The sequence below is a fragment of the Cyprinus carpio genome, unplaced genomic scaffold (assembly GCF_018340385.1).
Source record: "Cyprinus carpio isolate SPL01 unplaced genomic scaffold, ASM1834038v1 S000006746, whole genome shotgun sequence".
Classification (NCBI taxonomy): domain Eukaryota; kingdom Metazoa; phylum Chordata; class Actinopteri; order Cypriniformes; family Cyprinidae; genus Cyprinus; species Cyprinus carpio.
Window position 1 is genome coordinate 268,578 of NW_024879345.1, and position 288,358 is coordinate 556,935.

The following is a 288,358-nucleotide window of genomic DNA, read 5'->3' on the forward strand; positions in this document are numbered from 1 at the left end:
CTCATACAATTTCCTATCCCTATAATCTATTATAATTCTTTGCTCATTCTGTACGTGGGAATGAGTGAATTCAGAAACCACAGTACTGAAATCAGCAGAGTGAACAATGGTGATGAGAAACTGAACTCAAAATTAACAGGCAGTCTTATCTTGCCGGTTGATGACAGATACAAGGAGAAAACAAGGGAATACTCAGAAACGCAGAGAGGAGGAGATGCTGGAGAATAGGACAATGGAGTAACTTGAAGCACAATGAGGAATACACAAGGTAAGTCCTTGGGTAAGCATAGCATAGTCTAACAACTGTATACACTTTGTTCAATATTTTGTTCCAATACAACTGGCATTCTGACAAGTCCAAATTCTTTTTGGGTTCAAAATGTATATGTGTACTGTACCATTATAGTTTAAGGGAGATGAAAGTGAAGTGATATTTATGGGGAAGTGTTTATGGTAAGTGTGAGAGCAGAAAATGCTGCAGACTGCTGCACACTTTCACATGTTCAGCATTAAAATTATAATAAAGGTATAGTGCGAAATATACAGTAGGTAGGGGAATCATCAATAGTGACAAAATTACAAATAAAGGTACAAATGGGAGAATGTAGTGTGGTGTGTGAAGGTCTCATTATGGGAAGTGAAGGTTAGTGCTGATCGGTAGACTGGCTCTGACTACTGGCAACTAAAGCAGACTCCTACAGACTGCAAACTGTTGTGTATTCCAGCCTTAATAAATCATAAAACTGAGCTTAACGCAACGCAACACAAGTTCAGGAATAACAGAAGACAGATGTATTATACAAAGCAGTCAACAGTGGCACAAACAGAACACCATCATTTTTGGAAACAGACTTTCATAAACGACAGAACAAGATGATACAGAGGACAAAAAAAAAAAAAAAAGGAGAACCTACATATCAACATATCCACCTTATTCTTTGTAAATTTTATGTGCGAGGCTTCCGGTCTCATCCGCTTTCTGCTATTTTAGCTGTACAAAACAGCTCACTTTGCTGCTTGATATTGCAAACTGGTGTGTCTTACAATATGATTTTAATGTATTATCTTAATAATAAACACAGTGGTTTGTAGTGCTCAAGTAAAGTTTTACTTTAGTAGATACGATGTATCCTTTGTTACCACAAATCTGCGTCCAGGGTTAATACATGCTAGACCTCGGATTGTATGGAGCATGAGGCACATCAGGCAAGAATCTAGATTTCTGATTAACTGCTTGACTTTAATTAAGTTTATATGCAGTTGAATTAACTATGGGGACTAGACAAAATACTATTGGAGTACTGGTAAGCATGGTTCGGGCATACTTCATAGTACTAGCCATAAATGAAATAAAATGAAATATACTTTATTGTCCCTGGTAGGAAAATTTGGAGTAGACTCAAAACCAACATTCCAATACCACCTGGTACACCTAAGAATATAAAAAATACTATGCATATAATAGACATACACATCCATATACACCATCACAGATGTAAGATTAAAAAAGAGCAGATGTTAATAACCAACTAGATCCACTTCAGTTCGCTTATAGGAAAGGACTCCTAACTCCTAAGGTTGTGGGTTCGAGTCTCGGGCCGGCAATACCACGACTGAGGTGCCCTTGAGCAAGGAACTGAACCCCTAACTGCTCCCCAGGCGCCGCAGCATAAATGGCTGCCCACTGCTCTGGGTGTGTGTTCATGGTGTCTGTGTGTTCACTGCTGTGCGTGTGCACTTTGGATGGGTTAAATGCAGAGCACGAATTCTGAGTATGGATCACCATACTTGGCTGTATGTCACGTCACTTTTCTTTTTAACAGATAGACCTCGGAGAGTCAGACACATAATGATAGTCTGTCTCAAGTGAAATAGTACTGGTGTTCCACAGGGTTTTGTCAGCTCACCAGTTCTTTTTACATTGTACACTAATGAGTGCTCTAGCAGGCACCCACAGAACTACATTCTGAAGTATTCTGATGATACAGCTATATTCCAAGCTTACTGAAAAAGCAAGACTCTTCTTCTATTTACTATTCTGAGATTACGTCATTTATTGAACAGTTTGATGCTATTTTCCTAAAAGTGAACACAAAGAAAACAGAGGAGATAATTTTTGATCCTAAGGGTATTGCAGATCATACGCCTTTATTTGTTCACAATCAGGAAATTGCACAAGTGCAATCTTACAAGTATCTAGGTTTGTGTATATAGACAAGTCTCGTACATGGGACACGCATGTTCACTGGGTCTGTGATCGACTTTCACAAAGATTATATTTCTTACGTAGATTGTGGTTTTATGGTCTTAATAGTGAAATTATTTTGCTTTTTTATCAATCTGTATTAGAAATTGTCATTAGATATGGTTTGTCTACCTGGTACAAAAACCTTAACGTAAAATCAAAAACAAAGATACAAGGTATTGTACAAACTGCTATGACATTGTCAGGACAAAAGGACTATCCCAGTATTCAGTCTCTTTTTGAACAATGTGTATTAAAAGAGGCCAAAAGGATTTTAAGTGATCCGTCACATGTTTTATATTCCAGCTATGAACTGTTACCCTCTGGGAGAAGGTACAGGATCCCACGCTGCAAATTGAACAGATTCAATAATTCGTTTGTGCCGGTATCTATCAGGCTGCTGAATCTGGAGCAGTGAGTGGAGCAGTTTTTTAATCTGCTTTCTGAGCTGGTGTATATGGATGCTTATGTCTATTGTATGCATAGTATTTTTTAATATTCTTAGGTGTACTAGGTGATGTTGTAATGTTGGTTTTGAGTCTACTCCAAATTTCCCTACCAGGGACAATAAAGTATATTTCATTTAATTTCATTTACTGCACTTTGTAATTCTTCTCTCTATTTCCCTTGTCGCCGTGATTTTGCCAAGTAAGACATGTTCCTGGATCAACATCTTTTGATGATCCTGGATCAACATTATTGTCCAGAAATATAGACTTAACCCAATCCCTACCCCTAAACCTGACCCTACCAATAATTTATTCCTAAAATCAGTGGGAAATGATAGCTGATTAACAAGAGTGTAGAAGCACCTAACCCCGATTTTAAGCCTAAAACTGATATTTCCTGAAAAGTTATATCTCAATTCTGATTGGCTGATTGGAATGTTGTTCCAGGATCAACAAGGATGTTGTACTTGGTGAAATCACACTCGCCCTATTTCCCTACAGCAGCTAGTGAACCTAAAGTCTTGCACATTCACAGAAAACGGCTTACTTTCGCATTGAAAAATAAGGTGGATGGGCCACTAAATATTTAACAAAGTAGATAGATAATGACTGCAGACCAAAAAATTTTTTTTACAAAAAATGAATATCTAAAGCCTTTTACTATTTTACTATTTCTTAATTTCCAATGGATCTATTAGTCAATTCACTAAAGTAAACCAAAGAAGGTCATTTACCAAGCAGCGGATATTAAGACCAGCATTATCAGTATTATGTGTGCAATAAAACTGCTTATTGGCTGAACAAATTTACCAAAGTTTATTACTCAAAATCACATATATATTGTTAAGATACTGAGTTGTTACACTACTTTTCTTGCACCAGTCAGCTGACTGCAGTTTTTTTATTCACTAAACCTCCACTGTGAACTTTTAGTGTTTAGGGACTTGCTTAACAGCTTGACTGTAATGCTTTTTACTAGACAAAGTGAAAATGTGGTATTGTTATACCACAATTTGTTGCTTGGGGTGGATCGAAATGTAGGTTGAATTACCCATAGATAGCATTTTTTACATGATTAAAAACAATAAATAAAGATGTTATAACATTTGTACAAAAAAAAGCCTCAGGTTATTTATAAAATATTTGAAATGCAGTTTTAATGAATTTCATTTCAGTTGTACATAATAATGTAAAGCTTAAAACCATTAGAATAACATGGTTTGAGCCAGCGCGTTGTCTCTCATCTATGTTGGAGTGTTTGTTCAGGATTTCCCTTGACTGTCTCACTCACACACACACACACACACACACACACACACACACACACACACACACACACACACACACACCATGTGGCGCGTCCTGCTGTAGTCTACACTGTAGCAGCTGTGATGGGCGGAGTTGCTCGTGTGTAGCAAATCTGATTGGCCAAGCGGCTGTCAGTCAGACAAATACACGACTGCTATTGGTTGAAAGTCTGATTAGGGTCAGTCTCTCATGAAGGCTGTGGAGTTTCCCGTGAAAGAAGAAAAAAAAAATCCTTGTGTGTCTCATTAAACACACAGTTCATGTAAGACTGAATTGAGCTTTAATACACATGTATATTTTTCATATTACTTAACGCACTGGATACTTATTTTCTGAACAAGATTCAGACATCTGGATTTTATATAGTCCGACTGCTGTTGGTAAAGTTTTCATTTTCTCGCGATGTCCCGTGTCTCGGACCCGTTAACGAAAGCACGCCAGGAAAAAATGAAAGACGTTAATGTAAAGGTGAGTTATAAATGAATTACAACGCATTTAACGCTCTATCTTATGCCTGAATTACATTGCTCTTTTTCTTATTTAAAGAATAGCGTACATACGCATTGCTGTTAAAACACGTATATAATCTAACAACATGGGCAACATAGTGGCATCCATCGTATTTTTGAAAAGCTCTCGCCAGTGGTGTGTGGTGAAGGTTTTTTTCTGCTGATGTAGGCTTCTGCTAGGCTACTCCTCTTCTTTCTCATTTGATCAAATGAACAAAAGAAGTTACAATAAGGTTTACCTGTATTATTGCCCTTATATAGATCTCTATATGCGTTTTGTTTATGTATTTGCATACGTAAGATGTTACTATATACGTGAGTATATGTATCCCAAGGTTTAGTCCATTGTGCGGCAGTATGAACACGTTGTCTAGGGCACTAAAGGGAACCAATGGGGGAGGGCCATACAAAGACTGCAGCATGTTACAGAGCATTCATTGCTGCACTTACTACTGCTTCATTACACACGCTTGCTGCAGTACATACGTTCACAAAACACAAAAGTTACAACTTAACGTGTTTGACTGCAGCACGGCTACGCGGTTTACCGTATCGCGCGCTCCCTTTATCTCCCGTACTCATAGTGGCTTTGTTCTTGTATGTGTTGTGTAAGGTCTTTACGTCATAAATTTACTTGCCCATCAGTTTATATTAACAAATATCCAGTTCTATTTTTTAGATTTTTTTTTCTAAAAGTGACGCAACTACTTCCCTTTTTCTGTAGCCTGTACATGATTCATTGTCATGTTGGTGTATCGCTATAGGATTTGTATTCGTGGTACATTAAGTTTAAGAGAGATCACCACTTAAAATATTTGTATATTGTATATGTGTATCTGACCTTGTAGTAGCTTTGTTATGTTTGTGAAGCTGTGATGGATCACTTGGATGCATTTGCCGGTGGACTGTGTGTCAGAAAGTAACAAGATGTAACAGAGAAAATGAGGCACAGGCACAGATGTTGCAGTTTACCTGGGATTTTATCATTGGAGAAGTCTGTATTGAACACAAAGATAAGCAGAAGTGGTGAAGCCATTTTGGCAGTGTATAATTCCCTGTGAGGACAGTGTGGGAGGTGCTTATTGGGGAAGTAGTGAATGAGTATTTCTCCAACACAGTGACAATCAGACAAGGTCAATGTATTGCATCCGTAAATGGTGGAGGGCGAAGAAAGGTGAAGAAGCAGTTTGGTCCCCAACTCGTGACGTTCCTGGTCCTAACTGGATGTTGGGGATTGCCGAATATGCCTTTGGTTTAGCCACTGTACCGTGGGAGTGTTCTTCTGATTGCCATTGCTGGGCTTGACCCGCTCGTGAATCATAGCCTTCCACCCAACATCATTCTAGACTCATCAAAAAATCTAATCCAGGCTCATTGCAAAAACATGCTTCTATCTACATTTTTGCAAAACTCCCAAAATGTACTTCTATATGGAATTTACTGCAGTTTCCAGCTCAGATGAACACTGGAGGCAGCAAAATACCAACACTTTTTATTCCTTTTCACATAAATTAAGACAGAGGCAGATTATCAATTAAGAAAGACTAAGTTTTGGCTTGGTTGCTTGAAAAATACTGTCCTGACCTCAAAAGGCCTTTTACCAAAACACATGATTTGTTGTACATGTTTGTATCACATAATCAGCTCCATATGTATTGCTTTTTTGATATAGTAAACGCCCTTGGTAGCTTAGTTGCACTTGTGATTTGAAGCTCTTGGGTACGTGTCCTGTGAGACACGAGTCACAATAAAAGAGCTCAAAAGACGTGTACAAGCAAGCTAAAAATTACATGGTTGCTTTAGCAAATGTGTTTTTGCCTTAAGTTTGTATTCGTTTAGACTGTTGGTTGGGTTTAGTGTAGGTGATGCATTGTTTTCAAACACAATAAAGCTTTTAGTGCCACTCACCGGACATTTCATTTCTGAACTGCCACAATATGTACAACAACCAATGTAACAAAATGGTGCCACAATCACGTATATCAGCTTTGGATAAAACTAGATGCACTTTTAGCGTCCCAAAATGTGCAAGAAGCAGCGTAATATCATTTTGCAGAAATGTCACCGAAAGCATGTATTTTCAATGAACCTGGGTTGAAAATTATCAAATGTTGTGCTTACATCTGACAGATTGCAAGATCGGATTTTTGAGCCATTTCCAAATTTTAAAATCAGATACATATGAAATGGGCAACTGATAAACCATCACTTCCTGCCAATTGTCCTATGTGGGTTCATGAGTTCACCCTTGATGTAAATGTTGACGTGTTACAACTGGCTCCAAATTGCAACATGAACGAGAGCCAACATGGACCAGCAAGTAGCAAAGAACAGTAGTTTATTTAACAAAAACATGATTAACAAAGGAGTTCCAACAGTCAGTATTCAGTATTAATGTAAGTCAGTAAAGCGTGCATGACAGTGGACTGTAAGCTCAAGGTCAGAACTGTATGCAAACAACGAAACAAAAGAGAAAGCAGCTGGTCTGGCGACTAGCTGGTCACATTGTGCCCCCATCCACATCAGCGCTGCAGTTTTTATAAATCCACATAATAAGCCTCAGGTGGGAAGACACACCCACAATAACCAGTATACCTGCAAACCAAAAACAAAACAAGAAAAAACACAGGCCCAGCACTCACTGGGACATAACACATGTTAAGAAATTTACATAAGAAGTGACAATCCTCTGTGCTTCCATGTCACTTTTCATGCAAATGTCATGATGAAGCATACTTGCTAGTAAGTGCTTACACAAAAACTCCAAGCATCGTTTTTTTGAGGTGGGTAATTTGAACTAACCCCTATTGTCAAATATGTGGACTTGGTACAACCTCTCCTAACTTCTAGGTTTTAAAGAGCAGGTCATATGGGTTTTTGAAAAATATCTCTTTTGCAGTTTATAATTTAGCTATATTTAAATGAAAACAATCTGCAAAGTTGTTAATCAAAAAAGTGCATGATAAATAAAGATATTGTCTCTCAAAAGAGAGTCGGTTCTGAATCGCCTTAACGAGTCGTTATATTTTCAAATCTTTTGCTTGTTACTGGTGTACGTCACTGGGTAACACATTTGCATAATCCCCGCCTGCCCGCGTCTGACCTGGCCACAAACACTTTCGCTATTAGTGTGTTTACATGATGTTGAGAAGATGCTGTGTTTAAGGATACCACAGAAATACAATTCAAACCTTTTGTTGTGTGCATGTCACTTTACCGAGGCACTTTTACCGAGCTTTTATCTTCGTTGGCTTCTAATCTTCTTTCTTAATTTGGACTAACAAGCTCTCCAAACCACAACCTGTAAGTACGATTGATTGTGTATATTTTCAATTGATTGCTCAAAAAAAGTTTTTGTGCTAATATGTGATGTATACCTAGTGCAGCTTTAGGTTTCCAGGTAAAGCACGATATTACTGTCTTACTGACGTAGTTCTGAAAATTCGCTGTGAACCCACTATTTCCTAAGAATGTGTCGATTATTGTAGACTGATGTTGTTCTAATGACTTCGTTTAATAATAAAGAATGCAGTGCAGCACACAGACTTTATAATCATAGTGAAATTGCTGTTTATTGTGCTGCACCGGCAGTTATAGGGTTAATGCGTGAGAGACCAGCGAGGTAGGCTGGTGCTCCTGTGATACAACTGTTCTGTTGTCTGTCGTTCTTCAAACATTACAGTTGACATATTTTAGTTTACAAACTGTATTCTTTCATCAGTTAGTCACGTTAGTACTCGGCTAATGTATCCACCAAGTGTTCACAGTTTAGCAGCTAAACTTAAGCTGTGGGCACGATTCTCTTACATAAGGGTTTTTGTATTTTATGTCGTTATAATAAGAACGTATTGGAACACTATATTGTTTTATGTAAAGGTGCTTTGTCAATGGTAGCTCTGGCTAACTGGCTCAAGGACTCCTCTCTGTGCCAATCACAACAGGTTTGGCCAGCTGACCAATCAGAGCAGAGTAGGCTTGAGGAAGGGAGGGGTTTGCTCCGAACTTGCTTGGAACGAATCATTTCCTAATCATTGGCAAATGACTCTAATATTAAATGCATATTCTGAAGAAATTACAATGTTTTCTGATCTTAGATGCATTTAAACCTGTTGTAGGGGACTCCAATACAATATTAGGACACTTTAAAATACCATCTGACCTGCTCTTTAAAACAGTTGTCATCTAACCCAGGGGTTCCCAAAGTAGACGTCATGAAACCATGAGGAGGGGTCACAAGATGATTTCCAGAAATAAAATAAATTTTTAAAGGATTAGAATTAGTATTTTTTAACCATAAATAAAATATTATAAGTTGAATTAAAATAAAACTCCAACGTGGAGTTTTGTACTCCAGCATGTTGCGTACCCAGTGCCTATCCTAGACTTCTGGGGCCCCTACGCAAAACTGTGTCGGCAGAGGGAGGGGGCAGTAAAGTGGGGTATGAATGGTTATGTCTCGAATCGTGCTCACGGAAAGTGCTTGAGAAAGACTGTGTGACATTCACGCTACATTATTTGACTGATTTTTACAGAGAAAGGGCAACAGCGCACTGCATTAAAAGAAATGATCATTCATGTTTTCATAACCCCTGGCCAAATTCAAAAACAAAACTAAAATTAAATCATCTTTGAGAGCAAGGGCGCCCCCTGGTGTTTCGGGGGCCCTACTCAGCTTGCGTATTTTGCATATAAGGAGGATCGGCTCTGTGCCCACCCAACTTATTATGTAAGATTAATGTTGAAATGTTAGTAAGGACTAAATTATAATAAAATAATATTGATGTTATTTGACTATTGTGTTCCTTTGTGTTGTCACATGCTATAAGTACAAGTGCGCCGTTGTGCAAAACGTTTGTATACTTTAACAACCTTAGAGGAAAGTGGGGGTCCTGAGGTACTGGCAGTGTTATTTTGGGGGTTGTGGGCTGAAAAGTTTGGGAACCCCTGATCTAACCAATGGTTTGAGCTTCAGTTGACCATATTTGATGTGCTCCATGTAGTTTTATGATGTCTTTGTGAACGTTTTGAAGTGTCATAGTTTTGCTGGAATGGACTTACAATTAAGGGAGAGAAATCTCTCATGTTTCATTAAAATATAGCCTCATTTGTGTTTTGAAAATGAACGAAAGTCTTATTGGTTTGGAATAACATGAGGGTGAGTAAATGATGACAGAATTGTCATTTTTGAGTGAGCTAACCATTTAAGATTAGTGTGTGCTCTAAAATACAAAATGACAAATTTCAAATTTAGAAGATTGTATTTAAAAAAATCACTTTACAGCCAATATGGATAAACAATTTTTTATGACATCAATCAGCATTTTAGCTTTTCATCAGATTTTTCTGGATCTTTCCAACCAAATGCTCTTTAGAACAAGGGTTTTCAATCAATTATTTGCCACAGGCTCTCAAATATGATCATCCTTATCTGACCCCCATCCTAAAATTTAAAAGGCCAGCTTTTCTTGTTGTCTCCACAGTTGTTAACAGCAGACACCATCACTAATTGTCAGTCATCATTTGTAGAGTGAAACTACTTGATTAATTAACTACAACATTGGCTCAGATTTACTTGGATCGATATGTACACTACAGAGAGTACATTTAACTTTTATGATTTTGTTGTTATCATAACTGCAGTAAATCAGCTGATGACAATCTGATGATAGAGAAAGGTGTTATAACCGGACTTTTATTCAGATGCATGGTGTAGTAAAGCACATTTTCAGCATTTTTTGTTAGATGTCTGTATTTGTGTAGTGCTGCAAAAACTTAAAGTGAAAATAAGCTTATATTTAGATGTTATGTGTACATTTATACTCTTGGGCTGATGAATGCTTGAATCTGACGTTTTTTGATGCAGTTTTGAAGAACACCAGATTGCTTTTTTTGTGTTTGTTGTTGACTGGCATTCCTTCACCAAACTATTTTCAAAAAATTATGATACAGAATTGGTTTTGGCGACATGTCTCATTCGCAAGTGAGTTCTATGCCTTCTTCCCATGTTTGTTTCTGCTGTTGCTATTGTCTGTGTTTCATTTCCTGAGGGCATGGGGCATATGTTCTCCACTAAAGAATTAGAGACAGGGCCCAAGGCTCACAACAAGAACAGGCCACACTTTATTCCTAGAGCATTTGGCACACATTTGTGCTCAGTGTATCATGAACTGAGCTGACACACTAACCTAGTTAATTATTTAAGTCAATTAAAGTGATCTGAATTGGATATAAAAATAACTAAATCCTGATACAATGTGATTGTGTCATTGAGCAGCAATAAGGGCAGTTTTATGTTCCAGAGTTGATATGATTTCAAACTAGAAAATTTTAACTTTCTTTTGTCATATAATTGCCACAGACAGCAGGCAAGGAAGTAGTCGAGGATCTAATCACAACATTATATTTTTAAATGAAAACTATAAAGGCACCAGGGAAGCAAAACATAGCAGTTTAACAAAAGAAGGACTGACAAAGAAGTCAGAAAAAAAACAATTAACTACTTTTTCTGAGACTGAAAGAAAATGTGATTTCTATTTTGGTTTACAAAACACTCCACAATTTAGACCTTTTTAAAGGTTATTTTTTACAGTGGAAAGTGAGAAACAAAACAGGAGAAAGAGAGAGAATGCAAGCTAAAAGTCCATGAGCAATTTCAAAATAAAAATCCATGAAAACATAAAACAGATACCATGTGACAATTATGGTAACATAAAAATGTTGTTATCTTAAAATCCTTTTGCCATGCTTTCATCATTTTAAAGACTTCAAGACTTCAAATCCCTATTAAGCCCACCCAAATCCTTGTTTTTTTCTCATATGCTGCATTCACACTGAATTTAAGTTCTGGAAAATTGACATATTGTGATTGCCATATTGTGATCTTTTGTGTAAATGCAAGCTGGTGCTATAATGGCAAAAAAAATGTTCCTCTAGTATCTAGTGCAGTGGTTCTGCACATTTTGTAATTTTTGTGTCCACATGGATGGTCTATGTACAACAGCAGGAGGTAAATGCTGAGACAGAATGAGCTCACTAGGTGCACTAGAAGTTTGCATGTGTCGAACTTGCACATTGGTGCTCATCTAGCATTTGAGTATACTTTGAATGCTGTGTGGACACGGCGGTGCATGAGAGGGAGTGGAACACGAAAAAAAAAGTATGACCGGCCTTTATCTGACACACTCAGTTCACGGAGCTCTCTGCTAATTAAGTTGATGATCTGAATCAAGTGTGCTAAATAAGGATGACTTACAAAATGTGCAGAGCAGTGGGTCCACAGGACTGGAGTTAAGAACCACTGAGATTATACTGAACACATACAGTATGTGCTGAAATGATACATTGCAATCAAAGTAGTTCATTTTTTGTCAGTTTATGCCAAACATAACATTGTGAATGTTATGCAGAATGCTGTTCAGCCATCAATATTCCAGAACAACATTTTTTGCCCTGGAAATGCATTATTTTGTTCATTCAGTTCATCTTTCTCTGCATGCTTCCCCATGTCAAATAGTTGCACCATTAAGGTCATTATTACATCTTTTCAAAATATTATATCAAATAAATATTAAACAGATATGCAGTGTATTGTCAGAACAGACCTGAGTTCTATTTTTTCCATCCCTCCTGTTTAGAACAACCTCTGTAGATGATACATTTGCACATTGCATGATTTTGGTTTTGTGTTCTATTTTAAGGTTTAGAACACTTAGAACATTCTTCAAAAAAAATTCTTCTTTTTTTGTGTGTTGCAAAGGGTGAATAACATTTTTGGTTTGTTTATGGACTGGTTTGTGCATTAACCAGCACTGGAGTCTCTTGGCTCTTTGTTGCTGAATTGAAGGTTCTTGTCTCGCTGTCTGTGTGTCAGGTATTATCTTTCATTCATCTCACTGGCTGTCTTTGTTCCTTTCAGTCTGTCTGTCCCTTTGTTTCTCAGTCTGAATTGTGAAGTTACCCTCACATCTATCTTTTCTACTCCCTGTCCTCTATGAAATATTATCCTTTAAATAACACAGCTTTTCATTTCACATGCTGATATGTGTTTATTTACTGCCTTTAAAGCTTATTACAGCGAGAAGGACAGTCAAATGACAACAGTGCAATCTACTATGAAAAAAAAAACACGTTAATAATAAATATAGCAGGATTTTGCCTTGAAATGTGTTTTTGAAAAATAAATAGTGCTTATATATTTCAGTTTCGTTAGTCAGTGGACGCCTGTAGCATTGCTTGAGGTGCCCACTTTTAGCTTAAAAATAAGGTAAATATAAGATTTCATTGCGCTTTAGTGGGTCTTTAAAGTCCAAAGTTTAGCTGACATAAATTCATATAATTCACGAAAGCGAAGAATATTAAAACAGCTCGTATTTCCTGCTAGAAAATGTAAAACAACCATGTGACAAATAACAAATAATGTGTGATTTTTAATAATATTTTTATTTATTGAAATTCATTTCATGCTATTACACAGCAAAAAATCCAGAGTGAAATTAACTCTGCTGGGAGAACATGTGAGACCACACTCAAGAGTGTGAAAGTGTTACAATTTTTAAATTAACACTGAAGCAGAGTTAAAGTTAATGAGATAATTAAGTGATTAATTGAGTGATGATTGACCATTATTTACCAGACCTGATGTTAACAAGCAGAATCAACAAAGATGAAAATCACTATTTTTATGTCACCATTATAGTGGTCAGTGTTGGCTTTAGTTGGGCTCTTGACCCTTAAAATTTTAAAGTCAGATTTTGCTTGGCTGTTGTAACAGAGTTATAAAAAAGATGGACAAGCAAGAAATATTGTTTTTCCTGAATCACTGAGTTAAACTTACATTGTTGATTATTGCAGCACTATGATTCTTCAGCATAGAATTTCCAGCATTTTAAATAAAATCTGAGGAATTTCTTAAAAGTTGTTTGTTCAGAAATCTTTCAAAAGAGTCTTTCATTTAGAAATGCAAACATCAAGAATCAACCTGTGAATCTCAACAACGGTGACAATCAAAAAAAGCATGTTGCAGTGCATTCTGGGTGCCACCTATCAAAATTCATCCTTGGCTCCCATGATGAATTGCGGCATGAATAAATTATTAGCTGAATTGTCTTAGTAATTTCCTTCATTCTTACTATTCTATTTTTGTTTTTTATGTTACTTTTAATAGTTTGTTTTCTAATGTTTAGAGTTGATCTGTTTTTCTGAATATGCTGTTTGTCACCATTATGAGATTCTTACACTGATTTTTGATGTATGTGTGTGCCTAAAACAAGCTTTTCTTTTTTTAATTATCAGAACAACTTTCAAGAAATCCTTTTAGTTAGTGGGTACTGTACAATCACAGGGTTGTTATAATCAACAAGGTCAATCGAACACTTTTAGGTTTAGGCTTTAAATGAGTTTGGTGATTCAGGTCAAATGATCATTATATAAAAACATAACTAACATCACATGCCCATGTTTTTATTTTTGCTTGGCTGTCTGTTACAATTCAGTTATAACAGCCAAACCAAATCTAACTTTAAAAATGTAAGGGTCAAGAACCCAACTAAAGCAGACACTGACCACTATAATGGTGACATAAAAATTGTGATTTTCATCTTTGTTGATTCTGCTTGTTAACATCAGGTCTCGTCAATCATCACTAAATTAATCACTTAATTATCTCATTAATTTTAACTCCGCTTCAGTGTTAATTTAACACTCCTATTTTAACACTTTCACACTCTCCCAGCAGAGTTAATTTCACTGTTGAGATCCCGGATGGTTTCATTAATTTGGACGGATAAATAAAAAGAGGATAAAAATAATAAAAGCAAAAATGTTTCACCAAATATACTTGAGCAGCCGTTAATATGGGCGACCCGCCCAAGTAAAGCTGATGTGTGGGAAACACTGTTTAATCTAAAAAAGTATTAAAATAAATGGAATACACATCTTTGGGCGGAAACTATATTTCTGTCAGGACCACTATCTTAAAAAAGGTGAATAACAATTAGCATAAAGTTTGGATTGGCGGAATGGTTCTGTTCTGGGCAAGAACTCCCTGCACATTCATGCAGCCTAGCATGGATAAGAGCAGAGAGAGCAGCGATAACGCCCCAAAACAAAACCACGCTGATATCCTCAACACAAACTGACAGTGAAAATCTCAATGCCTTAAGCAACAAGCATGTTGCCCTTACCCAATGACCTGACAAGTATGTTGCCAAAACCTGCATAAGCCCAATACCTGAAAAGCTTACTCAACAACATGTTCACAATAACAACCAGATAGCCTTTATAACAAGCATGTTTACAACAAAACCAGAAGCCTTAAGAAAAAGCATGTTCCTGTAACAAAGTTCATAGATCAGGAAGAAGGAGATGGGAACCGGCAAACATTTAAACACAGTGTTCACCATGGTGGATAGCCTTAGCAACAAGCATGTTGCTAATAAACTGAGAGCATTAAAAGGAACTTTGCTTAGCTTTGTGAAAGCATTCAGAGATGAATGGAGAGTGAAACATAACCAGCTGTGATGTGGATGCTTGATCACTTGATTTCCTTCTTGATGCGGGGAGTGCAGTGTCCATCTGAACTTGTTCTTGAGTCCGTCACATTAGAATATCTCATGGAGTCCATGTCAATAATGCAGTGATGCGAGAAGCAATGCTAACTCAGTCACTTCCAAATCAGGCAGCGTATGATCAATGTGCCGAATTCACATGTTCAAGTTCACAAACTTGAATGAATCTGATCTGAGGTCATGGGGACAAATTCTTCTGACTAAATTCTCAATTGCACAATTCCTAGTGTGATGATGGGGTTTTGGCTGCCAAATTTGCAATTTAATTAGCTATTGAGCAACGCGAAAGCTGTTGATAATACTGAAGGACCTTATATATGGATGCTATGGTAGGTTTTGTGTCCCTATAGGTAGACGTGGATTGGCTGAGAGTCAGCTGATGCGAGCTTGACAAACGTGACCTTCCAGAACTAATGCTACACATGATAACAGATACTTTGTCTTATTTTTGTTTGCTACATGGCTCTCTGAAATGTTTGATCCTGACTGGTCAGTCGAGGTATATTCCCTAGTAATGACCGTCATCAGTAGAACACTGAATAACAGACGGCTCATCCGGGTATCTGAGGCTTCATGTCTCTTATATCACACAGCTGACTAACTCTCTCTCATTTCCTTCAGATGCAGCTCATGCCATCATGCGTCTCACTTATCGACTGTTTTGAAAATGAAATCAGAGGACTTCAGTAATAACAATACTAGGGCTGCCCCCTAAAAGTTGACTAAAGTTTAGTCGACGAGAAGAGGCTTGGTCGACCAAAATTATATTCGTTGCAGAAAAACAATTCACAGGAAGTGTTGAGGTCATGCAGTCTGTGACAGACAGATTGTTAACAGCTGGATTTTGTGGAATTTGGACATCCAAACACTCGCCTATCATTCATCAACCCCAAATATGGCTTAATTATTTCAGATGATAAGCCATTATAGTAGCATGGCCGTTACATGGCAACTCAATCTAATGTTGACCTAGAAAAATGTGCGCTATTCAAGAGTCTGAGCAATAGCACGCTTACAGCATTAGAGATGGAGGGGCCGGTGCAGTCTCCGTCATTTTTGTCTTACAGATAAGAGTAAAACATCTTTTGAAATTTTGTTTCAAATCATCTATAGCAACAATACATTGCGCTTTTGTAAAATAATGAAAGAAAACAGGATGCGCTTTCTGCCGTCTCAGCCTCTGTGAACTTGAGCGCAAAACTCTGTGTATACTTGCCATACAGACATGAAAAATATATCTATGGAGAGTGAAATGTGTACTTTCAAACTTTCTACTTTCAAAATCTGAAAAAACAAGTATTTTCAGATTATGTAATCTGTATGAAAGTTGCATGCAGGCGCATCCACTACTGTGGAGGTGACGAGTCAGTGTCGTCGACTTCATCTCTTAAATTGAAAATACGGAAAACACTAGTTTATTAATAGACTATTAAAATGTTAATGCAGTTTAATCTTACTGTATTTCCCTGACACATTCATAATCATTACTTCTGCCGGTGTGCTGTGGCAAGCTTTATGCATGTGCTTGAGCACTTATTAGGTTATGTAGGCAATTAAAGGCTCATTATCATGATTTAAATAGTTTATAAACGTGCGATTAGTCAACTAATGCTTAAAATGAATGACTAGGGTAAACGTACCTATTAAGTTCACATACCCGTTAAGCACACTACCATTTTTGAGCTCAGATTTTAAAAAGAACAAATAAGTGTTATCCTACTTAATGTCTTAACCAATGTCTTAATCAGATCATTGCACACTGAGATACCCATGTGTACCCATGTGTTCATACTGTCTGGCGGCCATTTTTAAAGCTGCCTGAAAACTTTCACTAAAAGAGGAGTCCCTTAAATGTGCAGTTTTTAGACGTTTAAGCATTTATTTTGGGTAAGATTCACTGCTTACTATAAAATTAAGAGATTAATGTTTAGACTTTTGCATATTATAATAAGGGAACTTGGATGTGCGATATTATTACAGTTAGATCCAAAAGATAGTTTTAGCAACATAGTGCAGATGCTACAGAACACAGTTAGCTGACTAGCTGAATATGATTGTGTGCTACACTAATATATTACTTCACAGGCATTACTGGTTCGCATTTTTAAATGCATAATATCATAAATTTACAGTTTATTGCTGGTCTGTGGTTTTACACTGCTGTAATTTTTAAATATTTCTTATTATTTTAAGGTGAGCTAAAAGGGTACACTACTTTGAAAATCACAGCTTCAGTGTGACATCAATAAGAAAAAGTAGAATTTCTTACATTGTCAATAATTGTCAATTAACTTTGTACCTTTAAATAAAACATATTTCAATTATTCTCTAAAAATTGTCCTTAAAATTTACACGTTGTGTTGTGTATCGCGCATTTAGTGGCTGCTCCCTTTCGCGATGTAACCATAGTCAAATAAATACGGGTGAATATAACCGCAACAGGTCACTAGGACGGCTCATTTAACATTAACGGATCGGCAGGTAGACGTACAGCAGTGACAGACAGACACATATGACGGCATCCTGTATGGAAAGATGTTTCCCAGCTGTCAGTTATCCATTTTCACCTGTACAAGTGAACAGAACACTGAGCATCAGCAGCTAATGAGACGTTGGATTGATTTCGCTGCCCCCTTCATCTGATTGGCTAGAGGAGGAGCTGTCACTCTAGAACTAGTGGACCAATGATGACACTTAAGCCCGCCCTGATTTACATGAAACTAACTTCAACATTTTGGAAAGCAAGTGGAGAACGTGGAAACAAGAGCGAAGGGAAAAACAACATAAGCATACAAAAAATAAAAAATATGTGCAGAAAATTTCTGAGAGCACAAAAAACAGAGAAATATAACCAAGAAAAACATGAATTTGTGTGCAATTCGGATAATTTTGCCATAATATTTCAGTTCTGTGCAATGCGATTTTAAATGTTTAAAGTTTTGATTCATGCTTATTATTTTTTTTAAATGCGTTATTAAATTTTTTGATTTACACTTATAGTTATTTATTTTTATCCATGACCATTGTTTGCCATTCTGAAAACTTTGCTTTCATTTTTAAATTTTGTGCAATATAATTTTAAATTGTGGTTTCATGCTTTTCATTTTTTTTTTTATCCGTGACTGCAATACATTTGGCGGCAATCTGATCCCATAGAAAAGTGCTTGAAAGGTCCTTGAAAATGATCACTGACAAAGAGTGGAACCCTTAATTTTCAAACCTCATGTACACCATGAGTAGTCAATAACTAGTTGACTAGCAGTAGGATTTTTTAATCATTTCTTGTTTTCATCATTTGATGTGCAGAGTGTGCGTAAATACAGTGAGAATTCACTGATTTGTGGTCATACACAATGTGACTTTAATTATGTAGTGAATGATGAATGATTCGATTGTAGTGAATGGTGATATGCTATGATGCTATACTTGCACAACTCATCTTTTTCCTAACTCTTTTGTGTGCAGAACAAAGAGAAAGAGCGGAAGGCACGGGAGAAAGAGACAAAGGAGCGTGAGTCGCGTTACAGCAATGGTCACCTGTTTACCTCCCTCAGTGTTTCTGCCACCACACTCTGCTCTGCATGCAACAAGAGCATCACTGCAAAAGAAGCCCTCAGCTGCCCAAGTGAGTAACATGCATTATAGTTACACTAAAACATGATGTTTGATAAGCCTACTTCATAGTGCTCCTACGTGTGAGGCCCTGTGTGAAGTTGAGGTGTGCAAGGCCCTCTGGAAGGGCGGTAGTAACAAACGCATCAAATAGACAGATATCATTCAACAGAACGGTGCAAATCCATTTCAGATATAGCCTGAAAGAACATGGATTTGTAGCATATTTTCTTGAATTTCTCAGATAATATCTATGGTTTGACCCATTTCAGAGGCGGCCAAAATTAGAATTAAAAATGCACTGAGGAAAGTTCTCTACGAACTTTACATGCTCACTGACATGAATGCGGAAGAAACACGGTCACACACTCAATATTTTTCCTAATTCATTACTGTTGGTCATCCTTTACATTTGTCTGTGGGTTTTGCAATTATTTCACCAATGAAATGAAAGAGCTTGTAACTAAACCTGACTCAAGCACACACATTTTGGACCGTCTCTGCATTTTTATAATGCAATAGTAAAAAAAGTGAAATGATTGTTTGAATATGTACAGCATTTTCTTTACTCAGCGAACACTATAAATATAAAGGCTGAGGTTCTATGAATTTGAGAAGCAAAGTGTAGTCTAGCATTTGTCATCAGTCAAAGCAAGTACCAGTTAGTCTTAAATAGACTGGGTGTAGCACTTCGTCTTTAAAAACATGAGACTTTTGCCAAATGACAGAAAGAACTGAGCGCCCACATAGCTCCAATAAACTTTAGGCTATAACCTGTAAGTTGAAGAAAAGGTAATGCAATGCATTTACTGCCACAGATGCAGGCGTTCTAATGATGTATGCATGTGTCTGACGATATATAAAGCTACAATATCAGCTTTGACAATACAGTGTTTAATTATTTTAAAAAATATATATTTCCTAAAAAGTTAGCGGTTTCAAACATAGGCTACATTTTTCCCACCTGATGGCGATTGTAAGTTCTACTGAACAATACATTCTTAACAAGCAGAATAATACAGCATCATGATACGCGTAGTCTCACTGTTAGCTTTGACTTTTAGCAATTAGGCATATAGTCTTTTGAAGGACAAAAACAATAAACTTTAAAACTATTGGCTTTACATCATCAAGTCAGCTGTCACTTTATTTGTGACGTCTGGCCCTGTGCAGTCGCACACTTGGGACAGCCCTTGTCACCACTCTATGTTGTAACATTCATAATGTTCCCACCTTTTTGAGAAGGTAGTAGAAGTAGACAAACGTTTTGCTTATTTTGAACGTGTTGCCCACAATCTGAAACATCTGAAAAACATTTTGACATATGTTATTGCAGTGTTTTTGTGGGTAAAACTTAGATAGCCTATTTTTATATCTTTGAAATTGTCTCTTGATTAGAAACAAGTTGACCATTCTAAGAGTGTATAATTGCTTCCTGAGACATTAAGAAAATGAAAATTTTTGAAGACCTTTGTACCCTGATTTTTTTGGAAGATTTTAAAAACTGCATGCAACCTATCTAAATGAGCAAAATGTTTTGAATTGGTCCGTTGCTGCTGCTTTAGTTGATGATTATGTTCTTAAACATAAGAATGTTTCATTTCGCACATCTTGTGGCAGCAGTTGCTGGTTTTCAGAAATGCTTTTTCTGCCGATTCAGTGGTGGAGAGCTCTGATTTCTGCAGTCATTGTCTTAACCTTTGTTTTTACTGTAAGTAAAATGTATTAATGACATCCTCACCACAGTTGGAAGGACTAGAGTTGTTAGCTTGTGTGAAGATTCATAATGATGCGGTTCACAATGAATGGATTTGTGTCTTTGGCAGGTAATGCTAGCTCTCGAAGACCAGCCCTCACAAGAATCTCTGCTCATAGTTTTATAGTGGTGTTCTCAGCAAGTTTACCTGAAACTGTAAACTGTACATTTTATAAAACAGTGGGAAAAAAGTAGTACCTTATTAATATAAGATAAAAAGTAAAACTAAAAATAAAAACAAATTAATTAAATATAACTGCAAACAGCAATTATTGGGGTCCCATCACATTAGGAAATTGAATAAATATTACCTTTGAATTCAATCAAATGGACAAAGCCATAGTACATGAAACATTTAAAAAGGAAAGGATAAGCAGTGAAGCCACACTTTGTTCGTAATGTTATTTGGTACAACAGTGTGAGGTTTAAATATTTATTTTGTGCTTTTTGCCCCATAACGATTACATGCTATGTGATGAGGGAGTGAGTAGGCAGTGCTTCCCTACTGCCAGGGACCTATTCAGGGCATATAGCATTTCCAATACAAAGCGATGTGGTCACATCCGTTTTTGACTTCCTCTGTATGTGGTTTCAGTCATCTGAATGGCCTATTCATACCAAGATTGAAATGAATATGCACCAGGCTAAACAAAAAGCAAATTCACCCTGATACACACAAACGCCCCTTTAGCTGCTCCACCATTCAGAATGATCAGAATCTATTAATAATCTTTTATTTTATTAATCTTTTTATTTGCTTACTGAGGGCTGTTTGTAGCAATGGTGATAGGAATAGTTCACCTTAAACATAATTTGTCATTATTTACTTGCCCTTAGATTTAAACTTTATCCAGCTGTATTTACTAAGTGCAACTGATATCCAAGTGAAAGATATAACACCAACATGCCAGAAAAAAAAAAAAAAAAAACAATCACTGAGTAGGAAAAAGGATCAACCCCTTGTGTCAATATTTTGTTGAACCACCTTTTTACAGCCTCTGTTGGGAAATGTCGCTGTCTCTACTAACTTTGCACATCTAGACTTTGCAATATTAGCCCACTCTTCTTTGCAGAAATGCTCAAGTTCAGTTAAATTTGATGGTGACCGTTTGTGGACTGCAGTCTTCAAGTCATTCCACAGATTTTCAATGGGGTTTAAGTCTGGGCTCTGACTAGGCCATGCAAGGACATTCAACTTTTTGAATCTCTGTGTGGTCAATTTTGCTGTGTGATTTGAGTCATTGTAATGTTCCCATTGACAACTTTCTGGTCAGAGGGCAGCAGATTTTCCTTAAGAATTTGACCGTGTTTTGCTTCTTTCTTTCCTTAACCCGTTTAATCCCACCGGTCACAATAGTGACCGTAAAAAAGGTTTTCATTTATAAAGCTCTAAAAACCTTACTGACTGATGTTTTAGTGCACTTCCTGCAAATATGGAAAAAATAAAGGGTCTCAATTAAATATGTGCAATTTCACATGATTATTGCAAATTGTCACATGACCAGAGCAGCTTATTTCCTGTTTGCACCTTGAGAAGATGATGGCTCCATCAAAGCTCCAAAACAAAAGGCTAGTAAAGTATGTCATCATAAAGATATGACAAGGATTTTTGGTACACATGTTCTTTAGGGTGTCTAGTATTAATATATGCATTCACATATATTTAGTTTTGTTGAGTTTGATCATAGAATGAGTAAACATGTTGATGGTCACAATAGTGACCGGTGGGATAACAGTGAACTTAGGTATACAATATAAATTCAATTGCAGTTGCTAGTGAAAATGACAATAAAATGTTGCATTGACAAAATATTACACTAAACTAAAAATTAAAATGTTACAAAAAAATTACAATAATGATGTTTTTATACTCAAAGTATTAATATAAAAATTTGATGTTATATTTCACAAAAAAGTAACAATTTTGAAATGCGGTGATAGTTTAATTTATTTATTTATTTATTTTTGTTACTATCAATGTTGCATAAGGTTTTTTGTATGCATAATAGTAACCCTAGAATGTGATCAAACAGTTTAAAATAGCTGGGCTAAGATCTATAACCATTTTTATGACTGCAGAAATATGTTATCCCACCGGTCACAACTGTAACCGAACATAAAACACAATTTTTCACACACTTTAAAAAAAAAAAAAAGAAAGTTATATAATAATTTTTTATTTTTTAGGGTTATTAATGATGAATAATTTTTATATTTTCATGTCTGGGAAAAATTTGGGATTGAACGGGTTAACCTTCTCGCACATGAGTTTAAAATATATTATCTGAACCCCCAGCATGAGTTTTTTTAGGTGACCGTTATTTTAGAACGTATCGCTCGACTGTTTCCATGGAGATGCGTCATGTTTGTCACGTGACACACCGCAGCCACAATAGCACTGTATGACAAATGCATTGCTTTTATTTTGTTTTTCCTTTTTTTATTCAAAATATTCACTAACGTGTTAACTATATTATGAAATATCCGATATTCTGATTCTCCAATACGTGAAAGTTGTTTTTGTTAATGTTATTCACATTCATTACTCAAGTAGAAGTATAGATACTAGGGTTTAAAAAGACTTTTGTAGAAGTTGAATTATCAACTCAAGCTTTTTACTCAAGTAAAAGTGTAAAAGTACTGGTTTCAAAACTACTTAAAGTATAAAAGTAAAAGTTATGTAAGGAAAAAAAAAAATGCCATTAAGAACAAAAGCTTAGGCCACGCCACAGGGGCCTATTGTGCACTACCCCACCTCCTCAAAAAATACATTTTTCTAAAGGCCATAGGCCATAATGACTATAATGTTATATTAAAATGTTCATGTTGAAAAATTTGGGATGCACTAGGCTACCTTTTTCAGCCGCATATATGCCCATTGAAAATGAACGCACTTTAGTATAATGCAAATACATTAAAGAACTAGAGATATGATGACTAGTTCCCTATAAGTATTGTAATGGTGTAAAAAGTCAAACTTCAGAGGCATGTCATCAGTAACCTTTAATGGAATGTATTTAATGTACATCCAAGCTTAGCTGCAGGAATCTGCGAGGGCAATGAACAAGAAAATTGGTGTACCCAGGGCAGGCTTAGTAACAATTACCCTTGTATGGTTGTCTATTTACAATAAACATTAGTGCTGTCAAAATGAATGATTAATCCAAGTGATTAATCAAAAAATAAAAATGAAAAATAACTCATAATCCTAATACCTTCTTGATCGATAGCTTCCTGTATTCGCTACATGGTTAGAGAGTCGGACTTGTAACCTGAAGGTCGCCGGTTCGAGTCTCGGTGCTGGCAGGAGTTGTAGGTGGGAGGGAGTGAATGAATAGCGCTCTCTTCCACCCTCAATACCCACGGCTGAAGTGCCCTTCAGCAAGGCACTGAACCCCCAGTTGCTCCCTGGGCGCTGGATATATAGCTGCCCACTGCTCCGGGTGTGTGTTCATGGTGTGTTCACTTCTCACTGCTGTGTGTGTGCACTTGGATGGGTTAAATGCAGAGCACCAATTCCGAGTATGGGTTACCATACTTGACAAATGTCACGACTTTCACATTGTCAATCGCTTTGTCAATCGCAAACGCTAATTTATTCAAACGTCTAGTTACCGGACTACCTACAGTAGCTTAATTTGCGGAGGATGAAGAGAAAGCACCCATTTGATAAATGAGCCAGTAGTTGAGAAATAATAACTTTTAAGTAGGGTCTGGTGCCATTTCGATACTTTTAAAATGGTACCGGTGCCTAAACGGTGCCTTAAACGATACTTAAAAAAAAGAGCCACAAAAAAAAAAAAAAAAATGGATTAACAATAAAGAACATTACAAATATTTAAAATAAATCCATAGCTTTCACCTTGGATGCTCTCATTTGCCAAGTTGTGCTTCCCTTACTCTAAGGCTAATAAATGTATTTCACAATCTGGGTCATTATTTAATACAAAAGCACACATAATGTTTCTACTGTATCTCTGTCAATCACTCTGATATTTAGTTAAAATGAGTGGTGTCTGTCACTGTCTTTAAGCAGTTCTGTGAATGACTGTATGGTCATTCTTTATAAAGTAGCAACAATGTCGTTTGTAAAGTACAGTACTGTGCAAAAGTCTTAAGCACATTAGTATTTTCACCCCAAAAAGGGGTTTAAGCCATTTATTTATATCTTTTGCTGTAGTGTGTCAGTAGGAAATATCAGTTTGCCATTAATTTTAATAATAATCTAGTGTGATTTTGAATGCACAAGCAGTCTGACAACGGCAAAATGAATGTTTGGAAATGTAAACTGATTTTCTACTGACACTACAGCAAAATATATAAATAACTGTCCGAACACCATTCTTTGGGGTGAAAACACTAACGTGCCTAAGACTTTTACACAGTAGTGTATGTATAAAGTACGTATGATTTAATTCAGTATATTTAAATAAGTACAATTGAAGTATGCGTTCGTTTATATGTGTTAAGGGCTAGATTGTCGCTGGAGGAAACAGCTGTGGTGTGATGAGCGGTGACAAGCGAGAACTTTACAGAAACCGACTGCTCCCTCGTGACCTTTTGTAAACTGTATTTATGACAAAGAACTGCACAGATACAGATATTCTAACAATCTATCGATAAGCACACACCTTGTGTCCTCTGTTTCTGTTTAAGTGCGCTCGCGCTGCTCCGCCGCCGTCTGTGGATTGAAGAGCGCGCTGAAAGACGGAGAGTAAAAAGCCTAGCGACGCCCATGCTTCTTGTGTAGGCCTACATTTCGGAGAACTAGGACAAACATTTCAATCGATCGCTCAGGCATTTAAGAGGCACCGAAATCTGCGTCCTTATTCGGTTTGGTGCATACCGGTTCCATACCCCAACCCTACTTTTAAGAAATATATTTTTTGCTATACGAACCCAACACTGGCTATGCCCTTACTGGAGTGTGATGTGATCTGTGTCATGTGCAGGTCCGATGGATCGCGTACAAACCAATAGGGTGTCGGAATGGTATATGTTTATACTTCTCATCCAACCACAATCAACTTCACTTCATCCGGATGGCGCGATTTATCTGGATACGTTAGGTGGTTTTTTTTTTTTTTTTTTTTTTTTTTTTTTTTTTTTTTGGAATGATGACAAGCCGGAATGAAAACAAGCCGAAATGAAATAGTAGTAACGAACCTATTTTTAAAATGTAAGGAGTAGAAAGTACAGATAATTGCGTGAAAATGTAAGGAGTAGAAGTAAAAAGTCGGCTGAAAAATAATTACTCAAGTAAAGTATAGATACCCAAAATTTCTACTTAAGTAATGTAACTAAGTATTTGTACTTCGTTACTTGACACCTCTGGTGAAAGTAAATGAGTTTGGTAGTTTAAACACCTTTATAATGACCATGTTAGTTGATCTATAGCGGGTGATGGGCGCCGCCATGTTAGTTCATGCTGAATCCAAGCTGTGGGATTTACAATACATAAATTCATCCTCTCCTCCCGAAAGACATTAAAGTACGTTTCTGGTGAACTGGGAGAAGAGTAGACTAAACTTTAAAGTTACCTACACAATGTGTTTATGATATCAACAAAACATGTTGTCAGATTATAATTGAATGGATTATTATTGCCACTTCCATAGACATCAGTGTGTATTTTACAAACTATAAATGTATTGTTTTGCTACTTATGTGTATTTAAATGTCTGAAACCTAAAACAAGAATTATATGGTTGAAAACACTGAATAGTTATGATAATATGACAAGTGCTCAGCGTGTCCGTCTCTGGCTCAGCACCTGGAAAAGCAGATTTGAATTCAGCAGTTGATCATGTGACGCACTGAACGTTCTAATCACACCGGTGTGATCGTACGCTCCAGGGACCAGCCAAAACTGATCACACCGGTGTGATCGTATGCGTTAAAGGGTTAAATGCCCCAGTCCCTGCTGCAGAGGAACACCCCCATAAGAGGATATTACCACCTCCATGCTTTACTGTAGGATTGCTGTTAATTGGATGGAGCTGTATTGGATTTCCTTCAGACACATCGTTTGGTGTTGATGCCAAATAATTCAATTTTGGTCTGATCTGCCTCTGAATCTTCAAGGTGGGTCTTGGGAAAGCTCAATCATGATTGCATGTGGCTTTTCTTGAGGAGTGGCTTTTTTTCTTGCAAGATTTTTCATTGAGTTTTCTTCGTCAACACACCGTGACAGATGACTGGACCTAAAAAAGTAATAGTTTAGCAGCGATTCCCTCACGTTTTGGTTTCATTTTGCATCAGTTTTTATTTTTTAGGTTAATGAATCATCCCGAATATCTCCTTCTCCTGTTGGAGCAGGGGGATCTACCTTTTGAGGTCCACGCAGCGATCTTTGTAGAGATCACCAACTTCACCAGTTACCTGGAAGACTGCCTATGCATGTTTAACCAGACAAGCCTTAACACCACATGCAGAGCATGGTTGTCCGAATGTGGACCTCGAGAGGATTTCGCCACCTTTGTGGAGTGGGTGCTGGTGACTCACCATTCGTCATTGGACTCGCAAGCCCCACTCCAGACACAGAGCCCAGCCGAACATCATCCCCCACCGCAGAGCGCTTGCCAGAGCCCACCGTGGATGGAAAGCCCAAGCCTGCCTCGATCGATGAACCATCGCCACCAGGAGTGACTGAGCTGAGGATCGCCTCGGAGCCAGAGCCTAATCAAGCGTCCGATCAGGTGTGTGAGCCGGCAATGAAACCCACCACAGAGGATATTACAGGGGAGAGTGAGAGTGCAGAGGAATGCCCCACTTACTGGACCACCGCTTGGTGTGAGCTAAAGCTGGACTCAGAGGAAAATATGGATTTATTTTATGATATGCCTCCTCTTCTTATGCCATCCTGTGATTCTCCTTCACCATCAGTCTGCCCCATCACAACCATGGAGGTCGTTCCCCTATCTCTGGTGCTCCCAGTGCTGGGAGTGGCCATCTGGTTTGTGTTGGCAGCACAACCATCCCTGAACCCCAGGACTGTTCATAACTCCCATCCATAACGCCCCCTGTCAGCCCTACAGCTCACTCTAAGCCCACAATCTGTGATGTGTCTTCGCCACGGGTCTGCCAGTCTCTATCGGCTTCATGGCTGGAGTATCCCTCGTCTCTGCCTCTGAGTCCCGGACTCCACCTCGGCCCATCGACCCAGCAGCTCCACCTAGGCTCCAAGCTCCCTCGTTTCCACCACTGCCTGGTTGTCCACCAGCTCCACCCTTCTCCCTCATCCCTCCGGCTCTGCCTTGGTCAGTTGTCGACCCGCCATCACTTCAGGACTCCTCTCCGGCAATGCCTTGTCGATCCTCGCCGTCACCCTGGCTCATCAGCTCTCTGCCTCGGGCTCCACCACCACCTGTTCCGCCACCATTGGTCAGCCCCCTGAAGTCATCAGCTCTTCCTCCACCATGGCTCCTCCCTCCGTTGGCTCCTCTGTGGGCCGCATTCTTGGCTGCACTCTGGGTCCCACCTGGCTCCTCCTCTTGGTCCAAGTCCCTCCTGACTCCTCCTTGGTTTCTCCCACCATCATCACTGCCCTGGTCCCTCCTGTTGTATCATCCCTGGCTCTTCTCTCCATCAGATATACCCTGGCCGTCTGCGTGCTTCCCTTCCTGCCCTTCTCTTGTCCCACGCCCTCCTCCTGAATCTTTGCCCTCCCTCCGCTGTTGGTCCATCTATGGCATGAGGTCGCACCTTCCGGGAGGGGGGAGTTCTGTCACACTTATGGACCTTAAGTTAGTTTTCATTTGAGTTCCCTTGACCTAGTTTCTGTCTTCCTTTGATTACATTAGTTAGTTCACTTGTGTCTTGTTAATTTTCCTGATTTGTCTATGTATTTAAGTTGCACCTTCACAGACACTCCTTGTCTGGTCACAGTTTACATTGATGTGTGTTTCCCTGCCCTTTTGGATTATCTCTTGTGTGGATTATTGTGATTAAACTTCGTATTGGAATTTATTAATCTTCATTTTTAGGAGGGGGTGAATAATTCTCCCAACTTCTTGATTCCGTTTTTTTTTTTTTTTCCTTTTTTTTTTTTTTTGCATATCTTTCACTTGGATATTAAAGTAAATACAGCTGGATAAAAAAAAACTTTGTCTGTCTTCATTTCAAGCTGCAAAGTAACAAAATTTGATTATTTTAAAGGGGGTGATTTTATACCCACTGTATTGTAGGGCCCTATGATTTCCGCGATGCAGAAAATGCAGATGAACTGTGGAATCCAGTCATACTGTACAAATGGAATTTACTGTATCATGTGTAAAGTCACAGAATTTGGTAAAATTTTGATGAATAAATCAAAAGTAGTGCTGTATATTTAATCAAATAGACAAAATGGACTAGTGTCTGGGAATACAGAACTGCAAAAAGACTGCTATTTAAATATCAAATCTGTACTCAAGCATACATGATGCTTGTGTTTTCTTCATCAGTCACACATGAACTTTATCTCTAGAGCTACTCTGAGAGTCAATTTACCACCGTTTCACCATTTTATTTCATAAAACTATCACAGAGAAACTCAAATGTCTTTATTACAAAATTTGGTTTTAAATTAAATGAAATTTTGTTTAAGAAATTATGACTTAAATTTTACTGTCGTATAGTGAAATTTCATAGGGCACTATTATTGTTATAAATAAATTATTATTAATTAATTTTTTTTAATTAAATTGTTTGTTTAGATGTCCTATTTGGTTACTAAAATATAATTAAACCATTAAAACAGAATCCAGGAAAAAAAATATGGGTTTATATATATATATATATATATATATATATATATATATATATATATATATATATGATTCATTCTCATAGTGTTTATTACCTGTTTTACCTGCCTTGCTTTTTCTTTGTTCCATTTTCCCTCCACTCATCCGTTACTATGGTTACTTATTAGTTCCCTTGTTTGTAACACCTGTGTTTATCCAGTCATCCTTGTTTTCATTCAGTATATATCTGCCTATGTTTCTGTTTTGGATTGTCCGTTCTCGTTAATGTTTGCGTTAAGTTGATGATGTTATCCTTCTTTTAATAAAGTCTGTTGGCATTATTCTTCCTCTTCATGTCCTGCACACGCCGCACAGTTCTCTGCTTTGGCCCAGAAAGGCTTCAATTTTTTTGGCTGTTCAGTGCAGTTCTGTTCTCTTGCCGTCTGCACAACATTATACGGCGAGACCCTCAAATCTTTGTAATGGATTGGGGCCAACTATCAACATCCAGTAGACTTCCCAGACACCAAAGGACTTTGCTAGAGGGGGCATCCTCAGGTATCTAGAGAGTGTCTACACCAATCCATACCACAACCAGACCCAGAGCCCAGCCCACCATCACGCAGTACCATGGAGACTGACCTCGGTCAGTCGTCGCTTTACCATTGCCACGGACTTCCGAGCCTTCAGCTGTGCCTCGTCCCTTCACCCTTATGACTCTGTACTCACTTACACCGTTGTCACCTCAGTCCTCCGGTACCCAGGCTCCACCTCAGGGTTTAGTATTTTGTTTTATCTACCTTGATTTTTCTTTGTTCCATTTTCCCTTCACTCATCCGTTATTATGGTTACTCATTAGTTCCCTTGTTTGAGCACCTGTGTTTATCCAATTTTTCTTGTTTTCATTCAGTATATATCTGCCTGTGTTTCAGTTTTGGAATGTCAGTTCTCGTTAACATTTAGTTTGGTGATGTTATCCTTCTTTTAATAATGTCTGTTGGCATTCATTTTCCTCTTCATGTCCTGCATAGGCCACACTCAGCCTAAGCTAAGGGTGACACACACACAAGAATCAGTAGCTGCATTTCCATTACAGATTTGCATAAATGTTTTGCGATAATTTATAAATGCGATTAAAAAAGCTATTGCGAAATGTCTGCGTGTCCATTAACCAGTGTTATGTGATTAAAATGTAATTATTTCCTCTCCCGATAAGTCATGGCTACAGATGATGTTGGTAGGTTTATGTATATAGCAGCCATAGCACTAGCCATTATTTTTAATCAAAGGATACGCAGGTGTATATCTTTAGTGAAGCAGCTTGGAGAACCACTTCTGGGACGCTTCTGAAACATGTCGTGCGAGGGCTGGTATAAACACAAGCACTGACTAAAGTGGCCATGATCAGCTCCGGTGACCGTGTCAGAGCCATAACGTGCCACAGACATGTGCAGTGTAAATAAGAGGTAAATAAGGTTATGTCCAAGCATTAATGGCAAGGAAAGCCCCTTGTACTTGAGAGCAGCCATGTATGATGTTTTTCTGGGAGGTCATTTTTCATTGAATTATTGAGATGTGAATTTTATTTTTGTTGTGTGAGGTGTTGTTTTGAAAAAAAAAAAAACAGTTTCCATTGCAAAATATTTTTTTTTTAAATTGCCTGAAAAACCACCTCATGCGAGCGTAAAACATTTTCGGATGTATGGGAGTTTTTGAGAAATTGACGTGTTTCTGTTGGGCATATTTTCAATTCTCAATTTCAATTTTCGCAATTTGAAGGGTAATGGAAACACAACTACTGAGGTTTGATGTTGTTGACACATTATCATATTTTATTTTTGGAATTGCGTATACATGAGTTGATCAGTGATTTGATTTGTTCATTATATACCATGATCATGTTACTTCAGGAGACAACTCACTGGAGTGGAGTAAAGAATGACAGAATTTCTCTAAACTGGTTGACATTGGCTTAACTATGACCTAGGTTTGAAAGAGACCTTGAAGGATTGTATTGGTCCAGAGGGTTAAAGGAAGGCATCTCTTAATTAGCACAACACAGAGAGCAGCAGTTTTTGCCTAGAGCAGATGCATTTATTCCGATACAGGTGAATAATTATAGTTGTGAGGAGAGATGGATTGTGGGGGTTTGAATACACTGTCACTGCTGATAACATGGTGGAGGTGAAATGGAGGAGGGGAACTGAGAGACTGACACTTGCACTTATTGTGTACAATGAAGGTTTGGATTGGTTTTATTTCCCTTGTGTCGATAATCCAGATAATTTACCATATTAATATTTGAGTAGTTTTATGCTAAATTTCATAAATGCTTGGTTGCTCTGGGTTATATTTTCTCAATTTGTCTAAATGACATCAACCTACATTAAAAGGAAGACGTTGTAGTTAATATGTTGTTTAATCTAATGTAAGACCTCTGACAGATAATACATGGATTCATTCTGCATGGTCTTCTCTGAAGTCTGTTGTTGTTGTACAGAATGGAGGTCTTTTGTTATCTTTCTGTACAAAGCCCCCCCCCCCCCTTTTGCCTTGTGCACAGCTGCTACCCCAAATCCTCCCCTCCTTTATAACACCCATAATCTGGAGTCTGAGCATCAGGGGATCGAGGCATTAGAAAGATTAACACACAGTCTGTCACACAGACAACACATGCACACACTCTCACACAAACGCTCATCATAAACATAACCAGTATAAGGTTTTTTTCTTTTTTTTATGTTATAATTAATGATTACTTTATAAACTGTACGAAAGCTTGTTTTATGAAATATGGTCAAATATAGTCAAGACACATTAATATAGCTCTGTATACAATACATATTGTTTTAAAGCAGCTACATATGAATAAACTGGATAAATAAGAGTGTTATTGTTGTAAAATCAGTCAGTAATGAAAAGAGTTCAATTCAGCTAAGCAGGTTTAGATAAGTTAATAGTATCATTATTCAACTTATTTTAGTTCAAATTTGTTGTCAGGGAAGTTAAATTCATAATATAACTGTATATTAATTGTCTTTTCAAATCCAGCTAAGCAAGAAAAATGTGACAGTGGCAAGAAACCCAAACTCCATCAGTTGACAGTAATGAAGAAAAAAAAGAAACCAGGCTCAGACGGGGACCAGTTCTCCTCTGGCCAATGGCAGTAGTCATAGCAAACTAGGCAGATACCGTATGTCATCCAGGATGATTAATTAGCCAATATTAGGCCACTTATAAGATTATCAGCATGATTACAGCCAATAAACATCCTCTGATGAAGACTGATTTCGAAAAGTGCTAGGGCCTTCTATTGTCTGTTTCACAATCTACTGACAATATTGGCAATGAATAATGAGCAGTTTGCTTAAAATAATAAAATAACATTTATTTCTTGTAGTGTTTTAAATGGCTAAGCATTCCTGTAGCTCAAACAGTTGAGCATGCCGCTGTATAGACACCCAAGGTGATGGGATTCCCAGAGAATGTATGAACTAAATGTACACCTTGAATGCAAGTCACTTTGAATAAAAGCCAAATGCATAAATGTAAATATAAATTAATTAATCTACTCCGTTTCATCTGAGAATACCCTCTCAGCATGAGCACTATTAATTTTTAATAAAAACTCACGGTGCACACAACAGTTACAGTCAATTATAATAAATAGTTCCCAAATGCATGTTCCACTCGGTAGTACTAAAGAACACAGTAAAGCCCCTTTCACACTGCGATTCCGGAAAATATACGGGTAATGTGTCCCGGCAAATGTATTAGTCGAAAACGCTAGGCATGTTAACATTCACTTAAGCTGGCGAACGATCTCAGCTTCAGTGTGGATAGTGAGAAGCTAACTGATCTCTGCTTCATTACAATTTGCACATATTTTTTCGTCGCAAACATTGATCTGCCTTCAAAACACCTGGTAAAAGAGTCGCACGAATACGACACACCCTTTACTGCATTGGTTCTGGCTTTTGTTCACATAGAGCTTGTTCTGGGACTGAACCCGGCAATGTTACTAGGTCCCCAACCCGGGATCGATCTCGGAATCAATCCTGGGACGTGTTTGCGTTCACATGGAAGGCGATCCGGCAATTTTCCGGGACCAACGTGCAGTGTGAAAGGGGCTTATGTGTATGTTAGCACTGCTTGAACCCAGAAATGGTGACGGTACGCCACGGCCCGGCTCGGTTTGCATTTCCACTGCAGTTTAGTATTGCTTTAGAGTGGGTGGGATTATTCACATGCTGTTATAGTTGTGCCGCCTCTACTGCCGCTACTCCTGAAAAACGTTTTCATTTTGCGTCACTCCATCAAGTTCTCACTGGATCCGCTCCTCTGTTATCAGCGAGTGGAACGTTTGTACTTCCGCAACAGACAACGAAACTAGACACTTTTTGGTTGTTAAAATAATGCGCCCTCGTTCAAATCAGTTACATTCGAGCCTTCGCTGGCTGTGCTGATTTAAATCTAGCGGGTCTGTTGTGTTTGTGTTGCAAGTTCAGTGACGCAGGTAGTGACGATTTTCTCCGGCCAATCCGTGATCAGCAGAGTTTACATGTATATGTGAAATATGTGACATTCAGAGATCAGTTTTTCATAGACCATATTTTCACATTTTCACAAAAAACTAAAATGTTTTTGTATGAATTGGGAATAGAAGCATTGTGAAAAAAGGGCATAGATATGATTTTTGTTAATATAATTTGTGTGTGTGTGTGTGTGTGTTTGTATGCATGGTTAATGTACTCAACTTTGTATAACATTGGTCCTCATGATGATGATTCATGTGTCCTCATAAACCAAACGGCTTGAGAAACATATTAAACAGTTGTTGTTGTTGTTGTTTAAATAAAAAATAAAAAAACAAATGACAAAAGGTTTCTGTGAAGCAATGTTTCCTCAAATCTTTTTTCTATTGGGCGGACATTTCGGCCACCTGAGCAAAAACATTCTTTGTACCAGATCTGGGGTACGTTTCCCAAAAGGAACTATGGTCGCAAGTTCCATTGTTACCAATAGAGTTCAATGAAACTAACGACCATAGTTAGGTAACAATGCTTTTGGGAAACGCACCCCTGTACAGCACAAACATAAAAAAAGTGTGTAACTTTTAACTTTATTGTGCTATTATTTGATTTGACCCTTGATATAACTAAATGGTGCACATTTTAGGTTACCTGGAAAAACATATTTTGCAGTGCTGTTACTAAGAAATTCAATTAAAAATCATTAAAAAAAAATTCTCACACAGAACAGTTCAATTCTTTATAATATAATATAATATTGTCATGAGTCAGGTTATCTTCTCTCTCTCTCTCTCTATCCTTCCACACACACATGCACACACGCGCACACACACACACACACACACACACACACACACTCTAACACACCCGCACCTGTTAGTTATCGCAATCGGCGCTCGCGCTGCTTTGCGATGACACCTGTTCCCACTTTCTCCTTAATGCTCACTCTTTATCTAGTGCTGGTTCAAGCAGTCATTTGTCGGATTATTGTTTCATGTCATGCGCCTCAGCTATTGCTCTCTTTTGTCGAAAAGAGATCTGGAAGAACTCACCCTGTCCTGTCTGTCCGGTGCTGTCGGTGTCTACCTGTCTTGTCTGTCCAGTACAGCCTGCACCTAGGTGTTCTCGGAGCCCTGACCCTGCTGCATGAGTACCTCTGTGTTCCCCGGCTGAGATACCAACTAATTGGGGTCTACCACTGATCCTGAACTTCTTAATGGAAACATGTTTATTTGAGATGGACTGAAAAAAATTGATAGAAAATATTCCCATGCCAGTTCAACATTCTGTATTAGAGTTACTCTTCTAAGATGACTATAATATAAATCATTCAAGAAAGCCTGCTCTTCATTTTTTTTAATATTTTTTAAGCGATTACACAGTGATCACTGACATCATTACAGAATATACCAGTTGATGTAATTTTATGAGAAGTTTATAATTAAATTAAATTATATTTATATTATAAATTATTATATTATAATTAAATCAAAGCTCTGATAGTCCATGTGCTACACGGCCAGGAGAAACCCAACAGGATCAGATCCTTAATTCAGATTTAAAATAAGGCTGTAATCCACTGCAGAACACTGGCAGCCACTGAACCACTTAGAGGATCCATAAAGTAATGTGTTGTCCTTTTTTAGGAGTTGTACACCAGCAGGTGAATTCTAAGCAGGCCTAGAGTTCTGGGGCAATCCAATGACATCTAATAAAAGTATATGGTACAAAGTTCCCAGATTGAAAGAAGTGATGTTTTTCTTGAGAGAACCACTCATTCAGACTTAAAAGAGATCTTGCATAAAAACTCAGACCTCACACTGACACTCAAACAATCAACTGCCTTGGCTGCCATCTCAGATTTCCACCACTTAATCAAGCCACTCTTCTTCAAAACATGATGAAGTTTTATTTCTCAAGTCATTATGTTTGCATTGGTTCTTGTGTGGACAGATTTCATCCACAACCATGAAAGTATTAAATTTTTATATGAGCTGATTTGGTACTCATCATTCTCTTTCTATGAAACCTGTAAACGGCATTCACTGGTTCTATAGCAACACCAACTCAATAGCAGTTTGCCCGAGCATTCATTTTTGCATCCGTCCTTTGTGCGGCATATTATTAGTAGGGGTTAGAAAAAACAAGTATGTGTGTGTGGATGTGATTATATGCATTTGCTTGTCCAGTGAATCAGATCGAGCTCAGCGATATCGCCTGGAGCTGCTGTTGACCAGAACAAAGATATGTCTGTTCACACAGAAGAGATGGCACTGACTCCCACTGACACCCAATACATATACACACATCACCGAAGAGATAACACCTTCTCTGTGCCGAATGCCCCAAAATTAAACTCTCTGACATTTGTGTTGAAACAAGATTTTCTGATCAAGTCTCTATGATTGTGAGATCAGAATTTAACCTTATTAGATTGATTTAAATGGCCTTTGTTTCACCCATGCACATCTGAGTGGCAGGATTGTCCCTATTATTACACGGCTGCTTTCCAAATATATGAATGCACATGAAATATTGATTTGGGTTTAAACTATTTTATTATGTGGGAAAGATAGTAGGGAGTGATACAAGAGACAAGAAACTAGCTCAGTTGTGTTGGAAATCATTAACCACACTCAAAAGGATTCATCAAATAGTAATTATCAGTGATGTTGTTTCTTTATCTTCACAGCCTGCAATGTGACCATTCACAACCGCTGCCGTGACACACTGGCCAACTGCGCCAAAATGAAACAGAAGGTAAGCGTCAATAGAGGGGGGATATATAACTAATGAGTGCAGCACTGAGCTGGTGACCAAATATTTGTCTGTTTGGCATATATAATATCAAAAATTTGAGTTTCACATTGGACGAAAGGTTATGATTTTTTTGTCTAAAAGGCAACATTATGATAGTGTTCTTATGTATCCAATAATACAGACTGATAAATGTCAACTAATTGTTTGTAATAACTAATAGCTAATGGAGCAGACTTTCATAACACACTGACACCTAGAGGTAGTAGAGAAGTTAACCCTAGTTAAAGGGTTAGTTCCCCCAAATATGAAAATTCTGTCATTTACTCACCCTCATGTTGTTCCAAACCTATATGACTTTGATTAGTCTTTAAAACACAGGTGAAGAAATTTTTATATAATGAAATCTGAGAGATTTCTGTCATACTGTAGGTCAGGGGTTCTCAACTCTGGCCCTCAGTGTCCACTTTCTTGCAGAGTTTAGCACCAACCTCAATGAAACTCATCTGCCTGCAACTTTCTAGTGATCCTGAAGCCCTTGATTAGCTTGTTCAGGTGTGTATTATTAGAGATGGAGCTAAACTCTGCAGGAAAGTGGAGTTGAGAATCCCTGCTATAGGTACTTACAGCTGAGAATAAAGAGTGCTCCCAATAATTAAGGCAAGCAAGTATAGAGTTTTTTTTTTTTTTTTGTTTAACTTGATTTAGTTTAGTAAGTCTTATGTAAATTAAGGCAGTGAGTTTGCACAATTTTTTTCTAGTCTATGGTGGAAATGTTTAGGATATTTTGCTTATTATATTAGATTAAGCAAATGGTTGAATCTGTGTTAATGTTATTTAATTGCATTAATTCATATGAAATCATACAACATATTAATGAATTGTAGCAACAGAGGCTGGCTCTGGTCAGGAACACCGCAACTTTACATAATGTGGCCCTCCGCAGCAAAAGTGAGTTTCTCTCTGTTATTCCTTACATCTTTTATCTAATATTTATAGATATATTTTTCATTCTCATGGCCGTTTCCTGTCACTAATTCATAATAATAATAATAATAATACAACTTCTTTAAACCAATATCTTGTTAGTGAGCAGTTGCAGTACAGACTGTAGTGGCATTTGATGTGGAATTTTCTTGCAGTATGTTGCAGTGGCGGTTAAACAGTATCTTCTCATTATAGAAAAGGTTTTATTCAGAAATGTGTTTTCCTTTTCCAGATCCAATACTGAAGGAGAGGCCGAGTTCAGCCATTTACCCATCAGAGACACTGAGACAGTCTTTCCTCGGATCCCGCAAAGGACGCTCCACGCTGTCCCTCAACAAGAGCGTCTCCACCAATAACATTGCAGGGTAAAGAATCTGATCACTCATCACACACACAAACAGAATGTGTGAGTTATGTACATTTTTGTGTCGCATTAAGAGGAAAGATGACTTCTCTATTAGTGTGTTTGAATTAAATGTCATGTCAAATCAAGTATAGGAAATGTAATTAGAATAAACGACAGAGTGACGTCATATAGTTAAGGAATAAGAGACGAAAGGCTGCTGAATTCATGAGTCTGTGAGGCTCTCAACAGTGTTCGGCAGCAGCATCAAATATGCATGTTTAACTGCTTCAGAAATGGCTTGTTTTTGATTTTCTAACAGAAGTCTGAATGATGATTCTCCTGTCGGACTGAGAAGGATTCTGTCTCACTCCACAGACTCTCTGAACTTCAGGAACAGAGCCATGTCCATGGAATCCCTTCATGATGAAGGTAAAAGTCAAGACGTTCACAAAGCAGAATGAAAATGGGAAGGTTTGCTGTGTTCTCACAAAGGTTTCTGCAGGAGAAATGTATTATGCGTCAATGATGGAGGAGCTGGAGAAGGATGGGAAGGATTTTGAAGCAGATTCCTGGAGTCTGGCTGTGGACTCTTCTTATCTACAGTCTCAACGCAAAGACGTCATCAAGAGACAAGACGTCATATACGGTGAGATAGTCATGGACCATACTTTTAACACATTCATGCACATTCAACTAGTTCTGGGATGGATCTTATCTTGTTACATGCGTGCAAGCCTCAAAAACACTTATGAGTTTTGGCTCTGGTGAGGTGTTAAGGCCTAGTTACATTGAATGTAAAATGAAAATGCTGGAAGAATTGAATCAGAAAAGTGAGAGAAAACAAGTAGACTGCTCTTCATAAAGATGTTCCCATGTGGTGTGAATAAGACTGTAGGAAGCCATTGTTTCTTTTTAAAAAATTTTACTTTGCACTGAACATTTAGTCTGAATAGGCCTTTAATGGAAACACATTTGGTTAAGTCAGTGTTTCCCAACCTTGGTCCTGGGGTATCGTCAGCTGTATACCGTCTCTCTTACCCGACACATTTACGATATTTAAGTTCTCTGGTGAGTTAAATCATATGAACAGACAAGACAAAAAATGATTGTCAAAATATTGGATCTGTGCATAATCCTTAGTGTAGATGCATCCTTTGTACTATCAGGCACTTTGTACTGTAATGTCTTTCTTTTATATAAATCAATGCATCTGTGTCTTTTAGAGCTGATTCAGACGGAGCTGAACCACGTGCGTACGCTGCGGATCATGGAGGGGGTGTTTCGCAGAGGAATGCTGGAAGAGGTGTTGATGGAGATGGGTGTAGTTCACATCATCTTTCCCTGCTTAGATCAGCTGCTGTCTATTCACTCAAATTTCCTGAGCCAACTACTGCAGAGAAGAAACGATAGCCTGGCGCCCAGCAGCGCCCGCAACTTCACTATCCAAAAGCTGGGAGATCTCCTGGTGGAGCAGGTGAACTTCTGACATACAGATCACATAAGAATAGTTGGTACTTCTATAGCAGTTACGGTTAATAATGCATAATTACTAAGCATAAACCAAACCCTAATCCTATAGTAACTCAATCACAATTTGATATTTTCATGACCGTGGGAACCCTGGACTCACAAACTGACTAATTTTATCATCCAACAAACATATTACTGTAGTCAGTAAAAAAGAAAAACAGTCTTAGAATGTATTTGTGATGTAAATATCAAAGTGAATTTGTGGAATATCACGGAGAATCGCATTTTGAAGCACAATGCATGACACTTTTTTTTTTAGGGTCTTCAAATAAACAGGGATGGAATAATTTATTTATTTAGCCTCAATAAACATGTACGCAACATGCTCATATGGGCACAGTAATACCTTGCACCCTTCAAAGTGCTTAGACCTCAGGCATTTGTCTCGACTTGAATGAAATTTTCTTTGCTTCAGTTCTCAGGACAGAATGCGGAAGAGATGAGGAAATGCTACGTTGAATTCTGCAGTCGACACTTGAAAGCTGTGAAACTCTATAAGGAGCTGTTGGCCCGTGACAAAAGGTTCCAACAGTTCATACGGGTGAGAGCGCAGCCAGAAAAACACATGCATGTCAGCATAAGGTTCCGGTTAATTTTGTTGAGTTGAATATTTTTAATAAACTATATTTTTCTGTCGCGGGTAAGCAGAGGTTCTTTGCTGCGTCGGCATGGTGTCCAAGAGTGCATCTTACTCGTCACTCAACGCATCACTAAATACCCTGTACTTATCAAGCGCATACTAGACAACACTAAAGGTGAGACATGTACTCCAAAATTACAGCCAGTCCTTGTTTGATCATGTAAAACTAAAGTCTGTCCAAACTAAATTCTTGTTTTGCACTGCATGATTTTGTATAATGTGTTATTATGGACTGCATTATAAGACTTTATATTATTATTATGGAATTAAACCACACCATGTTGATTCGTCTGGCCAGAGGAAGGTTTTTTCCCCCCATTTCTGTCACAGATGGAGTTTTGGTTTTGCAAAGTTTAGGGTTCATATAAACACAACCTTCAGAATCTAAAACCAGACTGAATTAATTTAGATTGACAAAAATAAGTACATGCAAATAATATGCCTAGTGTGTCATCCGTTTATATCAAACACTTTAGTTAAATTACTCGATGAAAATCAGCATCAACAGGTGTTGTATGTGAAAGAGAAAGGGAGCCTAGTGCTCATCAGCTACTGAGTTCCTGGAAACAGCCCTGGGTTCTGATATGAGGTGATCTGAGGACAGGTTTGGTTTGATTTCACAGGTAATGAAGAAGAGAGTAAATCTCTGGCTGACTCTCTGACGCTGATCCGGGAGCTGCTGTGTTCCGTGGACCAGCAGGTTCAAGAGTTAGAGCGAGCACAGCGTTTGCAGGAGATCCAGTCCCGTCTGGACCCACGAGCTGAGACGAAGGTTAAGGGTGGAGGAGTGTTTGGTGGAGGAGAGCTGCTGCGCCGTAGACTCATTCACGAGGGAGCACTGCTCTGGAAGACTGCTCAAGGCTCCAGACTCAAAGGTGCTTTTAGTGTTTATGTGTGCGAGTAAGTGAAATAGTTGGTATATGGGAAGATTTGTCAGTAACTTAGTGTTTTTTTTTCTTCTGTATAGATGTGCACGTTTTGTTAATGACAGACATCCTGGTGTTCATGCAGGAAAAAGACCAGAAGTATATTTTTCCCTGTCTGGTGAGTCACAGCTTTCTATTGGCCGACTATTAGTGGATTCATTTAAACCGTGTTCTCCATCACACTACATCAAAATCAAACTGCCTAGACTGAAAAAATTATACTTTGGGTTAAGTAAAAAATGCTTTAAGGATGTATGGAACAAAAGAGGCTTAAAGTGGAAATCTTGATTTTCGATTAAACCAATAAATAGCCTTTTCTTTTCTTTTTCTCAGGACAAACCGGCAGTACTGTGCCTTCAGAATTTGATTGTGAGAGATATAGCCAATCAGGAGCGAGGAATGTTCCTCATCAGTCACTCCACACCTCCAGAGATGTACGAGCTCCACGCCGCCTCCAAAGAGGACAGAAACACTTGGATGAAACTCATTCAGCGGACAGTGAGCAAGTCAGGGTCAACTCCAACAACTCACTGCTAAAATATCTCCACACAGTCCACACCAAACACTTCATCACTTCATCTCTATTTCTCCTTTGCAGCTGTCCATCAAGAGAGGATTTCCCTCTGATTGAAACTGAGGACAAAGCTTTGCTACGACGACTCAGAGGTTTGTATCAAACAGGAAATCCAGCAATCATCTCTATCTGTGGTCAAACCATATTTCCTTTCTCAATTTCATTCTCTCTCTAGCTGATATCCAGCAGAAGGATCGTGAAGTTTTGGAGCTGTTACAGGAGCGCGTGACATTGTTCTCTGATTTGGCCGAAGCCAGCGGAGGTCAGAATGTCAATGTTCCCACAAACTCTAGAAATATATTCAGAGCAGATACGCCCTACGCTCCCCAGGCGGAAAAGCTACTGAATGAGGCCATTGTTGAGGGTAGGCAGAGTCTACAGCATTATAGAGAACACTTAGTAATGAAGGACTTTAACACTACTTTCTTATTTGTCTGTGAATTCAGTGGACAGACTGAGTGAAGTGCTGTCGGGTTCCTGCAGATTGAACGGTGAATCGACAGAGGTACAATTCACCTCGAAAACAACAGGTACCATATTTGTCATTGGCATACATTGTGATCTATGTTCTTTTTTTTATTATGTAAACAAACATGTTAATTATCTAAAGAACATGTCACCTGTACACCATTTATTAATCTGTATTTTGTTATTGTTGTTAATACAGTAAAAAAATAATATTAAAAATATAATGAATCTAGGGCCCTATGATTTCCGTGATGCGGAAAACGCGGAATCCAGTCATAAAAATGGAATTTACAGTTTAACACGGAATGCCATGGAATTTGTCAAATTTTGAATTAATTAATCAAAAGTAGGTCATTACACTTAAATCAAATTGTGATATGGACTAGTATCTGTAAATATTAAGCCGGAAAAGTCGATTTAAATATGGATCCTGCATGTTCTGCGTGTCTCTGTTAATGAATGGTGCAGAAAGTTTCGTTTATTACACACATAAGCCCCTTACACACTGCGATTCCGGAAAATACACGGGTAATGTGTCCCGGCAATTGTTCCCGGGTCGCTAGATTTGAAGCATGCGTGACGCTCGCGGTGATTTCAGCGTCTGCTGTCTCACTAAATGAGGACGTAAACACATGAACAACATCTCAGAACTGCTCTGAGAGTCTCTTCATCAGCATTTGACCGTTTGATTTGAGTAAAACTAGCGTCATATCACATACACAGAACTGTAAAGGTATTCACGGCAACCCGTCAAAATAAAAGTCTGGTTTAATTTAAAGACAAGTATTTGCAAGAAATGTATTACTGTTGTTTGGTAGTGTGTACATATCCTACTACTACTACTACTTAAAAGAAATAAACCGTATTTTTATTTAGGAATAATCACACAACATTTCTTCCATGTTTTAATTTTAATAGTATTTAATAGTATAATTTTAATCCCCTTTGTTTACCAAAAAATTAAGTTTGCTTAATTTTCAATAATTAAGAGATACTTTAATTTTTTTTGAATTTATTTGTTAATTAATGTTTTGTAAATACACAACAGAATTTCTGAGAGAGAAAAAAAACTCATAAGGCTATTTTAAGAAAAAAAAAAAATTAAGTTGTTTTTATGCATTTAAATAATTAGACATGCTAAAACACAGAATTAGGTAACAATAAAACATATAGTGAAGAAAAAATAAAACATTTTTGTCAAACTTTTAATAAACTGATGTGAAAATTTACAAGTTTCATGATTTTAATTCATTAGACATGTTTTTTGATTAAAAAAATTTAATTCAACCATTAAAAGGAGCTAAAATAAAACAGAAAAAACGGAATTTGGAAAAAAAAGATATTAAGAGTAGTTTCAGAGATTTGTTTCATTCAATTACATTTATTGTTCTTACATCAGTGGCAATTAGTTTTTAAGCACACATCTAACAAAGTATAGTGAAATTAAAACAAAAAAAATAAAATAATAATAATACATTGCCACAATCTCTTTATAGACTTTTGCTTCTTACGGAAACATATGATGTTTTAAGAATATTCTGATCATTTCTACTGGGAAATAATGCATTTATGTATTAGGGCTGTAGGCTAATAACTCATTTAGTGCAGGGGTTTCTGTCATTAATCCTGATTAATCCCAGCTAACTTTAAAATTAGTTGTAGTTATATTTATATATGTCATTCGTGACAGTAAAAGACAGTATTAACTGGACATTGTAGTATGTCATATACAGTACATATATACATAAATATAAACTAATACATGTCTTATTTTGCTTATATTGTATTATATTGTCCCCATGGTGTGCAGGTATTTTGACTGAAATGAAACTCCAATGTTTCCTCCTCATCTCTCATATTTCTTTCCTCGAAATAGATAAAGGAACGATATCAGTTAACGGAATTAGTGAAATAAACAGTTCGTCCAACAAGATAAAGGTCTGACATTTTACATAAAATTGTTCCTCTGATACATTCCAGTACATTTCGGATGTATTATTCTTATTTATTATTACATTTCACAGGACAGGAACGGGAACCAGCTGCAGGACAAGATGTTAAATGAGGTACACCTTAAAAAAGCTTTAAAAAATAAATACTGAAGATAATAAAACAAAGATAACTGTCTGAACTATTTGTGTTGTAGGAGGTGTGCCAAAGACTTGTGAACCTCAGCACTCAGCTTCATGCACTACAGGTGAGATTTAGACAGAGACGTGTGCTAAACTGTGAGATTTTAGACGAGTATGCACTAAATGATTCATTGTTGCTGTGTCTGTAGGCTGCAGTGATCAAACAGGACTCTTTCCTGGAGGTGTACATGCAGAAGGACTTGTGTCCCCCTACAGCAGCAGAGCTGAAGGCAGGTGGTCCTGAGGGTACTCAAGGAGATCTGACCGAGCTTCAGCGCAAGTACAACCTCCTGCAAGGAGAAGTGATCCGACTACGGGCCGCCCAGGACAAGAAGGGCGACAGAGCGCCAATTCAGCTTGAAAAACAACTCCAAGAGATCCGGCTTAAAGACACGATGGACACACGTGACACACTGATCTCACAGGAAACAGAAGTTCAGGTGGATGGCAAGCCAGAGGACAGTCCCAGAGGTGAGTCCTCCTAAAATAAATCTCAGTCATGTAGTGTTCCTTTCCCTTTATCTGTTACTCTAGGAACATGTAATGTCCTGCCTCTCTTTCTTGGTTCTTGTCCATGTATTTGCAGTGAAGATGAATCTATTAAAACTTATCAACAGCTATATTTTCATCCATGTGTTTTTATGAACATTTAGAGATATAGCTTAAAAAAGCATACATTCATAAATAAATGAACATATAAAATCAAAAGCATTCAATATTTTATTTGTTTAATAGCAAAGGTCACTATTAAAGGAATAGTTAACTCAAAAAATATAATTTGCTGCAATGAATGGGTGCCATCAGAATGAGAGTTCAAATAGCTGTTAATAAACAAATTGTTTAGAGCTTGTAATAAACAAATCCATCATTTAGGCATTTTTAGCTTCAAATAGGTTGCTTCTGGTCCATAATCCATAATGTTGATTTCTGCAGCGAAAAGGTCTGAATCAGGAGAGAAATATATGCAAAGTTCAAACATTGATTTTTCACTGAAAGAATCAGTGTTATGATGATGGACTCATCAAATGCCTTAATGATTTGTTTCTTACAAACACCAAATTCATATTCACATTACAAGATGTTAGCTGATGGACTGGACTGGAGTGGGGTATGTTTTATCAGCTGTTTGGACTCTCATTCTGACGGCACCCATTCACTGCACAGGATCCACCAGCGAGCAAGAGATGTAATGATACATTTTTATAAATCTGTTCTGATAAAAAACAAACTCATCTACATACTGGATGGCCTGAGACTGAGTGTTTTTAGCAAATTTTCATTTTTTATTTTTATAATTTTATGATACTTTGCAGCAGTTTCCCAGAGAGTAAAAACGTCTCAGGTTACGAATGTAACCATGGTTCCCTGAGTAGGGAACGAGACACTGCGTCCTCTAGGGGTCGCTATGGGGAACACCTCGTCGTGACCCGTGTCTGAAGCATACAAATGAAAAAAAACACCAACAAGTTGGCCGGCGACAGCCTCTGGCGTCACTACCGGTGCGACTATAAAACAGGCACTGGGAAAACACGTCATTCACTTCTTCGTCTGAAGCTTGCGTCCGAAGCATGGCAGGGAGCTAGAGGACGCAGTGTCTCGTTCCCTACTCAGGGAACCATGGTTACATTCGTAACCTGAGACGTTCCCTTTCAAGGGAACTTCGAACTGCGTCCTCTAGGGGTCGCTATGGGGAACAGTATACCCACGCCGCCATGCTGAGGGGAGTGCAGGCCAGAATCATGGCGAACACTAAGTACCAACTCTACCATTTCAATGGGAGTTGCCCCCGGGACGGTTTAGACGGCTGTCTGTGACAATACCCCTTATGGCCAAAGGCCTAAGCTACATACCCAACTTAATTGTTAGGGCCTCGGCCCAGTGGTAGAGCTAAAGGCTTGGAATCAGGAAAGATTCCTTTAAAGGGATACGGCTAGGAACCTAGCATTTTATACTAAGTCTTGCCTGTCACACAGGGGCTACAGCTTGCTTCCGCAAAAGCTTGCTGAAGGAGCTGTCTCAACAGATCTCCAGTAGCAACACCCTGTTTAGATAGGTATCCGAGGATACATGGGTGGAGTGGCGCCCAAGATGAACGGGGCTTTTACCAACTCAAGAAAGGGCACGAAGCAATCGCGTGAAGCCCTCACCATATAGGATTTTAGAAAGAACGCAGAGTACTAGCGTGCGAACTTACCACAGTGTGGATTTCAGAAAGTGTGCAAAGACTTCACGTGCACACTTACCATATCATGGATTTTCAAATACTGTTCTAGGGAAGGGCTCTCGTGGCACTCTGATAGAGCAGCTCATAGATGGAATGGTGCATCTCAAAAAAGTATGTTTGAGAGTCATCAACTCGATCTGTGGAAATAATGCTGGAGCGCTCTGGGAAAAACAGTGAACTCAGTCTCATATGAGAGGAGAACTCCTGAATCCAGAGTAGCACGCTCATAGGCGACCCTTCTTGGAAAAGGGGAGCGCTGCTAAACTACCACGAGAATCGCCCGAATAGCCCCTCATGTTGAGGGAAGCGATGCTTGAAGTGTATAAACAAATACACACTGGCTGAATGGAGCCCAAGGAACCAAGGTCTAATCATCTCAAGAAAGGGAACGAGGCGGAGCGCGTAACCCTTACCATACAGGATTTCAGAAAGTGCGCAGAGTCTTGCGTGCACACTTACCAATATGTGGATTTTTAGAAAGTGCGCAAAGTGTTCACGTGCACACTGACCACCATGTGGTTTTCAGAAAGTACACAGAGCTTAGCGTGTGTACCTAAAGGTTCCTAAGCATGGCAGAGGCGCTGAACCGCACAGGAGAGGCAAGCTCAAATTTTATAAACCTCTAGCGAGGGGAGCATCACCTGAGGCAGCATATACAAGAAGACTTCTGTAACTGCCACCTTCACTTCCCGCTGGATGCGACAGCACCTAAGAGGCCAGGAGACCCCTCAGGGTGACCTGGCCGGACATCCATGAAATTCCCTGCAGTGCTGTGCCAGGCCTGATGATCAAGGAGGCTCCCGCAGAAACCTGTGATCTCAGCCGCCTAATACCGGAACATGAATCCGGATGGCTGGTGCTGACGAGTGTTTAGTAAACACTGTAACTGAGCACTGCAAAGGAAACTCACAGAGTTTATTAGTAGACATAACCACCAGCAATTTACACATAAGTATATACAGAAAGGGTTATTTTTATACTCCCACCCTCCTGTGCTGGAGTCCCGCTCAAGGGGCGCCTCCTTTTAGTCCGGACCATCAGTAAGGTGGTTGCTATGAACATAGAACCAGCCAAAAACATTATAGGTCCAGCATAGGAGACTGTTATGCGTTAGAGGTTTCCACCTAACCTCGATCAGGTGGAGAGCTGGTGGTTACAGGGGAATTAGGAAGGGGAGGATAAAAGCAGAAGTTAAAAATCCCTAAAGGGAACGAGTAGATACCTCAGTATCACTCTGACTCAGACGAGAACGCTGCCTCGTCTGGATCACATCCCTTAGGTTCTGCTTACCCCCTTGTGACCCACAATTCCTCTTAACCCTGCCCGCAGGGGGGGGAGGAGCGTGAGTCGCGACACTAGCCTTCTGTGCCCGTCTTTGATCCTCAGATCGAGACAGGCCAGGACCCCTATGTGTTGTTCGGGCTCAGACCTGGACCTTCGTGGAACGAAGGATCTGAAAGCAGCGGAGTGCGCCTTCGTCTCCCCGAACTTCTCGATCACCGTCTCAACGGAAATACCGAAAAGTTCAGAAGGCGAAACCTGACCATCGAGAAGAAAGCCTTTTCTTTCTTCCCGATGTCTGCCAGGTTCATCCACAGATGTCTCTCCGCCACCACCATGGCCGCCATAGTCCTGCGCTTGGCAGAGGCGGCCTGCTTGGTAGCCCGGAGAGAGGCCTGTGGTGCGGCACAGCTCGGCTACCTGATCAGGAAAAAGGCTTTCGCCTTTATCCAGGTCTCTTAGCAGATCAGTCTGATATGCTTGAAGCATTTATTTTGTAATAAAGCCACAGCCTGACCTGCTGCTGCGTATGCCCTGCCATTTAAGCAAGATGCATTGCTTGAAGGGGCTTAGATGGCAAGGAGGGAGATTAAGAGAGGATGTCTCCCCCGCAGAATGAAAGCTCTTTCTGCAGGGGGCATTCTCTCATAGCCGTTTTCGTGCATCGCCTCAATGTCGGCAAAACTCTTATGCTGAAACCGATGGATGCGAGAAGAAAACGGCCTCTTTCATTTCCTTTCGATCTCAGTATGGAGATCAGGCAGAAATGGAAGGCTCACCTGAGCTGGAAGGGCTATGGTCGGAAAGATAACGCTCATCGAGGCGCGATCCATAAACTCCAACAGCTCTACATACGCAGAGCAGAAGAATTGAGAAGGCTCAGCCTCAGCTTCTTCACCATCCTCAAATATCTCCTGCTTTTCCTGGGTAAAAACCCAGCAGAGCACTAACCTCAGTATCAGAAAGTGTTAAAGATATAACATCATCCTCCCGAGGCTCTCTCTCGTCTGACGCCATTATGAGTGCGAAAGGGAAAGTCCCTCTTTAAACCATTCAGACAGATCCACCTGAAATTCTCACGAGCTCATTCTCCTCCGTGCCTCAGCAGCGGCGGGTCCTGAACCGCGGGAAGCAGATGGCTGCCTTTTTTTTTTTTTTTTTTGGAAAGAGAGACGAACGAGAGCGGAGCTTTTTTCCTTGAAAAAACGCTCGCAATGCACGCAGATTGCCTCCTCAAAGACATCGCGTGCGTGCTCTTTACCCAAACAAATCACGTAAAGATCGTGTGTATCATCGGGTGTCAAATAATGCCGACACGGATGCATACATTGTCTAAACGCTTGCTAGTAGTCGCCATGATAGACAGAGAAAGAGCGCTCTTACCGGTTCTTTCAGATGCACGCTTCAAACAAAACAGTCAGTGAAGACGAAGAAGAGAATGACGTGTTTTCCCCAGTGCCTGTTTTATAGTCGCACCGGTAGTGACGTCAGAGGCTGTCGCCGGCCAACTCGTTGGTGTTTTTTCATTTGTATGCTTCAGACACGGGTCACGACGAGGTGTTCCCCATAGCGACCCCTAGAGGACGCAGTTCGAAGTTCCCTTGAAAGGGAACTTTGGTTCTCTTAAACAAACTGGGTGGAAACAATGCTTTATTGGCTGATGTTTTATGTGATATAAAAACATTTTGCTCAAGTTTAATTCACAACTTTGGATGTATAAAAGTAAAAAAAAAAAAAAAAAAATCAGGGGAAAATTTGCTTATTTTTGTCACAATGATCAAAATGTTTTTATGAGATTCACCCTAATATTTAACCATCAGTTTTTCCTCTGGTCTATATCACATTGCATGTTGAAGAAGACCTCACAAACACGCACTGCTTTGTCTGGTTTTCAGATCTGCAGGATATTCCAGAGGAGAGTGAGTGTGGGACAGAAGCTCACAGTTAACATCAGCTCAACTAGAAGATCCTACCTTAACCTCCTCCAGAACTCTAGAAACTCACCTCATCAGTCAGTTACGACTCAAGGCCTGTTCACACCACGCCAAACACAGACAAATCTTGTGCGGTTACATTTCATTTGAAAGAACTGCTGTTAATGCATCCGTCACTAACATTTACATGCTGGCAATGTGACGTTTTTAAAGTGTGTGTGTGTGTGTGTGTGTGTATATATATATATATATGTATATATATATATATATATATATATATGAATAGGGAATGTAATTCTCAGCTGTTGGTGTTTCATAAAACCATGACTCCGTGAACAGACTGTTTTGCTTAACAACAGAGGAAGAAGTCTGAATCTTTTCTCTGTCTCTGTATTCTTGTATTTGGTGTTGCTTGATAGACAGCATAGTGAGGGCTATTTAAAACATGTAAATACTGTTTTAATTTCCTTTCTTCTCTGTGAAAAACAGGTGTCTCGAACAGCACAACACTTTGTGTTCTGGAGTAACCAGGGTATTTCTGCTTTTTCTATAAGTGTCTCCTTTTTTATGCATTGGTTTGAACAGACAAAATGCAAAAATTTGACCAAATTTGTGTTGGTGTGAACTGGCCTTTACTCTGTAGAATAATGTTATTGCATTTTATATGAAACATAGTATAGAACAATTAAGTCTTTTGCAAGATTTTCAATGTTTTTGCAAACATTGTCTTCATTTTACAGTTGTGTTATTTAAAAGGTTAAAGGTGTATTTATTTGAGTTGGAACTCAAGGAAACTTTAGAGGATATTCTGAGCTTGTGCTGACTGACTTCCAGTTTTAATATATCGATTGTCAATTTTAGCTGCATTATTGTCCATTGCTATATTATTGGAAGGATGTGTCATTGGACATGATTTTCTTCTGCTGAAAATAAGTGATATTATGGTAAAGATGAGATGTAGCACACTGAATGCCCTGCTTATTTGGCAGCAGCTTAAAAAAGACTTTGAATGCAGTTATAACTACCACAGTTTACCTCTATAAATGGTAATAAATCAATGTTAATATGACCAGTGAAGGTTTTCTTCTATACTGCTAAAAAAAAAAAAAATAGAAAATGAGATATTAATGTTGATATTGATAATGGAATGAAGTGGAAAATGATTGTAAATTCTTCTCTGGCCACTTGAAATCACACTAAAGCTTTGTTTAATGTCACACTGTTGATATTGTCCATGTATAAATGTTTGAGGAAGAACAGCACCCTTTAAACATAGCTGTTAAATCATTGTATTTTTATTCATTTTTCATTGTACTGTGTGTTTATATATATATATGGCTGTAATCATGTTTTGTCATCTATATAAATGCATTGATAACGGCTTTACTCTATTTCGTTAACTACACAACACATTAACATTTGAACATTTTCCTGTCACATGAAGTGCAAACGTTCTGCCATCTTCAACCCTACAAAGTACTAAACAAGAGACTATTACTGAAAGCCAAAGTAAAAAAAATGATGGAGTAGCTCAGATACCTCGGTGCCTGATTATTAAGAGATTTAAAAACATAAAGAATCATTTTGAACTCAATTCGAAAATGCACAGGCAACAAATGTGAAAATTTAAAAATTGCATTAACTGCAGAGGAGCGACAGAATACTTGGACATACCATAATAAAGAGAGCTGCAGCAAGTGCAAGCGAGACATAACAGTGCATGGATTGCAATCTCCAAGGATTTTTCAGAGAGAAAATTTTGTCATTTTTCTAGTAAAAAAAAGTCTAATACTGGTTTTAATCAAGCGGCAACCTCGCGCTCTCTCTCGTGAAGCCAGCAATGAAGTGACTTCAACTGTAATTCGTCAACTGGCTGCAAAAGGGAGTCAGTCCCATAGACTCCCTAAGTTAAAATGCCCAACTTTACAGCAGAAAAAAAAAAAAAAACATGTTTACAGCATAGTTCAAAAAATTATTTTGGTCTATATAGCTAATTTTGCCCTTCATGACAACTGTGAGGGGGGTGAATTTTTTTATAACTCATCCGTTTAAATTATAGTAAGCCTTAAAGTTCTGCATAATTAAGGGTGTGGCCACTTGAGTGACAGGTGGATTGCCGCTGCTGTCACTGCCGTCGAGTTAGGTGGGCGTGGCTTCAGTAAACAGCTCCCGCCTCTTTGACCATTTTCGATTATCTGCCAAGATGGCGACGGGCCGCTCCGCTTTGAGCTTCAAAAACACTTTTTAGAAAACTACGGGTGACGTCACGGACACTACGTCCATGTTCTTATACAGGCTATGGTTTTAATACATTATATGTTCTGCAGGGTTTTACATTAAAAATCATGTTTATGAAGTGGCAATGAAGCCAGAAGAAACAACTGTGAGTATGAAAAAAGAAAAAGAGAAATCATTAAATAGATTTAATTGTTTTGTGACTTTAAAAACCCTTTACATAACTTTTTAGTGTAGTTTGCGTGGGGAATTGACCTGCATTATGGTTCTTACACATTGAAAATCTTTGACTCTGATTTATAGCTTATATTAACTCTTATTATATAACTCTATTTCGGGCAAACTATTCTTTTAATATTGCTCCTACAAAACAGTACCATTTTGTTTAATTAAATAAATTAATATTTTATACGGAAAGCACCAAATATGGCACAGTACAGTTTTTTAAATCATTATTCTTCAGGAAAAAAATTTAAAAACAAAGCAGAGACTGATCCTTTTTGTTAAAAAGTAAATGAGACACTTTTTGGAATGCTGTGAGGGTGAGTAAATGATGACTAGAACCATTCATTAAAATGCAGAAGAGTTTGCAAGGATACAGGTGGCAAAAAAGCAGCTTTTATTAATCCAGTTTAATACTATTTTGTGCGTTTGAGTCCTCCTCCCGTGACCTGATCAGTGACAGTAGCCCCTCCAGCTGTTTCTCCAGAACGTCATCCGCTCCATCGTTCCTGATGATACAGTCAAACTTCACACCCTCATCCAAACCACACTCGGACTCAGCGTCGTCTATACCTGGACAGGTACACAAGGACACAATCAGACCACTACCACAACCCCCACAACTCTGTTATATCATGTTGGGGAAGTCATGGCCTAATAGTTAGAGAATTTGACTCCTAACCCTAAGGTTGTGGGTTCGAGTCTCGGGCCGGCAATATCACAACTGAGGTGTCCTTGAGCAAGGCACCGAACCCCCAACTGCTCCCCGGGTGCCGCAGCATAAATGGCTGCCCACTGCTCCGGGTGTGTGTTCACGGTGTGTGTGTGTTCACTGCTGTGTGTGTGTTCACTTTGGATGGGTTAAAAGCAGAGCACGGATTGTGATTTTGGGTCACCATACTTTTCTGAATGTAGTGTAATTTTAAATTTTTTTATTGTTCAGTTGTGGTGAATCTCCAGCCTCTCTGTGATCTCGTCTGCTCAGAAGTCTCCACCCGAACACAGACACATTTATCAGGAAACTCTTCATGGAACCACTGCACGTCTGACATCCTTCTGCAGTCGCTGATTATCTGAGTAATGGATAGTATGTTTTATAAATATATATATATATATATATCAGCCATAATTTCTTCAAGTTAAACCACTCTTCTATGTAGTGAAGATATCTGAGTTTCTCTGTGTATTTTATCTTATGATGGTTTTTCTCAAATGACTTTCTCTGCTCTGGAGATGAAGTTCATGTGTTCATATCCTCATGTAGTGAGGTGACAGATGCTGGAAACATTACAAGCGTCAAGCTTGCTCGAGTATGTGTGGTAGACTAAACTGCACTGCTCATTCACACATTATTAAATAACTGTTTGCTCATACCCAGACGGGCTGTGTGGCATGTTTGATGGCCAGTCTACAGAAGAAGCCCGAGTCCTGCTGTCTCTTCATCTCACCCCAGCGGATCATGTCAGCACGATAGCTCTCCTTATACTGACCAGAACCCAACAGCTCCTCATAGTCGAGGTTATGATCCTGATATTCAGAAATACATCCGTTTCTGGTAAAGTTTTCACAGAGAACAACAACCATTTCCATTTCAGAGCACAAACAGAATGGTATTTTAAGGGATTCACCTCAACATTTAAATGCTTGTCACTCCCAAACGTTACCACAATAAAGTTAATAAATAATAAATAATGTTGGCTTAACAAAACAGTACTGTTATTCACCCCAGTCTGAAATCTGCACCCCAGCACTGGATCTTTAAAGTGCAACTGTTTATGTGTACTGTACTATACTGTACTGTACGTGATGTTTTTCCTGAAACAAGTAATATTATTATTATTTTTTATATATATACAGTAATAAGAAAAAGTATGTGAACCCATTAGAATTGGTGGTATTTTCAGCATTAATTGGTCAAAAGAAAAAAAATCATGTGTTTCTATACTTTGATTAAGATCAGATGCCATATTAAGACCATTTAATGCAGAAAACTAACCATTTCCAGTGTGTTTTATACCTTTCCTTGCCACTGTATACTATAAGAGTAACTTCTGTCAAACTGTGCTAATCAGTAATTGTGAATGAGCTTGCTGAATGGTATGCTTTATGTAAACATTAACAAACATTTGTGAAAATTGTGTTAAAACAAAATCTAGTGTAAAATGAGGTCACATGAAGAGGTCACAGGTTATATTTAGTTAGTATATAAAGCATTAAAAAACATCTTACTAAGACATTATTGAGCGATATAGAGTGACAACTGAAGCTTATCATACTATACGGGCTATTAAAGCCTGATGTATCATAAATGATACAAAATATCAAACCAATACGCAAACTTTTTTCTTTAGAAGTTTTAATATTTTGTCTAAGGTATTAGTAACTGTTTCCCTTTAACTCTTACCGTCCCACCTGTGGGACGCATGGCACTCTTTTTTTGTTGTCTTTTTCTCTATAAAATCTTTTAGTAATCATCATAAATTATATACCGTTTGAAAGCTTAGAAGCCCAAGATTCATCCTGTGAAAACCATTTGAAATCGGAGATTGCGTTACCATGGAAATGGTACTTTAAAGTCTTATGGCCGTCTCCTCCCCCTTAGTGGGCAGTGTCAAGTGTCATATTACAAAATGCATTACGGTCTTTTAGAATCAAAACTTTTTATAATTTTGGCAACAAACATATCATTGGAAAGATCTGAGTCTCAGGATTCCACATTTGGTGGTTATTTTGAGATAGAAGTAAAATTGACAGAGAAATCTAGAGAAAAATTAATTAAACAAAATTCAAAGGAGTTTTAGTGGCTCCCAGTGGCTGTTTGTGGTATGACGCCCTAAATAAAATATCACAGGAACCTCAATTTTTTTCATATCAACTTCAAATTTGGAACATAACTTATTTAGACACATGGCTTTCATTTTATACCAATTTTAGAGTAAAAATTGTTATGTAAAATATTTATAATAACATATAATAAAATTAATATAGCGCATTTTATTTACAGTACATTTAAACTTCTATAACTTTAAATTTTTTGAAGAAATTCCACTTTAAAAAGAGACCAACCTTAGGTCTATATTCCAAAGTGTTCATAAATTACAACAATTTAAGTTTGGATAGTGCACTTTAATGCCAATTTTAAAAAATGGGGGGTGACAGTTAAAGGGTTAAACAAATCTGGCTATTATTGACACGTCAGGCTCTACAGCAGGTGTGTACTGTACCTGAGCATACTGCTGTTTGAGAGGCGCAGACAGTCTGAGGATACAGCACATCTCTGCTGTCAGGCTGTCATTCAGAAGAAGAGCATTTATTAATTCAAGAATTCATCTATTCACCCAACAGTGTTCCATCACACTCGAGATCTCACCTCTTCTGTATTAAATCTGTCACATAGTCCTTCCCTGACTTTCGCTTCCCGCTGAACAACAGAATGACCGTTGGTAGTGTACACGTCATGGCTGTTACTGCGCGTGAAGTGTTCTAATTCACATACACAGCTGACACATGTTCAGAATAACTGTTATTCAAACAGGAACGACTTCTTGTCGATTTACCGTAACGAACCGACACAAAGCAGCTATAAATACACATAGACACGCTTTGATCCTGCTGTTAGTTTTGTTTTAGTTCTTTATGTATGTGGTTTTAGGCATAAATACAGAATGTGTTTTTTTTTTTCACTTAAAGAAGGTGTAAGTGTAAGTGTTTAAACGTCTGAATGCGTGATGCTTGGTGTTTTGTGTATTTACGGTAATCGGACTAGTGTCACGCCATCAACTCACGGGGTATGTGTTAAACATTTTTATTACATTTTATAAAATACTATGAAATAGTATTTAAATAGCATCAGATGTTGTGAAATAAAACAGTAATCTTATTTTGCTCACGCATTTATTAATCACTTTTTTTTCTGACATCACTGAACCGGAAGTCAAATGACAAAAGCGTTTTTTTTCTTTTCTTTTCTGGATTTCATTCTTAATTTTATCCCCTGCTTTTGCTTATGAGGAAAAATAAACTTTCAAAATATTTACCTGTAATTGTACTAACACGCGATCTCTTTATTTCAATCATTATTATTATTTGTATTTATTTCTCAGTCGTCATTAGGACCTTTTCGCTCACTTCGAAATATGAACAGCTCATCTTTTTTATTTTATTTTTTGCATTAGGTTTTAAATACTAAATGTTTGATTTTCAAAACCGTAACAACAACATCTTTTATGAAGGCGTTATTATTGTTTTCGTGACCCGGAAGTTTTGGATCTGTCAAAAGTGTTTTAGAAGGGATACAGCAAAAACTACTGGGCATGCGCACATCAATATAGCGTAATTTTTCTCGCACTGTACAACAATAATTACTATTTTTTTATTATTGTAAGGGGTAGGTTTAGGGTTGGGGCATGTGTAGACGTTAATAAAACACAATCTAATAGGTAGAAAATTAAATGAATTGTTAGCTTCCGGTTTTTGCTGTATTCATTCTAGCCACAACCGTGTTTTTGCAACAACTTCTTTGTCTTTGTTTACATGCGATGTTCGCCGCAGAACTGTCTCTTCTGTGAGGCTGCTGGTTTCGATGTGACGCGCAGTGATGAACGGCAGCTCGAACCCTGCTCTCGATAAAGAAGAGCATGTGTTGAAGCTCGGAGATAGTTTTGAGAAGAGACCAAAATCATCTTTTCACACCATCAGATGTGAGTCCATCAAGTATGACTTTCTTTTTTCACAGATTTGATGTTACAAATGTGTGGATTATGTAAAATCATCGACAATGTGAACTAGACTTAAAGTATACATGGATTTTATTATTATAATTAAAAATAAATGACCGTACTGTGTATTCACTTTCTTCCTCAGATGATTTTAAACCAGCATCTATTGATACATCCTGTGAAGGAGAATTACAAGCAGGAAAAGGAGACGAGGTGACCATCACATTACCTCACATACCGGTAAGAGTCGATGTTGGTAAGATTCTGTGTGTGAAACCCTGTCTACGGACCACTCACTGTAATTCCTCTCAAGGCTCCACTCCACCGATGACAGTGTTTAAGGGCAACAAAAGGCCGTATCAGAAAGACTGCGTTCTCATCATCAATCATGACACTGGAGAGTTTATGCTGGAAAAGCTCAGCAGCAGCATACAAGTCAAGAAAACACGGTGAGAACTTTGTGTGTGAAGAGATTTCAAGTCAAGTGGCACCTAGTCACCAAATCTTTTTAAGTCAAAGCTTAAGGAGATTGATTAATAATATATATATATATATATATATATATATATATATATATATATATATATATATATATATATATATATATATATATATATACATATTTCATGAGACACATCATTGCAAAAATAGCTTCACAGAAAATGAAAGTTTCAAGATGATGTCCATTTATACACACATCGTAGTAGTAATATTTAGAAGTTTTGTAGGCAAAATTAATTTCCCCATTTCAAATGCTGCAATTTAGTTTTATTTATTAAACAAATTAGTGTTATTTTAGTGTCATTGATATATTATTATACTTTTCTATTAATGTTTTGAACAAAGGTTTTATTTTGTTTTTTTCCATTTTAATTTAAAAGTCATATTTTTTTCTAGTTGTAGTTATTTTAGTATACTTTAAGTGAAAAAAAAGTGTTTTATATATATATATATATATATATATATATATATATATATATATATATATATATAGCCGTTCAAAAGTTTGGGATCAGTAAGACCTGTATTGTTTTTTAAAGAAGTCTTTTATGCTCATCAAGGCTGCATTTATTTGATTAAATATACAGAAAAAAAAATAATCTTGCATAATGTTATTACAATATAAAATTATGGTTTCTGTTTTAATATCCTTTAAAATATAATTTATTTCTGTGATGCAAAGCTGAATTTCCATCAGCCATTACTCCAGTCTAAAGCGTCACATGATCCTTAAGAAATCATTCTAAAATGCTGATTTATTATTAGAATTATCAATGTTGGCAACAGCTGTGCTGTCAAATATTTTTTTGGAAACTGCTACACTTTTTTCAGGATTCTTTGATGAATAAAAAGTTCATCTTTTCTAATAATATAAATCATGGCTATCACTTCTTATAAATGTAACACATTTTAGCTGAATAAAAGTTTTAATTTCTTTAAAAAAAAAAAAAGAATTAAAATTTACTGACCCCAAAATTTGAACAGTAGTGTATATTGTTAGAAAAGACTTCTATTTTAAATAAATGCTCTTCTTTTTAACTGTTTATTCATCAAAGAATCCTGAAAAAAGTATCACAGGTTCCGATCATATTAGAATGATTTCTGAAAGATCATGTGACACTGAAGACTGGAAATGCAGCTTTGATGAGCATAAGAAACTCCTGTAAAAAAACATTAAATTTATTCATCAATATATATATATATATATATATATATATATATATATATATATATATATATATATATATATATATATATATATATATATATATATATATTACAATTATATTTAAGAGATATAGTTTACTATATCCCTGGTTTAATCACACTAATATCCAGTATATTTAAAAAAAAAAACTAGACAAATTTATTTAAAAAAACTAGTCTATTTAAAAAAAAAAAGTATATTAAAAAAAAAACTAGACAAATTTAATCATAATTGGTTTTATTATTGGTCTGGTTTTATTAATTATATGATGCTTAAAACTGAGTGTTGAATCCAGTGTTTCTGAAACAATAAATACTGTAAGCTCACGTACAGAAGATCATGGTCACATCACATAAAGTTATGTGAATGTGAGAGTGTGTGCAAACAGATAGAACTCATCCACACCTGCTCTGACCACTTGAAATTGTCACATTGTGCAGTATTTTCACTTCCACATAGACCATAAAATGACTGTGATGTTGAAGATGTCTGTGTCTGTGTCGATCAGAGCTGAGGGCAGCAGTAAGATCCAGGCTCGTATAGAGCAGCAGTCAGCGAGAGCTAACCAGCTGACAGCACAGTTCCGCACCCCCATCAAGCCTGGAGCGGGGGCGAAGACCTCACCAACCAAAGACAACCCTTCACCTGAGCCGCAGCTCGATGACATCAAACGAGGTTAGACCTTCATGCCTGTGATTATACACTAGCCTTCTAAAGTTGTAGACTACTAAAGCTTTTTTTAATTTTGGATTATTCTAGTTTAAATTATATTTAATGAAAAAAAATATTATCAATAATATTAATATTATCAGGGTCTATTGATTACATGTTGTCGAGCAGACTTGGACAAAACCTGACGTTCTGTGTGATCCAAGCATGAGTTGTCAATGAGTCAATGTCATTTATTTGCTTGCTCTTTGATAATTAGTGGTTTAGAGATGACGTAGAATCTTAAAGGGTCATGAAACTCCCCGATTTCAGCACCTCAGATTTGGGAGAGCATCACTACCAGACCCAAAACACATTTCACTGTAGAAGAATGAACATGTGTGTGAAATACGAGAGGATATTTCTTAAATGAACATGTAACTGCTACTGCATTTACACAAAAATGGGTCACTGAATGGTTCACTAATCCATTTTTTTCGTTGCCACCTCCAACCTTTTATACATTATAGGAGAAGAATAATTGTGCCTTGCACGAGTTAAAAAAAAATGTTTCATGATAGGAAGAAATTTACAACAGCAACAAAAAAAAAAACATTACTTGTTGATAATAAAATGTAATGTTCAATGTAATAATAATAACATTTGGATGCTGTGAAACTCTGAACTTTGTTAAATAATCGTTTGACCATGTACACAAAGTTTTTACGTTTTGATTGTGTGTGATTCTGAAATTTGTTAGATGGTTTTTTGTTAGATATACAGTTGTTTTAAATATATTTGGACACAGGCACAATTATTATTATTTTAGCTGTTGACCAAAACATATTCAAGTTACAGTTATATACTGAATATGGGCTTACACTCTGAGCTTTAGTTTGAGAGTATTCTCATCAAAATTGGAGGAAAGGTAAAGGAATTACAGCTCTTTAACATGTACCTCCCCCTTTTTCAAGGGACCATTAGTAATTGGTCAATTGACTCAAAAGCTGTTTCATGGACAGGTGTGAGCTATTCCTTCACTATTTCTTCATCAATTAAGCAGGTGAAAGTTCTGGAGTTGATTCTAAGTGTGCCATTTGCATTTGGAAGCTGTTACTGTGAACCCACATAACGTGGTCTAAGGAGCTCTCCATACAAGTGAAACAAATCCATCAGAGAGATAGCAGGAACAGGAAACAGACGTGTCACTGTCAAAGTCTGCAATCAAGTGGAGACTTCATCAGAGCAAATACAGAGGGTTGACCACAAGATGCAAACAAGGCCAGATTAGACTTTCCCAAAAAAAAAAACATCTAAAAAGCCAGACCACTTGCATTCTTTGGACAGATGAAATTAAGATCAACCTGTACCAGAATGACGGGAAGAAAAAAGTATGGAGCATGCAACATCATCTGTGAAACATGGTGGAGCAGTGTGATGCATGAGCATGCATGGCTTTCAGTAGCACAGGGTTATGGATGACGTGACAGAAGACAGAAGCAGCCGGAGGAATTCTGAAGTGTACAGGGATATACTCTCTGCCCAGATTCAGCCCAGTGCAGCAAAGTTGATTGGACGGCACTTCATAGTACGAATGGACAATGACCCGAAACATACAGCAAAAGCAACCCAGGAGTTTTTGAAAGTAAAAAAGTGGAATATTCTGCCATGGCCAAGTCAGTCTCCTGATCTCACTCGCTTAAGAAAAAACTAAAGACAGAAAGACCCACAAACAAACAACTGAAGTCAGTGCAGTAAAAGCCTGGAAAAGCTTCACAAAGGAGGAAACCCAGGCTTTGGTCATGTCTATGAGTTTTAGACTTAAGGCAGTCATTGCCTGCAAAGGATTCTCAACAAAATATAAAAAAGAAAACATTTTATTTATAATTATATTTATTTGTCCAATTACATTTGAGCCCTGAAAATGGGGGAACTGTGTATAAAAATGTTGTAATTCCTAAGCAATTTATTTTAGATTTTTGTTCAACCCTTTGAATTAAAGTTTAAAGTCTGCACTTCATTTTCATCTTGATGGTTTCATTTTAATTCTATTCTGGTGGCATACAGAGCCAAAATTATTTAAATTGTGTCAGTGTATGAAATATATATGGACCTAACTGTGTATTATCTGACTTGACAGAAAGATTAAAAATGATTGATTCTAGCCCATTCAATTTTAGAGTTCTCAGAAAGTATTTTTTTATTATAGCGCCACCCGCTATAATAATTATATTATATATTAATCGAAACTTTCAACATTGCTTTTAAACCAAAAAAAATTTGCTCTTGTCTCAGAGCTGCGAGCCGAGGTGGACGTGATTGAGCAGATGAGCAGCAGCGGCAGCAGCAGTTCAGACTCTGGCAGTGGTGATGACAGCTCCTGCAGCGATGGAGAACAGGAAACTCATCTGTCCCCCAGCAGGAACAACATGGCCAACGGAATGAACAAATCACAAGGCAGCAACCAGCTGATGAACACACTCCGTAAGAGCTTCACAGTCCTTTTAGTCACCACTACAGCCGCAGAAAACAATTTTGCATTATCAGCAAAAAAAAAAAAAAAAAAAAAACACAAAGAGAGACATCTGATATGACATAGAACATTGACATATTTGGTATCTGACTTAGGGTACGTTTATACAACAACAAAGTACTAAAAACTGAAAAAGTTTTTCTGTTGTCAAAACAATCCCTGTTCACGTGGATCCGTGAAAACTACTAAAAACACTGTATTATGCATGCCAGGCCAATAGATGGTGATGTCACTCTGTAAAGAAACTCTACACGCATGTAGACTGAACACGACGTAATATGAATGAGCATGACATTACTGTTTTCTCAAATTCACATTTTTGTTGTTTACATGGGGATGGTTTTTAATACCTTGCACTTTGAAACCTGTTTTCAAAAATTCTGGAAAGGTACTGTTAGTAAAGTTTATTATTCATTAAATTGTTTGTTAATTTTACTGTGTAATTTCATTCGTTTCTTATTTGAAGTCTGGGACAAGGGTAAAAAAAAAAATCTATAAATAAAAAGTATTGGAAAAGTAGCTGAAATAAATATTAAAGGCACAATACAATTTTCCAGGAATGTTTTTTTTTATATGTTAGTTGGAAAAAAAAAATCATCACCTGGGACATTAAAGTGGCAGTAGTTGAAGGAACACCCTTCTGTGTTTGATATGGTAAATAGTTTTGTTGTCTTTTTTTCCTTCAGGAAATGATCTTCAGCTGAGTGAATCTGGCAGTGACAGTGACATCGACTGACTGATGTTCAGCACTCAAAAACATAGATTGTGTTTCTCTCTGTTATGTGCTTTCATAGGTGATATCAGTCTTTTTGCAGTGGTTTCATAGATGATATCAGTGCTTGCAGTTTTATCTTGAGCTTTCATGGCTTCATGTTATCATGGAGACATCATAGAAGGTGTTGAAGAATGTAAAATAATTCAGATTTTATTTTTATTGCAAAGGGACATTTTTGAACAGGTAAGGCTGTGTAAATCATCATAATTGAATATTGTACCTTTGGTTGTTCAGTATTTTTATGAAGCTAAAAATCCTCAGTCAACATGGCTTGTTTATTGTACCTTTCCCCCGTGTTCAGTGTTAAATACACCAACTTAATTAGGGATGGGCGTATCTATCCTGAAGTGTTGATATATCGATACTCAAATAAAAAATATCGATACTAAGGTGTGTTTTTTTACCAGTGATTTTGCGTGCAGTATGCATTAAATTGGACAAATAACCTATGTTAGCAAATAATTGTGTAGGACAGAACTATTTTCCTGCTCATCTGAGCACATGCAAATGTTGCAAGACAGAACCAATCAATCACAGAGAGCGCTCGCTCACTTCTGACAGTGCATTCAAACAGTGCTGCATTTCCCAAAAGTATCATAAGAAACCATTGATGTTTTTGGGAAACGCAGCCCAGATAAATGCTTATCAGAAGACAGAAAAAACATATATGTTTGAGTTATTTCACAATAAACAAATTGAAATTGTAGCCTATAGTTTGAGCAGTTACATTTATTTAAATTGAACGTTAAAAGTTCATATTGATCATGTTCTATTCTGTAATGTTAATATAAATCAATGTCAGAAAAGGTTGCATTTTATGTGTGCAACATACTTTCACTGGCAGTCCCTTATGTTTTTGTTAAAATGACCTCAACTATAGTATTTGTAGATTTCCATGGTTACTACTACAGTAAACATATTTTAACCATTTGTAAATGAAAATATAACCCAAGAAGTTGCAACTAAGGCATATTGAATGTTAAAATGCTTTTCAAATATAAAGTTAAGTTGGTCTCGTTACCCATTTTACTATATGTATATAGCATCTGTGATAGTCGGTGGGTCTGAGTAATCATTTAATCATGATTATTAATGATCATTATCATGATTATTTACTTCACAGAAGTCCTCACTGCTTTATCTTTTTTATAAAGTAGTATATTGACAAAAAAAGGACAGAAAGTCTGACACAAAAAAAACGCATCAGTGTAAAAATCTGCTCACATTGCTTCCTATTGAAATGGTTGGATTTCGCCAACAAAAATTTGCAAAACAATGGTAAATGTGATGGGGCCTTACTCTTGTTAGAAAATATTTTATTCATTACTGTAACCAGTGTTGGGGTTAACTCATTACAAGTAGTGCAAATTATGTGATCAGATTACTTTTTTCAAGTAACTAGTAAAGTAACGCATTACTTTTTAATTCACAAGAAAATATCTGAGTTACTTTTTCAAAAAAGTCTTGAATTTATTTTTTTATTTACTGACAAGGGGAGAAATCGGAAGTACAGAGGTGTTGTGTGAACATGATGTAGTTAAAAACAATCAAGCCCTGCTCATATTTATAAAGTAACGTGAAAGTAACGCAAAAGTAACGTAATGCATTACTTTCCATAAAAAGTAACTAAGTAACATAATTAGTTACTTTTTAAGGGGAGTAACGCAATATTGTAATGCATTACTTTTAAAAGTAATTTTCCCCAACACTGACTGTAACACTTTTGTTGTGTATTCAGTTTGAGAGATTGAGATCAATTTGAAATTGAGAGATGAGTGTGGAGTATTTTTGTTATAATTGACAGCAGTCCTGATGCTGTTGATTGATCTTGTTTTAAACCTGGAACAGTTATTTCATTCTTCATGGTTATCTAATTCAACTCTGCGTCATCATACACAAAGGAAAAAAGATATTTAAAGGCAGGGCGAGACAAAATTACCCTCAATTATGCCTTGTCTTTTACCATTTGGTGAATTGGTTGCAAAATGAAAAATGAAAAAAAAATTCTGATAAATAGTTACAAATCCAGAGCACCCCATTTGAGCCCTGATTCCACTGTGTGACTGTCACGAAGAGCAGTTTATGGTAAGTACAGAAGTGGCTACCACCAAATGCTGCACTATATAAATGCTGCACATCATCAGAAGATAACTTAGTGGAATGACAACATACTGAACCTTGATGCACTGAAAACATGCTTATTTTGGATGATTGCTTTGGATCTGAAGATGACATTGTGCAACTGCGACCCATAGCCAGATCATGTATAACACATCCTACATGGGTCATAAATGCTTTAACAGTCTAAAATAACAGGCAATAGCCCTTGCTAATGGATTAATGTTTCACTTGAATAGGTCATTAAAAAAAGAGGAAAAGAAGCATGACTCCAGAATGCTGTACAGTTTCCCCAGTACACTGTATTCTATCCAGAATCAGAGTTGGAAATCAATGGCAGCTTTGGGCAAAAATGCCACCAGAATGAACACGCCCCTTAAAATCAAGATAAGGGCATGTGAAACTGAAATGTGTCACGATTAAACTGAGATGTGAAATGTGAAATAAATGAAAAGTGTTGACTGCGGCATTACTTTATTTATTTATTTATTTTTAACCATTCACATTACAATCAATATCCAAGACAGTAATGACTTGCATATCAATGTATGATAATATAAACATTTCTTGAACAGATATACAATACATCTGTAACTGATTTTTAAAATTAATAACCATGTGGTGGAGGGAAACTGGTACTGACTGTGAAAACAAAAGTCCATGTGGTGTACAGGGTATATTTATTATGTATATATAATACACACACATAAATTATATATTTAGAAAATATTTACATGTTTTTTTTTATTTATATTCTTATATTTTATATTATATATAAATATATTTAATATATAAACATTAAATTTTCTTAAATATATACATGCATGTGTGTGTATTTATATATACATAATTAAATATACACAGTATACACACATATATTATGTAAACAAAACTTTTATTTTGGATGTGATTAATCGTGATTAATCATTTGACAGCCCTAATAAATAAATAAATAAAAAAACATGTATGTGACTGTCATGTGGTGCAGTTTGTTTTTTTTATAGATATCTTTTGGGTGAAATGCAATGTAATATACATTTCTATGTTTTCAGAGGTGTATAAAGACCTTACTTAATAAACCATTATGTTTAATACCTTAGAATGAGCGATTTCTATCTACATACACCGCGGGTCCCCTTGTGTGGAAGTAACCATCATGTTTGTACAGGAGCCCTAAATGGACAAACTGCTCTACAGAGCGCGTTTCGTCACTCTGTTGTTCTAGCGAATAAAACACTGACACAATTATGAACAAATACATTGCAATAACATCGATTTTTTTTTAACAATTAAGTAAATACAATTCGATTTCTTTATATATTTTTTATTCCCTCTTTTAAAAACCCGTTCAGTTTTTCAATCTACTGAGTAACCAGTGTGAATTCGTAACTGCTCTTCGATTGTTTCGTCTGTAGCCAGAATATGTCTTTTTCACTAACATTAATGACCCTGACTGTCTGCCTTTCAGTCCAACAGCAACTAAATATCCTGGGTGTCACATTTGATGTCAACATATGGCTTTTATATATATAACAGATACACTATTTCATGTTGTTAACGGAAAACTGGGGAGTGAGGATCAGGGACTTTTATTTTGATAATGCTCTGTGACGTTCCACAGCTCTGGCTTCAGCGTCGGCGTCAGTACCATGACAACAGCAGCAGGTCGAGTGTGAGGAGCTGGGATGTCTTGAGCTGGCTTGTTTACCACACATTACTGGAGAAAATATCACTGCATTCAGGTAGAACCAAACACCTTGAAGTATTTAATCTGTACCGATGAGAACAGCGTCACTTTGAACGATTCAATAGTGAGAGTACAGCAGTTTGGGCAGAAAGCGCAGCGAACAAACAAAAGCAGAGCAGATTCAGTTAAACACGCAACATTCTGTCTTTCTCTGGATAAAGCTTAGTTATATGATTTATCATCGCATTCACCTGTTCACTTACTTTGCGTGAATGTAAAGCCTCTCATATCGTAAAACCCGATACACTGTTAACAGTTAGTCTGTACACTCTCTGATTTTCTAGAGAATTGACTCAAATGTAAGAACGCAGTGTACTTTTAATGTCAAGTAAGTCAATACTGCATATCAACTAGATTTTATAATCATAGTTTGCTTTATCTGTAGACCCTCTTGTTTAAAAGTCATATTGGTCCTGTTTATATCGGACTAATCCTTTCTGATTTTATGGCTCTGTTAGAGATAACCACCATATATTCTTTAGATAACGCTCTTCTGCATTTTATGCGCTGAAACATTTGCTATATTATGTCAGTGCACAGAAATCTGTCCATCTTATTGGATTGGTCTACTTGCTTGCATTTCCTGTTCTCTGTGTCTCTGGTGTGTGGATTAGCTGTGTTAAGCAGTCAGCAGTTAGTCAGGAAAGCTGCTTGGGTTGCTGCCAGTGAAATCTGCAGTCACGTGACCTGTCTGTCGTGTTCTGCAGTCAGTCGTATGTCCAGCAGACCCAGTGGTTCAGTCAGCATCAGAGACCATGTGCACAGAAGTGACCACTGGAGAGGGCTTTATTACAACATTAAATACACGAGTGTAATAAGATCCAGTAGAATTTATTCTGCTGTGGTTGCTCTTCTACATCTGTGTATTTGGTCAACCAAATATGTAAAATCTTTAGGTCTAATAATGTATCTCAGCTGCATGTCCTGGTATTTGCTCTTACTGAGCTTTGTGAAAGAGCAGGTTGCTAAAATATCAAAGAACTCACAAAAGAACCTTAAAGGAAAATAAAAAGTGAATATGAATATAAAAAATGAATACTTTCTCACCCTCAGGCCGTCCAAGATGTAGGTGAGTTTGTTTCTTTGTCCAAACTGATTTGGAGAAATTTAGCACTGCATGGCATGCTCACCAATGGATCCTCTTCAGTGAATGGGTGCCATCAGAATGAGAGTTCAGTTTCAGTTAAAATACATCGTATGGCTGAAGTCCTTCATCCATATGCACAGATCAAGCACCATTTACAAGTAAAAAACAGTCCAGAACAGTTGTAATCTGTTGGTAGATTTTGATGTGAGAGGACAACAGGGGGTGCTCCTTCTCTACTGGGGAGGCATTGTTATGGAACATAGACTCGTATTTTGACCAAAAGCAACGGTTGAATTTTAAAATGCCTTAATCATGGATTTGTTTCTTAAAAACCTGCTGCTTTTCACTTCACAAGATGTTAATTGATGGACTTAGAGTCATGAAGATCACTTGTGATGTTTTTTTTTAGCAGTTGTGTGAACTCTCATTCTGACGGCACCCATTCACTGCAGATGATTCATTTCTGAGCAAGTGATATGATGCAAAATTTCTCCAAGTTATATTCAGTGAAATGTAAAGCTGAGCTGAAAACATAAAGCTAAGATGAAGCTCATATCATAACGGTCAACTCTGGTGGTGGAAGTTACAAATGACTAAAACACTACAGGACCTTAAACTGCAGCTCATGCTTGAAAGCCTACGAATGTCACTGAAGCACTTCTGCAAGAAAGAGTGGGCTGAAATTCTTCCACAGTGTGAAAAACCTGTAAATGCCTACAGGAAATAGTTTGGTTGTGATTATTGATGCTGATGGGGTATATCCAGTTATTAATTCAGGCACGGTTTCATACAGTGGCACATTCTTTAATGCTTTTTTTTTTTTTGCTTCTGGTTCACTTTTATGCATGCATAAGTTTTGGTTTAAGATCTGATGACATGCAGTTTAAAAATGTTAAAAAATGCAGAAATGGGTGAAACTTTTTTCACAGCACTCAAGGATTTATGATTGGTGTTTATACAGTAAGTAAATTACACATCTCTTCTCATCTCTTTTCAGGATGTCTCTATTTAAGGCTCGTGATTGGTGGGCATCAGTGCTGGGCGAGGGTGAGGAGTTTGACCAGGGGTGTCTGTGTGTTGGGGATGTGGATAACAGTGGAAGTGGATATGGTGAGTTAGGCTCATTTAAATATTTGATTGAGGTGTGTTAGCAGCTATGGTCACCACAGTTCAGTGATTTTGCGTTTCCCCAAACCATAGTTCCAACAAGCATTCACAGACTGCACTGCAGATTGCTGTGGCCTGAAGCATAGTTTTTGTAGCATGACATACTGAGTTAAATAGACCTCTTAAGCACAATAACAAGCTAACACGAGCCCAATTCCAAAAAAGTTTGGGACACTTTTTTAAAAATGCAATAAAAATCTGTCATTTGTTCAAGAATCTGTCATTTGTTCTTTATCTTTAAACTTTATTTAATTGACAAAAGTACAAAGGCAAAATTTCCAGTGTTTTCACTGATCAACTTAAATGTATTTTGTAAATTATTATTATTATTTTTTTTTTTTGATTTTGGTGCCTGCAACACACTCCAAAAAAGTTGGGACAGAGACGTTTAACATTCTGTCACATTAACTGTCCTTTTAATTACAATGTTTAATCATTTGAGAATTGATAATATTAATTGTTAAAGTTTTGCATGCAAAATTTTTGTCCAGTCCATTGTCTTGATCTAATAAGCATGTACTTCCCATGAAAGACGTTCTTGATGGCTCTGTACAATTCCACTATATGCCTCAATGTCAATGGTACATTTGCACATAAAGTATGCCAGTCACCCTGCTTTTTGCTTTTGTGAGTCGCCATTATTTGAAAGTGGTTTGCTTTTGCATCTGTCGCTGGTGAATGTCTGGATGGTCTCTTTGGTCTTTGGGACTTAGAATTTAATGTCTGTTTTTCCCAAGAGCAAACTGAAACATGGACTCATCTGAACACAGCACACATTTCCACAGTTTTTTGACTATCTGAGATGAGCTCTGGCCCAGAGAACCCGGCGGCATCACTGCATTGAACTGATGTGTAGCTTTCTCCTTGCATAACACAGATTCAGGTTGCATTTCTTAATGCACCGTCAGACTGTGATAAATGACAGTGGTTTTTGAAGTACTCCTGAGTCCATGTGGTTATATTTAACACTTTTTTTTTTAAAAATGCAATAAATCTGTTGTTGTTTAGAAAGAGAAGTTTCAGTGTCACATGATCCTTCAGAAATCATTCTAATATGCTGATTTGCTGCTCAAGAGACATTTACACATTTATTATTATCAATGTTAAAAATAGTTTTTGTGGTTTAACATTTTTGTGGAAACAATGATACCACTCAAACATTTGTGATTTTAAAAAAGAACTTAAGAAAGAGAAATTAAAAATGATGTGATGAAAAGTGAGGGAAGACATTTAAAATGTTTCAAAAGATATTTATTTAATAAATGCTTTAATAAATGTAATAAATATATTTGATAAATGTAAATAAATGCTGTTAATTGAACATTCTATTTATCAAGAATCCTGAAAAATAAAATGTATCACCATTTCCACACAAAATATTTGAAGCTGCACACCCGTTTTCAACATTGATAATAATCAGAAATGTTTTCTGCGCATCAAATCAAATTGTAAAGATTTCTGAAAGATCATGTGACACTGAAAACTTGACTAATGTTGCTGAAAATTTGGTTTGCATCACAGGAATAAATTTAATTTTATAATGTATTAATTTTTTTTTCAATTTGTAATAATATTTCACAATATTGCTATTTTTACTGTATTTTTGATTAAATAAATGCAGCTATGATGAGCAGAAGTGATAGGCTATATTTTCAATATCATTAATATTACTGTATTTTTGATTAAATAAATGCAGCTATGATGAGCAGAAGTGATTTTAATGTTTAGTTATTTATTGTGTTTTTGTTTATATACACACATGCCTGTATATATTTAAGAAAATGTTTTGTTTATTTATATATATATATATATATATATATATATATATATATATATATATATAGTATATATATATATATATATATATATATATATATATGCGCATGTAATATTCCTTAATTAGGAATATTTCTATATTCCTAAATTAGTGCTGTCAAACGATTAATTGTGATTAATCGCATACAAAATAAAAGTTTTTGTGTGCATATTGTATGTGTGTGTTCTGTGTATATTTATTATGTATACATAAATACACACATACAGTATACATTTAGAAAATATTTACATGTATCTACATGTCTATATTTTTTTTTATTTAATTTATATTATAAATAAATATATTTAATATATAAACATAATTTTTTTTTTATTTATATACATGCATGTGTGTGTATTTACAGTGGGTACGGAAAGTATTCAGAACCCCCTCTTGTTATATTGCAGCCATTTGCTAAAATCATTTAAGTTCATTTTTTTCCTCAATGTACACACAGCACCCCATATTGACAGAAAAACACAGTATTGTTGACATTTTTGCACATTTATTAAAAAAAGAAAAACTGAAATATCACTTGGTCCTAAATATTCAGACCCTTTGCTCAGTATTTAGTAGAAGCACCCTTTTGATCTAATACAGCCATGAGTCTTTTTGGGAAAGACTCAACAAGTTTTTCACACCTAGATTTGGGGATCCTCTGCCATTCCTCCTTGCAGATCCTCTCCAGTTCTGTCAGGTTGGATGGTAAACGTTGGTGGACAGCCATTTTCAGGTCTCTCCAGAGATGCTCAATTGGGTTTAAGTCAGGGCTCTGGCTGGGCCATTCAAGAACAGTCAGGGAGTTGTTGTGAAGCCACTCCTTCATTATTTTAGCTGTGTGCTTAGGGTCATTGTCTTGTTGGAAGGTGAACCTTTGGCCCAGTCTGAGGTCCTGAGCACTCTGGAGAAGGTTTTCGTCCAGGATATCCCTGTACTTGGCCGCATTAATCTTTCCCTCGATTGCAACCAGTCGTCCTGTCCCTGCAGCTGAAAAAAACACTCCCACAACATGATGCTGCCACCACCATGCTTCACTGTTGGGACTGTATTGGACAGGTGATGAGCAGTGCCTGGTTTTCTCCACAAATACCGCTTAGAATTAAGGTCAAAAAGTTCTATCTTGGTCTCATCAGACCAGAGAATCTTATTTCTCACCATCTTGGAGTCCTTCAGGTGTTTTTTTCATGTGTCTTGCACTGAGGAGAGGCTTCCGTCAGGCCACTCTGCCGTAAAGCCCCGACTGGTGGAGGGCTGCAGTGATGGTTGACTTTCTACAACTTTCTCCCATCTCCCAACTGCATCTCTGGAGCTCAGCCACAGTGATCTTTGGGTTCCTCTTTACCTCTCTCACCAAGGCTCTCTTCTCCCCCGATAGCTCAGTTTGGCAGGACGGCCAGCTCTAGGAAGGGGTTCTGGTTGTCCCCAACCGTCTTCCATTTAAGGATTATGGAGGCCACTGTGCTCTTAGGAACCTTAAGTGCAGCAGAAATTTTTTTTTGTAACCTTGGCCAGATCTGCTGCCTTGCCACAATTCTGTCTCTGAGCTCTTCAGGCAGTTCCTTTGACCTCATGATTCTCATTTGCTCTGACATGCACTGTGAGCTGTAAGGTCTTATAGAGACATTCAGGGGGTCTGAATACTTTCCGTACCCACTGTATATATACATAACAAATATACACAGCACACATACACATATTTTTTATAAAAAAAATTTTTTTTTTGGTTGGATATTTATTTTCGTTTGAGAACACTAGTATTATTACAATATAAGATACATCTTTTAATGTGATAAAAATGGCTTTCTTTTGCTTGTGTAAATGAACTAATAATATGACAATAATTATGCTCTTGAAGTGATTAATTTTGCAGTTACTTTTTATTTATTACTTCGCCACTTGGGCATGATGTCATTATTAACAGTCCAATATTAAACTAGTTAAAATGACGACCATGGTGCGACCATGTTACTATGAATTTAGGAAACAGTCATGACTAGCTAGTCAATTTCTCCAGTAATGCAGTGTACTACAGTGGTTAAGCAGCGAGTTTACATCATTGTACGGGAAACACATCCCTGTATTAATGTCTGGTTAGACGCTATATTGAATTTCACATGGAAATTAAGCTTTTAAGGACAGACTTGCAGACTTTAGACTGGCTCGCATTGTTGAACCAAATTCTGTTCTTTCTGTTCTTTCTCTCCCCTGTTCTCCAATCCAGATAAGATTGTAGTGGGCAGTTTTATGGGGATGTTACGCATCTTCTCTCCACACCCTGCTAAACCAGATGAGCAGACGGAAGCTGATGCCCAGCTGCTGGAGGTTCAGTTGCCTGATCCCATCATTCAGGTGGAGATGGGCAAGTTTGTCTCGTAAGTCTCACGTGCTGTTTCTACCATTATGAGTGACATGTTCAGATTCACATTACAGCAATCATCACTACCAACTCAACCACATCTCTACAAAATCATAATCAGCACATTTATCAATCTGAAATTAATCAATCAATCAAAATGACAAAAGTTAGATAAAGTATTTGTTTATTTCATGTCCCATATTTTTCTGAAAATAAATAAATAAAATAAAATAAAAGCACATCAACAACTGGAAACCAACATTTCTTCTCTCTGAATTCTTTTACCTGTTCTGGTGTTTTTTGAGGTTAATTTAATTTTTTAATGATGTTTATTACTAGAAATTGAAGAAATCATACAAATCAGGTGTTTATTCAGACAATTAACATTTTTCTAAGGGTTATCAATTCCTTTCACTGATACTTCAAGTCCTATTTTGTACCCAATCCAAGGGAAGTGCAGCACAGGGCTTCTATAGTCTTTATTATGTGCCTAATTCTAAACACACATATACCAAATGATGATGCTACCACATTAATTATGATACTGTCTTCATACTATGTCTGCCTATTGTGATGTTATAGGCAGCAAATGCAGTCATATTTTCAAACTTGCGAAAGAAACTGTCAATTCTGATTCCTGTAATGGAATCTTATAATGGCTCCTGTAAGAAAAATAATTGTTTTATCATTTGTAAATAATTGATTGGTTTTTTTTGGAATACCTTTTTAATGTTGGATTACTTTTCGTTTTTGCAAGATATTTAAATTTTTTTTTACTCCCTTTTCTTTCTTTGTCTTGTATTTTAGTTGTTCAGAGTTGCTCCATCTGGCAGTGCTTCATCCCAGAAAGCTGTCTGTCTATGCTGTGTCAGGTTGGTTTTCCGCAGATTCAGACCTACCTTATGTTGTACTTCCTTTCAAATACTGCCATGAAACTTTGCATATTAGGGGTCAACTTTTTTTTAGTTTTTGTTCTGAAAAACTGTTACCTCTTAAACAGAACTGTACACATGCAGTGGTCATTTTTGTACTTTCTTTATTGGCTTTAGACTGATGATATAATTGTACACCAGGGTTTCGCAAAGTCAGGAACCCATAGTCATGGAGTAGGTAAAATAATTTTAGGGCCCTATGATTTCCACAATTCGGACAGAATTGCGTAATGCATTCATAAAAATTGAATTTATTTTATGTTCATGACAACCTGTCAAAATAGGAGTTCAGTTTGACTTAAAATTCAGTCTGCCAATCTGTCATATTTTTATCTGATCTTCAGATTTTGTGCACCAAATGCACGTGCTCTCGCAGATGTTATGTTTGCTGGTCTTGGTTTTCTCAGGTACTGCTGGGAATGTTGAACATGGTGACCAGTATCAGCTGCGACTGGTGTATGAACACAACCTTCAGAGAACAGCTTGCAACATGACGTATGGTCCATTTGGGGGTGTCACAGGTAACTGATATTATCGGTATTCCACACATAATACATCTCATTCTAAATTTTTCAGTGGGTTGAATTAAGCTACATATTCTTTTTCTTTTTACATGAAACATTCTCTTCTCTTTGCCTTTTCCGTCTTTATCTTGTGATACATAATTGATCATTAGTGTGATGGAATAGATGGAATAGTTTTCATTTTTATATTGTATTAGTAAATGTTGAAATTAACATTAGCTAAGATTTATAAATGTTTTAGCGACCTTTTTTTATTGTTAATTCATGTTAATGTAATAACAAATGTTAAAACAAATAGCACGTTCCTCATGCATTCATTCTTATTCACACCATTCTCAAAATAGTTGAAACTTAATGCTCCCTTTAGCCTCAGTGAACATCTGCCTGTAAATTTGGGGTCCTGAGGTTTCTTTTGTTTGTGTGAAGACAGGTGCTTAAAGTTGTAGCACATGTTCGTTTAATAGTATTTTAGACTTCTAGTACAGTATTCCATTTTTTTGGGGCAGTTCTCTTATCAATCACATGAGGGCAGCACAGTCTCGATGATGGAGTTCATCAAACAATAGTCACATTGGATCTGTACATGACAGAGCCTAGCTAGTTTAAAAGGGAGAAGACACAACAGAAATATGAATAAGAAAAATTGTATTTCCTAATTTGGCAGCTGTAGATATTGTTCTTTTTCCATTCAAATAGATAGCAGCAATACCTATATCCTATACCTGCATAAAAAAATCTCGGGGATGACAGTGTGAACTGATCTGTCTTAAAGGGACTTTCGTACAGAGCTAATCATTTGACCATCTTTATGTATAATATTGAGGAAATCTGGGCTATGTAAATCTGTTGGTGTTTTCATCTGCACAACAAAGCTACATAATACTATTGAGCATGTCCTTCTGTTCTCTTGTCTCAAGTGAATATTTCCTGTGCTGTTGTGCAGGTCATCATTTCATCTGTATCCAGTCCATGGATGGGATGCTGATGTTTTTTGAGCAGGAGACTTATGCTTTCGGTCGCTTCCTGCCAGGCTTCTTGTTGCCCGGCCCTCTGAGCTACTGCATCCGCACTGACTCCTTCATCACGGTCTCCTCCATCCGGCAGGTGGAGTGCTACAGGTGAGACCAATTCACTCCCTGACCAATTGTCCATATACTTCCATACGCAGACTCATTCTTATTAAATTCTTCCTCCATGCAAAATACCTTAAGCTGTGTGATATTAGATGGTTCTCTTACATGTTTTATGTCCCACTACACATTATTTTCATTTGATTGAGAGCTTGACTTCTGAGCCATTCCTTTGTGCCTTTACTTGCATATTTTGGGTCCTTGTCACATTGAATGTCCACTTACAGTTTAGTTTCAGGTTTTTAAAGATGGCCTCATGTTCTTCTCATAAACAGTGTAGAATTAATTATTTTATTGGAAGCTTCAAACAGGTTCTACTTCTACAGAGACTTAATTAAACTAATAACTTAATTTACTTAATTAAATTAATAATATTACTATTAATAAAATATTTCTGAGCTTGACGCATGACAACAAGAGATGTCCAAATGGTTTTTAGACAATAAACTTTCCCTGCATATTGATACAACTGAAGCCATTCTCTTTGCTTCTAAAATTATATTAAAGAAGGATAATACTTTTTTGGTTAAGATTACTGATATGGTAATAGAGTCAAAAAATGTAGTAAATTATTTGAGTTGTTTAATAGATAATAAATGAACAGGTGATTTTATTGCTAGAAAAGTATTAATGAAAGTATGTGGTCAGTTTAGGTTTTAAGCGAGGCAAGCTGACTTATTGGATGTTTATTCCTTAAAATTGTTGGCAGAGGCCCTGATTCAGCCCTATTTTGATTATGCTACCTTTCTCATAGTTGTTCCCAGGGTATGAAAGATTTTTGCAAATTACAAATGGCTCAAACCAGATGAGTCAGAATTAAAAGTTCATCCTCAAACACATTTGCATAGTGAATGTTTTAAGGAGTTGGGTTTGTTAACTGTGGAAAAAAAGAGTGTTTTTTGAAAATTGGGTATGCCATTCTTATGATACTAGGGGTAGGGGTTTTAATATTTGTCCATGTGCGTTTAGAAGTTTGGTGGGGAAAAATATGTTTTTATGCACCAGTCAGTGCAATTGCGTGGAATAAATTACCAGTGTCAATAAAGGGAATAAAAGACTTGGGGAGTGTTAAAAGAGCAGTAAAAATGGCTGTTTAGTGATGGTTGTTTGGTTTTTGATTTTTATCTTGTATGATTGTATATGGTATTGTTATTTATGTTTTTAGGAGATACTGTTTTTATTTCTTCTGTCACTTACATAGCCTTTATTCTTTATATTAACAGCGAGGACTGCAGAGGACACAAGCCATTGACTTTATTGTGTTTTTTATCCTCTGCAGTTTTTTTAAGTGTATGGGATACTTGTTACTATGTACAGTTTGTAAACTTGTCAAATAAATTTCAATTCAATTTAATTAAATTCAGTTCAAATTGCATTGGTTCTTGCATGTCAGGCAAGTACAGTTGAGTTTCTGATAACCATATCTGATGTGCTCTATGTATGTGTGTTGTGCAGTATTTATATATGAATGAAAGATTAAACCGATTGATTCATATGGATTATGTTTACAATGATGTTCTTTTGAACGACAAAGTTTTGGGTGAATGGACTTTCAAAGGAGGTACAGAAATCTCTCATTAAAAATATCTTCAGTTCTGTGTTGAAGATGAATGAAAGTCTTATGGGTTTGGAACGACATGAGGGTAAAATAATGATAGAATTTTTAGGTGAACCTTTAAGAAGGAAATATGATCTTCACAATCTGGCTAAAGCTGTTGAAAATGGAGATCTGAGCTGAGGTGAGACAGCAGAGCCGTTGGTCCTCATAATACTCCTCATGACCTGCTGTCAGTGATTTCTGAGTGCAGCGTTTGATCTGTTACAGACATATGCGCGCACACACACGCACACTCTGAACGCCGGTACCGAACATGCTCTCAAAGCTGAATAGTTGCTGCTGTGTCTCATTGCTATAAACGTTTGCCCAAACCCACCCAACATTCCTAGAGGAATTCAGCAGAAATTTGGGGTCATATTGCAAATTCAAAACAGGATTTTCTTGTTCTTTTGAGACAAAACACTTTCCAAGAATAGGGTACTAAATTGACCTAGAAACTCCATCGAGAAGGTCCATCATCCACTTCAGGGGGTTGAAATAGATATTAAATGAATGGTTTTGTTTTACCTTTGTTTGATATAAGGTTTTTCAACCTTCAGCAAGTCCTTGGACATCTCTATAACATAGAAAACTAGTAAAAATAATTATTATCTGAAACTAAATTGTTACAAAAACAATTATTTGAATATCATTTTAACAGATTATGTCAGAATTAGACACTTTTGTATGATTTTACAGTATGTCAAGGTAAGGGTCATTGGAAATGGATTGTTCGTGGTTCAAGAAACCTTCAGTGCATCATTGTTCCGGTGAAGTGACTATTGAAGCATTGAACAATCTCCAGTGTCTCTGTGTTTAGATTAATTTGTGCAGTTAACATGGTCTTCTCTTTTAAACGCAGGTATGAGACACTGGCTGTAGCCACAGATGCAGACACCAGACAAGACTCTGATCAGCAGAGCAAGAGCTCAGGGAAGAGACTGACGGTGCGTTTCCTGAAGATTGAATGTGCTGCTGTTTCCTGTGTGGATGTTTGACTTCAGATATGACTGTGTGTTTGTATGTCCTCAGGCTGACTGGACACTGGTGTTAGGAGAAGAGGCTCTAGATATCTGTGTTCCCAACACATCTTCAGCGATGTCCTCCATCTTTGTGCTGGGGGAGAGAAATCTCTTCTGTGTCAAGGATAATGGTCAGATCCGCTTCATGAAGAAATTAGAGTTCAACCCCAGCTGTTTCTTGCCCTACGGATCAGGTGACCCATACTGCCCTTAACTCTTCATGCTGTGCTGTTTAAACTTCTATAGCTCATTGCAAAGACTTTTTTTCATTTTCAAAATCTAAATGATTTATTGAAACATGACCAATTTCTGTTTCTCCATTGAAAGTCCATGTGACTAAAATTTTTAAGCTTCAAAAAGTACATGAAGACATCATATGAATGATGTAAAAAGAGACACAGTGCTTTATATGATGAACAGATTATTTAATTTAGGCTTTTATTTGCATATAAAAATTGCTGCACGATTCTGGATAAATTGAGAATCACAATTTGTTTAAAATGGAGATCGCGATTCTCCCATGATTCTGGAAAGAAAACAAAAATAAACATCAACTACAATTAAACAAAATTACTTGTAATTTACTAGAGGTTATTATTACTAGAAGATATGGATTTGAATGAAATAATAAAAATTTGAATTGGCTGAACCCACGCTTGTGAATGAATCTCTTGAATTAATGATTTAATTTTTTTAAGTCATTTTTTCGCATTTTGTTGCTGACCATATCAATGAATGACAAGAGTTCACATCGGAAGTGTGATGGCTGACCCTTTCTTTCATTTTGGCAACAGAACGGATATGTGTGTATGTGTGAGTTGGTGAGAAGGGTGTTGGCTTGTAGAAAAGTGAGAGATGGATATCTTCTGGTGGTTTGGAAGTGGATGCAGTTTATCATTTAACTACTGCATTGACTCTCCATGTGAGGCCCAGAGACCACAGACCATCTGAACACACTTCCTCCTTCAAACTCAGCTGTCTTCTGTCTTATGTTTGCATACAAAACCACCACTGGCTCTGCACCCCTTTACCTAAATTCATTACTTGCGTTCTGCAAGTGAACGTCGCTTGATTGTGCCATCCCAAAGAAGCACAAAGTTTATTATACAATTATAAAAAAAGACCTTGAACACTAGCTTGCTCTATTCTTTTTCTAGTCTATCTGTTTTCTTTTTATTTATTATATTATTTAAAAGCCCTTGCTACGTATACTGCGTTTAGGCTAACTGAGACTTGTTATAGCACTTATATATAATTGCTCTTTTTTGTTGTTTTTTATTGCTTCCATTGTCCTCATTTGTAAGTTGCTTTGGATAAAAGCGTCTGCTAAATGACTAAATGTAAATGTAATGTAATGTCTTCTCTCTGGCTTTGTCTTCAGTTTCTGAGGGTTCCACCAACATCCTGATGTGTAACCATAACAACATGCTGCTGGTGTACCAGGATGTGACGCTGAAGTGGGTGGCCCAGCTGTCCTGTGTGCCTGTGGCTGTACGTGTCGCTAACTTCCCGTAAGTGATCGCTGCCCAAATGAATCTTTCCTGTCTGCCCTTAATCTCATTAACCTCCCTTCTTCATAGAAACACCTAACAACCCTGTCAGCCCTCAAGTTAGACTGAATATGAGCTGCTGTGTGTGTGGTACTTGCCATCATTCACATGGTTGTGTGTGTGCTATGTCTCTTTAAAGCATTCAGTGTTTGTGGGACTGTTTGCTTAGAGTGGTTCTCACATGCAGAGGTAACAGATACGTCTGTAGAGAGTGTCTCTCTGGCTGTCCTGCACAGGTCACTCACTCTGCCATTGTCCATCCTGTCACTCTTCTACTGGCCTCACATTAAAAGAGCATCTGTCAGCACCACCTAAATGAGCTGCTGTGCTTGTCTCGGTTCAATGTTGTCTGTGGAGAAGTACAATCTAATACAGTCAGAAAGCAACAGTAGAAAAAGTGGAAAGAAACCAATCACACCATTCTATTAAAAAAGCTTAAAAATATTGATGTCGTAATGGGCACAATGTGTCTATAGTATAATAAATGGCTGTCTTATTTATTAAAACATTATAATAAAAAATAAAAATATCAGTTAACCTACCCTGGGCGATCATGAAGTAAGAGACCTTCAGTAGTCTTAAGCAGAAAATATTGTTTGTTTAAAGACAGACATGCATTGAAATGTGTTCTGTGTTTTCAGGGAACTGAAGGGGTTGGTGGTGACTCTGAGCTCTGACGGTCATCTCCAGTGCTCTTACATGGGCACTGACCCCTCCTTCTTCACTGCACCTAAAGTGGATGCCCGAGAGGTCAACTATGATGAGGTCGACACAGAGATGAAAATGCTGCAAAAGGTTATTCGCGAGGCTTCCAAAACCCAAGGTATGGTGCACAGAGTTCAGACGAATAAATCCACTGTGTATGTTAATAGATGCTAACAGTTAAAGGCTTCTTGCAAAGCCCAAAATTATCCCAAATTGAACGCCAGACCAGTACCTGATCTGTTTTTAAATTAAGCGAGCATTTGGGCTTTTAAACAGCTCCTTCCAGTTAACATAATATTTTATCAAAGTGTAACATTTTCTTCCTTTTAGTGTATCTTTACTGCTAATGTAACTATGTCTGAGTGGCTGGAAAAAAAGTGATGTCAAGTTAGTAATGCTACAAACAATAGGTGTGTGGCAATGCTTATCTGTGTGAGCTTTGCATGGTTGACACTAATTGAATTCATTATATAAGTCACATTGTAATATAACTCAATAAAATCAAGTCTTGTTCTACATCTAAATGTTCTGTGTGTTTGTGTGTGATCTTTCTCCAGACATTCTCCCGAGGGCAGAGACTGAGGAAGAGCTCACTCTGACCGCCATAGTCTCATCTCACATGGATGAAGTCTCGGTACAAATGCGAACATGTTTATCTCATTCATATAATTCTGCTGTTTTTATATGAAGCTTATTATAATGACTGCAGGTGACCTAAATAAAAACATTATTTTTACATTACATTATTTATGAATCATTTTTACACACATTCACACAGGTTTAGCTATTGAGACAAAGACATACTGTAGACTTAAGTTATTTTTTTATAAAGCTACCGCTAAAAGAAAACTTCCCTGAATGTCACTAAAGAAAGCTTTTGTCATATTTAGCTTAGTTTTGAAGATTGATAGTTTATGTACTTATAAGATAGTTAAGTTTACACACACACACACACACACACACACACACACACACACACACACACACACACACACACATCACTTTGTTTGATAAAAATTCTTATAAAATTCACTTTAATGACCACAGACTAACTCAAACCATAACTGAAAAAATGCTTTATGTCCACAATGGAAGGTTTTGTCAGATTTTGTGTACTTGTGGATACTGTTTTGTCTCACACACACAGTTGTGATGATCTCTCTCACAGTGTGCTGTCATACCTGAGATGAACGGCATGCCTGTCCCCTCTGTCACAGTCAAGGTTGGTTGCAGCTCATTTAACGCTGATGTCTATTAAGAATATTAGGTTTTCTTGTGTAATAGAAGCCCATAGCGCTTTATAATGCTGAGGTGATACAGTATGTCCTGAATGTGTGCTTTATTCTCAGTTTAAAATAAAGAATCGTGGTGCAGTGCACAGCCCAAAGATGACGGTGTGTGTTCAGCCTCCTCTGGGAGTCACGCAGGACCAGTTTGTGTTGGACTCCATGGGTATGATTCTTGTCTCTATACTCTTGTCTCAAACATCTACCCACAAACATGAAGTTTCTAGTGTTATGGTCGATGTTCCTAGCTGGGTGGAGAAATTGTGATGAAGTGTTGGGTTGGCTGAAACCACAAGCAGTTCTGTCTTGTCAAATTTGAATAGAAGGTGATGGTTCTTCATCCATTGGAAACATTTTTGCATGTCTACCTACATTTTTGCAAAACATACCTAGTGTATGCATAAAAATACTGCAGTTTCCAGCTGAAATAAGTATTAGTGGCAGTAAAACATCAACAACTTTTATTACATACACCATCATCTACCTGAGACCTTTCCAGGGTGGGTCCATGGTATAACAATGTTTGACATAAATTAATGCAATTTGTTCATAAACTGTAAACCTGAATAAGTTAGCAAAACTAAAAAAAGTGAGGTGAAACCTTGGGTATTTGATAGCCTAGTCTTAATAGTCTTTACCAAGAATCTTAGTCTCAGAAGATCTGGCAGTGTCAGAGAATTTGAGTTGCTTTCCTACATTGTGGCAGCTCTTACAGTTTGTGCACTGAAGAACCAATAGGACTGATGAATTTTGAACACACAGTTTTCTATTAGTGTATGCACTCCAACTATTCAAAATCATGCCACACTGTAGAGTACCACGCACATAGTTCTCCACTTAATTACTTGATATTGGTCCCAATTGTTGTTAATGTATGTATTGACTTACAGAATGATGTTTGCATAGATAACATCCCAAAATCCTATATGTGCTGTTTGCCTGTTAAGTCCATTTCTACTGTTAAACTAGCAGTATTTGTTGATTGTATTTAAAATTGACTTGGATTTGTTCTGAAATCAGACATGATGTTATGGTGCCTTGGAAGCCTGTCAGAATCAAGTTTTCTATAGAGGTATCTTTGTACAAAAATGCTGTCTGTTCAGTCATTCACTTACTGGGCAGCAAGGCAGCTGTCTTCACTTTCTGACATGAGTGAAAGTAAAACTCCAGTCAGTCATGTGCTTTAATGCAAACTCAACCCATCTGACATCACTTGAAAAAAAAAAAATACAATTATGTATAGCAGGGCAAATTTTCCCACCCAGAGATCTATGTAGATAGCATTGTTTTCAGTATAGTATGGTTTTGTGATAATATTTCATTACCAATTGTCAAATTCTTTATGGAGCTCATGAAAGAACGTGAGCTGTTGATGGAAGGAGGGGTTTCACCCAAGAAGCTCCCTTCAGGTCAGCTCAGGAATGTAAATACAGGAGACCACGAGACAGAGTTGCTGAAGCAGAGAACATTCCCTATGCTTCCCGTCTATTTTTTTGTATTTATATCCATGTGCTTTTGTTGTGATGGGCCGCTCTTTGTCAGTCCCAGATGAGCCAACTCATTCAGCTTAAGCTCTTTACTGTTTTCAAGCCCACAGTCAATATTTGAAGAAGGTTTAACCGTAAAGTATGTGGTTTACTTTTTGTGTGATTTGTTGTGTTCTTCACAAATTACTGCTAGTTTTATTACATTTATGCATTTTAGCAGACGCTTTTATCCAAAGCGACTTACAGTGCATTTAGGCTAACACTTTTTACCACTTTTTTTGCTCATCACAATGCATTCTGAGATTGCCTTATCCATGAAGGATAAATGCATTAGAATTTGGCCAAAATAAGGTATCTTAGAAGGTTTAATAATTCACATTTTGTCGAGAGCAAGCCAAAATCTTTGTGTCGAGAGCCAGCATGATTCCATAATATACTGTATGCAGCTTTTGGAAATTTGATGAATATGGAATTAGCAGATGAATATGTATTAGCAATGGGTTACATTAACATACGTTATTTGTCTTAAAAAAGAGAATGGGATAGAATGTAACAGCAGAATTGCCCAGTGTGACTGGTAAGCATTGGCTTGATTAGCAGTGTTTGTTTCTCAGATCACCAGCACATGACTGTATCTCTTGTGTTTTTGAGTGGAGCTCAGTGTGTGCTCAGTTTGGAAACTCCATGCGTCCTCTTCAGCAAGAACAGCTGTGACTGACAGACTGCTCTTAGCCTCATCAGCTGTGATGGACTGCTCAGGTGGAGTTGAGACCTGAGAAGTGGATGGATGGAGACCATGTGTCACATCACTCACTCTTTTGGATCCCTTTTTACAGTACTTTTTCCAAAACATCATTCTTTGCACATACCTTAATCAGGCTTTTTGTGATAAATGCATTTAGTTTAAATTAGGGTTTTAAAAAATTATTTACATTTTTTAAATGTTTAAATATTTAAATTGTAAAAATGTTTTTAAATGGTAAAGAATGTCTTTTTTAAATTATAAAAAAAGTCTTGTAACATTTTTTTAATTTACAAATTGTAAAAATGCGACAAGACAATACTTTTTCAGTAACGATAGTACAAAACCCATTCAGTACCCACTCTTGCAAATGGTCTTTTACGTTAGCTCTAAAGAGCATTTAAGGTTTTTATTTACAAATTTTTACCATTTTTATAAATTGAAATTATATCAAAAACACATATTTCATTAAAAGACAGCAACGCAATATGTGATGCTGTAATAAACGTGGAGATGCTAGTCCTGTCCGAATCAGTACATGAAATCACAAACATCAGGGGATAGGAATTTAAACTCAAAAAGCAGTCCCCTCCGAATAAGGTTATTGCTGATATTATATTATCCCAACGCATTGTTTTGACTAAAACATCTATACAGCATTGACTACACTGAGCTACTGTTTACACACTAATCTTCCGGATGCTGCAATTAAACTTTTATAATAAATGGGAATTATGTATAATAAAAAGTCATTATTGAAAAGACATGTAAGTCATGTATGATGCAGCAACCAGAGAACATGACTCTCTATAACGCCCACATCTAGAAACTGCAGACTACCTCTGTAACACTGTAAACACTGAGATGAAAGTCCTGTTTAAATCGGTGCACTGGGTAATAAAAATTGCAACTCAAACATCATTCAGAAAACTCGTCCCATATGTATAGTGCTACAGATGCAATAAATAATTCCATCCAGGTTGTGAAGTTTCATTTGGTCAGCATGGGCAGCTAGTCAAGCCAATACCTTAATCTAACCAGTACAATGTGTTATTTTGACCAAAACATTTTTTTGAATCACCTTTTTCATGTATTTAAGTAGAACTATTCAGAAGGTCCAAAACTATTCAGATATACACATCTTTGGTCAGTTTGTATATTTTGTGATAATGCATGAAGACATAAACCTACCACTACATTATAGCCATGACCTCAGCTTACCAGATCAAAAGTGAGTGTAAGTGCTGAGAGGGCAGAACTCATACATGCCCTAAAGGTCAAAGACCCTTAGAATAGCCCCCTATAATCCTCACAACACAAACTCACAGTGCATCTAGCTGTTTTGTCAAAGGAATTCTTATCTAAGTGCTTTTGTGCTGTGTGTGTTCTGCATGCTGTGTTTCTAATGCATGTCATGAATTCCAGGGGTGGGCTACTGTCAGCATAGGTCAAGAGAGGTCAGCACAAATGGCCTTAATTTAACCACCTAGATTCTAAACAGTTTAAAAAAGTGGTGTTATGCTTTCTGCCAGCTCAAACTGACGCCACCAGCGTGGCGGCTGAGCTTGTGTGTCGTGCACAGAACAAGAGAGCCTGATGGACTACTGTTTGCCCACGGCAGTGAGATGGAAAGGTTAAAAGCCTGCCCTCCCAGAGAGAGAGAGCTTTTAAAGAGCGTAGAAAGTGCTGCTGCCCGATGAGCTGATAGGAGCACAGACAGAGAGAGTGTGTGAGTAACAGCCAGACCCTCTCTGTGTGTGTGTGTGTGTGTGTGTGTGTGTGTACTGGGGGGCCAAACACTTAATCTGAGTGGTCGGCAATCAAGCATTACCGCGGGTCAGTCACCTGTGTGAATGCAGCTCACTGTGGACACACAAAACACTTGAAACAGATCATGTTACTAAAGACAGAAATGTAACACAAACCAATTAAAGAAATGATAAAGCCATAAGCTCTGCATTAAGGAGCCTTGTTAACTGTGGTAAAATCTCTCTAATGCACAGCTTTTAGGGGGTTTCTGGTAGGGCTGCATGATTAATCGAAATAAAACTGATTAATGTGATTTATTAACTCACAAAGTCTGTGATTTGATTCAATAAATATATGCTGCAGGTTTCAGAGTGAAAGAGTTCATTACTCCTGATCTGGTGTTTTCAGTCTCTCAGAGCGGCTCGGTTCACAGTAAATTGCTGGTCCACACAAGCTCCATCTCTACATCTGCTCTGAGTTTGGGTCACTTATAATGTGCATTTGGAAAGGCAACATGCGCCAACCATCTTCCACTTCAACATGTAATGAGAAGCGCTTATAAACCAGCTGTTGTCAAAAAAAGAAAGCAGGTTTCCGTGCAGTTTTCCACTAATGTAAACATTTTAAAGGTTTTGAAATTAAGGATTTTAAACAGCCACAAAAATTAGTTTTGTAATTTTATAAGTGTACTATAAAATGCTAAATAAATAGTAATTCAACTTTTTAACTTATTTATGTTATTTTATAGGGAATATTACAATAGTATTTTTTTTTTTTTTTCAGAAAAATCATACAATTACATTACATTACAGTTTCCCTTAAAACGTAACCATGATACTTACTTTTAAAAAACTGCTCCAGGCGTAATAATAATAATATGAATGTTAAATGATTAAATATCTAAGCTCCTAAAGTGATTCTACGAGTGTTCTCCGCAAGTGTTGTAGTTCATTTGTGTTAAGTGTAGATTATTTACAGGTTGCAACGTAGCAAGCTGCTGCATTAATGCACTAATAGAATGTGTAGAATTTTATGACAACTTTTAATATGGCTCCTCACAATTAAGAAGAGTCACAACTAACACACCTGTTGGCATGCCTTAATACCAAATTACACGTTATGTATCTTGTTGTTTGTTTGACAGGCAGTGGCTGTGAGTTAGTGGTGAGATTCTCAGCATTTCTGAACGGCCACTATCCTCCAGCGGATTTGTGTGGAGATATCGCCGTGTCCTACAGCTCAGCTACAGGTATGAGCTCCTCATGATCACTCCCACGCTCTGTTTGTCTGACTCCATCTCCAAGCTCTGGAACACATTACCCTCTTTCCTCACTTCTTTAAGCCCTTTTACTCATTTCAAGATGTCTGGATGCTTGCCAAAGCAGAAAAAGCAGCAGAAAGGCTGCGTTTGTCCTGGCGTTTCTCTTGGATGGTGTCTGTGTTGGCAGAGACTGCTGGAAAACTTCCTGAAAATATCCGGGAGTTTCCCTTTTCTCTGGCACTCTTTTTCTTTCTGTCCTTCTGAAAATAGTGACTCTGTTTTACTCATTAGCTCGCAGGTACATAGGACTGCACACACACACACACACACACACACACACACACACACACACACACACACACACACATGCTTGTCTAGATTTCTAATTGTTTTTAGATGAAGCTAATTAGAATGAGTAAAGACTAACCCAAACCCTGACATTATAAGAATACATCTGAAAGTTTCCAATGGGTGATTTTGTCATAATTAGCCAACTTATTGGGAAAACTTTGAGCACTCTCTATTTGTATACGCAATAACAGGAACTAAGGATCTGGGTCCTAATTTATGAAATTCTTGGGGGAAAAAATTGTTTCTTAAGAGAAATTCTGAGAAGTTTGTAAGAATTTTTATAAAAATATATATATATATATATATATATATATATATATATAATTTATTTTTATTTTTTTCGGTAACACTTTTGTATTGGGAACAAATCTCACTTTTAACTAATTGCTTATTAGCATGCATTTTATTAGCATATTGGCTGTTTATTAGTTCTTAATATAAAATAAAGCAAATATTCTGCATGACCACATTCTACATCCCTAATCCTACTCAATACCTAACCTTAACAACTACTAACTGTTAATAAGCTGTAATTAAGAGTTTTGAGGCAAAAGTCGTAGTTAATAATTTGTTAATAGTGAGAATTGGACCTTAAAATAAAGTGTGAACTTTTTTTGTTAAGAAAGAAAGTGACAGGCTTGATCAACTCAATCAACTCAGCACCTTAAAGGTTTTAGAGTACTTGTGCGGTGCACATACAGTACTAGTAGTATAAGTATGTATTATATGTAGCTCATGTTATGTTGTAAGGCTTACTATTTGGAACCTAAACGGAATAAAACAGAATTCCGTTTTAGAATATTCTTCTTTATTTTGGGACTTTATTCTTAGGTTAGAAAAAATAAGAAAATAGGGGGTAAGAATATTGCCGTTATCGTGAATCTGGTTTTATATGATATTTGTGATATAAGTTAAACATTTTATGCATGTAAGTGTGTGTGTACTAAGCACTGGAGTAATTCTGCATTGGAGATGCTTGTGCGGAATTGGAAGAATTTGTGTGTGTGTGTTGCCCATGCAAGCCTGTAATTACTGTCCTAATCACTTGCTTCTTCCACACCTAAAAACACACTCTCACACACATAACACACAAAGGTTAATTGTAGCGCTTTGAAGGTTTTAATCCAGCCTTCATTGCTTTCATGTTCAGACCCTTACTGACAGTAAACACATCTCCCCAAAATAGTCAAGACATAGTGAGGATGATTTCAGAGCAGTATACTACTGTTGCCATCCACCAGAAGTAATATCATCCACAACACCTTGTTTGCTTGTATGTTTGATTGAACTGCCAACAAAAAAGTTTTAAACAGGGAATATTAGCTACGTTTCTGAGATAAACACTGATGACACTCACTGAAGTGAACATGCAACATCTTGGGGTCATGTGACAACAATGTAGCAAACCAAACTTGTATTTGCATCTTTTAGAGATCTTTTTAAAACAATGGCAGCTTGTTTAGTGCTTTCGATTCATAGTGGTACGAGTAAATATCATAAAATAGTGTAATTTTACAGTTTATAAAATTGTATTCTGCTGCTTAACACTGGGAGATGTGGATATGAAGGTGGATTTTCATTAAGTGTTACAATGTCGGGCACATTGTCTCATTTGCCATTTACTATTCAATTACATTCTTGTTAAACTAAAGTAAGAGGTATGACCTGCTCGGAGCTGCAGAAACCTCCAGTAAGCATCCTGCAGAATCATTAAATTGCTTTTAAAATGTATTTTTTGTTAAGTACCAGTGAGAGTGCAATAAAGTTTAAATGCATTCTGAAGATTTCTCACACAGAAAATGTGCTAAGAGTGCACAGACTCTCTGTGTGGCTTCGAGGGAGCAGTATTTGTGTAGTAACAGCAGGAATAGCTCTTGAGAACATGTGGAATGCAGAGCGTGTTTTTGGGAGTGTGGTTTAAATGACTGATGCAGCCACCAGTTGAAGTGCCTTTTCTGGGCAGTAATGGCTATTCCTCTCTTTAAGTAAACAGAGCATTCGCTGCTGAAATGGAAGATGAGGTTAGCTGGTTATGGTGAGTTTTTGTCAAAGGGTCGGTGGTGTTTACACAGAGACAAATTGAGCTTTACGCAAATGAGCGGGAACTCTGAGGGGAGACTAATGCTACATTTAGACCTGGAAGCAGAGGTGTATCTCAAACACTTCCAGCTTATAGGTCATATTTCATAAAGTGTTCTGCCGGTCAGAAGCATTCAGTTCAACAGCTACCATTGATTTCAGAGAAAAGCTTTTTGGATGAATCTCATGAAAACAGGCCCAAGTTAGATTTCACTCTAAAATAGAATAAATAAATAAATATATTTTGAAATGATATTTTAAAATCCAGTAGAAACAATTACATTGTGAAATATTATTACAATTAAAAATACATGTTTTCTTTTTTATTAAAATATAAGTTGTAATTTCTTCTTATGAGGGCAAAGCTGAATTTTTAGCCATTACTGATGAATAGAAATTAATAAAAGAATCTAGAACAGCATGTATTTGAAATAGAAATCTCTTGTAATATTATAAAAGTCTTTGCTGTCGCTTTAGATCAATTTAATGCATCCTTGCTAAGTGTGTTATTATTATTTCCTTTTTTTAATATCTTGCCCCATTTTTTTAAATTGTAATAATATTTCACAATAGTACTGCTTTAACTGTATTTTTATTTGTGGACCTTTTTCTTCTGTTTCCTTCAATTTTATGAAATTACTGCATCAGTTGTTTTTCTGCAGTACAGTCACCCCTGACTGCCCCTCTGTAGTATGATTCATGTGTCAGTGTGAATGTGTAATTCAGATATTCTGCTCTTCTTTCTTGCTGCCTCCCATGTCAGAGCTCAACCCTGCAGGTGAGTGACAGAAAGGCCCTCAGAACAGGATATATATTTCCTATCATCAGATGTGACTGCATATGTTCAGCTGTAGGCAAACACTTTAATATGCAAATATGTTGATAAATATACACACAAAGCACAGGGCATTTCTTCTGCACCTTCACTGCAGTAGTTGATGTGTCCAGTAGGGGGTAGGGGGTGATAGCATCATGATTTTGTTTCCCATCTCACAGACAGGAAAGTCAGTATGTCATGTTCTTCTTTGCTCTAAAATAGTGGTTCCAAAGCTTTTCTGTCATCCAAATCCCTTAGACATAAACTTTGAGATTTTAAGTTAATATTTTAATAATTTAAAAACACATTCGCATGTTCATAGTTTACTGATGCCGGTTAATGGTCAAAACATGCAAGTAAACAGATAAAATATTTGTGTTTTTTATGTAAGTTGTTTTAATATACTGTGTAGGGTTGTGTGACTTGCCCAAAATATCATATTGTGATTATGTTGCGATATGAAGTGCAATATGAAAAACATTTTTACTTTGTAGCTAGACTTTACTTTGTAAGTAGACTTAAACCTTTTTTTTATTTGTGATTGTGTCACAGCCCACATTGCATTCACACTGGTGTTTTTAGGAACCCAATCAAATGTAATAATAAAAAGAATATTATTAGTATTAGTATTATTATTAACTGTAATTATGAAAAATGAAGACAGAAAAAATAAATGTGAAATAAAAAAAATAAAAAATTAAATTACATCAAGTTGTGATGCTATAAAAATTCTTAAAGGGGTCATATGACGTTGCTAAAAAATAACATTATTTTGTGTATTTGGTGTAATGAAATGTGTTTATGCGGTTTAAGGTTCAAAAGACACATTATTTTCCACATAATGTACATTATTGTTTCTCCCTATGGCCCGCCTTTCTGAAATGTATCGATTTTTACGAAGCTCATCGTTCTGAAAAGTGGGGTGTATGCTGAATTGCCAGCTATCCAGTGCATTGTGATTGGCTGAATACCTCAAGTGTGTGACAAAAATGTTACGGCCCTTAACATACTGTGATGCCGTGTCCCGGTGCGACAAGACAAAACCAATAAAGCCCATTACAAACATTTGTAGCATCCAGTGGGGACATAATTACTAAGTTGCATCACTCCGTGTAAACATAAAACCATGTCTGCATTTGTGATTGAAGAAACGACTAACAACATGCGCTACTCTACACTGCTCAGAACTAGCGTTTGAATTATCAGTGGCAAATCCTTTACATATGAAAATGTACTTACAGTCTATGAGTCAGAATTATTTGTCAGAACACTGGCATTGTAGGCTACTCTCCCAGGAAACAGTCCTTGTCCTCCATAAAATGCACTGCACAAATCTGAATATTTGGGTCGAACTGTTCTGGAACAGTGTTGTAAATACAACTTAACCACTGATTTAACCACTAAGAATGTCTATTTAGGTTTGAGACTTAGAGAAAAGAAAGGAAAACTTGACCCCTTTAAATTCTTCACATTCAAAAAAGTCAACCTCTGCCCACAAAAATGTTGGAAATTATGTGAATTTATAAATTAAAGTGTACCTAGTGCACACTGGCTTCCCGAATGCAAGGTAAACTCAAAGCACATTCAGAAATGATGTTCTTCATTCACTGTGAACCAAGCTGAAAAGAAACCCTGCTCTCAAGTATGACATTAGCTCAGTGGCTCATGGCACTACAGTACAGGTTTAGATTACAGAAATAACAGAAATAACAGGAAAGCATTACTGAAACTCCAGATGCACTTATCTACTCAACATATTATGATCACGTGCCTTTGAACAGTACATAGGTACATGTTTGTTTTTTCAGCATCACTGATCTTATATTCTTTTCTTCAAACTCTTAGAGAGTCTCCTCTGCCTCATCCTTATTTCCAAAAAGACTTGTTCAGTCGAGCTAATATTGGCTGAAGTTTTTGAAGACTAGTCTGAAGATGAAACTTTTTACAGTTCAATGTGTGTTTGAGTGGTTCTTGTCTTTTGTGTAATGACTTGTCTTTGTGTTTGCGCTCACTCTGTCAGGAATCCCTCGAGTATCTCAATGTAAATTCAACCTGCCTCTTCGGTTAGTGTGCTACCCCTCCTCAGCTATCAAAAATGCCAAGTACAAGATCACTGTGGACACCAACAAACCTCCCGTCAACCTCAGTGAAGTCTTCCCAGGTACCACAGCCAAACATATTTTTTGTAATTCTATTTCAGTCCAGCCTTCTCTGGAATCATACAAAAACACATTGCATCACATGTCACCTCAAGCTTCCTTGCCAAAAAGTCAACCATCAACCATAATCTCTATGTGTATTACCAACACTACTATTATAAGAGTCATGGGTTGAACTTAGGCAAATACTAATTTTACAGATTCATTAGTTTGCCACTGGGGGTGCAACAACAGCAACATCTGTAAAAGTCTGCATACCTTGGGTCTTACTTCGGCAAACATAAATGTAGATTTTTTTATATATATATTTTTAAACATTGTACATTTCTACACCTGTGACAGATATTTAGTGGGTGTAGTGTAAGGCTGTCAGTTGTAAGGGCCTTTACTGTGAAGAAGATATATTTATATATATATAGAGAGAGAGAGAGAGAGTTTTTTGAAGCATATTTCACATATTAATTGTATTCTGAAGCACAGTATAAAAAACTTAAATGGGATATTACAAGAAGAACTCTGATCAAAATTAGAGAACAGTTACAGATACCTCCAAGTTGTTGGTGTTAATCTGGCACCTGTTGCTAATTTTCCTTAATTATATAACAAACCCTATTTAACTGGTAGCATTCCTCTAATTTTCACTGAGATTGCAAGATAGTGGGCTGCTCTTAGGTGACTGAAATCCTGCAACAGGAGGTTGTCCAGATGAAGGACAAAGGGATGACCCTTTCAGCCACTGTAAGAGAAGCTGGTCATTCCAAATCTGTGATTTCTAGAATATTGCAGCTTTAAAATGACACTAATTCATTCAAGTCCCCCAAAAAGGCTGTGCATCCACCTAAGACAAATGCACGAGAAGACAAGATAATGCGGAGACTCTCAGTAGGGAATCGGTTCAACACTGCAGCTGGAATTGCTCACCAGTTCAGTGCTGAACAGGGTAAGGATCTGTCTCGGCATGTTTAAGAGAAGTCGGACTGAAAGCGCACTCTGCAGAGACCAAGCCTCTCATCAGCAGAAACAATCAAAAGGCTAGACTCACATTTGCTAAGGAGCACGTTGTGTAGAGAGAGGAGGACTGGCCCAGAGTTCACTTTAGTGAGTTTAATTCATCTGGGTCTGATGGGAAGAAGGGGGAGTGTTATGCTCTGGGGGATGTTTTGTGCAGCAGAAGTTGGGCCTCTTTTACAGCTACATGGCAGGTGAATGCAAATGTTTATCAGAACCTCCTTCAGCAACATGCGGTACCTTTTCTGCAAGCATCTCCTAATCAGCCTGTATTTTCATGCTAGACAATGTCCCCATCACACTGCAAAATGGGTAAAGCAGTTTCCTTGAAGCTAAGAACATTGAAATAATGAAATGGCTGGCTCAGAGTCCTGATCTGAATCAAATTAAAAATCTCTGGAAAATCCTAGGCAACAAAGTTATGGCTAAGTTGTAATCTTCTTTCATGTTACAGTGGTTACTGTTCTCTAATTTTGATCACTGTGTTTTCCACAAAATAAAGGTTTTTATTGAAATGCTTTGGTTATTTTGTAAAACATGTTAGCATGTTTACCCGGATGTCAAGGCTTTGAGAGTCCCGTTCTATGGTCCGGTTAGACGGATTTAAAAAAAAGAAACTAATATAGTCTTGTGCACTGTGTCATTTACATTTCATCAAGTTAAAATAATATAAAAATAAAATAGAATAGAATAAAATAGAAATAGAAGCAATAAAGTGTGAGAATACACATACAATATCAATAATCTATGTATGTAATTTTAATGCTATGGTCTTGTGTACTGTAGATATTTAAAGATGGCCATCTTTAAGCATGACTGTTGAAATGGTAATACTTAACAGTAAGAATCAATTTGTAATATTAATGAAAGCTGCAGAAGTATTGTTCCTAGTGTGTTCATTTCAACTTTTACTATTACTAATAGGCTACATTTTTTAATTTTAAAGTTTCTTTTTTTTAACATTAGTAAACTATGAAATAACTTTAATGATCAATATAATAATTAATATTAATATGTTTATTCATTTACAAAGTATGGTTCAGTACTGCTACTGGTTTCTTGAAAATAGTAAAACACTGTTTTAGTTTTCCTTTAGTATCCATTTTAAAAACTATAGCTATCGGTATAGGTAAAATCCACTATCGGACGACTTCTAATATATATATATATATATATAAAAAAAATTTAGTCTAATGATGCAAAATAATATATTTATACAGTAAATTACTAATTGCAATTAAAGAGCATTTGCCCATTGAATACTTGCACAACTGTTTCCAAATTTTAGTAATTACAGTTTATGGGCCAGACATTAATGGCACTTGTGGTACTTTGATGTTCATGTCGAACACACCTATACACTGGATTCATTTTGTCTTATCTTTATAAAATATGATATAGTTAAGCTATATCACACAAGCAACGTGTGCAATATTACACGAGTGCTGTTTCAGTCCCAAATAGCATGTGTGCAAATGTGAAATAGATTTTATACAGCATTTAATTAAATAAGAACTTAATTTAATTAAATAAGAACTCCAAAAACTTGTTTTTGCTCAACTTTGCCAATGCAAATATTACCTATAAAGACAAAGCAGAACTGTTGTGCGTCTCCGAGCAACACACAGTAGTGATTTGACTCAGTGACTTATACATTAAGACATTTACTGCCACATACTGGCAGTTTTAGTTTCTTATTTAGAGTATCATATTATTCAAAAATAATTCCATATTCTCATATTGATAAAAATTCTGAAAAAATAAATAAAATAAAATCCATATTAATAAAAAACTAATTAAAGGGACAGTTCACACAAAAATTAAAAATTAAAATAGAAAAAAAAAATTCTAAATCTACTTTTTGTAATATCTATTTCATGGTTTTCTCATGTCTTTAGATGATCTTTTGGAGGATTTTTCAGCCAAATTTGATGTGCAATTAACTTTAAGTAATTGCCACAAAGTGTAATTAATTAGATTGAAAATTTTAATCAATTGACAGCCCTAGAAAATATATTTATAGGAACATAAATTAGCAGAAATTTGATTAACACAGAAAAACATGTGTAGTATAAGTATAATTACGTTATTATATGTAGTATAATTATACAGTATAATTAAATTAGTGTAATTCCCAAATTTTCATGTTATTGGTGAGCAGTGGAGTCAGTGTTCTGTTATCTGGGTGAGTGCTGTAGACAGGGCTTGGAAAAGCATTTTTCTGAGATAATGTGAGGCCTGAGCTTTGGTCAGATAAGGAACAATCCGCTGTGCTCCGGCGTCCTGCGTGCAGATAAGAGACTATCTCTGTCTGACATCTGTTCAGCCACTCTGCATGAGAATCAGAAGCCATCAGGAGGGACAGACAGACAGAGACAGAGACAGAGGTGGCAACATGCGCCTGTGTTCTTGTGTTCTTTTTTGGTCATAATGAAATAATTTGCAAGTGTGCACAAATCACATCTCACTGAACAAAACTATTATTGAGTGGATTGGCTAACTTAAATGCCTCTGTTTGTCATTGCTTCATGTGCACAACAGCAAATACAAAATAGAAACCATTACACTCTTCACGGAGTGTGCACACAAATACGTATAGGAGCGCTTGAAAGCGTCTGTCTATGAAACGGCACTCTGTACTACTGCTACTGCAGAAAGGTGGTGTGATTCCATTTTACTGGTGCTTTTGACAACACTATGTTTCTGGGTTTCAGATTTCTCTGAGAAGTCAGAAAATAATGACAGCAGTGCTTTGGGCTTCCAACTCATCACAGGCTCCAGGGTCATTGTCCTTGCCTCCAAAACATCCCGTGAGTTCTCACACACCAGCACACATGCCTAACCCATGTCAATGACGCGCTGCAATTTTAAGGTTTCTGAAATATACATTTTCAGACTCCTCCTACAGTGTTAGTTTGATCTTCACCAAATTTGATCTTCCTGGATTATTTTATTCAAACCTAATGTAATAGATGTTCTCATAAATTCAGTCAACAAAAAAAAAAGGTTTTATCATTTAAATGCTCTGTTAAGACAAAACTTGGTGTATGTTATTAAAACCATGCCATGAAGATGCAAGTTTTACTGATCAAGAACTGTGAAAAATATGTTTTGAGGTTTCTGAATACTTTAAAAACTCAACTGTTCTCTTTGTGTCCTAGTCCTAGTCAATGATTTGTGTGTGTTTTCTTTTGGTCTCTTTTTTGTGTATTTTGTATTTGTTTTTTAGTAATCTTGGAATATTTTAATTATTATTAATATTATTATTATTCAGTTAAATGCCACTCTTTAAATTAATTCCTTTAGAAAATGAGTACTTCAGATTTTAGTTGAACACTTTAAATCACTTTTCTAGTTATATTTTAATGCTATTCCAAAGAAAGAAGAAAATAAAATTGTAATCATGTCCTGCGCCTCCAAAGCGGCTTTTCTTTTAGCCCAGCCACCCCCCTCCAATCAGCTGTCATATAAAGACCACTTTTCTCCATTCACTCTGTTTCTCTTGATTAACATCAAGTTCTGCCCTACATTTTCAAGTGGAATATCACTCAGAAACAGATTTTATGAAATGCTCATTTTATGACAGTAAATTTGAATTGACTTCAAGGACATTCAGGAAATGTTTTGAAATCTGCTTCATAAAGACATGCACATGGTGACAGCAGTGAAGAAAAACTCTCTGTTTGGACACAAAGAAGGAAAAACAACTGGTAGAGTAATCTCAGAAAGAAAATCCATTCTCTATACTTGATAGAAAGTTCTTCAAAGTCTCTTGAAGAATGCCAGTGTGCCAGTGTTTGAACTTGCGATAATGTTATGTTGATATTTGTAAACTGGTGCTGGGAATTTAAGAATCAGGTACAGTATTAGGTGAAAGAGCCACCATAGTTGTGTATTTCCACAACAGAGAGGTCAGTCAAATCCTGTAATGAAAGTTTTGTTGTGGTGCCAGTGTGGATCAACATCTTGCTCTCTCTCTCTCTCTCTCTCTCCCTCTCCCTCCCTTTCTTTTGTCTGTCTTTCTTGAACACACATAAATGGACACTTTCACACACACACAAACACACACACACGCTTCACTTATGCTCGCATCCATCATGCGAGGAAGCCCTGTGATCTGTTTCAGGTTGTCATGAGCTAATTACAGGTGCGGGAGGCAGAAGGCTGATAGCACTGCTCCGTCTCTCTCTTTATGTGAGTGTGTGTTGTCTCTCTGCAGAGCGTTACAGGATCCAGAGCGAGAGCTTTGAGGACATCTGGCTGGTAGCCAAGGAGCTGGTGCAGCGTTTCGACCGGCACTTTGCCTCCCTTGGAGTCAAAGACTTTCGGAACAGCTTCACTGGACCAATTCCACTGCCTGAGTTCTTTGAGACAGTGGACCACCACTTTGAGGTGCGAAGTTCCTCACACGGTCACACATTTTTAACAGATTCTTGGCTCTCTGTGCATACGGAAGCATAAAGTGACATCCCTAATAAATACTGTATGACATTAAAACATAACCCTCTGAGTAATGTTTTCTCATTTTGTGGGAATATTTGTAGCTCCGTGTGAATGCGCAGAAGTATCAGGATTTGCTGTCGGAGAGAGCAGTCCAGTTCAGGGCCATCCAGCGCCGTCTGCTGACCCGCTTTAAAGACAAAACCCCAGGGCCACTTCAAAACCTGGACACACTGATGGAGGGAACCTACCGCCAAGTAAGCACAATTAAATGAAGACACACTAGAGATTAAAGGAATAGTTCACCCAAAAATTAAATTTTGCTGTTTTGCCAACTGGTGGTTGACTTGAAGCTCAGCCAGTTGTTCCTGTACCAGTGATATCACCTATTTGAAGCTCTCTCTGATGTCCCGTACTGTACATAATTGACAACAGAATGATGGGGAGCGGGGTACTGCTGGACACCTGGCTGGTGTCATATATCATATAGAGTGAGGTTACACTTGTGCCCGTCCTGGGCCTCCACCCACCATAGCATACACTTCAGTGTTTGATTGAACCTCTCGACCAGACCATCTGTCTTCAGGTCGTAGGTGTACAGATGTACAGTAACCATCACGGGAATAAATTACATTTTAAAATATATTCAAATAGAATTTTAAATTGTTAGAATTTTTGATCACATAAATGCAGCCTGGATGAGCATACGACTTTTATCATAAACATACAAATCGTACTGACCCCAAACTTTTTAACAATATGTACATTCTTAGCAATTAGATTTGGCTGGCATAAGAACAAGGCACTGAATGTCTGTTACCAAATTCTCTTTTCCGTTTGTGTATCAGCATTGCACGGTTGCTTTAAAAACTTTCAAGGTTCAGAGATGAATACACTGTCGAGTTGTTGACATGCTTTTCCAATGACATGTTTTTTTGCTACACATCATGTTCATGTCACTCGTAGAACGTAGCTGCATCTCTATCATTACACATTAACAGACTGTGGGTTGTCCTCTACCATGTGTTTGATGCTCTGGATGCTTGTGGGCAGATAAGATTTCACATGCTCATTCCTCCTTAACCCCACTCTCATCCCTCTGATCATTTATTTGTGTGGATAAATCCCTTTACTTCTAAATTCGGGATCAACAAGAATTCTTGAGAAAAAGAGAGATGTGCTGAGGTCTAGAAGGCACGTCTATGTTTCCCACAGCTATGTTTCCTCGTAAGGGAGCTTTAAAAAGGCTTCTGTGTGTGTGTGTGTTTCACTGTGAGCTCTGTGGCTCCCTGTAATTAGCAGTTGAAAGGTGAAGGTGGCTGGCCAGTGAATGACAGCTCACTGCGGGGCCCCTGCACTCATAATGGAGGCCTCTCTCCAGCAGCCTTGATTTATTTGAGCCCAAATGGAGTGCTAAACAGGGCTAAATGCTGCTCAACACTGATCCTCCTGTCTACACGAGCTCTGCCATTAATGGCCAGTGGTCTGAGATCTGGAGGCATGTGCTTCCATGTACATGTGTCTGTTTGATGCCAGGTTCAAAAGGGACTCTCAGGTACTGCTTTTGTTTGTGTAACCTATGAAAGGCCTTAGGGAGTTCCTGTTTTTCTTCTCCTGCTCTTTTCCTTTTTTCCCCTCTTCATATACACCTCATTCATAGTCATGAAGGGCACAGGCACAAAGAAACATTGATGTAGGCAGCTTAGATTAGATCTGATTTCCAAAGCTTTATAGCCCAGTTCTTTGGGCCTTGAAACAGTGACTCCCAGAACATATCATAATCATGCAATTTAAATTTCTTGATTTATTGTTTTGTTTTGTTTTGTTTGTTTGATCAAATTCATTAAAAAAAGTGTTCCAAGTCCAAAGGCCCACCAAGAAGGATAACTATAAGGATAATTATATTAGTGTCCTTAACAACACAACATAACATTCTGTTTATTATATGCATGCACTGCAGTTATGTCATCTGGTGCGTTAAATGCTCCTTAAAATAGGATTGATTCGGATTGACTTTTTATACTTCAACAACTGAAAAAAAAAAAAATTGTTCTGAAAGTGAATCAACTGATATTGTTATACTGCAACACTATTATTATAGTTGTGGTGTGGACATCCCTATTGTATTAGAAAAAAGAATATTTATTATTATAGTTATCATCCTTGGTGTGATCAGGTGTTAATTTGTGTGTGGAAGTCTGTATACATAGCCACAAATGCAGTGGTCCCATAGGGGGCGATAGAGTTACCTTCAAATTAATGTATGTTTACACCATATTGTTGTTATTCAGGTTGCTAGCTATAACAGGCTGAGCAGTGTGACGATATATATCACGGCAACAATAGAAAGTGCCTATTAATAGAGAGTTTGCATTATTTTGTGTAAAACATGGCATGTAAATATAGACGCACAGAAACAATGCCTGAATAAGAAAATAAAGTACGGGACATGCTCGATGTTAAATATAGTTCTTAAACCGCGGGGAAAAAATGATGCAGAACTCAAGTTGTCTAATACACACCTGAAGTGTGCGTACATAAGCTGCTTTTATAAGATTTTGGCCATATCACACACCCCTATATGACTTTAAATTGCTAAGCAAGAAACTGCTCTGACATTACAGTAATTGACTAGACTGAATAAGCTGATAATAGAAGAAGACAGTTGTGCTAATAATTGTTATAGCACCCCTTGTGGCAAGGCTGCGAATTTAGTGCACAGTTTTGAATAGTGTTCTGACGAATTTACAAATGCAACAGTGTGAAATCAAGTTTACATAGCTACAAGTGATTGCAGTCTGACATAGAACATTCAAGCCTTGCATAATTTGTGTAAAATGTTTATTAAGAATTTAGCAGTCTTCACAACGTCAGGCCTAGTTCAGGCTGTCTTCAGAAACCTGTGCTTTCCTTTAAAGGTTCCACACCACACACACAGATGCTTTGCATCTCAGGTGTTTGCCCAAAGGCAGGCAGTCTCAGTGGGGGGGCTACTGATAATACGTACAGGTGCATTCTCATTTGTGTTTCATTCTGCAAGTAAGCCTTGTTTGTTAGCTATTAATTGCATTGATTCAGAGACGGACAGTACTTTTACTCCAAATCTTTCTAGTATTTATATTCTTTTCATGTTGGGGAACTTTTACATCATTACATTTTAAAGCATACTTTTTACTGCACTGCAAGCTACAAAATAAACAATAATTATATATGACCAATTTCTAAAATGGACTTGTTTGTGACTCAGACTGATCTTGTCCCAGCAGTTCTCGAGTAAACAACTCACTGCTGTTTATGCCTTTGGCGCAGATTTTAGCCATGAGTAAATTTGAATATCAGACTCGCCTTAAATGAGCCAGAAACTAAATGAACAGCAATACATGAGCGTTGTGTAAAACTGCATAAAATAGACATAATGGATAACAAACAACATGTTTGTGTGTGGGTTTTTTTCCAATGCAAATGTCTATCAGGGTGAGTGAAAAAAGAAGGCTCAGAAGCAGATATATTGTAATACTGTGACAGTATATGCCACTGAATACCTACCTAGGTCTGTGTTCTATATACTTTACTTAAACCTTTTTTTTTTTCTTAGATTGTTACGCTTCATTTTGACATTCCACTTTAGACATTTTTACTAACTATAAGCAACTTTGCAACTACATGTCAACTAACTCTCATTGGAGTATTAGGTTAGGGTTAAGGCCCCGATATACTTCAAATGAAATCGAAGAACGAACTGATATGACGTTATTTAGAACAAAATCAGCCCGAAACGAAGTTCGTTTTGAGTTCTTTTCAGCAGTTCGAAACAGCTGACCAAAGCGACCATTCTGGGAGAGTTTGTTTTGGCTCCTAAACACTTTTGAGTTTTCATTGGTCCGTGGCGGTTACGCAATCAGTGGGTGTGTTTTGAAACTCCACCTCCACCTTCTTTTGACGCAATTTTTTTTTAATTATTATTATTTTATTTTTTTCCCGGTTCATATCTCATTCAACAGAGGTCAGGCAAGAGAACAACATTTCCTATCACTAGCAACATAAATACAATGTGTCGAATCACTGAGCTGGCACAAATATATCCGCACCTGTACGATCACTCGCAGAAAGACTTTAAAGATTCAGGGAAAGCATTTAATTCCTAGAAAGAAACTGCAACGAAGCTTGGTGTCGATGACCCGGAGTTATGCAAAAAGCGACGTAGAGAAACATCAGATGCAAGTTTTCCAAAGCCATGAAAAAAATTAAAGGAAAGAGTAAAGATATAAGGTAGCAAGTACCAAATACATGTGTTTCAAATAAATGTTACACCATACTGCTGCTGCTGCTGCTGCTGTTGTTGTTGTTCTTTCAATAAGTGAATTTAAAAGGTATACAATAAATGAAATGCCAAAAGAACATACAATAATAAACCTTTGTTTTTATCAAATCATGACACCACATAAAATATAAAAAGGTGTAATAATTTGTCCAATTTAACCAGACAGGGTCAAGGCAGAGCACAGAGAGGAGGCACACAAATGATGATCTGAGTAGGTGGGAAAGGCAGGAAGTAGAGTCAGAGCAGGTAAAGGTCAGGGACCAGTATGGCCGGCAGACAAGTCAACCAAACCCAGGCGAGGACAGGCTATATTGTGGTCAGTGGTGGACAGTGTTTGGTAGCTGTTAGGAATGGAGGACCAGGCGGACTTAATCAGAAAGGAGCTGACTTGAAGACCAGATGAGTGGGCAAAGTGAAAGAAATTGGCAGAAACCAGAAAACCAACAAGAACCAGAAGACTGCTTGTCAGGAATTAACAGGGGAATAGGGTGAAAAGGTGCAAGCACAAAGGCAAACAGCAATCTGGCACAAGACAGAAGGGCAATAAGTAGAGAGCAAACCAATCAAGTCAGAGGAAGAACAGGTGTTGCAGATTGTGCTGATAAGCTGCTGCCTTTAAAGTCGGCATGAAGTGAAAATTCAGTGCAATTTTATTTAGTTTATTTTGCTGTCACATATTATCTCAGTATGAAATGTGTACTCTTGACTGTGTGGGAGGCGTTCAGTAGGATCACCTGTAGCCTTTGGCACACAGTCGGTCATGACAGCTGCTTGGGATTTTGGTTTTATTCACCATTAAGTAAGACTCTGGTTTGGGTCAAAGCAGTTTGCAGAACGCTTGAGTGCCTGCCAGATTTTCAGTCTGACAGGAGGTGCTGGGAAACCAGAGCTGGCATTTATGCACCTCTTTTTTTTTTTAGTGGAGTCTGTATAAGGTCACTTTCACATTTTGTCTCTGGAAGTGCACTTACATCTGGCAAGGTGCCAGTAACAATTTATAACTATGTTGTCAGGGTGACTGGGAAAATTACTTTTTACATGCATTGTTTTTGGGAATTACTGTGGATAATAGTGAACAACATCTATTGCACTGTGAGACAGATGGATGCTTCAATTTCTGTATTTTATTTGATGACATTGGTAATTGTCAATTTTCCAGGCTGCACAATTTCTTTTACCTTCTGTATACACCTAAGCCAGAAAAATCCAGCAAATCTGCCCGGAGTGGCTGATGTTCGGCCTGTCAGACCTTTAAATATTGCTGTTTCTCAAATTCTCCAAGTGTCTAAAGTGGACATTAGTCAATGGGAAACGCCAGGAAATGAAAAGACATGCTTTATTTTTTAGAGAGCTAATGTTGGCTTTTGCATGTGCACTTAAAGAGGAGAAGCTTGTGCTTCTCAAACATTTCATTATGATGTTGCTCCAAGAGTGTTATTTAAAAATGTGTGGTATACAACCTTGTGTGGTATACAAGACTAATACAGTTTATTTAGGAGTCATTGAACTAATAATAAAACTTTCTATTTTAAAAATGTAAACTTTAAATTTAGTTGGGTGCTTCTGAGAACTGATTTTTTTTTTCTCAATAGGCAGAGATTGACCTTACTCCAGGTAGCCTATATGGCTGTAGCCTAAGTATAATGTTAGTGTAGCCTAATCTGTTAACAACACACATCATAAACCCATCTTTTTAGGCAAGTACCAGATAATGGATGTCATGTCATAAAATATTTTTAATATGACCGACTTTGTATTTAATAATAATAATAATTTAATAATGTAAGTTAGTCCTGTTAATTGTAATGATCTAAGTTCCACGTTTATTCAAACAACAAATAAATTATAGTGAAAGCACGCAAAGAACATTTAGGCTACATTATTAAAGAATATCTCTTACTTCAGTCTAGCGCGAGTTTAAGAACTCTCAAAAAACTCGCCCGTTAAACACTGAAGCTGTACAGTATATACACACTGTATGATGAGAAATCTCTTACACCATATGCACATTTGCACTTTGTTGTTTATGATGAGAAAATTCACTAGAGTGCAGAATTCAGTCAGTCAGTGAGCACGCGCCCTGAAATAAACTTCAGAGTTTCAGCGATGACTCATCTGAACGTTTCTGATTGGCCATTGCATTCAAAAAGTCTATGGAATTTTGTGTGATTGCTTAAAATGCGCAACACTGTAAAAAACAGTGAACATACATTTATACAGTAAGAAATATAATGCAACATCTAAATGCATGATGCAGATCTAAATTTAATGCTGCAATCGACACTTTTATTTTCATTTTCACTTTCTTCGCGACAGCCGTAATAGATTTAGTTTAATTGTGCACAGGAATTTTTGTCCAATTTGATAGCATTTTTGTCCCAAGTCCCAATTATTTTCCAATCTGTGGCTAGAGGAACGCAAAGCCTTGTCAAGTATTACATACGCTCCAGCTGTTACAGTCAGAATTATAGAATAATTATTATTATTTGATCTTGAGAAACTTTGAATAAATAGATTTGATATCTTAATTCTTGGTTATTGGTAATTTCCTAATTTCTGTCAGCCTGCCAGGAATGCAAGATCATGCAAAATCAATCAGTAGTTATTTATATCTTGAATAAAATAACGAGACATATAACTGTACATATTCAGTCACATTTGCTCCCATTTATTTTTGAACAAAGGGTTCCGCTACTCAACATCCTTTATTGAATGGCTTTATTACTATTCACACGTTTATTTATGTTATTTTGATAGAAACATTATTTCAATTAATTTCCATTAATTCTGCAATCTGATGAGAATGAAGTTCAAGCACTGTCTGCCTCGCCTTTTTACGGGATTGATTACTCGTAGACAGATTATTTTGACAGAGAGACAGAGAGTTTTGAGAAACATTGTATTAATCTCATACCGTCATGCTGCTGTTATTGTAAAAAGCCCTCCTGGATTAAAGGCGCCTGAAAAGGATCACGTGTCCAAGACGTGAATATCACAAAGCGGGAACGCTGACAGCAAAAGTCATTTCTGATTTTGTTTTCATGGTCTTTGCAGCGTTTTACTTGCTGTTTTATATGGCCTGTTGATTTAGCAGCATCACCCGGGGAAATGTTTTTTATCCCCACTGGAGATAAAAATAATTCAGCAGAAGCAGGGATGCATAGACCAGAGGGGGGGGAAATCCCCCCTACAAATCCCATCCTGCAAATTACCGTCAAATTACCTTCATAAAAACAAAAAATATTAATTTAATATGCTCTTGATCTTTAACTTGAAAGTAGAAGATAGCAGAATTCTTCAGGCTGAATCTTAACCCAAAATCAAAAGGTTTCTACACCGTACGTGACCCCATTGTCTACTGTTGATTCTGACTTAAAAGCTTGCGTTATCTCCCCTCCAAGCTGTTGTCTGACTCCTGTGAGCCAAAAAAAAAACAAAAAAGTAAATATACACTGAGCAGAGGATGCAACTCCACAAACAAACAGTATATCTTCATCTCTGCATAATGCCAAACCTTTAGGGGAACAGTTTATTCATCTTTCACTTTCTATTTGCTGCTTGTATGTGAGAGAGGGTTAAGACAAAGAGGAACTATTATTGTGTATTCTTTGTTGCATTGAATCTGCATAAAATTTCATTTGCATTTCTTCTCTTTTTGCATATTTTAGGCTGTACATTAATTGATTTTACATTGAGAAGGAAGGTAGTTTTAAGGTGTGGTGCTGGTTAAATAAAATATACTTGTGGTTAAATATCTCTGTAGATGCAATGCATGCATATCTTGCTCAGGAACAGTGGTCTGCGAGGGACATGAGCTGCACTGGGGTATAAGTGAATTACGATGATTGCACTGTAGAAATAAACATAGAATAAGAAGGAACTACTTTTCAGTAACTTTTCTGGTTTTGTAAAGAATTTATGTTTGTTAAAGTCAACATTAAATTCTGTTACATGAACAAAAATGTGGCCACTTTTATCCATGGGCAATTGGATGGTGAAAAGTGGTCTCTATGACAGGTGGTTGGAAGGAAGAAAAGTAGAATTTTGGTCTTGGGAAAAGAAACAAAAAATGCTCTGGGTTGGTTTAAATGTTTGAACTAACATTGATAAATGTTGATACATACACCCCATTTTTCATGAGATGAACTGAAAGATCTAAGACTTTTTCTATGTACACAAAAAGCCTATTTCTCTCAAATATTGTTCACAAATCTGTCTAAATCTGTGTTAGTGAGCACTTTTCTTTTGCCGAGATAATCCATCCACCTTACAGGTGTGGCATATCAAGATGCTGATTAGACAGCATAATTATTGCACAGGTGTGCCTTAGGCTGGCCACAATAAAAGGCCACTCTAAAATGTGCAGTTTTATCACACAGCACAATGCCAAAGATGTTGCAAGTTTTGAGGGAGCGTGCAATTGGCATGCTGACTGCAGGAATGTCCACCAGAGCTGGTTCCCATGAATTGAATGTTCATTTCTCTACCACAACAATCGGTTTGCATAACCAAAGAATTTCTGCACAAACTGTCAGAAACCGTTTCAGGGAAGCTCATCTGCATGCTTGTCATCCTCATCAGAGTCTCGACCTGACTGCAGTTCGTCGTCATAACCGACTTAAAGTGGGCAAATGCTCACATTCGATGGCGTCTTGCACTTTGGAGAGGTGTTCTCTTCACGGATGAATCCCGGTTTTCACTGTACTGGGCAGATGGCCCATGGTGGTGGTGGGGTTATGGTATGGTATTATTTTGTCCACAGCCTGCATATAGTTCCTGTCTTTCTCCTGGTTTTATTTTCGTGAATATAAATGACAGGTTGTCGTTACTTCAGGGGGGTCAGTGTATGGAGGTGGGCTGGTTTCTGCCTGGGAGGTGAGGTCTAACTGTTGATTACAGACTGTTGGATTGTGTCTGCTGAAATGACTAGAGAAAGCTCACAGTAATGAAAGGGCTGTTTGTAGACTCATGGCTTCTAAAAATGGAACCGTGAGTAACCTCGCAATAAATACACAAACAACTGTACCATCTATTCCTGAAATCTTGCCCAAATTCTGGTCTTCTTTCTTCAATTGCTTGATAGAAGTTAAATGATTTGAAGTACTTAATTCAATTTTGTTTTTTAAAGCTTTTCACACCACTTTCTGTACATACATACTCCATTATGTGGCAGTAGGGTTTTCATGGCATTGAGACCAGTTAAGATCTCCATTATCTGTTTTGATATGAAGCGTGAAAGAGAAGAGGGTCATATCCATATAGTAATGTCTACAAAACATTCAGAATCATCTAGAATGTCATTGTATGGTTTATGGTCATGGTTTCTCTATACTAAATTGTGACTGAACACAGGAGAACCACAGAGCATAGTATTGCAGTTGTGTTTGTCAAACTGAGATACACTTTATGAAGTGTGATTTTTCATTTGGTTCGAGCATTGGTGTCCAATCCTGCTCTTGGACGGCTCTAACCTCAGTTAACACACCTAAACAGCTTATCAAAGTCTTTAGGCTAACTAGAAACTTCTATGCAGTTGTGTTGGGGCAAGTTGGAGCTAAATCTGTAGGACGTTGGTCCTCCAAGAGCAGTTTTGGACAGAGGATGTGTTTTCACAGCTCCAAAATCCAGTGGCATTAAGCAAATGTCCAGTTTGACAAATGGTTATGTTTGGTTTTGAGGAAGCTAGTAATAAAAATCTCTTTAGCCAAGATTCTTTTCAGAGAGAAGTTAGTATTGCATGTTAGAGTGCAATATACTTGTGACAGATGTACTGTGAGATTTTTTGGAGAAGTTGCTGTTGCTTTATGGTGAAGTTCGACTCCACAATAACAATACATTCAGCTATCTCTAACAGGGCAGAAATATCATGAACTAGTCTGCAAGATCCTGTGACAATTCAGTGGTGATACCCATCAATTTCTAGTAAGACCCTGCTGCAGATGTCGCATGGCTGTTTGTGTATGAAATTATCCATCTAAAATGAGTGAATAAAACAACTACAAAAGGCATTGAATTTTAGTATAAATAGGGTGAAATATCAGACTGCAAGCCTGTCATGTTATGGTGGAATGGGAAGGGTCCCAGGACAGATCCCTGGGGTACTCCAGAACTCATTAATGCAAACCAGGTGACTGGTGTTTTTTCACTCACATAGCAAATGTTTGACAATACAGAGTATTGTTTTTCTCGACCTAAGCCCATTGGAAAAATGTGCCTCTACCTACACTTTTTCGAAACTCCAAAAACTTACCTATACATAAAATGTATTAACAATAATTAACAATAAAAAACAGTAGAGGCAATAAAGCAACTTTTATTAATTTTTACACATTCTGATTACTGAGGAAAATTATTGATTAATAAAAAAATATTTTTTGTGTGTGCATGTGGTTCCTTGCACAAATCTGTATTATAACCTCAAAACTCTTTTGTCATATTTGTAAATAAATAAATATTGCCATTTGCATCACTTTACCAGCTTTATATGTAAGCATGTCTTTGCTGATGTGGTAAACTTGCTTGATAGCTCAACTGTAGGGTTGGGAATCATTAGAAATTTTCCGGTTCTGCCTAACGGTTCTGATTCCGGTTCCATTAAAATCATTAAACAACTATTTAAAAAATAGTGGTAAGGAAAAATGCACAATACTCAGCTATTCAATGCTCAATACTATACAGGGGTGCGTTTCCCAAAACCATAGTTGCTAACTAAGTTAGCAACTTTGTTGGTTGCAATGCAATTTCCCATTGCCAACCAACTAAGCTGCTAACAGGTTAGCAACTATGGTTTTGGGAAATGCACCCCTGTTTATTACTTACGGTCAACTTAATTTAAAGGTTGGCAATGTCAAAATTCAACATTTGTTATATTACAGTATACAATTTTTCAGGTTCCGATTCCGGTGCCATTTAAATGAACTATTATTGTTTTTTACTATTTTACCTTCATTGAATGTAGTGTTGCTGAAAGGTAGTAAGTAATGTTGCTTCAAAGTTGATGTTTTTTACACTATCAATAACATTTTGCTTTTGAAGCAGGAATAAGCTGGTTGGCCAAATAGTCCCTTGAGGGCTAAGACACTTTTTCATTTCCCTAAAATAATGAAATATAAACTGTTATAACCATGTATACACACACTCCATAAAGCCCCTATTTTTCAAATAATAATGCAGGAGATGGTGTGATGCAATGAGTGGTTTCCACATTTTTTAACATTTAAAATACATGAAAATAAATATTTTCAATCACTTTGTTTATCACTCTTGAAATTACCTGTAGACTAAATAATCTAACCCTCGTACTTACATAACAATAGCAGTCTTATTTATTTAGTGGTCCAAGTTGAAGTCAGTATGTATATTAATGACAATATGGGACAAATATATACCGCTGCCGGTACATGTACAGTCAGAAAAAATGACGTTATACTGTTATCAAAGGCACAAGTGCGCATACAGTCGTGGGAAACAGGTGTTCGGTAGTTAAAGACACAATGCGGCGCGGGGAGTCTGTGGAGTGTGCATCACTGGAAACAATGTGCTCAGTAATTAAAGAGGCACAGTCGGCGTTTCTGTTATTTGGTTTGTGACATCCTTTACGGGAAACGCCGAATCGTCAGAACACCGGCACAAGGCTGCTCACAGCACTTGGTCACGTGTTGCACCAGAACCATTTTCGGAACCGAAACTTAGAAATTGCTCACGGTTCCAGTTCTTTTCAAAAACAGAACCGGTTTTGAATAAGACCACTAGTCCTGTGAAACACAAGTCAAGCTAAAATAGTTCAAAGACTCGTAGATGCAGGCTAAAATGTGGAAAATGTGTTCTTATTTCACCTCTGCTTTTGTTAATACTATTGTGTAGGTTTAGGGTAAGGTTTAGTGTAGGTGGTACGTTATTTCCTTTCAATTTTTTCAATTTCCAAAATGCCATGATACATACATCAATAACAATAATTAAAGATTGCCAGGTTTATCTGTTTCACACAAAACTGAACATGTTTTTAGCACCACTTGACCATTTCACTTTGAAGGTGTTGTGAAACGTGCAAGAAGCAATGTTTGTCTGTTGCTCATTCGTTGAAATGCATTGTGTGTTTCAAAGTGAATTTACAACTTATAAAGTGTTTTTAGCAGCTTGGTTTACGATAAACAGTTTCCAGGTCTTCTGAGTTTGAATTGCTTAAGCATTTCAAACATTTTTGTGGACAGAAAGTTATAGCAATTCTGCAGCTTTGCAATGAGAAATGTATTAAAAACTGTTCTCATCAGCCAGGCAGAAGCTTTTTTTCAGTTTTCTAGAGTGGAATGGAAGTATGGAGCATCCTACAGGAAGTCTCTTACTGTAATGGTTTCATCCATGGAGAAGTGAGGGAAAAGGTCGATAATGAACAATTTTCCCAGGAAGACAGAACAAAAGAGACACAGAGTGGCATATTTATCAGATCTGAGCCAGCTGATAAGGCATCTTAGTTGTCTCTATGGGTTGCCAGATTCTATCATATCCTTAGTCTTACTCAACTCTCTTCAGTGGACGAATTTATAAACAAGAATTGTCTTTGCCAGCATTTCTTTATCTTTCTCAATGTAATCTCTGCGCCATGACTAAAAACAACAATGGTAACTGTCTAGGATCGCTTGCTGGTACAGATGCATGTCTCTGTGTCATCAACCTCCCAGCTTTCCCTCCACACAGGAGCCATTCTTACACACACACACATTCAGTAACCAACTATAGCATTTGTAACCTATGCTGGAAAAATGATTCGGAATACGCACAGGCTAATTATGAGCTACACGCAGTAAAAGTGAAAAATGTCAATTTTAGTCGAATTTAAAGTTTTCACAAAAAAATGTTAATTAAGCCTCGTCTAGTGGTTTCAATGCTTCAAATAGTAATTAAACATCTAAAATTATCTTTATTTGTATGTTTTCTGAGAGGAGTACATTTTCTCTGCTCGCTTCTTGGCTGACTGTCATCTGAAGCGCCCTCATAAAGGTGCTTTACACATATACAGTATTTGAATAAAGTATTCAAACATAATCTGCTATGTCTTAAGTGATCATTTGGGGAACCATTGGGGAAAACATCTGATGTGTAACATTATATTAGATCTATGCATTACAGTAGGTCTGTTTTTTTGTTTGTTTTTTTGCATCTGTTCTTATTTATAATAACAAAGAAGATAAAAAAAATTATTCATCAAGTAATTATTGAAAAAAGAACTGGAGGAAAAAATGCAATGATGCTCTGTGAATTTGCTTTGGAACCTTCAGAAAAATTTTGACTCAAATTTTCTCAAAATTGACTTTGCTGACTCTATCAACTTCAAATGGGTCAGTCATTTTTTGTTCGATTCCATCATTTTGAAGGTCTTTTAATAGATAATGTGAAAATAAAACAACTTATTTTTGAAAATTTGCTCATTGTTACTCATTTTGCCAGCACAGGTCACATGTTTATGTTTAGTTATAATACTGACATTTTTTATTCTTTGTTTCATTTTGTGCAAAAGATTGTCAAAATTTGACTGTAACGTTCTTAAGATTTTGTGTGATTCACCCATGGAAACGTATGCTCTTCACCAGAAGTGCCACATCCATTCAAACAGAGAGGCACATGCCCTCTTAGATTTTACAGCCAACTTTAAAAAATAATAATAATAATAAATACAAATCTTTATTTGAAAATTAATTATGCATAATTGTAGTTTTCCATTTTAGTGGCAGTAATCATAAATCTTAATTTGGTAGCTTCAGTTGATTTACACCCAACTGAAAAATCACTGAGTTGTTTATAAAAAAGAGTGCCCAGGACACCAAAGGGGCTTCCACTTGTGGCCTCTGAAATGTGCATGTTGCTGATGATTTTTCAAGAGTTTCATATTATTTTGGTACTCAAGTCTGATGAGGACAGCTTCAGCAGTAAAGTGCTGTATTTCAACAGCTCTCTTTCTCCTGAGGGTGTGAACAAGACCACTGACTAATGACATCCCACAAGAACTATTTAAAAAAAAATCTGTTTATTCTGACTGCACATAAATTTCTGTCTCTCCGTATTTGGGTACATCCCTCGGGGAAGTATTTTCTTGCCTGTCTTTTGCATTGGCTGGGGTTTGTTTTGTGCTTGAAATGTTACATTTCAAAATGGTTTGGGGTAATTTTAGAGTATATAATTTTTGTAGAATGTGCTCATGGGTAAGTGGTGACCACACTGATGGGTCTAACAGTCTGCCAGCTGTTTCATGTCTGTTCTTTTCTAACCAATAGCAAATTTTAGCTCTCTGAGATAGTGGTTTCTAATCTAACTCATCTTAAGTGAAACTTAACATTGTACACAATGAAAACCCACTTCCTGTTTCTCCATTTTTTCCTTTCTTTTTTTCTGCTTTGAATAAGGCACTTATTCAGTATTTGAATATAGTGTTCTTCACTGAGCATGTTCAAGAACTGCCATCTTTTCTCACGGGTGTTTTACCTATTCTTGACTTTCTCTTCTTTGTGTAGTAGTTCTTTCTCTCTCCTGTGTGATTTTGTTTTTGCTCAGCTGGCATCAATCAACTCTTGTACTCTCACTCACAAAAGCTCCTTCACTGAAGGTCTATTTAGATTGGCTGTTCAGACCTTTTTATCAATACATAGCAGTTGTCTCTCTCAGACACTGTTTCAGTGTGTATTTTTGGCTCTGTGGCTTGTGGTTTCAGGCAAAATATGATTGACAGGTGAAGTCTGCTCTCCAAGAGCATAACTTTATCAGGCACTGTTTCTTGTGTTTTTTCCCCTTTTGCCTTCTGTTCAGCTGTTCTGTTTATATTTACTTATTTCTCTCTTTGCATTCTCATATTCGTGACTTTTAAGTAGTGCTAAATACTGCTACAGTAATGATAATCTCATGGGAATTATCTCTGAGAATAAAGGTAATTTCGAAGAAACACTTGCAAACTCTTCTTTATTAAAGATAGGAGGTGGAGCATAATGTACATACTCTAATTGTCATCAAAATAAAATTGCAATGCATTTTAAAAGTCCTAAAAATAAGCATAACTTTCTTTTCGTTAAATATCATCTTTGTTTATTTTACACATATTACTTTTTTTTGTAAGACGTTACTCATGAACCTCGTAAAGTAAGGACATCAATTCAGTTAGTTGTACCTTTAACTTGAAACTCTCTCTCTCTTTGTTTGTCTGTCTCTGTGTCAGGTTATAGCATTAGCAGATGCAGCAGAAGACAATCGGGAGCGTTTGATCCAAGCTTTTACACGTTTGCGGAGCGCCACTCATCTCCTCATCCTACTGTTGTCTCTGTGGCAGGGGCTCAGCTCAGAGCAGACTGCCATCCTGGAAGCCACGCTCCTACCACTGCTGCAGGACACACCGCAACTTGTGAGAGAACACATACACACACACACAAACCTAGCCTTTGACATTAGACACTGAAAAAACACTGCAAATAAAAAAACTGAAATATAGGGAAAACCATGCAAGAATGTGCACAAATACATGAGTGTCACCCTTCGTTAGGTTGACTCACCCTTCCTTACAGCTTGTTTCTTTAAACCAAAAGTGTCCCACTCAGCCAGTAGAATTCCTGCAATGAATTATCTCAATTTCAAAAGCTCCAGTAATGTAGGATGTGTCTTCTGATATGGTGAAAACAGACTCCAGTAGCATTGTGTTGTTCCTGATATCAGAATATATGTAACACGCACAATAGAAAAGATGTGCTATTACTGTTTTATGTTTAATCTTGTTGGACAGAAAAATCCTATGGACTTCAATTGAAGAAGGCACCCAAGCCATATCTACCGAGACCATAATATCATCAAAACTGGTGTGATCTTTTGACTTTGACTTTGAAGTTGATTGAGTCCTCACCACTTTTTGAAAGTCATTGATAGCTTGCAATAGCATGTAAAACAGATAAATATCTCTAATCTGTCATACTTCATTATTATATTTATATATGTAACACACACACAAAAACATTTACACCATCCAGATTACAAGGGACCTGGTATATAAACCCTGCCACACACATAATGGGAAAGTTTAAAAAAAGTTAAACTGTGTTATGTGCACACAGTCCACACACTGCAGTGCATACACACTCTTTTATCAAAGTGATGAAGTAAACAGTGCTTTCAATTTACAGAAAATTAAATATGCTACTAGGGCTGCACAATTAATTGAAATAAAACCAAAATAATGAATTTGCTTTGATTATCAAATCACAAAGGCCGTGATTTATTTAAAAAAATTATGTATATGTACAGTATATATATATTAGGGCTGTGCAATATTGAAGAAAAATGCGATGTGCGATACCTTGTTAAAAAATGTGATATTCGATATGCGATACGATATTGCTAAAGTGTGTAAAATCAATTTCAATTATATTTTAAAATATTTAAAAATGAAAATTATATAACCAGTTTGTTTCACATTCTTTCTTTGAAAAAAAAGAATCACTGTAACTGCTGAAAGTGACCAGCAGTGTTTTAGCAGTACATAAAAAGTAGTCACAAATCAGATGTCATTTTAACATCAGTGTGAACATACAAAAAAATAAAAATAAATAATTGACACTAATTTTATATCATTGTAACTTTGCTTTCCATACACTTTTAGTACTTCTTCATATACCACAGCAAAAACTATAGTCTGAGAAAGTTCAAACATGATTAATGGCAAGTGAACAGTCAGTAAAAAAAAAAAGAAAGAAAAAGAAAAACAAAGAAATACACAATTTACAAGCATAGATAAAATAAACAGCAGTATTCAGGTACAGAAATTTAATAATTAAGTGTAAAATAACCCTGCATAGTGTTCACTGTATATATGTATATATATATATTAGGGGTGTAATGGTACACAAACGGTTGGTTCAGTACGCACCTTGGTTTTGATGTCACGGTTCAGTTTCGGTACAGCAGGGGGAAAACTAAACATAAAATAGCTTTTTTTAATATTAAACATTGGTTTACTGGACAAATTGCTATTTCATTAAATAAATTTAATTATAATTAAAAAAAAATTTTAGGGATATAAATCTACCTTAGATTCTGCTCTAAACTATAGGGAGCCCTTTTACATTACTATAAGGTTACAATTAACAACAGAGCCCAAACTTAAATGTAATTACTATTTATTTTTAAATATAATAATCAACACTCAACTTAAAAAAAATGTGTGCAAAACATGTTAATTGCACATAATGCAGTTTTTTAAATTAACTTCTAGATTATAAAAATGTTATTAGATGCTGAAATATGATCATTAACACAGTGGCTGAAACTTGTTTCATAACAGCTTTATTTAAACATTAAATAATTAAGACATCACTAACAGGTGAAGTAAAATGTAATGAGTACATAGTCTAATATTTCGTGAAATGCTCTTCTCTAGACTTCATTAATAGCGGACTAATGAGCTGTGGACACTGATGACCTGCCTGAGGTAAATGAAATGCTACGTGACATTTTGTTTAGAAGCTGTTTTACTGCTGTTTTTCCGTGGTCAAAACACTGATTAAGCGATTATATGAGGCATGAGATGATCGCATTGCTTTTGAACAGAGGCGTTTATACAGCAATCTTTCACGACACATCAAAGAGCATCAAAACGCCATTTATTTTTTAAATTGTCTGAAAAAATTTACATAATTTGAAATATGAGACTTTGTTTATTATCAAAAGATAAACAATATATAAAACTGGAGATCCACTCGTGCAGTGCTTAAAAACAACACTGTATTTGCATACCAAACCGAAAGACCCGTACCAAAAATTTTTGATACGAATATGTGTATCTTTACACCCCTAATGTGTGTGTGTGAATATATGTATACACACACACACACTAGAGCTGGTCCGAATACCATTTTTTGAGCTTCGAAGCTTTGGTAGTAATCAACGCCAAATATTCGAAGCTTCGGAGGGAGGGGGCTGAAAATATTCTTCTCTCTAACAACGTGTCTACACCAGACGCGAGCGGCAATACAATAGATCCTATTATGCTGTCTACAGTGGATGCGGCGCGCACAGACTGTTGCTACGTTCCATTTATGAAGTACTGACACAAATTTCAAATGATTTTCAATGGTCGCTTTGTTGCGTCCAGCGTAGACACGGTGTAATAAACGCAGGAATCTCTGTGTGTTTGTCTGTTTGCATTTTTATTTCGTCGAGAACCGTTCATCCAATTGACTTAACGCATGGCGGGTGTTTTGCTGCGGACCCAAGGGAGTGCAGTGTCGCATTTTGGTGCAATATGGACACGCGACACGTTCAAAATGAATAAACTTTTAATAAACTACAGAACAGCGTGAGCCAAAAGCGGTGCGCCTCACGCAGGCAGGGCTTAAATGCTCCGAGAACAGACACTGCACTAGTGATACAAAACACACAGGTCTGTTAAGAGCAATACTTTTAATATAGACAAATAATTATTAGGCTGGGCTACTGTACGTTTTATTTTTTTATGACTGTTGTATACGCAAGTATTTTCCAATTAAATTAAGTGCACATTTTTATCATGTGTAAAATTACTGATTAACATGGTGGATAAAAGCAGCTCGGTTTTTTTTTTTTGAGTATTGGTTTGTGGGGGTTGGAAGTTGTTTGGTAAAGGGCTGAACGAATATTCAAATAATCTCTTATCTCGGTATAGAGTTAGCCTCGATGAGTATGACGGCACGTCTCACCAACGAACGTGCCCAGTCAGGTGCTGAACTGCCTGAGTTCTTTCAGAGGCAGAACAGTGGAACCAATGAAACATTTTCAGTGGCTCCTGGGGCATATGGCATCTGCAGCCGCGTCGCTTGGGTTGCTTCATATGAGACCACTTCAGCACTGGTTACACTTCCGATTCCCGAGATGGACATGGCACTGTGGTACACATCATGTCACCATCACACCGATGTGTCGCTGCCTGTTCAGCCCCTGGTCGGACCTTGCTTTTCTACGAGCCTGGATGCCCTTAGAACAAGTGTTCTGGCATGTCTTTGTCACGACCGATGCCTCCAATACAGGCTGGGGTGCTACGTGCAACGGGCAGGTAGCTTCGGGGTGCTGGACAGGACCTTGACTTCTTTGGCACATCAGCTGTCTGGAATTGCTGGCAGTGCATCTTGCCGCAGTGTTGTCCGTGTCCGCATGGACAACACTGTGGCTGTTTCGTATATCAGCCGACAGAGCGATCTATGATCATGTTGCACGTTTCAACTCAACCGTCATCTCCTTCTCTGGAGTCAGACATGGCTCAAGTCGCTGCTCGCCGTCCACATTCCGGGGGAGCTCAATCATGCAGCCAACACGCTCTCACGACAGCTCACTTTCCCCGGAGAATGGCGACTCCATCCCCAGACGGTCCAGCTGATCTGGAGTCAATTCGGGGAAGCTCAGGTGGACCTGTTTGCTTCCCACGAGTCCTCCCACTGCCTGCCCCTGGGCACGGATGCACTGGCACACAGCTGGCCTTGGGCTCTACGCAAGTATGCATTTCCCCCCAGTGAGCCTGCTCACACAGACACTGGGCAAGGTCAGGGAGGACGAGGAACAGGTCCTGTTGGTTGCGCCTTACTGGCCCACCCATACCTGGTTTTCAGAACTCATGCTCCTCGTGACAGCCCCTCCCTGGCGCATCCCCCTGAGGAGGGACCTCCTTTCTCAGGGGCTGGGCACCATATGGCACCCGCGTGCAGATCTCTGGAACCTCCATGTGTGGCTTCTGGATGGGACGCGGCAGACCTAAGTGACCTACCACCAGCGGTAGTAGACACTATCACTCAGGCTAGAGCTCCCTCTATGTGGCCTGCCTGTGCTTTGAAGTGGAGTCTGTTCACAAATTAGTATTCTTCTCACCGAGAAGACCCCCTGAGATGCTCGATTAGAGTTGTGCTTTCTTTCCTGCAAGAAAGGTTGGAGCGTAGGCTATCACCCTCCACCTTAAAAGTGTATGTCGCTGCTATCGCAGCACATCATGATGCAGTGGACGGCCGGTCCCCTGGAAAGCATGACCTGATTGTTAGGTTTCTGAGGGGTGCCAGAAGGTTGAATCCTCCTAGGTCACCCCTGATACCCTCCTGGGATCTCTCTGTCCTGGCTGGACTCCAGAGGGGCCCCTTTGAGCCACTTGATTCAGTCACGCTGAAGTTCCTGTCTCTTAAGACAGTGCTCCTGATCGCGCTCACTTCCATCAAGAGGATCAGGGACTGCCAAGCATTTTCGGTAAGTGTTGAGTGCCTTGTGTTCGGACCGGCCTACTCTCACATTGTCCTGAGACCCCGGCCTGGATACGTGCCCAAGGTTCCCACCACTCTCTTCCGATGCCAGGTAGTGAACCTACAAGCACTGCACCCAGAGGAGGCAGATCCAGCCTTGGTGTAGCTGTGTCCCGTAAGGACGCTACACATATACGTGGACTGCACCCAGAGCTTCAGAAGCTCTGAGCAGCTCCTTGTCTGCTTTGGAGGTCAGCAGAAGGGGAAGGCTGACTCCAAGCAGAGGTTGGCCCACTGGTTAGTGGATGCCATTGCCTTGGTGTACCAATCCCAAGTAAGGCCGTGCCCCCTGGGCACTGGCGCACGGTACACCTTTGCGAGGTTTTACAACCTCATGTAGAGCCAGTTTCTTCCCGTGTGTTGGGTAACAGGTAATTGGCGGGAAGATCTGGCTCGGTGTCACGCTTGCTGCATCATTCCCCCTCACACGGGGATGCGAGCGCCTTTCTTCTCCCACTAGAGTTCCCCAGGTTGGCGAACCCTGGTTGAGTATCCTCCAGCACCCTCGGCAGTCAGACTTGGCGGAGCAGTCTGATGCCAGGCCCAGTACTGGTGTTAGCATGCCCAGAGTCCCGGTCAGCCCCTGTACTGGGCTAGGTGTCCATATGGCTTGATTCCCTATGGGAAATCCCATATGTGTATTCTTCCACAGTAAGGTTTCCCTCTCAGTAAACCTGTGTCTTCCCTTGACAGATCCGCTCTGTCAGTCTCTTCTGGCAGTTGTTCCATCCCTACTCTAAGGTAGGAACAGCCTCAGAGACCCATTCCATATGTAGTACTGTCCCCTGGGTCAGTCCATATAAGTATTTCCACGTCACCTCCCTACGGGTAGGATGTGATCTCCATAATGACGTTTCCCCCATCGTTCTGCCAGGTTGAAAGAACAAATAGGAAAGATTTGAAGCAATCTTTCGCTGAAGGTTGAAATCCCTTCCAAAAACTTTTTTGTGGACAGAACACCAGCATGGCCTTCTCCAATAGTGATGTACTCACCGTTTGGCCCCCTTCGGTACCAAGGTAAATGAATTTGCGCTGGGGCTTTGGGAAGGTTACGACCTTAGCTTAGCTTTTGTGGCACGCCACGGCTTGTCAACAATTGCAGCGCCACAGGGTTGTGATGGTTTTCAGGTTGTGGCGTTTTCCATGAACCCCATATGTCATTCGACATAACTCGTAGTCACCGACAGTTAGGGAACGTCTCATTACGTACATAACCCTCATTCCCTGATGGCGGGAACAGAGCTGTTATGTTCCCATGCCACAGCCTTGAACCATTTGCTGTTGCCGGGACACGTTCTCGGCTCCTCAGCGTAAAACCTGAAGAGTGGATGCACCTGTCGCGTATTTATACTCGTATACACGGGGAGTGGCTAAGGGTATGCAAAATCCACTAGCCAATTTTCATTGCCATTTTCTTTTAAACTCAGAGATAATTGGCCTCCCAAGTTAGACCCCATATGTTGTTCGACATAACGTCTCCGTTCCCTCCATCAGAGAACGAGGGTTACGTATGTAACCAAGACGTTATACGTAGTTAATGTACTGGTTTTGGAACATTGGTTCCATGATGTGCTGCATTTTAATGTAATGACAGTAATGATTGCTTGTGAAAATTCTGCTTTGAATTGTGTTCTTAATTGCAGAAATTACATTTTGGCTGCAAATAATAAATTTTCATCTAAATAATTATCAACAATGCACACTTAACTTAGAAGACACACTAGCAGACTCATTCGGACATCAAACAGTATATTGGAGTTCCATCCAATTTAAGTATATTCTAAATTTTCATCGGTATTACTACCTGGATTTATTAGTTTGGTTAAGCTAAATGAAAAAATTTGCTTCTGTCCCCACCACTTTTTTGACAAAACTATGCCACTGCACATAGCAACCACCCAGAACATTTTAGCAACCACATAGCAATGCCCTGACATCCACAGCATCCCTGTATACTGTACCGTCAAAAAATATGATAATTTAGTCTTTGTCTGTTGGATCCTCAGCCATCCATTAACACATGGTAATTTTCTTTTATCTAGAGAGGGTTTGTTACTCAGGACTGTTAACAATATTCGGATCTCGGAACTCTCTGTAGATAATTCATAGAGAGTGTAATTCAGTATGCCAAAACACACAGCAGTCATGTGTCTTGAGCGTCTTTTATTACTCAGACTTGTGTAATCCGCTGTTTTCCTCCATTGGAGACTTTTATCTGATTTATCAATTTCTTCCTCTTTCTGTCCCCCTGATTCTCCTCTATCTTCTGTAGTCGATAAAGGGCTTGTCCCTGTCATCATCGTAACAAGGCTTATTACCTGCTATTAGAGCTCATTAAGGGCTGTCTGTAAGGCGACACAGTCTTCCCACATTCCACCTGCCTGTCAACACCCCGGCCCATCTCTCAGAGCCTCTCTAGCCTTCCTGACGGCAAAGTGGGGGGCTGGAGATGCTGCAGGCCAGACTTAAAGATGCAGATGCACACACAGACACACACACACACACACACACACACAAACACACACACACACAAAAAATATTATAAAAAATATTTTTTGTTGTTGTTGTTGTATAATAGGGGGTAGCTTTCTATTCATGAGGCATGTGGCAAAACCTACTTCACAACCCATGCTAAAAAACATGTTCTCACACAGAAATTCCACTTAAAAGTTTATGGCTTCTTTGTATGTAGATCAAGTGTTAGATGTGGCTAGAAAAATTAAGTGGATGGTAGGGAGTGTTTGTGGCTCATTGAATAAAACATCAGATGATTGCAAACAAAGGATGGGATAGTATTAGAAATAAGACAATAGACTAAGGTAGATATAAATGAATAAAAAAAATGAATTAAGAGGCATTTAAGATCTTCTCATAAAGTTTTTAAACATTTATTTAAACATTGCTGTGTACTAATGTTAAAATGTGAAAATCATAAACTTCACACTTCACATCAACCACAACACAAAACTCTCCAACAGGACCTTGTTTATTCATTTTCAATTGATTGTTGTATATGTTTTTTAGGGCTGGGAGGAAAGTGTGGATGCAGCTGTCTCCCACCTCTTAAAAACGTGTCTGTCACGCAGCCCCAAAGATCAGGCCATCAGTTTGAGCACCGGCCCGCTAACCATCCCAAAAGACACATCACGCCTGAAGAAACACATCACGCTGCTCTGTGACCGCTTGGGCAAGGGTGGCCGTCTCTCTCTCTCCTCAGAAGCCAATGTCCCTACAACTGTCATGATGCCAGGTCAGAAATATCTTAGTTTGGAAGCTTTCATGCATAGAGGAGTCATTTTTGGCTTGAAGGGTCTTCATTGTAAAACTTTAGCCAGTATGTTTAAAAGGAGTAGGGCAGGAGCTAATGGCATTATTTGGAGCCCAATATAGAACCTTGGGGTACTCCATATGTGATGCACGCAGAGATAAAAGACAAGTTCCCACTATGTAATAGCCATAGTTCTATATGTAAGACAACTTTAACACTTTGCTACTCATGCCATACCAAGGAATTAATAATACTTCCTATGTTGCAGTTGTACAGATTATAATGAGGTTACAGCTCCAGATATGAACATGCTAACAAGTTTTCATTCATCTTGTAGGATAAATTACATTTGTATTATCAACAGAGTTGTCCGAATGAGCTTTTAACATGCTAGATTTACTTAAAATGAGTTGATCTATTTTTTTTTATGGTGATTAACCAATTTTGATGTGTTTGTGACAGTTCATTCAAAAAACTGCTGCATGTTTGAAATACTTTTTTGAATGCAAGTGCTCACATATTTTATGTGCACACTAGCATTCAAAACTGCCAGATTGTATTAGCACTTGTGTACGTTTGTGCAGCAAAAAGACTATGCATTCACATTATCTAATTAAAAATGTGCATTCTGGATGTTCTCTTTCCATTAACCTGAAACAAGACATTCTATGAAAGCAATCAATCAATGAATCAATCAATCAAATCTCAAACTTGACCAGTGCAATGAAAAGAAGTTTGGCCTTTCACCAAAGTATAAAAATGTAAAAGTCTGGTTTTGTCTTTCATTCTGGTAGTAAACTAAGTAGAAGACTCTCAGAGTACATTCTCATGTTACACTAATGCTGTTGTAGTAACGTGCTAGGATAGAAAGAAAAGAGCTTTACTTCATAGGACACATAAAATGGCAGAGACCCCTGTGGAATGTGTGAATGATTAACTCGATGGGTTCTGTTATCAGACGTCTGTCCTCCCTGAAGTCTTGGACTGTCTCTTTTTCCCTCTCTCTCTGGGGTTTGGACACTGGGTGTGTAGATATTATCCTCTCCTCAGATGGCAGGATGTCTGAGCACACAGCGTTTGGTCAGTTGCCAGTCGTGTGGAGGAGAATGAGTGACTAATCTCAGAGAATCCTGCTTAAATTGCTTTTGTCTGATGAAATATGTCTGCAGGACACGTTGTTCCATTCCTTCTAGTTTAAAGTCAATCTCTTGACACTCTCTCATACACACATTTGTGACCTGCCTGTTTTATCTGTCTGATTTGTGTCTTCCTGTCTGCCTTCCCCTCTCTTGAGTCCTGTTCTCCCTCACCTGACCTTGCGTTGAAGTGATGACATCACACGGGAGGATTGCTACACTCCCTGAGCACCTGCCCCTGAGATAATTTTTATATCAGAGGGACCTTGTGTTTTTGTTAAATTTTTTTAAGATCTTCTTTTGAATGAACCACTGGAGGTCATGGTTCGTTCATGGAGGAGTCAGTGTTTGGCTCACTTGTTAAAGGCAAGCCATATTTAGAGATTCAGAGACAGGAAAGTGATATTCTGATGATTACTGTGTACAGAATTTTCCAAATTCGATGAAACTTAAAATTTTGATCCAACAAAGAAAGCAGTGGCTGGTAAACATAAGTGATTATTTCACCACAGTGTCAGTGCTCTAAACTAGTAATCGCGAAGCTGCAGTGTGTGATGAATAAGATCAGAATTAACATTTATTTATCTGTATTAAATCTGTTAGTCACTATTATGTGTCATTTTTCATTCACAATCATTTCACTGTATGCAATGCCAAAATATATTCAAAGGAGTCGCACTGTCAATGCCTTGCTGTTTAAATTTAAATGTTAAAACATTTTTTTAAGGCAGTTACCGTACATTCATATAGCCATTTTAAACACTGGAAGAAGAGCACCAACGCACACACCAATGCACACATGCAGCAATACTGAAAATTAGCCATGGTTTTATTACAAATAAAACGTAAAAAAATTGCAATGGTAGTTAAACCATAGTAACCACAAATTAACCCAGGTTTTGCTACACTTACCATAGTTGAACTATGGTATTTGTAGTAAAATTGTGGTTATGCAAATGGTAATCCGCAAAATGGTTACTACACTTACTATAGTAAATCCATGGTTAATTTTCGTAAAAGTGTTTATCAGTCAAATTCATTTAAAACTGTAAATTCAGCAGATATGAAGTATGATTAGTAAGACAAAAATACTGTTAATGAGAAGACCTCGGCAGGTTATTGGGGAAATAAATTTATTTTTCAGAATGCATATTTATAGGAACATTTCAGCAGGTTGAGGATAATTCATGTTAATGCAGAGAATATGATTAATTTTTTTTTTTTTTTTTTTTTTTTTTTTTTTTATAAATGCCAGCCTTAATAATGTACATTCTCACCTAGATACTGTCTGTATGTAGGTACGCTAAATGCTGACTGGAAACTCCTGAGCTGTACTAGAACACAGAAGTAGTTGTGCAAGTAGTCCATGGAGTAATAATCATCATATGTAAGCTAAATGAAGGCATTTTTTAAAAATGTTGTAATAAACCTATTCATTGTAATGCTTAAAATACTATATTCAGTATTAAGTGGGCATCTCCTCTAATTAGTTGATTAAAAAATTCCAGACACATAATCCATCACTAAACTTTCTGTAAATAAAAACCTTGGCAGTAGGACTAAAAACTCATATTGACTTATATTTACTGCAATTCATCTAATGATTTCAGCAGATTTCTGTGCTTCTACAGCAGTGACCAGCTGTGAAGTGGAAACATCTAAAAGAAACAACAACATGGTTGTTGATAGGAGCCTCAAACACGGTGCAGAACTGCTGAGTGGTGTGGAACATAGCAAATTAACATGGTTTTACCTGCTTTCAACACTCACTACAATTTCCTGACTATTTCTGGAGGAAATGTCAAAACAAGAACTATTCAATGCGTTTCTTTGCCATTTGACTAATTAACTTCTAATTGTCCTTTTCCTTAAACAGGACTTCATTCTCAAATATAAAACCCAGTGACACACATGAGAGGAGATACTGAGGCGAGCCTAGGCTAAAGTAAATCTTTTAGATAAAACAAGTCAAATTTTTTCTTTCTTTTTTTTCTCTCATGAATTGAAACTATAAATGGAGCCAAGAGTTTGTTTCAGGCTGAGACCAGGCACTATTGAGTTGCTTGTTAGCAGATATCAGGTTTTGTTTTTGTAAGATGTGAAAGCATTCTTTTTGTTCAGCTGTAGGAGTAGTTAAGTGTCTATCACAGATAAACCCTCCTGCTGTGAGGCTGAGTACATCTACCCAAATACCTGTGTTATGAGACCTCTGTCTCTGATCTGTAATATTGCTCCTAAATGAACAGCCTGTTGAGGGCTGTGTAAATATTAGAGGAGGATTATGATAAGCTTTTCAGAGGAAAGTAAGCAGTCTCACCCGATTTGTCTATTTGGTTTAAAAAAAGAGGAAAAAAACTCCAAAAGAATTGTGGGTAAGATGCTGGACCGAGAGACATAAGAGGCTGATTCATCAGTCCCTTTCAAAACTCCTAATTTTGGCTGATCCTCAGCACTGGAGACCAGCAGCTGCACTCTGATCTGCCAGCAATTTGGAGAAATTTTAAATATGTCAACAGTGTGTCAACATTGCTTTTCTATTACACAAAGCACAAAGTATAATTCACATTACTGCTCAATGAGTAGAATGTAACCATGTGAAGCCTGACTTGTGAAATATAAGTCAAGTTTTTTTTTTTATCATTTTTTAAAGTGCATATGTGTTTTATGTTTTTTTTTTTATCATATTTGATAAATAAGGAGTTTATGGTATAGTGATATAGTGAGAATATGGAGCTCATACTTTATTCATACTTTATTCATAAGTCCAAACTGAGCAAAATAAACAATTTGGTCAAGACATTGTTGTTTACATGGCCAAGAGTAAGATGAAATTCCAATTCTGTATTGTAAATCAATGAAATTTTTATAACAGTAGAGTAGACTACTTGCATTTAATGCATATAAATATCAGTTGTTATTCTATATCTCTCAGTAAAATGTCTTAGAAAGATTATATTTTATATGATCAGAGCTCTGTAGTTTTCATTTGTTGGGGCAATGTTAATAATGCAATGCAATACCATGATGACATTAAACGTTCCTCAAAAGCTTGATGTATAGTATTTGATTCTCAGATTTCAAAAAGCCTTTTCTAAAAAAAATATTTTAGATTTTAGAGCAAAAACACACATGTACCACAACCTAAAGATGCACAATTTTAGAACTATACTAAACTTTTACTTACTAAAAAGTCTGAACTATCAATCAAAGGGCAAGTGTACAAGTTTGTCAGCAAAATTGTTTATGCTGATATTTTAAAATTCATCCATCCAACAGGATACAGTAGGCTTTACAGCAGGGATCCTCAAATCTGGCCTACGAGATCCACTTTCCTGCAGAGTTTAGCTCTAACCCTAATCAAACACACCTGGGCATGCTAATCAATGTGTTCAGGATCATTAGAAGATCTGAGGTAGGTGAGTTTGATCAGGGTTGGAGCTAAACTCTGCAGTGTATTGGCCCTCCAGGGCAAGATCTGAAGAACCCTGCTTTACAGGGTTAAGTGGAGTACAGAGTTATGCTAACAAGTAATTTATTCTTAATGATGAATATTTTTATGTTATTCTGCAGTTGGTTGTGAGTCCATCCCTGGACCGATAGTAGAGCAGGAGGAGGAACCACCACTGCAGCAGGAATCCGCCAAGTACATTAAAAAGAAACAGCCATCCAAAAAAATCAAGAGCAAGTCAGGTAAGACACGTGGCTGTCCCAACACCTCAGAAACCCTCACTGTTGCACTGATTTAACAAGGTTGGAAAAATGAATGTGACATTGTATACTGTAGATTGATAGAAAATCTCTGCTGAGATGATAACCAAGTTGTTGTGTAGAGAATGTGAACAAGTAACAGAGTCAAGTTCTGTGATGAGTGAGGAAGCACTGTTGTGTGTAAGTTTGTGTTCATATATACGTTTAAGCAAGTCTGCAGCACCTGCCGTAATTTGTTTAAAGGGATAGTTCACCCAGAAATGAAAATTTGATGTTTATCTGCTTACCCCCAGGGCATCCAAGATGTAGGTGAATTTGTTTCGTCAGTAGAACACAAACAAAATTTTTTAACTATAACCGTTGCAGTCTGTCAGTCATATAATGTACAGTAAGTGGATGGGAATCATGGCTTTGAGAGTAAAAAAAAAACACAAAAAACCCCCAAATAAAATACACAAACAAAACCAAATTAAACCCTGTGGCTCGTGACAATACATTGATGTGTAAAGACATGAAACGATCGGTCTGTGCAAGAAACTGAACAGTATTTATATAGTTTTTTTTATTAATTATTTTTACCACCGTTTTGTGCGAATTGTGATGGTGTTGTTATCAGCCGACGCCTGACACGTCTTCTTCTTCTTCTTGCTTTACGGCGTATCGCAGACTTATAAGTGCATTACCGCCACCTGTCTCTCAAATGGACCATTGACACTCTATCTACTATCTCAATTATGGATGTCAGTGGTCCATTTGAGAGATAGGTGGCGGTAATGCACTTATAAGCTTGCAATCCGCCGTAAAGCAAGAAGAAGAAGAAGAAGACGTGTCAGGCGCAGACTGTTGAGAACGTGCTCAGGACGGCTAAGGACAGTTTGGACATTGCGGTGAAAATCCGAGGTAAAAGACAATACAAATACTGTTCAGTTTCTTACACAGACCAATCGTTTCGTGTCTTTACACATCAATGTATCATCACGAGCCGCAGGGTTTAATTTGGTTTTTGTTTGTGAATGTTTTTTTGACTCTCAAAGCGTTGATTCCCATCCACTTCCAATATATGACTGACGGACTGCAATGGTTTGAGTTAAAAATCTTATGTTTCTGTTTTGGGTAAACTATCCCTTTAATCCAGAACCGCAGACATTGTTAATGAGCTGAAGACTTGTGAAACGTACACACAGAGAAGAACAATAAACACTCAAAAAGCTTTAAATTCTAAATGACCAAATTGCCCAAATCCAGTTTAATTGATGAAACGTTTTGAAACCCAAAACAGTTAGGCTGCATGTCCTCTGGTAAGCTTAAAAATTTCATTAGTGTTGGAATGTCTGAAATGAGTAGTAATTATTGACTAGTTTTGTGTAATTGCTTTGAACATAGTGCAAGTGCATAGAAGTGCACAATAGATTTGTAAACTAATACATTTTGACAAAACCTGCATAACCAGCTCCATATGTGTGGCTTTTATGATGAAGTAAACTTGCTCAGTAGCTCACCTGGTATAGCGTTGGATTTTCAAATATGGACTGCCAGGTGGACTGCCTACGAACCTAGTAAGGATAAAAGAGATCAAAGACTAGCATGGTGTGATTTCTTTAGCAAATTAGTTTTTATCCCACTCAATGGACATTTCACTTTGAAAGTGTCACATACTGCATTAAACAAGGAAATGTTATCACAGGCATATTTTTCTGATGAGCCTGTGTGTTGTTAATCTTAGTTTCTACAGTTGCTGTTACCTAATTCCCAGATAGTCTAGATTTCCAAAGCATGAGCACTGATAACAGTAGATCCTCAGTAGTGCACCTCAAATATTGGAGAAACTCTGAATACTTATTAGTCGGTTGTTGCTTTTGTCTTTGAAGAGGCAGATCTGCTCAGACATGTTCCTCAGTCACCAGCTCTCCTCTGTCTGAGGTATTCAACATGTACCATTCCCCCTAACAACATAGAAATATTTAGACTGAGGAAGCCATTAAACAGGAACAGTGAGGAAAGATATCTGATACAGTTGAAAGGATTCAAACATCGTCTCTGATGTTAATTGAAACAGAAGCCACTCTTTCATGTGTCTTTCATCTCTTAATACAAATTCAAAGTTCACATGTCGTCTGGGTATCGTATATCAGATCACCAAATAGACTCTGGAGTAACACTATATATTTATAAACATGGATTGTTGCCTATTAAACACCCTAAATTCAGATCCATATGATTCAAGCAGTGGCTTAACTGCCGGCAATACAGGCGAGGCAACCACATTGGGGCCCTCTAAATTTTTTTAAGTTTTATGATTTCAGTAACAGATAATACAGCATACCTCGCTGTTTTATGCACAGACTTAACAAAATGTATTGTAATTATAGTAATTATTGTAATTCTTACACACTATGTATCCAGTTGACTCAATTATTAATCCTAAATGTAGCTTCATTAAATAAAATTCAGCCTAGCAACTATATATAAACACTTGTCGGTTTTATCATTTCAGGGATGAAAATGAACCTTTAAGACTGTATTTGTTGCATTTTCCAATGTAGCCATTTTTTTTTTTTATGTTTTCTTTTGCTTTCTATCTTTTTTCACTGAAAAGGCAACAAATAAAAATAAAATAGCTTGCTGGTTAAATTGTGTCTGAAATGTTATAATAATTCTTAGCCAGCAATGTAAATTATTTTTTAAATACTATTATGGAGAAAAAAAAACTGATTTCTTTTTTTCACCTTGCATTTCAGAAATTCTGTATGAAGCATGTTAGATGTAATATATCTACATGAAACACATAGTTTGTTTCCTTTCCCAGCATTACTGTTAGTGACAGAGATGATTGCCCATGAGAAATGAAAACAGTAACAACTTTTATGCAGTTTACTTTCCGCAACAGTTCATTGACTGAACTTCTGATATCTACTGCACACACATTTACATAGGAGCTGCTGAAATCACCAATTTCATAGTTCATTACTCATTAAGAACTGTCTCTTAAATTGGTATCCCACATTTAACAATAGAATAATGAAAAAATCAAAACCATGAAATAAACGAATAGCCATGCAAAACACTGCCATACATTATGATCATTAGTAAATTCTTTTATAGAAAAATCACTTGTATTCCCCCCAAGTCACTAACAGAATTAAGCAAATGAATTTCACTTAAAAGCAAACAGTGATTGGTCACACTATATTCATATTTTAGTCAGACATTTTTTTCTCTGTCAAAGTGCAGTTTTTGTCCAGGACTGGCAGGACTTCATGCCAGCAGTCAACAGTCTGAGTAAGCCCAGGTAAATCTTAACCACTCTACCGACAGAACTCTCCGCTGAGTTAATGGCTTAATTCAAGGGCGTCAACGCATACTACTGCAGATGTTTTGTTCCAACATACCTGCCTTTAATTTTCAAATAATTCTAAATACCTTGAATCCAAGGTTTAATTAAATAATGCTCTTCCATCCTAAATCAGTGAGCGTGACAGACCACCAACAGAGGGTGGCAAGATTTCAATCTAACAGTTATGATAGGTGTAACATCTCTGACCAATGTTTAGTTGTTTCGTGTTTGTAGGTGCACAGCTAATTTTATCATTTTGTTTTAAATTCTTTAAAATAATAAAAGATTGTATGATGTGACCTCAAGAAGATAGACAAAGCATAGTGTGTATATATTTTTCATCTATGATAATTCTTTGCCAAGACATCTATCCGCGATACAGCATTAACTTGTCATTCTGTACTCTCGTTCTCAAATATCAGGTGGTATTCCAAAAGTGCGAATCTAATCATCATGTTGTGCAGAAAGAAAATTCTATGGAATCTGTTATTGTTTTTTCTCTAAATGACTTTATTCAAACCACAAAAAGACAAACATACTGAAAAATGCACCTTTCAACCTGGGTGAAGTCATTGCGTACATTAAGAACAATTCTGGGACAGTTTATAATTTATTGGAAAACTAGAAGAGAGGCACGGGCAGGATTTTGAACGGTCTCCAAAGTCCAAAGCTTCTCGTTCAGTATAAGACCCCATCACAAGATTCATCACAAAGGCCATTAATTCTCCATCTGTGAACATGTCGCACTAGGCAATCAAAGCCTCACAGAAATTTGTCTCAGATGCCAAACCGTGGCCAAAATTGTACAGTGTGCTTTAATAGCAGACACTCAGATTACTCAGTGTATGGAGAGTTTAAGATGAGAGCCAGTAATAGATGGCCTTTACATGCTGATGTGTGTAATGATTAAGGCTTGATTGGCTCTATATTTAGCATATTGTCATACGGTTTCCATTATATTGCTGGTTCTTTATCAGATAGTGCTGAAACCCCTAGATATCAGAGATGAGTGGGAAGCTGATGCCCATATAATAGTTCCCACTAAACAGGCCTCATTAATCTCTCATTATGTTAATGTTCTCAGAGCAGCAGAGTAAATCTGCACAAAATACTCAAGACAAAGTAGAGCTACTCATGTGAAGCACACAAGAGAAGAGACTCAGTGTTAATTCCAATAGAGTTTGAAATTAAAATATTGCTAAGCTAACAAAAACATATTCTATCAAGCGTGAAAAATACAAGACACACACAAATCTTGGGTAAAATAGTCTATTTTCAATATTTTAGTCAATGTCAGACAAAAAAAAATAAAAATTAGTCTACACATCCCTCAACTTGTACAATGTTGGTTGCATTTTTCAGCTTGCTGCAGTGCATTCTGGGATTTGTAAAGAATAGAGTGCAGCAATGCCCATCCACTTTTTCAGGACCTTCCCAAAGGGATTTAAAAAAAGTCTTTGTTAAAGTGTGCTGAAGCCATGATCTAAACCAACCAGCAACAATGTGAATCACATTAACTTAAAATAATTTATAAGCATTACACATCCACATGACACATACTGGCCATTAATAAAAAATAAATAAATAAATGATTATAAACGCAAATATTAGCACAATTTAAAAAAAAAATTACTAGTAGGTATAATCTCCTATTTTAATGTATAACAAATTCCACTGAAGGGTGAGTCGAGTTGCACAAACATATGCAGTTTTATTTAATAAACAGATACAAAATAAGCTGAACTAAACCATGACATGAGCATTGGAACTTAACTTGAACAGACTTGACAATCTTACCAACACAGGGTTATAATAACAAAGTTAGACAACTGACTAAGGAAATATGAGAGCTATATACAGTAGTCAGCATTTGAAGTGGATCAAAACCTTTCATCAAAGTTGTCCTAAAACCGAAAACCAAAATTCCTTCTTGTCTTAGGACAACTTTGATGAACTTTTTTGATCCACTTCAAATGTTGACTGTATACACACATGCACCAATGATTAAACAAGACACACCTGAAACTAATCATGACAATAAACCAATGAGAACATAACACATGAAGCAAAGAAAGAAAAAAAAATCCATAAAACAGACATGAGAGACAGAAATACTGTGATTATATAATAATGAAATAAAAGTTTGTTTCCTTTCTGCCATTCTCAAAGGGGTCCTATCATGCTCTTTTACAAAATCTTGATTTTGTTATGGGGGTGTACTAGAACAGGCTCTCATACTAGGTTGTTCGAAAACACACATTATTTTTCACATATTTTACATTATTACAACACCTCTCTCCCCAGTCTGGCATGAATAGCTCAAATAGTTCCTGTATCAAATGAAGGCCCATCTTCTGAAATACGAAATGTGCTGTGATTGGTTTAGCTGGGCCAGTGTGTGTTGTGATTGGCTCCACTCAGTGCCTGGTCATGAAATGTCATGCCCCTCAGGGCTCTAGACTAACTTTTTGCACTGGTTGCACTGGTGTGGCTAAAATTTTTTTTTTTCTTAGGTGCACAGCACAAAAGTTAGGTGCACCCAAATTTTCGACTGCATCGCATTTAACACAGCAGTTTTACAAGTACACTTTTTTAAAATCACTGTCCATACAGGCAATATTGACTTGTAGCCTAAATGATTAACTAAAAATCTGGTCAACTCAAAGTTCTTTATTTAAAGCACAATTCTACAAGAAAGGTAATTTACTAAAAAAGGGTTGGTGCTTAAAGTGCTTCACTGAGCTGAAATGTAAACTTAAAACATCTCAAGATAAATGAAATGAAAAGAAAATCTAAATTAAGTGCTTTAAGGGCTTGAAACTGAACATCTCATGACTCAATGTCTTATTGACTATTCTCCATTGCAGTAACATGCCCCTCGGATGGCCAATTCCTGTAGTTTGGTCTTCTTGATCTTTGGCCTTGGCTAAACCAGCTGGCCACACTCTCTCTAGCATCAAAATCTTCCAGACTTGGCCCCTCTACACTGATTCTTATCAGATCTTCACTGTGTCTGAATGAAGGAATGCTCTAGTGTCTGATCTGAACTGATAAACAGTCCCTAAACAGCTTATACTACTGTCTCAGCTATTAAAATAGTTCAGTTTTGTATGTAATGGAAAAGTGATTATATTTCATTTCGTTTTTTTATTAAGTTAATTTAGAAAAACCTTTGGAGCATTTTTTGTTTGTTAAATATAGGTTTTAGTTGTTGTTTTTTTTTTAAAGTAACGACCAAGCGGCCAGTGTTAGACAGTGAGCCTATGTTTGATCAATTTAGCCTTCTCAAATCATCATGATTGCCTAAAAACAAATCTATAGATCAAGCATATAATAATGTTTAAACGTTAGACCCAGATAAATGTGCGCTATATCCAGTAGTTTGTGTGGAGACGCTTCAGGACATGGAGACGCCAGCATGATCACTTGCATTTTTTTTCAGTAGATACGCTGTAATTTTTGCACATAAAGGTAAGAGTAATACATCATTCGTAACTGCAAAGGGTCTTTTATTTGTGTGCACTCACAATATCAGCAAAACGTTGTGCTTTTATAAAATAAAGAAAACAAACATGATGCGCTTTCTGCATCTTGTCTTTAACAGGAGTACAAAAATGAACCGAAACTCAGTGAAAACATGCCTCACAGACATGATAAATATATCTATAGAAAGCTTTAAATGATTACTTAACTAAATAAAACAAATCGAAAACAAACAATTTTTCATTATAATCATAATCCATAAAGATACGCTTCTCTCTAAAGGCGCGTCTAATGAGATGGCGAGTCAGGATCAGCAACTTCATCCTTGTGACACAGAAAACACTTGTTTATTAGTAAATAATTAAAAAATCTACTTACTATTTCCCTATCACATTTATGGTAATTACTTTCGCCGGTGCTTTGCGGCAAGCTTGAGCCTATTGCGTGTATTTGAACGGAGAACTGTTCAGCTGCGCTGCTACTGTGGGACACTAAACACCGTCCAGCTGCTCTTGACAAATTGGTCGCACTCTAGAGCCCTGCCCCTTACCATAGCCGCCTGCTTCAGTTAAATATTGCATCAAAATCAAATCAATTTGAGCGCTATTTAAACCCTGATGATTGTAACTGCTCTAAGTTCATCTGCCTTGGGAAAGCTTGCGTGTCTCCGTCATAGTGATAATACTTTTTGCCTTCTCCAGTGTAGCTCAACCAGATCTCGTCCCATGCGTCTGTATTTGTGATATCACAAATCCCGGAAAATATGCGTTGTAGTCCAAACGAGCCGTTCGTTGTAGTTTTTGAAAAGTGATTTTTGTTAAATAAAATATATCCTTTTGAAGTGGACTTTGAACTTTGTAACTTTGCAGATCACTTTTATGCTCAAACAGCAACATTACTGACTAACTAAAGAGAGCCAGGTAATATGTCAGGGGTGTTTTGAAACAAACATAAAACAAAAGTACTGAAAATATTTGAAATTTTAAAATCAATACCAAATAAGTAGTTTGTAAGTATTGATAAATTGATACGACACTATCAATGCAACCTTATCATATTTTCCCTTTTAAAACTGCAGTGTATATTTCTTTTGAGTTTTCTTTCAGCAATTTGCAAAACTTTGCTGTTTTTTTTTTAGCATTCTAAACAACACCGTAACATTAGCTATGTTTCCATCCACCTATTTTCATGCGCATTTTGGATTATCACTTAAAAAAACACTGGATGAAAGCACCAAGATGCACATAAATTCTAAAAAGAATTCTGATAAGAAAAAATGTGCATAAACTACGATGGAAACACATTTACAGAATAGATTTTGTTCTCTTTGACTCGTTGGATGGAAACGGGGCTTTATTCGCATATGTTTAATGCGATATTCCTTTACTAACCGCATAAGTTAAATTCGTTCACATAGCTATCTATATGTAATAGTGAGAGTATTCTGACCAGTGAAAGAGGGAAGTCTGAGATGGGAGCAAATTGTTTTTGGAAAAGTGTTTATTATTTGGGTTCTCTTTGATGCTGCTGACACAAAAATGATACACTTCAGCCTTAAAATATTTAAATTTTCATACATCTCAATGTCATCATTTTCCTTGCAGGAAATTAGCCATTCAAGGACAAGTTAAGTTTGTTCATTCAAGGATGAGTTAATTAGGGTTAGTTTTACTTCCCCTGAGTTTTTCCTAGGTGTATATGATTTCTTCTTCCAGACGAATATCAGGAAGTTATATTTTGTTGTCTTTGATCTTTCAGGCTGTTTCATGGCACTCAATGGGGCTTGCATATTCAGCAAAAGACGTGAAATAAAAATGCCAGTTTTTCCATAAAAAAAAGTGTCTCACACGGCTCCGGGGGGTGACTTTCTTCTTTCAGTACGAATCGATGGAGTTATGTGTTTTTGTAAGAAAAATATCCATATTCAAAACGTTATAATCACTTTGATTTAGCTTGCTGTTTTTTTGTGAGTTTAAAGTCTTTAAGCCTTAAAAACTTTAAACCTTAAGTCTAAGTCATCGCTTGCGCTCACTGTTGTTGTTGTAAACTAAGCCTTTAAAGTCTTTAAGCCTTAAAATTTTTTATAATTTGTTTTTTGTTTATATTCTTTTGTTGTATTTTCATGTATATGTTGTTAAAATATTTTAAATAGATTTTTTATGAAACATTTTACAAAACACAACACAATCAAAGAGTTTTAGCATTTAATGAAATATGTATTTTATATCAATTTGTGTTTTAGAATCACAGGTGCAGAATGTTTCTCTGAAGGACAACAGACACCTACAAAGAGCCTCTGAGGCAACTTTTGAGTTCATTTGAGATTTTGCTTGGTTCATTATAAAAAATGTATATTATATCAGAATTTGAGCCCTATGCATACTACAAAATTACACCACTAGGTTATCATGACTCACAGTCTTAGAGCCAGAATTGTCATTGATGCCCCCTCTAAAAATAGGTGCATAATGCCCCTGTTCCTAAATACTTTATAATTAATCAAGTTACCAAATGTTCAAAGTGCAAAGACCTCCACACTCTCACATGCTCATGCATTCTCTGCATTACAGGTGGCAGTGTGGTTTTACTGCAGTAAAAAAAGAAAAAAAAAGCACACTGAGAGGTACGCTTCAGATGAGGTTGTGAGTTTGGTATTGAACAAAAGTGACTTTTGTGTCATTTTTAACAAGATACCTTTACATATGAACAGCAAAATATACTTTTCCAGATCCCAACTGTGCAGTGGCTGTAATCCGCACTGCATGTGCTATCAGAGCATCAGTGACTAATGTATTTTCCTCATCATGGTCCCCAACAACTCACTGAAACACTCTGCTCATGCTGTGTACAATCTGTATATGTTGTTGAAGTTTTGAGTTATGATTTTGTTTAGACCGTATGGTAATTCCCAAGTTTAATCAGATAGTCAGTAGTTTTCCAGAAAAGAAGGATCTTAAAACAAATATATTTTTTAGTGTGCACTGAAAAATGCCAGCCTGCTCTTACACGTGTAGTTCCCTCCAATTACGCAGTAAAACTGGGATTTGTTCCATCCTAAATATTGAGGGAAGGAGATTAGATACATTTCCAGGTAGCTCTCGTTAAAAAAGACTAGAAAATCCAAAGGAAAAATGTGTTGATGGCAAAGCTGTTGAGAGATGTGTTTAATTGCATTAATTAATTAGATCTGCTTCATGGCAACAGCACAGCAGGGAAAGTGTAAGGAGATTACACAAGCTGATCTGTTTGGAGTAAGTTGGCAGGACAGTCGGTGTGGTTTCAGTGGCGGGCGGGCAGCCATCATGCGGACAGAGAACTCAGTAAGAAACTGCCCGCAAACACTCACATATTCCCCGCAAGCTCTGAAATGAGAATCTCTCGAAATCACTGTGCACTTCCTGACTCCTACAAGTGATTCATAACCTCCTAAAAGATTACTCCTGCTCCTAAATATATACGTTGGAGGCAATAGACTAATTCAACAAATTATCAAAAGACTTAATTATATTTTTACATTTTAAATATATTTATCAAGGGAAACCCATTCTTCCAAAAATATTATCCCATTTATAGTGAGAAGTTGGAAATACCTTGACTGAGCGGCAGTGTATGTTTTCTAATGTTAGCATGGCCACACAAGCAAGCAACTTTGAACATTAGTCACATCATGCACTGCAGATGTGAAAATCTGGTCCAACAGACACATAAATATATAAATATTGTCTTCCAAATAGATTACATTTGTAAGACAATATATACAGTATAACAATTTTAATAATATATATATTTTTATTATTTATTAAGAATGTTCAACCAAAAATGAAAAATCTTTTACTTAACCCTCATGCCATTAAAAATCTATTACTTTCATTCATCTTCAGAACAAAAGTTATGATTTTATTGTTTTTATTACGTTTTTTTAATTAAAATTAAGTTTTAATATTCTCTCATAAATTACTGTCCACCCAAGTCTAGGTAATTAACATTTTCAGGCTTCAAAAACTCCTGAATATATATAAATCAAGCTGTTTTATCAAAGTATGATAAACAGAGCTTCATTTAGGCTTTTATTCAGATATAAATATTGATCAACGCTCATTCATAAAAATCAACATCAGTGCATGTTTGGAAGCTCAAAATATGTTCATTTGTGTTCCGTCTTTTGAGTAAAAGATGAAAAGAAAGAGAGTTTGCATAAAAGATGGCAGATTTTTTTTTTTCTTTTAACTGTACCACAGTTGAATATGCACTTGTTTAGATAGCAGGTAGTTCCACTGGTGGAGTCCGAATTCACTAAAGCAGAGCATTGTTTTGAGAACGTCATAGATCCATATTGTTTAACTCTTCAGGAAGTCAGCATACCAGTTGCTTTCTTATAGTTGCCTCTGCATATTACCATGGCATCGAAGTATTTAAACATCAAAACAAGTACACATTACGTCTTTCAATTAAGAATGAGGCTCTGGATTAAACCTATGTTCGCCTTTGAGTCTTTTCGGATCTATGGCTGCTTTGTCTGTTAAATCCACTTGTTGCTCTGTCCTGCTGACCGCTGCAGAACCGACATGTGAGTCAGCACATCTGATTAACCCCGCTCACCCTCACTGCAGGAGTTTCAGTAGCCTCTGAGACGTGATTAACTATGACATTTGACACATCTCATAGAACTGTAAGATGTTTGTTTACTCCATGTGTATATGGATATACCCCATGCGGAGTTGCAGCTCCTCCTCCTGCATGTCTGACAGTATTCGACAGCTCTTTGTCTCAGTTTTTTCAATATCACAGAAGCAATGCACTTTGTGGTTGACATTACAGTTTTCCCACTTGATAAAATCAGAAGCATTTGACACCATTAAAAAAAGGACTGAATTTACCATTTTTACTGCTTGGTTAGATCTTAATTACTTAGATTTTACAGATTAAGCATGTTCCTTGTTTAGATCAGTGAACAGATAAATACTATTAATTTTTGGCATTGTGAAACTTCTTGCCTTCTCACAGCTACAAGTTTACAAGCTCTAAAGATTATAAAAAAAACTTTGCTGTTAACTTTAGGGCTTTTTTTTTATTTTATTTTTTTTACATTTATACATTGTTATTTGCATATTTGTGGTGTCAGTGTCATTGATTGGATGAACACAGCATACATGACATATTAACATGAAGGCTTTAGCAGTGTGAATCCACATAATATGTATATAAATGGACTTTTTGTCCAAGAATAAATTGAGTAAAAAGTGGTGCTAACCCTTTTTCTGATTTACCATTGTGAAACCTAAAAGCAGGGTTTAGAACGATTATAACGTTGAGTTAAGCACATATGTGTGGTTTTTCTGCCATAGTAAGCATGCTCAGTAGCTCACCCGGTACAGCACTGCACTTGCAATATGAAGCACTCAGGTATGAGTCCTGTGAAACACGATAAATAGATCTAAGACTTGTAGAAAAATGCCATGGTTGCCTCAGCAAATGTGTTTTTAACTTAAGTTTGATTTTGTTAACACTATTGGAAAGGTTTAAAAAATATTTACTTTAATTTTAAAATGTAGTTAAGCATTACTATTTAGTGCCTAAATAGAAATTTAGAAATTTCATTTCTAAACTAACGGCTACATACAACTACCGTAATAAATCATAGCCAGATTCACATTCACCTGTTTTAGATAAAACTGAACATGCTTTTAGCGAACTTACAGTACATTTCACATTGTTGCGAAAACTTGCAAGAAGCAATGTAATATTTTGCAGAAATGCCATCACAGGCATTTTTTTTTTTTTCAGTGAGCCTGGGTTGGTTGAATTTTACATGGACAAACATCAATCAGAAAATGTATTTTTCTACTGCCGCACTCTTTCATAAATATGCCATGTTAAACTGCATTATTTTGATGAAGCGCTTCGAGATCAGATGGTGTGTTGTGTATTTTGAGCTGTTTAAGGTTGTCTGAGGTCAGGTCTCATGGTGATACTTGCTGAAGCCGTGACAGGAACACTGATCCAGGTTGAGCTTCCAGCCTCTATTTTTAGCCTCAGCTGTTGTAATTAACCTCACCTATTAACTTCAAACTATAAAATTGCTCTCTGATCAGCAGAAGGGCATCGTGCTGAAAGAATGACCTCACTGCATCCGCCTCCAACAGTTGCTCCGGCTCTAATCCTGCTCCGATTGTACCTTCCAAGGATTAGAGAGCATTTTAATTTAGCCAATCAGTTCATCTTAAATCAACAAGGCTTTAAGTCCAGTCTGCCATGTCAAATACAAACAGCCACATGCCCTTGACCTCAAACACAAACAAACCCTCTTTGTGCAGCCACAGTGTGCAGTCATAAAGCTGGTGACACATTTTCTTAAAGTGGCTTGTCTTTTATTTAGGACAATTGTATTTAATATATTAGCTGTCAGTTGTTTTTTTAAAGATAGGGACCATTTGCACTTTTTTCATATCTCACATTGTTTCTACTGTATTTCCTTAGTGTTTTTTTCACTTCCAGCTATGAAAGAGCATTTTATCCATGCTAGTGCTCTGACAGTTTGAAAGAGAGTGATTTAATGTCAGCTGGTTAAATTTCACAGCTGAGGAGAGTGTACAATCCCAACTTTTTCTTTCTTGCCTTTATTAATAATTAATTGCTTAGACTAGAGGAAATGGATTAAATTTAATTAAAAGTTGCCCATATTTCAAAAACCATTTTACATTATTATTTTGTTAACAAAAATGAACTTTTCCATATAGTTAACTTTAAATACAAAACCAAATCACTTAAATAATTTTTTTTTATAATTCAATGTCTTTAAGTTTCTTTGAGTGCTTTAATTTTTAGGAATCTAGAACAGAAGCTCAAATATAGCTAAGCTCATCCATTTTAAAATTACAGGACATATACCAAATAATGATGGTTTAAGTGTCTTAAATTTAAGCTTTGTTATATTAAATTAAAACTTAAAACTTAAGTTCACCCAAAATGAAAATCCTGTCATCCTGAGATGTTTAGCAGAATGTTCACACTGCTCTTTTTCATACAATGAAATTAATTTGAACCGACACTTAGTTCCAAAAGTACAAAACATGCAATAAAAATACATTTTATGTGACAGACAAAAATTTAAGACATTATTCAATTAACAAAAATTGTCCTTTACTGTATTTCAATTTAATTAGGCCGGTCAGTACACCAAATTTGTTATAAATTGTATAAAACCTTAAAAATTAATAATCTGAAAAGGACTAGTGTAAGTAAATTCAATTTGATCTGCATACATAAGTTACACAATATATAACACATAGCAAAACATGCTGTGTAAAGACCAGGGGTGTCCAGTTCTTCTCCTGGAGTCCCACTATCCTGCAGAGTTTAGCTCTTGTCCTAATTAAACACACACTGGTAAAGGTCTTCAAGATAACTAACTTTTAAGTAACTGTGCTGCGGCAAGTCAAAGCTTAGAATTGAATATCAGTGTTCACAAGATGCACAACCACATTGATGTCAAACTTGGTGCAATACTTGACATGCCATATTTGAATCTAAGAGTACCTTTTGACAAAATTATGACTTGACCACTTGAGGAATATTTAGTGAACCATTCCTTTAATAATTGACCCTGTATCACAGCTGGTGAGAAGTGCCAGGACATGGAGATGTCTTCTCTCATGTTCAGCGCTGGTAAGGATAATGAGAGGCTCTTCCAGTGGATTTTCCCAGGATTCTGTGTTGGAATGTTTCATTAGTGTGCTGTTAGCTGCTCCATAGGCTCTCAGGACACTACAACAATGTTTAGAATAAATTATTTCCCCATGTATACCTACAGGAAGACAGTGATTTATTCATATCCTGCTCCTGGTTGCTACTAGTAACATGGGCTCAAAGTAAAACATCAAGATCTCTTGTGAGATCTCATACCTGTGGCCTCCCTCCCTCAGAGCACATTAAAGCTGAAAATCCTGTAGTCTCAGTCACTGCAGGCTCATTGTTACATGTGGAAAAAAAAATGTCTGGAAAAATGTGTCTGGGTGGATGTACACATCATTACTTGCACAATGTAGACAGAGGTTGTGGTTTTCGGCACTCACCTCAGATTTACAAAAAACTAAGGCTTTAAAATAGAGCTCTGTCAAACACACTCAAAACCAATTCCATTCACCATAGCCATACACCCTTAGTTGTTCTAATTCTATGAAAATAGCGATGTCCACACCATATAATGAAAATGATGATAACAATATTGGAACAGTATTGTTGGAATCACTTTCAGAACGATGATAAATGATGAAACTTTTGACAATGACATGCATTTAAAGCGGCAAACATAACTGTAGTGCAGGCTTATAATAAACAAAACGTTATCTGTTGTCTGTTGATGTCAACACTAACACAGTTATTGTTAAAGTTATCGTTCTAACCCAAAAATGTTATAAGAACCTACTTCTCAGTTCACAATAAAGTATCATTAAATATCATAACTAATAATAATAATAATATAACTAGGTTTCTGTTAACATTTTCAGCAACTGAAAAGTTGGTGCATCCATACTGAATTTGAATTGAATTGAGATTGACAAATTGGATGAATGATTGTAATTAATTTACTTAGTTAAGGCAAATAAGGCATATAACTGTACATGTCAGTTTATTAAATGTATGTCGATGTACTGTGAATATAAAGGCACAACATAATCAATAACTCAAGTAGAGCTCAAGAATTCAGCTACATAACAGTCAACGTTCATGTTGAAATCACAGAAAAATAATCTCACACTCTCTTTCTCTGTGTCGATTTTTCTTCTTCCATGCTACACTTAGCTAAGTTGTTTGTCTTTCCGGCGTTAATGTAGCTCATCTCCATCTGTTTGTGTGACAGGAAGTCCATTTTCACAAACACAGATCCAGACTGCTGTGAGGCTCTATAGGTGGTCACTACTATGATTTAGTTCAGTTCCAATATAAACAGCTTCACTGTTAAAAAAAATACAGCCTTCCAGTTTGTTACAGCTTCTCAAAAAAGTAGTAGTAATAATAATAATAATAGTAAGAAGAAGATTCTTCACTCACTGTCTAGCTCTGCTCCTGACCTTAGTGTGCTGCCTACTTAGACAGGATTTTAAGGCATCTTAGGTGCACTACATATGCAGCTGCCGTTTCAAAAAGTAGGTAACAGAATTTTGTTTCTGTCTAAGATGATTCTTAAGCATCACGTGTCCTTCAAAGGCAGTCCCTGAATACTACAAAATGTTCCTCCAAGTTTAATACTGAAAAGTACAGTGGGTAATGGGTATATAAAATGATTCTTTATAATACTCACTGTGTATTGTTGAATCTAATAATAAGGAAAAAACTTAACCCAGTATTTCTTTGTTTTATGCTGTTGCCCTTATAATTATTAGGATTATTCAAGTACAACATGACTGCTGAAACCAACTTTTGAGTTGAATCTTCCATACACATAACATGAGCAGTCACTTCTAAGTTTCCAGTTTGATGGCGTTTTCTTTTCACCTCTGTATTATGCTTCGTAAAGTAATGTTTATAAGCACAGCACTGCATTGTTTATGGGGTAACCACTGTATTTACAGTACATTAACCAATGTTTTTCAATAAGCGGCACCTTCTACCAGAGAGTGAATTTCCTTTTTTATTCAATCTGTTTGCCTTTTTTTCAGACCAATTATATAGAACATACATTATCATTTATTAGGCTGAAATATGAGGTTTAGCACTTAATAAAACTTTTTGTTTTTGTCCAAATTATTCAACTTGTAAAGTTGTTTAAAGTTAAGGATGTGACCTTAGATGCTGGTTTCAAATCAAGGTTGCTACCTAAACAACATGTAGCTCTATTCTAATTTCAAAATGAATTCAACAACTGATTCTAAGAAATATTCTGAAGATTCCCCTTTTTTGCCAGTCTGGAGTTTGCAGGTATGGCAGCTGCCTATATTGACAGTGGACAGTGAGGCAACTCACTATGTTTTAGAACAGAACTTGATTCATAGTCTCTCCTTCTGACAGTTTTAACAAAGGATAACTGCAACTTTTTTTTTTTTTTTTTTTTTTTTTTTTACTTCCCTAAACTATGCTTCCTATTTAATAACAGCTGTGTGCTCTATCTGGCTATCTTTCTGAATATAAACAAACTTTTTTAGACTTCTCATATCCCTAACACAGAACAAAGTCTACTGTTTCCTTTTTAGTGCATAGCAAGAGCCGCTTCATATGATTGCGGAAACCAAATCCCCGATCAAGCCTCATATTCACTCATGTTTAACCCATTTTACTCCCATTTTCTCCTGCATTCTCTGTACCTCACTGCAGTTAGTGTGTCATTCATCTATGGCTTGGCAGTGGAGATGTGTTTTCCACTGTACTTGGCTCTACTGAAGTGAGTTTTTATATGTACATATGCTTTTTTGTTGCGGAGATAATGCTGTATGAATACAAGCATTGTTCTGGATCAGTCATAGTGTTGCTTACTCAAATGCTCCAGCCTTTTTAAAGGAGCCAAAGCATTAACCCGCATTAAATCCATATGTTTTCATCCCTTCATCCTCTCATTTATACTGTAATTAGTGCTGGCTATCCCCTGGACAATGCACTCTTCTCTCTGAAATATGTCTGTCACAATTCTGTCTTCATTCACTCCAGTGTGTACATTTGTTTGATCTGTGCCTCAATACAGAGACTAAACAGGAATATTATTCTCTGATAAATGACAATGTCTTCAAATCCTCAAAAATTCCACCCAAGTAGGTCTATAATAGTTGTAGAGAGTTATAGAGAGTTATTTATTAGCATTACTATTCATCTCAATGGCGTTGCTCATCATTTTTGCTCATACTTTACATTTAGATTATTTGGTCATTTTATCCAGAGAAACTTTTGGTGTGAACCTAATTCTGTTTGTCAGTTAGTTAGTTGCAGTTCATTTGGTTGGTGTGACAGCATTCTTCTTACCTCATGGGCGCATGGGCTAGATGGTTGGCACAGTAGTTAACCAAAAAATTTTTAAATGGCACGTCATGCCAGGTTGGAACATTGTTTAATTTTTTGATTGGCGTGAAATTTGGGATTTTTTTGGTGTTGGCATGACGTGCCATTTTAACATTTTTTGGTTAACTACTGTGCCAGTACAGTACATACACATTTTTAAATGATACAAAAAAAAGATCTATTTGATTTCCATGCAAATAGCTTCTGAAGATTTTTTCAGAAATTGTTTTTTAAATTTCATAACAGATATACAGTGTGACCATACTGAACATCACTGTATGTGTGTGTGTGACAAGGTCAATGCATTAAAACCATTCAGTTTAATCACCGTTCTATATTAATGCACTTCTTTAATTGATGCATACACGCATTCACCATTGGCACACAGATCTGAGATCGCGCTGTGCAAAAAGAAACTCAGAACCTTGTTGTCAGCGCTGCCACGTGACTTTTATTAATCGATACTGAATCGCTACATTATATTTCTCAGCAATGAGGGGAGGTAAAAAATGATTGTGACTGTAAATGATACAATATTGCCAAAGCTTAGTATACATGTACAAAAAGAAAAAATATATATAATATAATAACAATAATAATAATAAAATGAACATCACATTAATAGAATAGAATATTATAACATATTGGAAGTATTAAACTGTAACAAATTAGAACGTGTGAACATTTGATACCACAGACTTTAACTTACATGGAAACACGCATACATACTTAGGATCACTGTGGTGGACAGTAGAGTAACACACTGAGGTCAGACACAACACACATCACCTGCTGTTTCTCTCTCTCTCACACACACACACATTCACATGCTGTCTCTCTTTCTCTTACACACACACATTCACCTGCTGTCTCTCTCACACACACACACATTCACCTGCTCTCTCTCTCTCTCTCTCTCTCTCACACACACACACCTTCACATTCACCTGCTGTCATGCTGTCTCTCTCTCTTCTCTCTACCTTACACACACACATTTGTCTGTTTTTTTCTCTCTCTCTCTCACACACACACACACACATTCACCTGCTTTTCTCTCAGTTTGTGTGATTTTCTCTCAGATTTTTTGGAGCATGTGCTGATGTCTGTCAGTCTGTTATTATTTTTTTTGTTCTGCTAATAGTATCTTTGTTTGTTCTCCCTGTGTAAAAAAATCAATTTTTTTGGATAAATGGATATAACGGTCGGACATTTAATTTCTATCGTAAATGTATTTGACTAATATTAAATGATTTGCAGCTTCATCTTACCTCGCTCTCTTTAACGTTGAACTGAGGTTTTGCGCTCTGCTCCTGTGAACAGTAAACCCCGCCTACTTTGATTTGATTGGCCATCTCAGTCATTTTGACATTGACGAATGCTGTTAGACCGCTGATGCTTTGATCTGAAGTGCCTAAATGTGCATCCGCGCATCCGTAGACTAACACAAGTTAATTCACACACTTTAATAGTATTTATAGCTCCTAACAGGCTGTGTGACTATGAGAAGTTGTCACCTCAAAATGTCTGTCAGTATGCAGTTTTCCCTAATGCTCGCGTGCCAGCGATTATCCCTCTGCATGCCACTGTTGGCACGCGTGCCATAGGTTTCCGACCCCTGGGCTAGATTTACAACAGATTGTACTAGCGTAAACCCTCTTTTGGCATAACCAGTGTAACTTGCACCAAGCGCAAACCCTCTTCTGTGAGAACTGACTAAAAACAGTGAAAAATTTGGGTTGTGCTTTTTGATTTGTAGGAGGTTCAATGTCTGTTGTGATATTTATGGGAGGAGATAATATAAAAGAATCATGCAAGGTGGTTTGCTAAGAGGTTTTGAAGTTTTAATTTTATTTGTTTTTTTTTCATTATTAAAAAAATAAAATATATATAAATAAATAAATAAATAAACATGTCAGCCTATTTTGTTTTTAATATATTGTACTATATATACTGTATCTCTGAAGAGTCTTTAGTTTTATCAGATTTATAAAAGAAAGATACAGCTTTACGATTTTCTCCAAAAACAACCAAGCTCCTGGAGGCATAGGCGGAGCTTAAGAGCCACAAGCACTTGTGTGCCGATTGCCAACAAAACACTGAAATTTGATGCAGCTTTATTTACCACCTGAGGTTCTGACTCATGACTGGACAGCTCCATCTTTCAGTCTTAAACGATGTGCAAATCCAGCGTCGAACCGGGCCTTGTTTATAAAACATTCGACACCAAAATGACGAGAACAAACAAACACACTTCCGAAACTCCGTTGGTGTCCCGGAAAAACAAACTGCATCCACTTCTTTGGAGACATTCTCTCTCAAGCAAGTCCTGTGCAGCGCTGTTGATGACTTCCATAACCCAACTCTTTAACAGTGTAAATAACTCAGAATGCATGAAATAGCATTAGACACCCCCCCCCACCCTATAATTTGCCCTTTTCACATATTTAGTAAATGTGGCCCTACGATTCCATCTTGTTGGAGAATATCAAACATGTTAGATATTTTGAGAATATTTTTAGAACATATTGTTTTCATTTGTCATGCATCTTGTGACAACAAGGTGCACATTTCTGTGCGAGTTTGTTGTGTTCAGACCAACTACAACATTTGCGTTCTTAGCATCTGTTGTTTAAAAGGCAAGTGCCTTTCTTGGTGTGTATACAGATTTGGTGGTGAATCCAACATGTCTAAAATATGAATAAAATGTTTGTCCTGAGTCGTTACCTAGTTACAGTGGTAAACAGTGGAGCTGCTTGAAAGTGCTGTTCTGGCAAGGCTGCCTGTCTTTTCAAGCCCAAAGTATAGGATTTGCATGTGACATAAATGTTATTATCTGTATAGTATTTGTGGTACTAAATGTGTGCAGCCCAATTTTTCTAACCACGCCAGGCCATTATTTTGCAGTCGTAAAAGACAAAAATGACAACGTCAACTAATGGAGACTGCAACAACAACAGATGCCTGCACTGATGACTACTTGTTTGAAAGAGTTAAGAGATACCCACAACAAATTTTTATTGGTCATAACTTCTGCAGAGATATAGCATAGACACTGCATGTAAACATCCACTGATGCACATTCAAATTCTTACCTCATAATTAGTACTAAATGGAATTTTGTAGACTGCTGGGGAGGAAAACCGTTGTAAAATTGTTTAAAAAAGGAGCTTAGAATACTACGATTATATTGGCAGTTTAAGTTATTATCAAATTAGCCACACACATATTTAAGTACAGTATGGGCAGGAAATGTGTGGAACTTTGTAAATGACTGCAGATTCCATGTGGGCCCACTTATAGCTCACTAAATTCATCAACAAAGAAAATTCAGCGTTCTCATTCCTTCAAAGTTTCGGCACTGAAGTTATAAAAAAGTCCTTAAATGCACACACACACACACACACACACACACTCATGTCTTAACAATCCGCAGGCCCGCCGGCCACTGAAGCGCTCAAGCATTCCATCCCAGACATAGAGCATCCTTTGTTTCCATGTTAGTGAATAAATGCATGTTAAATATTTACTTTACTCCAATGAGCACTGCAATCTGATCAAGGTTTATGCCCCACACATAACCTCAAATAGGCTTTGCACAAATCAGCACATGCCAGTTGAGGCAAACTTTCGCATACTCATATTTCTTTTTCTTTTTTCCCCCTTTCTGGGATAGAGGAAGTCGAACATTCCTGTGTAATCCCAACAATCCTTCTGTTTTTTTATCTTTTCCAGAGTTTGTTTTGTACAATGTTCCCTTGCAGGTCATTTATTACTGTTATTATTATTGATGTTTTTTTTTTTTATGTAAAAAACTTACTTTTATATCTAGGTAAATCTCCAAGCACACCTCACTCCATCTCCCTTTGTTTAATCAAGAATCTTTCCATCCTTGTTGTATTCTTCATGAAATGGATTGGTGCTCTTGAGAGTGTATTTATTGTACGTCAACGTTAAAATAGAGTATGAGAGATACTGACCTTCTCACGCACACAGTGTGTAAAGCTTTGTCACCACTGACCTCTCGCATGTTATGTATAAACACAATGTCTCTCCCACAGATGCTAAGAGGAGAGTGTGTGTGTGTGTTCCTGTCTGCTCTCAGCAGGATTAACTCATATTTGCTACGTGTGGTTTTTGGAGGGCTTCTGAAAAGGCTAAGTAAACAGTCTATGATGAATGGTTTGGCTGTTTCCCCCTGTGCTGATGCACACAATCACCTCACTATCCCTCACTGGGTGTGGCCCACACAGCTGACCACAATGAGCTCTGTAGGCCAGACAGCGCTCCCCATGAAACCCAATCCAGCTAAGGAAGCAACTCTTCCACCCCCACACCACCCCTCAACTCCGACTCTAGAAATAACCAGAGAACGTTTCCTGAAATCAAATATATTTCCTAGCGTTTTACAAAGCAATAACCAAGCCGGAGAGAGGAATATTTAGCTGTGTGATGTGAGATGTGTGGCAGATATACCTAAGTCTGTTCTTCACACTCAGAACTCATACAGAACACACTTACGTTATATTTCTTTGCAGAAGTACAACACAGTGCAAAAAAAAAAAAAAAAAAAAAAAAAAACATGTTATCTGAGTGTTTCCCATTAAATGCCTACACTTTGGGAGCCCGCCACAGTTTTGTAATGAACCGGAAAAAAATATTTTACTCTTCTCATAATAACAGGAAAGATATCTAACAGTGTATTTCTGCACAATCTCATGGCATTTCGTAACTATTTGATGTTTTGGCGAATTGGTGGATACTTCATATCAATTTATAAGATCTTATGTATACGTTTTCGGCATTCACAACATAAAAATTCTTATGAAACTGCCACCTCATAAAATAGTTACATTTCCCCATGAGATCTGGTTGATTTACCAAAATCACAAAAGCTGCAATTTAATAAGTAAGTAGTCTGTTGCACTGTGTATTTCAGAGTGAAGCGCAGCTCTGTTGATTTACATGCAAGTTAGCTTGTGATGCTGTGTTTTCAGCATCTTGGTTCACAGTAAATGCATCCATCTCTGCAGGTGCTGCAGTTTTAAAGATGAAATTACATGTCTCGATTAGCACTGTATTTTTCATACATATTGTTTAATAAATGCACTAGGTTTTTACAATGGTAGAATAACATAATAGTGAACGAAACCAAATCAATTTCTCAAGAAATAGCTGAAAATCTCAAACGCAGTGGCATGGGGCAGAAAATATCAAGCAAGTACTGTGTGATATTCCACATCAATGTGTAGTTACAGAAATGCAGGCATGACTACACATATTTTTAAATTCACATTTTAAAATTTCTTTAAAATCAAGTCCATCTGTGAAACAAGGAAAAAAAATATCTTTCTGTCCTCTAACTGGTAAAAAGTATAAGGCGCAATACACATTTTGCCAAAAAACTTGAAAAGTGTGTTATGTTGCATAAACATTAGGGGATATGGTTTTCCTCTGTTTTCCCCTCTCTGCTTCCTGTAACTTGCCACTAGGTTGCCCAAACAGAAACCGGATGGCAAATGGAAACTGCAGGGAAGAGGCTATCAAGTGTTGAAAGATTCAGAGAGAATGCAACAGGATCTGCAGATATGTCAGATGAAGGCAGGTCAGGCAAGCATTAAAGAGGTGACGGTGGGTGTGAAGGGTGTGAATGTTTCTCTTTCTCTTGGATGCGAGGAAGTGGAGGTACCAGTAAGAGCAGGAACAGATTAAAGAAGTTGGACACATGAAGGGAAGTGACTGAAATTGTATATGTAAGAAGCTCTTTGCATTCCTGGCCTGGTCTGTACACTCTGAATGTGAAAATTGTAAGTGAAATGGTTTTGTCAAGACTGTATGGTAAAATCTTGAAAGACACCTCATAATAATATTTTAATGTATCTAATGTTGTTTTGTTCCGAAATTGCGATAGAGGTTGGTGTGTAAATTATATTGTGGCATTATTTTGATTTACACCAATACAGCTCATGATCTGGTGCTTTCAGTGTTTCAGAGTGGCTCAGTTCACAGTAAATGTAGAAAATTCAGTTTCTGTATGTGCTGCGTGTTTAACGTGCAGTTGAATAGGCAATATTTTCGCATTCACTTAATTTCAAACATTCTTGTGGACAGATGATTACCAGTGTTGGGGGTAAAGTAACGCGACTTACGTAATCAGATTATGTTTTTAAAGTAACTAGTAAAGTAACGCATTACTTTTTCATTTAGAAGGAAATGTCTGAGTTACTTTTTCAAATAAGTAACTTCAGTTACTTTGTTTCCCATGTATTGACTGACAGCTCTCATGTTGCCATGTTGAGAAAAATCAGGAGTAAGTGCAGAGAGTTGTGTGTGAACACGATCTTACTGTAGTTCTAGACTAAATATGAACATGTATTTACTCATCTCACCAGCACAAAAACAGATTCAGTATTCTTTAAAATGAATAAAAAGTCAAATGCAAACTAAGAATATGACACGAACCTGCAATATTTAAATATGTTAAATAACACAAATATAATTTATGTATTTAACCTTAGATGATCCAATTCAACCACACTAAGCAAAAATTACACATTTGTTTCATATTTATTATTGATGCATAGTATTGAACTTTCTTCTCCTGCGTCATATTCTTCATGCAGTTTGTTTGAGCTGCACCCTCTACTGTACAGACGTGAATTTACAGCCTGGGGCGTATTCCTTTCACTTTTGATGTGAAATGGCTTTTACATTTGTAAAAGGACTTTTTTATATTAAAAACAAACAAATAAAAAAACAAGCCCTGCCCAGATTTAAATAGTAACTCAAAAGTAACGTAACGCATTACTTTATGGTAAGTAACATAATTAGTTATTTTTTTAGGAAGTAGCGCAATATTGTAATGCATTACTTTTAAAAGTAACTTTCCCCAACACTAATGATTACAGAATTTCACTGGTTTTGTAAAGGTCTTTGTAAAGAGGCATTTGCAAAGGTCTTCCTGCAGTTTTCCACCAGAATAAAAGCTTGATGGTTAAACATACAAGTTAAGAAGTAATATTGCAATTTTACTACTTTAGTTTGAAGTAAAATAATTAATATACTTATTGTAACTAACGCTTCATTTTTTTTTCTATTTTACAGTTGTATTATATTTCTGTCCTAGAGATAACCACAACTAAAAACAGGTTTCAGCCCACTTTAAAGTCAAGGTAAAAGTCAACACAAAGACATTTTTATTTTGTTCAGTTTGGTCACTTAAAATGATTTGGAGCTCTTAAGTTTGCTCCCAGAGGGCACCACGTTGATGCATTTAACTTTAAAATTTACAAAATAGAAGAACATGCCCCTGGATCCTCACATATTTATACCCAACTTAGTCTCTCAAAATCCTGTGGGAAACACTGTGATATTATTATTACTTAAGCGTATTGTGTATTGGCTATATTTGGAGTGCACAATATTATAATAGACCCACCATCTCTAATTTATCCTTCCTCAGTGGATCCCCACAGAGAGACTACTTTGTCTTTGTTAGACATAAATGAGACTCTAATGATGCTAATGCTCCCACTTTTGCAGAGATGTATGTGTGTGTATATATATATACAGGTAATAGAAACAGCTCTGTAGTAACCATGCAAACAAATGAGTAAATGTTCACTGAATAACTGGATGTGGAAACCAAAGTTTAATTAGTCAATTAAGTTAATTAAAGTTCAACTTCTAAACCAGCTATGCAAAGAATAGTGCCTTACTACTCCCAGTGATCAGTCCAATGGCAACAATGGGATGAGAAAACTCCTTAACATGTTTAAAAAACTGTATGGACAGCATCTGTAGCCTATTATTTAAAGATGGATGGCAGGACTTTTCTTTCCATATTCTCTCTCTACATGTTTTGAACTTGTTTTGAGAATAAGTGTATTATTTATGAGTTTGTCTTACATAAACTTCCGAATCAGCCTCACAATCCCTGCCTTATGTCCTTGGGTAACTTGCACACAAACACACACACGCACACATTATCCTGCCTGTGGAGAAGAGAGGAAGGATAAGTTACATCCAAATATATGCTTTGCATATCTCCCATGACCAGCATGAATGTGTATATTTGAGGAACTATGAGCTCGAGGGATCCATCAATGCATCTCAACTGTAGTGACTCTGAGTGTAGAAACACTTCCAGATGTGATCCAGATAAGCACTTTTTTTAAGGCTGGAAGAGAGTTTGACCATTCATCCGGAGCTATGCTTATCGAAGTGATTTAAAAGTCTAGGAATCCATTTAATACAGATCTTATCCTCTATTATATATTGTTACTCAATGCACTCACATAATCTGAGACAGTGAAATATCCTGCAGCAGATGTAGAAAAGCCATCCTACTCTATACCAATTCCACAGTTGTTTCGAAATATGTTTGTAATGCTTGTAGTAGTAATGAGAGTTTTGGAGATTTTCACAAAGTTAAGTAACAGTTTTGAATCCTAAACAGGTTCCCTTGTGAGGGAACTCAAACTGCGTCATCTAGCAGTCGCTATGGGAAATGCCTTCAGCCTTCAGCATGACTGGTGTCTGAAGCACATGTCTAAACACAACAAAAACATTGGCCGGCCACAACATCACTACCGACGCGACCATAGTATAAAAGGGCACCCGGAGAATACGTCGTCACTGCTGTTTGTTTATGTTAGCAGCTAAGCATGACTAGGAGTGCATGTTCTCTTGTCAAAGACTCTGCTCTGTTGCCTGAGGTTTCACACAACTCGTTTGTTGTGTGTGTGGGTGAGAAGCAAGCACGTTCAGCTCTCAAAGGGTGTTGAATGTGCTCATTGCACTCAGATGCGCTAACCCTGGTATTATACAGTGCTGCAGTAACATTATGTTTTCCCTTTAGCTCCATTCCCCCAACCTACCTTTTGCAGTGCATCTGGGACCTCCGTTTTGTACCACTGTCTTTCAATGATGGGTAGTTGGTAGCTCCCCATGGGCCTCCCCTGTTGAAAGTCAAGAGATGAGGGCCCTATCTGGGACCTCTCTCCCTTTGCTCTGGTGACCTGTTGGGGTTTGTGGTCTAGTAGACTTCCCCAATTAGGTTCTCCTTAAACCAGGTTGTAGGCCTGCATAGCTTCCTTGATCCTCTCACATCTCTATGTTGAGCTGATGCTCCTCACCTATGAGTAGGTCTAGTTGAACATTCTGCTCCCTGGGGACAGGAACCTAACTGTACCTCCCTTGCGCTCCTGAGGGCTGCACATTGGTACGTCTCTGGTTCAGAATACTGGTTCCCTTGGTAGCAGGTTGCTAGGCCTGTCTTACTGGGCCTCCCTGTCCATACCATTACTGGAGAATCTTGACCTTGAGTCTAAGGCTTTTTTAGGAGCCTCCTTGGCCATCAAGGTCCCAGAATAGCGCTGCAACTTGTTAGCTTCCAGGTTGACCATGGCAGTACTCCTCACCTTCCTGATGGATATTGCATATCCTGCCACTTCCACAAGCCTCTTCAGCAGGCTTCTTTCAAGCCTAGCTGTACGGGACCCTCACTCTTCCTTTATACTGAGGTATGAGATTAAGAGTGTGACAGAGCCCTGTGTGCAGTTGTATCAGGTTGAGAGGCCTCCTTTCTGCTACCTTTTTAGACTGCCCTGTCTGGTTGAGTTTGGCAGTGCTCCCCTCGCTATGGCAGGGTTGCCTATGAGCCTGCTGCTCCCAGAGCAAGCATGAGAGTTCTCTTCTCGATCTAATGAATGTCTCAGGTTACACATGTAACCATGGTACCCTGAGAAGGGAACGAGTCACTGCATCCTCTTTTCTTACCGCTAACTTAACACATGCTGTGTACCTTTACTTTCATATCAGGGTTGTATGGCTCTCTATGAGCCTCCTCTGTCTGAGAGTCAGGGTTGTAGGCCATGTGCGTTGGGACCTTTCCCCACCTTGGGGACCTCATGGGTTGTATGGCTTCCAACAAGGCTTCTAAAGTGTAGGCTAGCGAGCCTCCTTGATGCTTGGCCCAGAACAGAGCTGGTGCTCCGCGAGCGGTGTAGTTCAATACCCTGCTCTTTAAAAGGCGCGGTCACACTAGACTTTGAACGTGCAAAATTTTTTCGGACACCGCTGCGAATATGGGCGGGAGCTGTTAACGGTCTCCCCTCAGTTATTACAACATGGATTAATGTGCTTGTACTGTGCCTTTTGCGATGGCGTCGAAAGCGTTTTATTATGTTTTACTCTCTGTCTGTGTCTCTCTCTATATAAATACATACACACTTAGAAATAAAAAATTATAAAATGTGACCTCATTCAAATGGTCCATTGACACTGCGAACCATGAAGCTTTTTTTTTTATATAATCTTTTAAAGGTGTATTATATAAAATAGGATGCTGCGCTACGGCTAAAATTAGCGCTTCCTTAATTTTTGAATTTCTGTACAGAGAGGTCACGCAGTGACGTATTGATATTCTACTAATACCCCGTCTTCACGTGATGCAAATTCGCAGGTCAGAGTTCACCAAACTTGAACTTCGGAACGCAGCGAAATGCGGTTGAGCATGTGAGTTCCGTTATTGATTTGTGTAACAAAGTTTGAGGAAAGGAAGGAAGAAGTCGCGTTACTGAGGCTTGTGGTAATTTATTCAACTGATTCACAATTCCAAAACTGGCATACACTCAGGCGCTTCAAATAAACAGAACTATACAGCACTTCGGCCATTCTCTGATCCACTGGCAATAGTCTTCCACCCACGAGTCCTCAGTCTGTCTCTTTCTCTATATCTCTGTTTTCCCCGTGGCATTTTACAGTCTCTCCAGGCCAATCACTGAAATAAGAAGTAGGTGAATGTCATTTTGCACTTGACCTACTTACTCACCATTCATCTCCGACCACTCTCTCGTACTGCAGACTCCACTAAACCATGCCCCCCTCACCACAATTTGATAAATGAGTACTCCGCTAACAGGGCTCTGTATACAGCCATTGCTTATGGTTGAGTTCGGCAGTGCTCCCCTCACTACAGGAGGGATATCTACTGTATGAGCCTGCTGCTCCCAGAGCAAGTATCTGAGTTTTCTTCTCCATCTAAGAGCCAAAGACTTCACTCCCAGAGCTCCGTAGGCAGCATACCAGGTTGTTAGGCCATCTTTTGCCTCCCTGTTAGGCTGCATTTATTGTTGAGCTTGGCAGTGCTCCCCTCACTCTAAAGGGTCACCTATTAGCACGCCACTCCCAGGGTGAGTATCTGAGCCCCCCTCATTTCTGAGAGTTGAATCCTCCTCTCCCTGGAGCTCTGTGAGGCAGCCATTCCAGGTTGTTAGGTCATCTTTTGCCTCCCTGTTAGGCTGTTCTTATGGTTAAACTTAGCAGTGCTCCCCTCACTCTAGTGGGTTGCCTATGAGCATGCCACTTTCAGGATGAGCATCTGAGTACCCCTTTAATTTCTGAGAGTTGAATGCTCCACTCTGTGAGGCAGCTATACCAGGTTGTTAGGCCATATTTGCCTCCCTGTTAGGCTGCTCCCTGTTAGGCTAGCTGCATCATGCTGTTCCCCAGAGCTCCCATCCTGTGACTGCCCTTATGGTTGAGTTGGCGGTACTCCTCTCAATTGGAGGGGCTCCTATGAGTATGCCATTCCCGGAGCCCCATCATGCGCCCTCCTGAGCATGTGAGTTCTCCTATTACTTTGAGAGTTGAGTGCTCTGCTACTTTAGGCCTGTCAAGCAGTCATATCAGGTTGTTAGGCCATCCTTTCGGCCCTCCTGATGGACTGTGAGCTACAGTGCCCTCTCACTACTTGATGGGTCACCTTGAGCATGTTACTCTCAGAAGTTTTGTTATGTGCAAGGTTGAGTATGTGAGTCCTCCTCTTACTCAAAGAGTTGAGTACTCTGCTCCGTAGAGCTCCATGATGCAGTCACACCAGGCCTCCTCATGGCCTCTATAATGGCACTGAGTGCTTTCTAAAATCCATGTTTATGGTAAGGGTCATGCCCTGCCAGCATCGTACCCCTTCTCTGAGTTGGTTAAGGCCCCGGTTCTCACCTTGGGTCCCATTTTACATATGTATCTTTAGTGACACCTTAACAATGTCTCCCATCTGACTGGGCTGTAGGGGTATATGCCTGCAAGCTCAAGGCATCTGGACAGAGAGATCTTATGGGATCTCTATACAGTATATATTGCCCGTTCCTTGCAATTCCCTTTGCACTGGACACATTTTTGTTGTATCTCAAGTGAGAGACTCTGCCTCAGGCAGACAGGATGTTGGCTATCCTGTAGCCTTCCTGTGAGAATTAGGGGTAGATGTATGAAGTCCCCCTAGGTGACAGGCCAGGGTCTGGTAATATGGTGAAACCTAGACACATGGCCATATTTCCTTAAAGGAATCACATTGTTATTTGATTCCAAGCCTTTGAGCTCTGCCCTGGGACTGGGCTTCCTTGTCAGCCCTTAACAGGTAAGTTATTTTGAGTATGTAGCTCAGGCCTTTGGCCAAAGGGAATAGTGTCACTCACAGCCAATGTGAAAGCACCTGTGGAGCTGGTGCTTAGTGCTCAACTCCGAAAATATAGCACGCACTTCTCTCATCATGGCAGCATGGGTATTTTGTTCTCCATATCAGCCGCTAGAGGATGCAGTGTCTCGTACCCTTCTCAAGGAATCATGGTTAAATGCGTAACCTGAGATGTTTATTGAGCACTATGGCTGGACTGACTAGATGTACTGTACAGTTGTAAGTTCACATACACCTTCACAATCATGTGTGTCATTACCAGGATGATCCACAACTATATTTTTGATTTGTGAAAGCAGTTCATGAGCAGTTAAACTGTCTTCTGTTCTTCAGAAAAATCTCTGCACTTTGTTTTTCTTTTTTAATTTTCCAGCATCAGTTTCCATACATAAGCTAATTGCAGATATATTTCTTACTCTGACAAGACAATCTAATTACATTAGCCTCATCTAGTCGCCTTTTCATTGGTTTTCTATGAAAGCTAGAATAGGCTGTGAAATTGTGCTACATATTCAGTTACTTCATAACAGTTTAGGACACAGTTTATCAGTTCTTATGCTGACCATCTGCAGTTTGATACAGAGCTGCCCAGCTGAGTTTGGAATAAAACAAAACATTAATGTTAAACATTCAGTTAACTCAACTCATAAACACCTTTATTATGACAGCTGGACTGAGTTCTTGAGAGAAAGAGAGAAGAATGATTATTGAAAAGAATACATAAAGCTGTAAACAGGCTGTTAGAAATATATTATTTAGTAAAATTATTTGTAACAGTTATTATTGCTAAAAATGCAATTATTTGTTGAACATGGGTGTAACTATTTTATAAGTTGTGTAAAAAAAAATCAGTAAAACAAATTAAACCTTAACTAGAGTAAAACTTTAATTATTAAAGAAACTAAAGTTAAATAAACTAAAATGAATAAATAAAATGTAATTATAATAATAAGAAGTGGGAACATTTTGTAAAATGCACTAAAAATCAAGAATCTGTGATTTGTTAATTCTCTTTAACCTTTAGTTAATTGACAAAAGTACAAAGAAAAGATTTCAGATGTTTTCACTGACCAGCATAATTGTATTCTGTAAATATAAACAAATTTTGATTTTGATAGCTGCAACACAATCCAAAAAGTTGGGACAGAGTCATGTTTAAAGGGGTCATATGATAAAAAGAACATTATTTTGTGTATTTGATGCAATTAATTGTGTTTATGTGGTTTAAGGTTAAAAAAAACACATTATTTTCCACATACTGTACATTATTGTTTCTCCTCTATGCCCCACCTTTATGAAACGTGTCATTTTTTACAAAGCCCATCGTTCTGAAAAGCAAGGATGCTCTAAATGGCCAGCTATCCAGTGCGTTGTGATTGGTCAAATGCCTCAAGCATGTGACGGAAATGTAACGCCCCTTGCCATACTGTCAGAACACCGGCGCGACAAGGTAAAAACAATAAAATCCATTACAAATTACGCATTTGTTGCATCCAGTGGGGACATAATTATGGATTATAATGACTTAGACTGTGTTTTTACGCATTGCGTTGCATCAGGCTTGGTAAGAATAAAACAATCAAATCATTTATGATCGGAGAAATGACAAATGACAAGAGCTACTCCACACTAGCGGTTCTCAATTCTAGTCCTCATGCCCCCCAGCTCTAAATATTTTGCATGTCCCTCTTTGTTAACACACCTAATCCAGATAATAAGCTCATTAGAATTGAGCTCAGTGCATGAACTGTGTTCCCATTGACATGGTCCCTACACATTGTTCATTTCTCCCTACTCCCTGAGCAGGGGAAATCTTTTGAAGTTACCTCACTTCCGAACATTCATTCACGGATTTGCGCTGCACAACGTCTTCACACACGGACAAGTGTGACATCATATACCTCTGTAAATAAATACAATTTAAATTCACGTCTTGCACACTTCAGTGCACTTTGAATGGAACATATACGTATAATTTGAACTGGAATCATGGCGGAATATCCTGTGATGTCCACTTCGCAGGGCACTTATGTTAGAATAGAACTAACGTCTGAGGCCATAAGAGCAACATAAAAAATGTGCAGAGCAGGGGGGCACAAGGACCGGAAATGAGAACTGCTGCTCTACGTTGCTCAAAACTCATGTTTGAATCATCAGTGGCAAATCCTTTACATATGTAAACATACTTACAGACTGTGAGTCAGAACAGCCGGCATTGTAGTCTTCTCTCCCAGGACCAGGAAACAGTCCTCCATAAAATGGGCTGCACACATCTGAACATTTGGGTTGAGTTGATCTGGAACAGTGTTGTAAATACAAATTAACCACTGATTTAGTTGTGTCCTCTTTTGGAAGGCCAAACAAAGTTTTTTCGCTTTCACAATTAAACAGCATCTCCACGACATGGCACCGGCGGCAACAGCGAGAATCAGTGGTTACCCCTTCTTTCTTTGCATGAACATTTGGGTGGCGTTATGCAAATCTTCCCACATCGTGACGTAGACTTGTGGTGGCGTTTAAACAAGGCGTTTTAGGAGGACATGGACTAGTCTTAACTTTTATAAAGAATATCTCTTTGGGTTTGAGACTTTAGTCTTCGCAACTTTACAGTTCTTCTTTATGCACCAAGTGCTTGTAACACTCCAAAGAGAAAGGAAAACCTGAAATCACATCATATGACCCCTTTAACACTCTGTCACATCAACTGTCCTTTTAATTACAATGTTTAATCATTTTTTGACAACAAATGCACCACAGACCCTGAGGTTCAGACAGCCAGAGGATAGACCAGAGCAGTGTGTTAAAATAGTGCCCAGACTTCAGTCACAGCAGAAAACACATGTGGAATATAAAATAGTTTTTTTTTAAAAAGTGTTTTTTGTTGTTGTTGTTGTTTTGGAGGGTTGGTTGTTGATGGAGAGCTTGTGTTGTTTGCTGATAGCAAAGCACAGCTGAGTACTGTGCCAATTATTCCTCTGGATTTCTGATGCAATCCTGATCTCTCCCCTCCAATGCACTAGCATTCATACACTGACAAATTTTGGATATACCTAATATAAGGCCCTGTGAAACTCCCAAATTCAGTTTTATTTTTCCCCTGTGTTTCCAGTTGAATTTTGGGGGGGGTTTAGTTTTAATTAGTCTAATAAAATTTTAAAGATGGTAATCAAATGAATGCATGAATCTTTAACAATCCAGTTCGTCTTTTAAAATGTAATTAGTTTGACTTTCAACACCTTTCTTTCTTTTTTTTCCTTTTTTGGTAAAGTACTGTACAAGCAAAATTTTATGCTAAATTAAAAAAAATTAAATTTGAAAAATTGTGTGATATTCCTGAAAAAAAAAAAGTTTTAATTAACTGTTTTGTCATTATTGTAATTGTTACTTTGAGGAGTACATTCTGCTTTATGACTGTCCATGTTTTTCGCATCGTGGAAATCATGGGGCCCTGTTATACTCCACTGTGGTCCACTCATATTAATATAAAGCCTCTCTCGCAGCTGGAGCTTAAGTTCTTATGTTTCACTAATATATACAAACCCTATTACACTAAAGCTCTGGACCACAACAATACTGTCAAACTGATTAGATTAATGGAATAGTTCATCCAAATATGAAAAATCTGTCATCAGTTATAAACCTTCATGTCATTCCAAAGCCATACTTTGTTCATCTTTAGAACACAAATGGAGATATATTTAATAAAACCTGAGAGACTTCTTTACCTCCATTGAAAGTCCATTCATCAAAATTCTGATGCATGAAAAAGTTCATAAAGTGATCTTAAATGAAATCCATATGAACTGATCCACATTGATCAATGCACATACACAAAGCACATCAAATTTGGTAAATGGAAGCTCAGCTGTGCTTGCTTGACACCTGAAAACCAATTAGGTTTGTTCTTGCGCATCAAACAACTATGGCTGAGCTTCTGCTTACCATATTCGATGTGCTTTGTGTTTGTACACTGATCAATGTTTGTATGTGAATAAAAGCCTGAATTAAATCTTTTCAACATATAAAGCCATCATGTCTCTCCAGAAGACTTAGATTAAACCACTTGATTTCTTGTACTCTCTTTTGAAGCCTTAAAATTTTGAATGACTTTCAACAGAAGGGCAGGTTTCATTAAAAATGTCTCCGTTTGTGTTTCATTCAAATGATGACAGAATTTTCATTTTGTGCAAGTAAAACACCAACTCTGTATATTTTGTCATTTGATATTTCCCTCTACTTATGTTTGCTCCTTTTTTGCACAATTTTCTTTGCTCCAAATACTGCATTGCCATTAAATCACATAAAAACTGATAGACCAACCCAGCCTACAGAAGTACTATCTACAGTGTCTCCATGTGTGTGTGTGTGTGCTATATATATAAAACATCTTTACTCCGCTCTTATTTTTTGGATCTTATTTATTTGTGCAAGTGCTCAGCTGTAGGGGTAAGGATTGTGTGTATGTGTGTGTGGTGCACGTTATGGAGAGACAGAGGCCGACCACTCTATTTGCGTCTGTCAGATGTGGTTCGGCTGTACGTGGGCAGAGTGCAGACTTTGCAAGCAGTTCCAGACAGTAGACATACCAGTGTGTGTAAGAGGGATGTTTTGTGCTAGGGCGTGGACAAGTGGAGAGAAAATATCCCAACTGACCACGGGATTCCCACCCATACCACACCCTCTGGGGCCAAGAGTTACAACTGTTACAGTTCTACACAATAGTTTTACATCATAAGATTATCACAGAACACTTTATAATAAGGTTCAATTTGTAATGTATTTGGTACCATTCATTAACAATGTAAAGCCTGAAATATGAAGTATTGTAATAGCAAGGGGATAAATATGTATGTATATATATATATATATATATATAGAGAGAGAGAGAGAGAGAGAGAGAGAGAGAGAGAGAGAGAGATCAGTCACTTGATATTTAAATTCTTAGTTTTGTGATCAAAGCTCTTTGTTTTATTAATTGTAAGGGGCAAAACATATAATCAGTCCCTCCAGAGGCATTTCTTATTGTTTTGCAGTGAAAATATACCACAGACAACATTCTTCTAACACTGTTATGACTTTTCTGACTTCGAGGAACATTGTAGGGCTCCAGACTAACATTTGAGGAAAACCAGCACCAGTGCCATTAAGTTCTACGGAAGGTGGCACCAGCACCTGACAGTAAAGCACTCACCCTAATCGCACATGTACATCTCGGAGAGGTCTATTTGATGTCTGCATTTACATATGCAAGATGTATTTTTAAGAGTGCTTGCTCATCTGCAATACGTCTCTAAGATGTTTCCTGTCAGATGTCAAATAGTCATTTATTAGAATGCATGTAAAACTGCTTCTGAGACGTTTATCATAGTACACAGCAGATGTTTCCCAGGTGTTTTTGTTAATTTTTAATGAGGTACTTGTGCTGTCTAGGTAGTTGAGATGCAGATAAAATAACTTCTATTACTGTCATTCATAATGTCTAAATATAATGTAATAAATACAAACATATATATATATATATATATATATATATATATATATTAATATATATATATATACATATATATATATATATCAGGGAGTGGAAATGGCCTATAAGTACATCTCTGCAGCCATCTACTAGTGCTAATTTAATATCTTTTTTTATTTTTAAATAAGTGTTTTTGCTTTTCTACATAACAAAACTTTTAGTTTTATAAATGGGGGCAACCTATGAAGGATGAACAAATATTGTCACATTAAAATAACTTTAAAATTCGGTAATACTTAAAGCTTTGAAGTGCTGGGAAAAGTTGTGTGAAGCTTTTAAAAACACTCGAAAACATTCAACGATTTCTGCCACAAGTTGTTTCTGTTGTTTTACTACTGTATGATAAATCCATGGTGAATGGTTGTGATTTGTGTTTATTGATTTTTTTTTCCTGGTTTCCACATCAGTGGCGTTTGTTCTGATATCAACAGAATTCTGCGCCGAATTGGAATGCTTCTTACTAGATTTCACAGATAGATCACAGAGAATCTGTGGCGAATTCGACTGCTTTCTTCAGTGTATCTCCCAGCTCTGTGTATATCGGTGTCATGTGATCGAGATCAGCCAGCAGCTCAGGCCCAGGCAGATAAATGGTCTGCGCTGCGTAGCCCAAACGTGTAGAGCGGATTCGTTCCGCTTTCGGTTCGTTTATCCAATGTAGCTCATGTAAATCGGTCATGAGGAGAACGCAAGGCTATTCATTCCATTTTTGCAACTGAGAAACAACCTTTCTTTGACTGAATGCACGTTACGATGACGTCACAGGATACGTCTAAGCCCAAAATCTGCAGAAAATCTGCGGCAATTATGAAAATTTGTGAACTTTTGTGAAAATTGCAGAGTTTGCTTGATTTTGCGATTAATTCAGCAATCTCAGAATCGCAAAATCCTGGAGGGACTGTATAATTCAATTGAGAGATTGAGGGATGTACAAATAAACATTCCTTAAAAAAAAAAGCTTGTGTATATCATATTTGAAAATCATTTTTAATATTAATGATTTTTTTCAAAAAACAAAAAAAAATGTATGTAATCACATAAACCTAAGTTGCTTCTGTCCAGTCAGTGTTCCCATAGAATAATACAAACAATATAAAATGTATTCATAGGTTGACTTTTTTTATTATTATTTTTTTCTTTTGGTCAAAGTTTCGATCAAGTTGAGAATTTAGAGGCCCTAGAAATTTGTGTATAGTAGGCTTTTTATAGTTAAGTCTTCATGTTAGCTATTGCATTAATGTTAAGGTAACCTTATTTTAAAGGATTACGTCATTATGGAAGTACACCAACACAGATGCGTGAAAGTTGTACATTCTTAACATCCATTCTTGTACTACTGTGATATTACTTACTTTGCAATAGGTCAGAGCAGATATCCTCATGGACAGCATTTTAGCCCACAGTTAGTTTGCACTTTGGGTGGCCTGAGCCCAAATCCTGGCTTGGGTCCTTTACGATCACATCCCTCCTCTCTCTCCCTCATTGCTACCTGTGCACACTCTTCACTAGTGGTCGACCGATATATCACCAAGGCCGATATATCGGCCGATATTTGGCATTTCTAAAATATCGGCATCGGCCGTTAAGTTTTTCTGCTTGGCCGATGTGTTCAAGTTGGGACTTTTATTTTGACGGAGCGCCATACTTTTATTTTGACGGCGCTGAGAGCAGCAGAGTCTGAGCACACAGTGCTCACATTCTCCCTCTTGTTCTCTGTCGTTGTTAACAGTTCTGTCTGTCTAATAATCAGATAGAACGGTTAAACAAAGGAATTAATGTATACAGAAAGTATTATAATGATTGCTTTTATATTATTAGTAATAGAAAGGCAAACATTATAATGCTTTCGCGTTTGCCATCAGCATTAAGCAAATACGCATTTATATCATTTAAACTAATCTTTGAATGGCTAATGAACATTTAATTTCACAAACCTTGCAAATTTAGTAGAATCCACCTGTGAGATCTTGTGAAGTGTGCATTTTTTCAAGCATGATCACGTGTCCTCTGTGTGACGGTCGGTCCGTGTTAATTGAATGCTTCAAACTTTAAACTCGTGATTTCAAATTATGCTGCACTTTATGCATTTGCCCACTGTCATATTCGTCATTTTCACCGTGTGCTGTATGTAAAATGAGTGTTACCCTTGCTTTATTAGATATCGGCATCGGCTGTCAAAAAAAACAATATCAGTCGACCACTACTCTTCACTTTCATATCTAAAAGCAGAAAAAAAATAATCTTAAAAAACTCTTTCTATAGGGTTACTTCCATATGTCTGTATTAGAAACATTGTACAGTGTTGACAAATTAACCATAAATAGTTATATTAAGTAGAAATGTTTAACTTTGGCATCATTTTTAAATAAAATGTCAGATGCAGCTGCTAAGGGAATGACAGCTGCCATTCATCAGTCCAATGAAAAGATGAGGAGCCACAAACAGTGCAGATGCATACCTCTACACTGCTAAGAAGGAGCGTGAATCTCATTCACTGCATAGAAAACACATTTCATTCAGAATACTCCAGATTCATTATTAACAGGTTAAGAACAAATTAAGAACAAATTAATTCACTTGTGAAATGGGCAGGCATATATATTGAATTATTAGAAAAATAATGCACACCCTAGGTGGTGATGCGGCCACAACGCGAAGCGTCCGCTTATACTGTGGTTACCACACCTCAAGACATCGATCCCATGATTTATTTAAAGGGATTCGTCCAGTTTTTGCACTTAAAACAATATTGTGAATAGGACTATTTCTTCCGCGTCTCATCCAATGCCTCTTTTGTTAGTACCAAAACGTCGCTTTAAACTGGTAACGGAGGCTTGAGCAGTTGATAGCATTCTAATGCAGTTATTAATTGAAGTTATTAGAAAGAGAGCGAGAGTGACAGAGACACACACACACACAGAGAGAAAGATTGTGTGAATTAGGCTGATGTACCTCTGTGCGTCTCCAAACACTCTTCAGCTGCAGCGTCTCTAAAAAGCGCTGTTATTACATCGCTAGTGAGAAATGTCATGTGTAGCCTTTAAGTTGCTACACTGTATAGGCTAAGTGATAAAATCGTCAGGGCAGCGCTGACAACACCTTTTTGTGCAAACTGGGAGACCGTTATTATAGCTTTACTATATGCGAAGTGATATGAAACTGTAATGCGGTCAAGAGAGCTGCCTGGAACTACGTTCGCCGTGCGTTTCCCAGAAAAGAATTGCACACCTCGTTCGTCAGCCAATCAGATTCAAGCATTCAACGGCCCTGTAGTATGTGTATGTATCTATATATATATATATATATACAGTACAGACCAAAAGTTTGGAAACATTACTATTTTTAATGTTTTTGAAAGAAGTTTCTTCTGCTCATCAAGCCTGCATTTATTTGATCAAAAATACAGAAAAAAACAGTAATATTGTGAAATATTATTACAACTTAAAATAATAGTTTTTTCTATTTGAATATACTTTAAAAAAATAATTTATTCCTGTGATGCAAAGCTGAATTTTCAGCATCATTACTCTAGCCTTCAGTGTCACATGTAACATCCAGTCTATCACATGATCATTTAGAAATCATTCTAATATTCTGATTTATTATGAGTGTTTGGAAACAGTTCTGCTATCTAATATATTTGATGAATAAAAGGTTTAAAAAGAACTGCATTTATTCAAAAAAAAAAAAAAAAAAAATTCTAATAATATATATTCCAATAATATATTTTCTTTACTATCACTTTTTATCAATTTAACACATCCTTGCTGAATAAAAGTATTTATTTTATTTAAAAAAAAAAAGAAAAAAAAAAATTACTGACCCCAGATTACTGACCAGTAGTGTATATTGTTATTACAAAATATTTATATTTTAAAAACATAGCTTCTTTTTTTATTTTTTTATTTTTTACTTTTTATTCATCAAAGTATCCTAAAAAAAGTATCACATGTTCTGAAAAAATATTAAGCAGCAGAACTGTTTCCAACTTTTTATAATGAATCATCATATTAGAATGATTTCTAAAGGATCATGTGATAATGATCCTAAAAATTCAGCTTTGCATCACAGAAATAAATGATAATTTAAAGTATAATAAATTTAAAAACAATTATTTTAAATTGTAATAATATATCACAATATTAAAAAAAATTCTGTATTTTTGATCAAATAAATGCAGGCTTGATGAGCAGAAGAAACTTCTTTCAAAAACATTAAAAATAGTAATGTTTCCAAACTTTTGGTCTGTACTGTATATATATATATAAATGTATAAATGTAAATGTAAAATGTAAATATATATATATACACACAGTATATAAAACTTAATTTAAATACATTTAAATACCACACGAGTTTACCGTAATGCATCAGTTATGGATTTTATGTTGTCTTTGGCTGTTCAAGCAAAACATAGTGCTCTAATATGATTTACTATGGTTTCCCATTTTACCTCTTTGGTTACAAATCTTGTTTAAATGTACAAAAACACATCAGTCATGGAGATCTTTGGAAATCTGCACCATGGAGACGATCAATAACCAGTCATGCTGATTGATTAATAGAATGTGGAAAATGTGTCTTGTATTGCATCAGTATTGTCGTAGCCACATTTATATGTTGTTTTGTGTGATGTTTAGAGAAGATAACATAAACATTTATTTTCGAATGACTGGTTGTCGACATAGAGAAAATTCACTAAAGGATATATTCATCTCTTCATTCCCTTCCTTGTTCCAGTTTCCAGCTCAGATCTCTAGAGTTTTGATTGAAGGAAATCTTGGAATTAATTACACATGACTGTATATATTGTATTTCTTTTGTCGCCTCAAGTCATTTTTTTTTTAATAACTTGAGGAGAAATCTTATGCTGACAGCAAGACTTGTTCTTTTGTATTGGATTTCATAATTAAGTTCCAGAGATTAGATACAGATGTTAATAATAAACAATGTTTCTGTAATTTCCTTTCTGATCTCCACAGACTTTGTTCATTTTCATTCATTAATTTTAAGGACACCAGGACCCTTTTCTTCGGATGTGGATTACCGAGTTATCTCTAGATTTAACTGTTGATGATTTGACTTGATCCTGGGTTGTTCTCTTCTTTGAAACTCAAAGTTGTCATAGCAACAGGTCTGTAAACTCAACTCGCTTGATAATAGGTTTAGTTCAAATAAAAATATTTAAATTGTAGCTTTTTAAGTGTAGGAGATACTGAAAGTCTGTATCAGCCGCCATGTAGTTTGTATACTGTACAGGCCTTCGTAAAAGAATAAATAAATAATTTAAAAAAAAATAACAGACACACACACACTTGATTATAATTCCTTTTCATGTTTTTGATTGCCAGAGGACAGTTAATGCTAATAACATTATCCATTTGAATTAGAGCAAGACTGCAATCATTATAATTGGGCACTTTATCTTCACTGGTATTTTGGGGCTTTCTCTGACTCAAGTCAGGGCGTCAACATGAACATTGCATCATTGAACAGCATAGCCAGGTAACAAGTGAGTGCACATCAAAGTGAATAGAACCTTAAGGATTGACTGGCGCTTCAAGAGGTCAGCTGCAAAGAATCAATGTTATTATTTGATCTCAGGAACTCTGAGCAGGAACACGGAGGTAGCACTAAAGCTGACACTTTACTCCACAGAGATCAATGCACTAAAGAATTCAGTTTTAGAATTCTGAATTGTGACTCTGGCTGAATTCAGAATTCAAAGCTTAACTTGATCCTCTAGAATTGACTCATCCCCTAAAACTGACAAAATTAAATGCTGTCATAAGACTTTCCTGTTTTGGTTTTAGTTTGCTTGTTTTTGTCTCTCTGCCATTATTATTGGTTTGCTATTGTTCCAGTACATCTGCATTTAATAATTATCTTAATAAACTTAAACTATTACAATTGTGATCATGGTCATGTGTTTATGAAGTAAACTGTAAATAAACAGGACCTCACACAGCCTAACACACACACACACACACATTCATACACCGGCTAAAATATCCTGCAAACGTAACTCAAACAGTGGTATCCTCACATCTCCAGCCATCCATTCTATCTTTCTGTGAGATCTTAAACATTTCACACCCACTTTATACTTACACTTGTGAGATAAACACTCATGACTGCTCACACACTGTTAGAAAAATATGTGCAAAAAAAAAAATACCACAGCTTGTCACTGGTCATTAGCCTCAAAGTGACACCTTTGTACCTTCTTTACCCTTTTTAGGCTGCATATAGGTACCTTAGAATATTATGAATTCATATAATACAGTATAATAATATAATATAATAATGCATTAATTGTGAATATTAATATGCATATTAGTACCTGCATATTAGAATTAGTGTGTACCCTTCAGGTAGCAATGTCTTTTGGTACTATTATGAACCCTTTAGGGATAAAGAAGGTACAAAGGTGTGCCTTTGAGTGTACTGCCCCGGTGACAAGCTGTTGTACCCCTAAAGAGTGTATGAAGCACTGTGTACTTTCTTATATTTTTAAAATAGTTTTGTTAACAAATATAAATTGTTCCAATATGGGATTTTTCAACTATGATTTGTAATAGTTTTGCAGAAGTGTCCAGCGTCCATGGGAACTCCTTTATTACTGTTTAAAAAGCATGCTAGGATGCACCGCATGAAGTTGGCTGAGAGAATGTCCAGAGTGAGCAAGAGCCATATTCTAGACAGAAGTGGGTTACTTTAAAGAAACTCAAATATAACATTTTAATTAGTTTATGGTCATTTCATAATTCCCATATATCCATTTGTGTTCATTCAAAGTTTCAGTGTCTTAAAATATGGTGATAAAGAGTCTTCCAAAGATACTGTGTAAGTGCTCATATAGAAAAAAACACATTTCTTGACATTATTACCAATTCAAATGCTAATCTTGTGTAGAAGCACACACAATAATATCATATGGATTGCGTTCGTGTGTGTGTGTGTGTGTGTGTGTGTGTGTGTGTGTGTGTGTGTGTGTGTGTGTGTGTGTGTGTATTACTCTTCAAGGGACGGAATAATGTCTTCCCAAAACAAAACTCCCATTACAATAAAACAAAACATGTCTACATTAGTAAAAAACAACAACAACAAAAAAAACATATTTGACAGTTATAATAACTTATATATAACTTCCTCTAATTATTTATGTTAGAACAGGACTGGCACTGATTGCATGTGATGTAATCGAATCAGAAATACTAGTACAATAAAACTTCATCACTATAAATCACTGAAAAGTTATAAACATAGCTAAACAGAAGCAGTTTATTAAAAGTTTGAGAGTTTAGTGATTTCCAGTTTTTTATGGCAGTGACAGTCACTGCTGAGCTCTTCGCTGCTATTGCCATTCCCATAGTAACAGAAACTCCTCTGGCTGGTGGATGTTAGGGGGTCTATGGAAAATCTGAAAGAAAAAAAAAGTGTTGTATATTTGAAAGAACTGGTTTCACTCTTTTGTTCTCACAATAGTTGAATGTTTTAATTGAAATGTATTTATTATACATAAATATATACAACTGCCTTTATATTTTAGGAAGAAATAGTGATATTTGAGGGCCCTTGCCGTAAAAAAAGTGTGAAAACCCCAAGTGCAGGGCACTGCTGTACTCAGTCTATATAGTAAAATGTGTCCTGCTGGCGATCCCTCGGGTGATGTGGGCTGTCTGTGGTTAAACATCAGATAACGGTCATGTGTAGGGGTGCAGTTCACATTCACGTACTGTTGAGTCTCTGTCTGTAGATTCACACTACAAAACCACATGCACACAATCACAGTCCCATCTGAGAGATGAAGAGTGTTGTGAGATTGTCTGTCTGTGAAGGGACGTCTGCAGTCGTGTCAGTGTCGTTAAGCCTGCGGCTGCTGCGAAGCACCTCAGGAAAAGCCTTATTAAGCTGCTCCCTGCGGATACAGCCCTACAGGAGCTGTCTGTCTACCCAGCAGCCCCAGCGTGACTGCGGCTCACAGGCGTCTCGCACACAGGTGGAGGATTGAGACCAGCCCCCAGAGGATGCAAACGGCTGTGACTGTTTAAAGACTGTTTAGAGACGCACGTATATCACTCCTTTAGTAGACATGGTATCTGTGTGTGTGTGTGTTGAATTGACTGCCTGCTGTGACTGACACTGAGTGACAAAGGCACCTGGTACACAACAAAAAGATCTGCTCCCCACCCCCCAAACACACACACACACACACACAAAGAATCTCTCTAATAGCTGTCTGACTCTCACACGCCTTTTCCACTAATATTCTGTCAGTTCTGATGCTGGTGCATAAGTTGTATTCCTGCTGTGCGTTTGGATAAAAAGGTCTGCTAAAATGAATAAATGTACATTTGTGATCCTCTCAGAACCGGCATATGTTTCCAATAACTTTTGATGACCTAACTGAACCATATTACAACATAATCTACCCACAGACAAACTTTAATGTGACTGTGGGAAGTTTTTTTAAATATCTAGTGAATAAAAAATTACAGTAGACCTTTGTGAAAAAGAAGTATACTTTACTGTACTTTTGTAAGAGTATTTATTACAGAAATAATATACTCTAAAAGCATATGCTAACTAAATGTAATGTGTTTTCAGACACTTGATTGCATGTTGTTTTTAAATTAGTACTCATAGTTTAATTAGAGTGTTTTAGTAGGACTTTATTTAGAAGTACTAAATAGTAAATTAAATATTACAAATGTGTATATTTAAATAGTTTAAATGTGTAACAGTTTTAATAGATATTAAATTAAATTATTTTTAGTTTACCATGCTATTAATGCTTGTCAGTACATTCAACAGAACACTTTAACCATATTCTAGCAGCAGAATTAAGAAATTGCATATAAATTAGAACAGGCTTCTCATGAGGATCGTTCCTATAATGCCTAAAATTGCTGTCTATATTGCAACAATGCATATATCATAATATCTACATTGTTATATTCTTTATATTTATACATTATATTTGTTTCATTTTTTAACAGATTCATCTAAAGAATCGTCCAGAGAGAAGAAGGAGAAAGACTCCAGTAAAGAAAAGGAGGCTAAGGTGTCGTCAAAAGAGTCTAAAAGAGAGTCTGCAAAAGAGTCAAAGGAACCCTCAAAGGACAAGGAGTCAACCAGAGAGAAAGAGTCATCAAAGGAGTCTGGGAAGGAAAAGACGAAGGTGTCCAGGAAGTCCTCAGTGAAGGTCAAAGAGAAGAAGTCAGAGGCAGGAGACAGCTGAATACATTGACAGCTGCTGCACTGATACAGTTCTGAGGCTCTTTATTAGTCGGGTTGTCTGTGTAAAGGTTAATACCTCATCCTGATGTTTTGCTGTAATTCTAGAGTTGATAGCATAGTGGCAGAATTTTTTTTTAAAAAGTGCATGTTTTCACTGTCTTTGAGGGCAAGTGGACATGTAGGAGGGGTTTATATTTAAACTCAGCTGTCTGCCACTGCAGCATGTAGTCTGTGTGTCCATCGTCTCCTATTGCTCAGTGTGACGTCGGATCACGGGCACCACGAAAAATAACCACACCATCTTATCTGTGCTGCCTGTCTCACTGTCTGTTTGTGTGACATTCAGAGCTTTTTAAATTCAAATCCAATTTCTGAATTTGAATTATATACAGAATTGCAATTCAGACTAAAATAGAATGAAATTTATATGGACGTGTAGTTTTTAACTATCCATTTTATTTATCAGGATGAAAGACCCATACGAATGTAATCAAATCAACTCTTGAATTCAAAAAGAGCTGATTCTTAAATTCTGAATTTTGCACAACACTGTTGTGGGTCTACATTTGTCTCCCTTTCTTCATGATGCGGCAGAGTGAGACATGCAGTTTCTTATAAACACACACACACACACACACACACACACGCAGTCTCATTCATACCTATATAGAGAATTCAAGGCCATAGCAGTGGATAATCATGTACATACTATTTTTATAGTTTTCATATATATGTGTTCTTAGAAGTAGTAGTAGGCCTATTTGTAGGTCATTTTGTCTAATGTTCCTTGTGTGTAGAAAATTGTTTGCATAAAACAATGTGTAAAATGAATGTCAGAATAATCTACCTTTACATCGTAGGAGTCATCAGAAACATTCATAATACAAAAATATCACATCATGTTACATTTTATATCAAGATTTTAAAAGTTGTACCTTTATTATTATTATTATGTTCTTTGTTCCAGCTGTTGAATCAATATTACATTCATACTAAAGTTTGTTATATAGATTTTAATGTGAGCTATGTATTCTTAGGAAACATTTCCCTTTAAACCTGAAGCATTAGAGAGATCAGTCTCTCCTGTAAATCGATTACACTGTCAATTGAGGCAATAAAAATGTCACTCAATAATATAACTTACAAATATTAAAATGTACAAATGCTCCTTTTGTGGGTGTGGGTGGACCAAGATTAGATGTTTAATGGAGTTTTTAGTGGTTTTGTATGCATTGTTTCTGTATTATGTTGCCTCATTTTGGCAACTTGATAGGGCCATTTGTCTAGATAATAATGTCTCCCTTCCATACAAAATCATCAACTCCTTACAGTGCTGATCTGTGCGGCTATTAGTGGGAAGAAATGAGTCATATATCCCACATCTATACATAGTCAATGTAAATCATACTACAGACTCCTACTTCCCATGCAAGTATCCATTCTGAAACGTGCCAATAACAATCCTAGGCCCTGTCCCAAATCGCACTCTAAACCCTTGTGGTCTTCCTCTGAGTCCACACTTTCGTGACGTAATGTCGCTTTGACTGTCGGGTAGAAGTCTGCTGTGGAGCTCGTCCCAGTGCGGGCTCAGCAGAAGTGCCCATCGAGGGTGCATTGAGGCTGCAAAAGGGGCGCTTGCAAGTACCCTTCTGAAAGCTAAAATGACGACTGGGACACCTTATAGTCTTGTGGATTTAATGAACACGTGCATGCGGCCGCCATTGTAAATCCACATAACCACAAGACTGCAAATGCATGTGAAGTGTGCCATTTGGGACAGGGCTCTAGCTTGCATAAAAGAGAGACCGTGGAGTGGTAAGACAAGTCAAATGAAGTTGTATAAGTGGTTGGTTTTCCAGATGATTATATAGATTTTTACAGATTATATAGAATTAAGGCTTGTTCACACCAACACAAATGTTCAACATTAAAATTAAGTGCAATTTTCATATTTGAGTTGTCTCTTAATACCAATGCGTAATAAACAGCAGACGGGCTGAATGAAAATGCTGGTTTACTCTCTGACAGTAGGTGGCACTTAGAAGAAAAAAAAAGCAGAAATACCCTGGTTTTATGTAACAGCAGCATCTCCAGGCACATGACTAAAAGCACAAATCTTACTGGTTGACTAGTTTCATTTGCAGTGAAATGGAAAAAAGATTGGAACACCTCTCAGTAAAATCTGTAGTGTTAATGATTTGTGAATGTTCCTGTCGGTCTGAACAGATGCATTAACAACCGTTAATTTTAATTAAAATATTAATCGCACCAAATATTTGTCTTGGTGTGAACAGGCTTTTACATCTAAATTATGTTTTCATTGACTTTTGACTTAGAATACAGACAGTGGTGGTTTTGTTATTGCAATATATATAGTCTAAAGATAATTGCAACAAAACAACTGACTATTGCAACCTGTGTCAAGATAGTTCCTTCACTGCAAATAGCTTTGAAGAGAATTTAATGGAAGTAATGGTAGATCTTTTCTGAAACCGATTATCAAAAAAAAAAAAAAAATGTTGGGTGGTGACTGGGTTTTATTCATTGTTTGTTGGTGGGATGGAGTGGGGCAGGGTTTCAAAATGAAAATTATGTCATTAATTACTCACCCTCATGTCGTTCCAAACCTGTAAGACCTTCGTTCATCTTCAGAACACAAATTAAGATATTTTTCATGAAATCGGAGAGCTATCGGACAGCAACGCAGCTGAAATGCTCCCAGGTCCAGAAACTTAGTAAATTCATTTGTAAAACAGTCCATGTGACATCAGTGGCTCAACTTCAGTTTTGCGATGCTACGAGAATTTACAAAAAAAGAAAAATATATCATAATTTACCATTCTTCTCCCCCGAGTTTCATCTTCCGACATTTTGGAGAGTACCCAAGAATGTATTGGACGTAATCAGCGGTGTATACGTTCTGGGAAAAGCACGCGCACAAACGTAATTTGTGTAATAAGCGTTGTTTACGCTTAGGGGAAAGCGTGCGTATGCATTGTAATACTCTCTAAAATGGCAGAAGACATAACTCAGGGGAGAAAAATGCTTGAGTAAATTATGTTGTTTTTTTTTTTTTGCGGAAAAAAAAGTATTCTCGTAGCATCGCAAAACTGAAGTTGCGCCACTGATGTCACACGGACTGTTTTACTGATGTATTTACTACTTTGCTGGACCTGGGAACATTTCAGTTGCGTTGCTGTCTATGGACGGTCAGATAGCTCTCTGATTTCATCCAAAATATCTTAATTTGTGTTCCGAAGATGAACAAAGGTCTTACAGGTTTGGAACGACATGAGGGTAATTAATGACAGAATTTTCATTTTGGGGTGAACTAACCCTTTAAGTGAACTAAATGATAGGAGAAATCCGACATAAGTCACCAGAGAGGTTGTTTCACCGGAAGATTGAGTAATGACATTGAATCGTTCACAATAAGATCAACAAGTGTATGGCAAAGGTACAAGAAGACATGACAGGTGGATGACTCTATTTAATCACAACACACTGCATATCAGATGTCTCCTCAACACTCACATTATATCTTCACAAACTTAAAAAATAGTATCATCATCTTTGTCCTATCAAGTGACTGTGGATGGTTTATCACTCACTGTTGATAATGAAACCAATTAAAAGTAATTATAATTGGATCTAAAAAAGAAGATTTGCCAAACCCACTGTAACTATCTGGGCTTGGCAAGAGGGGTTGTCACCAAGGTGAGTCACCAAGATCTCCAGTAAAAGTGCTCTTTGGCGCTATCTAGTGACTAATATTAAAGGAATAACTTGATTCTCTGAGAGCCCTGTCTTGGTATTCAGAAGAACCTCTACCTTAGAAGTGATTAGCCCCAGGACATATCATTCTTTAAATGTTTGAGCTTCATATCTATAGGTATTAATATGATCTTTGAAATGCAGATATAACAATCCACGTAGAGACTTCCCTTTCTGAAGACACTTAGCATCTACTTTGGACAATGTTCAATGAATGAAGTCATTGTTATTCTAAGACTAAGATTTACACGCAGAAGGCATGTTCCTATTCATCTTCAGTGCCTTTACAATAGGCTGAAATTCTTGTTTGGGGAGAACGTTACAGGAGTGTGCCCACGCTGAATGCTGACATGTTGAGGGCACAGATAGGGGCGGATCTCACTACACCTCAGCACACAACAGATCTGCGGGATTACAAACCCACACGTGCGTTTAAATAGAGAGGGCAGATATCTGAGGACGGACCTGCGCCGCGGGGATGTTTAACCACAGCTCTAGAGCTGGAGGAGAATCGGCGTCGCCAGAAATGCCCAGCGGTGCGCATCCGTGCGTCTGTCAGAGAGGAACCGGAGACCGAACGAGCGCGCTCTGACTGGAGATCTCAGTTTGGATCATGGCAGTGTCATCTCTCCACGCGCTTGTCTCCAGAAGACCTCTGGATCTTATCTCTGTTTTAAACTCTCTGTGGAGTTTGTGACCCTCAAACCTGGATCTTCGGAAAGTTGCCTCGCTGTCGGCGTGTTTTTTGGACCCTTTTTGTCGTTATAATGTTGAGCTGATTGTCCACCGCGCGCGCTCGCCGAAGGTTTCGGGATCGACTCCCTCATGACACCCACGTCCCCCTCTCTCTGGACCATTTCTACAGGCTTTGGATATTCGATTTATTCATTTTTTCTCTCTCTCCCCATGCGTCTGGAGCGAATTTAGGATGCTGTGTCTGTCTCCTCCAGTAACCTACAACCTGTTATTCTGGTTTTTAATTCTCCAAACGCCACATTTAACTGCACCTTTAATCACCGGTAAGAATCATAAATGGCCATTCACATTTCTGCATAAAAAAAAAAATCAAATATTAGACATCAAATTTGTTTCATTAAAATGTATATTCAAAATCTGGTTGTGTAAATAGGTTTTGATATTTTTATAATTTCAAACTGCACGATTTAAAATGTCAAAACAAGCTTTACTGCAGTCTTTACCTTACTTTATTAATATTTAGATTAGAAAATTATTAATAAAAGGTAGTCCGGTAACTCCTAAGAGTTTATATAAATAATTATTTTATAGTGTCCGTTGCATTAGTCATGCAATATGTAGTAGAAGTAGCTCCATAAAATAATTGCCAGTAAGTGTGTAGTTCGTTTAGTTTAGTTTAACTAGTAGCCTATTACTCGGTAATCACTTAAATACAGATTAGTTTAATTAGTAGTGTATTATTCGGTAATCTATTCGGTAATCACTTAAATACAGAGATTAAGTTTATTTTGGTTTTTGTTTTGTTTAATTTGTGTTTGTATGGTTGAATAAAATGTTTAAAGGAAATGTCTCATGTAGACGTTAAATATTATTATTATTATTATTATTATTATTATTATTATTATTTTCGTTTTTCGTTCAGGTACGGAGGCTAGCTGTGAAAACGAGGGAGAAGTGTTGCACATCCCCAACATCACAGACAACCCCTGCATCTCCTGCGTCTGTCTGGTGAGGAAACCGTCAAATATTCATAGCGCACTTTGCAGATTTCACATGACTAATATTAACAGTCGATTTCTGTTGTAAGGCAGCAGAGCGGAGGCGGAAGGGCAAACAAGGTTTTGGGAGCTTTCAGCAACTTTTAGCACAAGGGTCAATCAGAATAGAATGACTATAAGAGATAAAGATATTCAATAAGTATTATACAAGGGATACCCTATTTGAAATATATATTTTAAGATTACATTTTAGGGAAGTTCTGTAATAAAATAAGAATACAGTCTTTTATAACAACAACATTAATAATGTACTCAGTACAACTTCATAATTTAGTCTACATATTGTAGAAAGGGAAATTTACAGTACGTCATTCACTCTGTGGTTACATTTGCAGTGCTGACTTTGTAGTGAGAATTGTAAATGTTGCATATGTCCAATGTAGATACATTCAGATGGTAAAGCATTAGTCTATCCCTGTCCTTATGCTCAGCATCAAGAGTCAAACAATGTGCCTTTCACAAGGTTAGTGTGTGAGAGCTGATACGAAGGGTTGATGAATGTCTCATATTGATTTTGTAGCATGTGAGTTGATGAATAGAGATCAATACAGGATGTTTTATCTCTGGAAGATGATGCTACTCTTTATGTACATGCATTTGTCTGCTGTTGATGGGGATGTCATAAACCAAGCGTGATTGAATTAAGCTGACCTATCAAGAAAGCAGATCACATCCCATACTAAATTTCATGGTTTTATCCATGTCACATCGTCAACAAGTAAAATGATTACACACAGTACTGAATGATAAGGGATTGTCCTTTAATTATGTTTTTGTATCAGTAGAATCAGAAAGCAGACTGTAAGCAGGAGAAGTGTTCTCCGCTGGCAGAGGACTGTGCGCTGGTGGTCAAGCAGACAGGAGCCTGCTGTGAAAGATGCAAAGGTCAGTTCAAACCTCCTGAAGAACTGATCTATCAGAAATAACTCAAAAATATGTTATCTGATTGTTTTTTATTATATCTGGGTTCACAAAAGTCTTTATTTCTTTAGTCACCATGTATAGTTTTGCTTTGATTAACATCACTGCCACCTTATGGTCGAGAGACGCCATGACTCTTTACAGCTGAGGTCTTGGTTTTCCCTCTTCCTCAGTTTTATTTGATTGCAGGGCTGCTGGGCAGATGGGTTTCCTTAGAACATCTGACATTCTTCTGATAAGAATCTGTAATCAATATAAAAAAAAAACGTATAATCAATCAATAATCTGCAGATGATTTTCAGCCTATTTTAATATAAAAGCCAGTTAACAATGGTGACTCTTTACTAGCAATTTCTGAGCATTTCCTCTCTCTCTCTCTCTCTCTCTCTCTCTCTCTCTCTCTGCAGGTTGTCAGCTAAAAGGGACGTCCTACAACAGTTCCCATCACTGGATCAGCCCTGTGAAACCCTGTGTCACATACAGCTGTCAGGTGGGTCAGTCTCATTAAAACATTAAACACTGGCTGAATGGATTTACTCTGTTAAAGTTACCAGCTGTCAGACATGTACACGTAGTCTAGTAGTAGAATAAACCGAATGAGGAAAAACAGGACTGCACAAAGGATTGAGTAATATAGCAAGCTGACTGCTTTAATAAACTACTGGCTTAAAGGAGAATGTTTATGTTACTGTACCATAACAATAAAACCACCTACCAATATAAATCTGAAAGTAACCTTTGAAGGGGATGGTGAAGGTCATATTTATTTATTTCTTTGGACAGGAAGGTGTCATCACTGAAGCAGAAATGAGGTGTGTCATTCACTGTAAGAATCCCAAAATCCATCCAAAGAAATGCTGCCCGACTTGCCCAGGTCAGTCATTGTTATTATGTGTGTGTGTGTGTGTGTGTGTGTGTGTGTGTGTGTGTGTGTGTGTGTTTTTTTTTGTGTGTGTTTTTTTTTTTGTGTTATGAGAGAAAGGGAAACAGAATGTGTGTCTTAGGTGTATGTGAATATCTCTGCCAATCAGCCAGATTCTCAACCTAGTGCTTGTTCATATTTTGGATGTTCACAGGGTGTATTTTCGAGGGGAATTTATATAAAGAAGATGAAGAATTTCATCCAGACGGGAATCCCTGTATTAAATGCATCTGCACTGTGAGTTTATCTGCTAAACACTTAGCCAGCTGGTGTTACAAGTCACAACAAAGAGCTCTGGGGCACTTTACTATGACCAAAGAATAGCAGCCCATCTCAAATGGCAAATATTTAGTATTTGAACATTCATAATAATAATAATAATAATAATAATAATAATAATAATAATAATAATAATAATTGGGTACAATGGGGCTAAAGACACACATTAAGGAAAAGGTGCAGTTCGCTACTCCTGTAGTGTATGATTGCAGAAAGAATATACTATGTATGCTTTGACTGAACATTGATGAAGAAACACATTTTGTGGGAAAATAAATCATAAAAGTGTATTGTTTTGTTAAAAAAAAAAATGTATAGATGTATTAGATTAGCAGCATGGGGCAAAAGGCACACATTATTAAAACAAATACTTTAGCTGAAGTAATGTTTGGCAAATATACAATATATATATATATATATATATATATATATATATATATATATATATATATATATATATATGGTTTCATTATAAATATGGGACACCCAACTTAATAAATCATATTGACCATCTATATCTAACTAGTCATGTCAATAAATAGAAAAGTCAGCCAGGTATTTATTATCATGTTAATTATTGTGCCTTTAACACAAAGATATATGTTTTGTATAATCATGCGTGTGTGTTTTTCAGGGAGGGCAAAGCATGTGTCATAAAGTGGTGTGTCCTGTTCTGTCCTGCCCATCTCACCTCACCCACACTCCACCTGGCCAGTGCTGTCCTAGATGTCATGGTAAGTTATCTTCTTCTCAGTGTTTTGGGGTAAAAAAAAAATCAAGACACTTAAAGAAACCGAGAATTTAAGTACATACTTGAGACTTTCACAATGACACATATCATACACACTGCCTGTATTATTAGCTATTTTCCCCACATTGCACATGTGGCAAACAATCCAATTACTGTATAAAAGTTCATATCAGAAATTTAGTCATTCATCAGGATGATGTATTTAAATGTGAATCTGAGGATATAAAGTTAGTGAAAAATGAAAAAAAAAAAAAATTGAATTGGCTCATTAATGTACAAAATTATTCAACCCCATTTTTTGTAGAGAATCTTTTGTTCTTTATAACTTCAAATAAACATTGCCTCTAAGTGCTTACAAGCTTCTAACACGTCTCGGCTGGAATCTTAGCCCATTCCTTGAAGACAGGTGAAGTACTCCACAGATCTATCCAAATTATTTTAGCATACTCAAGTCAGCCTTTTATATTGTTCTTGATCAAGAGTGGCATCCCAACATGAAGGCCATGCTTGTTTAGTGTTCTTCTTATACTCTGCATTGAAATGGTTCCTCCTTTCATCAGCTCATCTTGACTTTGGCAGTAACAGTTGCTATAATCAAACATTTTATTCCTTTTGATGATGTTGTTTTTTCTTCATTTGCCTCAGAAGGTTTCTGGTACAACACATTGTAAACATATGCTGCCAGCTGTGTCTATAGAAGCTTTTAGTGTCCTCTTATAGCCATAGATGTTCTAACGTAATAAAACTGTTTCTTCTCTATAGCTTTTTTTTTTAAATTATGACAGCTGTATTACAAAAAAAGAAGAAAAAAAAACTATATATGTTTAATGTTAACAATATATATATATTGCATTATATGTTGACATTATCACTTTTAATATTCCATTAAACTGTTATTGATCCAGAAATTCTGGCTCGTCAGAAAAGACTGCTTTGATGAGAAATGTGAAATGACAGGGTCTTGTTTGTCTTCTCTAGGTCAGAGGAGGGTGTTTGACTTGTCGCCTGGCAGCTGTCTGTTCCACAGTGAGGTCTATGAGAACGGTACGTCCATCAGCAATGACAGCTGCACCACCTGCACATGTGTGGACTCTACGGTGCTGTGCAGGAAGAGATGCTCACCGCCTGGCAGCTGTCACGGCAGTGCGTGCTGTGAAGAGTGCCAGTCTCATCTGAAGATGGAAGATGTGAAGTACTGCAGGGTGAAGAGCAAAATCTATAGGGTGAGGTATCCAAGAACAGGGACAAATAAACACATGTGGACAACTAGCTGGAAAATGTATGCGTATATATCAGAGGAGAATGAGTGTATATATCCTTGTCTCTTCCTGGTTTAGGATGGTGACAGGTGGTCGTCTGCTAACTGTTCTCTGTGCACCTGTGTTAAGGGGAATATTGAATGTCAGCCCAAGATTTGTGTTCCTGTTACCAGCTGTCCCTCGGTAAGTGTTGTTTTACAAAGCTCATAAAGACACTGAACCACAGTTGTATCTGAAGTCGTCTGTAAGTTTTAGACATAATATATTATATACATACTGGAGAGAATGTTTACCTGAAGAGAAAGCACTCTCAAGCTCCCCGGCTGGGCATTTAAGTGCCTGGGTAAAATTTTATCTGGCCAAGGCCTAAATATTTTGTATCTAGTTACACTCAGCACTGCCTATGGATATTACAACAAACCTGTTGGATTTTCTTTGTCTCCCTATGTAAGTCTGTCTCTGTACAATGTTCTTCATTTGTTTTTTTAGAACAAGATATTGAATCGAACTGGATGCTGTCCTGTTTGCACTGATAGTAAGTCCTCACATGATGTTCCTACTGTGAATTTCAACAGAATAAAAGAAGTGGTATTTTTTAAAATAATACAGATTTTCAGAAGCGTTTCTGTTACAACAGTTACTACTACTGTCAGATCTCCACACACTCAGCAATGTAGCTTTCATGTATAAATGATAAGTTCCATGTGTGCCATCAGTTTGCATACAAATATGCTGTTTTTATTTGACATATGATGTCATTTCACTACAAATATCCTCTCTATTGCTCTTTCCGTAATTCCAGAGCCAGGTGTGTGTACCGTATTTGGAGACCCTCACTATAACACTTTTGACGGCCGCACCTTTAACTTCCAGGGCACGTGTAAATACGTGCTCACTAAGGACTGCTCCCCAGCGGGCAGTTTCACGGTGCTGGTGAAGAACGATGCCCGTCGCACACGCTCCTTCTCGTGGACCAAATCAGTGGAGCTGCACACATCAGGCCTGAGCATCAGCCTCCACCAACACCTGACCGTCCGTCAAAACGGCACACGCATTGCTCTTCCCTTCCATAGCACAGGGGTCCACATTGACCTGGATGGATACCTGCTCAAACTCACCACCATCGCAGGTAAGGCCAGTATCCTGCTATGGGATTTTCTATCAAAGGTTAATTTACATAGCTTTTGGAGAATCAGAGAGATTCAATTGTGGCTGTGTCTCTGCAAGTGGGTCTCCAGTGACTTCCATCTCAGTTAGATTATGACCTTGCTGATTATATATATTCAAAAGTGCCATTGAAGTATTGTTTGGTTGCTGGTACTGTTACTGACGAGTGAATTTCTGAGGATTTGACAAGCTATTGTTCTGCCTGGATCTGAACCAGATGCAAAGCTGCCATATTTCAGTTTTTTTTTTTTTTTTTTTTTCGTCGAATAAATCTGAAATATGAGACAGAACATAAGTAATGAATTTCCAAGTTGGTCCAGGACTGTTTATGTGATACCAGCTTCAGATTATTGAAAATAAGTATTTTTCTCAGTTAAGATATGCATGAAAAGATATTATACTACAAGCCCTGAAAGGATAAAGAAAGATTTACACCAGTTTACAGTTACTCCATTAAATAGAAATCTTCTTTTGAGTCTGACAGACAGTCACTTAGTCAGTTGATACAATACAGGTAAATAGTTTGGAATTTTGTGCATTAATTTGATCAAAAATGCATAACAGTTTTGAATATTATTATTTTATTTTATTACTCCAGTGACTTCAGTGTCACGTGATCTTTCAAAAACCATTCTGACTTGCTGATTTGGTGCTCATGAAACATTTCGTATTATTATTAATGTTAAAAAACGTTTTTGCTGTTTAATATTTTTTGTTAATTTATTACTATTCAAACATTTTGGGTAAGATTTTAAAAAAGAAAGAAAGAAATTAATTCTTTTAGTCAGCAAAGGCACAAAATTAATCAAAAGTGGCTTCAAATAAATGCTGTTCTTTTGAACTTTATTGATCAAAGAATGCATGACATTCTGACCAAAACTGATTTGTGTCTAGTCAGCTAGTGGGATGCCGCTTTAAGTTGCACTGTAGATATAATGTATTAACTGAAGGAAACTACTCTGAAAATGATTTTTGCAGTGTAAGAATGAACCAACTTAGTGCCTAACACAAAGCTGATCCTTGGACTGGCAACAGGATTGTGATTTGATTAACTCTCCCATGTGTTTATGACATTTATCCGTAAGCAACCTTTGTGCTAGCAGCTCAAATCAATCATTCCAGCTTACACAGAGAGTATAGGAGGGTTACAGTTTGCCACACCTTTCTTTTTCAAAAGAGCATGTTCGGCCTGTTTAAAATGATTAATACAAATGACAATAACTTCCAAACTAGCTTTCAATTTAGCATGTTAGTCAAATCACATTTTTTTATAAAGCTCTACATTAATACGCAGTAAACTACAGCACATCAATAAATAAAACCAATTCAAATTCAGCTGTAAAGCACCTCCACAGAAGATAATATGATCATTATTCAGCTCAATTTAGCTCAGTGTTATTCCAGTTCTGTTCAGTTCAATAACTGTCAATGTTGCAAAGTTCAACAATCCTGAAAAGAGTTCAATTCAGCTATAAGCTGCTCTACAGAAGACAGTTGTGTCAATATTCAGCTAAAGTCAGGTCAGTGTTGATTCATTACTGTTCAATAACAGTGTTGATTTTGCAATGACGATATCATTATCCAGTTCAGTTTTGTTCTCAACCAATAGTGTAAGTGCAGTTAAATCGGTAATATTACTGAATATGAATTGTCTTTTTAAGCACATTTTCAAATGGGAACAATAGATAAGTAGGTTGCTGTGCAGAACATGTCCATAGATTTTTCAGGATCCAAATTGTAGCTCAAAATTTTATTTGAATATTCACGGAAAATCGTTTTTTTCATGCTTTCTTAAAAAACTTTTTTGCCTTCACTGTAACAAGTGAGTTTTTAAAAGAAAAATAGTCCACGTAGTATTGTAATTACTTTGATTGCTAAATGATTGTATTGAAATGCTGTTTAAAATAGATTTAGATTGTGTCAGACCACAGGATGTGTCATCTTCTCAAACACAGGCAAATGCAGCATGCTTCCTCTTCCTTAATCTTCATCTTGGCTGTGTCATCAGGACTGGAGATCACATGGGACGGGGACAGTCTGGTGGAGGTGGTCGCAGCACCCCATCTGAAGGGGCAGCTCTGTGGGCTGTGTGGAAACTACAACGGTCAAAGGCGGGATGACTCTCTAGGAGGAGACGGCCAGATTAAGTTTGACGTGGATGAATTCGCTGAGTCTTGGCGTGTGGAGGACAATGAGGTGTGTCAGGCACCGAACCGCAGGCCCACGTCCTTCCTCTGTCCCGGCACAGTCAAAGTAAAGCTGCGTGCACACAGAACGTGCCAAAAACTCAAGTCCTGGGAGTTTCAGAAGTGCCATTCTGCTGTAGACTTTACCTCTTTCTACAAGTGAGTTCCCCAGACTTTTGCAATTATCAAAATTAATTAATAATGTGCATTTGCCATTTTATTGTACTACTCTAAAAAGATTCAGGACTTTTGCATTTTAATACTGAATATGTAATACTAAAGCAGAGAAGCATTAAACTGGTGCCCGTAAGGTGATGTACACTTCAACATACAACACTGACACTAATTCTATCTCTGTCCGTCCCCATGTCTTCCTCTCTTTAGGTCATGTGTAACAGACATGTGTGAGTGTCCAGTGCATAAAAACTGTTACTGCGAGTCGTTTATAGCTTACAGTCGAGCGTGTGAGAGAGAGGGCATCCGAGTGCACTGGAGACCGGAGCTCACCTGCATGAGTAAGTCACTCAGACCTGACAAATATATAGACTCAGGAACTCAAACCCTCATTCATTATAAAGCGTTTTCATTGTTGTTTAATGCAACAAAAATCAATCACCCGTTTTTACGATATTGTTAAAAAAAATAATTCTTTTACATTTTTAATGTTTTAGGATTTCTTGTTTAGAAGCTGACAAAATGTATGTGATAAAAGCTGACATAGATATCTTTTTTTTAGGCACACACTGCAAAAATGGTGCAGTTTATGACACATGTGGACCTGGCTGCACTAAAACCTGCAATAACTGGAATGAAATCGGACCCTGCCAAAGGCCCTGTGTCGCTGGCTGCCACTGTCCGGCCAGCCTGGTCCTATTTGAGGGCCACTGCATTAAATCGACATCCTGCCCTGTGCGATGACCCACAGGACTATAAACGCAGAGGGCTGCAAGAGATTCAAACTCAGAGGCATAAAGAGCACTGTGTATGCAAGTACAATACTCAGATACTCAGAGACACTTTGCCCTGCTTCCCAGGATCTCTCAAGATGCTTGCTCTATGTGGATTTCTCATAAGTGGCAGATACCAAATCCTAAGTGCCTTACTGAAGTCTGGAATGAACTCAGTGTTTCCAAACAAAAAGGACCTGAACTGGACATTCTGAGTTAAGTGTGGGGTATGCGGCATACATAAACTATAGTATTATTCATTTATTGGGGCAGCCAGTATTTAATACACAATTTTTTGACCGAAAGGGAAACTATTTATGTATTTGTTGTTTATTTTGTAAGTCGGGGACTCAGATGTGACTGTTATAGCATTAAAGAGAAGTGTACTGTATTTGTCCAGCCAAGAGTTCATACACTGATGTATGTGTGTTATTCTAACTGTACATTTCACTTGACCCATTAAGATACTATATATTACCAGTATAAAGCTTATATACTTTCAAAGAAAAAACATTTTAGGTTTTCTCATCAGGAAGTGCAGTGTGATGTTTGTGTACACAACTCAGGTTCGGAGATGTCTTGTGTTGATTCAGGACTGGGTACATAGAATGACTTTGCACCTATGGTAGAGGAGCTCCCCCCAAAAAATAAAAATAAATAAGTGTTATATAGATTGTGGTGAGAATTTGGCTACTCACAGTATGTAAAAATGGACTTGTAGGGCCTGTAAATTAAAAAAACTTTTAAAATACTAACCTGAGTGTTAATAGTGTGGAGTTTTCAAGTCCTGTAGTTCAGTCGTGATTATACAAGTGTTATTGTTTGAGCTACATTAAATCTGACTAAACACACATGGGCACAACCCTAAACTAAAACATTCTTTCCACAACTTTGAAAAGACATCTGAGAGAATGAGCTTTATCAATCAATGTAATGCAGTGGTTGACTCACGAACATTTGTTTTTGTTTTCAACAAAGATTTTGTTAAAATTTATGTTTGTATAGTTCTTGGTTATAGATGCTATAACTGATTACCACCAGTTTTTACCTTTTTCCAATTATATTGGCACCCTTGGTAAATATAAACAAAATGGGTTGTGAATTATTTAATTCAATTAAAATTTCACAAAAATCAAACCTCTACTTTAAATAAAATTACACCAAAAAAAAAAAAAAAAAAAAAAAAAAAAATTCGTGGAAGGTTGTAGGGTGACTAGTGATGCAGAAATGTGGAATAAATTAAAGTTTATATCCAAAAGATTTACCTACAAATTCTCAAGAGTAATCATCTAACTGAATCTAACTTTTTTTAAAAAAAGTCAGCATTTACTCACCCTTCATGTCATTCCAAACCTTCATTACTTTCTTCTGTTTGCAGGTACTAGTTGAGTCTTGGGATTAAACTGTTTCAAAACTGATCAGACCTCGTCTATAAGCTCAACTTGTTTAAATGGCCATGAATAGACTTTGGTGTAAACAAACATAACTCATGTACCTACAGTTTGCCACTCGTTACTGTAACTGGGTTCAGTGGGACTGGGTTTTATTGAAAAATGATAACTCATTATATATATATATATATATACACAGTGGGTACGGAAAGTATTCAGACCCCCTTAAATTTTTCACTCTTTGTTATATTGCAGCCATTTGCTCAATGTACACACAGCACCCCATACTGACAGAAAACACAGAATTGTTGACATTTTCGCAGATTTATTAAAAAAGAAAAACTGAAATATCACATGGTCCTAAGTATTCAGACCCTTTGCTGTGACACTCATATATTTAGCTCAGGTGCTGTTGATTTCTTCTGATCATCCTTGAGATGGTTCATACACCTTCATTTGAGTCCAGCTGTGTTTGATTATACTGATTGGACTTGATTAGGAAAGCCACACACCTGTCTTTATAAGACCTTACAGCTCACAGTGCATGTCAGAGCAAATGAGAATCATGAGGTCAAAGGAACTGCCTGAAGAGCTCAGAGACAGAATTGTGGCAAGGCACAGATCTGGCCAAGGTTACAAAAAAATTTCTGCTGCACTTAAGGTTCCTAAGAGCACAGTGGCCTCCATAATCCTTAAATAGAAGACGTTTGGGATCGTGGGAAGGCTTAGTTGTGCTGGCCGTCCGGCCAAACTGAGCTATCGGGGGGGGGAAAGCCTTGGTGAGAGAGGTAAAGAAGAACCCAAAGATCACTGTGGCTGAGCTCCAGAGATGCAGTCGGGAGATGGGAGAAAGTTGTAGAAAGTCATCCATCACTGCAGCCCTCCACCAGTCGGGGCTTTATGGCAGAGTGGCCTGACGGAAGCCTCTCCTCAGTGCAAGACACATGAAAGCCCACATGGAGTTTGCTAAAAAACAGAGAAATAAGATTCTCTGGTCTGATGAGACCAAGATAGAACTTTTTGACCTCAATTATAAGCGGTATGTGTGGAGAAAACCAGGCACTGCTCATCACCTGTCCAATACAGTCCCAACAGTGAAGCATGGTGGTGGCAGCATCATGCTGTGGGGGTGTTTTTCAGCTGCAGGGACAGGACGGCTGGTTGCAATCGAGGGAAAGGTGAATGTGGCAAAGTACAGGGATGTTCTGGACGAAAACCTTCTCCAGAGTGCTCAGGACCTCAGACTGGGCCGAAGGTTCACCTTCCAACAAGACAATGACCCTAAGCACACAGCTAAAATAACGAAGGAGTGGCTTCACAACAACTCCGTGACTGTTCTTGAATGGCCCAGCCAGAGGCCTGACTTAAACCCAATTGAGCATCTCTGGAGAGATCTGAAAATGGCTGTCCACCAACGTTTACCATCCAACCTGACAGAACTGGAGAGGATCTGCAAGGAGGAATGGCAGAGGATCCCCAAATCCAGGTGTGAAAAACTGGTTGCATCTTTCCCAAAAAGACTCATGGCTGTATTTGATCAAAAGGGTGCTTCTACTAAATACTGAGCAAAGGGTCTGAATACTTAGGACCAAGTGATATCTCTGTTTTTCTTTTTTAATAAATGTACAGAAATGTCAACAATTCTGTGTTTTTCTGTCAATATGGGGTGCTGTGTGTACATTGAGGAAAAAAAATGAATTTAAATGATTTAAGCAAATAGCTGCAATATAACAAAGTGTATATATATATATATACAGTATATTAAACAAAACAATAGTGGTGAGTTTGGAATAAACAGAACTATGTAGACAAGTGCCTAACCCCCACTAAGCACTCTGGAGGGTCTTTAATGCTTGTTCTGCTAATTTTCTTCAACTTGTTAGGTTACATGATATCATAAATTCCAGCAGATATTAAATCAAACCTGAATGACCTGTCAAGAAGCTTAAAATGAGCCATTGTTATATCTTGTTTGGGACAGGTTGCTTATGCACATTGAGCCTTTCGTCTGTCATTATACTATATACATATTCTAATGCAATCTGTAATTTTCACTTATTGAAGAGATTGTAATTTATTACAGTATTAAAGACCCCATTAAATCACTTAACAAGCACAATTTCATTACTGTTTATGTATTTCCTTTTGAAACAGGATGTTTCTATGCATACTGCAGGAATAGTCCTGTAGCAATATACGTAACTTTTTTTTTTTTTTTTTTTTTAAATCAATTTTATGACAGATAAGGCATTAGAACTGACATGCTTTCATGATGCTGCATTACTGACGGATCCATTTCCCCATAAAAGCCTGTTTGAAAAGCTTACGTTTATTTGTGACTGAAGAGAATTCACAGTGGAGTGTACCAAACAACAAATGATGTTCTACTGAGAAATTCACATTGTGGAAACATTTTTCCTAACATGATCCTTCAGAAGGTAATGCTATTTTTAGTCCCGTGATCCTGTTTTAGCATTTCTCCTGTCTATCCTTTTCACCTCACTTATGCACCAATGGATCGAGCCACAGAACTGATGATGAAGTATCGGGTGTTGATGTGTGTCTGTGCAGCAGTCTTGCGCTGATATAAAGACGAGGAAGTTTAAAAAAACAAGTGTCTTGGTTTCAATAAACACTGTTTTTGGATTACCAAGGAAGTTTTGAGTTGAGCTGACAGTATGCTTTTATAGTCAATAACCTCTTATATGTCAAAAGATTACAGGAAATTTCATTTATCAACATGTCAACATTTCTCAGAGTCTGATTTTCTTTTGGGCTGAGCTAACCAGTCATGGGCACCCATTTTTGGAAGCACTGCTGGCTAGCCAGGTCCTCATGTTGCACTGGTTCAATTCCTTCCTCTGTTTCAGGCAGGTTTTTGAAGAGCTGCTTCTTCATTTGATAGAGACACCACTTTGCAATACTCTTGTGCGGGCATGATGTTCTACCTTTGCTACAAGGGCAATTCCAAGTGTTTATCTTAGCATTGTAATTCACCAAGACTCTGCCCAGTTTACTGTAATGTGTCACCTTTGGCTCATAAATTGATATATAATACATGTAGTCGGGGCCTCCAATTGTAACAAGGCTAGCAAATGTGGCACCTTTACTTTTAGCCTGATTCTGCAGCTTAAGGCATCGTTTCTTCCTTATGTCCCCAATGCATTTTCGCTCCACCATCTCAGTCAACACATGCTCTGGTAAATCCTCACTCGGTGCAACAGCACAGGTGTAGTCTACTGAGCTTAGATGCACACACTGTTCAACCAAAAGTTCACTCCTTTGTGCCATATCAACACGACTGTTGCAAATATCCATTTCACACATAACCTTGTGGGATGAACCCCAAAATTTCTTTACCACATGGATGAGGGTACAGGGCTCAGAAAATGATTCTTGTACAACATATAGTCCATTCTTTTTATCGACACACTGTGCTGGTAGAACTGAAGTTTCGGGATGCAAGACTTCATGATGCTTCCGCTCAATGTGTTTCTTTAAGTTTTTAGAATTAAGACTGAGCCCGCAGTGAGGACATTGCACGGTTTGCTTTCGTTTAGCCACCGCTGGATGAACTGCTAATTTCAAAGGACAAGGTGCAGGTTGCTGTAAAGAAGGTCCTTGTAGTGGGCATCCTACAGGTTGTGTTTCTGGAGCTATTGGATGAGCACTGCAAAGATGCCTTTTTAGATCACTTTTATTGATGTAAGTCTTGGGACACTTGCAGCAGTGAAAATGTTTGGCCTTTTTACCACAGCCAATGTTACAGCTGTACATAACATAATCTAAAAATAAATAATAAAAAAAAATATTAGTAGAGATTTCCCTGCACAGTGACTTTAACTGAAAAAATTATATTGATTTCTAAAAAACATATTTTGTTTAAACATTAGTCGATGTACATCAACATACATTAATTAATTCTGTAAAATAAAGAAATGTTAATTTTTAGTTTAATGTTAATATATAGTATACAACTTTTCTTTTAAAAAAATTATTTTTATATTTTTAAATTAACATTAACCAAGATTAATGAATACTGTAAAAATATTAGTTCATTGTTAGTTTATAACATGTTAAGTATTACCACATTATTCTAAAGTATTACTAAACAACTTTAAGCTCACACACTCACCTCCATATTCAACCGCTCTCAGTTTATGTCCAGCTATATGGGTCATTATTTGGTGGTACTGTCTTGGTTTACACACATCAGCTGTGCAGAAGGGGCATGTGAATAGTGTAGCATCTGCATGGTAGCGTCGCGGTCGAGGCTCTTGCCCTCTCTGCTTAACTGTGATGTGCTGAAGAGACAAGAAAAATGTCAGTTCCCCTCAAGAGAAAATTTCTATAAATTTTTAACTAAATGTTTTCCCCAATATATATTACCAGTGCTTCATATTTGTACTAGATTGATTAATTTAACTAATTGATTATTTCAACAGTTACATTAAGTAGTGCCTAGATCTCCAGCCTAGATAATAAGCTAAGGTTAGACTGGATAAGCCTTTGATATTTTAAATGCAAGTTACTTCTATCACCATTGGTTTCATAGCTAAAGTGCCAAAGAGCGAGATGCACTAAATAGCTAGCTAATGTAAAGCTATAATACTTAATGCTAGATAGTCATTCAGCTCAATGTATTTCAATTTTTAGAATTCAGACTCACCCTACGTGGAAACTGCACAGAGATCTGCTTTCTCTCAATCTCAGGAGGTGCTGTTTGCTGCAAATCAAGTTCTTGTGGATGAGATGCTGGTTGTTGGTGTGAAGGAGGTTCTTGCAGTGGGTGACTTACAGGTTGTGGTTCTGGAGTGCAAGTAGCTATTGGATGAGCACTGGAAAGATGCTGTTTTAGGTCTCCTTTTTTGATGTAAGTCTTGGGACACTGGCAGCAGTGAAAATGTCTGGTCTTTTTGCCACAGCCAATGTTACAGCTGTACATAACATTATCTAAAACAGAGGTTTGAGCACATTTGTATAAGTACAACATTTTTTTTTTAATGTTAGTTCAAAATTTTTGTTATGTTTGTTAACTCTTCCCACAATATTATGAAGTATTACAAAAGAAACTGTGTGCTCACACACTCACCTCCATATTCAACCGCTCTCAGTTTATGTCCAGCTATATGGGTCATTATTTGGTGGTACTGTCTTGGTTTACACACATCAGCTGTGCAGAAGGGGCATGTGAATAGTGTAGCATCTGCATGGCAGCGTCGCGGTCGAGGCTCTTGCCCTCTCTGCTTAACTGTGATGTGCTGAAGAGACAAGAAAAATGTCAGTTCCCCTCAAGAGAAAATTTCTATAAATTTTAGTCTAAAATGTATTTCACCAATGTATATTACCCTTGCTTCATATTTATACTAGATTGGTTAATTTAACTAACTTTTTCAACAAGTTACATTAAGTAGTGCCTAGATCTCCAGCCTAGATAACTAGTTAAGGTTAGACTGGATAAGCCTTTGATATTTTAAATGCAAGTTACTTCTATCACCATTGGTTTCATAGATAAAGTGCCAAAGAGCGAGATGCACTAAATAGCTAGCTAATGTAAAGCTATAATACTTAATGCTAGATAGTCATTCAGCTCAATGTATTTCAATTTTTTTAAATCAGACAACCCTCTACTTTGTAAGTAAATCACTTGCATATGTGACTAAATCTTCACTCTGGGCGACTAAATTATGTCTAATATTAAGCACTGGCTAATAAATTCTCAGATTTTACTCACCAGTGTGTGAGATGGAGGCTATAAGTTTAGCACAGATATATTTTCACTCGCCGAAAACACTGTCTGAGCGCTTCAGAGTTTCATTCTCTTGCCTTGTCCAAATACCTACACTCACGGTCTTTGCACTTGACCACTTATATGACGCATTTCCTATATTTGGCCCAAGTGTTCAAGTGAGGACGAAGACCACAAGCATGTGTACAACTTTTTATTTCCTGATGGGACACACTTACAGTGTTGTAAAAACGCAAGTGTTTACAATCAGGGTATCTTCCGATCATTCGTTTTTTAATTTAATATTAAAATCTGAAAAAACTGCACATTTTTTGTTTTTTTTTTTTTTTGTTAAATGAAAATTAAAGATTTTGGATTTGTGTTTACGTTCAGGGATAGAAAACGAATGAGCAACTTGAATATTCAATCTCTACATGTGGGCAGGAATGAAACGCCCCTCTCTGCTGATTGGTCAACCAAACATTTAATAGTCCTAAAAAAACATAATAAGAGTCCTCTGCTAATATGGGTTCTTAATGTATTTTATCTCTTTCTCTTCATCAAACAGATAGATTAATGAATGGCTTGACAAACCGTATTGAGGCAGAGCCTAGACAGAGCTTTCTTTTGTGTAGGCATAAATTCTGCAATATTAGTTTTTATATCATAAATATTTATTTACTTCGCACCTGCACTCACAACTACCTACTAGCCTACATCTCTGGCACACCTATTAAAATCTGTGTGGCAAAGCTGCGTGATGCACTGCAGCATGGGGAGAATGTATTGTAGACTAGCGCAGACCACTATTAATTAATGTGAACATAGGTAGCTTTAGACAACAAACTGAGTTTATTTAATTAATATTGAGTATTGGCCAGCTAACTGATGGCATACAAAATTGTCATTTTCTCTGTCAACTAAACCAAAGTCACAGAACCGTTGTGTGACTGACTCACAGCAGGCGCATAGAGCGGTGTATCATTCCTGAATGAATCAGTCTTTGAAAAACCCATTATTATAGACAACAATGCAATTACTAATTATTATAGACAGTCGCTTGATTTTATTCCTAAATGAATGAATGAAGCATTTTGAACGAATTGATTGAATAAAAGCTCCTTTATGAACACATTGAAAGAATTTTGAATGGTTTGATTGTTTATTTGGTTATTTTTTCAAGTATAATTTCATTGTATTCATATTTCTGTATTAAAAATTTTGTATAAAACATTAATCTCATTTCATTATACATTTGTTATTGCTGTGTAAATGCACATACAGATGACTGATCAGCATTAAACTACATCTAAAAGCATCTTCAGACACAGGTTCTATATCTCTGAATACTGATTTAATTGGTAACAGCCTATTGTCATATTATTCTGATTTATTTGATGTAAGAATTTAACATTAAAGATGACATAAAAAAGGTTAAAATAATAACAATAATAATAATAATAAACAAATAAAAAAACTGAAAATCAGTTGCCCCTTATGGGAAAGTTAATTTCTGATACTGATGACACTGGCTTACTGTCCGAAGTATTATCATAGGGTTTAGATATATTCTTATAACTCAAACAAGTTCAAATCATGACGTCAAACTCACATTTCACTAAATTCAATCACTGAAACAAGCACTCTGATGAACAAATAGTCTCATGCCAGTGGAATAACAACATATGATTTCCTAAATTTCTCGAAAGTGCTCTATGAATAAAACTAAAAAAAAAAAAAAAAATAGATGTGCTGTGAAGGTAAATTACACAAAGTCATTTCTTTTCATATCTGTCATATTGTTTAAGTTCCTCCTTTGTCTAAAACAGCGTATTGTCTAACACAAACGTTGACTGTATTACATAAATTGATAATGGTCTGTGCTTCACTACAATACATTCTCCACACGCTGCAGTTTTGCGCAGCTTTGCCACACAGATTTTGATAGTTAGCTATAACAGATCAGGCGGTGTGCCAAAGGACCAAAGGCTCTGCCTCAGTATGGTTAAGCCATTCATTAATCTGTCTGTTCGATGAAGAGAAAGAGATAAATTGTAGTAGAATTAAACATGTTAAGAATCGATAGAAGCGGAGGACTATTATTATTATTATTTATATTTTAGGACTATTAATATGTTGTAATGTTTGGTTGACCAATCAGCAGAGAGGGGCGTTTCATTCCCGCCCACATGTAGAGATCGAATATTGAAGTTGCTTATTTGTTTTCTATCCCTGGAAGTAAAAACGTAAAATGAAGCCGGATTCTTGATTTTTTGTTTTGTTTGAACAATTGAAAAACTAAATATGTGCCATTTTTAATTTTTCCGATTTCAGTATTAAATAAAAAAAAAAAACGAATGATTGGAAGACACCCTGATTGTTTCAGAGTTTTAATTTTTATTTTCAATACTTTGCATTTTAAAATAAACTTCTAAATGTCTGTTCAGTAGTCCCTATAACAGATAAAACAACTGATTTTATGGTTTATTTTATTTTGGTTATAATTAGGAGTTGATAATGATGTAGTTGATAATTATGTAAATAAATATACTCACCTTTGCACCAATAAAACGTGTAGAACTTTGTTTTACTACAAAATTATATGTAATATCTAATTATTATTAATATTTAACTTACATTCGCAAGGGTTCCGGGTTCTCGCGTTCTTGGCAAAAAAGTCACGATTTATTTCCAGAACATAATGCATGATGGGATACGCCTTGAATACTGCTATGGAGCAGTATTTGAGATGAGTGGATTAGTGCATTAAGGGCACTGCACTTTGCTGTTTTTGGTCCTGCCCCAAATGGCACCCTAAACCCTCGTGATCTTCCTCTGAGTCCGCACTTTTGTGACGTAATGCCGCTTTGACTGTTGGGTAGAAGTCTGCTGCAAAACTCGCCCCAGTGCAGGCTCGGCAGAAGTGCGGATTGAGGGCGCATAATGGCCGCAAAGGGGGTGCTCGCGAGCACCCTTCTGAACGCCAAAATGACAAATGACCCTATGGGGTCTTGTGGACTTAATGGAGATGCGCACGCAGCGGCCATTGTAAGTCCGTTAGACCGCAAGTGCACACTTCATGTGGACTTTCGGTCTCGTGGACTTAAATTGCGCGTGCTCGCTGAGTCTATGAGTCCGTAGGCCGTCCCATTCAGCATTTTAACGCTCTGAAGTGTGCTCAGCAGTGCCCCCTTTGTACCCTTGAAGCGGTCTTCCGCGAAGCCTGCACTTTAACTACTATTTTGCTAAAGAGCAATTGATGACATGGCTGAGAAGAAAATATTTATGTGTAGGTATCATTACGGTTTTTATGACCTAGGTGTACATTTTACCAGTTGTTACCTACAGTTTATACAAACATTATGGTCATCGACCAGTGGTTAATAACTCAAACATAATAAAAGCGCGTTGAATAATACGATCACATTATGATTCATTAAATAAACAGAACCGAATGTCAGGGCTTTACTGAGTCACATGTAAACCTAGTATTTATATTTAAACCTGTAAATTCATCTGAAACTCACTCACATGTTTATTATGTGTTAAAATTGTAATCTTAGTTCAAATGGAACATTATGTATTATTACAACTGTATACATTAAATAAGCATATATTGTTTAATACCCAGGTGGCATAAGCAAAAGCAGGCTGTGTAGTTGACATGGAGATAATATTTGGCAAAAGAAAAGAAACCTGCTCTCGATGCTAAATATTATAATATTTGTATAAGATATTTGTGATATTTATCTAATAAAGGGACTGATGAGATGACCTTTCAGTTTATCCGGCTCCATATATGATTTCTCTGCATGGCAAGCCATCTCGCAAACACAATGGTAAAAACAACAACAACAATAGACAGCATATTCCCTGAACCTGCAGCTCCTGTCAAAAAACAACCAGGCCGTTATTTCCGGCGTGACGATCGAGTCTGTCCCAAAAATACCTCTCAATGCGCCCTGCACTACTTGACATCACCGAAGTGTGGACTCTGAGGAAGTCCACAAGTCCGGAGTGTGCCATTTGGGACAGGGCCCATTAAGACATGAGACAGTCTTGCGCACTTACTTCATGTCGCACACACCCTTTCAAGTGGCCAAGACCGCAAGTGTAGGTATTTAGACAAGGCTTCTGTCGAGCTATCTGTGCTATTTCTCAGTTCATCTGAATGGATGCGCATCGCTCCTGTATTTGACGTACCGTTAACACTAGTGTGAAGGAGCACGACTCGCCGTCACTTTGTCTCACACATTCAAAGAGAGAATTGACGCGCTACATGTAAACGATATACTTTGTTGTATTTTCCTGTCAAGTTACTTTGGAATTCTTCGGCTTTTAAGAAATGTCGGGTTTTCCGGCAGTGGGCGGGACTAATGCGCAAACGGCAATCTCATTGGCTGGCGTTCACTTATTATAGTCCCGGTTTTGATTTCAGCAAATCAATTCGAGCGAACACACACAAAATGATTAATATTCATGAATCCAGCAGCTCATTAATACTTAGTGCATTTTATATTGTTCTTATTAGTAGAATTCTAAGTATTATTATTATCTTAACAGTATTATTGTTAGTTTTTAAAAAAGAAAATCATAAAAGGTGTCCACAGAGGGTTGTCAGACTCACCCTATGTGGAAACTGAACAGAGATCACTGGAACAGCTGCTAATTCTTGTGGATGAGATGTTGCTTGCTGCAAATCAAGTTCTTGTGGATGAGATGCTGGTTGTTTCTGTGAAAGAGTTTCTGGTGATGGATAAGGTGCTGGTTGTTGGTGTGAAGGAGGTTCTTGCAGTGGGTGACTTACAGGTTGTGGTTCTGGAGTGCAAGTAGCTATTGGATGAGCACTGGAAAGATGCTGTTTTAGGTCTCCTTTTTTGATGTAAGTCTTGGGACACTGGCAGCAGTGAAAATGTCTGGTCTTTTTGCCACAGCCAATGTTACAGCTGTACATAACATTATCTAAAACAGAGGTTTGAGAACATTTGTATAAGCACAACATTGTTTTTTGTGTTTTTTTCCTGTCAGTTCATAATTTTTATTTTGTTTGTTAACTCTTACCACAATATTATGAAGTATTACCAAAGAAACTGTGTGCTCACACACTCACCTCCATATTCAACCGCTCTCAGTTTATGTCCAGCTATATGGGTCATTATTTGGTGGTACTGTCTTGGTTTACACACATCAGTTGTGCAGAAGGGGCATGTGAATAGTGTAGCATCTGCATGGCAGCGTCGCGGTCGAGGCTCTTGCCCTCTCTGCTTAACTGTGATGTGCTGAAGATACAAGAAAAATGTCAGTACCCTCAAGAGAAAATTTCTATAAATTTTAAACTAAATAAGTTTTCCCCAATGTATATTACCCTTGCTTCATATTTTTACTAGAAAACAGTAACACAATGTAAAAAAAATTGTTTCACTAAAATTTAATATTGTTCTTCTGTAATTCTATGGTGTTAATTATTATTGTATTTTTCATGTAGCATCAATACTTTGGTAAATATTTAGGTCAGGTCAATTTTAGAACTTCTATCATTAATTCTAAAACATTGGTTTAGTACAGACAAGTTTTGTACTAATTCTGCATGTTTTTTTTTAAAAAAAGCAATAAGCCCCAAGAAGCCGTGGTTTACAGTTAATTTATAACAGCTAAGGAATGTTGTTAGGCATGATGCGAAGTGGGGTATAATTATATTAATAAAAACACTATGATCCGCCAGTTCCGCAGAAATGGTTGTGGTTCCAAACAGAGTGGTTGCCAAGCAACACACAAATGTAATCAAATGTGTATGTTTGTAGAGTAATTTACAACAGCTTTGAACTTGGCTCAGTCAATTAGAATCATGGAACTATCAGTTTTATAAAAGATATTTTGCTTTGGCAAGGATTAGAACATTCTAGAAGTTTCTGTAACATACTGTAATATTCTAACGTTAGTACATTCTGGAACATTCCAGAACTTTGTGGGACTAGTCATAAAAGACAAAATCTGAAGTTTTGGACGACTCACCTTTGGTAAATGTTTATGTCAAACTGTTGTTAACTCAGTATTATGCATGTACCGTGTTATTTTTATGCATGATTAATAACAGATAGCTTGTATAAGTTATCAACATATTTTTTTATTTTTTTTAGTTTTCATGAGCAATGTTAATGATACAAACAAAGTCATGTGATTTTTGTATTCAGCATATCAAATTTCATAAACATTAAAAATAAAAGCAAAACAACTTTTATAAAAAGTTTTTATGGTATAATCAATCGATTAATTTAACAAGTTGTTATATAGTGCCTAGAAATCTAGTCTAGAAAGCTAACTAGCTAAAGTCGTCATTGTTATTTTTAAATGCAATAAGAATATACCATCTGGAAAGGGTTATGCAAGTTACCATTATCACCATTGGTTTCACAGCTAAAGACAAACAGCTAGATTCACTAAATAGCTAGCTAAAACAAATGCCGCACAAACAAATGCCGCGTTTCCACCGAAATTACCCGGAATAATTGTACCAGGAACTTTTTTCCCCAGTAACTACCCCCCCCCCCCCCCCCCAGACCTGTTGCGTTCTGCGTTTCCACCGCGGTCTAAAGTACCGTGAAGATTAGGCAAATAGTCTGGTGATGTAGGCACGCGTTTCTCAATACAATGTATGCAAATTTCAGACTTACATTCTCGGTAGTTTGAACTTTGCGAGTTCGACTCAGGAGTAGGGCTGTGCGATTAATCGACATCGTCATAATATCATGATTTGAGTGTGCGCGATTTCTAAATCGCTTTATAGCACGATTTTCCGCGGCCCCGACCTCCCGCAGTATGCTATCCGATCCAATCAGAATGCAGCGCACGTAAATGGAGCGCGAGAACAGAACAGACTGGGCATATGCCTAACTCCAGGTGCACACTGTCTGTGATGCGTATTTTTTCCGAGCCCATGTTAACGGATCAGAGCGTTCACACTGCACGCGGTAAAATATGCGAAAGATGTGAACAGAAAAGTTTAGAAATAGAAAGGTGCGAAAATAATAAATATCTAGCACATGAGCATAGAGAGAGTTGTGAGTGCACAGGACGCAGTTTGAGCAGAGGAGACACGTTTTAAGTGTGCGCACTCTCTCCGGGCGAGAGCAGCATGTATCTGAGCATGCGCGTCTGGTTTTGTGACAGAGCAAAGGAAATCTGCGTGCGAACAGAAAAATTGGCGCTCGCTTATTATTTTAATGTGCTTTCGCGTTAAAATAACACGCTCTCGCTGCTGCTTCTGCACTGCATACACATACTGTATACGCACTGCAGACGGAGTACGTGTGAACCTGTATAATGTATAACAAACCTATTTCAACACCTGAGACACCGCTACAATGAGCTCTATGACCAATGCATGGCAAAAAAAGAAAAAAAAAATCCTTGAACACGGGATTCATTTTTCTATTTTATTTTTATTTTTTGCCATATGTCTAGACATTTTGTCACACATTTCCTTATTTTGACTTATGTCTGTTCTAGAAACATATTACAACTTTTTGATAGCTCTAATTGGTTTTCTTTTGGAAATATGTTTCAAATTAATACTGAATGCATTTATGACTGTAAAGCATGTCTGTGTGTGTCAAAATCGTGATTAAAATCGAAATCGCAAAAATTAATCAAAGAAATCGTGATAGTTTTTTTTTTTTTTTTTGTCCATATCACACAGCCCTACTTGGGAGTGTGATCTCCCGCGGACGGGACGACGCAAGTCCGGTAATTCTGCAAACAGCAGCGATAACATCAGTCAGCGCGCCTTGGCTACTGCAAGTTTCCTCACTGTATATTTACAATAAGACGAAATAGGATATCAAATACCACTGCCTCCTTTCGTTTTCATTTAAACATAATATTAGCCACAGAAATGTACTTAGTTCAGGGATATGTGTATATATATAAAGCCATTACAATGAAACAAAATATTATATAAATTTCCTTTTTATTTTCATTTTAACATATAGATAAATTGAAAAAGGCCAAAGATTACCTGTTAGATTTACCCAAAACGAATTATATTTTATGTTTAACCACTAAAGAGACATCAGAGCCAGCGGCAAATGTCAGAAGGACTAGCCGAGTTGAGACTGCTCTCCGCGGAAACATGATCACTGAGCTCCAGCTGATGGTGTGGAGCGGATCGCCTCCGAAATCAGCGAAAAATAGGCATTTTTAAATAGGCATTGTCTTTCTAAATAAACCACAGATTTGAGTTTTAAACAACAACATTCTCCCCTGAAATACTATTAAAACTACATTTCATGACACAATAACAGTAATATTTTGAAAATGATCCGAATAAATGGTGGTTGAAATCACAATGCTGCGTGAACTCAACCAATCAGCATATTTAGTGCCCAAGTCCCGCCCCCGAAAGTTCCAGACCTTTGAAAAAATACTACCTCGCCAGCAGGGACTTTCTGAGGGGCATTTTTTTACCCGGAACTTTATTTAGATCCTGGTTCCTGCTGTGGAAACACACCGAGTACCAGCCCAAAGTCCCTAGTTCCTGGGTAAAGTTCCAGCGGTGGAAACGCGGCTTAAGTCACACAATTTAGTCAAAAATATAAACAATCCCTTTACACTCATCTGTGGGTGCTTTGTCTTCACTTTTTCAAATCACTTTCTGTCATAATGACAGAGGAAAAGAGAAAGGTGTCAGGAACAGTCCACTTGATTTAAACAATTTGGTTAAAGCAGTTGCAAACACCCAATGATTGGGAAACGCCATGTTTTGTTTTGCATATTTTTTTGGCCACTAATACGACATACAGTACTTTGCAAAAGTCTGAGGCATGTTACATAAAGTTATTTTTATCTTTTGCTTTCAAGATTCAAGATTTCAAGATTCAAGATTCTTATGTGTCACATACACAATTATATAGAGCATATATAACCAGCAGTGAAATGTGAGCTTTAGTGCGGCAGTTGAAAATATCACTTTGCATTTCTAAACATTGATAGCGCCATTAACTGTAATAAACCAGTGAGATTTTATTTAGTTAATATAACTTATCTGATAAATACAATCTATTTATGACTACATTTTTGAGAACACCCTTACATCTCTTCATGAAATCACAGACAGACTCAGTGATGGTGAGACCATAACTCTGTGTATGTTGTCGGAATCACGCACCTTCAAACATTACACTGGATTATTACAAATAATGTCAAAAGGAATGTCTGGAAGTGTGAACTGATATTCCATATTAGCACACTTATACCAAAAGATATACAATTATTTTTGGTGAAAATCCTAACAAATACATTTGCTCAGTAAATCCTATTGTTTTTATCAACACACTGTGCTTGTTAATGACACGTTGCATGGCTTCATGATTTATCCACTCAATGCATTTCTAATTTTTTGGGAATTCAGACTCACCCTACTAGGACCCTGCACAGAGATCTGCTTTCTCTCAATCTCAGGAGGTGCTGTTTGCTGCACATCAAGTTCTTGTGGATGAGATGCTGGTTGTTGGTGTGAAGGAGGTTCTTGCAGTGGGTGACTTACAGGTTGTGGTTCTGGAGTGCAAGTGGCTATTGGATGAGCACTGGAAAGATGCTGTTTTAGGTCTCCTTTTTTGATGTAAGTCTTGGGACACTGGCAGCAGTGAAAATGTCTGGTCTTTTTGCCACAGCCAATGTTACAGCTGTACATAACATTATCTAAAACAGAGGTTTGAACACATTTGTATTAGCACAATATTAACCAGGCATAATGGATGATGTAAAAATACTTTTCACACTTTTCACCTTATTATAAAGAAACTATGCTCACACACTCACCTCCACATACAAACAAAAATACAAAAATATTTTTTTCATTATTAGTTTATAACATGTTAATTGCTACTTACAAAAGAAACTGTGTGCTCACACCCTCACCTCCATATTCAACCGCTCTCAGTTTATGTCCAGCTATATGGGTCATTATTTGGTGGTACTGTCTTGGTTTACACACATCAGCTGTGCAGAAGGGGCATGTGAATAGTGTAGCATCTGCATGGCAGCGTCGCGGTCGAGGCTCTTGCCCTCTCTGCTTAACTGTGATGTGCTGAAGAGACAAGAATATTCAGTTAGTAAGTGTCAGTTAGGGAAAATAACTATAAATGTGTTCTCTTAACTATAAACAATATTTATAATACAACTTTTGTAGAAATACAATGTCAAAATATGGGTGAAATAATGTTTCATCATTATCAGATACATTTATGTCAAATATTTACATACTAATTCTGACCTGTACTTCTGTAAGATAAGAATTTAACATATAAAATAACTGAAAATATAAAATAATTGATCATATTACATTTATTATTATATTTTAAATGATTAAACACTTATTGCTGACAAAACCTAATGGTTTGAAGGATAGTGGCCAAGATTGGTAAACATTTAAAATGAGAATTAATTTGTATTTTGGGGCTGCACTGTGATCCTAAATTTAAGTCTTTTAATGTCATCTAATGATTCTTAATCAAAATGTTCCTGACAATAATTTTTGGTAGCTAGGTTATACAAACTGTTACAATGAATTACTTTTTTTTTTCTTCTGTAAATGTTGTTAAAAATATATGATAGTCATTCTTTTTTTTTGCTCACAAAATAATAGTAATCATAATAATTATTATTCTTATTGAATGGGACACATTCTAATGTACAATAAAATAAAATAAAGCTTTATTAAACTTTTATTGTTTTAATGGTTGAAAACCCCTTTTCATCTTTGACCCACGTATATGACCATTTTTCAAATGTATTATCAATCAGTCAATATGCATTGCTAAGGATATTATTTGGAAAACTTTAAAGGCTATTTTCTCTATATTTAGAATTTGTATATATTTATTTATTTATTGCACCCTCAGATTCCAGATTTTCATCAATGGAAAGCTTATTTATTCAGCTTTCAGATGAGGACGTATAAATTTCAATTTCAAACAAATTGACCCTTATGACTGGTTTTGTGGTCCAGGATCACATATAAATCTAATCTAGCAAGCTGGTTAGACTAATAAGATAACGTTATAGTTTTAAATACATTTATAATGAGCCGCTTAGAAAGGTACAGTAAGGAAGCTTCGCTGGTTCCACGTTAAAGGGACAAATATGTAACGTTATGTGCACTAAATAGCTTGCTAACGCCGACAAATGATATTAAACGCGAAATAGTCATGAGCCTAAACAGATATTTAGTAAGAAACGAGGCAACTAACAAAGTAACACCAATTAGCCAAAACATAACAACAGTCCCCTCACAATCATCGGCAGGCTTTCTTTCTCCCTGTGTCTCCTCTTTCTGGTGTTAGTTTCGTGAACGAAACGGTGGTTTAAAATGAATCTTTCAAGGGAATGGAACGCTCTCGTTCTCTGAGAACACTTTTAAAGCCAGCAGCCGCGTTCCACTTCAACTTCTCATGCCCTTCCTTTTCGACTCGTACGTCACTGATTATGCGCGAGTGGCCACTACCGGCAGCAGGGTTGCCAGATCTGAGTACCAAAACTAACCCAAATATCACAACTCGAAATATTCCCCCATATAATAGTATCACGGAATAGATTATTGTTAATCATAAAAACTGTCTATTGTCATAAAGGAGTTTGCAGGAGCTCAAAGAGTGCTGCTTCATCCCAAAAATCTCCTCTGTCTCATCATCTCACAGTTTTATCATGGTAGCATATACAATATTTTATGCAGTTTTGGTACTCAGTAATAGAGAATTTACATGCCACAAGCCAGCAATCACAGAGGCACATTTTTCGCGGCACTCTCTATGGCAGTGCAGCAAGATGCACCAGAAGCATTTGAAAGAGAAGACATATTGATGTATCTGCTGTTTCTCAGGGAAGTGTGCAAAAAAGCACAAAACAGCGGCAGACTATCTGCAGAACCAGATGTACAGCATGATGGAAGGGATGACCCTGAATGTCACTGAGAAATTACTCATCTTCATCATTTATGTAAGATGAACCAAAAATGGACCGTCAACATGCTCTAACTCAGGGGTGTCAAACTCAGTTCCTGGAGGGCCGGAGCTCTGCAAAGTTTCAACTATCCAACTAATCAAGTCCTTCAGGGTTATTTGAAAACTACATGGTATGTGTGTTGGAGCAGGGTTGGAACAAAACTCTGCAGGGCTCTGGCCCTCCAGGAACTGAGTTTGACACCCCTGCTCTGAATGATTAACCCAAATCTACAATAACATTTTCCAATGTGTACAATGCATAAAGTTTTTGTTTGCTTGTTTTTATGAGACTGCTAGTTACAAACTGTGAGGAAGAACATTAATTTTTTCCAAACTGTGCTGAGTAAAAATGAAATGTGGAATTAAGTCTCAAGTCTCTGTCACTTATGGCCATTGAGTCAGTTTTGAATGGGCAGATGGAGGACATGAAAGAAACTTCTAAATAATAAATTATTTCGTTGATCATAAACGCTGTATGTTTATTGGATAGTTGTCAGAACCTGCAGATACAGTAGTGTTGATGGTAGCTGCATGTCATTTTGCTTGTTTGATGGTCTGATGTTCAAAGGCAGGTCACGACTAGCACTGCAACTACAGACAAGAACTGCAGAAAAGAAAAGAAAAGAAAAGAAAAGAAAAGAAAAGAAAAAGGCCCTTGGAGATACAATTTAATGCTCAGCATTTCACACAATGAAGAACATTGTTCTAATTTGAGTGGAAAACACTAAAGCATAAGACTTGCTTTTGTATTTGGGACAAATTAATTAAGTCATAACATAAAAACCACCCATTTGTTATTGCCTAATGGCATATGTAATCTGAATAAATTGTCACATTGAACAAATATGTTAGGGTTATGGTCAGTGTTCGGGGTAACATATTACAAGTAATGTGAGTTATGTAATCAGATTACTGTTTTTTTTTTCAAATAACTAGTAAAGTAATGCATTACTTTTAAATTTCTAAGAAAGTATCTGAGTTACTTTTTCAAATAAGTAACACATTTTACTTTGTTTTCCCATATATTCACTTACAATTCTGTCCCAGCTGACGAAAAGTTACGCAAAAGTAACAAAGCATTACTTTCCATAAAAATTAACTGAGCAACACAATATTGTAATGCATTACTCTTAAAAGTGACTTTCCCCAACACTGGTTAATAGTTATCAAACACAAAAGACTAAAGTAGTTTGGAGGCACTAAACCTATCCCCACTAGCATTTTCAGTGAACATATTCCAAATTCATGCACATTTTGAAACCTTGAAAGCATAACAGTTGCAGTGTGTGTATATTTATATATATATATTTATACAAACTGTATTTAGCCTTCCTGGCAAACAGGTTGGGCTTTTTCTTTTAGAAAAGTAGTATAGTAACCTGCAGTTATTGCCAACTTTGTATAAATCTTTCTCATTCATTCACACAATTTCATAGAATCAAACACTCTAGAGGAAAAAAAAACTTTATTGTCTACCTCACAGGTGATCAGAAGGTTGTGCAAATGTTAACACCGAAATGTTGATCAATTATGCTTAAACATCCTCACAGGACAAAGCACACACATGGAACATCACGGCTTTTGGAGCAATTAACAGTATTGCTTTCATTTTGATCTGTGCATGCAAAGTTCCATGAGAACTTTAACAGATCTTCAAACTTTATAAGTGCACATCATTTTAAGAATGATGATGAATGTGATTGTCAGTTGGGCTTTGTACTGTTCACTGCCCCAACTTTTATTGCAAACACTGATTTTCCATATCAAAAATACTACAAACAATAATTTGACCAATATGCAAATGACATATTTTTCCTTTGATATTAGTTTACACCGCGATTCCAGATGTATGTGTTTATTTAAAATAGTTCATTATGATGAGAGGACACAACATTAAAAAGGTCAAAGGGTGGAGTATGTATGGCTTGTGAGCATGTGAGACATGTCGACAGATAAAGTGCTGGAATAATCCAGGTGACTCTGAATATCCTGGAATTTGAGTCTTTTCCTATCAGGCTCTGCTGTTTCTATTATAAGATCTTCTGTAGTATGGAATTAGGCACTTCAAGTGTTTCATCCTTCACCAGAACTATATCGTAAGAGTCCATGTACTTTTCTAACAGCTCCTCTACCTGTGAAATACAACAAAACCTTATCAGTGAAATCAACTAAACAACGGTCCTGTTTTGAGCAATGAGAAAAAATCAGTACCTTATCATTAAGAAAGCCGATTTTGAGGATGTTCTCTACGTTGGGCACACCATCTGCCATGTTGAGATCCCCGAGAGAGTCTCCGAGCAGAATAATGTTTCCATTGTCCTTCAGTTGTTTGAAATACTCGGTGTTCCTCAGGGCACCATCATGCTTGTTGTAAACATGGATCAGCTCTCCTTTAAAGCCTTTCAGAACCCCCTGCAAGACAGAATACAGAAGATCCTGGTCACCAGATGATCATCACTGAGCCCAATTAAAGCAGTGTTAAACCGATTACTGTATATTTATAAAGGCTTTGAGACTCACATTATCATCAAAGTCCATGAAGTTGGACACAACTTTGACGTTGGCATGGTAGACGCCAGCTTGTCTGATAATTTCCTCGAGCACATCTCCCAGACCGGCGGAAAAAATGAACATAGGAACGCTGTGCTGGAGCAGCCGGTCAAAGAACTGCTCGTACCCTTCCCTGTCACATGCATCCAAACACATTCCAAACATCAGATCTGGCAACGTCTTTGAGAGAGTAATTGCTTTTGGTGTAGTGTTTTTCAAAATGATACCGCAGCTGCTGCAATTCTAATGCAAGTTTATTTAGTATTCAGAGTGGAAGGTTGTGAAAACCTCTTGATGTGAGTGGAAATGTTTGTACCTTAGACAGACATCCGACTCTCTCACGACCTCTGGAAGTTTGTCCTTCTGCAATCTCTGTTCTACCAATAACGTGTGAGACTTAAAATACCTAAGCAAAAAAGACCACATTTATTTAACAAAGCATTTTGAAAGATCATTCCATGTGTGTTTATTTGCATGTGTGGTCACTCACCACTCCACTATAAATGGATATTTCTCCTCCATGGTCAGATGAGGGTCTATCTCTATTGGATAATATGTCTCCTTTAGTTGGAGCAGCTGGAAAAATAACATTTTAAGGTTGTAAATCTACTTCATACAACTTAATATAAACTTTAAACGCTCATGTTTTGTTGAAGAAAATCATATACCTTCTTCCTACATTCTTCTGTCACCAGCTTGCAGTTGTCAATGATATCTATAAAAGCAAAACATACAGATTACTGGATCTCAAAGACATATTTTAATATTTTTAATTTAATATCCAGAACAGGTTATTATGAATTTTTCATCAATAAATGAATAGCCTATTTTTATCAGGAAGAATGTTGACATATATTTGAATTAAAAAAATACAAATTTAATTGGGTAATACTTTTAATATATAATATAATACATTTTAGTTCATGTATTGTAACCCTCTTAGAATATTTTGTTTATTGACTATTGCTTCTTTGTTGTGAAATAAAAAGATGACAAGAGGGGGCTGTTTTATACTCACTATGACATGTTGGGCAGCGTTTTCCATTGACAGCAAACTTGCTTAACGTCATATCGAAATCTGTGATGATCTGAAGAAGAGAAGGACAGTCAGCAGAGCCAAGGTGGACACCATGGGACAACAGACACTAGCCAACTACTAATAATTGTGTTTTCATTCAATGCATAACACTAGAACTGTGACAGTATTGTATGATAGACAGATGGCCTAATGAGTGCAGAGTTTGTACCTGCAGTTTCGATGCTCCACCTTTAATGAGACTGCAGATAATCTGCTCCACCCTCTCAGGGTCTCTGATGTGAACTGTGCTCTTCTCAAACTCTGGCATCTTCAGAAACACAAACAGAGAAAGAACCAATGAGATCAAGCGGTTCAGTGGCATGACTAATTATTCCCTCCCCTCTCCTTAATGCTGTGCTGATGTCACGGCCGAGAGAGAGGAGCCAGAAGAAGGCAGACGCTGAAGTCTCTCACAAGTAAAGAAGAAAAAGACATTAGCTTGAAAAAATCCACTGAGGCAGAAGAGAATGGTTGTGATATATCACAGGTAAAGATGTAAAACAACCTACATATTTGCGTTATCATTTTGTAATAACCAATTTATTACAGAAAAATGGTTTAATCAAAATCACGGTTATTTACTGTAATGCACTGTAATGTTTTGAAAACAGTTTTTGTATTATAATTCATGTGATAGACTGGTTTCTGTACATTCATAAACAGTTTTAACATAGGGTTGTACTAACCACTGGCAAACTAAAATTCAAGTGCTGACATGTGATTTGTCACTGTGAAGGTTGAGTCCCTCCTCGTCTCTATTCCAAAAATACAGTGGACAACATACCCCGAGTATACTGGATGTACTTGTGATCTACCCCAACCCCCATCTCACGCCTTCCAAACGGTAACCAGATCCCTCATATTTACAAGGTTGCATAAGAGAATGATTGTACAGTTTTTAAAAATAATTTGAAGTTTGCCAGATTCTCCCAGAGACCTTATAAACAACCCATTCAAGAAGTTCTACAACACACATTCGCAGTCAACCACATTGACCACTGCATGAGGTATTTTTAAGTAAAACGTCAATTTAGCAGCTAATGCAAATGACAAGCATGCAAAAACATCCACACATCAAATAAATGGTCATAGTGAAAAACAGACTTTTATCATATAATGCTGACCTCATAAACCTTCACTGCAAGACACAAGTAAACAAATACTGGCAAGTCCAATAATAACTCTGTGTACAAATAGCATGTAAGCATACCTTTTCCTCTTCCAGGCGTTGTGTCAAACACAGAAGAAAACGTTTCTTGTCTGACACACGCTTTTATAGCCCTGGCACACAGGGGGCGTTGCCTCAAAACTGATAACACCCCATAATCTAAACGCCACAAGGGAATCACATGACACTAGCCATTTAAGGTACACACACACACACGCACACACACATACACAAACAAAAATGTGGCAATGACAGAGACGAAGCACAGGTGCAGTTTGGAGTGTGTTTTTTTAACATTAACCTTAAAACAAACAAAAAAACAAGTCAAACAGTATATTCTGTATAGCCACAAACTAAATTATGCTGACCAAGGGACTAAGGTTATCTCCTTGTGCTATGTGTTGATTGTGTGGTTCGATGAGGTCAGGGTTTGCCAGCTCTTCTCTGCACTGAGGTATTTCACAATGTCAGAAACAGAAATGATATGCACCTTAATAAATCTCCAGAGTGAAACTGAGAGCACCACGGGGTTCCTCATGGTTCATGTATTTGAGAGCACTAAATTTGTTCCCCCTCTCAAACTGTACTAGTCTGAGGGTTTGAGAGTCGTGCTGTCACTTGTTTCTGACACAACACATTCCAGTGATGAGGCAGGTCTTTAATCATTGTTTCACTGTGTGCACTAATAGTTCTGTCCCCACCGTCAAAGTCAAGGTAAATATGGCCACCGAAACACAATTAAACATTAAGACACAAAAAGCATCAAAACACAATGTGTGTATCTTATAGGTTTAGGGTGATGTGAGGGTGAGTAATCGATGAAAGAATTCAAATTAAAAAATTTAGAAATGAAGTGTCTGTATTGCAGCCCATAGTCATTATTTGGTCATTGGTCATTATTGCAGAACTTAAAAAAAAACAGCCATAGATATCTATATGTAGATTACGCAATAGTGTCTGTTCCTATGGGATGCTATGTACAGTCCTGTGCCATATTTGAACGGTCTAAGTCGGTTCATGTACACTCAAGAGCAAGCAAGTTAAATGTGCCTGCATTCTGACAAAGACTATAGAATACCCTTAAAGGGACTTTGATTTAACTTAATAATTTATAAACCGTCAAAGACAGACCTACTGTGAGCTACAAGGCTGTTAAGTTAATGGTATATTTGCTTTGTTAAAGCAATCAGGCTGAATGATTCAACTTATCTTTTAAATCACTTTCAAAAGTAAAGTGCCTTGTGAAAAACTCCAATTACCCATGATCCTCTCCACCAAATAAGCTCCTAGCTACGCTCTCAAAAAATTGTGTATATGCATAGTTTGCAATAAACTAGAGCTGAAACAACTAATCGATTTAATCGATTAAAATCGATTATTAAAATAGTTGTCAACTAATTTAGTAATCGATTCGTTGCTAAATAATTTTTATTTGCCGTAAGCGGCTCATTTCGTGCATATTTTAAATCTGCGGTGACCAAAGTGTGGCAGTAATGAGCCACCGGAGGTTTTTCTCAGCCAGTACAGCAGGAGAAGCAGCGAATAGCCAATAGCTGGCCTCGTTTTATGTCACGTGCTTCCCGCACAGCGTCTCTGCAGCATTCAGCGTGATGGGTGAGGCAGGCGGCAGTGGAGTAAGCTCGAGTAAGAAAAAAGAAAAAAGCGGAAGATAAAACTAATCGGACGAAGTCATCCAAAGTGTGGGAGCAAAAAGAGAGCAAGCCTAACTGTTAAGCCCTGAACATTTGGACATGTTGACCTTTTTGCACTGCAATGCAAAGTTTTTCTCAAATAATGAGTGAATAGTGTTGTGCCTCATTTCCCACAGGTAGTCGAATTCCTGTCAGTTCAGGCATAAGCGGTTTTGTTAACATTTTATCGCTTTATTACATTTTTGAATTTTGCACTGTTATAAGGACCACTACATATTTAAATCCGATGAAAATCACAGTGTGCAAAGACTTTTATTTGTGCAGATTCTGCAGTACAATGTTGTTTGCAAATGTTTAGTTGTAAAAGCTGATAACATTGCTTTTTAACAATTAACATTTAAAGCTTTGTCGTTTACCAGTTCATAATTCAGTCTTGCAGCATGACTGAATGAGAGAGGTTAATGTTTAAATGTATTTGAAATGCACTTTTTTTTTCTAAGTATTCACTGCCCTTTTTCACACTGCAGGTTTTTTGTGTGTGTCCATTTTTTTTTCTGGACAACCTTCTGATGGATTTTACTTTAAATTTTACTTTAAAATGTGAGTTCCATTCAGGTTTCATGCCATTGGCACTTTATTCGAAGGATTGTTTACAGTTTCACAGCATAAGCTATAAAGCTGTTTCCCAGGTATAAGCTGTGTGTTTACAGGAAAAAAAAAATAATAAAATGCAATTTACTGCAATTTTATTCTGTTTTATTCTTATTCTTCGTGAAAATATGTTCTGAAAGATTCCTTAATAAGCTTTGTTCGGGATGTTAAACTACTTTAGGAGCCCTAAGGACTGCCATGGTGAAAACATTATTTGAAATCTCCTTGTGAAATTTGCTAGAGTATGTATGGGTCAGTGTTTTGATTGCAGAAGAGTTCGACAAAGGATAACTAACATAATAAAACACCAACTCCAGGTATGTTTTTGATGAGGATATGGACAATGCAAAATGGTTAAAATCTCTAAAAAGTCTATATTGAATGATAAAGACCCTTTGTTAATAATTTACTTGGGGAAAAAAAATGGGCAAAACAAAAATATAAGTACATAAACCGATTCATCGATTAATCGTAAAAATAATCGACCGATTAATCGATTATCAAAATAATCGTTAGTTGCAGCCCTACAATAAACGTAAAATTATTCTCTTTTTATGAAAAATCAACATCTTTAAATCGACAATTATATCTATGCATCATTTTATTTTAATTATCTTATATCATTCAGTGCTTCATGGCATCCCCTCATTAAGAAAAGTGACGTAACAAAGTTTTGTTTTCTTGTCTATTTTTCCATTTTATTAAATTTTTTGATATCGAAGTTTGTAATGCTGTAATTTGCCTCATAGCTGGACTGGTTGATTTGGTGCATGGCTTTAGGAAAACAATATTACTGGTGCCAAGACCGATGAAAAAGCGGGTGAGAACTGCTGAACGATGGGAGTTCTCACCAAAAAAGTTACCATGGCAACCAGCTCTTTTCCAGCAAAATACATTTAAAGCAATACATTTACAAAAAGAAACTTTTACATTTTTTTAAGTATGGCATTAAGTCTGTAGTGATTGTATTGCTATAAAATCTCATTCGATAAAACAATAAAGAAGCCATAAAAAAATATGAATCTAAATAAATGCGAATACAAATATTTTAGATTATGCAGAACACATATTAGAACACTTTGGATGTATACAACACAGGAGCATGATACTGTATTTATTCTGAATAAACGCAGATCAAGAGTGCTGAATGAGCTCTTTGCATCCCACATACTGTACGCTGACACACATCCGTTACATTCGTCAACTTCTGCATCCTCGGGCACGCTCTCGCTTTATGCGCCGCTCGCTCGCGGCGGGTTAAACGGGGTGTGAAAGCCATTACAGAAACGTGTGCACTCACCATCTCGATTATCTTGGTTTTCTTTCCTGCTCTCTGTTTTTTGGTGAAAATGTACTGAGCGAACACGACTCCGCCGAACAGCGCGCACACAGTGGCGCTCGCCATCGCGCCCACTTTAACCACCGCGTTTCTGTCCATGTCCGCTCTGCGCCCGTTAAAAACAAACCTCGTCGCGCAGACACCACGTTTACGGAGTGTGTCGCATGCGGTACACAACCACCCTACACCCTCATCTCATTCTACACTATGTAGTATATCATGCCCACGTTATTAAAACTGTCTGCGTACATACAATACCCGGATGATACACTAAATGTGAAGTACACAACACTACATGGCAGTCTGTATACCACAATGCAATGCGTTCGACTGGAGGGCGCGCGCTTTCTTTATTTCTGTTTTGTCTGCACGAGGGGAATCTTTTACTGCATGCTCATTATTTTAGAAATATTGGTACCTGACATAACAAATTGATATGCACCCCGTAATCGATATAAAATGATTAAATAAAATACATTTATTTTAGCCTCCTGATTATGGGACACATATAGTTGTTAGTTGTATAGTTTAATAGTTACATGCAGCTGTTGTAATTCTACAAGCAGATTTTTTTTTCATAGATTAATATTAATGTAAATAAAACTGTTATCAAAATAACAAAAAAATAGATAGATAGATAGATAAGACAGACAGACAGACAGACAGATAGATAGACAGACAGACAGACAGACAGACAGATAGATAGATAGATAGATAGATAGATAGATAGATAGATAGACAGATAGATAGATAGATAGATAGACAGACAAAATGCAATAGGCCTATTCAGTTCTTTCAGTGAAGAAAAAATAATGCTACTAATAATAAAATAATAATAATAATAGTAAACAATAATAAAAAATAAAGATTGGAGAACACATATTCATTAATAGTTTTAACTAAGAGTATGACTTCTGATTTGCTGCTTATAGTAAGCAAGGCGTCTGCTATAATAGTTATGTTGAGGTGTTGGGTCATGCAGAAAAAGGCAGTAAAATGTGCTTTATATTTACTAATAAGTAGCCAGTATGCTAGTAATATGTATACTGATAAGCAACTAGTTAATAGTGAATAGTGTTCACTAAACTAAAGTTTTACTTTAAAGACTTTTATATTTGAAGTTTTTAAAACTCTTATACATTATTCACCAGCCTCAATTAACCTACAAATCTTAGCCTACAAACTTTCATTTTTAAACGCACAGCCTATTTAATAAAGATAATGTAAGCATCTAAATATAAAGCAGCCTGTACATTTTACAGAGATTGGTTTATTTCAAATATCTGCATTTCTGCAGCTGTTCTACACTCATTGGACAGCAGGTGTCGCTGTATACTCTGAACAGTCCATTACTTTCATTCGCTTCTAGGCTTAAAATCCATTTCACAGTTTATTATACAAAAAATAATCGTTTATCTATTGTCATAGTGCAAGCCAGGCGAACAGATCATCTTACGTTTAGGAAAAAATAATGCAAAAAAAAAAAAAAAAAAAAGCCCATGCATGTTTGCCTAGACACTCCCATTACGGAAGAGGGCGGAGATTAAAACCTACACACTTAAGCTTCGACTTGTCCGGTTCTGGGCAGTCTCTCCAGAAGGAAACACTCCTTTACGATGAATTTCCCGGGATATGGTGCACCGGCTGCGGGCGGGGTAGGATTTATCAGTGTTTTGTTCACTAATATGAATTCATACGCTGTACAATTTTACTCTGAACGTCTGGTAAAGCCTGATTTCAAACAATCTTGTTTCTATTCTAATCTCAATTCTAACATAGTGTGACCAGAAACGTGTTTAATATTGTTTAAATTGCCACGGGGTGAATTCTGTTAGGCGATGGCTATGAGGAAAGTGTTAATATGTTGTATGGCATTTAAAATTGTGCTGAAGGGTTGGTAGAATAAATATGGCGTTTAATTGTTGCTGGTCTGCTCACCTCTGGTTTACTGACTAAACACACTTGGTTTTAATCCGCAGATTAGTACAGTAACCCTTGACCAGAACTGGGTGTGCCAGAGACACGCATATAGATCAGTGGGTTTCATCCCAGTCCTGACCCTCAGCACTGCGCATTTTAGTTTCTCTTCTCTGACACACTCAGGCCAGCTCTCTCTTGATGGAGCTTGTGATCCGCATTTATTGTGTTAAATAAGAAAGACGTAGAAAATGTTAAGTGCTGTGTGCCCTAGGATCGTCGTCCTTCCTAACTTCAAAATAAAAGTGCCAGCTGAAGTAATAACTGGTTGGTGTTTAACTGGTTAACTCACGAGGAAATCACAAAGTAGCAAATGTTCACTGAATAATGTGGTTTAAAATGTTAGTTTCTTAGTCAAGTTAAAGTATAAGGGCATGAGATCTAGTATCCTGCTCAAGAACACGTGTAGTGATATTTCATTGATTGCTTCATCAAGTGTTTTGCAAGGATTTTCAAGCACTTGTGCAAAACCACATTTTACACATTTCCTGTTCACACGGTCCACTGTCCGTTACAGTTCTGCTTTATTGATTATGAAGAAGTACAATATGAAAATGTTCTTGCTGGAAGGTTTAATTTTATCATGTGCTTTCGAAATAAATAATGAAAGTGAAAGTGACATGAAATACAGCCAAGTATGGTGACCCATACTCTGCATTTGTGCTCTGCATTTAGCCAACCAAAGTGCACACACACACACACACACACACACACACACACACTGTGAACACACACCCGGAGCAGTTAGTTAATAACAATTAAAATGTAAAGAAAAGTTATGTAGACACATACTGAACCTGGAATAAGTGTGCTGTACTGTATTCTTTGCAGTATTATTTGCATGATGTAAACTAAAAGCTTGTCTTCAGTCTTAAAAGGATCGTTCACCCAAAATGAAAATTCTGTCATCATTTACTCACCCTTGAGATGTTCCAAAAGTTTCTTTCTTCTTTTGAACACAAAAGAAGATTTTTTTTTAAAGAAATGTTGGTAACCAGTTGCTGGTGCTTTTCTCCACACTTTAAACTGAGTTCAGTCAAGTTCAGTCATCAGCAGCGTAAATCCTCCAAAGTTTTTCATATTTGTATTGTTTTTTTAAATGCATGTACATTTATAACACTATTCTTTGTATCATATCACCTTTGCATCAAAAAAAAAAAAAAAAAAAAAAAAAAAAAAAAAACAACAACAGTTAACGCTAATGTGAGGGTGTTTCTAATGCAGCGTCTATGGGAGGAATGGTAAATTTGACACGCGTTTATTTTTAGTATGCATTTTTAATTCTTTATATATTTTTTGAAAGTCACGAAAACACTATCGTGGAGTTTTTCTTTCGCTATTTGAGCAATTGGGAATGTAAAAAATACATTTGTTGTACTCTCCTATTCACTGCTCTTCAAGTTAACCCAACTGCGACGACTTCCACTTTTGAGAAAACCAGAAATGTGAAAAAGGTCCATTACAACAATGCAATAAACATTAATAATATAAAATGTAGCACAAAACACACTACCGTAAACTGATTAAAAAATGAAAACATTAAAAAAAAAAAAAAAAACAACACAAAACAATCATACATGTAATGTAATGTTTGTCAACTTAAATTATGCAGTAATTCATTGTAACTTGCTAAAAAAAATAATTTTGACAGTGTTTTACAGTCAAATTACATAATGTGATGTTAAACCATTTACAGATTTTCACCGTGTATGGTAAGGTAATTTAAAATCAAACAGTTTTTACTACTTTTACTTTTGATTTTTAAATACTTTTACTGTACCAGTTTTTGTGTGTGTGTGTGTGTGTGTGTAAAAAACAGTACAGTATAGTGTTCTCCTAGGTATACAATTTAAACTTATAGCAGAAATATGCATTTCAGTTTTACAGTACAGTATTTTTTTTTTTTTTTTAATGGAAAAATCACACACATATCGAATATTGATGAATCCTCTTGCATTTCGGCATGTCCAAAACAAACAAATAAACTTCTCTCTAATAGGAATGTGCCTCTCACTATTACCACCATTTACAATGGCACTAAAATCACCTTCTTTCCGCTTCTTCTGTAGTATCCAGGAGGATTCCCTGGACAACAGCAGGACCCTCTGTATGGATACTTCACTGCAGTCGCTGGTCAAGTAAGAGGGTTTCATTTCTTCAAAAGTTACTGCATAGAAATTCTGCTGAGGTTGCATAGAATACACATCAGTCTTTCTCATAGAAAGTTTAAATTCATTCTACATGCTGCTACTTGTTTCATTCTGTTACACAATCATGAAAGCATTTTTCTCTTATGTGAATATTATAGAGTTATTGATGTAATAAATGTGGGTATATGTTTTTGTTTAGGATGGTCAGATATCTGCAGAGGAACTTCAGACTTGTTTGACTCAGGCCAACTTCTCTGGTGGCTACAGGCGTAAGAATGTTTATCTTAATTTAATAGCGATGCAGAATGTGCAGAATTTCCCATAATCGTGAACTGAAAGTATTTGCAGATTTATAACTGTGCAGTTTTGTAACAATCATTCTTTGTCTTGCAGCTTTCAACATTGAGACATGTAGACTGATGATCAGCATGCTTGATGTATCCTTCTCGCTCACACTGAAGACATTTCGGACATACTGAATCGTTTCAGACCTATTACAGTGGGGCTCGAAAGTTTGGGCACCCCTTGCAGAATCTGTGAAAAAGTGAATAATTTTCAAAAAATAAGAGAGATCATACTAAATGCATGTTATTTTTTATTTAGTACTGTCCTGAGTAAGATATTGTACATAAAAGATGTTTACATTTAGTCCACAAGACAAAAAAATTGCTGAAATTATTAAAAGAACCCCATTCAAAAGTTTGGGAACCCTTGGTTCTTAATACTGTGTGTGGTTACCTGATGATCCACGACTGTCTTTCTTTTTTTTGATGGTTGTGCATGAGTCCTTTGTTTGTTCTGAACTGTTTTCTTCAGAAAAATCTTTAAGGTCCTGCAGATTCTTCAGTTTTCCAGCATCTTTGCATATTTGAACCCTTTCCAGCAGTGACTGTATGATTTTGAGATGCATCTTTTCACACTGAGGACAACAGAGACACTCAAACACAACTATTAAAAAAGGTTCAAACATTCACTGACGCTCCAGATGAATGTTTGCATTAAGAGCTGGGGGGTGAAATCATGGATCATCCAGGTAACCACACACAGTATTAAGAACCAAGGGTTCCAAAACTTTTGAATGGGGTTCTTTTAATAATTTCAGCAATTTTTTTGTTTTGTGGACCAAATGTAAACATCTTTTATGTACAATATCTTACTCAGGACAGTATTAAATAAAAAATAACATGCATTTAGTATGATCTCTCTTATTTTTTGAAAATTATTCACATTTTCACAGATTCTGCAAGGGGTTCCCAAACTTTCGAGCCCCACTGTATGATTTTCAACACTGAATGTATTAGACTTGACTACATTGCCAACCCTGTTTTTTTTCCATAACTTCGCTGTTCATCAGAGAGACATGTCTTGCTCGATGGGCTTCAATGAGTTTAAGGAGTTGTGGGCGGTGCTCAGCGGCTGGAAGCAGCACTTCATGAGCATTGACAGGGACATGAGTGGCACAGTCGACCCACAGGAAATGAGCCAGGCTGTTTCCTCTATGGGTAAAACTTCAGAATCAATATCTGTTTAGTGTCAGATTTTTTTTTTATGAGAGATTAGTTTGGGAACCAATACGCACCACTAACTAACTATTAACTATGACTTTTCCTATGCTAGCAATATACATGATAATAAGCATCTTGGTCATAGTGAGAATTTTTAGAGAGCTATTGAAAAAGCAGTGACAATGCAGCCAAGACTTCCTGAGAAATGAAACGCTCCTCTTCCAGTACTTATTCTGTTCTGAATGACAATATGGAAAATCTATGGTAATGGTATATTAAAGACTTTAGTTAATGAGTAATAGCTAAGGTTATGATGTCGAAATACTTCAGGCCAATTGTTTGCACAACTGCTAGATCCAAGGTCTTTCTTTAGCAGTGCTGTGGATGAATAAAAAGACAATGGAATTATTTTTGAAGATCACGGTGTATCGTGTTTGCAGGGTACAGGCTGAGTCCTCAGGCCATGAACTGCATAATTAAGCGTTACAGCTCTAATGGGAAGATCTCGTTTGATGATTATGTCGCTTGCTGTGTCAAACTGAGGAGCTTGACTGGTAAGTGTGAAAAAATCTTAATGTTTTTTTTTGTCTTAAATTCTGATTGTAAAAGGGGCTTTGCATTAAGTCAGCTATTAGGTTGAATTATGCCTGTTCCACACTGTGTTTAACAGAAAAAAAGAAGTTATTTCTAGGTTACTGCTCTGAATATTTTCTTAAATAATGACAATTATTTAGGCTCTTGGGAGGGGGTAATTGAGAACTACTATAAACTTTATACTCATGAAATCGTGTGTACATGAATAATAGGACAACCCCTAAATAGAGCCTCTTTCTTTCTTTCTTTCTTTCTTTCTTTCTTTCTTTCTTTCTTTCTTTCTTTCTTTCTCTTCAGGCCTGTCAATGCATGTGATTTTTATTTTCAAAGTTTAGGTCGGGGTTATTCAAATCTTACCCTCAAGGGCCAGTGCACTGCAGAGTTTAGCTCCAACCCTGATCAAACACACCTGAGCACGCTAATCAGTGTCTTCAGGATCATTAGAAAATCACAGGTAGGTGAGTTTGATCAGGGTTGGAGCTAAACTCTGCAGTGCACTGGCCCTCGAGGGTAAGATTTGAATAACCCTGGTTTAGGTGTTCCAGATTGTCCTAATGATAATTTGACTTTAACCAGCATCATTTAAATTAATTGATTGATTAATTAAATTGACTAAACTGATAAAGAGAAAAATATTAATGTTTTTACTGTAAAACTGTCTCATGATCAGATGTGTTCAGAAAGAGGGACCAGGCACAACAGGGAGTGGCAACATTTCAATATGATGATGTAAGTCTTCAAAACATTACATGATATTTTTTGTTTCTTTTTCTTTTTTTCCCCCCAAAATAATTTCAGTACAATGCAACCTGTAAATCAACATGTGATAATTCAAATAAAACAAAAGACAAAATAATTATTTTTCAATAATCATCAGAATGATTACAGAATGATGACAAAAACTAATAGTGGACCTCAGTTACAGTAGTAACTTGCTGAATGGGGGACCACAAAAAGAGTATCTGATGTGATATTATAATCATGGTGAAGTTGTATACTAACAATATGCTGTTGGTAGGAATAAAACATTGCAAGACTCAAATTAATACATTACTCATCAGCTCCACATTGCTTATGTTGTGCTCTCAGGCCACTAAAACCATGTCTCAAAATCAGCTAATTGAAGGTGTACAAAATGGATTGTAGGTTTGCTGATGGATTTTGAGGGACAAAACATTTCACAAAAAGCATGTGGTCAATGTATGCTTTGGAAAAAAAGAGTCACACAGTCCATAGAGCATAAAGCATAGACACTGCTGTTGTACACAGAGTGAAACAAAGAAGTGCACTCATTATTGAGAAATGTGCATAACCAATACAAAAAAAAAAGTAATTTGTTGAAGATCAAATAGGGAAGATTCACGATCACATGATTAAAAACATATTGTTCATCCAGATATTAAGTTGAATTTATGGTTTTCAAATGTATTTATAATGCAAGCCTCTAATATGTGAATTTATACAGTATATACATTTATAGTGTTGTATTTCAATTCATACATTACTCACTTAGCTCCAGTTAATTGTTTATGTGATCCTTAATTAGTCGTGTGCTGTAAGACACAAATTGCAGCAGAATTGTTTGTTTATTAATATATTTATTAAATTAATTTTATTTATTGAACATTGGTGTATTTTGTCCTATTGCAGTTGCCATTGTTTTATTCTATACATTCTAAAAATTGAATTACTTTGAATTATCTGCCATTAGGTCATGTAGATGTGTAAAATGATTGCTTTTAAAGATCTTACTGGTATAGATAATTTCTTTCTTGTATCTCTCTTCACAGTTCATCCAGTGCACTATGAGCATCTGAGGTTCATGCAGAGATCCACAAATAATAAAAAAAAATGCATACTTCAGTTTTAATTTTTATAACTTGCATTTTTAAACAATTTACTTATGTGCTTTTTCATGTCATATTTTGAAAATATTGTAGTACGTATACAACATAAAAAATACATTCATGCACCATTATTCATATGACCAAGTTAGCAATGCATCTATACCAATGATAATTACAGTCTATTCACTCAAATGTAACCTGTACCCTATATCAAGTTTCTCCATCAAAGCAGCTATACAGAAATTTATGATATTAATGTTTATAATATCCTAATGCCTTGCAGTCACATTTAGCAGATTAGATCAGCAATATATTACAGTATAGCACAGGGGAGACGAACATCGGTCCTGGAAAGCCGCAGTCCTGCAGAGTTTTGCTTCAATGCTAATCAAACACACCTGAACAAGCTAATCAAGGACTGAAGGGTTAATAGAAAGCTACAGGCAGGTGAGTTTTGAATAGGGTTGGAGCTGAACTCTGCAGGGCTGCAGCTCTCCAGGAACGGAGTTCAAAACCTCTGGTATAGCACTATAACTAGCATCCCACCTCTAGAATCACGTCAGTGCATTTGTATACCCCCATTGCATGTTTTAAATATGCATGGTCAGAAATGAATGCTTTATCAATGTGAGAAGAGCTAAACTTCAAAACCATGTGTGAATGCTGCTAACTGGAAGTAAAATGTTATATTATGTATCACCAAAGAATTCATGACACTTGTGTCTGCTCTGCTTTTTGACTCTGTGCATTGGCTGTTTAAAATGTTTGTGAGATCTATTTGAGTATATTTTCATTACACTCAATTAATGATTTTTAAATAACACACCAATTAAGACATTACCTCTTTGACTTAATAAATGACAACAGAACACTTATCTTCCAGTAATTACATCTTGTGTGACAAGTTCTTTACACAGACTTAATGTGTACACACATATGAATGTGTGAGGTTTGTTCTGAGATGTGGTAAATGTATACATGTTGTTGAAGTCTGTTTGAAATCATCATTATGGTTATTAGTGTGGGCGTTTAGTTCACTTTAGGTTCACTTGTCCTTTGACTTTGGTTGAATTAATTTTCTTTCAGCAATTGATGAAAGTGCATATAATCGCTGTTGTCTACAGGATTTCATGCTCCTAATATACCTTTTACTATATACAGATTTTTGGAAACACTGACTGACAGCTGTATTTTAACACACAAGTTCTCTAATTAGCATTAAAGGCTTTAAAAACAGCAACTGTCAGTTTTTTAAACTTTTATTATCCATATCTTCTTATAACCCCGTTATTGAAAAACCTGCTCATGATCATGTTATTTGGCATATTTCTGTTTACATATGTCTAAATGTTTTTGTTTTGAAATGTACAATGTACAGCTATTTTTAACTGATTTTAGCTGATTTGTGTACATATCTTTTGAAATAGCAGAAAAATTCTTTGAAACGTTTCACTAGTTTGATTTTTTCTTTGTTATTTAAAACTTCAGAAAACATTGATTAATAATATAATCATAATGAAAACAACTAAAATTCTCAGCTCTGCTGTCAACAGAGGGAGCATGTTTAATATGCGGCATAAATAATCTTATATGTAAATGCAAATAATCTTATTTGGATTTTACATCATTAATATGTTAAATACAGAAATATGCAAACAAACAAACAAACAAAAAAAAAATAATGCTTGTTCCCAAACAATGTTTGCATACAGAAAGCTGGCCTACTCACACACAATCCTGCAAGACCCTGGTGGTGAACCAGCCTCACCAGCTTAATTTTACTTGAGGACAGCATGACATTCTGGTAGTGGACATATAAACAAAAACTTTAGTTTGTAGAGATTTCTGGTGGTGTTTTGCTGTTATGCTTGAATTATGCTAGTATTTTTATGTAAACATTCCAGTAATCTTTATTTCAGTCAGGACCACTCTGTTTGATTAAGATTATTGCAGAGGCCCTGAACATTATTTTTGCTCTGAAGGGTTCAGATTCTGAGCTGTCCACAAACAAACATCACAGAGGTTTGAAACCCCCAAAACCTAATGCAATTAACAGAATTTTTTTAATATGCAAAACATATAAAATCCATGCAGAAGTAATACAGTTCTGTAAATGAGACTGGACAAGATTAAGCAATGATTAGCTGATAGATTATTTCAGTGGACAAGATGCTAAGTGATCATGTGCCTGCATAAGGAGGAGTTGGGGAAGGAGGACGGTAAGCACATATCTGAGTGTGAGTACAAATGAACTTAAATATCTTATTTAATTGTAGTGAGAGGAGTTTCAATCAGATGAGCATCAGCTGATGCTGGCTGTCACGCTGTGGTCTGCCTGAACTACGCTTGAGCTCCATTTGTTACTCGAACTAGATTTACAACTTTGAAAAATCTTTTTATTTATATTTTTTTTTCCCCCAGTGTTGGTAGAGCAGCAACAGTCTACAATTTTCTGCATTAGTAGACCGATTATGAATTCATGAATATCCAGGTTTTTAAAAAAAAAAAAAAGTTTTTTTTTTTTTTTTTGGATGACGGGTCAGAAAGAACCATCCTTTTACACAGTGCCGCTCAGCAGCTTGGCTTTAAAGTTAAACCAGAAGACCTACCACTCCGCACAGTCAGGCAAGTCCTCAGTGGGGCAGCGGTGACATCTAGAGACTGTCCGTCCCGGTCTGCTCATTGGTTCTGACTATCCTCATCTCATTACTCCAGTGGAGCCGGTCCATCTAGGACCACCTGGAGGACCTGCCACCATTAGGACTCGGCTTGACTGGACATTGCAAGAACCTGTACAACATCTTCAGTGGGAGAACAATGAACAACACTGTTTCTTTACATCAATTTTATCTCCTGAGGTAGATCTCTTTGAGCAAGTTGAAAAGTTATGGCAGATGAATGTGCTACCCTGGCGCAGTTCTAAGACCAGCACAAGATCCAAACAAGACAATGAGGCAATCAAGCTCCTTGATGCCAAGACAGTCAGGGTTGAAGTAGAAGGGGTAAAGAGATATGCCACTCCTCTACTGAGAGTCAAAAACATGCCACAGCTGAAAGCTCCTAAAGATGCAGTGATCTCACAGTTGAGAGCTACTGAGAAGTGACTTGTTAAGAATCCAGAACATGCAGCTGCTTACACAGCAGAAATCCACAAACTGGAACAGTACATCCCACACCATATGGTCCACCACAATGGGAAAAACAGTGTAGTTTTTAATTGCTCCTTCCATTATCAGGGCCAATATCTGAATGATCTTTTGCTCCCAGGATCAGTTGTTGGACCTTCTCTACTCGCCGTTCTGCTCCGATTCCGGGAACACTCCATTGCAGTCAGCAGTTACATACGTGGGATGTTCCACCAGGTCCGGTTGCTCCCAGTGGACAGACCATTGCTGCGTTTTCTCTGGCGAGATCTCAAGGTACAAGAACAACCCAGTGTTTTTGAGTGGCAAGTCCTTCCCTGTGGGACCACCTGCAGTTCCTGTTGCGCAGTGTAAGCCCTTAAAAAGCATGTCTCAGATCACAGTGAACCTGGAGATGATGTCAGACATTCTGTCATGAAGTCCTTTTATGTTGACAACTGTCTGCAGAACTTCACTTCGACAGAAGAGGCCAAAAACTTTGTCAAATAAATCCAGGCCCTATTGGCAGATTGAGACAGTGGTCTAGTAACCAGCCATTAACCATAAGTCACCTGCCCACAGACCAGAAATCAGCCAGTGTTAAGCTCTGGATCTCTCACGGCAAAACAGACATGCAAGAATCTGCCCTGATATTGATTTGGAACCACCAAACAGACACCATTTCCTACAGATATAGTCCCACAGAGAGTGCTGAGACCACTATGCGTAACATCTACAGAACACTGGCTAGTCAGTATGATCCCCTGAGTTACCTAATTCCATTCACCACCAGGGATAAGTTCATAGTCCAATGCTTGTGGGACAAAAGAGGGACTGGGATGATCCAAACATTCCCCCCATCTACTACAAACTTGGACAGAGTTGGAGGCAGAGTTACATTCTCTATCACACATTGCCTTCCCAAGATCTTACACCAGTCCTGCTAAAGACAAAGAAACAAGTCAGCGAGACACACATCTTTTGTGATGCCTCTAAATGAGCATATGGCTCAGTGGCCTATCTAAGGACAGAAGACTAGCAGGGAGATGTGGAAGTCTCATTTCTTACAGCAAGATCAAAAGTAGCACCCAAGAAACAGCAGTCCATTCGCCGCCTTAACTGGTGCTCAACTGGCCAAAGTTGTAAGCACTGAGTTAACCTTGCCCATTCATCACATCACGTTTGTTGGGACCCGGGTGGCAGAGATCCAAGATATCACAGATCAGCACACATGGAGATTTGTGCCATCTTCCAGTAACCCAGCTGAAGACATCACATGGGGACAGACATTGAACAAGCTTGGTCCAGACCGCCACTGGTCCAAGGGACTATCATTCTTAAAAGACTCATAGTTTGTGGCCTGAAACACCATCTCCAGTAGAGGGAAATGGAGACGAACTGCACAAGACAGGTTTAAGCACACTTACATGCTTCACTACCAGCACCTCAGTCTCAAAGCTTGATCAGCATAAATCATTCCAAGAGCTGATAGAGTCCACAGCTTCCCATGGGGCGGCCACTGGCAGCCTGACAGCCAGTGCTTACAAAGATGCTGAAGTCACTCTCCTACAACAATCACAACAGGAGTCTTTCACTTCAGACCTTGAACGGTAAGAGCTGGTAAACTTCTTGCTCATAACAGTCGCTTAAAATAATTGGCACCTGAAATTGACAGTGAGACCAAGCTAATTCGAGTTGGAGATCGCCTACCTCACAGTACCCACCTTGAGAGAGATACTGTACATCCCATCATTCTTGATGCTAAGCATCCAGTTACACAGATCATCATACAAAGTTATGATGCCAAACTCCACCACCCAGGGTATGAAAGAGTGATTGCTGAACTTCGACGCAATTACTGGATTCTCTGTGGTAGTGAAGCAGTTAAGCGGTTAAGTGGTTTCAACAAAGCTGTGTTGATATCCCCAAAATGGCAGACCTACCTCCAGCCAGACTATGTTTATTCCGGCCTGCATTCTAATCCACAGGTGTGGACTGTTTTGGCCCTTATGCTGTCAAGATTGGTAGGAAGACTGAAAAGAAGTAGTGTATCATTTTTAAGTGCCTAACCACTCGAGCAGTGTATATTGATGTCCTACATAACCTTGATGCTGACTCTTTCCTCATGGCCCTCAGACGTTTCACTGCCAGATGTGGAACCCCCTTTGAACTCATATCAGATCAAGGTACCAATTTTAAGTGAGGAGAAATGGAACTCAGGGAAGCCTTTGCAGCTCTCACCCCTGAACATCAGGCACAGCTAGCCAGAAAAAAGGTTGAATTCCATTTCAACCCCACCAAATGCTCCTCACTTTGGAGGTCGCTGGCAACAAGAAATTCATTCTCTCAAGCAAGCACTGACAGCCACCATAGGAGCTCAGTCAGTAACCTTTGAGGTGCTACAAACAGTGTTGGTTGAAATTGAGGTCTTTCTAAACTCAAAACCCTTGGGTTATACTTCCTCTGATATTGCAGACCCCAGAACCCATCATTCCAAACTCCCTCTTGATGGGGTGACCAGATTCCTCCCTACCTCCAGTGGTATACCCAGAGTCAGAGATAATAAACAGGCGGCACTTTGACCAAGTCTCTTACCGGACACCCTGTGGCAGGTTTCAAACCTAACCAGCAATTTACCAAATAAGACTTTGCTATTAAAGTGAACTATTTTTTTTACAAAAACAGTTATCAGCCAAGTCCTAGCCGACTACTTCTGGAAGCACTTCTTGAAGTTTTACCTTCCTGGCCTTCAGACTTGTCAGAAGTGGTAAGATGACACATCTGACAATCAAGTTGGCACCACAGTGATGATCGTTGACCCACAGTTACCCTGAGCACTTTGGGCAGTGGGACGAGTGTCAGAAATCTTCCCTGGGGCTGATGGCAGAGTAAGGACAGCTAATATTAAGTTGGGCAGAAAGACATACACATGCCCATTGGCACATATAATATACAATTACCTAGCATTCCTGAGGAATGTAACACTGTACACCATTCTGTAACTTAGAGGCCTTTTTATCATTGTACAGATTCTGTCCCCAGAATCTGGGGACGGCTGTTAAAAAGGCCATTATAGCTTTAAGAATAAATTAATCTTCTGATTAAATCTTTCTCTTTTTTTACAGAGACTGATTGACACACAGGCAGCCAATCAGCATTCACTGATCCACGTGCAGGCAAACATCCTGCCCACAGTGCTTAGTGTGAAGTTGAGAAGGAGTCCATCAGAGCGCTGATGCGGACGCTAAACTTTGCCATTGCATGTCATATATAGTTCCACTCATTTTATGGGTGTTGTGCGTCTATGCAAAAAAACAAAAACAACACAGAAACCCTTATTAATCACTGAGTTGTTGTGGTGACAAATAAATGGGTTACTCCCATATTTAACCGTCTTTGACCAAGTCTCTTACTGGACACCCTGTGGCAGGTTTCAAACCTAACCAGCAATTTACCAAAAGAGACTTTGCTATTAAAGTGAACATTTTTTTTCAATAGGAATGTTTCAAACTAACTATTTCTTTAATTAGTCTTTAAGCAGAAGTAACTGGATGAATATTCTGAATGATGCCAATCCACAATCTGAAAAAGAAAAGGAAAAAAGAGAGATCTGGTAACATTAGCCAATAACCCGCTGCACTTAGTCACAGCCAATACAGCATCATCTTTTCTAGATTTTGGCCAAATGTAGGATACTAAACAAAAAACAAAAATCTATCAACACTTTAAAGACATCAAAATATTTTTAAGATATTTAAAAATGTTTGCTGCATTATTAAAAAAAAACACTTGTATAAGATTGCCTTTTGAGAGTGAAAAAAAACATAGGCTAAGTCGTGGCTCACGTCGCATTTTATTAGCCCTATTACTTTCCGAAATAATGAAGTCTAAAATGCCTGTAGGCTAAAGCCAAATGTTTATAAACATTACAAAAACAGTTATTAGTTTCTCTCCAAAACAAATCCTCTAAAGTTTAGGCTATAAAAACGTCAATCCAAAAACAAATTCATTTAAGGTGAAGCTGATGCCTTCCTCTCTCATTCAAAACAAATCCAAATGTTTCCATATTCCTGACGTATCTGGATGCTAAAATATTATTTATTATATAGTGTTTGTACTTTTATCGACATAAAACATCATCCTTCACATTGGCTTTATCAGCACAGTGAGGTGCGGTCACGCTGAACACAACAAATTTTGTACAACGGAGCAGTGTAACTTTTTATTTGTTTCTTTAATTGTTTTTTATTTTGATAATGAACAGGCTTCAATATAGCAAAATTATGTTGCGGTGGTGCCTGGTTGGTTATAAAGAAGCAAGACATTATTCAAAGGGGTCAAGCTTTTGCAAAATAATTAAAACTGTAAAGCTTTTGCAAAATAAAAACTACTCTCTGCTGTTTCGTTTTCCTTTCCGAAAACTTTGGAACGTGTCACAATGAACCGTAATTTAGCACATTTTTTCTTTCATTTCATTAATCTGTCAATATGATTTAAGTACAATATTTTTAGTGTATATGCCTTTATTCCTTTTTATGTAAGCCTATAGTTTTTCTGTTTTCTCCATTCACAGAAGCGCTGCAGGTGCGTGTGATCTGTTGAATTCATCTACACTATCCTCAGATAAACTCCATTGCTACTTACCTATGATGAGTTCACAGCCGAATGGACATTTCACTCGTTGGCTTCAGCATCACATTTGCATAGGACGTACTACAGGAATGCCGTTATTAACCGGTTAATGGTCATTTCAAATTTTTGATTCTGTAAGGAACTATAAAATTTGATTTTGTTTCTTTTTCTGGTTCTATTCCTGTCAAAATTTTGTTCGTTTCCGGTTTTCATTTTTGTTCCTTGAACTTGTTCAGAGCTCTGCTTGTGAGTCTTATTTGGTGTTGTCTGTCCTCATAAGCTCCACAATGTCTAAGAGCAAAGCAAAGACAAAGCATTTGAGCGATAGCAGATCACAGGCTGCGGGGATACACAGTCTGTGTGTGGTCTGCTTGGGAGCGAAGCATGCCGCGGCGGCTCTCGAGGTGGTTACTTGCGTGGTGGCCAAGTTTAAAGTGGATATACCAGGTTAGAGACCCCAGTTAGTCGATGTATAGAAAAATAATGTAGTAACTAGATTTTCTTTAAACGATACTTTAAAATACGCTATTAAGGCTTCTGGTGTCATTTTTGTGAAATAATTTTACTTCCGCATCTGAAAACGGTCCATAGGAAAACAATGAATCGAATAACAGTTCGGACACTGAGGAAAAAGTGTTTATTTACACTTATGACAGACCACAGATACAATTATGAGCCTGCTAAGGCCAGGATTAGACAGAACAACTTGATTTGTGTGAGGAGAACAAGGCAGGTGTCTTGGTGAGAGACCAGTGTAAGCTTACATATATACACATGTTAGCTAACAATATGTAATCAGGCAATAGCAAAGCTAGTATTGGTTGTCTATGAGTATTGATACTTACCAGTAACAGAAACTTATAAGTGTTGATCAGGCCTGTCACACTCATTAATATCTGACTCCAACGTTACGTGATGTAGCGGTTTCTCATCACCGCAGGAGAGAGAGAGAGAGAGATAAACACGTTTTTGGTTCATTATGTGTGGGAAATGTGAGACCATGGTCACAGCTGAGGAATGTCAGTGCTGCAGTGAGTTAGATGCATACTGGGTCTTAGTGGAGAATGTGACTCCCACACTTGCTGTGCAGTGTCTGAATCTGCACCCAAGCTTTGAGGCTTGCTGTCTGAACCTATTTGTGCTACAGACAGCCTATATACACTTCAGACAGGAGCATGGACCTCTCCAGGCCAGCACACACATGTATGTTTAGGGCAGAGACCATATATTATTCTGAGCTAAATACTTGTATGTATAAATACATAGGAAATTAAAGATTTGAATATTAAAAACATCTGTTTTTTTTTTCCTAATTACAAGCTGCCTATATTTAGGTAACAACTACCTGTAAGTCACACTTTTTGATGCCATTGGTATAAGACATTTTGACAGCATACAGGCAAGTTGTCCACTGGGCCTATGGCATTCTGAGCAGGCATATCATGAAGGCCTTACCTGCATGTGTTGGGTCAGCCATTATTAGACAGTTTCTAGAGGAAGGAGGACTTTATAAAGGTTCTGTATGGCCCCATTTTGGTGACACTCAATAAAAAATAATTACAATCACAAATTGTCTTAACTGCATAAATCCTGTTTATGAATTTTACATCAGATAAATATCAAGCAGATCTATATTTATGGTTAATTCAATTCAGTTTTATTTATACAGCACTAAATCAACAAATATTATTTCCTAGCACTGTTAATACCTAACTCAAAAACAACATTGCAACTGTTAATACTACTACTACTAATACTGATTTTATATATATATATATAATGTAGATGTACTAAACATATACTACAGAAAGAAAAACATACCATCTGACCATTTAAAAGCATTTAACAATCTTTCAGTCTGGGTATCACACTAATGTGTTAACGTGTGTTAATTCACGAGTTCACACTTACATACAATTGAGGGGGTAAAGTTTAATGTGTATTTGCCGTGCTGTCCAGAGGGAGGGCTCCGAGCTCGGAGTTCGGCCCGAACCCAAAAGTGGTTTAGGACTAGAAGTGTGGAGAAGGGGTGGTGGGGGGATGCTGCGAGACTGTCAAATGAATTGAGGTGAGACTGCTGTATATATACCTCTTACCATTGATTGCTGAGTGCTCTCCACCTGTGTCCATTATCTGAACGTGCTCCTCCCGAACTTTGTTAATAAAACCTCATATCGTGAATGCTGTGCTAGATACACAACACCAGCCTCATCTTGTTGATCCTCTGGAGGGATCTGGAAAGAGGAGCAGGTGTAGTGGAGGACAAGAGTCAGTGCTGCATTCTTGTGGAGCCTGTGGTGACCTGCAGTATTCCTCTCTCAGAGACTCCATGAGGCCTGGTGCATATGCTGGGAGAAGCAAGTAAATGTTTAGATCACATTCACTGCTGACCCTGCTTTTCCACATGGCCTCCATCACATCTGCATCTCCATTAGTTGCGGAAGCTGCAGTCCAGTAGAGGTGGTTAATAACAGCTGGCCTTCACTGCTTCAGATCTTCACACCCTCATTACTTGCAAAGTCTCCCAAAGCCTTGTAAACACACCAAAAAAATAAAAAAATAAAATAAATATATATATATATATATATTTATATATATATATATATATATATATATTAGCTGTGCAAATATAATATTATAATATTAGCAAACTGAGGTTTGTCTCATTATTTAAATAATTATGTTCACTGATTTGGTAGGTGTCAAATGTTTAAAAACAAGACTTACGGTGCACATTTGAAATTTTCGTGGAGCAGCATCTCTGACGGATCCGTGAGCATCATGTCTCCCGCCGGCGGCCGAGCCACAGGCGGACTGGGACCCGATGAAGGTGCTGTGTGCATCAGCTCTGAGTCTCACTTGCTTCTTGCTTCGGTATACCATGTTGAACTGCATCATATCACTGGGATGATAATCCTCCTCCGGTGTAAAGTGATCGCTAAGTTACACACCACCGCATTTCTCGAAGCAGATGAGACCCACTGTGTCACCAACAGCATTCAGAAAAGTTCCTGTTGCATAAAATCTCAAAGCAGTGCAAACCTGTAGCACTGCTGGGATACAGTGGCTTCTTGAAGTGGCAGGGCTCAGTACTTCAGCTAATTCATCTGTCAGACTCAGTATAGCTTCTTTGGGCAAACGAAACCGACTGATGTAGTTCTCATTATTATAAATTCCAGTAGGTTACTGCGGTCCCTAAAAACCCTTTCCCTTCTCATAGCTCTCTCCATAACGTTGTCAGCAAACCACAAATTATGAGCCATTTTCCCTTTTCTTTTGGCTGTTTGTAATGTAACTGATTGTTTCTGCTGGTTGCCAAGATAACAGAGTCTTAGACCTAAGGTGTCTAATTTTTTTGGTCTAAATTAAGTCAGTCTTTATCTTTGTGAAACAGTCTAACTTGCATTAGACTAGTCTATGAGCAAATTTTAGAATTGTCTAACACAATAGACAGGTCTGAATAGCTTTGTGAAACCGGCCCCAGGGTGAGTTAGTTTTAGGATTGTGTTACACTGTATTCCTGTCTGGATGTGTTTTTGTAAGTTGTGATTGGTTGTTGGTTTTCCGCGTCATAGCTCATTACCATAAAGTTGCCCTGATTTAAACTCTCCTCGCCGCTGCTCGACGCCAGCTCACATTGAAAATGAATGACTTCCAGCCACTTTGACGCTCTCGACGGTGGCGGTGTGAACACACAGATCTTGTGAGCGCGCGCGCGACTGATGATGCTAAAAGTAAGTTACTAATGTCGAATTTTAGGATTGATTATTGTAACTGAAAATCATATTTAGGTCAAAACTGTCATTTGTTTGTGAACTAAATCTGCTGTAAAGGGTGATCTATTTAAGCCCACTGAAATGCTTGAATGCAAACACATCAGCATAAGTGCCTCTTAAACAAAACATTAAAATAACACAGATTAAATAAAATAACTCATGCACGTTCAAATTCCCCGCTGCCGAAACGTTAACAGTTTTATTAAAATGCATGCATATTGTTTATCAACAGTATAAATGTTTATATTGTTTGAATTAACTAGCCAAGTAGACAGATGTGAATGTTTATTCATAACCATACTGAAAAAGTAAGTAAATATTGGTAGCTGATGCTAACTGTCTAGCTAACAAGGTGCTAAGTTGAGGTAATTTTTAAAAATAAAGTCCAAATAATTTTATTCAACCACCTAGATAGATTACATCTGGGAAAAAAAGAAAGGATGTGATGTTCAGAACATGGTAACTACAGTAATTATCAAAGTAGGAAGTGATGCCCTCTGGGGGCATTTGGCCAGGGGTGTTTTTACACCACAGACAAGGTTTGAGAAGAAAATTATTTTTTTCCTTAAAATGTTATTCCTAACTTCAGGACTTATTCGCATATCATATATAACTGTGATGTTCTGCAAAACAACAAACTTTAAAACACCTTTGTCTTGCTGGTGAAAATCTGATGGTCAGATGTGACCCTGGAGCACAAAAGCAGTCTTAAGTCGCTGGGGTATATTTGTAGCAAAAGCCAAAAATACATTGTATGTGTCAAAATGATCAATTTTTCTTTTATGGCAAAAATTATTAGGATATTAAGTAAAGATCATGTTCCATGAAGATATTTTGTAAATTTCCTACTGTAAATATATCAAAACATAATTTTTGATTAGTAATATACATTGCTAAGAACTTTATTTAGACAAATTTAAAGGTGATTTTCTCAATGTTTTGATTTTTTTGCACCCTTAGATTCCAGATTTTCAAATAGTTGTATCTCAGCCAAATATCATCCTTTCCTAACAGCTTATTTATTCAGCTTTGGATGATGCATAAATCTCAGTCTCGAAAAATTGACCCTTATGACTGGTTTTGTGTTTTCTCTCAGGTACATCACAGTGTAAGCTTCACAGTGAACATTAATACATCACTCTCGTCAGCGTAGTCCATATCAACAACAAAAATATATTTTGACTCCATATAGAAGTTGTTTTGAGAAAATTCCAGGTATTATGAGCAGTAGGATTATATAAAAAAAAAAGTGCTAATATAAAATTAAATTAAGTAGCCTATATAAAATTGCTAAATAAATCTATCTATCAGTACTTTTTTACTTAAGTAAATAAAAGTACTTTTGTACTTTCACTCGAGTAAAATTGACTTTTACTTTTACTGGAGTATTATTTTATTATACGTATCTGTACTTTTACTCAAGTACTTGATTTGTGTACTTCGTCCACCACTGCTGCCCACTGCTCCGGGTGTGTGTTCATGGTGTGTGTGTGTGTGTTCACTGCTGTGTGTGTGCACTTTGGATGGGTTAAACGTAGAGCACGAATTCTGAGTATGAGTACCATACTTGACTTTATGGCTTGGCTTTCACTTTTTTAACTTCACTTTTTTCACTTTCACTAAAAATCCAGATAGATACAGATTAAATATAAAATACAACTATACAAATAAGGGCATGTAAAAAAATAAAATAAAAATAAAGTTAAATAAAGCAGCGCAAGGCACATGGCAGATAGAGTGCAAACCAGTGAGGTGAACAAACAGTGCAGATAAAAAGATTGTAGTGCAAAAAAGCTTATTCAGTCTGATTAAAGTGACAAAGGGCTCAGAGAGCGGTTCTTTTATTTAAACTGACTGAAGAGGTAGTAGAATGACGTCAGTTCTATGCTGAATGAGATAGTGAGCAGACCAATGCTGCACAAAGTGATCACAAAGTGGCTTTGTTGTACCAATAAGGCAGCGACTATTTAATAATTTTAATAAAGAAAATCAATATTTATTATTGCATCCTGTTCATGTAGGCTACAACAATACTGAGGTGCAAATTATCTGTCACAATTTATAAGTATACATAGCATCTAATTACTATTTACACTTATTGCAAAGATCTGCTACTTTTTCATAGCGTAAATAGAATCGCTAATTTCACTTAGTGTAAATAGCACATCGCTAAAATGCTGCTGTTGTCCCTCAGTGTAAATAGAATACAGTATATCACTATTTTCACTGTGTGTAAATATCATCCGATGTGATATGTAATGAAAAGAAGAAGAAGAGAGTTTGGCAAAAAACAGATTTGAACTCTGGTCGACCGCATCATATGCTTCCTCCACAAACATCGCTCTGCGACCTGTTTCCAGTAAGTCCCTGAACATCTAAAAGCTTTTTTTGGCATATTTTGTAAGGTTAGGTAAGACATGTTTTTTCTTTTTTTTTCAGTTAATTTTGCAAATGAAAACAAATGTGCCTTCCTGTGGGCTGGACTCAAACAAAACATTGATATCCAGAGCTGATTAGCAAGTGGCAATGTGTAAGTATTCATCCCACAACCAACCAGAAATGGACTTTACCAGAGTGGACAGGATGTGGTGGTACCCTCCACAGCCCCCTTTTGCAGTTACAGGAGTACCTGTCCACATTCTGACTGTGTAAAGGAGGAACACACTCACAAATGAACATGGTCAGGTCATCATGATGGTTCTTACAGCAAGTGAAGGCTTTGAATTGGCACCCACGATTGCTGGCATCATTAAAAGGTACAAGGATGCTGCAGTGCCTCCACATGAACTGCTTGTATGTCGACAGAGACTGCTGTGGGGGTACTTACCTCAAAAAAAAAAAATAATTGAGGAATGGAAGGACATGGAAATCAGACTGGACATCTGGCATTTCATAACAAGGATTTCTGTAGGATGCACAACAGATTCTCATCAGCTCTATTCTACGTTCATGGCCCACCTCAGCTGGTGTATTTTCTTCTGGGATCAGGAGGATGTAAAAAGGCTTATAAGGGCAATTGTGCATTGTTGGAGGCTCAGCTGATGCAACCTTCAGATGCTGATGTTTTGCGTCGCCTTAGTAAGAGTGAACTGGCCCTACACTGTAAAAGAACAACACGTGGCACAAGGTAGACTGTAGATCTCATCTCCCAGCTGATCCATTCCAATTCTCCTCGAATGGCTGAGGTATGGAAGTCTCAGAGGAAGCATATAGCCTGCATTCAGGATCACTCTGGTGTACAGCTCTACGTGCAGACAGGAACCCTGACAAAGGGAGGGCACACTCTGCCAACATATACATAGGTGTGCAAGAGTTTCAACTTCTTTAGAATTGTTCCACCTACATCTAAACAGGTTCATTCCAGGTAAAGTAACTGTCCTGTTAGTCTTTTAAATTTAATGTATTATGTTTGTAACGTAAGTGTTCTGTCATTTAAATTTTAGGGACACTGGCCAGTGATACATTTTTCCAGGCCTACCTGTTGGATGGATTGGCCAGGTGGAATGAAGACAGAGCAGATAGGCAACAGAGGCACCATTCATACAGTGGCCTCCTTCGTCATGCTACTAATGTGCTGGGAGAAGATGTTCTTGGACAGAAGCTGGTGCCATTTACTACTCCACATCAATACACTGGAACATTCATTGCAGTTGTCTCTCAAAGTTATCTTTGTTATACTGTATTATGAAAGTTGTGAAAAATTGTGAACTGTAAATTTGTGGTTTACTGCTTACAAATAATTGTTTTCTTTTGTTGTGTGTTAGGTGAACTGATTGGAGTAGAATATCTTTACCAGCAGAACGGTGAGGCTGCAAACATCCCCAGGTGAAATAGAAATATATTGAAATTGTGCTTTTTCAAGCACACTTAATATATGTAAACTATACTATACTAAGTGCATATTAAATGTATTATTTTGAAACAACTTTAAGTATATTAAGTGTATTTCAAGATATGTTTAAGTTCGATTTTAATCTATTTGCAGTATATTTAATATATTGAAATTGTGTTAAAATGGAACCACTTTAAGTATATTTAGTGCAATTTAAGTGCATTTCTTAAAATAAATTTAAAATGTCCTTTTAATACTTCAACTACAGTTACGGTATATTTAAAGCATCGTTTTAATGTACTTCAAGTACATTTCAATTGTATTTCAGATCATTAGAAATGCATTAGCATTAGCAACTAGTATATTATAGTATATTTTTACAAACATACTTTAGTAAATTTTAATATATTATACAAAATACATTATAATAAATGAAAAAAAGACAAATGCTATGGCAGAGATATCTTATCAATTTGTAGAACATTTCAGTTATACCTGTATTACTAAAAAGTACAGCATTTTACATCAATGAATAAATAAAAATTATAATGCAATTTTCTGAAGAAAAATAAAATAAAACGGTCCAGGAAAGTATGAAAAGCATCATCAGAATAGTTCATCTGCCATCAGGGATTCAGCCGTAACATTATGAAGTGACGAGAATAGACACATAGGAGAGGAATTGTTGAATAAAGTCGTTATTATTGTTTTCTTTGTGTACAAAAAGTATTCTCGTCGCTTCATAACGTTACGGTTGAATCACTGATGCCAGATGGACTATTCTGATGATGCTTTTCATACTTTCCTGGACCTTGATACTGTTATTTATTTGGCAGTCTATGGGACAGTCTCAAGCCTCCCTGTTTCCATCCAAAATATCTTAAATTGTGTTCCAAAGAAGAACTAAGGTTTTACGTGTTTGGAACAACATGGGGGTAAGTGATTAATGAAAAAATTTTCATTTTGCGGTGGATTAACCCTTTAAGCACAAGACCGCTATCTTTAATGACCAATCAGTTTTCAGTGGCATGTGCTAACCATATGTAAATATGTAGGTAGTAATTTCTGTGCAATGCAGCAGTATGTAAGCCTACAGTTACTGAAAGAATGGACCTATGTACGCATATGTACGTGCGTCAGTGCTCGTGTCAGTGCATGCATCTGACAGCGGGACAGGTTTAACCATAGCCTCCGGTTAAATTCATAGTGAGAGAACCTCATTTTGCACTTTCATGTGAAAAAATGTGCCCTTTTATTGCACTGTTCTTAAAAATGTTAAACAAAAGACAAAACATTTCTACATAGAACTCTACATACATGATGGCTGTGTTTACAAAGATAAACTGAGTTAAACCTGTACTTTTCATTGCACATTACATTATAGTTTGATAAAAAGTTAAAAACTACTAAGGGATTGTACACAAATAAGCAAAGTAAGTGTCTAAAATAAAGGTTTATTGTTAGGTATTCAAATGTACAAAGAAACAAAGATAGCGGTCTTGTGCTTGTGCTTGTGCTTGTGGATGGAAATCACGGCTAAAACATACAATAAAAAAACAAAAAAACAAACATACACAAACAAAACCAAATTAAACCCTGTAGCTCGTGACGATACATTGATGTGTAAAAACACAAAACCATCGGTCTGTGCAAGAAACTGAGCAGTATTTATATCGTTTTTTACCTCTGATGCACTGCAGTGTCTGACTATCTGAACTGTACTGAGTGTGTCCTCGACACAGACCCTATCCAAAATGGCCCCCTAAACCCTCGCGGTCTTCCTCTGAGTCTGCACTTTCGTGACTTAATGCCGCTTTGACTGTCGGGTACAAGTCTGCTGCAGAAGTCACCCCAGTGTGGGCTCGTCAGAAGTGCGGATCGAGGGCGCATAACGGCTCATAATAGTTCACAAATGGTGTGTAATGTTTATTAATGTTAATTTGGAAATTGTATTGGAGTATTATAAATATTGGGTAATAGTGACATCTACTGCTGAAATATGTGTACCATTAGTTGAATGTGTCATGATCTGTATGTTGTTAATTTGCAAGGTTAATGTATTGTGTGTATTGATATTGGTTCAGTAAGAAAGACTTGGTTAAACTGCGGTAAAAACAGAAACACACTCACAGGTTATGTATCTGAATGTAATTTTATTTGTTTCAGTTTTTCACGGTGTCATGATGTAAAGATGTCAAGATGTTGATATCCAAAGGGTGTCACGATGTTCAAGTGATGTCGAAATACAATCAAGATTGCGATGAAGATGATACTTATACTCTCTGAAAAGAAGACACTAAACATTAAGACGTCAGTTCAAACGTGATTCTTTTAATCAAAAGAAAACCTTCAGAAGCCGTTACAGTGAAAAACGTGTTTACACCCCTGGAAGAGTGAAAAACGTTTTCAACCCCCCTGGAATAGTGCAAGAATTCATTGTGGAGAAGGGAAGATCGTGGCTAACCCTCCATGTGAAGAGCATCCAGTTGACCTCGGTGAAAATTGCAGCCATTGGAAAAAGTGAAGATGTCGCCATTCAAGGGAGCAATGAGATTTAGTCCCATTGGAACTCACTATTGCGTTTCACGTGAGTGCATTCCTTGCCCTGCTGAAGAGCAATGCAAGAAGGTATTGCTACAGTGACGATGTATATCCACAAGGCAGCAACGTTGCAAACGTTGTTTTGGACAGTTTGGTTGGCAATAAGAGTTGCTACCTTTGGATTCACAGGTCAGACTGTATCTTTTCAACTTGAAATCTAATTTCTTGGTTGATGTTGCTTAAACATTAATGCTAGTTGAAATTCTATGCAAATGGTTGAAACAAATATTTGCATTTGATAATTTTCTGAGTTGGTAGAAGTGAGTAACTTGTTTAATAATTGACTTTATGCAATTTCCATGTTTTATTGCAGCTTGCTATCAGTGTTTAAAGCTGAATAATAGTGTGGTTTAAAGTAAGTTACCAACATGGATCAAATTAGATCAAGACAGTATTTTAGACCAAATGATTCAAGCTCTTGAAAATGAAAAGGCACAATTAAAGGGGAAATTAGAAACTGAAATTGATATCTCAGTCAGACAAAATTATGAGAAACACTTAGCTGAAATTAATGCAGATCTGGAAGTTAATAAATCAAGACTCCAGGAATCATCCGTACGAGTTGAGCAAGAAGCTAGGTGATCAGAAAGAGAAAGGTGTCCTACAGAAAAAAATGCTTGAGTTGAGACGTGACAAGTTAGTAAAAAGAGAACGGAAGTTTATCCGATCTAAACTTCAAGAAGAGTGCTCTAAATCGGTTTTAGAGCACTCTTCTTTCAGTTTAGATCGGATAAACAGCTTCAGCTTTAAAGATGATATGATGGTGACTGTAGAAAAACGTGAAGCAGAGTTAAAACAAATATATGAGAGTATTTGTGCGTGAATGTCCCATCTCAAGATACAAGAAGGAGAATGGATAGCTGCACTTCAGTTACTAGTGAAATAACTGCATTACTGAAAAGACATTGCACAGAAGTTGGCACTAAGAAGTTTGATGCTGAGGCTGAAAAAGAAACACTCCTCCAGTTACTGCAAAGAGATGACGCCAGGTCAGTTTATGGGTCAACTGTGTCGAGAGCTGAAAGAGATAGTCAGCAGGGAAGTCATGTCAATAAAAAGAGCAGAAGCAGCTGCACGCTTAGCTGCAAAATGTGCTGAACTGAGGAGAGAAAAGGAAATCTCAGCTCAAAGTAAAGAGGTGTTAGCCCAACAAGAGAGGTTAAAAATGTTGAAGGAGCAATGGAATCTTGAAGTCATGGAAGCTGAATACATTGTGTATGCAGAAGAGGAATCAAGATTGAATGCTGAAATATGAGATGCTAAAGAAAGAATCACTCTGGCTCCATGTCAGCATCCACTGCAACACAATAACCCTTCAGGCAACAAGGTTTTCCAAGGAACTCTAGCTCAACCATGCTCTAAAAAATGAGCTAGGGAAGAAAGTAGATGAGGTCCTGTTAGTGAAAGCACTAAAAGAATCCCTGAGAATGACCACACTTCCAGCTCCAGAGCCATTTACATTTACGGGTAACCCAGTCAAGTTCACTGAATGGCGCACTTGCTTTAAAGCTTTGATCGAATTGAACTGTGCAACTCCAGCACATAGGCTGTTCTATCTGAAAAGGTACATAAGTGGTGGGGGGCTTAGTGTACTAGAGGGAACATTTTATAGGAGTGATGAGGATGCATACACGCAAGCTTGATATACCCTGAATAAACGCTATGGACACCCCTTTGTAGTTCGAAGAGCATTTAGGGCAAAGCTGAGTAACTGGCCAAAAATCGGACCCAGAGAATCACTGAAATTAAGGGAGTTTAGTGATTTCCTTGTCTCCTGCAAAAATGCAATGCCTCATGTACATGGTTTGGGTGTTGACGATTGAAAAGAAAATCAGAAATTGCTACAGAAACTTCCTGTGCTTGGGTAACAACTCGCTGGAATAGGTATGTCACTAAAGAACTAGATGAAGAGAAGCCATACCCAAGTTTCACTGATTTTTCAGACTTTGTGGCAGAGGAGGCACGTATCGCATGCAATCCTGTTTCCTCTCTACATGCTTTAAAACATGCAGATGAAAAGCTAAGGAAGGAGCAGAAACGTCTCAAAGCCAGTGCTCTGGCGTAAAATGTTAAACCCATTGCAAAGAGCTTGAATGCACTGGAAAGAGAGAAAGGCTCCAAACCCAGCCTTTCTGCTTCTCAGGATAAGAAACACATTTAATGTGTCTGTTGTTAGCAAAATCACTTTATATACAAATGTGAGGTTTGGGGCAATGCCTCTTGAAGAGAAGAAAAGGTTCATCATCAACAACAAGACGTGCTTTGGTTGTCTCAGAATCGTCATATCTCCAAAAACTGTAGAAAGCGAGCTACTTGCAACATCTGCTGGCAGAGTCACCCCTCTACAATTCATGAAGAATGTTTTCAAGGAGGAAAGCTTGAAGCTTCACATGATGAAAGGACTTCCACTAGCTTATGCAGTGTGGGAATGGACAACTGTAATCGCACTTCAATGATTGTTCCAGTATGGGTCTCTTGTGCAACAAAGGACAGCCCAGAAAATTTTGCCTACGCATTATTGGACATGCAGAGCAGTGAAACATTTATCAATCTGGACATCTGTGACAGACTGCAAGTAAACACAGAACTTGTGAAATTAAAGCTGTCAACAATGACTGATAGAGCTTTGATAGAGAATTGTCAGAGAGTAGTTAGGGCTAAGAGTAAGGGGCTACAGTTTGCAAGATTATATTGAGTTACCACCCATATAAACTTGAGAATACAATCCCTTAGAACAAGATAGCATTCTTACTTGAAAAAAAGCTCAGAGATGGATCCACCTGCTGAGTGTTGCAGACAAGATGCCAGATTTATTGGATTGTCCTGTGGGGCTTCTGATTGGCTATGACTGTCCAAGGGCTCTGAAGCCAACCCAAGTGATTTCAGGGAAGGATCACGAACCATACGCAGTCAAGACAGACTTAGGCTGGAGTATAGTGGGATGCATAACACCCAATACTTGCTCTAGAAATGTAGCAGGATTCTGTCATCACATTTCTGTGAAGCTCCCAGCTATCACACCTGCCTCTACAATCAGGACGTTAGAAGCAGACTTTCGGGATACAGACTCAAACGAAAAGACAATATCTCAGGAGGACATTCATTTTCTCCAACAGCTGGATGAAAGTGTTCAACACAACAGAGAAGGACATGTTGAAATGCCCTTACCTTTCAGAGGGCGTCCTCAATTACAGAACAATAAGCAGCTTGCTATGGTTCATTTGAAACATTTGAAAAGAAAACTGGAGAGAAGTCCAAATACAAAGAGGACTACGTAAGATTTATTGACAGTGTCTTTAGAGATGGTGATGCCGAAGAAGCAGCTGCCACACCAAAAGAAGGCAATGCATGGTACATTCCGCACCATAGGGTTTACCATCCCAAGAAGCTGGAAAAAATAAGAGTGGTATTTGACTGCTCAGCCAAATTTGAAGGTAAATCTCTAAATGACCACTTACTCACAGGACCAGACTTAACGAATGCTCTGACTGGAGTGTTGTGCAGATTTCGTGAGCATCAGATTGCAATTGTTTGCGATATGGAGAAGATGTTACACTGCTTTCACGTCGGTCAAGATGATCGTGATTTCCTGAGATTCCTATGGTGGGGTTAAGGGAACACTGAAAAGAAACCCAAGGAATACCGCATGCGAGTGCATATTTTTTGGAGCGGCATCCTCTCCAGGTTGTGCGAACTATGGCATGAAATATCTTGCCAGCAAATATGAAAAGGACTATCCACTGTCAGCGAGCTTCATTTGTATAAAGTTCTACATGGATTATGGACTTGTCAGTGTTGATTCCAACGAGAAGGCCAACAAGGACAACTCGCTCCCTATATCTTGACCGGGAAAAGAGTGCTCCAAGAGATGTGCATACAAGGGTTAGGATGGGATGAACCTCATTCCTTTTATCGGAAGCCGAAGTGGGACGCATGGCTACATGACTTGAAGAATCTCAAATGGGTTCAAATACCAAGATGCTTCATTCCTGAAAATATGGGCAGAATACAGAAAATAGAGGTGCATCATTTTTCAGATGCCAGCAGTGAGGGTTATGGGCAGTGTTCATACATCAGGACTGTTGCTGAATGAACAAGTGCATTGTGCACTGGTCATGGGCAAGGCCAGAGTAGCCCCTACGAAGGTTATCAGCTTACCATGTCTCGAGCTGACCTCAGCCACAGTTTCTGCGGCAGTAAGTCATGTTCTTAGAGAAGAGCTTGATCTGAAAGTAAATGAGGAGTTTTTCTGGACCGATTCCCAGTTAGTGTTAGGGTATATCAAGAATGAACCCCAGCACTTTCATGTCTTTGTAGCCAATTGTGTCCAGAAGATAAGAGACTCTACAGATCCAAGACAATGGTTCTATGTGGAAACAAGTCAAACTCCTGCAGACTGTGCGTCTAGGGGTCTCAAGGTGGCAGACCTAATGGACTCAAGTTGGTTGATAGGTCCTAAGTTCTTATGGGAACGAGAAATTGTTACTCATGAAAATTCCCCAAAGCTTCTGGTAGGTGACCCTGAGGTAAGGGTCCTGAAAACAGAGGCCTGTGTAAGAGACAGCTTTCTTGAAAGACTGTTAAAAATCTAAGTTTGTATTCTACTGAAGAAACAAAGTCACCTACATCTTGGATGCCCTGGGGGTAAGCAGATAAACATAAATTTTTTGGGTGAACTATCGCTTTAAGATGCCCTTAATGTGCTATACCCATAGACTGTATAAAAACATGGACCTAGTGTCCGTGACGTAACCCTTAGATTCCTGAAGAGCGTTTTTGAAGTTCAAAGTTGGCGGAGCGGGCCGTCGCCATCATAGCAGCGCATTACCGCGCGTCACTCCCGGATAATCGAAAATGGCCAAAAAGGCGGGAGCTGGTTGCTGAAGCCACCCCCACCTAGCTCAACGCCAGTGTCAGCAGCGGCAATCCACCTGTCACTCAAGTGGCCACGCCCTTAATTATGCAGAACTTTAAGGCTTAATATAATTTAGACTGATGAGTTATAAAAAAAATTCTCCCCCCTCACAGTTGTCATGAAGGGCAAAATAAGCTATATAGACCCAAAAAAATTTTTTAACTATGCTGTAAACATGTTTTTTTTTCTGCTGTAAAGTTGGGCATTTTAACATGGGGAGTCTATGGGACTGACTCCCTTTTGCAGCCAGCCTCTAGCGGCCAGTTGACGAATTACAGTTTAAGTCACTTCCTTGTTGGCTTCATGAGAGAGAGCGGGAGGTTGCTGCTTGGGTTTACAGTTGATGGTTTACTGTTTATGTAGCTGAACTTCTGGTGGACTAAAACGCACTTTGTTCATTAAAAAACTTAATTTTTTTTAGTTTTGGTTTTATTGTATATTTATTTGCTGCATTTATAGAAATATGGAGGAAAACAACCGAAAAATATGTCTCAGATTTGTTTTTTATGTTCATTAATATGGTGGAATATGTACAAAATGAACGGTTTATTCGTTTTTCCATTTGAAAACAAAAACGAATAAAGGAATAATGCGAAGGTACACGGACCAAGAACAAATCAGGTTTGGTCAGTGTGTAGTTTGAATTTAAACAAGTAAACGCAAGTTTTTTTTTTTTTTTTTTAAAGCATTTCAGATATGATGTTGAAATCCTTGTGGGAATTTCAGTAGTAGCTTATTACAATTAAGGTATCATGTATTAGACAACAGCCTAATCAACCAAAGTATAATGTTTTAAGTAAAACTGAACAACATATTAAACAACATATTTTAAGTACTGCAATGCTTAATAATAGTTGACAAACATTTGTACATTGTAAATGTTAAAGTTTTTTTTTCTTCAAAATATCATACTTTTCTAAATATTAAAATTATAAATACATAAATATTTAAAATATATTGCAGTAGGCCTACACATGGTTTAGAAATATATTAAAATGCAATTCAGTAAATTTTTAATGCACTTCAAATAAACATGTTGGGAATACAAATGTATTATAAACATACTACTTGAATTTCAAGTATATTTTTAATACATTTAATACTAAGTCTTTCCCACCTGGGTCTACAAGTCTGCAATTCAGGAACTTGAGACTGCTGATGTGTGTGTTGCAGAAAATGAGAGCTATGTGGAACCTGTGGACTTTGACTTAACTCTCTTTACATCATGTGCAGTGCCCTCAGAGAATCCACGTGTTGTCCTCTGCACCATCAGTGGTTCCCCATGTGTTCTCCTCTGCACCATCCACAGTGCCCACAGAGAATCCCCATGTGTTGTGTTCTGCACCATCCACAGTGCCCTCAGAGAATCCACGTATGTTGTCCTCTGGACCATCAGTGATTCCCCAGGTGTTGCCCTTTTAACCTTGTGCAGTGATCTCACCGTTTGGTCCCTCGCAAACTCCACCCATGGCATAGTCTGCAGCAGCTCTACAATGGACGCACAGAAACATGTCTAGTGAGGTATCTTCCACTGCAATCCAATCTGCTTTTACTGATGTAAGAATTCAGGTTTTTCATACATTATATGTAGGCATGGGCGGCGCGCGTATAGGGGGGAAAAGTTAGGACAATTCCAAGCGGCCCTGACTGACAGGGGCCCCAACAAATAGGTAAAAACTAATTTAAAATTTTTATTATATTATACACTATGTAAACCATCATCACTGAGTATATTTCAAATAATAATAAAATGAATGATGTCTTTGATTTTACTTATTTTGGCAATAAAAGTTTTTCACCAAGAAAGGTGGGTAACGTTGACCTTTAGTCTTTGAGTGGTATTAACCTGCTGTCCATAGTGAAATAAGCTAGCTAGCTGCAGGCTAGTGTTAGCCTACATTTCATCAACATTTAATCAGTGCAGGGAAACGTTTAGTAAGATATTCATATTAAATCATTGTCCATGCCCCTTTTAGCAGACTTAACAACAGATGAGTCAGAAGCACCCCAGTCTCCCCATAACTGAATCCCTCCCTGTCCCAGTGAAGAAGGTGAGCAACACTGAGTTAATGACTTAGCATCATTCCAGGGAGTCTGTGTGGGGTTCTCTGTCTCTCTTGCTCTTTTTTTTACCATAACAAAAAAGAAAATGAAATATTTATTAATGACAGAAATCAAACACAAATTATTTTCTCACATAATGACCATTATGACATAAATACAAAATAAATTAAAAAAACCCACCTCCTGTCTGTACTGGATGCAGTTAGAAACAATGAGTAGCTTACCTCAACCTGCATGTAAGTTACAGACAATATTAAAATAATCCAGTTGGATGTGTTCATTTAGACTGAGTTTTGGCCGTTAAATGACATCTATAGATACAGACTTTATTATTCCCATCATGAAGGGCAATTTATTTGAAAAGCTTGCACACACACACACACACACACACACACACACACACACACACACAAATCTATCGTATCTAATGTATGTAATCAAGTGGTGGTAATACAGAACTATAGGTAATTTGTGTCAATGTTTTGTAGTGTTAGTGTCATTTATTGGTATATGGCATATTTTAATATACTGTATATATCACAGTATATATGTATATCCACATGCATTGTGTGCATCCTACAGAGCCAGGGCCCTCTCAGGTAGAATGAGGAAGAAGTGTGGAAAGAAAGGTAGAAGGGAAAGAAAGTTACAGTGATGATGAGAATGAGAGATGCATGGTGGAAGAAGGCAGAAGTCATAGGCAGGATGTTGACCCAGGTTTGTGGCCAGCGGATTTGACTGACAGGGACAGGGAGGCTTTTGTGAGGGCACTGTCTACCAGAGATGATGATGATGTACTTCTGCCACAGGATTCTGAGGGAAAATCATTCCCAGAATACTTATTGTACAGCAAGGCAGCCAATGGGAGGGAAAAGGTGAAGAGAGACTGGGTAACTTACAGCAAATCTTCTAATGCGCTCTATTGCATCCCATGTGTGCTTTTCTCTCATTTACAAAAAAGACCTTCTCTTAGTGCACTGAACAGCCAAAAGGGATATAAAATGTCTGATGTAAAGTGGTGTAGGATGTAGGGGTGTAACGATATTTCGCAGTACGATATTTCGCGATGCAAAAATGTTACGATATGTATCGTAAAATGGTGGCGATACTTTAACGATATGACGGCAGTCTAATCCTATTGGTTGAGCTGCTGACGTGACTTACTCTGCAACAGGCCAACAGCGCCGTGTGTGCTTTCCTCAAAGTTGAAGAACTCGCTCAAGCTGAACATTAGTTGAGAAACATGAGTTCGGTTGAAACTGAAATTGAAGATGCCCCATCTTCTTATAAATCCGAAGTCTGGCAGCATTTTGGCTTTCCAGTCACGCGACAGGACGACGGTAAAAAAATTACAGACAAAACACAAACTGTTTGTAAAAACTGTAAAACAAGACTGCCATACACAACGTCAAACACTTCGAATATGATGTGCCATTTAAAACGGCATCACAACAACAAACTTCTGCAAACTCCTTCGACAAAAAGAGTGAAAGAAGGCCAAACATCTATACAACGCAGTTTTGCTGCAACATGGTCTCAGTCAAGTGCGAAAGCTCAAGAAATAACCAGGTGCATCGGAGTTTTTATTGCAAAAGACATGAGACCATTTTCCGTTGTCGACAATGTTGGATTTCGTGAATTGGTCAGGGTACTGGAGCCCAGGTATCATATTCTGTCACACCCGCACTTCGGTCAAGAGATAGTTCCAGCCCTGTACTGCGAAGCTAAAGCAAAGGTGGTCGAGGTTCTGAAAAAAGCAGAGAATGTGGCAATAACAACGGACGGGTGGACTTCGCGGGCTTGTCAGAGCTATATTACAGTCACTGCGCATGTTATTACAGCGGAGTGGGAAATGAAAAGTTTTGTGCTTCAGACTCGCCCACTTTTTGAGTCACACACTGGAACTAACATAGCCAGAGTGGGGGCTTGAAAAGGCTCCTCATAGTACTGCTGTTGTTACTGACAACGCACGCAACATGGAGGTGGCAGTGAGAGAAGCCGGGTTGTCACCGCATATTAAGTGTTTCGCGCACACATTGAATCTCGCGTCGCAAGCAAGTTTAAATGTTTCTCACGTCAGTCGCCTGCTTGGTCGCGTAAGAAAAGTTGTGGCTTTCTTTCACCGCAGTGCCACAGCAACAGCTGTGCTCGCTGAAAAGCAAAAGATGCTTGAGACAGCAACTTCTGTTCCCAGTGAACGTGTTTTTTCTACAGCAGGGGATATTGTGAATGCTCAAAGATCCCAGCTTCTGCCAGAAAATGTAGATATGCTGGGTTTTTCTGCAAAAAAAACCTGTAGGTAAAACTAAACAAACCCTAGTGTCTATGTTTGAACTTATTTGAACAGAACACCATTGAATCTTTTTTTTTATACTGCTTTCAGAAGTTCTGTCTTAGGTTTCTTAATTCTAAGTTCATGTTAAATAAAAAAAATTAAACAAATCAGTGACAGACAGACCTGTTCAGTTGGTAATTTGAGTACAGAAAGGTTTTTATTAAACCTTGAAATTTGATATTTTATGTACAACACAGAGAGTTGTTGAAATGTGTTTGTTTTTGAAATAAATCTGTTATTTAAATTTCAGTTTCATTTTTTTTTTAATTTTGTTCAAAATATCGTGATATGCATCGTATCGTGAACCTAGTATCGAGATACATACCGTATCGTGACCCAAGCATATCGTTACACCCCTAGTAAGATGTATGATAAATTCCCTGTCCATGAGAAGAATATGGCACTTAGAGACTGCTATCTGAAATGGAAGAACTTGCAACAGTCAGTAATGGCTGTAAGTGGCATTGACTCTCAGTTGCAAAAGCAGATCCAAACAGAAACTGAGAAAAACAGAGCTCTCTTGCAGAGAATCCTGGATGTAACACTGCACTTGGCATCAAGGAATTTACCTTTCAGGGGTAAAACCAAAGACCTAGATGATACCCATAATGGAAATTTCTTAGGCACACTAGAGCTTTTGTCTCATTACGATCCACTGCTTAATGAGCACTTGCAAAAAGTCAGGGACAAAAAAAAAAGGAACCAGGCTGACACATTATCTGAGCTCTGACATTCAGAATGAATTTAGTGATTTATGTGGCAGAAGAATTTTAAAAACAATTTTAAAGGAAACGGAAGATGCTATTTATTTTTCAGTCATCTGTGATGCTACACCAGACATTTCCCACACTGAGCAGAATGTGGTGCTCATCAGATATGTGAGGTATAACAAAGAAACAGACGACTGGGAGATCACGAAAAGGTTCTTAGAATTTAAGAACTTTCACAGAAAAACAGGAAGTGAGATAACAGAAAAGTTTGAAAATGTGCTTGATGACAAAGGGATAGACATTGGTGACTGCAGAGGGCAAGGATATAACAACGGGGCAAACATGTCAGGAAGGGTCAAGGGAGTCCAAGGCCAGATATTAAAGAAAAATCATCTAGCTACATTTTCACCCTGTGCCTCCCACACCTTAAATCTTGTAGGTGTACATGCTGCACAGACAAGCCCAGAAGTAACAACATTTTTTGGCTGCATCAATCGCCTTTACTCACTTTTTAGTGCCAGCCCTGAATGCTGGGCCATCTACAAAGAGAAAACAGGTTGCTCTTTGCATATCCGCTGGAGTTCAAGAATCATGGCTGTTAAACCTGTAGCACAACACCTTCCTTCTGTCATTGAGGCCCTTGACAGTATACTCACGACATGTAGTCTCACCAGCGAGCCAGATCAGAGGCTATAGTGGACTGAAGAACTACTTTATTTCATTTAATGCTATTGTCCTACTCACTGTCTGGCTCAAAGTACTGCAGTGCATTGATGACAGGAATGTGGTTATCCAATCTCATTTGACACAGAGGCATCCAATATCAATGCCTTAACAAAAGAGATGCTGGCTCTTAGAGATGGATGGGAGTCACTCCTGTCTGAGGCAACACTGATTGCAACACAAATAGATGTTGCACCTCAGTTTAGCAAGGAACACAGTCGGCACAGTCGGCAAAAGAAAAGGAAGAGATTCCATGATGAGACCTCTCAAGAGGAGACAGCTCATGACAGTGCAGCAACAGTGTTTTGGAACACTGTTTTTTACTGCTATGGACAGCATCATAAGTGATCTGGACACCAGGTTCCGCACCACTGCAGAAATAGTTGAGGAATTCTCTGCTGTTTTAAAAGTTGGGCAGATTAGTGAGGATAAAGTCCCTTCTGTGTGCCAACCACTTATCAAGAAATATTCCAGAGATCTCACGTCCGAGTTTGAAAATGAAATAAGACACATGAACACAGTATATGCTGCCACTTTCCCTCCTAACTTGTCCCCTCTTGGTCTCCTGAATGCAATTAACAAGATGCAGCTACATAGCATTTTTGGAGAAGTCTGCATTGTTTTAAGTATATTTTGTACATTGCCTGTGATTGTTGCTGGTGGGGAGAGAGCTTTCGGTAGGCTAAAACTGATAAAAAACTATTTGAGGTCCACTATGTCTCAGGACAGGCTTTGCAGTCTTGCCATGTTGTCCATTGAAAGTCAGTTGGCTAGAAAGCTAGACTTCAAAGACTTGATCAATGACTTTGCTAGCAAGAAGGCTCGGTGCTGGGCTCTTGGTGAGTCAGGCTGAGCAAGGTCTAGCTCTCAAATGGCATGGCTATGGAGATATGGGATATTACTACAGACATAATGCCCACAGCCTTAAAAACAAACTGAGAACAAGATGTATGGCTGAACTGCCAAAAACGTGTTGCGCTGTTATTTGAGAGAAAAGTCTTGGGGTGCAGGAGTCCATTGTTCTTATTTGTACCATGTTAACTTACCTTTTAATTTGATGTCATTGGTACTGTTAGTTTGTTATGACCATATTCCAAACCTCAAAACCCATTGCTTGCTTGTTGGGATATATGTGCAGTTATGTTCAAAAATCTGCTGTTTTCATTGTTTTGATATGATGATGTTAATTTATTTTGATTAAAAGTTAGGTTTTTTCGTTTTTCATTTTTTTAAATCTGTCATTAATTTTACAATAAAAATACACTGAGATTGTAAAGGATTGCCTTAAAGCAACACTATGGAACTTTTCCTCTTCGATCGCACTACAGGTTGGAAGTGGAGTTGTCCATTACAGCTGTCATAAATTATTTAGCCTACCGCAGCCTACTGTCGCACGCAAGCTCACTGTTTATCCCGCACCAGCTTTTGAATGAACGATGTTGCATGATTTTATGAAAGTATGATGTATTGCGACATCAGAAATGAAGAAAAACAAAATAATGACTATTGTAACGCTTGACGTAAAGCAAGGCAAATTTGTAGTTTTCTTATGTCTCATTAGAACTACAGAAACGCAACCCGATCTGGCAATCTTACATAGTGTGGTAATAGCAGATATACTGTAGGGATGCAAAGCGGAGGCATAAGTACCTTTCACCCTGTTACGACTTGATGAACCACTGAAATGATTTTGGAAACATTATTTTAAGGTAAAAAATGTTACATAGTGTTGCTTTAAGGACATTTTTATGTTGGCTTTTAATCTTGCATCAAATAGTGAACTGCATACTGTATGCAGACTTGCATTTACAAATCACCAGCAGTAAATATTGTGCTAGTACTAGTATTGAACTACAAGAAGCAAGACAGTTGCAAGCCTTTGATTAGAGTTACAGTATGTAAAGCTTTTGATGGGACAGTAAGGTCCTAGAGATGTGGTGACAACAGCTGCGCAGAGGGGGCCCAATTAGATTTCTTTGTCATGGGGCCCAAAATTCCTGGCGGGGCCCCTGTATGTACGTAGCTACCGGGTTGTTTAAACAGAAATAGAATTGTCTGTTTTTATTTATTTTTATTATTATAATTTCTCTTTACTTTTTTATTTACTAATTCCACGTATATACATTGTTTGTGTCTACATACACTTGTGGTCAAACTATTTTTTGAAGAAAAGAAAACCTTATGCTTAGTAAGGCTGAACTTATTTAGAAATGGTAATATTGTGATTTTTACCATTTTAAATAACATTGATCATATTTTTAAGAAAATATTTTAAAGTAATTACTTCCTGGGTTGACAAAATTTTATTTTCAGCAGCTGTTACTACAGTCTTCTGTGTCACATGATTCACATCTTACATTTTATTTTATTTCATTTTATTTAGGATTCTGTTGGACCTGACAACATTAAAGGCTTTAGTGCAGTCCAGAAGTTAGCAGAGACATTTGCTGGACTCAGGAATCATAGCCTTGCCTTGACGAGAGAGGAATCTGCACAATTATTAGTTTGTGGCAAGGGTTGGCAGATTATGAGAAAGAGAGAATTGTGTACTCAGCACACCACCAGTCCTGTCTCAACAAAGGGAGGTTGAGGCAACCAAAAAAATTGTAGCACCAGGAGTAGAGAGTACCAGAAGGTAAGATCTTTTTCATCATATTTCTCCATGCCTGACTGTTTCTTGAATAGTATGATTACAATTGTGCTCATAAGTTTACATACCCCTTGCAGAATGTGCAAAATATTAATAATTTTAACAAAATAAGAGGAATCATGAAAATTGCATGTTATTTTTTATGTAGTACTACCCTGAATATGCTATTTCACATAACTGATGTGTTTATAATCCACAAGACAAAATAATAACTGAATTTATAAAAATGACCCCATTCAAAATTTCAAATTCAAAATCCATTAGTGTTTTTATGTTTTGTCATAGTTGTTCATGAGTCTGCAATCTGTTTTCATTCTCTCATATTTTTAGATGTTTTGTTGGGGCAAACAGACCTGCACAGTGGCCTGACGGCTACAGAATTGTTGAGGCAGCTTTTGTAAAACTCTGCGCTCTCTATCCTAACCCTGTACATCAAGGAGGGGTTAAAATCTCACAATTTAACTTCATTGTATGTGCCTACAAGCATATCAGAGAGTGCATCCTGAGTTATGCCGAAGTGATGCAGCAGACCACCCTCCAATTACCTGAGGTCAATGCAGCTACACTTACACAATGGTGAATTATTTCTGCACTTCAAAATCATGCATATGGGTTTGTGTTAAACTTCTTATGAAAGCTATTTATGATAACATTTGTTATTTCTAGGTACAGCAGACGTACAAAATCTAACGAGAGGGAAATTTTGACGCAAGGAATTCATACACCAGATGCACCAATGACAGCACCAGACAGACTTCCACCAGCAAGAACAGAGTCTGCAGCATGGGAGTAATGACAGGCCTTTCGTTTTCAATTTGCCTCCAAACACAGCCAGGATGGCCAAAACAAGATCTGGGCCACATATACCTGAAATAATACTGCCGCTATCACCACCACCTGCACTGACCTCTCTTGCTGAACCAGGGCAGTCATCTAGACCTCCGCCAGTTATACTTCTGCTTCTGCTGCATTTCAGCCTATAATATTTATTGTATCACACCACAAACTGTGACACTGCCAGCAGCACCACCAACACCACAGCCTTCTGTACTGTACACCATGAAGTACTGCAGGAAAGGGAGCAGATGCCTGAAGTCAAGGAAATATGTGCAGAAGACTGAAGTAATCCTGTGCATGAAGTGTAACAAGGAGAGGAAACCACCATCTCTAGTGCATCTCATCAGGACCAAGATGGCACCAGTGTTTTGCTGAGACAACTGGAGTTTTTGTCAGATGTCCAGAGTAATAGTCGTCTATTAGCAGTACATGATTTTTCTAGCTTTAAGTTGCAGTGAGTTAAAATAGACTTATATTGTCCAGTTGTTTGTTCACTTATAGATAGACCACCAAAATATAACAAACTGAATTTTCTGCAATTGTACAGTTTTGAGAGGATTTTAATACTTGGTGATTTTAACTTGCATATCTGGTGACCCAAAGAGCCCATGGTGAAAGAGTTTCTACATCTTATTGATTCCTTTAATTTCACACAGTTTGTCTCAGGTTCTATTCACAAACTTGGTCATACTTTGGATTTGATATTATCATTATATTACTGAAAAGACCATTTTGAAATTGGCCTTACGGTCTCTTTTTGCATGTTTTAATGATATTATAGAAAGGATGGCAGCAAACTTTCTTCACTTGAATGAATCAAAGACCAGAGTGATAATGTTTGGCCCTCCGAGTGTCTCTGAACCCATAATTAACCAATTAGGTTCATTTAAATCTAAAGTACATAATCATGCAAAGAGTCTTGGAGTCATTTTTGACGCAGAGTTAAAGTTTGATTTAGGAATTATAATGAAGGAATATAGCAAAATTGAAACCTTTTCCATCTTTTAATGATTTGGAAGTTGTTATCCACGCTTTTATCGTGTCCAGACTGGGATATTGCAATTGCTTGTACAATGGTGTTGCTCATGCAACAATTTCACACCTGCAGCTGGTTCAAAATGCAGCTGCTAGGCTTCTAACTGGGACTAGGAAGTATTGGCATCCCTTCATTGGCTTCCAGTTAAATTTAGGATTCAGTATAAGTTATTATTATTTGTTTTTAAAGGTTTAAATGGACTGGCACCAAGTTATATTAGTGAACCTCTTCTGCGGCATACACCATTCAGGCCCTTTCGATCTACACAGACTCCAGCTAGGAGGAGACAGGGCCTTTTCTGTCGTAGCTCCATGTTTATGGAATAGTTTACCTCTCCATGTTTGATCTTGTGCCACTCTTGGTGTTTTAAAATTTTAATTTTATCTATTTTTGTGATGTGTTACTGTGTTCTATAATTTTAGACTGTATGTGTTATGTCTGATTTGTAAAGCACTTTGGCCAAAGTCTTCTGTTTTTAATTGTGCTATATAAATAAAACAGAATAGAATCTCATCTCCAGTATTTTGGCAATTGGTACTGTAAGGAGACCAACACCAGGAGGGCAGCACTGCAAACATTCCTGGTGCCACAATTTTTTTGGTTGCCCTAAACCTTCCTTTGTTGAGAGAGGACTGGTGGCGTGCTGAGTACACAATCCTCTCTTTGTCATAATCTGACAACCCCTTGCCACAGATTCCTCTCTTGTCAAAGCAAGGCTGTGGTCCCTGAGACCAGCCAATGTCTCTGCTAACTTCTGGACTGCACTAAATCCTTTAATGTTGTCAGGTCCAACAGAATCCTAAATAAAATTAAATTAAATGTAAGATCATGTGACACAGAGGACAGCTGCTGAAAATTTAATTTTGTCAACCCAGGAATTAATTACTTTAAAATCTTAAATATTATCTTAAAAATATGTTCAATATCAAATGAGATTCCTGCAAATCTGCCTGGGCAACAAGTTCATGGTCATACTAGGAGATTATACAGGCACTGGCACAGTAGGCTGCAGAGTCTTTGAAGATCTTCCAGTCAAAGCTGAAGAATTCAGATACAACAAACTACACAAATCTTGATGCACTTTACTCAGTACTAATATTCACTGTAAGCACTGTGTCATATATATATATATATATATATATATATATATATATATATATATATATATATATATATATATATATATATATATATATATATAAATTCAAATGAACAGAAAAAAGTTTTTTTAAGTTCTGAAAGTATTTCACAGTATTACGCATTATCACAAAATAAATGCAGCCTTGCTGCAAAAAACAAACGAACCCAAACTAATTTTACATTACTTTTAATTTTACTTTACTAATAATAACTGTCTGTAAGCACTGTCAGATCAAGAAAAATACATTAATACATTATTAATACAAAAATACATTAATATTTATAATGACTGCTTATCTGGTTTGGCTACTGGTGGCATTTCCAATTTTTTGACAGCTTTGTCAATGTGGATGGCATGTTTTGCCAATCACAAGGGAATGAACAGAGGAGACAAGGTAAGGACTGTGGGGCACTGTGTGGGTTATTGTGGGACTTATGCTTGGAGATTTGGTGGGCCATGATTTCAGTTTTGATAAGAATAGCCTCAAGACCCTCTGGGAAAAGTCCAATGTACTCTGCAAAGACTGCTTTATTAGCATGGTGATTTTTGAAGTCTTCAACATCAGATGATTCCCTCCTCATACTTGCCACCAAATATCCAGCATAACCCAGGGCATTTTCAGCAACCCATGTCTGGCCTTTGAACACACCAAACTGCATTTCATGTTGCCCCAGAACATATTTTTTATTGCTCAGGTCTTCACCCTGGCGCAATACAGCTTGTCTAACAGCCGCTAACACCTTTTCTGGGGAAAGAGCCCAAGGTTTTTTCTTAGCTTCCTCCTCCTTCTTAAGAGCGACCAAGGAGTCGCACATGTTCAGACCCCCTTCTGGCTTCGTCCTAAATTTAGGCTCCATTCTATAAAATAAATAAAATAATTATATATATATATATATATATATATATATATATATATATATAACAGCCTATAAAATAAACACATCAATATATGCTTAATGTATAGACCCCTTAAAAGTTTGTAAACATTGCAACGTCTCCGGGTGGGCGGGGCTTAGCTGGAGGCAAAAAGAGGCGCGGACGCAATGTTGACAAGCGTAAACTAGCACGTTTTAGGAGGTATTTATTAAACATGCATGTAGAAGAAGGTTCGGAACTGTCCGAATATGTACAGTCACTGACTCTGCGGGACCGTGACAAAAAAAATAATAATAAAAATAGTGGGAGTTAGCATACATTTATCAATTAATTCAGTTGATCACTCAGTTCACTGACCAAACTGGTTATCTGACCAAAATATAATGACGAGTGGATAACATTGAAGTAGCCTAATTTATTTATTTATTTATTTTTAGCTAAGCCTGGGGTAGTTCTTGTATCTTGTTCTCATTGGAATACATTTTAACCAGGTTTTGGATATTTCCTAGACAACATATGAATTACTTTCGGGTGGTCTGGGGAATTTTGTCAAGGCTTATTGTCTAATGTAACCTTTCGCTGGGCTAACTATGATTAGCAATGTGGATTATTTTAAGAGACCATTCAAAGGATGGCACACACATCTATCGCTGTATGTTTGTTTAACATTTAAGCTAGCTAGTGCGCTGAAGGTTGGCGACTTTTCACCTATAAAACCATAAACTTGCTGATTTGTACTAGATAAAACCAACACACCAGTACATATGCATAGATTAGTTTACCTAATATGAAGTGTGCACTGCAAACACGAGCATTATTTATGATCGTCTCTGTCTAGTCTGTAACGCCGTATTGCATTCAACCACAATTGTCTTCTTGATTTCTGTGAAGGAATGTCGGCCGGGATCCGGTGAAACTTTAGTTTTGAACCAAAAGTGCTGTTCCTTCTATTCTGGCAGCCAAAAACACAACAAGACGACATTTTAAAGTCAAAACCTCAAACTTTTAGCGCACCTGCTATGAGTTCTTCCTTATGTTTTGCCTCCAGCTAGAGCGGTGACGTCACAGTGACGTAGGCGATTAAGGGGTCTATTGCTTAGTGCATTTGTATATTTTAAATATATTTTAAATATGTGATGTTTAGTTTTTATCTCAAAGTCTTATTTATTTATGTATTTTTTTTAACATCATGACTCTTATAAAAGTATTAAAGACGTATGTTTACAATTCACTGAGGATATAGTGTCAACACATGATACATGTTTTCAGGTCTCTAAGTCATTTATAAGCTTGTTCTTAACTTTCCTGAAAAGCAATATAATTTATACCTGAAAAGAAGGCATGGCATGTAATGGCACATCCTACAATGGTTATTAATGTAAGTTACTAAGGGACTGAAAACCATAAATCATTTGAAAGATCACCTCATAGATAGAATGAAATTTAAAAGGGATTAAAATACCAAAATCACTAAGCATATCATTGACAATATATACTGTTATATAAAAATATCTAGGGAAATCTAAAAATATATATAACGTTATATTAAGAGTAACGTTAGATCGAGATTGGTCAACAAAGCAGCCTCCCTTATTTACAGTCTTTTATTTGATTGGCCAATGATGCATGATGCATTCCTCTCATTGGTTGATTCCCGGTAGAATTCCTGAAACACTACAAACAGTGATTGGCTCATTTGTGGATGTCACTACCAGGAATAATCTTGCCTGACAAGTTGCTATGTCACTATCACTATTTACTTGCAGACGTCACTGTCACTATTTACTTTTTTCTTGTAATTTAATGAGTTTATTCTAAACATTTATATAGATTTTTTTTTCTCAAAATTTAATGAGTTTATTCACATCATTTTAGTTTGACATTTTTCTTGAAATGTAAAAATTTTTTTTCTCTAAATACAACGACCTTATTCATGAAATTTAATGATTTAATTATTTTATTTCGCCATTTTTCGAGTTTAATCTTGCATTATAATGACTTTTATCTCAAGATGGTTTTATTTATATTTTTTTCATTTCTTGGCCCTAATCCTCTACCGTAGTACAGATCAAAGTCACTATGGGTGGTTCCCAATCTCAATATCCCTCCTTGTTTCCTCGCTCCTCTGTCCTCCATCCTACGACCCAGAAACCAATCGAGCTCAGCCATCTTGGAGGCGAGGATCGAGGAGCGAGCAGGCTTTCAGGGGAGCTATGAGTGAGGATACACAGGTGTATCCTTTGTGGAAGTTTTTTTCATCGAAAAACCTGACACGTATAAATTATCCTCCCCCTTCACATCTTTTGTAATTATTTTAATTTATATTTAACCTTTTCAGTTTAAATAAACCATAAATGTCATATATTTCAAACAGGGCATTTTTATTTATTAATATTTATTATGAATGTCTTAAATAAACTTTAACAGCATCCCTTTAGCGCAATTGATAATGCTTTGAAGTGATTCTAAAGGGAGCGAGGATAAACAGGATATATTGCCCTCCGAAGTGCTCAAAACTGTTCACTTCAAAGGGCCCTTTGTAATGAAGGATGGCCCTTTCGCAAATGGAACACTTCATGTGCACTTTCGGTTTTATGGACTTACAATGGCCGACGCATGCATGTGTCCGTTAATTAAGTCCATGAGACCGTAGGGTGTCACATTTGTCATTTTAGCGTATGGAAGGGTGATGGATGTGTCCGTTTTTTAAGTTGTTGTGAGCGTTGGATACGCACTTCTGCCGAGGCCGTACCGGGACGAGCTCCGCAGCAGATTTCTACCCGACCATCAATGCGGCATTACGTCACGAAAGTGCAGACTCCGAGGAAGACCCTGAGGGTTTAGGATGCCATTTTGGGACAGGGCCGATTTCAAAGGATACAACTGATGGAAACTTCGGGCTCCCATGATCCTTTGTGCAGATTCTTTACATGATGACGGCGCCTCCATGTGGGCACGTGATGATGAGACAGAAGGGCACTTCAAGAAACAATTGTTTGGTCCCCTACACAACTTCAGCCCTTCGAAGCTCTCACTTTGAAGGGATTAGGACATAGGGATGAGCCCTTCCGAATGGAACGCAGGGATCTTTTCACTTGATTTCTCTGTCCTTGCTTCTTTCCCTTGCATCCTGAAGCAGTGGAGTTAAGACGCAAGGAAAGGAAGCGAGAAAAGGAAACGAGTATGCACAAATAAGAATTGAGAAGCACCCCAGATTGAATTTTTTTTCCACGTTGTGGTTCAGGGCTCATATAGTGCTGACTGATGTTTAAACATTTGACTGTTGTCATCTATTGCAGGAGTTGTGTGACCAAGGTGGAGAGACTATAAGTTTTTTCTCTCTTTACTGGTCATATCCTTCTAATGAATGCCACGCTTGTCATCCGATATGCTATTTTATGTATAGCGTGCTCGTGCATGTACATTTCCAAGAAGAGTGGCTTTGTGTTACCCTTCTACTATGCATGATTTGTTTTTCCCCCAAACCACTTACTGTAAGTGCAACCCCTCTATACTCTCGATTTCACTGGTAAATTCCAAAACTCAACAACAAAGAGTAATTCAGTTTAGAAGGATTTGCTAACAACGCTATACCAAGGTTAGGGTTTATGTAGGGTTCAGTATTTGTTTATTAGCCCTGTGACTGACACGATCAGTAAAATCTTTAGAACTGGCTGTGGGGCAAGGCTTTTGGGGAAAATCACGCCAGCTGTCCTGTTATCTAGCTATCCTCCTACTAAAAGTCTTGCCTAAACTTGTAATTGAGTCAGTTTTAGTTTTGTCTGTTTTTTGTGCAATTAGTTATATAAGGTCTGTGGCTCATATGATGTACAACCATTGCAACCCTGTGTCCAGTTACTGGAAATTTCTTGTGCTCCCACCCCACAAAATATTTTGTTTAATTAAAACACACTGATTTTTTAGAATAGCAACCAATGGAGAAAAATATTCTTTGCATGTAGTTGTAGTATACACCAGCAGGGGGTGATAAGGTCATACTAACTAGAAAACCTGTCATTTTCATTGTGAATTAGACAACTTGAATTAGAAATTATATCAACTGTGCTTTTTACAATTTCTTTATTCAAGACATTATTTGATTGGATTTTCTAATTTTTTTAAAGGTACTCCATATTTTCACATTACATTTTTTTGTAAACTCTTTTAATAAAAAACAAAATATTATTGAGAGTATATATATATACAGTACAGACCAAAAGTTTGGAAACATTACTATTTTTAATGTTTTTGAAAGAAGTTACTTTCTGCTCATCAAGCCTGCATTTATTTGATCAAAAATACAGAAAAAAATGTAATATTGTGATATATTATTACAATTTAAAATAATTGTTTTTAAAATGTATTATACTTTAAATTATCATTTATTTCCTGTGATGCAAAGCTGAATTTTTAGGATCATTATCACATGATCCTTTAGAAATCATTCTAATATGATGATTCATTATCAAAGTTGGAAACAGTTCTGCTGCTTAATATTTTTTCAGAACATGTGATACTTTTTTAGGATACTTTTAGCTGAATTTTAAGAAAAAAAAAAAAAAAAAAGAAGCTATGTTTTTAAAATATAAATATTTTGTAATAACAATATACACTACTGGTCAGTAATTTGGGTTTTGTAATTTTTTTTTTTTTTTTTTTTTTTTTTTTTTTTTTAAATAAAATCAATACTTTTATTAAGCAAGGATGTGTTAAATTGATAAAAAGTGATAGTAAAGAAAATATATTATTAGAATATATATTATTAGAATTTTTTTTTTATTTTGAATAAATGCAGTTCTTTTTAACCTTTTATTCATCAAATACACACAGAGGAAAAGAGCAGAAGCACAACCAAAACAATGTTCTTTTGCAGGATGCATTTTTTTTAATCACTAGAGGGCCAAAGGTAATAAAGCGTAGCTTTAAACAAAACTGAATTCTTTCTTTCTTTCTTTTGAACCATACAGGTAATAAAGTAATTCAGCAGAAATGTAGCATAGCCCTTCTACTGTTTAAAATGTTTAGCAGTGCACTATGGGTTTCACAGTGTTTATTTTACATTGTGCCTGAAGCAGTACATTAAATATAACCCTTACACATAATTTGTGACAGATATAAACACAGGATATTAAAAGAATTAGACAGCTCAGGGTGCATCTTTTTAGTCTCTGCAGTCTTCCCTCAATAAGTCAGTTCACGCCATTACACTGAGAGGAAAAACAAACAAAACAACAACACAACAAAAATGTTTTTCACATTGTTGGGTGACAAGTCACTTTTTTTTGTTGGCGCTGTGGATTTTCTGGTTTAGAGGGGGCTGGTTTTTGCCAATTAATTTATTTTTTGAGCAAAAGAGCCTATTCAGAAGAGCAAATGCAGGCTTGTTTCTCTGATTCCTGACTGTTTGATCTGATCCCTGACTGGAGGATCCTGATTGTATGATCTGATTCCATTATGTATTATATGCTTATCTGTGTCATTTATTTACTGTCATGTTTATTTGCTGTATTATTGTTGAGTGACCTTGAGTTTTTTTTAAGACACTATATAAAATAAACATTATTATTATTATTATTATTATTATTATTATTATTATTATTATTATCATCACTAAATTGAATCAATCTGCATCTGACTTTTCAGACTTTCCAAGTGGGATTTAATTAGAAAACAGAGCTCACCATTTTAATGAGAGAAGGAGGAGTAGAAAGGGAGAGAGAGACAGAGAGATAGACAGAGCTGGGTTTTAATGGGCTTTTTGGTTCTGATCGGCTCTTCATAGATATGCACACAAAAATATTTCAAATCCTTTTCTTGTACAGTGGTGGCCAAAATTATTAGAACACTAGTATTTTCTCCAGCTAAAAAAAGGGTTTTAAGTCAGCTATTTCTATGTTTATATGTCAGTAGGAAATATCAGTTTACATTTCCAAACATTAATTTTGCCATTAATTGTAATAATCCATTGAGATTATTACAGTAAGATTTTTTTTCCCCGGCAAAATTCAAATTACAAAATACTCAAAAGTAATTATTATTTTTTTTTAAAGTAATAATTATTTTTAATAGCCTACATTTAATTAAAATACTGCCCATCTCTGTCCAATACAAGTAAAAATGTTTGCAACCTTACATTTAAAGATTCTGTTGTAAGTGCTTTTTAATAGAAAAAGATACAGAATTTGTTTTAATAGTATTTAAGGTCAAGCAAGAAGCATCTATACAAGCGGACACTTTTTCCAAATTTCTTGTTAACTTTTCTTCAGCATCCACACAATCTTTTCCAGATACATAAATAATGGTATCATCAGCATACATTTGAAGACTCGCATCAGTGCATATTTATAAAGACTAAAAAGAACAGGACCTAAAATGGTTCCCTGAGGGATTCCTATTTAAGGGGAATTAAACAATGTCATCCACCACTTGTTGTTGAGAGCATCGCCCCGACGAGCCACTTCAACATCAAACAGCTGGAAGTAACAAAATATTAAAAAGACTGTGAATAAAACCTTTTCTCCTTTTCTGTCTCTCTTGTGCTGAAGTTGATTGACCTCAGGTATCTTACATGTACAGTACATCAAGCACTGATCAGAGGAAAGAACACTGGGAGACGCAGCCAGGACAGGTGGTTTTCCCTTCTACCTTGTATTTGTACCAGCCTTAGAAAAACTCCCAAGATTCTTCACAAACCTTCTTTCTTTGCACCTGAGCATTTGGCACAGGGCTAAGAAGAAGATACATGAAATTCAGTGTAGGATGCTGGATACAGAACAAAAAACAGACAGCAAAGCAAAGATGAGCCATTCCGTTTGTGAAATAATCATAACACTGCAGAGGAAACAGCTTCATGACTTATTTATGCTCCCCTCAGCTTTAGATAATTCATTCCAGGAGATGGAATGAAATTTGAGCGAAGCAAAAGCAACCTCTTACAGTCATCAAACAATAGCATAAACTGTCAGGTGCTCTATGGTTTCCTCCCTGTTTGAAGTGTGACAAAGCTGGCTTTTCAGCTGCTCAAACTGAAGGCAACAAGCCCGGCTAATTCATCATTTTGTTTGTATCATGGAAAGGAAGTTAACTGAAGTGAGGCTCAGACAGCATATCATTAAAGCTAAAGCAAATGCTTATCTTCAAAGACACATCTCCCTGTGAAAAACTACCAAGAAAGGGACAATAAAGAAATTGAATTTGCAACTGTCAATTAAACTTGTAGTAGGGGGAATCTGTGGATTGGTATGTGCCCTATTTCAATCCCAGCAAATAATTTTTGGTTCCAACTACATTCTATTGTATGGTTGCAAAATATAGAACCTAAAGCATTTAGAATAAACAATGAAAAATTTGTTCTCAAAAAAAATAAAAAATAAAAAAATATAACCAGCATTGGGGGAAATTCTGTGTTTGCTTTTTTTTCACAGAATCACAAAAAAAAATAAAATAAAAAAAAAACAGAAAGAAAAAAAATTCAAATAGATTATCTAATTGATTAGCAATGTCTCTGTTTTGTCTTCTTAAAATAATACTTTCATCTGGTGTCTGGAGAGCGTCCGTCCCCGATCCAGAACACAGTGGCACCCAGAGCACCACCAACCATCACTTGCCCGAGCCCTCCGTGGACAAAGAGCCTGAGCCCGCATTGATCGACGAGCCATTGCCATCAGGAGCGACCGAGCTGAGAATCGCCCCAGAGCCTCATGGATCAAGATCCCAACCGTGTGGAAATCAGCATAATGGTGACTTCACACAAAAACAACATCATTAGACAAACATTAAATAGAGCCAAACCTCCCTTCAGTGCATTCTCAATGTTTATAAATTACCAGGTTTAATTTAATGTAATTTGTATGTTCAAATGCATGTTGGAAACTGAATCAATGGCCTTGAGATTATTAGCATCATGGAACATGGAACATGGAACACACAATGCAAGAAAATATTATTTTTAAGAAAATCAAAGATTGAATTCTGATATAACAAAAGATTCCAAAAATATTTCCTTTTCGCCTTCCATAGAAAAATAACAGCGATAAATCATGACTGAGTTTTAATTTTGGGATGAACTAAGGCCCATATTAGGCAGTCTTTTTTACTCTGATGAAATTGGGATGTTGAAAGCAAACAGTAATGACATATATCAGCCTCCCAGTTTAATCATTCTGCTTGTTTCCTTTCCCCTGGTCTCTGATGCCTCTGTGTTTGAAGTTTCTTCACCTCCCTCTCTTTTCTCTCTCTTTCTCTGAAGGATGTTTGATTCTGCAGAGGAGCTTGCAAGGTTGTTTTTATATTCAGCGGAAACATAAAGACAGCAATCTGCAAAGGCAGTCAATTGAACAGCATTGGAGAATTAAATACTGCATACTAAAATTCAATCTCTGGATTGCTGCACTGGTTTGAGACTGCACTTGAGTTACACTAATTTTACTCTTAAACAGGACAGTCCTCTTTTTTTTTTCTTAAATATAAAATAAATTAAGAATGGTCAAGCACCTTGCGTGTCTTTATTAAGATGCTATAAAGAAACCCCTAGGTGTAGCTATAATTATGAACTAGGAATCAGATTGCTTTCAATTTATTACCTTATGTTTCATGTATCTTTCTACATTTGCTTGCTAAAATGTTACTACATTTGTGTCTAATGTTGATGTGGAACATGTAAAAAAAAAAAAAAAAAAAAAAAAAAAAAAAAACTGACAACACTTTTAATTCCTTTAATTCCTCAAGTCTCCTGAACCCATACAATATTTTATGCAAGTGTGATAGTCACGGTGATTTAACCTATGGTACCTTTAGCATCTTCATAGACATGCAAGGTGCTTGGCCATGCTTTAGTTTTTGATGACTTCAGAGTGAGAGCAGGTTGTCGTTTTCATAGACACAGCTTTTATTTTAATTAAATTTTTTCAATTTGTTCTCTGAAAACAGGCAATATAAGCAGTTTCATCAGGAGCAGAGAAAAGCCTTCAATTACCCTGAAGAAAGGATTAAACCACACAGAAACAGTAGAAAGAGACAGTTCAAGTAAAAATAGTTTAAATTTAGTGCTTGGGAATCCCACGAAGGAGACTAACTGATCTAGTGGCAGTGTGCTCTGTGTAAGCAATAAAACAACTTCAGCATACAGTGTTATATAGAGTACGCATCTTTCTATCCTCTAATTCAAAGCAATATAATAATCATTGTGATTGACTAAACAACACTGAACATGGAGGTTACAATTCGTATGTCTTATGTCTTAAAAGGTCTTGAAAACCTTGTTTCAGCACAGGTTAGTCCTCAACACAATTCAGAAAAATGTTTAAAAATTGGACATGGCTATACACTAATGAGAAATTACATGCAGTGAAACAGTTAACTCTGACTGTGAATGAATTGAAAATAGATGTATGGCAGCTACAAGACAAAAATGCTTATCTCATAGAATGTTTGTATTTCTGGAAGAGGAACAAAGCGCTCTTATTTAAAGAGAACCACAGTATGCAGTCCTTCTCCAACATACCCCAGCACAAAACACTAGTCTGACCCTAAATGCACCTGATAGACATCACAAAGAACTTGCAGTACTGCCTATGGGGATGGGTTTCCGGGGAAGATGCTGATCCCAATTATTTACCAGGAGGTACTCCACGTACTCAAGCCAATAGATTCTATACAGGTGACTATAGACGGCCCTGCAGCCCTAGTCTTGCATGACAGTGGAGTAAAGATGTGAGCCCTCAGACCCGACAGAGTGTCTGCTTTTGGTCCCCTGACATCAACAGACAACATCAACCAAAATGCAGAGAAACTTTCATGATCTAATGTTGACGGGCAAACTCCAGCTTTAGCCTAAGGGCCCAATACTGACTTCAAAGTATTTACGACTAATAATGAGTCCACACAATTCCCTCACAAAAAAAGAGCAAATATTTTGCCAGTTGTGGAATGATTGGAAGTCTCTTGTGGACACTGGCTTCCATTTTGGGAGAAAATCTTAATATTTTCACATACAATGTTTAGAAAATGCCCTATAAAAAACTTGGTGCTTCCATTCCGTCATGGGGAAAGCCTGAGTATTTCAGGTGTCTTAGTTTTAGGTATGAGGCTTGATGATTAGGACTGGAAGAATTAAACATATAATTTGAACAGGGGATACTATGCCAATGAAACTAAGGCCATATTCTGTGGGACTGACAAATGGTCCAGCAATCTTCCAGTGTAAACATTGAAAGAATCGGTTTTGATACTGGCAGATATCATTCTGAATAATTGGCTATCGGTATCGGCTGAAAAATTTAATACTGATTGACCTCTAAGAGAAATGCATTTGGTTTTTACATTTTATTCTCTAAACACACCCTACTAATTGTTTATTTTTCTAACAAGGCAAATAGAACCATAAAGCTCTCACTGTGAGTATGAATAGATTTTTGCTACATTGTGTATATTGCTTTATGTATATATATTTTTGATGTACAGTAGTGCTTAAAGTGACATGTTAAAATGAATATAATGAAACATGCATGAATAAGAAAACAAATCATTTGATTTATCAATAAGCCTTCACAAAGAACACAATATGGGGTACTAGAGTCATCTGACACAAACCTGAAGCGTGCACACAGAAAGCAGCCTCTTGGATTCAGTTTTTTTAAACTTGTTATTGCGTAGACAATTTAGTATGACTTAATTCTAAACCAACTTCTTCTAAAGGCTCTTCTAAAGGCATTTTTCTTAATTATATATGTTGACCAGTTACTGTTTTTAATCCTTGCTTTAATGGATTGTGTACCTACAGCCTCGTCATTCTCTTTATACTTTGTGCATTTGTGTGTGTTTGTGTGTCATTTCTCAGTTTCCCCTAAGGATCTCATGTATAATTCATGTGGATTCACATGAATATGCTAATTTGGCAGAATGCAGAAAGAGGTGAGAGGGCTTCCCCTGTTTTCTGCTTGCATCCGTCTGATGAGAGAGAAATGTGCATGAGAGAAAAAATGCTTAACGTATACAGAGATGAGAAGAGGATGTGAAAAAAGGAAATGTGAGGAAAGGAATAAAAGAGTAGACAGCTTCTTGAGATGAATAAATCAGAAAACACTATTCAACAATGAAAATAAGTATATTAATAAATAAGATATCTAAGAAAATAATTAAAGAATGCAGCTAAAACAATCAGCTGCACTTTTCCGTCAAGTTTGATTATGTTTATTGATTTCAGGTGTTCTCCATTGTGTCCCTCCTCTAGTCCTTTGTATTTAAAGTGTTTCCTGTTTTGAGTTCTCTGTCTGGTTTTGAATGTCGTCTTCCTCGCTACGTGTGTTTTCCTGGTTTCCTTGGATTGTAATTAAAGTACTCAAAGTCTCCTCATTCCTTGCTCTACGCTCCCTCACAGTAGTGATCGTGACAGAAAACTGGACCAATACAGAACAGTAAGTGGCTCCCCTTCTCCCCGTGTTTGTTTTTTGTTTTCGAAAAGTCTTTTGTTTTCCTGTTTGTTTCTCCCCGCGGCCATGGAAACAGCCGCCCGTTTCATTGCTCTAGCCCATAAGGATCTCCCCTTCGTCGAGTATGCCTGGGAGTTCTGCGGGCTTGCCGTGGCAACAGCATTAGATGATGCAACCTATCAACTCTCTGTTCTGGCACGGGGCCAATAACCATTGCCCTGTGGACCTCACAGATGCCACGGGACTAAGCTGGAGGGAAGGGATCCTCCAGTGTCTGGAGGGCATCCGGCCCCAAGCCAGAACCAGCTCACCATCAAGTCCACCGGCCGTTCCTCAGTCAAGCCTGCTGGCTGCAGCATTCTCAAGCCCGCCAACCACACCTTTAACCCAGAACCAATTGAGGCATTTGAGGAGGAAAAGGCTGTTGGCTCAAGCCCCTAAGTCCGCTCCAGTGTAGGTTCCAGGGCCCAAATCCAACCCAAAGAGGGCTCCAGTTCCTGAGTTTAGCCCACGGAGGGCTCCTGTTTTCTGAGTTTAGCCCACAAAGGGCTCCTGTTCCTGAGTTTAGCCCAGAGAAGTCTCTAGTAGAGTGGCTTCCAGTCCTCGAGTTTAGCCCAGAGAGGGCTCCAGATCCCATGTACAACCCAAGGAGGGCTCCAGTTCCTGAGTTTAGCCCACGGAGGGCTCCTGTTTTTTCTGAGTTTAGCCCACAAAGGGCTCCTGTTCCTGAGTTTAGCCCAGAGAAGTCTCTAGTAGAGTGGCTTCCAGTCCTCGAGTTTAGCCCAGAGAGGGCTCCAGATCCCATGTACAACCCAAGGAGGGCTCCAGGCCGCAGTCAAGCCCAGGGAGGGCCACAGTTCCCAGGTTAGGCTTACAGAGGGCCTCATTAACCGACATTCTCTTCAAGGATTTTTTTTTTTTTGGGGGGGGGGGGTTTCTCTGTATTTAAAGTGTTTCTTGTTTTGAGTTCTCTGTCCGGTTTTGAATGTCGTCTTCCTTGTTATGTGTGTTTTCCTGGTTTCCTTAGATTGTAATTAAAGTCTCCTTGTTGAGGTACTCCACGTCTCCTCATTCCTCGCTTCGTGCTCCCTCACAGTAGTGATAATGACAGTAATCAATGCTTAAAAGGAATTGCAGTGGTTTTCTGGTGGGTCATGACTAAATAATAATAATTATTATTATAACCTTTATTTAACCAGAAAAGACTCTCTGAGATTAAAAATCTCTTTCACAGGGGTTACCTGGCCAAAATGAGCAGCAATACAATAAGTTTCATCACAGACTTACACACTACGAACAAACTAAAAACACTTAAAACAATTACATTTCACTGAATTATCTTCCAATTGCTGAATGACTTCTTTAAAATGATCCAAAGACAGCAAATTTTGTAGCTTCGATTTCGATTGAAGGTGATTCCAGTCAGACGAGGCTGCATACACAAAAGCTTTCTTACCTAATTCAGATCTAAAGAATGGAACAGAGAGAGTGCAATAGTTTTGAGAATGTAGAAAATATTTCTCAACAGTTTTCTGTTGTACAAGACAACAAAGATAAGAAGGCAACATCCCCAAGATGGCTTTATAAATAATTAAGTACCAATGCATTTTTCTTCTACTAGACAAAGAGGGCCAACCCACTCTCTTATACAAGGCACAATGATGAGTTGAGGGTTTACAATTTGATATAAATCTTAGAGCACCATGATAAACTGCATCTAAAGTAGAGAGAAGACAAACTTGCCGAAATCGAGTACAGATAAAAAAAGTATCAGAAACTAATTTCTTTCTTGCATTAAATCTTGTTCCTAAAATAAAACCCAAGCTTAATTTTCATTTTTCTTTCTTCAGTTGAGTAATATGTGAGCCAAAAGATAAAACATTGTCAACAATGATGCCAATATATTTGTACTCTTTTACTAATTCAATCACGGTACCTAGTAGGGTCTGAAGAGAAATGAAATTACTTTAAAGTTTTTTTTGAACCTGAAAATAACATATACTTGGTTTTATCAACATTCAGAACAAGTTTTAAACTGGAAAGCTGTGACTGAATAACATCAAAGGCTGACTGAAGCTTATACAAGGCTTGCTGCCCAGAAGTACTACAGTACATGATGGTATCATCTGCGTAAAAATGAAGGTTAGCATCTTTAATGCCATAGTCGAAACTATTTTATATAAATGGTAAATAAAAGGGGTCCCAACACAGATCCTTAGGGAACACCTTTAGCAGTCTCCAATGAATCAGATAGTTTACTTTCTATTTGTACACATTGAGTTCTGTTTGGTATCTATGAATTTGTATTTTAATTGTCTAAATGAGAGTGTATATTATATGTAGGGCTTAATTTGTGCTGGAACCTCCGAAATCCGATCTGGCACCTCATTTTGGCAGATCCCCCTCCTCCAAGCGTTTTTGTATGGCAGAGTAGAGCCTTGCATTTCAGCCCTTTTTTACACCCCTCAGATAGTTTAGACGCGGGTCGGGCCTGTTTTAGTCTTCTCCTTATTTTTATATTTCAGACATCCATCAATTAGTAATGAAAAATAAATTGCCCCGCTGGTGGAAACCACACAAGACCATGCTACTGCAACTGTCAAGAGCAACTCGACGGTGTTTATTGTCCCGGCAGCAGCAGCAGTATGGTGCGTGCCGTCAGTGCAGCTGAACAGTTCTGCGTTCAAATACACACAATAAGATTAAGCTTGCCGCAACACACCAGCAAAAGTAATTACCATATAAGTGGCAGGGGGAAATAGTAAGAAGATTTTTGAATAGTTTACTAATAGTGTTGTCCTGTGGCTCAGTGGTAGAGCATTGCGTTAGCAGTGCAAAAGCTTGTGGATTTGATTCCCAGGGAACACATGTTAGGTAAAAAAAAAAAAAATGTTAGCCTGAATGCACTGTAAGCCACTTTAGATAAAAGTGTCTGCTAAATGCATAATTGTAATAAACTATAATGAAAGAGTTTTTGTTTTCGATTTGTTTTGTTTCGTTATGTAAGTCATTTAAAAATGCTTTCCATAGATATATTTATCATGTCTGTGAGGCATTTTTTTTCGCTGAGTGTCGGTTCATTTTTGTTCTTCTTTTAAAGACGAGAAGTCAGAAAGCACATCATGTTTGTTTCTTTATTTTATAAAAGCACAACATTTTGTTGATATTGTGAATGCACACAAATAAAAGTACACCCTTTACAGTTACGAATGATGTACTGCTCAGTCTTAACCTTAATAAAAATGAAACAAAATATAACCACTTTGCTATTATATACAAAACTGAACTATTTTAATAGCTGAAACAGTAGTATAAGCTGTTTAGGGAGAAGGGGTTTGGTAATTCTGATAAGCTGTCGGACACGTGCCGGGCTAGGGCTTAAATTTGAGGCCTGTGCAGGGCTCTATGGCAGAGAATAGCAGTTGCCATACCCTAACCCAGTCAGATGTGCAGTGAAAAACTATCCAGACTTCATATCTCTATTATAATCTGTTATTATTATTTTAAATCAGAGGGTTTTAGAAATATTTAACCAATGAAAAGTATTGAAAAGTGCTTGTCAGTAAAACTACGTAATGCCATTAGATCCTCAACCTCTCAGCGAATACCACAACTGAGGTGCCCTTGAGCAAGGCACCGAACCCCCAACTGCTCCCCGGGCGCCGCAGCATAAATGGCTGCCCACTGCTCCGGGTGTGTGTTCATTGCTGTGTGTGTGTGCACTTTGGATAGGTTAAATACAGAGCACGAATTCTGAGTATGGGTCACCATACTTGGCTGTATGTCACTTTCACTTCACTTTCACTTTTTTTAAGGGTAGACAAATAACTGTTTGAATAGTACAGCATTTTCTTTACTCAAACACCGTCTGTAAAGGATTTTTTTTTTTTATGTTTTGACTGTAAAGGCTATTGTTTGTTTTTTTTTTTTTTTTTGCCATCTAGCCAATATACTTTTGTATAAATATTATTATTTAAATATCCTGTGCATAAGCACTTAATCGTTTATATCATGAGATTTTGGCCAAATGAATTAAACAACAAGAAAAACTAAGCACCCATATAGCAACAATAAATGTTATATTACCTGTAAAAGTTGATGAAAGCATATAATGCGATGCACTTGTGACGGCTGGTAAAAGAGGAGGAAGCAATTGCAGGCAATCAGAAGAAGTTTATTGATATCAGAGTCCAGAATGTAGGCAATGGAAACGAAGGTCTACGGTGGCGTGAGAAGAGCTGGATGGTGAAGTCGCAGGTGAAGGTGAAGACGGTCAATGGATGAAACCAGGAACAGACCGGAACACTGACACGAAGATGACAACACGAATATAATCCAGCACACGAACACGGAAGACGGTAAACCAACTAAGCAGTGGAAACATGAATGAGGATCTGACAACAGACAGAGAGATGGGTGAGTATATGTAGCTGAGTGGAGATGAGGAACAGCTGGAGCGAGACAATCAACACACAGGTGATAACAACAATCAACCAAACGAGCACATGGAGACTACGTGAGTACAACAACAAACACAAAACATGACACGGAGGAAACAATGGATTTCCTACCGTGACGGTACCCCCTCCCCTAGGACGTCACCTGACGTTCCCAGCCTGCTTTACCTGTAGATTGTAATCATCAATAAGGCGGTGATCCAGTATGTCCCGAGCAGGAACCCACCTTCTCTCCTCCGGACCGTAACCTTCCCAATCCACCAAGTACTGAAATCCGCGTCCCCTCCGTCTAGAGTCCAGAATACGATTAACCAAATATGTGGTTTCCCCATTAACGATACGAGGCGGGGGGGGAACCGGGGCAGGCGGGTTAAGACGGGAAAAAATCACCGGTTTAATTTTGGACACATGGAACACGGGATGAACCCTCCTGTACGCCGGAGGAAGGCTAAGACGCACTGTTACCGGATTAATGATTTTGGTAACAGAAAACGGGCCAATAAATTTGGGAGCAAGCTTATTCGAAACGGAACGCATCTGAATATTCTGGGTTGAAAGCCACACTCTTTGACCGATGACGTAACGGGGAGGCTTCGACCGGTGGCGATCGGCCTTAGGCTTTGTGCGCGACCTAGCCTGGAGCAGAGCTCTGCGAGCTCTGGTCCAGGTGCGGTGACCCACCTCTGGACTAGTGCGTGTGCGGAGGGGACCGAAACCTCGGATTCCGTACTGACAAAATTAGGTGGTTGGTACCCTAAACTACACTTAAATGGAGACATGCCCGTAGATGACACTGGTAAAGAATTGTGTGCGTACTCCACAATTGAGAGTTGCTGACACCAGGACGAAGGATTATTGGAAGCCAAACATCGCAAAACCCTTTCGACATCCTGATTGGCTCGCTCGGTTTGACCATTGCTCTGGGGATGGAACCCGGAAGAAAGACTAACAGTCGCTCCTAACAACTTACAAAATTCTCGCCAAAATTTGGACACAAATTGGGGACCCCTGTCAGAAACCACGTCTGTCGGAAGGCCATGTATACGGAAGACGTGGTCAATGACAGCTACCGCTGTTTCCTTGGCTGATGGTAATTTGGGCAAGGGAATAAAATGAGTCGCCTTCGAGAACCGGTCCACTACGGTTAAAATCACCGTATTGCCCTTAGAGGGCGGGAGGGCGGTAATGAAATCTAGCGAAATGTGGGACCAGGGTCTCGAAGGGACAGACAGCGGTAAGAGTAACCCATCTGGAGGTCGATTGGAAGTCTTACCAATAGCGCAAACTGAACAAGCCAAGACGAAGTCGTGGACGTCACGAGCCATACCAGGCCACCAAAATCGTTGCTTGACTAGAAACCTAGTTCTACTAACCCCTGGGTGACAAGCAACACTGGAACAATGACCCCACTGGAGAACGTCTGACCGTAACCCCTCCGGCACAAACAATCGGTTCGGTGGGCAACGAGCCGGGGGCGTTACCCCTTCTAAGGCAGTCAACACCTTCGATTCGACCTCCCATCTGAGCGCGGAGATAATGATGGTCCCCGGTAAAATGGGCTCGGGAGTAGCAGTACGATCGGAACGCTCAAAAAGACGGGATAAAGCATCGGGTTTGATGTTTTTGGAACCCGGCCGGTAAGAAAGTGTAAAATCGAAACGACCGAAAAAACAATGCCCACCGAGCCCTGCCTGGAGTTAAGTCTTTTGGCGGTTCTAATGTATTCGAGATTCTTATGGTCCGTCCATACAATGAAAGGTACACCCGACCCTTCAAGCCAGTGACGCCATTCTTCCAGTGCAAGTTTGACTGCCAACAACTCTCGATTGCCAATGTCATAATTAACCTCTGCAGGAGATAAACGGTGAGAATAATACGCGCACGGATGCACCTTTCCGTCTGAGGATGCGCGTTGGGACAACACTGCTCCTACCCCCACCTCTGACGCGTCGACCTCCACTATGAATTGACGTGAGCGATCAGGGGTGACGAGAATGGGAGCTGAAACAAAGCAGCTTTTCAGTTTGGCAAACGCAGCCTCGGCTGCGTTTGACCACCTGAACGTCAAACTAGGGGAGGTCAAGGCGGTCAGAGGAGCGGCTAGTTGGCTGAAATTGCGAATGAAACGCCGGTAAAAATTGGCGAACCCCAGAAATCTCTGCAGGGCCTTGCGAGACTCTGGGGATGGCCAATTTACCACAGCCTTAACCTTCTCAGGATCCATGCGAACACCCTCAGTCGAAATGATGTGTCCTAGAAAAGAAACAGACTGTGCATGAAAAACGCATTTCTCCGCCTTGACAAACAATCCATTCTCTAGCAACCGCAGAAGCACTCGTCGTACGTGTTGCACGTGTTCCTGGAGAGACGAAGAAAAAATCAATATGTCATCCAGGTAAACATATATGAACAGATCGACCATGTCTCGCAACACGTCATTAACGAGTGCTTGGAAGACTGCCGGCGAGTTCGTTAGCCCGAAAGGCATCACGCAGTACTCAAAATGGCCTCTAGGGGTGTTAAAGGCAGTCTTCCACTCATCCCCCTCTCTGATGCGGACCAAATGATAAGCATTACGTAAGTCCAATTTAGTGAAAACGGACGCTCCCTGCAACCTCTCAAAAGCTGAAGACATAAGCGGCAAAGGATAGGTATTCTTTACCGTTATGTTGTTCAGCCCTCGGTAGTCAATGCAAGGTCGCAAGGATCCGTCCTTCTTTCCCACAAAAAAGAACCCCGCCCCCGCTGGAGAAGAAGAAGGGCGGATGAACCCCGTTGCTAGAGAACTGGATATATATTTCTCCATGGCCGCCGTCTCTGGAATAGACAAAGAATATAACTTGCCCTTAGGCGGAGAAGTTCCTGGCAATAACTCTATCGCACAGTCATAGGGACGATGAGGAGGAAGAGAATCAGCCCGAGACTTACTGAACACCTCCTTCAGGTCGTGGTACTCCGCGGGCACGTTAGCCAAATCCACTGCTTCCCCCTGAATCACAGACTCAGAAACATTAACACCAGCAGACAAAAGACAAGACAAATGACACTCCTCGCTCCAGCTAACCACAGATCCGAGGCGCCAATTGATCCTGGGGTTGTGTTTCTGGAGCCAGGTGTGACCTAGAACAATGGGGGATTGAGGTGAGTCCGTGATGTAAAATGAAATCTTCTCCGTATGGTTGCCAGATGTGATGAGAGAAACCGGTACAGTGGTCTGTGTGATGACTGGCAGTCTGTGTCCGTTGAGTGCAAAAGGTGCAATGGGGTGTTTGAGGGAGGTGAGAGGAATGTTGAGTTTAGTAGCCAACTTACAGTCCATGAAACTACCCTCTGCCCCAGAATCCAACAAAGCGTGATGATCGAGTGCGTGGGTGGACCACCGTAGACTCACCGGAAGGAGTGTCGATGTAGATGAGGTCTTCCTGGCAGAGATCCCACCCGATAGTAGCCTCCGTTTTACTATCGGGCTTGGTCTTTTACCGGACAGCGCTGGATGTGATGTTCTTGGCTGCCGCAGTATAAACATAGTCCCAGGGATCTCCGCCTGATCCTCTCCTCCCGGGAGAGCCGAGCTCGCCCCACCTGCATGGGTTCAAGATCTCCCGGTGGGCTGACCGCAACCTCTGAGTGCTGACGCTGAGCCTCCGGTCTGGTCGCGAGAACTGCTCTCCCCCTCCGTCTGGCGGCTTGGTCGAGTCGGTTGTCTACTCTGATGGTGAGGTCGATCAGGCCATTGAGAGAAGTGGGGTGCTCGACGGCGCGGATCTCCTGTTGGATGCGGTCAGCCAACCCATGCAGGAAGTGATCCCACTGCGCCTCTTCGTTCCACTTACACTCCGCTGCCAGGGTGCGGAACTCAATAGAATAGTCGGCTACGGACCTGTCTTCCTGACGTAGGTCCGTGAGAAGTCTAGCCGCCTCCCTCCCGGCGACGGAGCGGTCGAAGACCCGTCTCATCTCCTCCGAAAGGGCGTGGAACGAGGCACAGCAGCTGTCTTGGTTCTCCCACACCGCCGTCCCCCAGAGGGCAGCCCTCCCCGTTAGTAGTGACAAGACGAATGCCACCTTCATTTCCTCGGTGTGAAACGTGCGGGGCTGCAGGGCGAAGTGCAGAGAACAATGAGACAGAAAAGATCGACAAAACTTTGGCTCACCCGCATATTTCTCAGGGATGGGGAGGCGTGGTTCGGACTGGGAAATCCCTCCGGAGACGATCGGCGGTGTGGGTGGCGTGGGAGGCGCAGCGGGTGGCGGTTGTTGTTGTCGTTGAGCCTGGAGAGTGAGCTCGGACACCTTCGTCACCATTGCTTGGAAAGCTCGACCCATCTCATCTATCGCCTTGTCTTGTCGATCCATGCGATCAACAGCTCTCTGCAAAAACTCCTCTAGATGAGATGGGGAGCGATCGCCTGCTGCTTCCATGATGGTCAGATCCTACTGTGACGGCTGGTAAAAGAGGAGGAAGCAATTGCAGGCAATCAGAAGAAGTTTATTGATATCAGAGTCCAGAATGTAGGCAATGGAAACGAAGGGCTACGGTGGCGTGAGAAGAGCTGGATGGTGAAGTCGCAGGTGAAGGTGAAGACGGTCAATGGATGAAACCAGGAACAGACCGGAACACTGACACGAAGATGACAACACGAATATAATCCAGCACACGAACACGGAAGACGGTAAACCAACTAAGCAGTGGAAACATGAATGAGGATCTGACAACAGACAGAGAGATGGGTGAGTATATGTAGCTGAGTGGAGATGAGGAACAGCTGGAGCGAGACAATCAACACACAGGTGACAACAATCAACCAAACGAGCACATGGAGACTACGTGAGTACAACAACAAACACAAAACATGACACGGAGGAAACAATGGATTTCCTACCGTGACAGCACTTGCCTCAGATGCGGCCGTTCTGTTGACAGACAAAACACTGATCTCCTCATTCGCCGGCAAAGGCCTTGTTAACTCCATTTGAGCTTGTTTTTCATATAGCTTAATGTTAAGTGCAAGTGTCTGATACAACACCAACACTGACGACGCAGTGCTGTTTAATTATTGACTTTTTTATTGACTAATTTATTTGGTTGCTTAAGCTCAACAAACTACGAAAAATAACTCTTATATAATACTCGCGAGGTGGACAAGATGCGCTGATGTGAAGCACGCTCTGAGAGAGTTTATGGATTCGAAGGCTGGTTTCGAATGACTGATTTAATCTTATAGTTTGTGTGGATTTATTTTATTATTCAAACCTACATGCTATGTTGAATAAATGCAGGAATTCCCTCATTATGAACTTGAAAGCTGTGAGAATTATTAAAAACATGCGATATAGCTACACACAGTCCCCCACCGAAATTAAGGACCTGATTAAATATAACTCTATTATACAGAAATTTTTAAAATAAAATTTTTAAAATAAAACTTTTTTTTTTTTTAGGCCTGGAAATTGCTGTTTTAAAACTGCATGGCATTTCCAGGTTATTCATGACCTTACAGACCCTAAAAGCAACTAAAGCACGCTCTTAATCACTTAAATTGGTCCACCAATGTGATTGTGCGAATGCTCCGTTACCTCTTCCTTCTGTAATCACATGCCGGATCCAGTTACAAATGTAAAATACCATGTTAAAAGACAAAGAATCTTAAACTTTCCCTCCAACGGTTAAAGTTACCATTGGCTCACTGACCCCTTGGAGGGGTGACCTCCACAGAAGTTAACGGGCACTGTCAGAGTGACTTTGTGCACTTCTCTCTCGACAGCGCTTACTCTTACCTCCCCTGTGCCACCAGGACACCAAAGAAAACCATGTTGCTACTTTTCACCTGGGAGAAAACTCTCCCCACCACAACTGAGCCAGAATAAAATTTTGGAGTTCCCCTTCAGGAACTTGAGCTGCATCGAACACTATGGGAATGCCTTCAGCATGACCATGTTCTGAATCACATGTGTAATCAGTCCAATAGATGGGCAAGACGTCATGGGCGGGTGATGTAATGACCAGGGGTCTCATTTATAAAACTTTCCCTAGATTTCATCCTAAAAGTGTACGTATGCACAAAAGCTAGATTTTGTGTACGCACAAAAGTTTTCAGATTTATAAAACCATGTGTACGCCAGAACCTGCGCAAAAATCACTTTATAAATCTCAGTCAGGGGAAGATGTGCATATGTGCATCTTCACCCCGACTCCTCCCCGAAATCACCATATATGGAGCTTACAACGCCTAGTTTTACTATGCATAACCTCATTTGCATATCATTTCCATGCATATTCCCATCCACGTGACACCATATTTAACACCGTTAAAGGTACAAGACATCAAGGAAATATGAGTTACAGAGTATAAATGCCAATCATCCAGTATTCTTATGTTTTAGCATAAATATATCAAAATCCATAAAAACAAAACTGCTAAGAATAGTTCTCAGATAAATATTTTAGAATAGACTTGATCTCATTCTTTCCCACTGGCCAAATAGTATTTCAATTGTTTTAAACAATTCAAAAATTAATTTATGCAGTTTTGCTGATAAGGTGAACATCTTTTAGCTATTTTTAGTCTATATTTATTGCAGTGTAAATAGTCAGAATTATCTGACTCGATGTGTCACTGACAAAGTAGCCTATTTAAAAAAAAACAAAAAAAAAAAAACATGCAAATTACCATTTTCTTCAAGTTGTATCCTTCAAATACAGTGGTATTTTTCATAATGTTGTGGGGAATCCTTTACACAGCATCAACACCTCCATGCAGCTGTTGTTGTACAGTAAGATATTATCATTGGACCTATTCAAATCAGACGATATATGGACCGTTCCAACGAATCCAGCAGTGTCCACCACAGTATTGAAGTGCGCATCATTGATCATTGTTCTCACTAAAATATTTTCTCATTAACATAAGATATGCAGTTTAGTTTGAAGATGAATTATTGTGTACCTATAGCCTCCTCGCTGTCATTAAAACAGCATGCTACAGGAAAAATCATCAAGCGCATCCACTAAACAAGCCTAAATTCATATAATTTTTAACTTTATGTGTGATGACTTCATGTAATTTCAGTGATTATCTCCATTAATGAGAGTGGAATATTTAATGTAAATGTGTATATCGAAATAAAAACAGATTTTAAAATCATTGTTTACTTCATAACTTTTCTCACTCCAGGAAAAAGAGTGCGTACACATGGCCTAGAATGTCCGTACATTGCGTTCATATTTACGGCAAGTTTATTTTTTATAAATCCCAATATGTGTGTGGAAAATTGCATACGCATTTTCTATGCCCATTTTGTGCGTACACAACATTTATAAATGGCACCCCAGGAAGCTATAAAAGCACGTGCGGTGGAACCAGCGTCAGCTTTCTGTCATTCAGTAAGCGCTCTGTGTTGTATCAGTCATTCTCTCTGTTTGTAATTCTTATTTGGTGTTGTCTGTCCCAATAAGCTCCACTATGTCTAAGGCTGAGGCTAAGACTAAACATTTGAAGGGCGAGAGCAGATCGCATTACAGGCTGTTTGTCCACATTACATTACGAGTGGGGATAAACAGTCTGTGCTTGGTTTGCTTGGAAGCAACTGCCTGCATTCCGAGCAGCTTCCCCTGCGCACTCTTTGCTCTCATAAGGCTCTCTTTGAAAAGAGATCCTTCACCAGGGTTCCCCGTGGTGATGGCCCTGCTTCCGCTGAGGCAGCTGTACTCGTGGGGTTCGCAGATGGATCTGGCAGAGGTAATGGAGACGGGCGAGTCCCTATCTGCTCCCTCTCCTGCCAGATCCAGCGCTCGCTCTCTGGGATCAGAAGCCCGTTTTGTGGTTTCTTCCCCCTGGGGAGCGGGCTTGACGCTCCGCCTATCTTCCTAAGAGGAGGTTGAGATGGAGAGCGTTGTGGAGGATTTGCACACTCAATCACCCCAGTATGAGGAGAAATTGGTGGTTACTCACGCTGTGACCAATTTAAACATTGACTGGCCGGCCGAGAAACAAGCCGAACTGCAGAAAAGTAAATTGGATGAACACTTTCTGCAGGCTAGGCCACCACCTCCATGCTTTTTCCCCAATCTCCACACTGAGGTGCCGAGATCGTGGGCCAGGCCATTCTCAGCTGGCCTCTTCATCCCCGTTTCCGACTATTATGGCAATGTTGCGGGGTTGAATGAGCGCGGTTATAAGGCAATGCCCCGGGTGGAACAGACGCTCACGTGCTATCTGTCTCCCGGTGCGGCATCGTACTTGAAGGCTCTGGCATTGCCCTCCAAGCTGCTGCGAACAACTTCAGCACTGGTTAGGCTGTGGTGTGCCTGCACACCATGGCGGTGTTAAATGTGTACCATTGTGACCTACTTAAAGAGTTGGATGAAGGCGAGGAGATTAACTCTGATAATATAACAGAGCTTAGGAGAACCACTGACCTTTCCCTCTGCACCACCAAAGAGACTGTCCGCGCTATTGGTTGATCCATCTGTGGTTGACCATGTCAGATATGAAGGAAAAGTACAGGGTCTTCCTCCTCGATGCCTCGCTTGCCAGGAGGATTGTAAACAGGCGGCGGCATTTCAGCAGTTCCTCCCTTGCCACTCTCCAGCTCTGGGGGCTGCTGGGAGGGAGCTAGTTCGGCCATCCCCTGCCGGTGCACAGCTTCAGGGCACCGAGCCAGCCGCTCTGATTACACCAGAGGTCAGTCTCGAGAGACTGAGTAGACTATTTGGCAGCGTGGAAACTACTGCCAAATGTGTCTCAGTGGGTCCTGCACACTGTAGAGAGAGGCTACAGAATCCAGTTTGGTTTTCCACCGCATGTGCTTTTATAGCTTCCAGGTCCTTATGTCACCCGCCCATGCCTTCTCGCCCATATATTGGACTGATTACACATGTGATTCAGAGCGTGGTCACACTGAAGGTGTTCCCATAGCATTCGACGCAGCTTCTCATTCCCTTCGGGGCACCATGGTTACATGCCTAACCTGGTGATGTTCATCACTCTTCAAACCCGGAAAAACATGATTGCAATTCCAACACCACCAAACCTTCAAACCATCAACACTTTCATCCAAGACTGCATCCGGATGCTTGTTTAACGGCCAAGGCTATGCAAGTAATGTACATTTAACTAAATTAAAGTTTAGTATAAGCTGTAGACCCCATTGTAAAACAGTGCTGATAGTTTCACTCAGGTTAACTGACTCATTTTCCATAGCTGCCTTCTCTGGTTTCTCTAACTGTTTCATTAATACACACATACACACAAAGGGGAGTTAAAGTGGATGAATGAAACCAGAGAATGCAGCAATGGAAAATGAGTACCCACTAGTAAAAAATCAAATCAAAAATTGTATCTGGTGTCTGAATAATTTTTGGTTTGACTGTGGATTAATACTTGTTAAAACTACAAAGTATTTCAGTCAAGAGCAGTGAGTGATTTTCTTTCATTTTCTTGGATTTACATTACAGCAACTAGGAAATTAGGCAAGGCCAATTTAAGAGACAATGCATCCATTAAAATGATACACATCCAATATCTTTCTCCACTGTTTACTTTCACTTAAGACATAACCAACAGTTTTTTTGAGGATTATCTCCAAGACGGGTATTTTGACATAATTTTGTATGTATTTTGTAAGAGCAAGAAGAGCCAAATTCGGTGTTCAGGCGCTCTGAGATACGTCTCTTCTGTGTGCGCCCTGTGGGTGCTGAATTGGGCTCTTTCACAACTTTTTCTGCTTGCATGTTTAAACTGCGATTTGTATTTATTCATTCAGGTGCAGGAGGATGTGAAGGACAGCTCGGTTCAGTGTTGCTGACCATGGGATGTGGCTCTCTGTGTGTACTGCGAGTACTTAGTTGATTTTTTTTGCATCTTGTGTTTGAATTCTTTAAACACTTTTGAATGTTTAAGTTAGCCAGGCTTAAAAACACGTGCAAATGAGGATGCTTTCATGAGCATGCATGGCAGTGGCCCATCAACTGTCCTGAGTGTCTTTTTAGGCTGGCCTTATTACTAGATAAGTCGGACTTTGCCACGTTTTTCATTAATAAAATTAAAAACATCAGTGCACAATTTTCCACACCACAATCCATCAAGCACATCTCACCAGAAAACATACACTCATTCACATCCTTCTCTTCACTCTCTGAGGCAAAAGTCTCCAAACTCATCCTTTCTAATCATCCTACTACTTGTCTGCTTAATTCTATTCCATCTCATCTCCTTCAAGCCATTTCTCCTGTAGTTGTACCTGCACTCACTCACATCATTAACATATCCCTCCACACTGGTGTTTTCCCCTCATCATTTAGACAGTCTCATATAACTCCACTACTTAAGAAACCCACCCTCAACCCATCTCTTTTAGAGAACTACAGACCAGTTTCCCTTCTTCCTTTCATTGCAAAAACACTTGAACGAGCTGTATTCAACCAAGTCTCTACCTTTCTCACACAGAACAACCTCCTTGACAGCAACCAATCTGGCTTCAGAAGTGGACATTCAACTGAGACTGCCTTGCTCTCAGTTGTTGAAGCCCTAAGACTGGCAAGAGCGGAATCCAAATCTTCAATACTTATCTTGATTGATCTATCTGCTGCTTTTGACATGGTTAACCACCAGATCCTCCTGTCAACCCTACTGACAAAGGGCATCTCAGGAACCGCACTCCAGTGGTTTGAGTCTTACCTATCAGATAGGTCCTTCAAAGTATCTTGGAGAGGTGAGGTGTCCAAGTCGCAATACCGAACTACTGGGGTGCCTCAGGGCTCAGTTCTTGGACCACTTCTCTTCTCTGTTTACATGGCATCATTAGGTTCTATCATTCAGAAACATGGCTTTTCATACCATTGCTATGCTGATGACACTCAGCTCTACCTCCCATTCCATCCTGATGATCCATCGGTAGCTGCTCGCATCTCAGCTTGTCTAACAGACATTTCTTGCTGGATGAAGGGCCATCACCTTCAACTCAACCTTGCCAAGACAGAACTGCTTGTGGTTCCAGCAAACCCATCGTTTCATCACAATTTCACCATCAAGTTAGGCCCAGCAACCATAACTACTTCAAAAACAGCCAGAAACATTGGAGTTATGATTGATGATCAGCTAACTTTCTCAGACCACATTGCTAAAACTGTCCAGTCCTGCAGATTTGCTTTATTCAACATTAAGAAGATCAGGCCCTTTCTTTCGGAACATGCTGCACAACTCCTTGTTCAAGCTCTTGTTCTGTCCAGGCTAGACTATTGCAATGCTCTCTTGGCAGGTCTTCCAGCCAGTTCTATCAAACCTTTTCAATTAATCCAGAACGCAGCAGCAAGATTAATTTTTAATGAGCCGAAAAGAATACACGTCACACCTCTGTTTATCAGTTTGCACTGGCTACCAATAGCTGCTCGAATAAAATTCAAGGCATTGATGTTTGCATACAAAACCACCACTGGCTCTGCACCCCCTTTACCTTAATTCATTACTTCAGACTTATGTGCCCTCTAGAAGCTTGCATTCTGCAAGTGAACGTCGCTTGATTGTGCCATCCCAAAGAAGCACAAAGTCACTTTTACGGACCTTTAAATTAAATGTTTCCTCCTGGTGGAATGACCTGCCCAACTCAATCCGAGCAGCTGAGTACTTAGCCATCTTCAAGAATCGGCTTAAAACACAAAAAACATCAAATCTCTTCCATCTTTATTTGACCCTTTAATTTGCACTAACTATTCTAATTCTATTTTAAAAAAAATCTAACTACCTTTCTAATCTTTTTGTATTCTATTTATTTTCTTTTCATTTATTATACAATTATAAAAAAGACCTCTAACACTAGCTTGCTCTATTCTTTTTCTATTCTATCTGTTTTCTTTTTATTTATTATATTATTTAAAAGCCCTTTCTACGTGTACTGCGTTTAAGCTAACTGAGACTTGTTATAGCACTTATATATCACTGCTCTTTTGTTGTTTTTGATTGCTTCCATTGTCCTCATTTGTAAGTCGCTTTGAATAAAAGCATCTGCTAAATGACTAAATGTAAATGTAAATGTAGATAGAAACTCTTATGCTTGTGCCTGCTAATCATTTATATTTTATATTAGTTCATGTTGCTTTTGTGCAATAGATGAATAACAATTTATTTGTTTTAGATATTTTATGTTTAGATATTTCTATTTTGTGGCAGTCCTGCGAATCATTTTATTATCCCTCATCACGCACACATACACAAATGTCTGCCTGCACCAGCACTCACCCATCTTGTCCCACACCGCACTCTGTTGTGTCGGGTCTCGTGGGTGGAGGTCTCTAATCCACTGGCACTTGACTCAACAGTGCGTGTGCTACATCCTTTTTACAATCTCTAGATTGTAAAACACTGCATTCTGTCAGCAATGTAACGTGGCAGTAACGTATAGAGACCTTGCCTTGTAACTATACTCTAATTACTATTTTGAAAATTATAAACTGTTAGATTACTCTGTTACTAAAAACATAATAAAATTACAGTAACATGTTACTAAGTAATGCGTTACTGCCCAATACTGCTTACCACATAATCAAGCTCCCATACTTTGTACAAGCAAAACAAGCACTATGTCACCAAGTGGAAACCCACAGAGCTGAGTAAACTATCATACAATTGGCTTAGGCGTTCCTGGACCTGGAGCAAATTCTCCTGTGACAGCTGCCCCAGAGATTGGAGTTCCCCTTAAGGGAACTCTAGCTGAATCAAGAATGCTTTGGGAATGCCTCTGCATGACCAAGCTCTGAAGCATGAGTGAAATCAATCCAATGGAATGGCGAGATGTTATAGGTGGGATGACATACCAACCAGGAAGCTTAGAAATGCATCAGCATTAACCCTCTGGGGTCTAAGGGTGTTTTGGGGGCCTGGAGAAGTTTTGACATGCCCTGACTTTTGTACTTTTTCAGTTGCTTATATATACACTCACCTAAAGGATTGTTAGGAACACCTGTTCAATTTCTCATTAATGCAATTATCTAATCAACAATCACATGGCAGTTGCTTCAATGCATTTAGGGGTGTGGTCCTGGTCCTGAACTCCAAACTGAATGTCAGAATGGGAAAGAGAGGTGATTTAAGCAATTTTGAGTGTGGCATGGTTGTTGGTGCCAGACGGGCCGGTCTGAGTATTTCACAATCTGCTCAGTTACTGGGATTTTCACGCACAACCATTTCTAGGGTTTACAAAGAATGGTGTGAAAAGGGAAAAACATCCAGTATGCGGCAGTCCTGTGGGCGAAAATGCCTTGATGATGCTAGAGGTCAGAGGAGAATGGGCCGACTGATTCAAGCTGATAGAAGAGCAACTTTGACTGAAATAACCACTCATTACAACCGAGGTATGCAGCAAAGCATTTGTGAAGCCACAACACGCACAACCTTGAGGCGGATGGGCTACAACAGCAGAAGACCCCACCGGGTACCACTCATCTCCACTACACATAGGAAAAAGAGGTTTCAATTTGCACGAGCTCACCAAAATTGGACAGTTGAAGACTGGAAAAATGTTGCCTGGTCTGATGAATCTCGATTTCTGTTGAGACATTCAGATGGTAGAGTCAGAATTTGGTGTAAACAGAATGATAACATGGATCCATCATGCCTTGTTACCACTGTGCAGGCTGGTGGTGGTGGTGTAATGGTGTGGGGGATGTTTTCTTGGCACACTTTAGGCCCCTTAGTGCCAATTGGGCATTGTTTTAATGCCACGGCCTACCTGAGCATTGTTTCTGACCATGTCCATCCCTTTATGACCACCATGTACCCATCCTCTGATGGCTACTTCCAGCAGGATAATGCACCATGTCACAAAGCTCGAATCATTTTAAATGAATTCACTGTACTAAAATGGCCCCCACAGTCACCAGATCTCAACCCAAATAGAGCATCTTTGGGATGTGGTGGAACGGGAGCTTCGTGTCCTGGATGTGCATCCCACAAATCTCCATCAACTGCAAGATGCTATCCTATCAATATGGGCCAACATTTCTAAAGAATGCTTTCAGCACCTTGTTGAATCAATGCCACGTAGAATTAAGGCAGTTCTGAAGGCGAAAGGGGGTCAAACACAGTATTAGTATGGTGTTCCTAATAATCCTTTAGGTGAGTGTATATATAGATGGCTAAACTCTGAAAACACTGTATTCCAATACAAACTGGGCTACAATAATATGTAAATAGCATGTAGTATGTACATTATTGAGTTTTTGAGAAAACAATGTTTATGCATGGTTAGTGAAAAACTACAATGCTGAGGTCACTGAAATAAGTTCATAAAACACACAGAACATTTGTTCACAAGACTTATGAGAACTGGTTCTTGTAGCCTAGAGTTTTTGCTTCAAAATGATGTGAAAATCATCTTGTTTACTAGCTCACAGAAAACAAAATATTGATTTAAATTTTCGAAGACACTTTTTGTTTCGAAAGGGCATATGCGAGAAGGCATGAATGATCATGAATATTAGTGTGATTCACACCTGAGAACACAAAGGCCCGCATAATGAGCTGCATAATGAGCCGTTTAGTCAGGTGTGTGACTGAGAGGGAAGAGTTACAAGAAAGAATGTGAGGACAAAATAAATGTATATATTTTTTGTTTGTAGTTTATTTCGAATTTATTTAATTATCCCACAAAATAACTTGAACTTGAGATAAATTGTAATTGTAAAGCTTTTTTACCGAATTCAACAGCAAAAGATGTTTACAATTTAGATATTAATTTGATAAAAAAATATAGCACCGTGATGATAGCTCAGTTAACTCGTTTGATAAATGTATCAATTAGAGACTGTGTTTTCCCTAACACATGGAAAAAGGCTGTAGTTACACCGGTCTTTAAATCAGGGGATCCAAGCCTGATTTCAAATTATCGACCAATATCAATCTTGCTGGTTATATCAAAGGTTTTGGAGAAGGTTGTAGCTGAACTACATTCCTACATAAACATCAATTTGGTTTTAGAGCCCAGCATTCCACAGAAACAGCTATATGTTATTTCTTGGGAAAAGCTAGACAGTCTTTGGATCAGGGACATGTGATGGGAGCAGTATTTATTGACCTAAGAAAGGCATTTGATACAGTTAACCACACTATTCTCTTATCTAAGTTAAGTGCATTAAATTTTAGTAAACGTTCAATTGAGTGGTTTACCTCTTATTTAAATCTAAGAGATCAGTGTGTTAAAATTGAGGATACAAAATCATTGTTTATGAGAAATAAAATGGGCTTACCACAAGGTTCAATCTTAGGCCCCTTGCTTTTTAGTTTATTTATAAATTATCTACCATGTTGTTGTCCAGATGTTGAATGTCAGCTTTATGCTGATGACACAGTAATTTATACATCGGCTAAGTCATCTGCTAAGGTTGCTGCAGTTTTAAATAAACAAATGGAAGGGATATCTATATGGCTCTTTATGCACTTTTCTAATAGAAAGCAAAAAGAAAAAGTAATAATTCGAGTAAATAATGTATATGTATAAATAATATAATAATATAATATATAATGTATAAATAATCAAATGAGGCAGCTCATCTTTTTATGCTTGCAATGATCTTGTCCCGCATCTCATACTGTATTACAGTTTGGACTCAAACAAGTGATTCCTTAATCAAAAAAATTGAAATGTTGTATAATCGTGCTCTAAAAATAATGGATAAAAAGCCAAATCGATGGCATCACTGCAACGTTTTAAAATTAATTAATATGCTAAGTTTGACAAATTTTAAAAACCTGTCATATCTAGAATTGATTTTTAAATGTTTGTACAATAAGGCACCATCTGTTCTATGTAAACTGATAAAGAGACAGGATGATACAAGTAGAATCACTAGGAGTTTGGCAGGTGGGAATTGTAGGATTAATTTTCGTAGAACTACAGAAGGGCAAAGAGCCTTTTCTATTGAGGGCTCCAAACTCTGGAACCTGTTGCCAAATGAGTTTGAGGAAATACTTGAAATAAAGTCATTTACATTGAAGGTAAAGTGGTGGTTCAAAATAAACCAGAACTGCACACATATTTAAATGTAATAATTTTTGTATGTAAAAGTGTAATGTAATGTAAAAGGTTTTTTTTTTTTTGTTTGTTTGGCTGGAGTTGAAAGCTCCATTCTTATATGTATAATTTAGGTAGGTATTTGAATGTCTATAAGTGACATATTGTGGTAGTTTTATTCTATGAGTAGTAGTTTTATTCTTTGTTTTTATTTATTTATTTTTTTTTTTTTTTTTTTTGTTTTTTTTTTTTTTTTTGTTATTTTTTTTTTTTGGCTTGGTATGAAGATTAGCTTCTGCTATACTCTCTATGTGCTATACACATTTTTTCCAGTTTTGACTGGGATAATGTTTTTTTGTACTATCCCTATACAAATAAACTTATAAATAAATAAATAAA

At 37.6% G+C, this 288,358-nt stretch overlaps 8 protein-coding genes across 14 annotated transcripts; 5 read left to right on the top strand and 3 right to left on the bottom strand.

The window, feature by feature from the left end:
- The first annotated feature begins 4,173 nt into the window (after positions 1–4,173).
- Positions 4,174–50,883, top strand: arhgef2 (rho/rac guanine nucleotide exchange factor (GEF) 2). The gene is made up of 21 exons (XM_042755710.1): positions 4,174–4,470; positions 18,542–18,701; positions 36,395–36,462; positions 37,347–37,410; positions 37,679–37,811; positions 38,112–38,221; positions 38,295–38,438; positions 39,016–39,266; positions 39,738–39,863; positions 39,960–40,077; positions 40,586–40,837; positions 40,930–41,006; positions 41,222–41,394; positions 41,487–41,554; positions 41,638–41,826; positions 41,909–41,992; positions 43,807–43,868; positions 43,955–43,996; positions 44,077–44,127; positions 44,212–44,533; positions 49,463–50,883. Exons 1-21 carry the CDS (start codon positions 4,405–4,407, stop codon positions 49,513–49,515), a joined length of 2,613 nt encoding a protein of 870 aa, XP_042611644.1. The 5' UTR covers positions 4,174–4,404; the 3' UTR covers positions 49,516–50,883.
- Positions 50,884–52,334: 1,451 nt separating this feature from the next.
- pmvk (phosphomevalonate kinase) lies at positions 52,335–55,593 on the bottom strand. The gene is made up of 5 exons (XM_042755733.1): positions 55,329–55,593; positions 55,183–55,246; positions 53,333–53,485; positions 52,903–53,031; positions 52,335–52,532 (listed from the first exon to the last, which is right to left on the bottom strand). Exons 1-5 carry the CDS (start codon positions 55,415–55,417, stop codon positions 52,359–52,361), a joined length of 609 nt encoding a protein of 202 aa, XP_042611667.1. The 5' UTR covers positions 55,418–55,593; the 3' UTR covers positions 52,335–52,358.
- Positions 55,594–56,162: 569 nt separating this feature from the next.
- eaf1 (ELL associated factor 1) lies at positions 56,163–62,729 on the top strand. 2 transcript variants are annotated; one of them, XM_042755731.1, is made up of 7 exons: positions 56,163–56,290; positions 56,510–56,658; positions 56,822–56,916; positions 56,989–57,125; positions 58,893–59,059; positions 61,328–61,516; positions 62,252–62,729. In XM_042755731.1, the coding sequence occupies exons 2-7, from the start codon at positions 56,556–56,558 to the stop codon at positions 62,299–62,301; spliced, it is 741 nt and encodes a 246-aa protein (XP_042611665.1). In that variant the 5' UTR covers positions 56,163–56,290; positions 56,510–56,555; the 3' UTR covers positions 62,302–62,729. The 2 variants fall into 2 exon arrangements, with proteins under 2 accessions (XP_042611665.1, XP_042611666.1); XM_042755732.1 differs by lacking the exon at positions 56,163–56,290 and adding an exon at positions 56,336–56,397.
- A 3,345-nt stretch (positions 62,730–66,074) lies between these two features.
- bbs9 (Bardet-Biedl syndrome 9) lies at positions 66,075–173,229 on the top strand. Of its 2 annotated transcripts, XM_042755720.1 has the most exons (23): positions 66,075–66,200; positions 68,290–68,402; positions 72,497–72,647; positions 73,439–73,503; positions 73,971–74,084; positions 75,031–75,205; positions 77,677–77,761; positions 77,847–78,030; positions 79,218–79,347; positions 80,028–80,209; positions 80,649–80,725; positions 81,260–81,313; positions 81,441–81,543; positions 86,500–86,604; positions 89,810–89,824; positions 91,884–92,024; positions 95,745–95,840; positions 97,250–97,422; positions 97,575–97,727; positions 112,992–113,174; positions 121,096–121,321; positions 126,046–126,165; positions 170,992–173,229. In XM_042755720.1, exons 2-23 carry the CDS (start codon positions 68,291–68,293, stop codon positions 171,231–171,233), a joined length of 2,886 nt encoding a protein of 961 aa, XP_042611654.1. In that variant the 5' UTR covers positions 66,075–66,200; position 68,290; the 3' UTR covers positions 171,234–173,229. The 2 variants fall into 2 exon arrangements, with proteins under 2 accessions (XP_042611654.1, XP_042611655.1); XM_042755721.1 differs by lacking the exon at positions 89,810–89,824 and having other exon boundaries at positions 170,992–173,227.
- Positions 173,230–175,090: 1,861 nt separating this feature from the next.
- LOC109104719 (BMP-binding endothelial regulator protein-like) lies at positions 175,091–186,346 on the top strand. Its single transcript, XM_042755745.1, has 14 exons — positions 175,091–176,025; positions 176,625–176,710; positions 177,546–177,645; positions 178,089–178,171; positions 178,465–178,555; positions 178,758–178,840; positions 179,517–179,616; positions 180,612–180,856; positions 180,971–181,075; positions 181,382–181,427; positions 181,695–182,021; positions 184,068–184,404; positions 184,630–184,760; positions 184,982–186,346. Exons 1-14 carry the CDS (start codon positions 175,935–175,937, stop codon positions 185,161–185,163), a joined length of 2,007 nt encoding a protein of 668 aa, XP_042611679.1. The 5' UTR covers positions 175,091–175,934; the 3' UTR covers positions 185,164–186,346.
- Positions 186,347–188,315: 1,969 nt separating this feature from the next.
- On the bottom strand, positions 188,316–203,821 carry si:ch73-341k19.1 (zinc finger protein 786). 4 transcript variants are annotated; one of them, XM_042755748.1, is made up of 11 exons: positions 203,601–203,815; positions 202,227–202,395; positions 201,724–202,007; positions 197,422–197,590; positions 197,119–197,273; positions 196,939–197,043; positions 191,676–191,844; positions 191,382–191,536; positions 191,253–191,309; positions 190,719–190,887; positions 188,324–190,368 (listed from the first exon to the last, which is right to left on the bottom strand). In XM_042755748.1, the coding sequence occupies exons 1-11, from the start codon at positions 203,604–203,606 to the stop codon at positions 189,365–189,367; spliced, it is 2,442 nt and encodes an 813-aa protein (XP_042611682.1). In that variant the 5' UTR covers positions 203,607–203,815; the 3' UTR covers positions 188,324–189,364. The 4 variants fall into 4 exon arrangements, with proteins under 4 accessions (XP_042611683.1, XP_042611682.1, XP_042611681.1 ...); XM_042755747.1 differs by having other exon boundaries at positions 188,327–190,368; positions 191,253–191,536; positions 201,724–201,780; positions 201,853–202,007; positions 203,601–203,810; XM_042755746.1 differs by having other exon boundaries at positions 188,327–190,368; positions 191,253–191,536; positions 203,601–203,811.
- Positions 203,822–205,755: 1,934 nt separating this feature from the next.
- Positions 205,756–213,061, bottom strand: nt5c3a (5'-nucleotidase, cytosolic IIIA). 2 transcript variants are annotated; one of them, XM_042755725.1, is made up of 9 exons: positions 212,707–213,061; positions 208,105–208,203; positions 207,876–207,945; positions 207,526–207,572; positions 207,348–207,433; positions 207,174–207,263; positions 206,828–206,990; positions 206,519–206,719; positions 205,756–206,439 (listed from the first exon to the last, which is right to left on the bottom strand). In XM_042755725.1, the coding sequence occupies exons 1-9, from the start codon at positions 212,842–212,844 to the stop codon at positions 206,338–206,340; spliced, it is 996 nt and encodes a 331-aa protein (XP_042611659.1). In that variant the 5' UTR covers positions 212,845–213,061; the 3' UTR covers positions 205,756–206,337. The 2 variants fall into 2 exon arrangements, with proteins under 2 accessions (XP_042611659.1, XP_042611660.1); XM_042755726.1 differs by lacking the exon at positions 212,707–213,061 and adding an exon at positions 209,146–209,266.
- Positions 213,062–214,258: 1,197 nt separating this feature from the next.
- On the top strand, positions 214,259–221,704 carry LOC109105271 (sorcin-like). Its single transcript, XM_042755722.1, has 8 exons — positions 214,259–214,400; positions 216,792–216,860; positions 217,072–217,141; positions 217,266–217,309; positions 218,227–218,374; positions 218,818–218,931; positions 219,642–219,700; positions 220,762–221,704. The coding sequence occupies exons 1-8, from the start codon at positions 214,362–214,364 to the stop codon at positions 220,786–220,788; spliced, it is 570 nt and encodes a 189-aa protein (XP_042611656.1). The 5' UTR covers positions 214,259–214,361; the 3' UTR covers positions 220,789–221,704.
- The last annotated feature ends 66,654 nt before the right edge of the window (positions 221,705–288,358 follow it).

Bases quoted from the DNA above. Each gene is read 5' to 3' on its own strand.
- nt5c3a (XM_042755725.1), bottom strand. From the start codon at position 212,844: ATGGACAGAAACGCGGTGGTTAAAGTGGGCGCGATGGCGAGCGCCACT. The intron at 207,434-207,525 runs GTATATGATTTT...TTATTTTTCCAG, and splicing joins CAGAAGAATGTAGGAAGAAG to CTGCTCCAACTAAAGGAGAC. The intron at 206,991-207,173 runs GTACAAACATTT...TGCATGTGACAG, and splicing joins GAGTCGGATGTCTGTCTAAG to GGAAGGGTACGAGCAGTTCT.
- eaf1 (XM_042755731.1), top strand. From the start codon at position 56,556: ATGAACGGCAGCTCGAACCCTGCTCTCGATAAAGAAGAGCATGTGTTG. The intron at 56,917-56,988 runs GTAAGAGTCGAT...AATTCCTCTCAA, and splicing joins TCACATTACCTCACATACCG to GGCTCCACTCCACCGATGAC. The intron at 61,517-62,251 runs GTAAGAGCTTCA...TTTTTCCTTCAG, and splicing joins CCAGCTGATGAACACACTCC to GAAATGATCTTCAGCTGAGT.
- si:ch73-341k19.1 (XM_042755746.1), bottom strand. The intron at 191,845-196,938 runs GTGAGTCTGACA...TTGTCTCTTCAG, and splicing joins CTGTTCAGTTTCCACATAGG to CACATCACAGTTAAGCAGAG. The intron at 191,537-191,675 runs GTGAGTGTGTGA...CCTCTGTTTTAG, and splicing joins GAGAGCGGTTGAATATGGAG to ATAATGTTATGTACAGCTGT.
- pmvk (XM_042755733.1), bottom strand. From the start codon at position 55,417: ATGACGTGTACACTACCAACGGTCATTCTGTTGTTCAGCGGGAAGCGA. The intron at 55,247-55,328 runs GTGAGATCTCGA...TCTGAATGACAG, and splicing joins ACAGATTTAATACAGAAGAG to CCTGACAGCAGAGATGTGCT. The intron at 53,032-53,332 runs GTATGAGCAAAC...TCCATTACTCAG, and splicing joins ATGCCACACAGCCCGTCTGG to ATAATCAGCGACTGCAGAAG.
- LOC109105271 (XM_042755722.1), top strand. From the start codon at position 214,362: ATGAATTTCCCGGGATATGGTGCACCGGCTGCGGGCGGG. The intron at 216,861-217,071 runs GTAAGAGGGTTT...GTTTTTGTTTAG, and splicing joins TCACTGCAGTCGCTGGTCAA to GATGGTCAGATATCTGCAGA. The intron at 217,310-218,226 runs GTATCCTTCTCG...GCTGTTCATCAG, and splicing joins TGATGATCAGCATGCTTGAT to AGAGACATGTCTTGCTCGAT.
- bbs9 (XM_042755720.1), top strand. From the start codon at position 68,291: ATGTCTCTATTTAAGGCTCGTGATTGGTGGGCATCAGTGCTGGGCGAG. The intron at 73,504-73,970 runs GTTGGTTTTCCG...TGGTTTTCTCAG, and splicing joins GTCTGTCTATGCTGTGTCAG to GTACTGCTGGGAATGTTGAA. The intron at 97,728-112,991 runs GTAAGCACAATT...TCTCTGTGTCAG, and splicing joins TGGAGGGAACCTACCGCCAA to GTTATAGCATTAGCAGATGC.
- arhgef2 (XM_042755710.1), top strand. From the start codon at position 4,405: ATGTCCCGTGTCTCGGACCCGTTAACGAAAGCACGCCAGGAAAAAATG. The intron at 43,869-43,954 runs GTCTGACATTTT...TACATTTCACAG, and splicing joins GTTCGTCCAACAAGATAAAG to GACAGGAACGGGAACCAGCT. The intron at 44,534-49,462 runs GTGAGTCCTCCT...TCTGGTTTTCAG, and splicing joins GCCAGAGGACAGTCCCAGAG to ATCTGCAGGATATTCCAGAG.
- LOC109104719 (XM_042755745.1), top strand. From the start codon at position 175,935: ATGCTGTGTCTGTCTCCTCCAGTAACCTACAACCTGTTATTCTGGTTT. The intron at 178,556-178,757 runs GTCAGTCATTGT...GGATGTTCACAG, and splicing joins ATGCTGCCCGACTTGCCCAG to GGTGTATTTTCGAGGGGAAT. The intron at 184,761-184,981 runs GTAAGTCACTCA...TCTTTTTTTTAG, and splicing joins ACCGGAGCTCACCTGCATGA to GCACACACTGCAAAAATGGT.